Source organism: Populus trichocarpa, chromosome 11 (assembly GCF_000002775.5).
Source record: "Populus trichocarpa isolate Nisqually-1 chromosome 11, P.trichocarpa_v4.1, whole genome shotgun sequence".
Lineage (NCBI taxonomy): Eukaryota > Viridiplantae > Streptophyta > Magnoliopsida > Malpighiales > Salicaceae > Populus > Populus trichocarpa.
In genome coordinates, this window is record NC_037295.2 from 15826913 (window position 1) to 16115270 (window position 288358).

Genomic DNA, 288358 nt, shown 5'->3' on the forward strand with positions numbered 1-288358 from the left:
ACAACCTTCCACCATCAATTTGTTGGGTTTTTTTTTGTGACCGTTGGGAAATTGAGAACGAGGGACAGAGGACAGTTGGGAAAGTAAGGGGTTGTTCTTGAAAGTAATTTTAAAATTATCGGTGATGAGAGAGAGGAGAAACGCATGAAAAGAAATGTGTAATTGCTTTTCACTTTTTACAATTGAACCGTAGTTTTTACTGGGACCCACATACAAATAACCTGTGGTTCGTGGTTAACCAAACATATATGATACTGCTTTTTTTTCAACCGCAGCCGCACCAGCATATCCAAACACCATCTCAGTGCTGTGCAGGACGCAAAAGCCTAACTATTATAGGAGCACTGTTCTATTTATTCAGGTATTTGAGATTGTGGTTGCGGTTACTTTTTAAAGTATTTTTTGTTCGAAAATATATTAAAATAATATTTTTTATATTTTAAAAATTATTTTTAACATCAGTTTATTAAAATAATCTAAAAAAATTAAAAAATATTATTTTAAAATACAAAGATAAACAATCTTATTTCTTTCTCGCGCGCACACATACATATACATATACATATACATACATATACATATACATATATATATATATATATACACACACTTGGATTCTTCACGAAAATGAGTTAGGGTTTGATGTTTTACAGAAACACAAGGTTTCGATGTGTTGTGGAGTGAGATTCAAATATTTTAATAAATACCTGATCAAATTAAGACGTCTTTGACTTGTCTTCAAGGTTTGTGTGTGTGTGTGTATATATATATTAATACTTGGATTCTTCACGAACACGAGTTAGGGTTTGATGCTTTACAGAAACACAAGGTTTCGATGTGTTGTGGAGTGAGATTCAAATATTTTAATAAATACCTGATCAAATTAAGGCGTCTTTGACTTGTCTTCAAGGTTTGTTTATGAAATTCTAAGCTTGATCCCGTGCGTGCATAGTTTTGTTTTTTAAAGAATTCAAACGTAGATGATGATGAAGGCTTGAAAGTGTTTTAATAGCTTTTTTGCTTAAAAAAACCCATTTTTACGAGAGCGAAAGACTTTTATAGAAGTTTCTTGATCTGTTAATTAACGAATAACGGAGACACAAATTAATTTTTAACAGATTAAGTGTTTATTTAAGATTACATGCTTTTTAAAATGGCTTTTCATTTGATAATATAGTAAATTAATTTATTTTTGAATTTATTTATTATTTTTAACTTTAATATATTAAAATCATAAAAAAATACTTTTTTTTTAAATAAAAACTACTTTTAAAAAAACACCCAAAAATATCCTACGAATTGAATACCCATTTAGTTGGAAAAGGCGGACACTGTATTAAGAATTGAAGGCATAAATAAAATTATCAGAGGGATAAAAACCTGGACAAAAAGCCTATTTTTTAAAATTAAAAAACAATTCATAGTATTAAAAATAATAATTAAAGTTTATGGATTAAGTTCAATTCAACTCAAAATTCATGATAATTATGGATAATTTAGTCTAGATTTTCTCAATAGGTACTTCTTTACATTTCAGTAAGGAAACTGCTTAAAAATTCAATGTTTGTGTGATGCAGCTGAACTTAAGAAAATAATGAATCAAAGATCAAGGAAGATAGAATTTAAAAAAAAAGAAAAAGAAAAAAAAGATGAAGAAGTGGAAAAAAAAAAATAGAATCAATTAAATAGGAGAAATGAAAAACAAATCCAAAATTAAGATAGAAAACCTAAAATTAAATAGAAAAATAACAAAACTGATAAAAACAATGATTTATGGGTCTAACTTGATGGCCTTTTGAATATCAATTATTTATTTATTTGTAGAATATTTTAAAAAATCTAAGCTCGATCTAATTATTAAATAAAAAATTATATCAAGACCTGTACATCATTTCTTCCAGAAGGTCAAAACAATATTTTACAAACACCTCCCCCGAAGCACTAAGCTAATTTCGGCTGCAGCCGTCTCTGACTTTGTTAATATCGTCCTAACAAGCAAAAGAATAATAGTAAAGACGACTTTACTTAAGGTAACTTCATCGTGTCAGGGGCTTAGAAAATTGGGTAGTTCTTGTTGTTATTTTTATTTCTTAAAGTGTTTTTTTTTTAATTATTTTTTTATTTAAAAAATATTAAATTAATATATTAATAATTTCGATATATTAATATTAAAAATAAAAAATTTTAAAAATATATATTTTTAATAAAAAAAATACTTCTTACTACATTACTAAACAAATGGATCATCATGTTAAATTCATGTGAACATGTGATATGTACTTGAAAGCGATAATTAGTTCACCTTTTAAGCTTAATATTCTCGGAATTGTAAAATATATAGGTTATGAGTTATTACTATTAATAAAAACTAAAACTAGTTGGGAAATTATATTCTCTAAAAAACTATAATGATTTTTTTTTCCATTCTCACAAAAAAATACCTATAACTAGTTATTGAAGATATTAAAATCTTTTTACGAGGCACATTAATTATTTTCAAATTTATCACGGGTAATTATATTTTTTCTCATCGTGAAAAGACCTTTTAAAAGCAAAAAATTTCAATACTAGCATTAAGGGCCAATTTGATACTTTTAAAATAGTTTTTTTTATTATTATTATTATCATGTAAGATGAGAGGTAATTTTGTATTTAGATAAATATAAAAAAAATATATTCAAAAGCACAATAAAACGACCAAAATTAAAACTAGTCTCAAAGGGCTTTTTCATCTTTTCCCAAAGGTTTTTTGTTTTTTATTATTTGAATTTCTATTTTTTTTTCCTTAGCCCTTATATAAAAGTTTCATTAGTTTTCAATTTCATCATTCAATCCAAATTGATGGTATTATGTTTTCCAATTTGGTCCTCATTGTTCTCATTTTTATTTTTTTTCTTGGTCTTTTTATAAAAATTATTATTCTTTTCAATTTCACCTTTCAATCAAAATATTATTTTTTATTTTTATGTCAATTTTGATCCTCATTCTTTTGAATATTTTTTGATCCTTTTACTAAATTGATTTTTGTTTTTAATTTCATCCTTCAATCAAATATAAGATTAATTTTGTTTTTCAATTTTTATCCTCATTATTTTAATTGGTATTATTTAAAATTCTTTTGTATAAATGAATTTTTTTCAATCTTATTGTTTAATATTTGATTGATTTATAATTAAATTTCATAGTTTTTATAGATTGAGTGCTTCAGATCTAATGATCCAGTTCATAAATGGTCATAATTAAATTTCAATCGCATAAAGTTGGTGAGCTTGAAATATTAATTAAGCCATAAATGGTAGGCATGATCCGGTTCTTACTGCCATTACATAATGAGAAATAATAATAAACATCGGGTCCATTCCTGATAGCAACAGCTAAACTAATCCACTTACATTAAACAAGAAAATTGTCTCATAGGTTAAAGAGGACGACTTGTTTTTTTTATATGAATTAAAAATTTCTTGTCGGCTTCTATGTTTCCGCTAGGAAGTCTAGAATCTCAGCCTAAGGTATCGGGTCAAAAAGGAAACCTGATAATATGATCTTTGATTTTCAACATGGTATTATATCATATTGTCAATGGAAGATTCTATGATTCATTGACATTACAAAGGAAGAGTAATACAATTCTAACATGTGATATTTCAATTTATGAGGGCAGAAACAGTGCATCTGTCATTTGATCACAGCATTGTTCAACACCACGATTTTAGTTCCCATAATTAGGACAAATTTAGCTGTTCCTGGAAGGGAACGAGTATTATGTTGCAAGTTTGTGTAAAATACACAAGGATTTTGCAAAGTTAGAGTATTATTGGTCTAGACTAGTGGTTATCATGTGCAATATAGAAAGCGAAAGCACAGAATGAAACCTACTGGGAAAATCAATGGAAAGATTTAGAGTTATCGTTTTGTGCACCTTCCTCTTGATTTCCGATGTAAAAATCTCTGCCATATCGGACACTCTTGCTCCTGGCCAGTCCATAAAAGATGGAGAATCTGTAGTTTCAGCCGATGGAAGTTTTGGGCTGGGATTTTTTAGCCCAGGAAGTTCAAGCAATAGATACTTGGGGATATGGTACAATAAAATAACCCCTGGAACTGTTGTTTGGGTGGCCAACAGAGAACAACCACTCTTGAATCGGCTAGGAGTACTAAATGTAACTGGTCAAGGAGTTCTCGTTCTGTTCAATGGCACTAATTATGCTGTTTGGTCATCTAATGTCTCAAGAACTGCCCAGAACCCTGTTGTACAGCTCTTGGATTCGGGAAATCTTGCCGTGAAAGATGGAAATGACAACAACCCGGATAACTTTTTGTGGCAAAGCTTTGATTATCCGAGTGAAACCTTACTTCCAGGCATGAAGTGGGGAAAAAATTTGGTGACTGGTCTTGATAGGTATATATCATCTTGGAAGAGTGCAGATGATCCTGCTCGAGGTGATTTTACATTTCGGTTGGATCCTCGCGGATATAACCAGATGCTGCTTATGAGGGGTCTTGAAATTTTATATCGAACTGGCATATGGAACGGTTTCCGTTGGGGAGGAGTCCCCGAAACGATATCGAATACTGTTTACGGAGAACAATTTGTTTCAACTGCCACCGAGTCCTATTACACGTTTGATCTTCTAAACAGTTCAGTTCCATCAAGGTTGGTGATAAATCCTTCGGGCACACCACAGCGTCTCACATGGATAACTCAAACTAATCTTTGGGGATCTTACTCTGTAGTGCAGATTGATCAGTGTGACACTTATACCTTGTGTCGTGCCAACGGTATTTGCAGCAACAGTAATGGAGCCGTCTGTTCCTGCTTGGAAAGTTTCATACCAAGAACTCCTGAGAGCTGGAATAAACAAGATTGGTCTGGTGGTTGTGTTAGACGAACTCAGCTTGGTTGTAAAAATGGAGATGGATTTCTGCAGCTCACTGGTGTCAAATTGCCAGACATGTCTGATTCCTGGGTGAATACTAGCATGAGCCTAGTTGAATGTAGGAATATGTGCCTTTCAAACTGCTCGTGTGTGGCCTACGGAAATTCAGATATTAGAAGAGGAGCAAGTGGCTGCTACCTTTGGTTTGATGACCTCAGGGACACTAAACATCTTCCGCTTGGTGGGCAGGATCTCTACATACGAATGGCTGCTTCAGAACTAAGTATGTTTCCTTACTTCATCATATTTTTAGTCTTTCTTCTGCTTTACTTTCTTTTAAGGAACTACTTATGATGCGAACATCTAAAACTAATTTTGAATGATGTAAGAACAGGATAAATCTTGCAAGTTTGGAGTCATCCAATGACAGCTTATATTCGAACTTGTCAGGCTGTCTACTGAATAGTCTTCTACTCTTCCAATGTTTCAGGTAGTTATGAAAAGAAAAGTTCGAGTAAGAGGAAGCGACGGAGGATCATTATTGGCACACTGATTTCTGCTGTGGTGTTGCTTGTATTAGGATTCATGTTGTACATGAGGAGAAGAAGGAAGACTAGACAAGGTAAAAAAAGGTTGTTGATTTTGTATCACAAATTAAACAGGATTAGCATGCAAATAAAGGATTAAATGAGATCAATTGCCAATTTCGTAACAAAGCCAGTTGTTGCTTGACTGTGGATACCGATTTAACTCATTTTGTTTCTAATAAATAATTGTTAACGGCTAATTAATCTTGAACTATTTAGCCTACACGTCAAGCATCCGCATTGATAATTTGAAGGATGAGAGCGGCAGGAAGGATGATATGGAGTTACCGGCATTCGATTTTATTACTATAAAGAATGCCACAGATTACTTTTCATACAATAACAAACTGGGAGAAGGTGGTTTTGGATCTGTATACAAGGTAAAATTGCATCATACTGCCAATATAAGTTAATTCAAGAGTGGGTTTGTTGACTTTTGTTGAACATTCAGGGAACATTGACCGATGGACAAGAAATAGCAGTGAAAAGGCTTTCAAAGAATTCTGGACAGGGACTGAAAGAGTTCAAAAATGAAGTTATATTGATTGCCAAACTTCAGCACCGCAATCTTGTAAAGCTTCTTGGTTGTTGCATTGAAGGAGATGAAAGAATGTTAATCTACGAGTACATGCCAAATAAAAGCTTGGACAACTTTATATTCGGTTCGTTCTGCTGTAAACATGGATATATCGTCTGTTCTCCTTGCATTATAGTTTCAATAAGTCATGATTGGACTAATTTTGTCGAGGAATTTTTCAGATAAAAAAAGCAGAAACCTACTTGATTGGCAAACACACATGAACATAATTGGCGGCATTGCAAGGGGGCTTCTTTATCTTCACCAAGACTCCAGATTGAGGATTATCCATAGGGATCTCAAAGCCAGCAATGTGCTTCTAGACAATTCTATGAACCCAAAAATATCAGATTTTGGCATGGCTAGAATATTTGGGGGAGATCAAATAGAGGCCAATACTAATAGGATCGTGGGAACCTAGTATGTATACCAGCACTTTGTTACACCATTCATTCTGTTTTCCCTCTTCTTTTCTTTCAGCGGCCAAGAAAGAAAATGAAATGAAGTTTAATTTAACTTTTCAATGTTGTTTCCAGTGGCTATATCTCTCCCGAGTATGCAGTCGATGGGCTCTTCTCAATCAAATCTGACGTCTTTAGCTTTGGTGTTTTAGTACTCGAGATAGTGAGTGGGAAGAAAAACAGAGGATTTTACCACCCTGATCACAACCACAACCTTCTTGGGCATGTAAGTATAAATAGTGATATGAAAGATGTCAAGTTGCATTTTCAATTCTGCTAAGACCTCTCCAAATGATATGACGTGTTTTTGGCAATGTTTCTTTACTCTATTTTTTTTTTTTTGGGAATTAGCTCAATTCCAGTAGTAGGAGAACGAATTTGAAGAACTTATTCTTCTAATATGTTGCAGGCATGGAAACTGTGGAATGAAGGGAGGCCATTGGAGCTGATGAATATAACGATTGATGACTCTTCTTCTTTATCTGAAATCCTAAGACACATTCAGGTTGGTCTTTTATGCGTGCAACAACGACCCGATGATAGGCCAAGCATGTCAACTGTGGTAGTAATGTTGAGCAGTGAGATTTCACTGCCTCAGCCAAAACAGCCTGGTTTTTACACAGAAAGAAATTTTCCTGAACCGGAGACTTCATCAAGCAGTATTCGATCAGCTTCTAGGAATGACATCAGCTTCACAGTGTTTGAACCGCGGTAGACATTACTTGACAAAAAAAGGTTCTCCTCTAGAACACATCCTTCCCTGTTGTAATCTTCAACAAAACACTAAATGTATACAACTTCTCTTTTGCAGCAGCAAAAACAAAGGATCGTTATATCGTCTTCCTGAAAGAAATTCTCATTTTAATTGCTATGATCGAAGAACTAGTTCTATTTGATGCTATGTACCTGGGGTTGGGGCATAGCAACTGTATCTTAGGCTTTGTTTCTTCTCCAGAGATGGAACTGCAGATTCTTTTCTGTGTTTTACTTCTTTTTTTATTGAGCTTTTCATTTGTATACAGTATATTTTTTTTTCAGCATATGTAAATAATATATTCTTGGCTTAAGTTTGAGTTTTGGAAATAATTTGAGTATAAATCCCCATTTTAAGCATATAATGTCAAAAGAAATCAGATATTTCTTGACTTAACTAGAAGATTTCTTGCTTTCTGTCCAAGCACCCCTGCTAAGCTACTACCTAACCCAAATCCTCATTGTCTTGTTATTTCAAATTCAGTAATTTTAGTTTTAATTTTTGTATTTTTGTTATTTTTTATTTTGTTAAAGTTTTATTTATTTTTAATTTAACCCTTAATTTTTAATTTATATATATAATATGTTTCGATTCGGTTTCTCTGCCTTTAATTCTAATTTTTTTTCTTTGTTTTTTTGTAAAAGTTTTTATTGCTTTCAATTTTATTCTTCAAAACAAGTTTATGATTTTTTTTTAATGAGAATAATAATGATTTCAATTTGGTCCCTTTTCTTTTGATTTTTTATTGTTTTCCTTGATCCTTTTGTCAAAGTTCTTATAATTTTCAATTCTATCCTTCAAATCAAGTCCAAGGTTTTTATTTTTTTAATGATGATGATGATGATGATGATGATATTAATAATAATAATAATAATAATGATATTATTAATGATAGGAATGATAAGGATGATGATAATAATAATTAAGTTAATAATAATAATAATAGTTGTGATGATAATATTTATAATAACAGTAATAATAATAAAAAAACAAAATTTAATATCGGATCCAACATATTTTTTTTCTAATGATTAAGGTAGTTTTTGGCATTGCAGTTGCAGTTGCTTTTTTTAAAATGTTTTTCGTTTGAAAATGCATCAAAATAATGTTAATTTATTTTTTAAAATTTATTTTTAATATTAGCATACAAAATGATTAAAAAGCATAAAAAAATTAATATGAAGCAAAAAAAAATTATTTTAAAAAAAAAACACAGCCACACCATGTAAACAAACACATCCTAAAAGGCTATTTGGAATTGTGCTCCAAATCGCATTATCTAAATTTCAAAAATTTTTATTTGCTTAAAATTAAATTTTTAATATTTTTGAATCGTTTTAATGTATTAATATTATAAAAAAATATTTTAATATATTTTTAAATAAAAAAAATTTAAAAACAACGTTACCCCAATCTTAAATTCTACCTAGGATATGTTTGTTTCCCGAAATTCACTTTCCGGGAAATCACTTTCCAAACTTTCATGTGTTTGTTTGCAATTAGAAAAGTTGGTTAACGAAAAACACTTTCCAGTCAAAGGAAAATTTGACTTGGTTTCCAGGAAAGTGTTTTCCTGGAAAATTTGGGCGGAAAACACTTTTCGGAAGTTGTGAAAAATTTAAAAATATCATATTATTTGTTGATTATATCAAATTTGGTCCTCAAACTTTTGATTGCTATATATATTTTGTTTTGAATATTTATTTTTCAATTTCATCTTTTAAAATTTAATTTTTATATTAACTTTGGTCCTCATTTTTATAATTGTTATTTGTTTTTCCCTTATATTTTTTTATTGAAATGTTTTATGTATCAAGTTTGGTACTCATTCTTTTAATTGTTACTTATTTTATTTGAAATAATTTATGAAATGTTAATTATTATTATTTTAATTTCTTCATCTTTCATTTTTTTTTTATTTTTTAGATTTGATCTCTATTATTTTGATTATTTTTTATTTTATTTGAGATAACTTATGAAATTATATTTTTTTTAATTTCATTCTCATTCAACTTTTTAATTTGTAAGATTTGTTTCTTATTATTTTAATAAACTTGAGAAAAACAAAACATTAATAAATTATTTTCCAGCTCATTTTCCATAACATAACCAAACACTGGAAAGTGTTTTCCAACTTATTTTTCATTACACTATCAAACATCAGAAAATAATTTATTTTTTTATAATTTACTTTAAAAAAAAATACTTTCCAACAAACAAACGGGTTCTAATGAATTTATCTGCTGCTTTGATTTGACAGTAGACCCGATAATGGAGCTGGGCTTAATGGGTGATGAATGCTCTACTGTTGTTGGAATTGTTTTTCTAATTTTGATTTGATGTTTTGTTTTACGAATTTGGATGTCGGTAAGGTTTGACTTCTAGTTAAAATTATCAATATCTACCTTCAATTATAAGCCTAAGCTTTCTTTAAGTATTAATTTTGAATTCGCCAAAATTAATTTTTCACTTGTTTAAAAAATTGCTGTATCTTTTTAAACAAGTGGGATTAGGTGAACTCGTGTTAGCTATTCATTAGTTACCATACAGGAACTTTCTTATCTTACATTTTAATAATAACTTGATTATTTCTTGTGCTACTCAGACTCTACAGATCAATTATTTTTAACATAAAACAATATCAAGGTTTTACTAATGAGTTTTCTAGTAAAAAAAATTAAATCATATAAAAATTAATTTGATATGATCTGGTTATCTTGACGAGTTCAAAAACAACCTAAACTATCATTAACACATAGTTTGACTAAAAAGATATTTAAGACAACATTTTTTTTAAAAAAATATTGAGACAAAAACATATTAATTCGACTCAATCAACCCGGATTACCGTACCAAATCAGCAACCCAGATCATGGGATCAAGATGACCTAATAGAAAGAAAATCAAAACAAATTATGAAACTCAATTCTCCATCAATCCAATGTTGAAAGATGAAATTGAAAAAAAAAAGATTCAATTAAAAAAAGACCAATAAACAAACAACTTGAGTCAACCTAGGTTAACCCGCCAAACCCATAACTTGGTTCATGTAACTGGGATAACTTCATAGAAAGTAAATCAAAACAAATTATAAAGCTCAATTCCCAATAAATCTAATGTTGAAGGATGAAATTGAAAAAAAATTAAATAAATAAAAGACACAAAAGAATACACGAGTCAACCCGGATTAACTCGCCAAACTCGTGACCCAAGTAATAATACAAAATAACCTCATAGAAAACAAATAAAAAGAAATGATAAAGTATAGTTCCAAATAAACCAAATATGAAAGGATCGGATTTGGGAAGAAAATCAACTAAAAAAGACAAAAAAACCAAACTTAACCTGCCAAACTCGCAACCCGGGTACCTGAGTTAACTCGGGTTAACACGCAAACCTAGGATACAGGTAATGAGACTATGATAACCTCATAGAAAACAAATAAAAAAAATTATAAAGTCTAATCCCAAATCAACCAAATGTAGAATGATGAGATTTGGAAAGAAAATCAACTAAAAAGAAGGATAAAAAAACCTGAATTAACCCACCAAACCTACAGCCCGAATCATGAGACTAGGATAAGTAAATTTATTGAAGAATAAATTGAAAAATAAATTTTTAAACCTTAAAATAACAAAAAAAATTAAAAAAAATAAATAGAAATACGAATGCTACGTGAGGAGGGAACAATGAATTCTTCTCCTCAATTAGTATATATGTTGTTAATATTTTGAAAACTTATTTAATTAATTATAAATTAATTTATAGAAATACACAAAATGTACAGCAAAAATTATGTATATTAATTTACCTCTGTGTTTTTTCTGTAATATTTTATTTTCAAGTTTGCTTCCTTCTTTTTCATACTGGACCCCTCACAATCATCCTCTCTTTTCATCCAACAAATAAATGAAGTGGGAAGAAATATTTAAATTCCGAACTGACAATACGGGGCTTGATCAGATTTGAAAAGTCTCTCATGCAACCTGAATCCATGGTTATCAACTTGTACAACACAACAGATGGAAAAGAAAGAAATTTATCTGAGCTACCTGGTGGGATTAAAAAATTGATCACTCGACAGGCTGTTCAATTGACAAGGAGCAGTTGACTGTCTTCTTCAATTGTCCGAAGGTCTACCACGTGAATCTGCAAAGACTTTCTTCAGGTGTCTGCCTCCTGTACAAGTTCTTGTTATACCAGGTAGGTGATATCAGTTTCTGATATACCCATGCCCACAAGGTTTCAACAAAGCAAGAAGTTTGCGGTCAGTTTGATTCAAGAATTCAAAAGAAAAGACAGAGTTCAAGGATTTCAAAAACCATATCATACATATTTTCGAATAACAAGTAACAAAATATATATGTATGTATTTATAATCCTAAGTAAGCTCTAAATCCCTGTACAGATAACCAGAAAATCATAACAGTGTTGACACAGAGAGATTATCACTGCATGGATGACTTTCTTTTGTAAAAAGTAATAGATATTTTAACCCCATTTCTACCGTGGCTCTAATAATGAAATGGTGATTTCGTTTTTTGTTGATGAATCATTCTTGCTTGCGGAAGATTCTGCTTCAACCACGTTCCTTTCTGTAAAAAAACCAGGTTGCTTTGGTTGTGGCAACATCGTGTCACTACCAAACATGAGAACCACTGTTGACATGGATGGCCTGTCGTCAGGTCGTTGCTGCACACACAAAAGAGCCACATGAATGCATCGCAGCACTTCAGAAAGAGCACAGGATTCACCTAGAATATCATCAATTAGTTCCAGTGGCCTCTCTTCCATCCACAATCTCCAAGCCTGAAACACATGAACAACATATATACGTCAGTTTGTTCGATCCCATTCACATATTTCCAGGCCATGAATATTATTAGTAGACTTTGGAGAGCTCATCTACAGCTCCCTGTGCGTACATGTCCAAGAAGATTGTGTTGATGATCTGGATGGTTAAATCCTCTGTTTTTCCTTCCACTCACTATCTCTAGTACTAAAACACCGAAGCTAAAGACATCTGATTTCACTGAGAAGAGCCCATCAATTGCATATTCAGGGGACATGTAACCACTGCAAAAAAGAGGAAGATTTTAGTGATAAAAAAATAAAATATTAGACACAAGCCATGGAGAGGTTATGGTACCCTAGGCATACTTAACTATGTTCCTACAACTTTTTTTGTGTTTGCCTCGGTTTCATCTCCGCCAAACATTCTAGCCAAGCCAAAATCTGAAATCTTCGGGTCCATCTTACTATCTAGCAAAACGTTGCTGGCTTTAAGATCTCTATGGATAATCCTCAGTCTAGAGTCTTGATGAAGATAAAGAAGTCCTCTAGCAATTCCATTGATAATGTTGATGCGGTTATGCCAATCCAGTTCTTTCCTTCTTGATTCATCTGGAGAATTTCTGATGGAAGTTATATTTTATACCTAAATTCTCATGCCAAAAAAACATAAAAATATGAATAACAAAGATTATGATAGAACTGCTGTCACGCTGAGGAGATTCTAACCAAAAATGAAGTAGTCCAAGCTTTTATTGGGCATGTATTCGTAGATTAACATTCTTTCATCTCTTTCGACGCAACAGCCGAGAAGCTTTACAAGATTGCGGTGCTGAAGTTTAGCAATTAAGATTACTTCATTTTTGAACTCTTTCAGTCCTTGTCCAGAATCCTGTGAAAGTCTCTTCACAGCAATTTCCTGCCCCTCGTTCAAATTTCCCTGAAAGAATCACAAAAACACAAATTCGCTTCGTAAAATTTAATCTTAGAGAACATAAACTTAGCATGATATTACCTTATAAACAGTTCCGAAACCACCCTCTCCAAGCTTCTTGTCAATCGAAAAGTTCTCTGTGGCTTTAATAATAGTTTTCATATCAAATATTGGCAGCTCCATGACTTCGTTTTCATCTTCATCATCGCAATCCTTTTCCAGGCTATTTTTCGTCTTCGCTGTAAGAGAAGCAGATTTGATTGCACCAATATTTCAAACATAATGACTTAACCATTTGACCTGATTTATCCTTCACATATTGCAATGTAGATAACACGCACCCACAACTAAGACTTACCTTTCTTTTTCCTGATGTACAAGATTAATCCAATTGCAAGCATTGCTATGAAAATAACGGAGCCAAATATGATTCCCAGTAGCTTCTTGTCATTGGAGCTTCTTTTTGCCCCAATATTCCCTGCAGCAAAGAAAGAACAAACAGAATTAGTTAGCCAATTTTCTCCCTGTTTCTGCAAGTTTGACCCTTGGCACTGCTTCTGCAAGGGTTTCTCAGCTAATCATTATCTCAATAGAATGTATAAAATATGGTCAATTGGAATGCTATAATCAAATCTAGAAAGTAGGAAGAACATCAAGGTAGGATGGATACCTAGTTCTGAGGCAGCCACTCGGATATAGAGGTCCTGCCCACCATCAGAGAATTCTCTTATGTCAATCAAGTCTCTAAACCAAAGGATGCAACCACTTCCTCCTCCTCTGACATCTGAGTTCGCATATGCCGTGCAAGAGCATTTGTTAGAACACAATTCGCCACATTTCTCAAGTCCAATGCTCTTATTAACCGACGCATAAGTCGTATCTGGCAATTTCACTCCTGCGTGCTTCAAAAACCCATCTCCTTTATCACAATCCAACAGAGTCCTTCGAGCACATCCATCAGACCAATCTAGGAAACTCCAATCTCGAGGAGACTTGGGTTCAAATCCTTGCAAGCATGAACATACAGGAGATTTGTTAATGTTACAACTAGCATACGCACCGCAAAAGGCATAATTGTCACATTGATCAACTATCACTACATAATAAAGCACCCAACTATGCGACCTATCAATCCAGGTGAAGCGCTGTGAAACACCAGACGCATTCAGTACCATCCTTGAAAAAACGGAACTGTTCAGTAGCTCATATTTGTAATAAACGTATGTCTCATTTGATACGAATTCGTATGTGTATACTGGATTTCTCACCATTGCTTGAGCCCCAGACCAACGAATGCCATTCCATGACCCTGCTCTAAACTGTATTACAGACCCTTTCTTAAGGACTAACTGTGGAACCCCATGAAGATCTATCTGAAATGTAAAGTCACCATGAGCAGGATCATCCGTGCTCTTCCAAGATGATAAAAACCAGTCAAAACCAGAAGCCAAGTTTCTTCCAAGCTTCATGCCTGGCAGCAAGGTATCACATGGATAATCAAAGCTCTGCCATAAATACTTATCTGGGCCATCATCATTTCCATCTTCCACCACAAGGTTACCAGACTCCAAAAGCCTTGCATCTGGAATATTCTCTGCTGCTCTTGATGTATTTGATGACCAAACAATTCCTTTTGTGCTATTGAGAAGAACAAGATTTCCTTGTGGAGTAACTTTTAGCACCCCCAAATGATCAAAAAGCGGTGCTTCTCTATTAGCTACCCACACAACAGTCCCCATGGATATCTTCTTGTACCAAATTCCTAAATATCGATTTCTTGAACTACCTGGGCTGAAAAATCCAAGTTCAAAGCTTTCACCTGGTGAAACTATCGTCTGGCCATCACTGATGGGTTGACTAGGAGTTACAGTGTCCAGAGTAGTAGAGGTTCTTATGCTGGAGAGAACAAAAGAGCACAAGAAAAGCAGTCTTTCCAAAGTTTTTTTTGTGGTTCCTTTCATGGTAGATTGCTTCTGTTGCGAGACAGAATCACGTGTATTCAATCTGAACTTGGGAAAATGATCAACTGAATTGTAACCTGGGCATTAATGGCGTGAAGGTGTTAGGTCCAATTTTGAAAGACATTCGAAAATATAATGAAGTTAGCTATGATTTATGTGTTGGAAAGTCTTAGATGTCTTTTTCTTGTATTTTCACATTTTCACTCGACACATTTCAGCATGGACGACAACAATGAATTTATCTTCTTGTCCTTTAAAAAAAAAAACAAAAAACTGTAGGCTAAAGGTTGCGGATAGATTGTCTTTATAATGTAGCATTTTGATATATTTAAATTAATCAGGAAAAGTATTTGCCTTTTAAAATGTATAGTAAATTATCCTAAATATTATTAAGATTAATACATTATTAGGTGTCATTGAAGAGTAGATTATATTTTTACTAATAAAGTATACAATAAAATAACTAATTTAACCTTGTATAGGTAAATGCCTAGGGATTTATTTTTTTATGTCTTGTATCTGAGGGCATTTTTGTTATTGTATTGTTGGTTATTTATTTATTTATTAATGTGGGTGTTCAGGCTAGCTTGCGCGCACCTTAACTAATTTTCTGGCTCTGAAGTTAACGACCATATAAGCCTCCAGTGGCCCTAAGGTTTGTGGGACTCGAACTGGTGATTTCTAGAGAGCAAACCTAGGGCCTGATCAGTTGAGTTACACCACTCAGGGTTTGTATTATTGGTTTTTTTTTTGTATTGGATAAAGTGAGGGTTAGTTTTGTCTTTTAATAAATTAAAGGGACTTTAAAAAATTCGTTGATGCATGCTAAGCACACGTCAGTCGCTTCACTGTCTTTGGACGACATATGCAGCTGATTTTGGCAACCAAAAATGTCATTTTATAGTAGAACGTCTTTAGATTCGTCTTGGTGTGTTCCCCATGTAACGATGGTGTGTGTAGAAAACGAAGCTCCAGTTTGGTTCCGACAGTCTTTTTTTTCCTCTCTCTCTCTCTCAATTCTTGCGCCCCGCCTTTTAAAGTTTCAAATCACCCCCTTAGCTTCTCTTTGTTCTTGATTTTGTCCCTAATCTTTTGGTTGATATTTTTTTTAATTTCAAATAATTTATGAAAATCAAAATTTGTTTTAATTTCATCCTCATTTGATTTTTTTTACTTCTCTTTGTTTTTTATTTAGTCTCTGATCTTTTGGTTAATATTTGTTTTATATGAAATAACTTATGAAACTCAAAATTTGTTTCTATTTCATCCTCATTTGATTTTTAAATTTTTTTCTTATTTTGTCCTCATTCTTTTAATTGTTATTTATGTCATCTGAGATCATTTTTATAATGTAATTTTTTTGACAATTTCACCCTCAATCATTTTTTTCCTATCAAATTTATCCTCATTCTTTTAATTTTTTTTTTGCTTTCCTAAATTTTTTAGTTTGGTATTTTTTACACTTAATTTCATCCTTCAACATTGAATTGATTTGAATTTGAGCTTCTTGGTTAAGCCTATTTTGGAATTTCATGAGTTGTAATTTGAAAAATTAACTCAGCTTAAGGATGTTCGCTAAGAGTTGCTTTGTTTTTTTTTTTTTATCATTCTTTTAAGCTAATATTTTTTCAATTTTAACCTTTAATATTATTTTATTTGAGATTGGACTCTGTTTTTTTTATATGCTTTCTACATCCTTTGTTAAATACTTAATTCATTGTGTTTTGTTTAGTTTGCTTTTTCTAGGGCATTGCTTTAGTGAACCATGCAATTTCTTTTGATATCATCTTGCATCCTTTTGTAGTGGAATTTGAATCATCTCAACAAACTCTTTTCGTTTTAGGTGATGTCTATGGTGGAGTGGTAGTGGGTCTCCAACGATCTTTTATTTCTTCTCCTTACAAGTACGATATCAATGACTCATTTTTTAGTTAATTATTGCCAAATATTTTTTTATATATGGTTCATTTTCTATTATTGCCTCCGATTTAAATTATATTATTAAATTAACTGATTTTATTAGATATAGTAAAGTTAATGATCTAATTGTCAGGTTATTTTTGTTTATTTAGAAACACTATCATAACCTGAAAATCTCCTTTTCATGTTAAAAAAATTTAAATCGGTTCCAATAACACGAGTTGGCAGTCTAGTTTTCAACGAGGGATAATGAGTCAAATAGTCAATTCCTACTACCTCAGCTATTCTCTTTGTTTACGTGAAGGATTCAAAGTCCGGGCTCTTGCCTCCCAGTGGAAGATAGTCAGAGGCAGTAGACCATATCATTGAATGGTTCTACGGCAGCTCTCTGACTGCCCAGAACTTAATAACCTACGGAGTAATTCATTAAATGCATCGCCACCGTAAGCTAAACAATAAGATTTGAATGCGATGGGCTAAATGAAAAGTTCAGGCAGAATTTAAATGATACAGATCGACATGGATCCTGTCTAGCTAGCTTTTTAGTTGTTATGTTAAACATATAGGAATTTACGTAGCCTGAAGTAATTCAGATTAGGAATAAAAAATAAAACATAAGTCATGAAAAGGGTCCAAGGAATCCTAATCATACTGTTTATTCTTAATAAAAATAGTCTGCCATCATTTGTTTTGAAACAAAAAGGCTTATAATGGTTTAAATAGGTCCCTCACTAACCTAAACTAAAAAGAGGAAAAAAAAAAAAAAAAAACCCTGAGCAGATAAAAAAAAATAAAGGCAAAATCCATATTTAACTAGTAAAATTAATAAAATTGAAAAAACAATATCTTCTAAGTTTAATTGAAAACATTGTAGAACAGAGTGATAAAACAGTAAAATCTCCTTATAAAATTTAAACACGATCCAAAACTTAAATAAAATGTTATACCTATTTTCATTAAATTGATTATTTGGTGCTTAAAAACCTATGTCTTTTACTCGAACTTGTTTATATGGTTCGTAAAAAGGTGTATTGGGTATTTCACGTTATCAAGTTACAATAAATATATATTTGTTTGCTGGAAAATAGTTTTTTTTTGAAAAGTAGTTTTTATAGAAAAATAATTTCTGAAAATTAGATTATTTTTTGATAATTGACAATGTCATGAAAAATAAATTAAAAAATATTTTTTAGTGTTTGACTATGCCATAAAAAATGAACTGAAAAATAATTTATTAATTTTTTTTTTCAAGTTTATTAAAAGAATGGAGATCGAAACTAACAGATAAAAAGTTGGAGGAGGTTGAAAATGAAAAAAAAAGAGAGCTAATTTTATAAATTATTTCAAATAAAACAAATAGAAATCAAAATAAAAAGGATCAAAGTTAATATAAAAATTAAATTAAATTAAATTCTAAGAGATAAAACTGAAAAACAAATTTAGAAATGAAAAGATTAAAGAACAAATTTTATATAATCAATAAATAACATGATATTTTTTAATATTTACAACTTCTGGAACTTATATTTCATCCAAAATAAAAGGAAAATATTTTTCTAGAAATCAAATCAAATTTAATTTTTTTAATTGAAAAATATTTTTTATTAATCAACTTCTTTAATAATAAATAAACATGAGAAATTTAAAAAATAATTTTAAAAAACTACTTTTCATACAATAATATTCAGCTAGCAAGTAAACTATTGACTCTCCAAAATATGCTTCCAATAAATTTTACATAAACTAGCTGGTTTTTCCTCGCTACGCCGCGGGTAATTGTGAAAGTGAGCAAAACATGGATCTTAATAAACTGCTATTAAAATTCAGTAACATCTAATGAACCAGCTGGCTTATTTGTAAGAACCGGTCGAAGCCTATTACTCCAATTGCCCAAAACAATAATCGATGAAGAACAAACATGCAATCAAGAACCTCAACAATGCACAGCGTCTTGCGATTTGATGGAAGAAGACAAATCTTGTATTTGAAACCACAAAATTGAAGAAAAAGAAAGCAAGATGAGGCAGCAAAGAACCTAAATTAATTTGTATGTGGTAAGAGAATGGCAAAAATAAACCTTCTAACTCACTCGATGTGAAAGAATTATCTCAACCCAATAACTTAAGTTGTTAGGTGAGGTTCCAGGATATGATTTATATTATTTTCTAACACATCCCTTCAAGTGAAAGCCATTTGGGCTTGAACAGATCCACTTTATCTTGTGCTTAATTTTTATCAAATAAATAGAGATGATAAGATGCGAACTCGTGACCGTTTGGTCATCAAGGCTTTGATATCATGTTAAAGAACTAATTCAACCCAATAGCTTAAACTGTTAGGTGAGATTTCAAGATATTATTTATATTATTTTCTAACATTTGAAATAGCAGGTGCATAGGAGTTAATTCACAGGTGAGGCTACTAGAAAATTAAAAAAAAAAAAAAGTGCTGACGGAAAGAATTCCTTCGTTGTTTAATTACCTATGAAATTAAATTGCCACAAAATTTTTTTGTCTGTAATTTGTAACAACGGAAACGGCGATGCAATAGAAAAAATAAAATAAAAAAATATCATCAGCAATTATTTGAACATTTCCAAAATGTTAAATAATTTCCAACAGAATTTTTCATGAAAATTTCACTGTTGATTTTAAAAGGAATTAAAATCTGAAAGTCGTCGTCCCCTCTTTCTTCTTCTTCTTTTATTTTAATTCAAACCCTGACCCCATTTCTTTAAATGTTTGACAGCCCTTCTTTAATATCCAGCCACCCAACTCTTTAGCGCTATTAATTGCAACTTTCCTCTCTTGGTTTCATTTCTTCTCTTTTGTTCATTAAATATCCTTTGAATCTGTAATTTTTGTTTAGCTATTGTTTAATTATATTATTTATTTGAAGAAAGCAATGTTTGCTTTTGCCACTGACTCGGAGACTAATAAAAACCCTAATAAATCCATTGAGGTAATTTCTTTTGACTAATAATTTATCTGTAATTGTTTTTAGTGATTAATTCACTTTCTAATATGCTTTTTCCGACTAATTATCTTGATTGTTTAGGATGATAAATGAATATTTTAAATGTGTTTCTTTGATATTTTTTAATTTGATTGTGAATTTAGTTATTTTTCATGATTTTTGTTTTTGCAATTATTAGCTCGAGAGAATCATAAAAACCAAAAAAGAAAAGAAAAGTAAAGAAAACACAGATGAAAATGATAATGGAATATTCTTTGCAATGCTAAAATGGAAGGCTCATTTTATTAGCATTGAAAAATATCGACGAACCCTTACTATATGCTAACGAAATACTTCATCAGAATTTTTTAATTTTCTGGCAGTGTGGTTGTTACTTACTCTGAGATCCTGTTTGTTTTTGCCTTTAAATTTTTTTTTCTTTGTTTTAAATTAATATTTTTTTGATTTGCTGATGTCAAAAATAATTTTTAAAAAATAAAAAATATTATTTTGATACATTTCTGAATAAAAAACACTTTAAAAAACAACCACAATAACATTTCTAAACACGCTCTAATAACATGTGTTTGTAAAACTACATGGATCCTAACACTACGCCAAAAGAAAAAAAAAAAAGCAGGAACACAATCGTTGAATCAGTTCAATAAAAAAAAAAAACCAACGAATGCCCTAGTAACAATGAGACGAATTTGGTTTGTAGGGAAAGGAATTCCTTACCTGAAACCCTAAAAGTGGTACAATTCTTGGAAGTTGGAGCAATGGCCATCCAGAATCCCAATTGCTGGGATGAAACAAACAACATTAATAATAATTGAGAAGAGGCGGCAGAATCTGTAGGAGACAAAGCTAGCTTGCCTCCATTTTTTTACAACAGTCCCCACAAAAATAGACGAAAGTGGACACAAAGCCATTGAATCTTCTCTGAAAGGCATTAGTGGTGAAGAAATTCCAAGGCTCACCTTTTCATGATAGTGAAACATCTGTGTGTTGAGGGGAAAAAAATGACAAATAGTGCAGCTTGTGCAAAAATGTCAAAATCTTCTAACAAATCATTTCTGTAAAAATCTTCTAACTTTTTTTTTTGTTCTTTTCCAGATCGCACTACAACCATGTATATAGCTGCCAGACTGGAAATTGGGTCACGTTCACGTCTTGTCCCTTGTTTCTTGATAAGATGAGAATATTTGTATGGGTGGAGATAATAAATGAGGAAATTAGATTCCCTAATTCTAAGTTAATTAGAAAATTTGATATAGGTTTTTTTACATTAAATCAAAACCTTAATGATTTTATTATTAAACTAAAAAAATTAAATACAAAATAGTCACGAGTTTGTGCAAATCTTAATACAAAAAGCTTTATTTTTTAAAAAACAAAATCACTATGTGTTAGAGCAATATAAAACCATTTGTTAAACTTCAACTCATAATTTAAATTTTTTAGTTGATATTTTTTTTAATATGTTAATAATCATAACTCATATTAAATAAGTACAAAAATATATAATAGTATAAAAGATGTTGAGTAGAACCGTCATCATAACATTTAAGTTTTATTTTTTTTAATGAAATTCAATTTCAATTATCTAAATGCAAATTAAGATGTAAAATATTTATCGGTAGTTATCATATAATAACTATTTATGGAGAATGACTTATTAATTGCTAAGATTTTCTTCTTCTTCTTCTTTTATTGTGGAAAGCTTTATGGGTTAGTTGTCAACTTTTCTAGGAGCTTTTTGTGCTCACTATGGTTACTTGAAAATGCATTCAAGTTTACAAAGTAATAAGGTATAATTTATAATGCATTAACTACAAAACAGTTTTTAGTTCATAATCTCTTAAAAATGAATTTTTATGACTTAAATAATACTTTTTATCTTCTTTATGATAATAATAAGAGAGCGTTTGGAAACGCGGGCCAACCCGCGTTTCCAAAAAATTCAAAAATATTTATTTTACTAAAAATTAATTTTTTTTATATTTTGAATCATTTTGATGCGCTGATCTCAAAAATAATTTTTAAAAAATAAAAAAAATATCATTTTGATGCATTTCGCCATGAAAAACACTTTAAAGAACAATTACAACTACACTTTCAAATAGTCCTAAATCCTTCTTTTCAAATTATAGTTTACTATTCATAGTTATCACAATTGGAAACAATTAACTAATTATAAAGAAGATAATTAATTTCATACAGTGTAACTAATAAATCTATCTAACAGCTTATAATTATTTAATCTTTGCAAAGTGAATAGTACTGAAATGTATTAAAAATGTTTTTTTTTGCTAAAAATTAATTTTTTTTATATTTTGGATCATTTTGATATGTTGATCTCAAAAATAATTTTTAAAAAATAAAAAAACATCATTTTGATACATTTCAGTATGAAAAGCACTTTGAAAAGTAACCGCAACCACACTCCCAAATAGACTTTAAATCCTTCTTTTCAAATTATAGTTTACTATTCATAGTTATCACAATTGGGAACAATTAACTAATTATAAAGAAGATAATTAATTTCTTACAGTGTAACTAATAAATCTATCTAACAACTTATAATTATTTAATCTTTGCAAAGTGAATAGTAATTTTTTTAATTAAAAATATGTATTTAATTAAATCATAATTGTATTGCAATATTAATAACTAGCACAACCACATAATAATTAATTAAGTTAATGAGATATAAAATAAATTATAATGATATAATAAAAAAGTATTTAATGATTCATAACTTAAGAATATAATAAATATAATGATTTCAAGTAACTATAAAAATTTTGTTTTTTTTGTTTTTATTTTATTTTGCTATTGGTTGAATTACTATCTATAGATTTTAAAAAAACTTACCGGTGATTTAAGAATTTACTTTCTTGCCCCTAGATTAATTGTTTCAGTATTATTCGATTACTAGAATTAAAGAGATATTTCACAGTACGAATATCTTTATAATTTTTATTATTTAATTTAAAAATTAAAATAAGATAAGAGAAAAAAAGATCGATTATCTTTCAAAAATAAAAAATTTCAAAGTAATTATTCTTTTTAATAAATCCTCTACATATAGAGACCAAATCTACCTGTACACACTCTCGTGGAACGAGCAAACCTAACTCAATAACAACGCTATCGAACTGGGTTCCGGCGGAAATATGCTTAGACACTCTCTCTCTGTAACAAAACTGATGACAAGTGCAAGCGACAACGGCTTTGACGCCTCCTGTTGACCCTCTGCTTCATTAACATTTGAAGCTTACTTGTGGGCAAAAATTAGTTGACATGTCAGTGAACAAATTTGGCAGCATGACGTGGGAGGTTGATAAATCGAGTGCATTGTTCTCGTCTACTGGAGAATAAATGTGTCATTAAACCCATTGATGGACAATTTATCGTCAATTAATTATTATTAATTGGACTAAATTGCAATATTTTCCATGACTTAGAGTAAATTCAATGCTTTAAGCAACATCGGTCACTAAGGAATGCGATCATGCTACATACTTGAAAATGACAGATGCTAATGGCAAGTTTGTAACGACGACAACTCATCACAAGTCCGGCAATTATTTTCCTAAATAGGATTTAATTGGAATAATAATTGTCTAGAAAATATAATTAGTTTAGTTTAGTTTTAAGGTTTGGTTCATTAAGTTTAATATTTTTTTATTAATGCCAAAGCATTTTCATTATAATTTCTTAACCGATTCCAAAAAATAAATTTCAATACAAGTTTTTCTCTCTCAAACTTTATACTATGCAAATTATCTTTGTCTATATATCTATGTTTTATGTTTCATACAATTTACTTTTATAAGTTTATTATTTTAATTACAATTTTATTTACAGTTTATCTCTATATTTTAATTTGTTTAGCGCTTTACTTAGCATAGTTCTTAGTTTTCTTAAATTTTTTTCTTACCAAAAAACTTTTATAGTTTATTATGTTTTTATATCTTACAACCTTAACTATTTCACCTGCTTTAAATCTCCGTGTTTACTTGGTTTTCTTAAGACTTAATCTCTTATTTGATCTATTTTGATATTCCACTTTATTATATATTCTTTAACTTGACAATATTTTTATAAAAGCTTCGTCCATTTTATCGTGAGCTAGTTGGCATCGCCTCACAAGTTAAGTCCTAGCTATTACTTCTAGATGTTCTTAAAAAGAAAATCTTGAAAGGTAACATATAAATTGAAATGTTTGGTGGGACATAGTCATGTCAAGGTAAGAAACTACTCATGTTTGTGGATTTATCTATGAATTTCTGCACATCTAGACCATTTTGGTGGCATCTGCATACTCTTCAAACCCTAGGGGCATATATGTTGACAATTCTACCCAAGATTATTATTGGCCAACTAGAGGGATAAATAATCAGTTTTATGACCAATTGTATGGTCAAATAATTAGCTTTTAGGACCAAAATAATATTTGTCAGTACAAGATTTCAACCTACTTATCAATCAACAATTGCTTTTAGGACTAAATATTACAAGTTATGTTTGCCTAAGGTATGCTCGACCATCAATCTTTTCAATAAATATATTATTTTGTCAATACAGATTGGGAGATATTCAGGTTGGTAAGGCCTTACAAACATAACTTGTAATATTTAGTTACTGATAAGAAAAAAATAGAGATAATTGAAACAAGAGTGTCAAAGAATCATCTCAACCTAAAAAGCTTAAGCTTTTAGGTGAGGTCTGAAGATATGATTTATATTATTCTCTAACACACCCCCTCAAGTGAAAGCCCTTTGGGCTTGAAACTTGCACAGACTCACATTACCTTGTGCTTAATTTTTATCAAATAAATGGGGATGATGAGATTCGAACTCGTGATCGCTTGGTCATTAAGGCTCTGATACCATATCAAAGAACCATCTCAACTTAAAAGCTTAAGCTTTTAGGTGAGATCTCAAGATATAATTTATATTATTTTCTAACAAAGAGCTAGTATAAGTAGATATATATATCCTTAGCTTTAGTCTCCTATGTAGATATGTCATCCTTTATAGCTTTACCATCTCTATTCATTCCTTGTATAAATAATTTGTCTAACTCCAAGACAAGCATAATTGGACATGGCAATCGATGCCTAATGACCAAACATCCAGCGGATAATTCCCATTGTTCCAAATTTTCATACACATCTTATAGAAAATAATCGAGGCCTATCAGAACAAATGGATCGAACCTGAAGACTTTTAAATCACACTAGGTGTGGATCCATGCAAAAAAAAAATTTCATCTCATATAAAAAATTTAAATTCATGACATAGATCACTAGATCTAAAATATTCTATCCGAAAAAACCATGAAATCTAATTTTCAATCAATTAAATATTAAAAGATAAAATTGAAGAAACATTTTTAATTTTATAAAAGGATTAAAAACAAATAATAAGAATTAAAAGAATGGGGATTAAAATTAAAATTCAAAATAAATTTTATATTTGATTGAAGGATGAAATTGAAAATAAAATAAATTTAACAAAAGAATAAAAAATAATAAAAAGAATGATGAATAAAATTATTATGAAATAAAACCAAATTGTGGACATGGATATTGTGTGTGTATTACAATTCTAAAAGGACACGTTAAAATGTTTCCAAATAGAAATATATTGTTACAATTAAAAAAACAAAACACTATCCACGACGAAATCAACAACTTTATTTCGTACCATAAGCATCTTTGTTGTATTATGGATCGATATTGTATTATTTACCTTTATAGGATACTCATTAGTCAAACTGTTGTGCTGGCCACTCTTGCTTGCAATGGATCAGACATGATGACTTCCTGGTTTGTGTAAGCTTCATTTTCATGGTAGACTTTTCTCATTTTGTTCCTCTTTTCCCTTCGTTGTGACTTGTGCTACATGAATTTTTGATAATAATTAGCCTCTTGGTATTAATTGTTTATTTATTATTATCTTCATCCATTCTCAACATTGAGCACCTTCCTCTATATTTTGTCCGACGACACATACCGTTGTGTTTTGAAATTTATTGAAACGGTCTAGTCAATCGTTATTAAGTTATCATATACTACAATGAAATTATGATTATTGTTCATCTTTTTCTTGCCTGCCTGTTTATTTTAACCTTCCGTTTTGTCTTTGCTCTGCATTCCACCTCTGCTCTGAACAATACATGAAAATGGTGTTTCAGTGCATCAGCGCATCAGCTATTAACAAGAACAGCAAGCAGCATCACTTCCAATACGCAAAGATAGCTTTGATTCATGATAAGTTCACAGGTCATTTGAAAAAAGCCTAACAATCTCTAATGTCATAGATAGATAGTTTTGGATGATGCCTCCATTTCAACCTCAACAATCAAGTGCATCTACTGGTCTAATTGTGTATATATACTAAGCTGAAGCTTTGATATGCTCATTGTGGATGTCTTTGATGCGAAACTATTGAAACTTCTTGAAATTGGACTTTTCTGTCTTCAATAGATGGATCTTATGGTTACTGAAAAAAAGGTGGCCAATTTTTACCCAAGCTACTTGGAGTAAAATATTTTGAGTCTGTAAGGAAGAAAAACATTTCTCTTGTGTCATTTCCTGGAAAAAACTCTTCCCATTTGACCACTAACTTGTTCTAATAACAAAACATCTTTCTGTGTGATCAAACGTGAACATATATGAAAACTCTCTTGAATGGGAACTTTTTCAGTGCTGTTTGCATGATCTTTCTTGTTCTTTATCTTAAAGCATAATCTACCCAAGCCAATCCATAAGAGATGGTGCAGCACTACTTTCAACCGGAGGAAGCTTTGAACTAGGATTTTTCAGCCGTGGAAGTTCAAAAAACCGTCACATGGGATTATGGTATAAAGAGTGTCCTCGTACAGTTATATGGGTAGCAAACAGAGAAGTTCCTCTATCCATTACTTTGGGGGCTCTGAATATTAGCAGCGAAGGGATACTTGTCCTATACTGTAGCACATACGATATTGTTTACGGTGGAAATTTGTTTAATTAATGTGATTTAAATAAATTATGGATGGATAATAAATTAATTTTAAAAAACTCTTGGTTTTACTACTTAAATAACCCTTGTGTTTCTAGATTTAATTTTTTATTTATGATGGCTAATCAAATATTAATAATTGTGAGAATTAATTTTTATTATTTCTTTAACTTTTTAGCTTTCAAGATTCATTATAAAAAAAGATGAAAGAAAAGTTTTCAACTTGAATTTTTAAATTTTTTACATACTCTTCTTCACCTCACATTTTAATGTTTTCTTCTCACTTTAAGCCTTAGTTTTCCTCTTAAATCTAGACCTTAGGTTTATTTGATTGAGAGATATTTGAGTTTTATATTATTTGGTTTACATACCTTGTTGAGAAGTGCATCTAAACTAAGATGATAGTATTGGAGTCTTGGAAGATATGTTGTAAACATTCTAATTGTATAAGTGAGGTGTAATAAAACTTTAAGAACAAATGATTAATCCTTGAGAACAACAAAAGTTTTATTACTTTAAAGTGTTTTAACAAGTAACTATCCTCTTTTGTATTAATTTAAATATATATATTTCTTTCAGGATATTCTCATTGAATCTGCCTCAAGTTGGTATATGAGACTGCATAGTACCAAGATTAATAAATGGAAGGATTTGGCAGATGCCTTCTTAAAGCAATATAAATTCAATTTGAAAACTGCTCTTAACAAAACCAGTCTAATGGCTATGAAGAAGGGAAACCAAGAGTTCGTGAAAGCATATGCACAAAGATAGTGAGATAAGGCAACACATTTCCATCCTCCGCTAACAGAAACTAAAATGATGATTTTGTTCACCAACACCTTTAAATCCTTATATTATAAGCAGATAATAAGAAGTTCAGCGTAACAATTATATGATATTGTGAGAATTGCTAAAAGAATTGAACAAACTATCAAAATGAGAAAAATTAGAGGTCCTATCATGGGTTGCAAAACAATGACGAAAGATGAATCAGAAGATGACTCTTAAGTGGGAAATCTTAGTTATGTGGTCCAACTAGATCTCATTGTAGCATTAAGTGCTCAAGTGCCTTTGTCAAAGATTGATATACCTTTGTCACTCGAGTTTGTCTACCAACATCTATTAGACTTTGAACTTGTTGCCCCAACTCCATCAAATCCCATACAACCATTGTTTCTTAGGTGGTATAATCCAGATGCGTGATATGAATATCATGATGGACTCATGGGCCATTCGATTGAAAATTGCAGAATTTCAAGTACTATATCTAGAAGTTGGTGAGCAAGGGACATATTGAGTTTGTGAAGAATGGCGGTACTTCCCATATAATCACCCCCATCCCCATCTTTAGCAATGACCAGTAGCTTGTAAAATATTGTCAATGCATAGGAAATATGCAATTACCCAGAGAATCAACATTGTATTTTGCTTTAATATGTTTTTCATGTATCATGACTCCATCATATATTTTCAATCAATTGTGCTTTTTTATTTTTCTTATGATTGTCTTGAAATAAAGATATGCTTCTTTAAAAGGGTATTTTGACAAAATATTTTGATCAAACTCCAATATGTGAAGTTAAGGCTAACCAATCTTGAAAAAATAAAAGAGTTTTGATTGCAAAAATGATTTGATGTTTGTTAAAATTGTATAAGATGGCCACACAAATTTTGAACTCGCATACAAAATTGAACCATGCATCATGAAGCTAAGTTTTAATGGTATGCATATTGACATGTAGTGGATTCATTAGTTATAGACTCGCGAATCATGGTTCTTTGCAAGTTCAAATCATTATACTGGACAATGTCAAAATTTATCGGTTCTAGCTAGCCTTGCATGAATGAAAAAAAGGTCATCTTTGTTTATTCCTTTCATAATTCATAAACTATATATCCTTGCAGTCCCAATGACACTCTATGATGATGGAGCATTGAAGAGGGGGGTATATTTCAAACTAAGTAAGGATACATGTATGTCATTTAACCCCAAAGCATTGCATAAATATTTTTAGATTTTTCATGAAAAATCCTCAATGACATCCAGTAAGATTTTGATGAATCTGAGTTGATAAAGAAATAATCTTTCAGCTATGATAGCAAGGAATCTTAGTTAAATTCTGCAATTAGAAAGCACCAAGAAATTTAACCCTATCATCAGGAAAATACAGTTAACCCTATCATTAGGAAAGATTGATGTCAACACTACAATTAGAAAACACTAGGAAAGTTCAGGAAGAGCTTAATCAACCCTTATCATCATAAAAGGAGATAAGGAGGAACCCTACCATCAGGAATCCTAGTTGTTAAACCCTGAGATCAGGAAGAAAAGTGAGAAAAACTCTACTATTAGAAAATTCAAAAAAAAAAAAAGATCAAACCTTGTCATCAGGAAGAGTCTTCATATTATAAAATATTAGGTTTACATATAAATTAATTTAAATACATATTATAAGATAATAAAATAAAAAATTCTACCTAATACAAAAAACTATAGAGTCTCATCAACGAGATCATTACTATAATGATAGATATTATGGACTTGCAATACATAGTAGTGTAGATAATGAATTTTAGCATGTAATTATACCTTACATATAGTTCACTTCATACGAATTACTTCATGTTGTTTTGTTTTTCTTTACTATAAACTTCATCATTTTGACCAACTCCACCTTACATAGTTAGTTCTTTTCAGCGCGACGAACTTTCTTTTATTATAACCTTTCCATTTTTATTTTTTTTGTAATCCTTTCCAAACACATTTCAAAAGTATATAAAAATACTAACAAAAATATATTTTTAAATAAAATGATGAGGTGACGAGCACTTACATGACACTCTAATAATATGTATTCAATCTAATGTTGGTCCAACCTCATATGTCCCTATCAATTTTCTAGGAAAACATCCCAATTAGCACATCTAATTATTCTAAGCCATTTTTATTGTATGTCAAGCACAGTATCACCTTTTCCCATTATTCTAATTTGCATTTAAGATACAATTTGACATTCCTACTATCATTATGCATCCAACCTAAATTTTTTTTCTTTTTACCACTTATCAACTAAAGCACTACATATGTAACCCTTTTAATTTTCACACACCCAGTTAATTTCCTAACATCACAACATTATTAATAACCCTAAACATTTACACAATCTACCAATTCTTACACTTTCACATTTTCAAAATAACCCAAGATTCTAAATATTTGTCTTCACATGAATCATATCCATGGTAAACACCATTCATTTACCTTACCAATAACATTTAAGCATAATAATCACTACCAGAAATTCGCCTAAAACCAATGGAATTACCGACAAAATAATTCTGTTAGTACATTGCGGTGATAAATACCGACGGATACTATTCCGTCTGTACTTTGGTCGGTATGTACCGATGAAATAATACGGTCGGTATATATTGACAAAATTACAGACAAAATATATAGAATTAAAAAAAAGGTGGTTCACTGATGTGGAAGTTTTTGCGAGCAATTTTACCAATGGAATCACCGAGGGATTCAAACCGAGATCTCTGTACAGTGACGTAACCAATTCACCATCAGAATTGCCAACGGAACCACCGATAGCATGAGTCTGTCGATGATTCATTCGGCAAAAGTTAATATATCACAACTCTGCCGATTATCTCATCCCCTATTTCTCCTTCTTCTTCCCCATCCCAATTCTCCCCTCCTAAACTGCAAACAACCACCCCCCCAAAACAAATCCCCCTCTTCTCAACACAAGTCATATTTCTTTAAGTCTTGTGGTCACAACATCCGTGTTCTGATTTATTATGGATTTTATTATTTTTTATAAGTAAACCTATCTTTTTTTTTAATTTTAACATTTAAATGTAAATTTTATTGTTTTTTTAGTATATGTATTTTGTTAGTGTATGTACATGTTTTATTGTTATTTATCAAACAAACTTGTAGTATGAATGTATAATTTTGTACTTGTTATGGTTTGTTTTATATTTTGTAAAATTATATTTGTTTGTAAATTATTGAAACTTTGTTGAATTACCGAATTACATGTGTTGTAATGAAATAATTAATAGCTTGTTTAACGGGTCTATTTTAATTTTTATCAATATTATTGCGGAGTTGTAATTTCTGTAAATTTATATGTATAAATTTGTATGGACGTTGATAATTGATAATGAATATTTATGAGAAGTTTTAATTAGTTTGTTAGATAATCTCGAGGTAAACCAATATTTTTGCAAATTTATTTACCTTACATAGTTAATTAATACATGTTGTCATCACAATTTTATAGCGGTTCGATAGAAGTCATAGATGATCGTTCATGGATGTATCGAGATTCACCCCAAGGATTGCGGAATATGTATTATTGTAACGGGGTTCAGGGTCTTATTAATTTCGCAACATCTATTCCTAGAAATTTTACTGGAGGCGGTATTAGGTGTCTATGCAGGAAGTGTCAAAATAAAAAATATCTATATCTAGATGTTGTAATGATGCATCTTCTACACAAAGAGTTCATGGAGGATTACCAGTGTTGGTATGCACACGGAGAACTATTTGTTTGTAATAAGAGCATGGGAGAAAGGGTGGTTGGGTCAACTTTTAGTGCTAACAACATGCTTGGAGTTGCAAATGACAACAATAATCCTTACAGGAATATGGTTATGGATGCAATGAGAAAGAATCAAGGTAATGTCAGTCAATGTCCAATCGTAGAAAAAGAACCTAATGCAGATACAACTAGGTTTTTTTATCTGTTAAAAGATTCTGATGAACCATTATGGGATGATTGCACGAACCATAGTAAATTATCAGTCGTAGCATAGGTGTCCACCATCACGTCAGATGAGTGAGGCCGGGTATGACAAAATTATCGAATGGGCTAGAAGCATTTTACCTGAAGGGAACAAGATGAAAAAGAACTTCTATGTTGTAAAGTCCATGATGAAACCCCTCGGTTTAGGATACCAGAAAATTGACATGTGCCCTAACGTTTGCATGTTATACTACCTTGAAAATGCTGAGTTGACTGAGTGCATGACATGTGGGCATTCTTGTTACAAACCCATAACTAGCAGGGGAAAGACTTTCGTGGCATATAAAAAACTTAATCACACCTAGACTACAGAGGTTATTTTTGTCACCAAGGACTGCTAAGCACATGACATGGCACCAATCAGATGATGTGGTTGATGGAGTGATGGTGCATCCTTCTGATAGCGAAGCATGGAAACACTTTAACAGTGTGCATCCTCACTTTTCAGCTGAATTAAGAAATGTTCATCTTGGGTTGTGTACTGACGGATCCAACCTATTCGGGTCATTTGTTGCTCCTTATTCTTGTTGGCCGATCATACTCACGGTTTATAACTTGCCACCAGGGATGTGTATGCGACCAGATTTCATGTTTTTATCCACTATCATACCCGGTCCGAGCAACCCGGGTAAGAATATAGATGTTTATCTTCGACTGTTGATTGATGAGTTGACGCAGTTGTGGTCCTCTAGAGCTTTGACTTATGATATATCGAGGAAATAAAATTTTGTTATGAGGGCGGCTTTGATGTGGACTATCAATGATTTTCCAGCTTATGGAATGGTTTCTGGTTGGAGCACACATGGAAAACTAGCATGTCCATACTGCATGGAAAACAACAAGACATTCACGCTAACAAATAAAGGTAAAACTTCTTTTTTTTACTGTAATCGTCGTTTCTTGCCACCAAATCACAAGTATAGAAAGAACAGAAAGAATTTCTTTGTTGGCAGAGTTGAAAAGGATGTTAGTGAGTTGGTTGGACCATATCGAGTTGCTCCTTCGATTTACTTGGAAGAAAATTCAAATTTTCATGTTTTCGATTATAGTCTTGTTGATGTTTGATGCAAATGAGTTGAATGTAATTTTGAGCTCTAGCGGACAAGCAAATGTCGATGAAGATGATGATGATGATGATGATGATGATGATGATATCCATATTGAAGATTGTGATGGAGCTGATGACTATTCAATTGACGATAAAGAAGAAGAAAATTCTGACTAACTATTAGAATCATGGAAAGTGTAAAGCATTTTTTTATATAATATAATATATATTATGGATGATATTTTGTAACATGAAATATGTATTTTATAAGTGTTAATTAATGTTATTATTTTGTGCAATGGACAGTTAGTAATATAAGTGTTTGCAGGAAGGTAAATAGGCAATACAAACATAATCTTTCATGCACAGTGCACGATCACCGATATCTATACCAATGGATTACACATCTGTCTGCTTTTCACAGAGAGTTGCATAAATATTTACTGGAAATGACACTATCACCGACGTCGTCTATACCGACGGATACAGTCCGTCGGCATTTCACAGAGAGTTGCAAAAATATTTGCTGGAAATGCCCACTATCACCAACGTCTCTACCAACGGATACAGTTCGTCGACATTTCACAGAGAGTTGCATAAATATTTACTGGAAATGCCACTATCACCGACGTCCATATCAACGGAAACAATCCGTTGGCATTTCACAGAGAGTTGCAAAAATATTTGTTGGAAATGCCACTATCACCAACATCTCTACCGACGGATACAATCCGTCAGCATTTCACAGAGAGTTGCAAACATATTTACTGGAAATGCTGGTATCACTGACGTCAATACCAACGGATAAAGGCGCAGTTCACTGACAAAATCACCGACAGATTGTGCGAATTCCAAAGGGCGGGTAATTAATGCTTCTCTGACCACGTGCACTTGTCGACCGACTGCGAAAATTATGGAGGGTAATTAAAAAAAATTAGTGCGAAATTCAAAATTTGCCTACGGATTTTTAAAAATTCATCGATGGAATAATTAAAAATAATATTATTTAAATTGACCGTCAGGAATTCTGTCGGTAAAATTGTGCTATAAATCCCAGCGACCACTCTTTCAGTTTATTTTTTCATCTGCTTCGTTTCAAAGCTTTCATTTTCATTTTTTTTTCTCTCATTTGCTTCAAAACTGTTGTTTGTTGCTTGTAATATCTAGTTCTATCTTCAGCATATTAAAATGTATGTATTTCCATTTAATATGCTTAATGATTTTATTTTTTATATATTTTATTTGTTTTAGTTATTGTTATTTTTGTTGTGCTTTTTGTTTTGGTGTGTTTTTATAATGTAGATAAAGTCTTGAAATAAACACATTATTAAGGTAAGCATTTTTCATTCCTAAAGTCTATAGTTTTTTTTTAATTTGTTGAATATATTTTATTGTTTGTATTGCCATAATAATTGAATACTTTGTAGAATTTTAATTGTTATTGTTGAATTTAACTTGTAATTAGTAATTGAATATATAGGAATAAATTTAATTATTTTATCTCAATTTTACTCTATTATTGCATGATATGTGTTTAATTATTTCCATTAATTTTAATTGTTATTTGTATAGATGTTAGGTTATATAAAAGATTTTTGAATGGGATCAATTGGTTGAGGCTATTGTCAATATTTACAGGTTTGAAAACTTTAGGTAGTCTCCAGTATAGGGGAGGTGCTATCAAATTGTTTTTTAATAATCAAATTTAATTATGTAATTATTCATATAAAATTATGTATATGCGTAGAACAAAATCAACAGCTCGTCACTCACATATGGTCGCAGCTAGTTCTTCTAGTAGTGAGGATGACATATCCTTAGGTGCCGATCAAGAAGAGGCACCTGTGCCGACTCGCGATGCTACCTCCTCTAGTGCGATTTCACAGCATAGAGGCAGTGTGCCTTCACAACGGGATCAATTCACCCGCATGTACAAGGCAAATTGGAAAGACGACCTTTCAATGTAAGTTTATTTTGGTTTTAGTTTTTTTTAATTATAACATAATTTATGAACAACTAATCAATATTTCATTAATTTAATTTATTTTCAGGTTCACAAACATTGAGGCCACCCGAGTAATATCATCGGCGTTTAAATTGTCGATGGAGATTCCATTAATTCAATGGAGTCAGGTTTCTAGACATCCTGAATGGACACCTTATATCGATGCATGGTTTGACAAATTTGAGGTTGGTGTTAATTTCTAATTTCCAGCTTATTTTTAATAGATTATTATTATAATTGTAAATAAATTTTTATTTTTATTTTAAATAAATTATTTATACACAACACAAATTCGATTGGGACAGTGCGCTTGATAATGTTGTGAGGAGGGTGTGGAAAAATCACGTGACAACTAAGTAACATCGAAAACAATACAATATGTTTTTTAAATAATTTTTTAAAAAAATCTAATTTTTCACTATGGAAGTAGGTTGCGTGATTTTTGGTATGAAGCACAAAAAGAGACAAAAAAAAACACGAGAAATAACGGTCTTCAAGGCTGGAACAACATGGCGGTTTGGAGGGATTTCAAATAGCTATACATCCTGGGAGATATATGGCCGCAATAAATTGAGCACATGATGTCTGAGCGGTTTACACGACGCTCACAGTCTGGTGCTGACAATCGAAATTGGAAAATTCATCGTTCGGTGACAATGCACAGCGGCGGCTCCGTTCTATTTGTTGTTCATGCGAAACGGATGGTAAGATTAATTTAAATGAAATATATCATTAATTAATTTGTTGTTACTTAATTAATTTTTTTTTTCTTACAGGCTACATCTCTTGGACGTGAGCTGAGCCCAATGGAGTTGTTTGTAGAGACGCACGTGTAGAGTGAAGACCGCCAAAAAGGGGTGCAACAGTTCGTTGACAATCGTGCTCAACACTTTATGGTATGTTCGTTCAACCATTTTATTTCATACTTTATTATTTTTATTGAATTGAATATGATGATTTCTTTTTTCATTTTCAGGAGACCTATAATAGCCAGTTGAGGGAGAGATATGGGACGATCCTTCGACCCATCCGGATTTTGATCCGGATTTGTGGATGGAGGTAGGATCGTCCGGAGGACTCGATAAAAATAAGGTGTACGAGCTCTCCAACACTACGACCGATAACTTGCAGGCGGCCTGTAATGTCTCAACCGTTGGGAGCTCCAAATCAGTATCGAGCACCCAATCTGAGGAGATTATGGCCTTAAAACAACACACGACTCCTCTCACCGAAAAATACAAGCAATTATCAGAATTATGAACACACGACTCATCTCACCAAAAAATATGAGCAACTCTTGGCGAATTATGAACAACTCCGTCAAATGGTCATGAATATTATATCACAGAAGGATGATACATGTGTGCCCCCTTTTTTGCCGTTTGATCCTGGGAACAGCCAGCCTCCTCCTCCTCCTCCTCCTCCGTCATTGTTTTAGTTTAATATTTTTTTTGGAAACACATTCAATTTGTAATGAATATTATTTAACTTTTTTATTATTTTTGATGTTTAATAAATTTTTATTTGCATAATTGGTTTTTTTACTATTAATTTATATTATTTTATATTATTTATTCTAAATAATTTTAAAAAAAATCTAAAAAACACCACCGATGGATTTACCAACGGAATGTCTCCATCGGTATTTTACCGAGAGTTGAGAAATATTTACTAAAAATACCACAATCACGAACGCCTTCACAAATGGATAAAGTCCGTTGGCATTTTATCGAGAGTTGAGAAATATTTACTAAAAATACCACAATCACCGGCGCCTTCACAGACGGATAAAGTCCATTGGCATTTTACCGAGAATTTTAAAATATTTACTGGATATGCCACTATCACTGATGAAATATATCTGTCGGTATATTTCCAGCGGGAATTTTTTTTGCGTGCATTTTTCGTCTGTAAAACCATCAGTGATATTTTTTTCCAACAAACTTAGCGACAGAATGTGGGATGACCGATGAAAGACATGCCTACAGACACTTGTCGTCAGTGATTTAGTCAATAAAAAATTTACCGACGAAATCTGAATCTCACACCGATGGATTCGGTCCGTTCGAAAAACTGTGAATTCTCGTAGTGAATATTATTTAAAATACAACACATTATGATTTTACATTCATAATAGTATGACTTGTAGAGGATAGAACCATGAACCTACATTCATCTACAAATACATTATGATTTTACACTAATTTTATTATTATTATTATTATTGCTACGTACTACTACTATTTATGATGTGGAGCCATTCCAATTAAATGAAAAGGGAAAGCAAGAATCCTACCTTTAGTGAAAATCAGACTGTAAGGTACAGAGATATACATATTTACAATGCATTATGCCCCACCACGCTTTTAGATGGGATTCATGTAGTTTTACGTCCAGAGGAGATACCGAGCACAAACCAGTAAGAAGGCATCATATAACACTTTTTTTTGTTTTACTACTTTCTATATTTTCATTTTCTCCATTTAAATTACATAACCAAAAATCAACCAAATCATTTCACATAGTAATATTTCAACAAATCTCAAACATTTACAACATCACCAAAACATCAAAAATCAATGCAATTCAATCCAATTTGTACTTTTTACAATTTGAGGATTTTCCTAAGTTCCCGACTAATGGTTGGCTTTAAAGTCTTAATCAATGTTATCAAAAACACATTTTGACTTGTAAACTCGTACGATTTTACGTGTCAAAATATATAAAACATATAAAATCAGATTAAAAATTAGTAAAATCGGTCAAACGTTTAAAATCAGTCCAATTCATTAAAATCATTAAAACTGGACCGATGTCACGATTTCAACTTAAAAATTACAAAAACTGCTGATTGCTAAATGTTGAGTCAGCACTTCTCTTTCCCCATGAGTCCCTACTCCCCCGCCTGACATTCCACCCGCCCTCTTTCCCCTTTCCCAAGGGGTTTTATTTTGTTTTAATTTTGGAAACAAAGTCTCCTGTATTTGTTTTTATGCTTGTCGTTTTTATGCATGACAAATTTTCATTAAACAAAGAGATTAGAATTACCTTTTTTTTTGCTTTACGTGATTTTCTTAGCACAGAAAGTATTTTAGGCTGAAAGGAAAAAAAGAATTCACCAGCAATAAATTATTTTCATGTACATCTTGTCGTTGTGAGAGAGGCACTTGAATTAAAAAATAGCTCTTATATTTGCATTGATATGTACTTTTAATGGAATATTGAAGGAAAAACATGATCTAAAAGGAAAAAAGAAAAAAAAACACATTTGAGATCGGAGCCACATGCTTCACAAAGTCACTTGCATCCTGAGCCACATGCTTCACTTGCTATCTGGCTCTCCAGATAATTTTTCATTATGAAGCTCCTATCTGATCGATGCCTAAATGGCATGACATGGTTTGACAAGGGAACTAAATGTGGGGATTTTTTTAAAATAAAAAAATAAATTAGCACCTTAATTAAAAGATTTTTGCATAATAATATTATTTAAAAATATTTTGATAAAATATTATATTTTCATCTTATTATGCTTAGTAAATACAACATATAAATATCATTTTTAAAGCTAACTATAAAAATTTAATTGATATCGCCACAGACTTTGAATCGACATCAATAAAATTAAATGTCTGGTGACGACGCAATTATTTGAGCTTGTTAATGAGTTTTTTTTATTTTATTCTTTTTAATTTTTATTTAGGTGAAACATAAATTTATTTTAAAAAAAATTATAAGATCCAATTAAACTATTGACATGAATCACTGATTTAATAATCCGAGACATAACATGCAATTTAGTTAAAATATTTTACTTTTAATTTTACAATTTTATGATTCGAGTTTATATTGTATGTTCCGTGTCGTGTCAAAAAAATATTTTTGACAACCTTGGTCTTAATTTCCTATAATATGGTTTTTAATTTCTTCAATTAGTTTCTTAATCATGTAATTCAACCCACAATTAACTAATAATTAACATCACTTCATAATTTCATTTACAAAATACATAAACCCTAAATTTTACAATTTGAGGATTTTCAATCTCCCATCAATAATCAAGAGTAAAAATGGATTTAAATGAAAGAGAACCTCTTCCCACAACTAGTTCGTCCAATCAAGGAAGCCTTTAAATTCAATTCTAAAGATTTTCCCTTTTCTTCTAATTTGATCAACTTCTCTGTATATCCCCCAACTCCCAAATCTCTCTCTCTCTCTCTCTCTCTCTCTCTCTCTCTCTCTCTCTCTCTCTCTCTCTCACTCACACACACACACACACACAATTCTCTGCTTGTTTTTAGTTTATTTCTAGGATTTCATGTAACTTACACTCTTCCCATAATTAAATTAAGAGAAAATAGAGGAATTTTAGGACAAGAAGAACAAAATTTTCCCATTTCTTTCTCTTGATTCGCGAAAACACAATATCTTGAAAAGCCAAACTTGTGGTTTGGGTTTTTCTTCATATAGCTTTCATGTGACCTGGCTTTATAGCTACGTAAAACAAAACAATAAAAGCTGGACGATTTTAGACGAAGCAATTGCTTTCAAGTGCGCAGCGGTTACAGGAGGACTAAGGGCGCGCAGCAGCAATTTTATCATGCTTAGAAGTAACTAGATTTTTAACCCGCGGGTGGGGTTAAAACATTTTTAATAAAATAAAATATTTAAATATTGCTATTTTTTTTTTTTAGTGAAAAAGAATTTAAATCGTGGGGGGTTAACTCTACGTGATCCAGTTAACTTCGCGGGTTCAAAAACAATCCAGACGACTTGTAAAAACATAGTTTGATTCAAAAAAAATTAAAATGACCTTTTTTTTAATATTAAAATAACAATATATTAGAATGACTTGGGTCAACTCGGATTAACATGTCAAATATGTGATCCGGATTATAAGACCATAATAACCCCATAGAAAACAAATAAAAAAAATTATAAAGTCTAATTTTCAATCAACAATGTTGAATATTGAAATTAAAAAAAAAATTAATTTAAAAAAAAATTAAGTCAACTGGATTAATCTGCCATGCCTGTAATTATTGCATGCTTTCTCCTTGAATCTATGAATTTTATTGTTTAGTTTATTATTTGGTTATTATAATTTTAACGCAACTTTCATTAAATTACCTAAGATATTAAATTTCATTAAAATTTTATATTTATGATAAATCATATCTAGTTAAATTAACGCTAGAACTTTCAACCATCATTTATGACAAAAATATGTGATGGACTTTGAGTCTTTGGAATCACAACGGGAGAAAAGTGTTGTGTCATTTCCGTTTCAGAAACTCTGGTGAGAAACTCCGCAGTATCTAAGCTTGTCTCTTACCAATCAACCTGTAAATTAATACCAAAACGTTAGTTATGCTGTAATCAGAAGTGATTAATGTGAAAAGCTCTCTTCAATGGGAAGATTTTTAGAGATCTTTGTATGCTGTTTCTTATTCTTCATCTTAACCAACTCCACCACACCAGCTACTATCAATCCAAGCCACTCCATAAGAGATGGTGAGACTCTACTTTCAGATGGCGGAAGCTTCGAATTAGGATTTTTCAGTCCTGCAAATTCGACAAACCGATACTTGGGTTTATGGTTTAAGAAGTCTCCTCAGGCGGTTTTTTGGGTAGCAAATAGAGAAATTCCACTTTCCAATATGTTGGGAGTCCTGAATATCACCAGCGAAGGGATACTTATCATATACAGTAGCACCAAAGATATTGTCTGGTCGTCGAATTCGTCAAGAACTGCAGAGAATCCAGTCGCAGAGCTCTTGGAGACAGGAAATCTTGTTGTAAGAGAAGAAAATGATAACAGCACTGCCAACTTTCTGTGGCAGAGTTTTGACTATCCTTGTGACACCTTGCTGCCAGGAATGAAACTGGGAATCAACTTTGTAACTCGGCTTGAAAGCTCTCTGTCATCCTGGAAGAGCTCAGAAGATCCTGCTCGAGGTGAATTTTCTTTCCTTCTAGATCCTAACGGGTATCCGCAGCTACTTTTGACGAAGGGGAATAAAACACAGGTTAGAATTGGGTCATGGAATGGCTTACGTTTTGCTGCAGAAATAATTTCGAAACCTGATTCAATTTCAACGGATGAATTTGTGCTCAACGAGAAGGAGGGATATTTCGTTTTTGGGATCACAAGCTTAGGTTTTCCGAGGCTTACACTAGCTACATCGGGCATTCCACAACGCTCAATATGGAATGATCGAACACATCAATGGCAGTATGTTGAAATTGCCCAGCATGATATATGTGAAAACTATTCTATTTGCGGTCCAAATGCTTACTGCCAGTTCAATAATTCTCCTATATGCGCATGCCTGGATGGATTCATGCCCAAGTCTCCACGAGATTGGAAGTTGTCAAATTGGTCGGGTGGGTGTGTTCGAAGGACTGCTTGCAGTGACAAAGATCGCTTTCAAAATTATTCACGGATGAAATTGCCTGACACATCTTCTTCCTGGTATAATAAAAGCACTGGTCTCGAGGAATGTAAGGGAATATGTTTGAAGAACTGCTCCTGCACTGCATATGCAAATTTAGATATCAGAGGAGGTGGAAGTGGCTGCCTGGTTTGGTTTGGTAGCCTCGTTGATACAAGAAGGTCAAATGGGGATGGACAAGACCTTTATGTCAGGATTGCGGTTTCAGAATTAGGTATGCCTCGTATTAACGCGAATGAATACTGATTTTTTAATAGTCTCCATTGTTTGTTCTTAAGCCAAGAAAACACTTCACTTTATAGGAAGCATTTAAAAAGGTATAGAATTGGTTTCCCTACAGTATTTTGAGCACCTTTAAGTTGATTTTATTTTGACATATGAATTTTTTTATGCAAGTAGAAGTTAAAGACAATAAATAAACATAGAACACAAAAATTTTGATGGGCGAAAGGGCTGTAGATGTGAACCTCAAATTCCCAGCTTTATTCTCTCTAAAAGTAATACTAATAAAGTATGTGTCCTTATAAAGTTTACAAAACCTTAAATAAGCCAGAAACCCTACCTCAACTACGAAACAAAATAAAGATTTGAAAATACAAAGGAAATAACCATAAAATGTGAAACAATACATGAAATCCGAATAAAACAAGGAAAATAACATAATTGACCCAAATCGGAGCCTCAAGGCAAGGTTTTGGATATCTGAAGATGCATTGGTTTGCGTAGCATCGCAGGGGCTATTATAGGGAAAACGATCTTTGAAAACTCTTGTAAAAATTTGAGACCGATCCAATTGTTGAATTAAAAGTTATAGCTTTTTAAGCCATTATTCTAGTCTGGAGTGACCAAAACTTCTATTGGGCCTAGACCTGTCCCTCTGGTCTGTAAATACATCTTCTAAGCCATCCATATAATTTGTCTAGGGTAAATCCTTATCTACTTGTGGCATATCTATACCTGACTATTCATAATCATTTATTATCTCAAGCATGACTACATCATTCATCCCATGTTAGAGAGAACTCGTCCTCAAGTTTTACTCCTCTTCTAAATAAGATGTCAAGTATTGGACATTGAAGACATCAAAAGTTTTTAGATGATTAGGAAGACAAATCCTCTAAGTATTATTATTTATCTTCTGCAACACCTCACATAGGCTTATCTTTCTTTCCTTCAACTTGTTATACTCACCCACTAGAAACCTGTCACGTGTAAGGGCTTCCCATACCAAATCAACAACCTCAAACACCACTCTTCTTCGATGAGTATCAGCCAAGGCATTATACTTGGCATTGTTGTCATTGATTGTCTACTTGACCTCCTCATGTATGACATGCAAGTAATCTACCATATTTGCAGCTTATACACTTAGTTGTCCGATGCAAGGAATACAAATTAGCTCCAATACTCCAAAAGGATCCTATCCATAGACTATCTCAAAATAAATCAGTTGGGTGATCCAATTCTGAGACCTATTATAAGTGAACCCCGCCTGTCGCAATTTCATATCCTACTGTTTCAACTTATCTCCGACCAAGCTTCGTAGTAAGTTGTTGAGATTATGATTAACCACCTTTGTTTAACCATCTGTTTGAGGATGATAAACACTATTAAAGTTCAACTGACTACCCATCCTTCCCCACAAGCTCTTTTAGAAATTACTCGTGAATTTTACATCTCTATTCAAAGTGATGGACCCACGAATAACATGCAAATGAACCACCTCATTGAAGCAAAGTTAGGCTACCCGAGATAGATCTATGGTCTTTGATGGGTCATCTTCGAGAACTTGTCAACGACAATAAAAATAGAGTTCATGGCTCATTGAGTACGGGGTAAGCCTAATACAAAATTCATGCTCATGTCTAGCCATGGAGCATTAGGAATTGGAAATATGTTGTACAATCTACCATTTGATAAAATCCTCTTAGATCTCTCACAAACAACACATTTCTTAATAAAATTGAAAACCTGACTCGATAATTTAGGCTAATAATAATTTGTTGACACTAGAGCCAGTGTCTTATCCCATCCAAAATGCTCATCACAATATGATTCATGAATGATATGCTCATGTAAAGAAAAAAAATGGAATACATAGATGTAAACCATGAAAAAGATAATCATTCATAAGTATGAAGCTTTCTCGTTTACCTCCTTCTGATAACTCAACATAAATCTGCCTAAATGAAGAATCACTTGAATAGAACTCACAGAAAGTATTAAATCCTGGCACATTTATAGATATCATTCGTGAACTCTTGCCGAAATGACACCCAATTTGCATGCCAATTGTTGAGCATGGTAACCCTTATACCGAGAGCATCAACCACCTTATTTAAGTTGCTCGATTGGTGTTTTAATGAAAAGGTGAACTTTTGCCGAAATGACACCCAATTTGCATGCCGACGACTTAGCTTTTGTTGCCCATTTATGTACTTTAGAGCTTCATGATCTATAATTAAAATAAACTCCTTTTGTATGAGGTAGTGCCTTTAATGCTTTAGAGTCTAAACAATAACATAAAGCTCCAGATCATACGTGGAGTAGTTTCTCTTCGAGCTGGATAGTTTCTCACTGAAGAAGGCGATTAGGTGTCCATCCTAGCTAAGAACTCCCCCAATACCCACCTCAGAAGCATCACAATTTACTTCAAATAGTTTCTCAAAGTTTGGTAATGCTGACACTGGAGCTTCAATCATTTTCTGTTTTACCACCTAAAAACTGGTTTTAGCTTCATCTGTCCACTAAAAGATATGTCCCTTTACACACTTTGTAATATATGCAATAAAGGAATTGAAGTTCTTGATGAACCTTATATAAAAATATACAAGGTCGTGAAAACTCCAAACATCATGAATGCTTCTTGGTGTTGGCCACTCCATAATTGTAAAAATGTTACTTTGGTCAGCCTAAACACCGTAAACAGACACAATAAAACCAAAAACAAAAGCAACAATATTAGTAAGGAATTTACACTTTTTATTATTGACATATAATTGTTCCCTCCATCAAGTATTAAAAATAGCTCATAGGTCTTCCAAATAAGACTTCAGAGTGGGACTATAAATTAGAATATCATCCAAATAAACCATAACAAATATGCCCATGAGTGACCTCAATATCTGATACATGAACCTTATGAAGGTGCCAGGAGCATTTGACAAAAAAAATGGCATAATCATCCACTCATATAACCCATAACCCATAGTAAGTTTTGAAGGTTGTTTTCCATTCATCTTCTAGTCTGATTTTGATATGATAATACAACTCTTGAGGTCAATCTTGGAGAATACTTTAGAACTTGTCAACTAGTCTAACATGTCATTTAGATGCATTATGGGTTATATGTATTTTACTATGACCCAGATGATGGTGTGGTTGTTTACACACAAATGTTATGATTTATCCTTTATGAGGACTAAAAGGGCTGGCACAACACAATAACTCATACTTTCCCAGATATGCCCTTTCTCCACCACCTATTTCTGCAACTCTTCAGCTTCTTTAGGGCAAAGTCTATAAGCTAGTTTGTTTGGCAGGCTAGAACTCGACATCAAGTCAATATGGTGTTATATCTATCTTATATGAGGTACGCCTTGGGGAAACTCATTCAGCATCAAATCTTAAAATTCTACTAACACACCTCGTACCTCATCAGGATTATCATCTACTTCTTCCTCTTCCCTGACTGTACTCCTAGGCATTAACACATAGTAGTTAGAGTTTAGGGTGACTTTTAATTGCTAGCTGGAATTTCTTTATTGCCTCTATAAATACCATATTCTTGCAACTCCCGCTATCTACGATCAAACTATAGACTTTGTCTTTGATGGTGTATATAGATTGAAAAATATTGTTGTGACTCAAATTCTCATCTGAATCACTCTTGAGTGTCAACAAACTCTTCCTGATCACAAGGGTTGTACTACCATCTCTAAACAGGACATCCCTATCGCTATCTGAATCATCTTCGTTGTTAGCAAAATTCATAGGCTTCTCCTTTATTAGTAGATTCTTTCTTAGACAACTCTTTGGTTTGTTATACTTGCTAATCTGGTGTCTCAACTCACCACATCTGAAATAAAAAAGTTTAAAGACACCTTTACTTATTACTTGTTGATTTTATTGGTTTAACCTAATTTGGTTGGTGGTCTGTCTTGGGTCACTATTGCATCCTCTATTATTTTGTTATACCCAGAAGTTTTTGTTATCATCCCTAGCAGCTTGTTGCTTCTCCACCATTAAATCCCTCTGATACTCCTTTGAAATCATCCATAAGGTCTGAAGACATAATACATTTTTGATAGATTGACGTACTCCATTAAAGTATCTTGCCACCAGCTGCTCTTTTGTTTCTGTCAGATCATTCCTGGAAACTAGCTAGTAAAACTCATTAGTGTACTCATTGACATATTTCCCTCTTTGTTTCAGTGTGTGGAGCCTCAAGTATAAAGTTTGAGAGTAGTTAAAAGGAAAAAAGTGCTCTCTTGATTCTAGCTTTCCCTTGTCTCTATAATTGATTCTAGCTTTCCCCTGTCTCTTTCTTGTCTTCTTTAATTGCTCCCACCAAGCAGATGCCCTGCCCTTTAATCTGATCGCAATCGACTTCACTCGCGTCTATTTAAATATGTTTTTTTTTGTATTAAAAAATCATGTCAACCTCATTCAACTAAACTATGAACTCCTTTTCCTATAAAGTTCCTGAAAACTTAGGGATTTCGATATGAAAGTTGAAATCCCAAAATTTATTCTTTTTTCGCTCAAAAGGTTGTCTCTTTTGAATTCACCTCTGATTGTCAGTACTGGCCAAGGACCCAGGATCACTCTCCTAGTCCTGGTCGCACTACCTCTAATCCTATAGGTCCCTTTCCTCTAGCCTATGGGTCAATTATGTGATCTGCCTTTGCTTGTCTTCGATGACAAGCTATTGAATGTTCCTCAATCAAGGGAGGGCTCCTCATCCATTTCTTGGCCACACCCTGCTCCACGACCTCTTTCCACCATGTTTTGTTAGCGGTACACAGCAAGCAAACAAATTCTTTTCCATGAGATTGTAACACACAACATGCAATAAACCTGGGATTGTTAGGCTTTGATACCAATTCAAGCAAGAGGAAGCTAAAGATAGCAAACAAACACATAACACAGAAATTTGATTAGCAAAAGGGGTTGTAGATGTGTACCCTAAACTCCTAGCTTTATTCTCTCTAAAAATAATACTCATAAAGTTTATCTCCTGAGAAGGTTTACAAAACCTTAAATAGGTCATAAACCCTTTCTCAACTAGAAATCAAAATAAAAATACAATGAAAATAACCATAAAATCCGAAACAATGCATGAAATCCGAATAAAACAAGAAAAATAACAAAATAGGCCCAAATCAGGGCCTCAAGGTGAGATTTTTTATATTTGAAGATTTGACAGTCCGCATAGTGCATTAAAGGCTACTCCTATAAAACTTTGAGCCCGATCCAATAGTCAAATAAAAAATTATGACCTTTTTAAGTTATCATTCTAGTCTAGAGCTTTCATAATTCCCTTTGGGCCTAGAAATAATTTGTTAGGTCATCTACATAATCTATTTGGAGTAGATCATCATCTAGTTATTGCATATACACACCAAACTAATTAGAATCACTTATTATCTCGAGTTCTGACTACATCACTTTTCATTCATCAAAACTAGAAACTAGAAAGCGTCGTCTCTTCTGCTCCATCTTCCCATCTGAACATGCTCTAAAATTTCACTTCTAATTTCCATTTCGAGAATAGCCCTCAGCACTGGAAAAAAAAATTACAAGATTTTAAGATTTTATTCAACTTCTATTTAAGAAGTGATGTTGAACTAAAAGAATGCGTCACTAACAATTCCTATTTGCTTGCAGAAAATGTTGAGAAAAAAAGACCCGTTGATAAGAAGAAGCAAGCAGTAATAATTGCTAGCTCTGTCATATCGGTTCTAGGTTTGCTGATACTAGGAGTTGTCTGCTACACGAGGAAAACATATCTCAGAACGAATGACAACAGCGAAGAGAGGAAAGAAGACATGGAGATACCTATGTATGATTTGAACACGATAGCACATGCCACTAATAATTTCTCTAGCATGAACAAGCTGGGAGAAGGCGGTTTTGGACCAGTATTCAAGGTGAATAGAACTCTGCTACTTGTGCAAACAATATGGTAATATTAAACTAAGTTCTGTTGATTATTTGTGATTTAGGGTACATTGGTAGATGGACAAGAAATAGCAGTGAAAAGGCTCTCCAAAAGTTCTGGGCAAGGAATGGACGAGTTCAAGAATGAAGTTGTGTTAATTGCTAAACTTCAGCACCGCAACCTTGTGAAGCTTCTTGGTTTTTGCATCCATAAAGATGAAAAAATGTTAATCTATGAATACATGCCAAACAAGAGCTTGGACTCCATTATTTTTGGTTTGAGCCTACACTGATCAATAGATAGCATGTTTTTTTTTATCATTTATCATTCATCGATTAATGCTTCTATAACAAGTGCTGGTGCTGGACTAACATGGTAGAGAAATTGAGCAGATTTAACCAGAAGGAAATTACTGAATTGGAGAAGGCGTATCCACATCATTGGAGGAATAGCTCGAGGGCTTGTTTATCTTCACCAAGACTCTAGACTGAGGATCATTCATAGAGACATTAAAGCCAGCAACATTTTACTGGATAATGAGCTAAACCCAAAAATTTCAGATTTTGGCCTTGCTCGAATGTTTGGTGGAGATCAAGTGGAGGCCAATACTAATAGGGTAGTTGGGACATAGTAAGTATTCTTAAACTGGCCACGTTGTATTGCATTTATATGCTTTCAGAACTTATCTAGCCGATATTATTTTGCAGTGGATATATGTCTCCTGAGTACGCATTAGATGGACACTTCTCTGTGAAATCGGATGTCTTCAGTTTCGGTGTCCTAGTTCTGGAGATTGCGAGTGGAAAGAAAAACAGGGGATTTTGTCACCCGGACCAGAACCTTAACCTTCTTGGACATGTAAGCTTTTGTATAAACATGTTAATATATAATCGTGATGAAGAGTGCTGGTATCAAACTATCCAAAGAGGCACATCCAACAACATGCCATAGCATTTTCCTTCAGGATACTTCTATAGTTAACTGAATAAAGATAGATTCATTGCTGTTATGCAAATCAGAATGATCCATCCACTGATACACTGTGTTGTTTTGGAAGGCATGGATTCTTTGGACCGAAGGAACACCATTGGACCTGATTGATGAAGGTTTGAGTGACTCGCGCAATCTAGCTGAACTTTTAAGATGCATTCATGTGGCTTTATTATGTGTGCAACAGCGACCAGAAGACAGACCAACCATGTCGACTGTGGTTGTAATGTTAGGCAGTGAGAATCCATTGCCTCAGCCTAAGCAGCCTGGTTTTTTTATGGGAAAGAATCCATCTGAAAAGGACAGTTCATCATCAAACAAGCATGAAGCTCATTCAGCAAATGAGGTTAGTCTGACATTATTAGAGGCACGGTAGCCTATCGTCGATTGACAACGGAGTTGAAGCTAGAAAATTTCATGCTTTCAGATATGCAGTGACATCTGTTCCTGCTTTCTACCAGTCACACCATTCCACGACAGAGTGATTGGAGCTAAATGATTTCAATATTCGTCCTTCATTTCTATAGTTGTTTCGTTTGACAAGTCTTCCTGTGTAGCAAAGAGGATTGCACAATTGTTTTTTCGTCTATTTTTTTCAGTTCTTGCTTTGTCTAGTTAACTGCAATATCAAGTCATTATCATATAGGATAACAGAAATCTTATTATTATTATTATTATTGTTGTTGTTATTATTGTTATTATTATTCAACATTTTGGCCTGCCTGTTTATTTTAAGCTTTCCTGTTGACTTGAGTCTTTGCTTTCCTACTCTAAAATTGCACCTCAAAGAAGCCTAGTCAAATAAGAAATTAGGGCATGGAATACTAGCTCAAAAGATTTCGCCGTTGCTTTTGTTTCATTTCGTAAAGAAATTATTAAAATAAAGTAAAGAAAAGAAAAAAAAATATTAATTTTTTTAAAATATTTTAAAAATGCAAAAACAAATTATAACCAAGACAAAATTAAGTAGCCGCCCCATCCCTCTATTCTTTATGTCTCTTGTCCCTCTCAGATTTGCCGGCTCCTCATCAATGCTCCACAACTGTTAAGCTTTATGCTTGACAGTCCTCCCAATCAATGGCATGCCCCTCTTTACTTTTTCTATTAATTTTTTTATTCTCTTTCTTTCTATTTCTCACAGGACCTCAAGATGTATGGATACGGGGGGACTCTTTCTAAAGTAAAAAGATTCACTGGAATGAAGGATAACTACTCCTCTATGCTTACTCCGAGCTATACCAAGAGTCAAGCTACCTGCAATAATGAAAATTACAGTGGATAAGAGAAGACCGGAGCTTGCCATTCGTGCACTATTTAGCTTAGTTAGCTTAGATCCTTTTTTAGATGAAATGCGGAAAAGTCCAGTGTTAGCAAAATAATTTTGGTTTGAACTGGTTTGAAAATAAAAAAATACCTAATCAAACCAAATCAAAACTAATCTTTAATCCTGAAGGATGTAACTCAACTAGTCAGATTTTGAATTTTGCTATTCAGATGCCATCAGTTTGAGTCTCACAAATCTTAGAGTCACTGGAGATTTATATGGTCATTAATTTCAGGACCCGTGAAACTAGTCGAGAGGGAGAGAGTCGATCATGTCCCACTTGAATAAGCGTTGCAGGTAAGCTGGAGCTGGGACAGGACATAAAGGCTTTCATATTTCAAACTCCAAGTCGTTGGCTTTGGATTGCGGTGTGCGGCCAATCAAAGGTCCTAATCCTCCAGCTAAAATAACAAATCACAATAAATACAAACTCCATCGACATTGAAGCGAAGATATCTTCCACTATCAAAATATCTTCCAAAAACACTGTTTGGTTTCTTTACACTCTTTTTTTTTTGGACTTTGTCTGATGTTTTCATCTCTACTGGGCTTTAAACCTAACATGAGTACTTAGCCACCGTTTGGTTTTGAGGCCACAGACTTCTTCTTTTTTTGTCATCCATCTGTTATAAAATCGTTAGCTTGTATGTCTACGTGACATGTTACTATCAAAACCTCATCTTGAATGCGTGAAATATATCTGTTACCAAATTTAACCGTGTGTTTAAAAATATAATTGTGGTTGTATTTTTAAAGTATTTTTTATTTATAAATATATTAAAATAATATTTTTTTATTTTTTAAAAATTATTTTTGACATCAGCGCATCAAAATAATCTAAAAATATTAAAAAAATATTAATTTGAAATAAAAAAAAATAAAAAATAATTAAAATTTTTAAAAATTATTTTTAAAATAAATATTTTTAAAACACAAAAACAAATTTTATATTAAATCTATTTAGGATTGAAATTTCGACAAGACAAGAACTAGGACTCTATATTATTACAATAAAATGATGTAATACCTAATCTATTTCATGACTTTCTAGCTATTTGGGTGGTGTCTCGGCTATTAAACACTGCTTTTCAAGGCTATATTTCAAAGCTCTTGGCGGCCCAATACAATAGAGCGGTGTGTGGCGTGTGTTCTTAACACGCATCGAGTTTGGTGTTTTTTTTTTTTTTTTTTTTTTAAATTTTATGTCAGTCCATTTAAAAAAATCAAATCATCTCCTATAATTTAAATTTTATTTTAATTCTTATTTATATTTGATTTTTATTCTTGTAATTTTTTTAATAAATCATGAAATGACAAATACTTTTTAATTTCACTATCATTTAATTTTTAATTTTTTAAATTTAATATCTATTATTTTGATTATTAATTTTTTAATAAGCTATAAACTTACAATTATTCTTCAATTTCACCTCCTTTTATTTTTTTATCATTTAAATTTGAATTTTATTCTTTTGATTGCTATTTATTTTGTTTTGGATCATTTTTTAAGTTGTATTTTTTTACAATTTCATCCTCCATGGTTTTTTTCTTTCAGATTTGATATCTATTCTTTTTATTGCTATTTTTTATTCTTCTTCAAGTTTTTAAATTAATTATTTTTCATAATTTCATCCTTTAGAATTAAATTAGTTAGGAATTAAACTTCTTGATTGAACTCAGTTCAAGGATTTCACGGGTTGTGAGTTTCAGGTATTAGATCAGGTGTAAGAGGTTTACTCGGGTTAGCTTAGTTTTTTTTTCTTCTCCTTTTTAAAAGCTAATGTTTTTTCTTATTTTATTTTTTACCCAATTTTTTTAGATTTGCTTTATTATTTTTTATTATTTGTCTTCTATGGGATTATTTTCAGGTTCATGACTAGAGTCACCGGTTTCAAAGGTTAATGTGAGTTAACTTTTTTTTTGTTCTTTTTTAAAATTGATTTATTTTAATTTTATCCTTCAACGTTTAATTTATTTAAAATTGATTTTTTATGGGATTTTTTAAAATACAACATGATTCATAGATCAAAAACTTCCTCTCAGATTCCTTGTGGTCTCAGGTTTGAACTCTGTGGTTGCTAATATGATGGCTACTGAAGACTTACATTGTCGTTAACTTCGGGCCCATGAGATTAATCGAGGTACGTGCAATCTAGATCGGACACCCAAATTAATCCAAAAATAAAAAACTAATCGATTTGAATTGGTTTTTAGTTCCGTTAAAAAACTTTAAAATATTTTGATCCAAACGGACCGAATAAAAAATGTTTAACCCTACCGTTTTTGGATCACTATCAAATGAAAAGTATGATCATCAAGAGTTTGTTGATATCAAATTTGGAAAGAAAAATCGTAGATTTTGTACCCAAAAACTAAAAATTTACTTTTTCATAAATTATATAAAGTTAGATGGGAATTTTTATTATTTTTTTAATTGCTAATTTAACCGGTATATATTGGGGAGAGAGGGAGAGAGTCGATCATGTCCCACTTGAATAAGCGTTGCAGGTAAGCTGGAGCTGGGACAGGACATAAAGGCTTTCATATTTCAAACTCCAAGTCGTTGGCTTTGGATTGTGGTGTGCGGCCAATCAAAGGTCCTAATCCTACTGCTAAAATAACAAATCACAATAAATACAAACTCCATCGACAATGAAGCGAAGATACAGTAGTTTATTTAGGTTCACTCACACTATCGAAATATCTTTCAAAAAAACTGTTTGGTTTCTTTACTTTGTTTTTATTATTATTTTTGGACTTTGTCTGATGTTTTGGCTTTAAACCTACCCTTACCAAGCTAACTACCTAGGCTTAACATGAGAACTTACCTAGTTGTTGTCTTGTCGAAATTTCAATCCTAAATAGATTTAATTGGTAACAGATATATGCCACGTCTTCAAGATGAGGTTTTGATAGTAACATGTCACGTAGACATACAAGCTAACGATTTTATAACAGATGGATGACAAAAAAAAAAAAAAAAAGAAGAAGTCTGTGGGCTCAATCCACGAAGCTTCGATCAAAATAATTCAAAGAGTACAAAGACCAAATACGGGCAAAACCCGTTTCATATACTCTTAAATCGTTTCATCCCTTAACACTTCCAATTTTTAACTTGGAATCAAACACAATCTAATTGTAATAAATTGCATGGGTTTATTATCATTGTTGTTTGAACTAAAATCAAGGTCATAGGATAAGGGTATATTTAAAAATATAATAACGGTTGTTTTTTAAATTATTTTTTATTCAGAAATATATTTAAAATAATTTTTTTTTATTTTTAAAAATTATTTTTTATATCAGCATATTAAAACGATTCAAAAATTAAAAAAAAATAATTTTAAACAATTTTTTTTTCAAATTTTAACCGATCCATGTAGAACACAAAACCAAACGGTGGCTAGGGACTCCGCCGCGTTCCTCAAAAATTCAAATTTGTTTTTTTTTGTTAAAAATTAATTTTTTATGTGTTTTGGATCGTTTTGATACGCTGATCTCAAAAATAATTTTTTAAAAATAAAAAAACATTATTTAAATACATTTCAGCACGAAAAACACTTTAAAAATCAACCGCAACCATGACTTTCTAGCTATTTGGGTGGTGTACAAGAGGTTGTCGGCTATTTAACACTGCTTTTCAAGGCTATATTTCAAAGCTCTTGGTGGTCCCAATACAATGCAGCGGCGTGTTGCGTGTGTTCTTAACACGCATCGAATTTGGTGTTTTTTCTTTTTTTCTCTCTTTTTTATTTTTGAATTTTGTGTCAGTCCATTTAAGAAATCAAATCCGCTCCTATAATTTAATTCTTATTTATATTAGATTTTTATTCTTGTAATTTTTTTTAATAAATCATGAAATGACAAATACTTTTTAATTTCACTATCATTTAATTTTTAATTTTTTAAATTTAATACCTATTATTTTGACTATTAATTTTTTAATAAGCTATAAACTTACAATTATTCTTCAAAATCACCTCCTTTTATTTTTTTATCATTCAAATTTGAATCTTATTCTTTTGATTGCTATTTATTTTGTTTTGGATCATTTTTTAAATTGTATTTTTTTACAATTTCATCCTCCATGGTTTTTTTTTCTTTCAGATTTGATATCTATTCTTTTTATTACTATTTTTTATTCTTCGTCAAGTATTTAAATTGATTATTTTTCACAATTTCATGTTTTAGAATTAAATTAGTTAGGAATTAAACTTTTTGATAGAACTCGGTTCAAGGATTTCACGGGTTGTGAGTTTCAGAGATTAGACCAGGTGTAAGAGGTTTCCTCGGGTTGGCTTAGTTTTTTTTTCTCCTTTGTAAAAGCTAATGTTTTTTCTTATTTTATTTTTGACCCAATGTTTTTAGATTTGCTTTATTATTTTTTATGGTTTGCCTTATGTGGGATTATTTTCAGGTTCATGACTAGAATCACCGGTTTTAAAGGTTAACGTGAGTTGACTTTTATTTTTTAGTCCTTTTTTAAAATTGATTTATTTTAATTTTATCCTTCAACGTTTAATTTATTTGGAATTGATCTTCCTGTTTTTTTTCTTTTCTTTTTATTAGGTTATCCTAATTTTTATGCCCATCATCATAGAGTTTGTGGATTAACTCAGGTTAACTAAGTTTTTTTTGTTGCTATGAGGTTAATCCCGGGTTCAAGACCAAAGTTATCGGTTTCAAATGTTAACTCGGATTGATTTTTTTTGGACTTTTTTTAAAATTAAATTATTTTAATTTCATAATTTAACATTTAATTTATTGGAAATTGTTCTTCTTACTTTTTTTTTCATTTACTTTCTATTGGGTTATCTCAATCATTTATTTTACAATTTTATCCTCTATAGGTTTTTATCCTATTAAATTTGTTCCCCATTCTTTTTATTTTTATATTTTTTTCATTTGACAAGTTTTTTAAATTGATATTTTTTATTTCACGATTTCATTATTCAAAATTAAATTGATTGAGAATTAAATTTCTTAATTGAACTCGATTCAATGATTTCATGATTTCCATGATCATAAAGTTTGCGGGTTAACCCGAGTTGACACATATTTTTTTCCATTGCTTTTTAAATTAAATTTTTTTTTCAGTTTTATCCTTTAATATTAAGTTCTTCGATAATTGAATTTCATGATATTATTCAATTTTTTTTCGAATATGTTTACCCTGTTATCATGATTAGGTTAGAGGATTATGTTTTTTGACCCAAGTGAGCTTGGATCTAGTTTTTTACCTTTTTACAGTATATTTTTTTCTTAATTTTCATCCTTCCATATTTTATTTGCTAGAGATTGAGTTTCACATTTTTCTTTTTAATTTATTTTTGAGTTATCATGTTCTCATTTGATTTATTAAAAATTGGTATTCATATTTTTTTCTTGGTTTTTTTTTTCTATAAGATTATCCCAATTTTTTTTGTTTATTTATTGTTATTGTTGTTATTTAAAATTATATTATTTAAATTGTCAATTAAAGTTAATGAGTTTTAAATATTTTTTCTCTAACATTTTCTTTTTATATTGAATTTTTTTTTTTTTTTTTGTCTGACTCGCGCGGAGGGCGTCTTCCAAGTCCAGGTCAGATGCTAATATTTTACAAGCCTTTTTGTACTTCCATGGAGGTCAAATTCAAGTCACTGGAATTTGCAAATTTAGAGAGGTGGGTGTGCAAGAGAAATTTCTTTCTCTGAGATGTAAAAATGAGACGTTAATTTTATACGATATATATATATAAAAAAACAATCTCAATTAATAAATAAAGTAATCTAAAAAAAATACTTTAATAGTCAAATCAAATTAAAGGCCAAGGTCAGTTTGGATGACTCGTGTCACATTGGACTAGTGTTTCCTTATTTCTTAAAGAGATAAAAATAAAACTATAGACAACTAATCAAAATTTGAAATAAAATAAAACGTTTAAAATATAAAAACAAAACGAAAGATCCGAGGGTCCATCAAATGTAGTTTCTCCAAAACACAGTGTAATTACTTGAGTAATTATGTTAATGAAAAAATTATTTAAAATAGTTTAATTTATCCTTATAATTTAGTACTATGTATCTATACATTAAATTATTTTTATTATATTCTTAGATTTAAATTAGATCTTCAATCAGTTCATTTCTTATAACGTGGTGTATAAATTAATTGAAATTATGCTCGTAAATGCAACATGACTCATAGATCAAAAACTTCCCCTCAGATCATCTATGGTCTCAGGTTCGAATCCTGTAGTTGCTAATATGATAGCTACTGGAGATTTATATGGTCGTTAACTTCAGGGTCCGTGAAATTAGTCGAGGTGCGAGCAAGCTGACCCAAACACCCATGTTAATAATAATAATAATAAAATTCCCCTCAGACACCTCTAAAGCACATAATTAGATTAGGATTAAGGAGTAGTTTGTGTTAAACTCATTTGATTCTCATGTGCTATAAATGCACAAATGAAAAAGACAAATATACTCGTCTTACAATTTTAAGGTACTAGGAGGTATTTTTGTGCACAAAACTATATATTTATTTATTTTGTTATATATATATATATATTTATTTATTTATAAAGAGAGAGAATGCACTAGTATCACTTGAACTATAACTCATTAGCCAACTATATTCAGGCTGAGATATAACTATACAACAATTGTACTAATTTTCAACAATAAAGATGACTGATTATTATGTAACTCTCTTTCGGGTAAAAAATATAATCATCGAGAGTCGAGACAACGTGGGTCTTGCCTAGAAACGTGGGCCAAAGTGGTCCAGTGGGCTCTAAGTCTAGGCCTGCATACACAGCCATAGCAGCCGAGAAGACAAGTCATAGAAGTCAAAGCACTGAAATGCAGTTAATTAAGGTAGGGATAAATAAATAAATAGAAGAAAGGAAGGAAGATAAAGAGCTGCCGTGGACCCAAAATAGGTGGTGTGCCATTTAGGAGTGGGAATTCATGGCGTCCAAGGGCATCGAAGGGTTGAAAATAATAGTTGTGATATAATTTTTATTTGGGTCAATGATCACTTATTTTTCACAGCACAATATTTTATATATTTAGCCTTTGTTAATTCTTTGGGAAGGAAAGAATTTGGATCCGTAATCTCTTTACTTTTATAAAGTCAGCGACTAGCGACTAGCGACTTTTGTTTATTGAAAGTGGTTAGATTGTTGATTTAAATTGCAGGTTTGATAAGTTAATTTAAATTAATTTAAATATTTTGAAACGTTGCGTCTTAATATATAGTTTCTAATATTGGCAGAAGGACAAGAAATAGCAGTGAAAAGACTTTCGAAGAGTTCTGGTCAAGGATTGAACGAGTTCAAAAATGAAGTTATATTAATAGCTAAACTTCAACACCGCAATCTCGTCAAGCTTCTTGGGTGCTGCATCCATGAAGATGAAAAAATGTTAATATATGAATACATGCCTAACAAAAGTTTGGACTTCTTTATTTTTGGTGAGCACATGGCTGAATCAACAGCACTTTGTTTTTGATCTGTTATCATCTATATTTTTATTTCTGTAAGAATTGAAGAAGTTATTTGACTAACATGGATAGAAATTGATTAGACCAGACAAGAAGAAAATTACTGGATTGGAGCAAGTGCATGAACATTATTGTTGGAATTGCTCGAGGGCTTCTTTATCTCCACCAAGACTCCAGGCTGAGAATAATCCATAGAGATATCAAAGCCAGCAACATTTTACTAGATAATGAGCTAAACCCAAAAATTTCAGACTTTGGCCTTGCTAGAATGTTTCGTGGAGATCAAACGGAGGCCAATACTCATAGGGTGGTTGGAACATAGTAAGTGTCCATAATCTAGCCTTGAAGATTTTCATTTGTGTTCTAAGATTTTTTTTTTATTATTATTATTAATGTTCTTCAGTGGCTACATGTCTCCTGAGTATGCATCAAATGGACACTTATCTGTGAAAACCGATGTCTTTAGCTTTGGTGTCCTAGTCCTGGAGATAGTGAGTGGAAACAAAAACAGGGGATTTCGTCACCCGGACCAGACCCTCAACCTTCTTGGGCATGTAAGCTTCCATTTATACATGTAAATATATATTCTTTATTAACCGAGAGGTGATATTATACAGCGCAGTTTCTTTCAGACTCGTCAAAAGGAATGCCATGGTACCTTAGTTACATCAAGGATGCTTCTGCAGTTAATAAAAGATATTGCTTTTTTTTTTTTCTCAGGCATGGATACTTTGGATTAAAGGGACACCCTTGGAATTGATCGATGAATGCTTGGCCAACTCTAGCAATGTGTCTGAAGTGCTAAGATGCATTCATGTGGCTTTATTATGTGTGCAACAACGACCCGAAGATAGGCCAAACATGCCGACTATTGTTCAAATATTAGGCAATGAGAATCCATTGCCTCAGCCTAAACAGCCTGGATTTTTCATCGGAAGAAACCCACTTGAGCAGGATACTTCATCTAACCGGAACAATGTTTACTCAGCAAATGAAGCTAGTTTGACATCATTAGAGGCACGGTAACTCATCCCTTGAAAATTAAAGTAAAAGAGAGAGATCAGACTAAGTCAATCAATAAGATTTCATGGTTTCAGCAATTCTATTTGCTGATATCCAATCTTGTTTTCTACCGGTTCAACCGTTCCAAAATGGCATGATAGAGCTTGTCACACCTGGACATCACGGCGACCGATTAAAAATTAATCACTATATGGAAAAAGAACAGATATCTGACATCTTGTTTTTTTAAAGGGAAAATGTCTTGTTCAAGGAGTCGCCACCTAGTATTATGGTCACTAGGAACCCTAACTGGTCAACAGAGATTCTATGATACAAGACTGGTTACGCGAAAGAGAAGATACTATCACCCCTTAAATGTCCTACCTAAGGCAAGCTGCATTGCTGGTTTTGTCTTAAATTGCTAAAGGTTTGTTTGTGTTCCGTTCTTATGGTCATCCTATAATATTCCTAACTCTAGCATCATAAAATATTCACCTATGAATATTTCTAACTCTGACGTTGATAAATATTACGCAACCCACAAACGGTATTCCTGACTCTGGTGCCAGTGAATAAATCTGCAAAATTTTATATTTACAAGAAAAAAAATATTTTTATTTTTATATATTTTTGTTTTCTTTTTTGGGGGCCGGATCTAGGCCTATCGCATACGGGCTGGGCTTGAACCAACCAGCCCAAACCCGGTTACTAGCATAAGCTGGTAACCCGTTTTCCTTTTTGCTTTCATTTTTTTTTTTACCTGCAGGCGTGCATGAACTGCTCACGCACGCCTGCTACAGAAACATGGTAATTAAAATGCAAACCGAAGCTTACCTGTTGCTGCACTTGAAGATGAAGATGATGGTGATGGAGGGCTGGCCAACTGAAACGTTTTCTTCTCCTCTGTTTTCTTTTCATTCTTCCCCTGGTCTTCTTCCCGTGCTCTCCTTGTCTCTACTGTGCTCATCCGTTTTCCTTCTCACTCTTCTGGTTTTCTTTTCATGCTAATGCTGAGGGGGGAGGTCTGCAACCGTGGCTGAGGAGAAACAGCTGCTGTTGCTCACGGTGGCTGCTGCTTAAATCACTGAAATTCGTGCTGCCACTACTGAAAAGAGAAGGCTGTTGCTGGAAGTGCAGGGGTGTAGCTGACGCCGGTGATTGTTGCTTTAGGCGAGGAGGAAAGAAAAGATGGGTTCCCTCTGCTGCTGTTGCTGTTACTAATCTTGACTGCAAACAATGTTGAGGATGGAATTCTCAGTTGGAGGCAACACTGTTTAATGGCTGAGGCTGGAGTCCTGCTGTTGTCAACGTGAAGCAACTTTGCTGCTGTATTTCCCATGAATAGGAAGCCAGCCGTGAGGGGCAGGGACGGTGCTATGCAGAGAGGATGGTTTGCTAGAGATACGGCTGGTGCAGGATGGACAACTGATGCAAGGGAGGAGACGCACGGTTGCCGCTGCGTTGCTGCTGGAGTTGTAGGAAACACACAGTGCTGCGGCAACGGGTTGCTTTTTGGCAGTTTTGTCATTTTAGTTTCTTGTTTCCTCTCTTGACCTTGGGGAAGAAGATGACAGGAAAGGGTTCCCGGCTGTGAGGAAAGAGCTTTTTGCTCTCGGAGGGGGCGGCCTCAGGCTGAGGAAGATGGCTTTTTTTTTTGTGTTCTGCTCAGTGTAGGTTATGGGGATGAGCTGAGGGGGCCGGGCTAGAAAAAAAAGGGAAAGGGGCTGAGGGAGGCGGCGGCTAGTATAGGGTTCGCCGCCCCTTTTTTATTTATTTATTTTTTTTTTTTTTTAGAGTTTTTGATAATGGCCCTCCCCTGGAGTTTCTGCCGTTTAGGGTTTTTTTTTAATCGTCCTCCTCTTTTTTTTTCTGCATACATTGAAATCTGTATTTATAGTGCAAGAGTCCCTTCGCGTGTGAGAAACCAAGTTTCAATCAAACTCATTTTCTTCTTTGAAGTTTGAATTTGATTAAGAATCAAATTTGAAAGCGGATAACTATCATCATCTTGAAGACATGGATTATCTTGAAGATAGGGATTATCTTGAAGATAAAGATAGAATGACAAAAGCACATTGTAGTCCCTAGTTTTCATGCAAGTTGACAAATCACACTTTCATCGAAATAAATCTCTAATCTTTTAATTTTATATTTTAAACCTCGTAAAAATAAATTTAAAACCAATGAACCAAAATTAGATTACAACATAGCTATATATATCTTAATAGAATAATCAGTTTATCAATGCCAGCCAAGCTGGCCACTCTTGCTTGCAATGGATCAGACATGATAACTTCCTGGTTTGTGTAAACTTTATTTTCATGGTAGACTTTTCTCATTTTATTCCTCTTTTCCCTTTGTTGTGACTTGTGCTCCATGAATTTTGATAATAATTAGCCTAAGGGTGCTACTTTATTTTTATGGTTGTGCTGATCCGGCTAAAAAAAAAAGAGTGGACCGGGTCTGGGCTTCCAACCCGGCCCAATTGTTGTTCCTAAGGGTGTGTTTGGCAAAACACACCCTTATGCCATGACCATAATTTTTATGCCCATTCTAGTTTGATATTTGGTCAAACGAGCTCTTTTTTTATATAAGAAAATTTTAAAAATATTTGGGGATCTTCGTTAATTTATTTGTGGGCCCCTCACACTTTGTTTTATTTTTTTTCTTTGTGTTTTGTATTTTTTTTAGCTATGTGCTCAATTAATGGATTATTATTGCTAAATGCAAATATGTTGTGCAACGCTTCCTTTTTTTTTTTTAATTTTCAATCTAAAAAGAGAAAATAATAACAAAGGATAAACAAGAAAAATTGGCATAGAAGATTTCTTCTTCAAATTAATTTTTTTTTGCGAAATTATTCACTGACGCTACAGTCAGGAGTATCATATTTTTGGATTTGAGCGATATTTACCAACGTCAGAGTTGAAAATATTCGTAGGAATTGTTCACTGACGCTAGAGTCAGGAACATGAAAGGAAGAATAAAAAAATAGAAAAAAAAAAGAAACAAATTCTTAGCAATTTTAGACAAAACCAGCAATGCAGTCTGCCTCAAGCGGAACGCTTAAAGGGTGATAACATCTTCCCTTTTGCGTAACCAGTCCCGTATCATAGAATCTCTGTTGACCAATTGGGGTTCCTAATGACCATAATACTAGGTGGTGACTCCTTAAACTAGACATTTTTCCCTCAAAAGAACAAGATGCTAGAACTCTGTTCTTTTCATTTAATTTTTAAGGTCGTCGTGATGTCGGGTGCGACAGTATGATGACTCCACTGGGGACCTTTAGGACTAAACTTTGCCTTTTATTTCTCAATTGTTATGATGTTTGTTATGTTGTGTTCATATAGTTATCGTTTTTTACTGTTTTAGCATGCATCCTTATTTATAATGCCATGCATCACTTCAAGATCACACACTTTACAATCTAGGATAAGTGGGGAAGTAGCGGTACCCCAACGGTTTTAGCCTGGGTAAGACTCGTGAAACCATCCAACTCTCGTTTGATTGCTTACTTGATAATGGTTGATATGTCAATATGATATTACTCAAGGCCTCTATTTTTACACTACTTGTAAGCCTCAAATCGTTCTTTCAAGGACGATCACTGAGCATGCGAGAGACCCTTTGAAGCTAGATAATGACCAACCCCTTGATGCACTCAACAATTAAGATCTTCCTATTAGGTTGTCACCCCGTGAAGGGTTGAGTCTGCATTTCATATGCATTTTTTTAATTGAATCAATATTTTTGCATAATTGCATGATTTACATTTACAGGTTGAAATAGGTTCCCCATTGAAACCCACCTATATCACTCGATTGCGGAAAAGACAAATGGAAAATGAAGAAAAATCCCAATTGGAAGCCCAACACCAAAAAGAGTTGGAAAGTCTAAAAGAAGAAGTTGCAAGGCTTACTAGTCTACTTGAACAGGCTTTGAGATCTAAATCTGGAAAAGCAACACTTATAGCTCAGCCTGAAGTTATGCATGTAACTCATTTCGATCCACAAAATCTGGAGGCAAATGGGGTGTCAACTGAATTTCAACAAGCCATACATTTCCAGCCAACATACCCCACGAGAATATCATCTACTATTGATTATATAGAGAAGGAATCTCAAAAGGGAAAGATGGTAAAAGAAGAGGGTCTGGAAAAATGGACTGCCCTAGAAGATAGGGTAAAGGCAGTTGAGGGAAACCATTTGTGTGACCTAGTGAAAGCTGTCAAGATGTGTTTGGTACCTAACGTAGTCATTCCTAAGAAGTTTAGGGTGCCAGAATTCATTAAATATACAAGAACTCAATGCCTTGTAACTCATCTTAAGGCATACTGCAACAAAATGGTTGAGGTGGTCTATAACGAGAAACTGTTGATTCACTTCTTTCAAGACAGTTTGAGTGATGTTGTCTTTACTTGGTATATACGGTTGGACAATACCAAGATAAAAAAAAATAGAAGGACTTAATTGATGTCTTCATTAGGCAATATAAGTTCAATATGGATGTGGGCCTTGATAGATCAAGCTTGCAAGCTATGGAAAAGGACAACAAGAAGTCCATAAGAGAATACACTCAAAGATGGCATGAGGCTGCCGCACAAGTTAATCCTCATTTGTTGGAAAAAGAGATGATCAACTTGTTTGTCAACACTTTCAAGGCCCCATACTTTGAATACCTGGTTGGAAGCTCTGCACAACATTTCACTAACCTGGTTGTTATAGCTGAGAGGATTGAACAAGCCATAGGGATAGGTAAGATTTCTGACCCGATTGAGAAGAACAGTTTTGACTGGAAAAGGGAAAAACACTGAAGTTGGTTGTCAAGGCACCTACCCTTCCTATAACTAATTTCTTCACACCGACTCCCAGAAATCAACTATCTTGAAGATAAAGCTATGGTGATATTAGGCCGAGAATGGTCTACATATGACTTCAACTAACTGTTGAAAAAATGCCCTTGTCGAGGAGAATGAATGATTGAAAGATTCTGGAAATTCCAATCAATGATCGCTAAATGTTTAGCCCCTTTATGTGTTACCATGCCAGTATTCATAACCCAAGATGTTGGCATAAGTTCTTTGTTGTTAAGTTTCATTTCCAAAGTTTCAATGAAATAATGAGTTTGTCATTCAATCGTGTTTACGACCAAGCATTATTCATTTTCCTGAGAGAGTTTTCTTTTAGGAACTCACAAATACACCTTCGCGTGACCTCATAGACGCAATTCATCTTTTTTTACCAAAATCAGTTTCCCTATTGGAGTTTTGAAAAATTGAACTTGCATTTTGATTTCAAAAATAATTTGATGTTTATTCAAAACATTATTTTTGACATTCTACTTGTAGAATGACACATGAATCTAGCAACTCCTTTATTGAGGTGACTAAGCTCTAAACCAAAATGCACAAATAGAAAATGAAATATCACCTTTACCCCGTGACTCTTGAACCATGTGTTTTAAATGTATGAATAATGGTATGTAGTAAACTCGATGCTCATGACTCATGAAATGCATCTCTTTGCAAAGACCAAACCATCACACTAGACGAGGTCAAAGTTTATTGATCTTAACTGCTTGTGCTTGAAATGAGGAAATGTCATCTTTGTTATTCCTTTCACGTTCTGAAATAAGTACATCCCTTGCGATCCCTTTTTGAGCCTAAATTACTTTTTTTTCATAAAAATATCTCGACTAGGATCACACCCCATACTGGGGGCAAGAGAAAATTTCAATGAAAAAGGCCGTGAGAAAGACAAAAAGGCATAATAGCTCAAGAAACTCAAATGTTAGAGGGCATGCCCAAATCATAAGAAAAAGTGACAACCAAGATAAAGTGAGTATGCCTTAGCAAAAAAAAAGGGGGGAGAGTAGCAAATCAAAGAAGAGCGGCAAAAGAAAAGATGAACGACATAAAGAGTCGAACTGCTGATAGTGATCCTCAGTCTTTGAAACCCTGAAACACTCTTTGAGCCTTATTCATTTTCTTTCGTAGCAAAAAGCCACAACCTACATTATGTGCTTGTAGAAATCCTTTTTAATCAAGCAAGCAAGCAACCTGGAACAATAAACACTGTTATCAAAATGCAAAGAATACTTTTTCATAAGATTCATGACTACTCATTATTATTCATGCTGATAAAAATGAGTGTTCAAAAAGAGACAATTTTTCCCAAACAAAACCTCGAGCTTCTTCTTGAGCCCTTCACTTTGAAAACCTATAAAAACAGAAGGTCACTTCATCGCCAAACACAAGAGTAAATAATCTCTTTTCCAAGAAAGAAAATAACCAAGGAGTTGTAAGATTTCAAAAGCAAATTGTTTTAAACTCACATCGAAACAATCTTTGTTTTCAAAATGCAAGATCAAGATTTCAAGATTCATTCTCGACCCATATTCCTTCACCAAAATAAAAAGAAGAGAAATGAGAGAATGGTCTCTTAAAACCATTATTTGTCTAAGTCGCTGACAAAGCACACTTAGGGGCAATGACCAGTACAAGGGGGCAACATTGTGTTTAGAAGGAGAATCAATCCCTTGTAGAAAAAAGAGAAGAACATTTCCTACAACAAGATAAGAGGGCATTTTGGTTTACAAAAGACAACTTGATCTTTTCTGCAAGTGACATCGAATATTTTTAGCAGTGAGACTGGGTAATGAATGATCCTTTCAAATTATATAAAGAGACAGAAAATCTCTAGCAAGACAGTGGGTCATGATGGGCACCATGAAAGCTGAGCTGTGTAAACAAATCTGGAAAAAGACTTACATGAAGGCTGAGCTAGAAGCCAAACAATGAAGATAACCCAAATCAGAGATAGCAAGTCCTCATCAATCAAGCAACAAGAAGATCAAGAAGAAATGGGGACTTATATTTCAAATCAGGTAAAGATGCATGCATATCATCTCAACTTTGAGATATTGGACAATGAGTTTTGCAAATTTCACAAGAGAAATTTCTGATGGGATCCATCAAATGGAAGGCCACCTTGAAATGGCCAAGATTGAAATTGCTTTTGAAATTTTTCACTTTTGAGAAATTTTCAACCTAGGCAGGCCACCCATAAGAATTAAGCCACCTGAAAAATCTTTGTATTTTTCCACCACCTTTCATTTTCCATCCCTAAGGTAGTGCGTTTCCTAACCATACCTCTTTTTTGAGTGAGCCTTTAAGCTCTTGAGCATTCAAGGTAGTGTGTTTCTTAACCCTACCTCCTTTTAAATGCTCATTTAAGCCCTTGACCATCCAAGATAGTGCGTTTCCTAACCCTACTTCCTTTTTTGAGAGCGCATTCAAGCCCTCATCTCCTTTTAAGTGCGCCTTCGAGCCCTCACCTCATTTTTAAATGCTCCTTTGAGCCCTCATCTCGCTTTTGAGTGCTCTTTTGAGGTCCCATCTCGAGGATAATGCACTGATGAGACCTTTTTTTTGTATTTTCCCACATGGGTAGGTCACTCATTGCAATAAGACCACTTCTTAAAAAAAAAAACAAAATGTTGAAATTTCTCTCTGTATTTTTCACCACGGGCAGGTCGCCTGGAATAATTTGACCACCTGCGAGTTTCCTCGCATTTTATCAACGGGCAGGTCACTTGGAACAATTAGACCACTCGCGAAACCCTTTTCGCATTTTATCTTTATCGGGTAGGTCGCCTGGAACAATTAGACCACTCGCGAAACCCTTTTCGCATTTTATCTTCATCGGGAAGGTTGGTTGGAACAATTAGACCACTCGCGAAACCCTTTTCGCGTTTTATTTTCTTCATCAGACAGGTCGCCTGGAACAATTAGACCACTCGCGAAACCCTTTTCGCATTTTATCTTCATTGGGCAGGTCGCCTGAAACAATTAGACCACTCGCGAAAATCCTTCGTGTTTCTTCTTCCTATCGGGCAGGTTGCATGGAACAATTAGACCACTCGCAAAACCCTTTTCGCGTTTTATTCTTCATCGGGCAGGTCGCCTGAAACAATTAAACCACTCGCGAAATCCTTCGCGTACCATTTCAAAAAAAAAACAAAAAAAGTGGGTGGCCTTTCAAATGACTTATTTCTTGATTTCAACATCTTTTTGTAAAGGTCGTATGTCAATTTACTATTTTCAAAGTTTTCAAGACTCTAAAAAAAAAAAAGCAAAAGTTCTTTTTGTATCTACTTTTCTTTATAAATTTATTATGCAAAGCCAAGAGAAAATAAAATTTTTCAATATCTTTGTATCGTAAATATTATAAAAAAGAAGCAACTGTCATAACCTAATTTTTTATCCTTTTATTCTTTTTATTTTCCTTTTCTTTTTCTTACTGTATTTCCTGAAAAGTGATAATAACAAAATGATGACAAAAGATGAAAAAATAATAAAAATAAATAATGATAAATTATTTAAAATAAATAAATAAATAATGAAATAAATGAAGAATAAATTGAAATTTGGGTCAAGACAATATAAATTGGAAGATTGTGAACTTAATTAAACTTTGGATTAGTTTAATTAATTAAATCAAGGGCTTAATTAAAGAGTTGATAAGTTTTGAGACTTAATTGAACTTGGAATTAGTTTAATTAATGAAATCAGGGGCTTAATTGAAAAATTATCAAAGTTTAGGGCTGAGTCTGGTTAAAATTGCAAGAAATTAAAATCCAAGGACCAATGTGTAAATGGCGGTGAGATGCAGGGGTCCAATTACAATTTACCCAAAGACTTGACTTCAAACATTCAAAACATCAAGGACCGAAACGAAAATGGCCATTAACATCAACGCTGTTCATCTTCTTCACCCGACCCAAAAAAAACGGATGCCCTTACTCCTGCATTAAAATCCATGCATGGTCGCCTCATTATCTGGAGGCGACCGCATGGCATTCTCTGGTTATAATAACCAGAGAAGGGACCGAACAGAAAAGGGGGGGGGGGGGGAGCTAGAACACGAAGAGGGGAAAGAAAAACATAAACACCAAGAACGAGAGACAAGAACGAACAGAAAAACCCAGGAAAAACAGAGACGAGCAAACAGAGAAAAAAAAACAGGGAGGAACGAACTGGGAAAAGCACAGGGAGACAGAAGAAGAAAATAAAGAAGAGAGGGAAAGACAGACATTACAGAGAGGGAGAGACAGACACATATACGAAAAAAAGACAGAAATAAAGACGAGAGGACGAAGAAGAAAAACAAGACGAAGCAGAGGAGAGCGTCCGATTCGCCCAGCAACCTCACGTCTTCGTCTCAGAACCAGAGCTTGTCAGGAAGACGCCACAGAAGAAGAGACGAAGAAGGAATCCAGAAAGCAAGAAAAAAAGAAACCAAACAGAGAAAAGACAAAAAACAGAGGAGAGGAAGCAGTGTTGGTAGAACAGCCCTTCCACACTGCCATCTTCGTCTGCAACTGCAAGCAGCAGGTTCCAGGAGCCAGGGTGATTCTCTTTTCTTTAAGAACAGAGGCAAAGAGAAGACGAGGAAAAAAAAAACAATATACAGAGAAGAAGAGAAAAACAGAGGGAAAGAACGGACGTCAATGAAAAAACAAAAGGGGCGCCCTTGACTTCCTCTTCGTTGGAAGCTCAAACAAACGATTGGAAACAGGAGGGGAGAAGAACAGAGCAAAAGAATTGAGGGCAGAAAATACAGAAAGCTAAACCCAGCTTTGTCTTTGTCCCCGGATTCAAGCAGAATAGGCAAACACCAAAAAAAAAAAAAAAAACAAGAAAACAGAGGGGAGTGGGACTGAAAGTAGAGCAGGACGTTCTTCGGCCAGAGTTAGAATCGTCACCCCGTCTGCTTCTCCATCGCTGTCTTCACCCAGGTAGGCTTTCTTCCTCGTGCTCTGCAAAGTCTAATTCTTAAAATGTGTTCAAAACAGTGCGAAGGTAAATTAATTACCTTCGCTCTGTGCAGGGCATGCGTTAACGAGTTTACGCGTGCCTGCTGCTTGGCTCAGTTATTGGCCTGAGCCAGTAACTGAGCCGGGTTGGCTGGATCCAGCCCAGCTTGTATGGTTGGACTCGATCCGGCCCAAAAAAAGTATGGGTCGTGTCTAGGCTTCTGACCCAGCCCAACACACCCTTCTGACCCGGTTTCTGACCGGGTCTGTGCTCAATTTGTGGATTATTACTGCTAAATATAAATATATTGTGCAACGTTTTATTTTTTTTCCATTTAAAAAGAGCAAATAATAACAAAGGATAAACAAGAAAAAATAGCATATAAAATATCTTCTTCAAATTCATTTTTTTTTGTGAAATTATTCACTGACGCCAGAGTCAGGAGTATTGTATTTTTGGATTTATGCGATATTTACCTACGCTAAAGTTGAAAATATTCGTAGGAATTGTTCATTGACGCCAGAGTTAGGAACATGAAAGGAATAATAAAAAAAATAAAAAAAAGAAGAAATAAATTCTTAGCAATTTTTGACAAAACCAGCAATGCAGTTTGTCTCAGGTGGGACGTTTAAGGGGTGATAACATCTTTCCTTTTGCATAACCAATCTCGTATCATAGAATCTCTATTGACCAGTTAGGATTTCTAGTGACTATAATATTAGGTGATGACTCCTTAAACCAAACATTTTCTCTCAAAAGAACAAGATGTTAGAACTCTGTTCTTTTCATTTGATTTTTAAGGCCACCGTGATGTCGGGTGCAACAAGGATTAAAAACAAATAATATCAATTAAAAAAATGAAAATGAAAATCAAAATTAAAATATTAAATAAATTTTATATATTGATAAGAGGGTGAAATTGAAAAGAAAAATTAATTTAATAAAAAAAAAACACACAATAAAAAGAAAGAAGATGAAAATTAATACAAAAAATAAAACCAAATTATGGACATGGATATTTTGTGTGTGTGTAAAAAGTACAATTCTAAAATGACATGTTAAAATGTTTCCAAATAGAAATATATTGTTCCAATTAAAAAAACAAAACACTATCCACAACGAAATTAACAACTTTATTCTAAATGGATACTGTATTATTTACCTTCTTAGGATACTCATTAGTCAAACTGTTGTGCTTTGAAGATTTGTGGACAGAAATGATATGTATTTTTGTGTGTGTTTCTTTCTTTTCTTTTTATTTTGTTTCTACAGGAGAGATGAGAATAAAATAACATAAGAATTAGTTTATACACTAGTTTATTTACTGCTCTTTGGTTGCGGATTCGATTGATTTTTTTTTAATATAAAAAAATAATATTTAGATTATAAAAAAACTTTTCGGTATTGTTATAAAATTCATGTAATAATTCAAACTTTAAATATCATTATTTGATTATTTTCTTAATCCAAGTTTTAAATTAATTTATAAGGTGGTTGCTTCAACATAACCGTATTCACTTTATATAATGATTCAAACTTTAAATATCATAATTTTTTTTTTCTTTGTGTTGCGTTATGTAAGGTCATTCATCCCTTATTATTTATTTTTTTAAAAAATAACCACCATAGCATAGACAACATATCGTCTGTCATCTATGAAATGAAAACGATTTTTCTTCCGCTATGAATTAGACCCTCTATCTCAGCTACTCCGCACACTTTAGCCACTTGAAGTTTGTCGAAAGTGTAAAATAATATATTAAGCTGGTTATTGTTATATGAACAGCTAAATCCATCCCATATTTGTTTTTTAGTTATATTGATAATAACCTTTATAAATTTCTGAATTTTTTCCCAAAACAATAAGACACGAAAAAGATGGAAAGAATAAAGTAAGACCTGGGCCAGAGCACTTAAAGTCAGAGCAATGTGCCCCACAACCAAGCATTTGCGAGCCCACAGCTAGGGACAATTAAGAAATCCAAGCCCTTTTTCGAGCGACACGTTGACAGATGGATTATGGATATTTTAACCATCCATTCCTCGGTTTGCTCTTTCTCCCTCCTCTGGTTTCTCCCATCCCAGCCAAGATCAACAATTGTGTGCCTACTAATTTACTGTTCAAAATGAAGAAAAAGACCGATATCATTTCCTGGAAAGAGTCCTCCCATTTGACCAGTAAACTGTCTAGTAACAAAGTATTCGTCTGCGTGAACAAACGTGAAAACACTTCAATGGGAAGACTTTCAGAGTTTTTTGCGTGCTCTTTCTTATTCTTCATCTTAACCACCTGCACCACACCAGTTATTATTAACCCAAGCAACTCCATAACAGATGGTGAGACTCTAGTTTCAGCTGGCGGAAGCTTTGAACTGGGATTTTTCAACCCTGGAAGTTCAAACAACCAATATTTGGGAATATGGTATGTGAAGTCTCCGGAGCCGGTGGTTGTGTGGGTAGCAAACAGAGAAGTTCCTCTTTCAAATAAATTCGGGGCCCTGAATATCTCCAGTCAAGGGGTACTTGTCATATACAGTAGCACAAACGATATTGTTTGGTCGTCAAACCCATCAAGAACTGCAGAAGATCCAGTTGCAGAGCTCCTGGAGTCAGGTAATCTGGTTGTAAGAGAAGGAAATGATAATAACCCTGATAACTTCTTATGGCAGAGTTTTGATTATCCTTGTGACACATTACTTCCGGGAATGAAATTGGGATTCAACTTGGTAACTCGGCTGGACAGATTTCTGTCATCTTGGAAGAGTGACGAAGATCCTGCTCGAGGAGAATTTACTTTTCTTGTAGATCCTAATAATGGGTATCCGCAGCTACTTTTGAAGAGCGGGAATGCAATACAATTAAGAACCAAATTACCCTCCCCTACTCCAAATATTACGTTCGGTCAAAATTCCACTGATTTTGTGCTCAATAACAATGAGGTCTCTTTTGGCAACCAAAGTTCAGGTTTTTCAAGGTTTAAACTTAGTCCATCGGGCCTTGCAAGCACCTACAAATGGAATGATCGAACACATTCTTGGTTGGTTTATTCTTTGTTGGCGTCCGATTGGTGTGAAAATTATGCACTTTGTGGTTCATTTGCAAGCTGTGATATAAATGCATCTCCTGCGTGTGGATGCCTGGATGGATTCGTGCCCAAGTCTCCAGAAAGCTGGAATTTGGGTGATTGGTCAGGCGGGTGTATCCGGAAAACTCCATTGAATTGCAGCGATAAAGATGTCTTTACGAAATATACAGTTAGTAAACTTCCAGAAACATCTTTTTCCTGGTTTGACGAGCGCATCAATCTCAAGGAATGTGAGGTAATATGTTTGAAGAACTGCTTCTGCACAGCTTATGCAAATTCAGATATCAAGGGAGGTGGAAGTGGCTGCCTGATTTGGTCCCGTGACCTGATTGATATAAGAGGGTCAGATGCGGATGGACAAGTTCTCTATGTTAGGTTGGCTGTTTCAGAATCAGGCATGTCTCCAATTAAACAATTAATTATTCATTTAATTCTTTCTCATCTTTATTATGTAGGTAGAACATGTAAAATTGAAGAAGCATCTCTCTTAGGTTCAGACTTCAAAAGCCTGGAAAACATTAGCATAGTAATTAACTACCTGTGTATAAAGTCTTGAGTCTGCTTTCTTTATCCACCACTTCAACTTTATTTTCCCCAAGTTTCAATTTCCGGTTTCTTTTTCTTCTTTTGTTCCCCTTTAAATTAACCTTAATTCAACTTTTATTTAAGATGCAAGTCTTGAACTAGGGAATATGTTCGGGGTCTTCTAAATATACTTGTATGTATTCAGGAGTAGCCGTGGAAAAAGGGAACAACAATGGGAAGAAGAAAGCAGGGATAATTGCCAGCACCGTTGTATTTGGCATGGGCATGCTAATGTTAGGAATGATCTTCTGCATTCGGAGGAGGAAATTTAGAATGAATGATAACTTCAAGGATGTAAGGAAAGAAGACATGGAGTTTCCGATATTTTATTTGAGCACCGTTGCAAATGCCACTGGTAATTTTTCAAGCAGAAACAAGCTGGGTGAAGGTGGTTTTGGACCAGTATATAAGGTAAAAAAAAGTCACCTACCTGTTCAAACCATCATCTAACATGAAACTAACTGAAGAATGTTGATGATAACTTAGGGAATATTGGCAGAAGGACAAGAAATAGCAGTGAAAAGACTTTCGAAGAGTTCTGGTCAAGGATTGAACGAGTTCAAAAATGAAGTTATATTAATAGCTAAACTTCAACACCGCAATCTCGTCAAGCTTCTTGGGTACTGCATCCATGAAGATGAAAAAATGTTAATATATGAATACATGCCTAACAAAAGTTTGGACTTCTTTATTTTTGGTGAGCACATGGCTGAATCAACAGCACTTTGTTTTTGATCTGTTATCATCTATATTTTTATTTCTGTAAGAATTGAAGAAGTTATTTGACTAACATGGATAGAAATTGATTAGACCAGACAAGAAGAAAATTACTGGATTGGAGCAAGTGCATGAACATTATTGTTGGAATTGCTCGAGGGCTTCTTTATCTCCACCAAGACTCCAGGCTGAGAATAATCCATAGAGATATCAAAGCCAGCAACATTTTACTAGATAATGAGCTAAACCCAAAAATTTCAGACTTTGGCCTTGCTAGAATGTTTCGTGGAGATCAAACGGAGGCCAATACTCATAGGGTGGTTGGAACATAGTAAGTGTCCATAATCTAGCCTTGAAGATTTTCGTTTGTGTTCTAAGATTTTTTTTTTATTATTATTATTAATGTTCTTCAGTGGCTACATGTCTCCTGAGTATGCATCAAATGGACACTTCTCTGTGAAAACCGATGTCTTTAGCTTTGGTGTCCTAGTCCTGGAGATAGTGAGTGGAAACAAAAACAGGGGATTTCGTCACCCGGACCAGACCCTCAACCTTCTTGGGCATGTAAGCTTCCATTTATACATGTAAATATATATTCTTTATTAACCGAGAGGTGATATTATACTGCGCAGTTTCTTTCAGACTCGTCAAAAGGCATGCCATGGTACCTTAGTTACATCAAGGATGCTTCTGCAGTTAATAAAAGATATTGCTTTTTCTTTTCTCAGGCATGGATACTTTGGATTAAAGGGACACCCTTGGAATTGATCGATGAATGCTTGGCCAACTCTAGCAATGTGTCTGAAGTGCTAAGATGCATTCATGTGGCTTTATTATGTGTGCAACAACGACCCGAAGATAGGCCAAACATGCCGACTATTGTTCAAATATTAGGCAATGAGAATCCATTGCCTCAGCCTAAACAGCCTGGATTTTTCATCGGAAGAAACCCACTTGAGCAGGATACTTCATCTAACCGGAACAATGTTTACTCAGCAAATGAAGCTAGTTTGACATCATTAGAGGCACGGTAACTCATCACTTGAAAATTCGAGTAAAAGAGAGAGATCAGACTAAGCCAATCAATAAGATTTCATGGTTTCAGCAATTCTATTTGCTGATATCCAATCTTGTTCCGGTTCTACCGTTCCAAAATGGCATGATAGAGCTATAAATATCTTAAGAGAACAATCAGTTTATCAATGCCAGCCAAGCTGGCCACTCTTGCTTGCAATGGATCAGACATTGTAACTTCCTGGTTTGTGTAAACTTTATTTTCATGGTATACTTTTCTCATTTTATTCGTCTTTTTCCTTCGTTGTGACTTGTGCTACATGAATTTTGATAATAATTAGCCTCTTGGTATTAATTGTTTATTTATTATTTTATCTTCGTCCATTCTCAACATTGAGCACCTTCCTCTATATTTTGTCCGACGACACATACCGTTGTGTTTTGCAATTTTATTGAAACAGTCTAGTCAATCGTTATTAAGTTATCATATACTACAATGAAATTATGATTATTGTTCATCTTTTTCTTGCCTGCCTGTTTATTTTAACCTTCCGTTTTGTCTTTGCTCTGCTTTCCACCTCTGCTCTGAACAATACATGAAAATGGTGTTTCAGTGCATCAGCTATTAACAAGAACAGCAAGCAGCATCACTTCCAATACGCAAAGATAGCTTTGATTTATGATAAGTTCACAGGTCATTTGAAAAAAGCCTAACAATCTCTAATGTCATAGATAAATAGTTTTGGATGATGCCTCCATTTCAACCTCAACAATCAAGTGCATCTACTGGTCTAATTGTGTATATATACTAAGCTGAAGCTTTGTTATGCTCATTGTGGATGTCTTTGATGCGAAACTATTGAAACTTCTTGAAATTGGACTTTTCTGTCTTCAATAGATGGATCTTTCTTGTTCTTTATCTTAAAGCATAATCTACCCAAGCCAATCCATAAGAGATGGTGCAGCACTACTTTCAACCGGAGGAAGCTTTGAACTAGGATTTTTCAGCCGTGGAAGTTCAAAAAACCGTCACATGGGATTATGGTATAAAGAGTGTCCTCGTACAGTTATATGGGTAGCAAACAGAGAAGTTCCTCTATCCATTACTTTGGGGGCTCTGAATATTAGCAGCGAAGGGATACTTGTCCTATACTATAGCACATACGATATTGTTTACGGTGGAAATTTGTTTAATTAACGTGATTTAAATAAATTATGGGTGGATAATAAATTAATCTTAAAAAACTCTTGGTTTTACTACTTAAATAACCCTTGTGTTTCTAGATTTAATTTTTTATTTATGATGGCTAATCAAATATTAATAATGGTGAGAATTAATTTTTATTATTTCTTTAACTTTTTAGCTTTCAAAATTCATTATAAAAAAGGGATAAAAGAAAAGTTTTCAACTTGAATTTTTAAATTTTTTACATACTCTTCTTCACCTCACATTTTAATGTTTTCTTCTCACTTTAAGCCTTAGTTTTCCTCTTAAATCTAGACCTTAGGTTTATTTGATTGAGAGATATTTGAGTTTTATATTCTTTGGTTTACATATCTTGTTGAGAAATGCATCTAAACTAAGATGGTGGTGTTGGAGTCTTGGAAGATATGTTGTAAACATTCTAGTTGTATAAGTGGAATGTAATAAAACTTTAAGAACAAATGATTAATCCTTGAGAACAACAAAAGTTTTATTACTTTAAAGTGTTTTAACAAGTAACTATCCTCTTTTGTATTAATTTAAATATAGATATTTCTTTTTGAATCTGCCTCAAGTTGGTATATGAGACTGCATAGTACCAAGATTAATAAATGGAAGGATTTGGCAGATGCCTTCTTGAAGCAATATAAATTCAATTTGAAAATTGCTCCTAACAGAACCAGTCTAATGGCTATGAAGAAGGGAAACCAAGAGTTCGTGAAAGCATATGCACAAAGATAGTGAGATAAGGCAACACATTTCCATCCTCCGCTAATAGAAACTAAAATAATGATTTTGTTCACCAACACCTTCAAATCCTTATGTTATAAGCAGATAATAGGAAGTTCAGCTTAACAATTATATGATATTGTGAGGATTGCTGAAAGAATTGAACAAACTATCAAAATGAGAAAAATTAGAGGTCCTATCATGGGTTCCAAAACAATGATGAAAGATGAATCAGAAGATGACTCTTAAGTGGGAAATCTTAGTTATGTGGTCCAACTAGATCTCATTGTAGCATTAAGTGCTCAAGTGCCTTTGTCAAAGATTGATATACCTTTGTCACTCGAGTTTGTCTACCAACATTTATTAGACTTCAAACTTGTTACCCCAACTCCATCAAATCCCATACAACCATTGTTTCTTAGGTGGTATAATCCAGATGCGTGATATGAATATCATGATGGACTCATGGGCCATTTGATTGAAAATTGCAGAATTTTCAAGTACTATATCTGGAAGTTGGTGAGCAAGGGACATATTGAGTTTGTGAAGAATAGCGGTACCTCCCATATAATCACCCCCATCTCCATCTTTAGCAATGACTAGTAGCTTGTAAAATATTGTCAATGCATAGGAAATATGCAATTACCTAGAGAATCAGCATTGTATTTTGCTTCAATATGTTTTCCATGTATCATGACTCCATCATATATTTTCAATCAATTGTGCTTTTTTATTTTTCTTATGATTATCTTGAAATAAAGATATGCTTCTTTAAAAGGGTATTTTGACAAAATATTTTGATCAAACTCCAATATGTGAAGTTAAGGCTAACCAATCTTGAAAAAATAAAAGAGTTTTGATTGCAAAAATGATTTGATGTTTGTTAAAATTGCATAAGATGGCCACACAAATTTTGAACTCACATACAAAATTGAACCATGTATCATGAAGCTAAGTTTTAATGGTATGCATATTGACATGTAGTGGATTCAGTAGTTATAGACTCGTGAATCATGGTTCTTTGCAAGTTCAAATCATTATACTGGACAAGGTCAAAATTTATCGGTTCTAGCTGGCATTGCATGAATGAAAAAAGGTCATCTTTGTTTATTCCTTTCATAATTCTTAAACTATATATCCTTGCAGTCCCAATGACACTCTATGATGATGGAGCATTGAAGAGGGGGGGTTTAATTCAAACTAAGTAAGAATACATGTATGTCATCTAATCCCAAAGCATTGCATAAATATTTTTAGATTTTTCATGAAAAATCCTCAATGACATCCAGTAAGATTTTGATAAATCTTAGTTGACAAAGAAATAATCTTTGAGCTATGATAGCAAGGAATCTCAGTTAAATTCTGCAATTAGAAAGCACCAAGAAATTTAACCCTATCATCAAGAAAATACAGTTAACCCTATCATTAGGAAAGATTGATGTCAACACTACAATTAGGAAACACTAGGAAATTTCAGGAAGAGCTTAATCAACCCTTATCATCATAAAAGGAGATAAGGAGGAACCCTACCATTAGGAATCCTCGTTGTTAAACCCTGAGATCAGGAAGAAAAGAGAGAAAAACTTTACTATTAGAAAATTCTTAAAAAAATAAGAAAGATCAAACCTTGTCATAAGGAAGAGTCTTCATATTATAAAATATTAGGTTTACATATAAATTAATTTAAATACATATTATAAGATAATAAAATAAAAAATTCTACCTAATATAAAAACTATAGAGTCTCATCAACGAGATCATTACTGTAATGGTAGATATTATGGACCTGCAATACATAGTAGTGTAGATAATGAATTTTAGCATGTAATTATAGCTTACATATAGTTCACTTCATACGAATTACTTCATGTTGTTTTGTTTTTCTTTACTATAAACTTCATCATTTTGACCAACTCCACCTTACATAATTAGTTCTTTCCAGCACGACGAACTTTCTTTTATTATAACCTTTCCACTTTTTTTTGTAATCCTTTCCAAACACATTTCAAAAGTATATAAAAATACTAACAAAAATATATTTTTAAATAAAATGATGAGGTGACGAGCACTTACATGACACTCTAATAGTATGTATTCAATCTAATGTTGGTCCAACCTCATATGTCCCTATTAATTTTCTAGGAAAACATCCCAATTAGCACCTCAAATTATTCTAAGCCATTTTTATTGTATGTCAAGCACAGTATTACCTTTTCCCATTATTCTAATTTGCATTTAAGATAGAATTTGACGTTCCTACTATCATTATGCATCCAACCAATTTTTTTTTTCCTTTTTACCACTAATCAACTAAAGCACTACATATGTGACCCTTTTAATTTTCACACTCCCAGTTAATTTCCTAACATCACAACATTATTAATAACCCTAAACATTTACACAATCTACCAATTCTTATACTTTCACATTTTCAAAATTACCCAAGATTCTAAATATTTCTCTTCACATGAATCATATTCATGGTAAACACCATTCATTTATCTTACCAATAACATTTAAGCATAATAATCACTACCAGAAATTCGCCTAAAACCAATGGAATTACCGACAGAAAAATTCTGTCAGTACATTGCGGTGATAAATACCGACGGATACTATTCCGTCTATACTTTGGTCGGTATGTACCGACGGAATAATATGGTCGGTATATATTGACAGAATTACAGACGGAATATATAGAATTTAAAAAAAAGACGGTTCGCTGACGTGGAAGTTTTTGCGAGCGATTTTACCAATGGAATCACCGAGGGATTCAAACCGAGATCTCTGTACAGTGACGTAACCAATTCACCATCAGAATTGCCAACGGAACCATCGATAGCATGAGTCTGTCGATGATTCCTTCGGCAAAAGTTAATATATCACAACTCTGTCGATTATCTCCTCCCCTATTTCTCCTTCTTCTTCCCCATCCCAACTCTCCCCTCCTAAACTGCGAACAACCATCCCCAAAAAAACAAATCCTCCTCTTCTCAACACAAGTCATATTTCTTTAAGTTTTGTGGTCACAACATCCCTGTTCTGATTTATTGTGGATTTTATTATTTTTTGTAAGTAAATCTATCTTTTTTTTTAATTTTAACATTTAAATGTCAATTTTATTGTTTTTTTAGTATATGTATTTTGTTAGTGTATGTACATGTTTTATTGTTATTTCTCAAACAAACTTGTAGTATGAATGTATAATTTTGTACTTGTTATGGTTTGTTTTAGATTTTGTAAAATTATATTTGTTTGTAAATTATTGAAACTTTGTTGAATTACCGAATTACATGTGTTGTGATGAAATAATTAATAGCTTGTTTAACGGGTCTGTTTTAATTTTTATCAATATTATTGCGGAGTTGTAATTTCTGTAAATTTATATGTATAAATTTGTATGGACGTTGATAATTGATAATTGATAATGAATATTTATGAGAAGTTTTAATTAGTTTGTTGGATAATCTCGAGGTAAACCAATATTTTTGCAAATTTATTTACCTAACATAGTTAATTAATACATGTTGTCATCACAATTTTATAGAGGTTCGATAGAAGTCATGGATAATCGTTCATGGATGTATCGAGATTCACCCCAAGGATTGCGGAATATGTATTATTGTAACGGGGTTCAGAGTTTTATTAATTTCGCAACATCTATTCCCAGAAATTTTACTGGAGCCGGTATTAGGTGTCCATGCAGAAAGTGTCAAAATAAACAGTATTTGCATTTAGATGTTGTAATGATGCATCTTCTACACAAAGAGTTCATAGAGGATTATCAGTGTTGGTATGCACACGGAGAACTATTTGTTCATAATAAGAGCATGGGAGAAAGGGTGGTTGGGTCAACTTTTAGTGCTAGCAACGTGCAGGGAGTTGCAAATGACAACAGTAATCCTTACAGGAATATGGTTATGGATGCAATGAGAATGAATCAAGGTAATGTCAGTCAATGTCCAATTGTAGAAGAAGAACCTAATGCAGATGCAACTAGGTTTTTTTTATCTGTTAAAAGATTCCGATGAACCATTATGAGATGGTTGCACGAACCACAATAAATTATCAGTCGTAGCATAGGTGTTCACCATCACGTCAGATCACAGGTTGAGTGAGGCCGGGTATGAAAAAATTATCGAATGGGCTAGAAGCATTTTACCTGAAGGGAACAAGATGAAAGAGAACTTCTATGTTGTAAAGTCCATGATGAAACCCCTCAGTTTAGGATACCAGAAAATTGACATGTGCCCTAACTTTTGCATGTTATACTACCTTGAAAATGCTGAGCTGACCGAGTGCATGACATGTGGGTATTCTTGTTACAACCGAGAACTAGCAGGGGAAAGACTCTCGTGGCGTATAAAAAACTTAGATACTTCCCAATCACATCTAGACTACAGAGGTTATTTTTGTCACTAAGGACTGCTGAGCACATGACATGGCACCAATCAGATGATGTGGTTGATGGAGTGAAGGTGCATCCTTCTGATAGCGAAGCATGGAAACACTTTAACAGTGTGCATCCTCACTTTTCAGCTGAATTAAGAAACGTGCGTCTTGGGTTGTGTACAGACGGATCCAACCCATTCGGGTCATTTGCTGCTCCTTATTCTTGTTGGCCGATCATACTCACGGTTTATAACTTGCCACTAGGGATGTGTGTGCGGCCAGATTTCATGTTTTTATCTACTGTCATACCCGGTCCGAGCAACCCGGGCCAGAATATAGATGTTTGTCTTCGACCGTTGATTGATGAGTTGACGTAGTTGTGATCCTCTAGAGCTTTGACTTATGATATATCGAGGAAACAAAATTTTGTTATGAGGACGGCTTTGATGTGGACTATCAATGATTTTCCAGCTTATGAAATGGTTTCTAGTTGGAGCACGCATGGAAAACTAGCATGTTCATACTGCATGGAAAACAACAAGGCATTCACGCTAACAAACAAAGGTAAAACTTCTTTTTTTTACTGTCATCATCGTTTCTTGCCATCAAATCACAAGTACAGAAAGAACAGAAAGAATTTCTTTGTTGACAGAGTTGAAAAGGATGTTAGTGATTTGGTTGGACCATATCGAGTTGCTCCTTCGATTTACTTGTAAGAAAATTCAAATTTTCATGTTTTCGATTATAGTCTTGTTGATGTTGATGCAAAGGAGTTGAATGTTGTTTTGAGCTCTAGTGGACAAGCAAATGTAGATGAAGATGATGATGATGATGATATCCATATTGAAGATTGTGATGGAGCTGATGACTATTCAATTAACGATAAAGAAGAAGAAAATTCTGACTAACTATTAGAATCATGGAAAGTGTAAAGCATTTTTTTTATATAATATAATATATATATTATGGATGATATTTTGTAACACGAAATATGTATTTTATAAGTGTTATTTGTTGTTATTATTTTGTGCGATGGACAGTTAATAATATTAGTGTTTGCAGGAAGGTAAATAGGCAATACAAACATAATCTTTCATGCATAGTGCACGATCACCGACATCTATACCAACGGATTACACGTTCGTCGGCATTTCACAAACAGTTGCATAAATATTTACTGGAAATGACACTATCACCGACATCGTCTATACCGACGGATACAGTCCGTCGGCATTTTACAGAGAGTTGCAGAAATATTTGCTGGAAATGCCCACTATCACCGACATCTCTACCGACGGATACAGTTCGTCGGCATTTCACATAGAGTTGCATAAATATTTATTGGAAATGCCACTATCACCGACGTCCATATCAACGGAAACAGTCCGTTGGCATTTCACAAAGAGTTGCAAAAATATTTGTTGGAAATGCCACTATCACCAACATCTCTACCGGTGGATACAATCCGTCAGCATTTCACAGAGAGTTGCAAACATATTTACTGGAAATGCTGCTATCACTGACGTCAATACCAATGGATAGAGGCGCAGTTCATAATTACTGACAAAATCACCGACAGATTGTGCGAATTCCAAAGGGCGGGTAATTAATGCTTCTCTGACCACGTGCACTTGTCGACCGGCTGCGAAAATTATGGAGGGTAATTTAAAAAAATTAGTGCGATGTTCAAAATTTGCCGATGGATTTTTAAAAATTCACCGATGGAATAATTAAAAATAATATTATTTAAATTGACCGTCAGGAATTCCATCGATAAAATTGCGCTATAAATCCCAACGACCACCCCTTTAGTTTATTTTTTCATCTCCTTCGTTTCAAAGCTTTTGTTTTCATTTTTTTTCTCTCATTTGCTTCAAAACTGTTGTTTGTTGCTTGTAATCTCTAGTTCTATCTTCAACAAATTAAAAGGTATGTATTTCCAGTTAATATGCTTAATGATTTTATTTTTTTTTATATTTTATTTGTTTTAGTTATTGTTATTTTTGTTGTGTTTTTTGTTTTGGTGTGTTTTTATAATGTAGATAAAGTCTTGAAATAAACACGTTATTAAGGTAAGCATTTTTCATTCCTAAAGTCTATAGTTTTTTTAAAAAAAATTTGTTGAATATATTTTATTGTTTGTATTGCCATAATAATTGAATACTTTGTTGAATTTTAATTGTTATTGTTGAATTTAACTTGTAATTAGTAATTGAATATATAGGAATAAATTTAATTATTTTATCTCAATTTTACTCTATTATTGCATGATATGTGTTTAATTATTTCCATTAATTTTAATTGTTATTTGTATAGATGTTAGGTTATATATAAGATTTTTGAATGGGATCAATTAGTTGTGGCTATTGTCATTATTTTATCTCAATTTTACTCTATTATTGCATGATATGTGTTTAATTATTTCCATTAATTTTAATTGTTATTTGTATAGATGTTAGGTTATATATAAGATTTTTGAATGGGATCAATTGGTTGTGGCTATTGTCAATATTTGTAGGTTTGAAAACTTTGGGTAGTCTCCAGTATAGAGGATGTGCTGCCAAATTGTTTTTTTTAATAATTGAATTTAATTATGTAATTATTCATATAAAATTATGTATACGCGTAGAACAAAATCAACAGCTCGTTACTCACATTTGGTCGCAGCTAGTTCTTCTAGCAGTGAGGATGACATGTCCTTAGGTTCCGATCAAGAAGAGGCACCTGTGCCGACTCGCGATGCTACCTCTTCTAGTGCGATTTCACAGCGTAGAGGCAGTGTGCCTTCACAACGGAATCAATTCACCCGCAAGTACAAGGCAAATTGGAAGGACGACCTTTCAATGTAAGTTTGTTTTGGTTTTAGTTTTTTTTAATTATAACATAATTTATGAACAACTAATCAATATTTCATTAATTTAATTTATTTTCAGGTTCACAAACATTGAGGCCACCCAAGTAATATCATCAGTATTTAAATCGTCGATGGAGATTCCATTAATTCAATGGAGTCAGGTTTCCAGACATCCTGAATGGACACCTTATATCGATGCATGGTTTGACAAATTTGAGGTTGGTGTTAATTTCTAATTTCTAGCTTATTTTTAATAGATTATTATTATAATTGTAAATAAATTATTATTTTTATTTTAAATAAATTATTTAAACACAACACAAATTCGACTGGGACAGTGCGCTTGACAATGTTGTGAGGAGGGTGTGGAAAAATCACGTGGCAACTAAGTAACATCGAAAACAATACAATATTGTTTTTAAAAAAATTATTTTTTAAAATCTAATTTGTCACTATGGAAGTAGGTTGCGTGATTTTTGGTATGAAGCACAAAAAAGACAAAAAAAAACACGAGAAATAACGGTCTTCAAGGCTGGAACAACATGGCGGTTTGGAGGGATTTCAAACAGTTATACATCCTGGGAGATATGGCCGCAATATATTGAGCACATGATGTCTGAGCGGTTTACACGACGCTCACAGTCTGGTGCTGGCAATCGAAACCGGCAAATTCATCGTTCGGTGACAACGCACACCAACGGCTCCGTTCTGTTTGTTGTTCATGCGAAACAGATGGTAAGATTAATTTAAATGAAATATATCATTAATTAATTTGTTGTTACTTAATTAATTTTTTTTCTTACATGCTACATCTCTTGGACATGAGCCGAGCCCAATGGAGTTGTTTGTAGAGACGCACGTGCGGAGTGAAGACCGCCAAAAAGGGGTGCAACAGTTCGTTGACAATCATGCTCAACACTTTATGGTATGTTCGTTCAACCATTTTATTTCATAATTTATTATTTTTATTGAATTGAATATGATGATTTCTTTTTTCATTTTCATGAGACCTATAATAGTCGGTTGAGGGAGAGATATGGGACGATCCTTCGACCCATCCGGATTTTGATCTGGATTTATGGATGGAGGTAGGATCGTCCGGTGGACTCGATAAAAATCAGGTGTACAAGCTCTCCAACACTACGACCGATAACTTGCAGGTGGCCCGTAGTGTCTCAACCATTGGGAGCTCCAAATCAGTATCGAGCACCCAATCTGAGGAGATTGTGGCCTTGAAACAACACACGACTCATCTCACCAAAAAATACGAGCAATTATCAGAATTATGAACAACACACGACTCATCTCACCAAAAAATATGAGCAACTCTTGGCGAATTATGAACAACTCCGTCAAATGGTCATGAATATTACATCACAGAAGGATGATACATGTGCGCCCCCTTTCTGGCTGTATGATCCTGGGAACAGCCAGCCTCCTCCTCCTCCTCCATCATTGTTTAAGTTTAATATTTGTTTTGGAAACACATTAAATTTGTAATGAATATTATTTAACTTTTTTTATTTATTTTTTATGTTTAATAAAATTTTATTTGCATAATTGGTTTTTTTACTATTAAATTATATAATTTTATATTATTTATTCTAAATAATTTAAAAAAATTCTAAAAAACACCACCGATGGATTTACCGACGGAATGTCTCCATCGGTATTTTACCAAGAGTTGAGAAATATTTACTAAAAATACCACAATCACTGACGCCTTCACAAATGGATAAAGTCCGTTGGCATTTTACCGAGAGTTGAGAAATATTTACTAAAAATGCCACAATCACCGACACCTTCACAGACGGATAAAGTCCGTTGGCATTTTACCGAGAATTTTAAAATATTTACTGGATATGCCACTATCACCGATGGAATATATCCGTCGGTATATTTCCAGCGGGAATTTTTTTTTTGCGTGCATTTTTCGTCTGTAAAACCATCAGTAATTTTTTTTCCAACAAACTTAGCGACAGAATGTGGGATGACCGATGAAAGACATGCCTACAGACACTTGCCGTCAGTGATTTAGTTAGTAAAAAATTTACCGACGAAGTCTGAATCTAACACCGATGGATTTGGTCCGTCCGAAAAACTGTGAATTCTCGTAGTGAATATTATTTAAAATACAACACATTATGATTTTACATTCATAATAGTATGACTTGTAGAGGATAGAACCATGAACCTACATTCATCTACAAATACATTATGATTTTACACTAATTTTATTATTATTATTATTTTTATTATTATTGCTACGTACTACTACTATTTATGATGTGGAGCCATTCCAATTAAATGAAAAGGTACAGGGATGTTCATATTTACAATGCATTATGCCCCACCACGCTTTTAGATGGGATTCATGTAGTTTTACGTCAGTAGAGGAGATACCGAACACAAACCAGTAAGAAGGCATCATATAACACTTCTTTTTGTTTTACTACTTTCTATATTTTCATTTTCTCCATTTAAATTACATAACCAAAAATCAACCAAATCATTTCACATCGTAATATTTCAACAAATCTCAAACATTTACAACATCACCAAAACATCAAAAATCAATGCAATTCAATGCAATTTGTACTTTTTACAATTTGAGGATTTTCCTAAGTTCCCCAGTAATGGTTGGCTTTAAAGTCTTAATCAATGTTATCAAAAACACATTTTGACTCGTAAAATCGTACGATTTTACGTGTTAAAATATATAAAACGTGTAAAATCAGGTTAAAAATCAGTAAAATCGATCAAACTCGTTTAAAATCAGTCCAACTCATTAAAATCATTAAAACCGGACCAATTTCACGACTTCAAATTAAAAATTACAAAAACTGCTGAGTTCTAAATGCTGAGTCAGCACTTATTTTTCCCCATGAGTCCCTACTCCCCTGCCTGACATTCCACCCGCCCACTTTCCCCTTTCCCAAGGGGTTTTATTTTGTTTTAATTTTGGAAAAAAAGTCTCCTGTATTTGTTTTTATGCTTGTCATTTTTTATGCATTACAAATTTTCATTAAACAAAGAGATTAGAATTATTTTTATTTTTTGCTTTACGTGATATTCTTAGCACATAAAGTATTTTAGGCTTAAAGGAAAAAAAGAATTCACCAGCAATAAATTATTTTCATGTACGTCTTGTTGTTGTGAGAGAGGCGCTTGAATTAAAAAATAGCTCTTATATTTGCATTGATATGTACTTTTGATGGAATATTAAAGGAAAAACAAGATCTAAAAGGAAAAGAGAAAAAAAAATACATTTGAGATCTGAGCCAAAATGCTTCATAGAGTCACTTGCATCCTGAGCCACATGCTTCATTTGCTCTCCAGATAATTTTTCATTATGAAGCTCCTATCTGATCGATGCCTAAATGGCATGACATGGTTTGACAAGGGAACTAAATGTGGGGTTTTTTAAAAAATAAATAAATAAATTAGCACCTTAATTAAAAGATTTTTACATAATAATATTATTTAAAAATATTTTGATAAAATATTATATTTTCATCTTATTATGCTTAGTAAATACAACATATAAATATCATTTTTAAAGATAACTATAAAAATTTAATTGATATCGCCACAGACTTTGAATCGACATCAATAAAATTAAATGTTTGGTGATGACGCAATGTATTTGAGCTTGTTAATGAGTTTTTTTATTTTATTCTTTTTAATTTTTATTTAGGTGAAACATAAATTTATTTTTAAAAAAATATTATAAGATCCAATTAAGTTATTGACATGAATCACTGATTTAATAATCCGAGACATAACATGCAATTTAGTTAAAATATTTTACTTCTGATTTTACAATTTTACGATTCGAGTTTATTTTGTATGTTCTGTGTCGTGTCAAAAAAATATTTTTGACAACCTTGGTCTTAATTTCTTATAATATGGTTTTTAATTTCTTCAATTAGTTTCTTAATCATGTAATTCAACCCACAATTAACTAATAATTAATATCATTTCATAATTTCATTTACAAAATACATAAACCCTAAATTTTACAATTTGAGGATTTTCAATCTCCCATCAATAATCAAGAATAAAAATGGATTTAAATGAAAGAGAACCTCTTCCCATAACTAGTCGTCCAATCAACGAAGCCTTTAAATTCAATTCTAAAGATTTTCCCCTTTCTTCTAATTTGATCAACTTCTCTCTATATCCCCCAACTCCCAAATCTCTCTCTCTCTCTCTCTCTCTCTCTCTCTCTCTCTCTCTCTCTCTCTCACACACACACACACACACACACACACACACACAATTCTCTGCTCGTTTTTAGTTTACTTCTAGGATTTCATGTAACTTACACTCTTCCCATAATTAAATTAAGAGACAAGAAGAACAAAATTTTCCCAATTCTTTCTCTTGATTCGCGAAAACACAATATCTTGAAAAGCCAAACTTGTGGTTTGGGTTTTTCTTCATATAGCTTTCATGTGACCTGGCTTTATAGCTACGTAAAACAAAACAATAAAAGCTAGACGATTTTAGACGAAGCAATTGCTTTCAAGTGCGCAGCGGTTACAGGAGGACTAAGGGCGCGCAGCGGCAATTTTATCATGCTTAGAAGTAACTAGATTTTTAACCCGCGGGTGGGGTTTATTTAATAAAATAAAATATTTAAATATTGCTATTTTTTTTAGTGGAAAAAAATTTAAATCGTGTGGGGTTAACTCTATGTGATCCAGTTGACTTTGCGGGTCCAAAAACAATCCGAACAACTCGTAAAAATATAGTTTGATTAAAAAAAAAATTAAGATGATATTTTTTTTTAATATTAAAATAACAATATATTAGAATGACTTGGATCAACTCGGATTAACATGTCAAATCTGTGACCCGGATTATAAGACCATAATAACCCCATAGAAAACAAATAAAAAAAATTATAAAGCCTAATTTTCAATCAACAATGTTGAATGTTGAAATTAAAAAAAAATCAATTTAAAAAAAAACTAAGTCAATTGGATTAATCTGCCACGCCCGTAATTATCGCATGCTTTCTCCTTGAATATATGAATTTTATTGTTTAGTTTATTATTTGGTTATTATAATTTTAATGCAACTTTCATTAAATTACCTAAGATATTAAATTTAATTAAAATTTTATATTTATGATAAATCATATCTAGTTAAATTAACGCTAAAACTTTCAACCATCATTTATGACAAAAATATGTGGTGGACTTTGAGTCTTTGGAATCACAACGGGAGAAAAGTGAGACCCTTGTGTCATTTCTGTTTCAGAAAAGCTCCGGTGAGAAACTCCGCAGTACCTAATCTTGTCTCTTACCAATCAACCTGTAAATTAATACCAAAACGTTAGTTATACTGTAATCAGAAGTGATTAATGTGTAAAGCTCTCTTCAATGGGAAGATTTTTAGTGATTTTTGCATGCTGTTTCTTATTCTTCATCTTAACCAACTCCACCACACCAGCTATTATCAATCCAAGCCACTCCATAAGAGATGGTGAGATTCTACTTTCAGATGGCGGAAGCTTCGAATTAGGATTTTTCAGTCCTGCAAATTCGACAAACCGATACTTGGGTTTATGGTTTACGAAGTCTCCTCAGACGGTTTTTTGGGTAGCGAATAGAGAAAATCCACTTCCCAATAGTTTGGGAGTCCTGAATATCACCAGCGAAGGGATACTTATCATATACAGTAGCACCAAAGATATTGTTTGGTCGTCGAATTCGTCAAGAACTGCAGAGAATCCAGTCGCAGAGCTCTTGGAGTCAGGAAATCTTGTTGTAAGAGAAGAAAATGATAACAACACTGCCAACTTTCTGTGGCAGAGTTTTGACTATCCTTGTGACACCTTGCTGCCAGGAATGAAACTGGGAATCAACTTTGTAACTCGGCTTGAAAGCTCTCTGTCATCCTGGAAGAGCTCAGAAGATCCTGCTGGAGGTGAATTTTCTTTCCTTCTAGATCCTAACGGGTATCCGCAGCTAGTTTTGAAGAAGGGGAATAAAACACAAGTTAGAATTGGGTCATGGAATGGCATACGTTATGCTGCAGAAATAATTCCGAAACCTGATTCAATTTCAACAGATGATTTTGTGCTCAACGAAAAGGAGGGATATTTCGTTTTTGGGAGCAAAAGCTTAGGTTTTCCGAGGCTTAAACTAACTCCATGGGGTATTCCACAGCGCTCAATATGGAATGATCGAACACATAAATGGGATTTTGTTGAAATTGCCCAGCTTGATATATGTGCACAGTATTCTATTTGCGGTCCCAATTCTTACTGCCAGTTCAATAATTCTCCTATATGCGCATGCCTGGATGGATTCATGCCCAAGTCTCCACGCGATTGGAAGTTGTCAAATTGGTCAGGTGGGTGTGCTCGAAGTACTCCTTGCAGTGACAAAGATCGCTTTCAAAATTATTCACGGATGAAATTGCCTGACACATCTTCTTCCTGGTATAATAAAAGCACTGGTCTCGGGGAATGTAAGGGAATATGTTTGAAGAACTGCTCCTGCACTGCATATGCAAATTTAGATGTCAGAGGAGGTGGAAGTGGCTGCCTGATTTGGTTTGGTGGCCTCATTGATACAATTAGGTCAAAAGGGGATGGACAAGACCTTTATGTCAGGATTGCGGTTTCAGAATTAGGTATGCCTCTTATTAATCGAATGAATACTGCTTTTTTAATAGTCTCCATTGTTTGTTCTTAAGCCAGTGAAAACTCTTCATAGGAATCATTTAAAAAGGTATAGAATTGGTTTCCCTACAGTATTGTGAGCACCTTTAGGTTGATTTTTGGCATACGAATCTTTTCTATACTTGCGGAAGTTAAAAGACATAAACAAACATAGAACACAAAAATTTGATTGTCTGTTTGACCTCCTTATGAATGCCATGCAAGTAATCTACCATATTTGTAACTTATATACTTAGTTGTCTGATGCAAGGAACAAGAATTAACTCCAATACTTAAGAAGGATCCTATCCATAGATTTTATCTCAATGGAAATCAGTTGGTGGTCCAGTTATGAGACCTATTATAAGTGAACTCACCTGTCGCAATGCAATATCCCACTGTTTCATGTACTTATCTTCGACTAGGCTTCACAGTAAGTTGTCAAGATTATGATTAACCATCTTTGTTTAACCATGTGTTTGAGGATCATAAACCTACTAAAGTTCAACTGACTACCCATGTTTCCCCACAAGCTCTTTTAGAAATTACTCATTAACTTTACATTTCTATTCAAAGTGATGGAACTAGGAATGCCATGCAAACAAACCATCTCATTAAAGTTAAAGTTGGGCTCCCCAAGATGCATTCATGGTCTTTCCATGACCATTTTCGAGAACTTGTCAACGACAACAAAAATAAAGTATGTGACTCATTGAGTATGGGGTAAGCCTAATACAAAATTCATGCTCATGTCTAGCCATGGAGCATCAAGAATTGGTAATATGGTGTACAATCCATCATTCGATAAGGTCTCCTTGGATCTCTCACAAACAACACACTTCTTGACAAAATTGAAAATCTAACTTGGCAATTTAGGCCAATAATAATATGCTAGTGCCAATGTCTTAACCCATTTGAAATGCCCCTTACAAAGTCATTCACAAATGATATGCTTATGTAAAGAACAAATTGGAATATATAGATGTAAACCATGAAAAAGATAATCATTCACAAGTATAAAGTGTTTTCGTTTACCTCCCTCTGATAACTCAGCATAAATCTTCCTAAATGAGAAATCACTTAAATATAGCTCGCAGAAAATATTAAATCCTGACACATTTATGCGTATAGTGCTAAGCAAGGTAACCCACCTACCGAGAGCATCAACCACCTTATTTAGGTTGCTTAATTGATGTTTTAATGAAAAGGTAATCTCTTGCAGAAACAACACTCACTTTACATGTCGAGGGCTCAGCTTATGTTGCCCATTTATGTACTTTAGAGCTTCATGATTTGTAATTAAAATCCTTTTGTACAAGGTAGTGCCTCCAATGTTTTAGAATATGAACAATAGCATAAAACTCCAAATCATATCCGGAGTAGTTTTTCTCGAGCTGGATAGTTTCTCATTAAAGAAGGCGATTAGGTGTCCATCCTAGCTAATAACTCCCCCAATACCTACCCTAGAAGCATCATAGTTTATTTCAAATAGTTTCTCAAAGTCCAGTAATGCCAACATTGTAGCTTCAATCATTTTTTGCTTTACCATTTGAAAATTAGTTTTAGCTTCATATGTCCACTGAAAGGTATATCCCTTTAGGCACTCTGTAATGGGTGCAATAAGAGAATTGAAGTTTTTGATAAACCTTCTATAAAAATATGCAAGGTCGTGAAAACTCCTAACATCGTGAATGCTTCTCGATGTTGGCCAGTCCACAATTGTAAAAATCTTACATTGATCAACCTGAACACCATCAACAGACACAATAAAGCAAAAAAAAAAAAGCAACAATATCAGTAAAGAATTTACACTTCTATTGGTTGACACATAATTGTTCCTTGCATAAAGTATTAAAAATATATAGGTCATAGGTGCTCCAAATAAGACTTCAGAGTAGAACTATAAATTAGAATGTCATTGAAATAAACTATAACAAATCTACCCATAAGTGACCTCAGTATATGATGCATGAACCTTATAAAGGTGCTGAGAGCATTGTGCAAATCAAATGGCATAATCATCCACTCATATAACCCATTGTGAGTTTTGAAAGTTATCTTCCATTCATGTCCTAATTTGATTTTGATATTGATGATATCAACTCTTGAGGTCAATTTTGGAGCATACTTTAGACCTTGTTAATTAGTCTAACATGTCATTAAAAAGCGGTATGGGAACGTGTATTTTACTATGATCTGGATGATGGTGTGGTTGTCTACATACAAACATCATGACTCATCCTTCCAAAAGTATCTAATTCAATGGTTGAATCAAAGGTTATGGTCTTTTTAAACTATTATTCTGGTCTGGAGCTTTCATAATTCCTCTTAGGCCTAGAAATAATCTGTTAGGCTATCCACATAATCTATCTAGGACAAATCCTCATCTAGTATGGTAGATCCACACCTAACTAATTAGAATCACTTGTTATCTCAAGCCAAACTACATCACTTTTCATTCATCAAAACTAGAAACTAGAAAGCGTCGTTTCTTCAGCTCCATCTTCCTATCTGAACATGCTCTAAAATTTCACTTCTCCTAATTTCCATTTCGAGAATAGCCGTCAGCACTGAAAAAAAATTACAAGATTTTATTCAACTTCTATTTAACAAGTGATGTTGAACTAAAAGAATGCGTCCACTAACAATTCCTCTTTGCTTGCAGAAAATGTTGAGAAAAAAAGACCCCTCGATAAGAAGAAGCAAGCAGTAATAATTGCTAGCTCTGTCATATCGGTTCTAGGTTTGCTGATACTAGGAGTTGTCTCCTACACAAGGAAAACATATCTCAGAAATAATGACAACAGCGAAGAGAGGAAAGAAGACATGGAGTTACCTATATATGATTTGAACACGATAGCACGTGCCACTAATAATTTCTCTAGCATGAACAAGCTGGGAGAAGGCGGTTTTGGACCAGTATTCAAGGTGAATAGAACTCCGCTACTTGTGCAAACAATATGGTAATATTAAATTAAGTTCTGTTGATTATTTGTGATTTAGGGTACATTGGTAGATGGACAAGAAATAGCAGTGAAAAGGCTCTCCAAAAGTTCTGGGCAAGGAATGGACGAGTTCAAGAATGAAGTTGTGTTAATTGCTAAACTTCAGCACCGCAACCTTGTGAAGCTTCTCGGTTTTTGCATCCATAAAGATGAAAAAATGTTAATCTATGAATACATGCCAAACAAGAGCTTGGACTCCATTATTTTTGGTTTGAGCCTATACTGATCAATAGATAGCATGTTTTTTATATCATTTATCATTTATCAATTAATGCTTCTATAACAAGAGCTGGTGCTGGACTAACATGGTAGAGAAATTGAGCAGATTTAACCAGAAGGAAATTACTGAATTGGAGAAGGCGTATTCACATCATTGGAGGAATAGCTCGAGGGCTTGTTTATCTTCACCAAGACTCCAGACTGAGGATCATTCATAGAGACATTAAAGCCAGCAACATTTTACTGGATAATGAGCTAAACCCAAAAATTTCAGATTTTGGCCTTGCTCGATTGTTTGGTGGAGATCAAGTGGAGGCCAATACTAATAGGGTAGTTGGGACATAGTAAGTATTCTTAAACTGGCCACGTTATATTGCATTTATATGCTTTGAGAACTGATCTAGCCGATATTATTTTGCAGTGGATATATGTCTCCTGAGTACGCATTAGATGGACACTTCTCTGTGAAATCGGATGTCTTCAGTTTCGGCGTCCTAGTTCTGGAGATTGTGAGTGGAAAGAAAAACAGGGGATTTTGTCACCCAGACCAGAACCTTAACCTTCTTGGACATGTAAGCTTTTGTATAAACATGTTAATATATAATCGTGATGAAGAGTGCTGGTATCAAACTATCCAAAGAGGCACGTCCAACAACATGCCGTAGCATTTTCCTTCTGGATACTTCTATAGTTAACTGAATAAAGATAGATTCATTGCTGTTATGCAAATCAGAATGATTCATCCACTGATACACTGTTGTTTTGGAAGGCATGGATTCTTTGGACCGAAGGAACACCACTGGACCTGATTGATGAAGGTTTGAGTGACTCGCGCAATCTAGCTGAACTTTTAAGATGCATTCATGTGGCTTTATTATGTGTGCAACAGCGACCAGAAGACAGACCAACCATGTCGACTGTGGTTGTAATGTTAGGCAGTGAGAATCCATTGCCTCAGCCTAAGCAGCCTGGTTTTTTTATGGGAAAGAATCCATCTGAAAAGGACAGTTCATCAAACAACCATGAAGCACATTCAGTAAATGAGGTTAGTCTGACATTATTAGAGGCACGGTAGCCTATCGTCGATTGACAACGGAGTTGAAGCTAGAAAATTTCATGCTTTCAGATATGCAGTGACATCTGTTCCTGCTTTCTACCAGTCACACCATTCCACTACAGAGTGATTGGAGCTAAATGATTTCAATATTCGTCCTTCATTTCTATAGTTGTTTCGTTTGACAAGTCTTCCTGTGTAGCAAAGAGGATTGCACATTTGTTTTTTCGTCTATTTTTTTCAGTTCTTGCTTTGTCTAGTTAACTGCAATATCAAGTCATTATCATATAGGATAACAGAAACCTTATTATTATTGTTGTTACTGTTATTATCATATAAGATTAAATTTTTTTTAAAATATTTTTAAAATGCAAAAACAAATTTCAACTAGGAGAAAATTAAGTAGCCGCCCCATCCCTCTATTCTTTATTTCTCTCGTCCCTCTCAGATTTGCCGCCTCCTCATCGATGCTCCACAACCGTAAAGCTTTATGCCTGACAGTCCTCCCAATCAAAGGCATGCCCCTCTTTACTTTTTCTATTAATTTTTTTATTCTCTTTCTTTCTATTTCTCACATGACCTCAAGATGTATGGATACGGGGGGACTCTTTCTAAAGTAAAAAGATTCACTGGAATGAAGGATAACTACTCTATGCTTACTCCTAGCTATACCAAGAGTCAAGCTACCTGCAATAATGAAAGTTACAGTGGATAAGAGAAGACCGGAGCTTGCCATTGGTGCACTATTTAGCTTAGTTAGCTTAGATCCATTTTGAGATGAAATGCGGAAAAGTCCAGTGTTAGCAAAATAATTTTGGTTTGAACCGGTTTGAAAATAAAAAATACCTAATCAAATCAAATTAAGACTGATATTTAATCTTGAGGGGTGTAACTCAACTGATCAGGTCCTGAATTTGCTCCTCAAAGGTCATCAGTTATAGATTTTAAACTCTTTTAGGTGGTCGTGGTTTTATCTCTGTTAAGGTATGATTTAGGAGTGAATTTCAACTTGATTTTTGTTAATATTTGATTATTTTTTTGTTTTAAATTAATTGTTTTAGTGTTTTGTTTTGATATGCTGATATTTAAATAAATTTTTTAAAATAAAAAAATATTATTTTGATATTTTTTCAAGTAAAAATTACTAAACTTTCAAATACTCTATAAAGCAATCTGTTTGAACTATTAAACCTGGTGCTACAGAATCTTGTGATCCCCCTATTCTTTTCAATTCATAATTATCTCATATTGATATATAATGTCAATTGTGTATCTACTTTAGTTGATTTGACTGCTATTTTATCACTATAACAAACATCATTAGTTCCAACCTTATCCAATAATTTGGTGTTTTTTTTTTCTCTCTTTCTTTTTTATTTTTGCATTTTGTGTCAGTCCATTTAAGAAATCAAATCAGCTCCTATAATTTAATTCTTATTTATATTTGATTTTTATTCATGTAATTGTTTTTAATAAATCATGAAAGGACAAATACTTTTTAATTTCACTATCATTTAATTTTTAATTTTTTAAATTTAATATCTATTATTTTAATTATTAAATTTTTAATAAACTATAAACTTACAATTATTCTTTAATTTCACCTCTTTTTATTTTTTTATCATTCAAATTTGAATCTTATTCTTTTGATTGCTATTTATTTTGTTTTGGATCATTTTTTAAATTGAATTTTTTTACAATTTCATCCTCCATGGTTTTTTTTTTTATTTCAAATTTGATATCTATTCTTTTTATTGCTATTTTTTATTTTTCGTCAAGTATTTAAATTGATTATTTTTCACAATTTCATCTTTTAGAATTAAATTAGTTAGAAATTAAACTTCTTGATTGAACTTGGTTCAAGGATTTCACGGATTGTGAGTTTCAGAGATTAGACCAGGTGTAAGAGGTTTGCTCGGGTTGACTTAGTTTTTTTTTCTCCTTTTTAAAAGCTAATGTTTTTTCTTAATTTATTTTTGACCCAATTTTTTTAGATTTGCTTTATTATTTTTTATGGTTTGCCTTCTATGGGATTATTTTCAGGTTCATAACTAGAGTCACCGATTTCAAAGATTAACGTGAGTTGACTTTTATTTTTTTATCCTTTTTAAAATTGATTTATTTTAATTTTATCATTCAACGTTTAATTTATTTGAAATTGATCTTCCTGTTTTTTTTTCTTTTTTTTTATTAGGTTATCCTAATTCTATGCCCATCATCATGGAGTTTGTGGATTAACTCAGGTTAACTAAGATTTTTTTCGTTGCTATGAGGTTAATCCTGGGTTCAAGACCAAAGTCATCGGTTTCAAATGTTAACTCGGATTGATTTTTTTTTTGGACTTTTTTTAAAATTAAATTATTTTAATTTCATAATTTAACATTTAATTTATTGGAAATTGTTCTTCTTATTTTTTTTATTTCCTTTCTATTGGCTTATCTCAATCATTTGTTTTATAATTTTATCCTCTATAGGTTTTTTTCCTGTTAAATTTGTTCCCCATTCTTTTTATTTCTATATTTTTTCATTTGACAAGTTTTTTAAATTGAAATTTTTTATTTCACGATTTCATTATTCATAATTAAATTGGTGGAGAATTAAGTTTTTTGATTGAACTCAATTCAATGATTTCATGATTTCCATGATCATAAGGTTTGCAGGTTAACCCAAGTTGACACGTATTTTTTTCCATTGCTTTTTAAATTAATTTTTTTTTCAGTTTTTTCCTTTAACATTAAGTTGTTCGATAATTGAATTTCATGATATTATTCAATTTTCTTTCGAATACGTTTACCCTGTTATCATGACTAGGTCAGAGATTATGTTTTTTTGACCCAGGTGAGCTTGGATCTAGGTTTTTACCTTTTTAAAGTATATTTTTTCTTTAATTTTCATCATTCTATATTTTATTTGCTAGAGATTGAGTTTCACATTTTTCTTTTTAATTTATTTTTGAGTTATTATGTTCTCATTTGATTTATTAGAAATTGGTATTCAAATTTTTTTTTTGTGTTTTTTTTCTATGAGATTATCCTAATTTTTTTTGTTTTTTTTGTTATTGTTATTTTTTAAAATTATATTTTTAAAATTATCAATTAAAGTTAATGAGTTTTAAATATTTTTTCTCTAACATTTTCTTTTTATCTGACTCGCGCGGAGGGCGACTTCCAAGTCCTAGTCAGATGCTAATATTTTACAAGCCTTTTTGTACTTCCATGGAGGTCAAATTCAAGTCACTGGAATTTGCAAATTTAGAGTGGTGGGTGTGCAAGAGAAATTTCTTTCTCTGAGATGTAAAAATGAGACGTTAATTTTATACGATATAAAAAAAAACAAAAACAATCTCAATTAATAAATAAAGTAATCTAAAAAATACTTTAATAGTCAAATCAAATTAAAGACCAAGGTCGGTTTGGATGACTCGTGTCACATTGGACTCGTGTTTCCTTATTTCTTAAAGAGATAAAAATAAAACTATAGACAACGAATCAAAATTTGAAGTAAAATAAAACGTTTAAAATATAAAAACAAAACGAAAGATCCGAGGGTCAATCAAATGTAGTTTCTCCAAAACACAGTGTAATTACTTGAGTAATTATGTTAATGAAAAGATTATTTAAAATAGTTTAATTTATCCTTATAATTTAGTACTATGTATCTATATATTAAATTATTTTTATTATATCCTTAGATTTAAATTAGATCTTCAATCATTTCATTTCTTATAACGTGGTATATAAATTAATTGAAATTATGCAACATGACTCATAGATCAAAAACTTCCCTTCAAATTCCTTGTGGTCTCAGGTTCGAATCCTATAATTGTTAATATGATGGTTACTGGAGGTTTACATGGTCGTTAAATTTAGAGTCCGTAAAATTAGTCGAGTTACGAGCAAGCTGATTCAGACACCCATGTTAATAATATAAAAAAAACTTCCCCTCAGACACCTCTAAAGCACATCATTAGGATTAATGAGTAGTTTGTGTTAAATACATTTGATTCTCATGTACTATAAATGCACAAATGAAAAAGACAAATATACTTGTCTTACAATTTTAAGGTACTAGGAGGTATTTTTGTGCACAAAATTATATATTTATTTATTTTGTTATATATATATATAAAGAGAGAGAATACACTAGTATCACTTGAACTATAACTCATTAGCCAACTTTATTCAGGCTGAGATATAACTATACAACAATTGTATTATTTTTCAATAATAAAGATGACTGATTATTATGTAACTCTCTTTCGGTAAAAAATATAATCGGCGAGAGTCGAGACAGCATGTGCAAAAATGAAAATCAGCCCATTGAAAACATGGGTCTTGCCTTGAAACGTGGGCCAACATGGTCCAGTGGGCTCTAAGTCTAGGCCTGCATACACAGCCATAGGAGCCGAGAAGACAAGTCATAGAAGTCAAAGCACTGAAATGCAGTTAATTAAGGTAAGGATAAATAAATAAATAGAAGGAAGGAAGGAAGGAAGATAAAGAGATGCCGTGGACCCAAAATAATAGTTGGGTCATTTGTGCATTTATAGTACATATATAAATAAATATATAGTTGGTGTCAGTTGTGCCATTTAGGAGTGGGAATTCATGGCGTCCAAGGGCATCGAAGGGTTGAAAATAATAGTTGTGATATAATTTTTATTCGGGTCAATGATCACTTATTTTTCAAAGCACAATATTTTATATATTTAGCCTTTTTTAATTCTTTTGGGAAGGAAAGAATTTGGATCCGTAATCTCTTCACATTTATAAAGTCAGAAGTCTATTGATAAAATAGCCTATCATCATTCACTACTTGGTATTTTTTATAAAACATGGAGGGTAACGAAAGTCAATGGTCTTTTGGAATACTCTCTGTGTGAACTACAGACTTTTCCCTCCATCTTTTCACAACAAAGGACATGTCCACCTGCTGTGGACATTGAACTACGGACTTTTCCCTCCATCTTTTCACAACAAAGGAGGTTGATTTTTCTCGTGGCTAAGGTAGGCAGAACCTTTCGATTATTGTATATCAGGATCGAGTCTAATTTTCTCAATATGTTTATAACGGGACAGGATACACAAGCCCAACCAGCCCATGGAAAGAAGAGGAGAAGAAAAATGAAAGAGACAATGAGGAGTAGAAAACAAGGGAGAGAAGGGAAGAAAAATATGTCTTCGAAACGCCACTAGCGACTTTTGTTTATTGAAAGTGATTGGATTCTTGACCTAGATTGCAGATTTTGTAAATTAATTTGGGTTAATTTAAATTATTTTAAAATGTTGCGTCTTCATATATAATATCTTGAATTTTTTAATCAAACCGAGTTTTGATTATTCGTTTGATTAGTTTTGATTAGTGGTTTGACCTGCCTTTAAATAGAATATATTTAATTATGTTATTTTCTTGATTTCATGAGTGAGTAGTTTTTGTGTTAAAATTCTTTTTAGCATTTATTTATGTATATAATCCTCAAAATGTTTTATTCAATGTATACATTGGATTTTGAGCTTATAGTTAATTTTTTTTTTTATCATTTTTATGTTTTAAAAAATTTTAATCCAACAACTCGTAGCGTCACAGAAGCTACTAATATAGTATATACAAAGCTGACGCGTTGTTATTCTCATTGCGGATGTCTTTGGGGCAAAATTATTGAAACTTCTTGAAATAGGACTTTTCCGGCCGTGATAGATGGATCTTATGGTTGTTGAAAAACGGTAGCCAATTTTTACCGAAGCTATATGGAGTCAATATCTTTGGAAAATGGAAACCGTCTTCACATTAGACCAGCAGCTTGTACTAATAACAATACATTTTTCTGCGTGATCAAACCAGAACATCTATGAAAACTCTCTTGAATGGGAGCTTTTACAGTGCTGTTTGCATGCTCCTTATTCTCTATGTTAATCAACTCCGCCACATCAAACATAATCTACCCAAGCCAATCCATAAGAGATGGTGCAACTCTCCTTTCAACCGGGGGAAAATTTGAACTAGGATTTTTCAGCCCTGGAAATTCAACAAAACGTTTCTTGGGAATATGGTATAAGAAGTCTCCTCGTACAGTTATATGGGTAGCAAACAGAGAAGTTCCACTTTCCAATACTTTGGGGGCTCTGAATATAAGCAGCAAAGGGATACTTGTCCTGTACAGTAGCACAAATGATATTGTTTGGTCATCGAATTCATCAAGAACTGCAGAGGATTCAGTTGCAGAGCTCTTGGAGACAGGTAATCTTGTTGTGAGAGAAGGGAATGATAGTAATCCCGACAACTTTCTGTGGCAGAGTTTTGACCATCCAGGTGACACCATGATATTAGGAATGAAATTGGGGAGCAACTTCGTAACAAAGATTGACAAGTTTTTATCATCTTGGAAGAGTGCTGAAGATCCTGCTCGAGGTGAATATTCTTTCGTTATAGATACTCATGGGTATCCCCAGCTACTTCTGAAGAGGGGAAACATTACTCTGTTTAGAGCGGGGCCATGGAATGGCATAAAATTCATAGCAAATCCTAGACCGATACCTATTTCCAATGAATTTGTTTTCAACAGCAAAGAGATTTATTTCCAGTTTGGAGCCCAAACATCAGTCCTTTCAAGGCTCACTCTCAGTCCATTGGGCCTTCCACAGAGCTTCACATGGAATGACCGGACAAATGATTGGGTGATTACTGACGTTGGCCAGTTTGATCAGTGTGAAAATTATGCCTTTTGTGGTCCAAATACTCGCTGTGAGATGAGTAGATCTCCTATATGTGCATGCTTGGATGGATTCATTCCCAAGTCTCTAGCAGATTGGAACTTTTCAGATTGGTCAGATGGGTGTATCCGGAGAACTCCGCTAGAATGCAGCGACAAGGTTGGCTTTCTGAAATATACAGGGATGAAATTGCCGGACACATCGTCTTCCTGGTACGACAAGAGCATCAGTCTCAAGGAATGTCAGGGATTATGTTTGAAGAACTGTTCCTGCACTGCTTATGCAAATTTAGATATCAGGCAAGGTGGAAGTGGATGCCTGATCTGGTTTGGTGACCTGATTGATACAAGAAGGTCAACTGGGGATGGACAAGACCTTTTTGTTAGGATGAATGCTTCAGAATTGGGTAAGTATTCCAAATATGCAACTATTTATTCATACAGTCTCATTTTACATTTGTACTGAGGAAAAAATATTTCTGTTTCTCTTGAATTCATATAGAATGGAAAGTAGAAGGTCTTTGCTCTGCTGCTTTGTCCATATTTAACAATGAACTCTTGAACTGGGTTATACATCAGGTTCTTCTAACTATTCTTCTGTGCACTCAGGTGTACCTACGAAAAAGAGGACATTTAGTAAGAAGCTAGCAGGAATAGTCTCCAGCGCAATAGTAGCAGGCATTGGCATGCTAATGTTAGGATTCATCATTTCCATGCGGAAGTGGAATCTTAGAAAGAAAAACCACTGTGAAGAAAGGGAGGAAGATATGCAATTGCCAATATTTGACATGAGTACTATAGCACATGCCACCGATGCTTTTTCAAACAGCAACAAACTTGGAGAAGGTGGTTTTGGACCCGTATACAAGGTATGAAAAAAAATCTGATACCTGACTATCCATTTTCTAACAAAAAAACTTGCTGAACTGTGTGAATCACTCAGGGAATACTCATAGGAGGGCAACAAATAGCAGTGAAAAGGCTTTCAAAGAGTTCAGGTCAAGGATTGGATGAGTTCAAAAATGAAGTTATGTTAATTGCTAAACTTCAGCACCGCAGTCTTGTAAAGCTTCTGGGTTGTTGCATTCATGAAGATGAAAGAATGTTAATTTACGAATACATGCCCAACAAGAGCTTGGACTCCTTTATTTTTGGTGCTAACCCATCTGAATTAATAAGATTGAAGTTCTATAAGTTCTATTAACTGTTATAAATCAATTAGTTAATTGGACTAATTGAGAAATTCATCAGACCAAACAGGAAGAAAACTACTTGATTGGAGTCAGCGTATCAACATTATAGGTGGAATTGCTCGAGGGCTTCTTTATCTGCATCAAGACTCTAGACTTAGAATCATCCACAGAGATATCAAAGCCAGCAACATTTTACTGGATGATGCGGTAAACCCAAAAATTTCTGACTTTGGCCTTGCTAGAATGTTCGGTGGAGATCAAACAGAGGCCAAAACTAGTAGGATAGTTGGAACATAGTAAGTACATAAACCCAATACTGTCTTGCTGATTTTCATTACTATTTTGTGAACTTAACCTGTTAGTATCATTTTCAGTGGCTACATGTCTCCCGAGTATGCATCGAATGGATACTTTTCAGTGAAATCTGACGCTTTTAGCTTCGGTGTTCTAGTCCTCGAGATCGTGAGCGGAAAGAAAAATAGGGGATTTCGTCACCTGGACCCCAACCTTAACCTTCTTGGACATGTAAGCTTTTAAATAATACTTTAATACATACAACCTTGAAGAAGACGGTGGTGAATATTAAATCTTGATGTCCCATTTCAAATGAGATTAAACAAACAAATTTGCCTAGTTATTGAGACTTTCAGAAATATCATAGGAGTATTGATGTTATGGCAAAACTAGGATAGTAACAGAGAAATTAGAATGGCCAGTCTGCTGATATATGTTCTTGGTTTTTTTTCTTAAGGCGTGGATGCTTTGGATTAAAGGGACACCATTTGAGCTGATTGATGAATTTTTGATTGAGTCGTGCAATTTATCTGAAGTGCTAAGATGCATTCATGTGGCTTTATTATGTGTGCAACAACGCCCGGAAGATAGGCCAAACATGTCAGCTGTGGTTCTAATATTAGGAAGTGAGATTCCATTGCCGCAGCCTAAACAACCTGGTTTTTTTATGGGGGAGAATCCACATGAACACAGCACTTCCTCAAACAGCCATGTAACTTATTCAGGTGACGAGGTTAGTTTGATCTCATTAGATCCCCGGTAGCCTATCATTACATAACTGCAGAAGGAATAAGATTTCTGATCAAACAGTTGGTTTCTCGAAAATTTCACCATTCCGGCACAGAGTGCTAAAGCCAATATATAGAAGCAGAATCAGGGCTACCAATGCCAGCCAAGTAGCCAGCCAGCCACAGCTGATCATTTGCACGATCTCACGCTGTGGATCGTAAATGGAAAGACATGTTGCAAATCGTTGCTTTTAGTTTCTGTTTCTTTTCCATTCTCATCCACTTCTCTAACTGACCTCTGAAATTCAATCTTGAATCAAATTTGTCTCTCTGCTTTGGATATGATGCTACTTATTGCCCACACCTTGTGAGGATCATGGTGCTATGTATATGTTTTATTAATAATTAAAGTATTAATTTATTATGCATTCTAGTTCTATTATACATAAAAGTAATGAAAAAAAAACTTCCAAAATGAATTTCTTATAATTTAAATATTATTTTTTTTATTATATCAAAAACTAAAAATTTGTCTCAGCCCTGCTCAGCTGACATGAAACATAAATTTATAAACCGGATGGACAAAGTGAAGCCAAGATAAGTTTGAACGTGTCAAATGAGCATTATGTTGAAAGTGGTAATAACTTTTAATTCAATTATTTGACAACAATGCTCAAGTTGTAGTAGAATGTTCTACAAGGCTTTGAAGTCAGAAATATATTGTTTTTTTTCCATTATTTTCCTAATTATTTTAGGATTTTTTTTTTCAATTAGACTTTAAAATCTCGTTGGGTTTAAGTATATTTAACTCTATCGGTTCTAGCCACTATTTTGTATATAATTTTTAGAGCATAATATTATTATTGAACTCTGAACTTATCAAAATAGAGTTCTCTTTCTAGATTGGGTTTATAACTTAGGGTTTGGTATACCCTGATGTACAATCTTTTGCTTCACACAGTGTCGTTGCAAATGAGGTTAGTTTGACATGGTTTGAGGTTGCTATAGGCTAAATTATAAAATATAAAATTTATTGAAACGACCAAGTAACCCAGTACTGTAGCAATTTGACACAAAGTTTTTTTTTTCTTTCAATTTCTTATAGAACTAAATTAATGATCGATTTCTAAAAAATTATTAAGGAAAGAAAAATTCTAACAAAAAAATCAAAGTATAAAATTAAAAAAAATCTCATGATATCTCAAATTCATAAGAAAAAAAACTTTTAAGCTCATCTATTTATCTTTTTCTTATTTTTCAATCCATATAGTTTTTTTAATCTTATTTTTAGTTCAACAATTTATTTATTTATTTTTCAGTTCTTAAATATTAGAGAATAAAGAGAAAGTAGTTAAATTATTGCGGAAAAAAAAGAAAGTTATTGGTTAACCACGTTTTAAAAATAAAAAACTCTGATCTTGTTAGCTTGCACACATGACCTTTTCTGTTAATGGGCTAAGCGTGATAGGCCACCTAGACCTAGGTGCCTAGCCCTTTTTTATCTTTAAAAAATTGATGTATAGCATGATTTATTGACCAAAGAATTATTATAATCTTAAAAGCAAGTTTCAATGAAAAAACAAAAAAATTATATATTTAAATAATTTATGCATAATGAAGTTCGATCAACTTCGATATATTTTATATAATCATATTTGACACGGTAATGGAAAATCAGAATTGTTATTTTGTTATCACAGAACAAATTCATTTCACAGTTAGAAGCAAAACCATCCTTGATTAACAACCTTCTAATCCAAAAAGAGTTCACAGATTTCTTTGGCCATCAATCCTCTGAACTCAACTTCAGCACTGGCTAACGCTACAACATTTTATTTTTACTCCTTCATGAGAATTGGATGGAACATATAATTAATAATGAGAATTTATGAGAGCTAGTAAATCTACACACCGAATATAATAAGGCTTATTAATTGCAAAGCTGCGAGCTGCAGAGAGAGGGTGGGATGGAAGACATAATTAATGATAAGGATTTATGAGGGCCAACAAAGCTACACACCGAATATAATGAGTCTTCATTATTACAAAGTTTCAAACTATAGAGAGAGGATAAGATGGATCAACAAGGCTGGTTAACTAAAGATCTCCAGGCTGCAGAGATAATGAGAATTTGTCAGGGTTAGCAAAGCTACATACCAAATATAATGAGGCTTATTAACTATAAAGTTGAAGAGAGAGGATGAGATGAAACGACGAGGTTGGTTAGCTGTAAAGCTGTAAGCTGCTTGAAGATGATGGGATGGAACATACTATTAATAATAAGGATTTATGAAGGCCAGAAAAGCTACACACCGAAAATAATGAGGCTTATTAATTGCAAAGCAACAAGCTGTAGAGAGAGCATGAGATGGAACAGCAAGGCTGGTTAACTGCAATGCTGCAAGCTAGAGAAAGAGGATGTGACAGAACATATAAGTAATAATGACGTTTTATGAAGGCCAACAAAGCTATACACCCGTGAGATTAGAAGTGTGGTTGTGGTTGTTTTTTAAAGTATTTTTCACTCAAAAAAATATGTCAATAATTTTTTTTTTTTTTTTAAAAAAATTATTTTTTAAATCAGCACATCAAAATAATTTGAAAACATCAAAAACATATTAATTTAAAACAAAAAAAATTTAATTTTTTTCAAAAACGCTTTTCAAATGCAGTTCCAAACGCCCTCTTAATTGCGAAGTTGTAAGCTATAGAGAGAGGATTGGATGAAAAAACGAGTTTAGGATGTTAGAAATATATTTTTGGATGGTTTATGGACGGTTTAGAATCGTTAAATACCATGTCGATGTTGTTGTGCATGTTGTTGAGTTTTGACAGAATTTGATTGAGATTACATGTAAGGAATTCTAGGTTTCCTCATCAAGCGGTTGACTAGTTAAAGTGAACACGTTGACTAGTTGTTGAACATGCATTGTGGTCGACTATTTGAGGTGTGGGCGGTCGACCAGTTAGAAAAATAGTAGCGGGGCAGGTCTATTCTATTCAGTCTGTCGACCTGTTAAGGAGGTGCAGTCGACTAGTTTGTGTTTGGTAGATCAATTGGTTTACTTGTTGCTACCGGTCGACCAATTAGTTGGAACTAGCTGATCAGTTGGTTGGTGTAGTGGTTGAGCGGTTGGTCAATTTGGTCGACTAGTTGACCCTGGAGTGATGATTAATCAAGTATGTTAGGTTCGATCAGTTTGGATGATGTTTGAAATTGATCGAGTGAATCAATTCGGATTATTATTATAATTTGATCTCTAAGTTTAGAGTTTTAATCTTTTATGTTATGTTGGTTTGAGTCGTTTTTTAGTGTTTTTCATATCCATTACAGGTTTTGCTAACGTTCCTTCTAGCGAGCCTCAATAATCTCGAATTTTGCATTCGGTTATCTTTTATATCCAATTTCAAGTAAGTGAAATAATAAATATATATATATATATATATATATATATATATATATATATATATATATATATGTTCCCTAGCTGACAAGTAGGATGTCAATAATATGATATGTAATTTTGACATGCATACTTCTTTTGTACACTATTTGATATAATATCTTTGATATACCTGTTTCGATCGGTACTTGATACAAGTAACTTTATTCACTTATCTTAAAATGCATATTAGCATATATTATAGCTATTACCTCTCATTGAGTGTTTGGACTCACCCCTCCATTTATATTTTTCAAGTCTTTAGTTTAGTTTCGGTTGTAGGATCTTTGGACTATATTCTTCCTGCTTCTTGAGTTAGTATGCCTCGTTTGATTCTCGATGCCATTAGTTTATTCTTTATTTGTTGTTTTTAGATACTTCATATAATAATTTTAATTATGTTTTGAATTCGTTTTGAAAGAGTCGGATTTTAATTTATTTATTAAATTTCTTATAATTAAATATTTTGTTTTATAGTAAGTTATTATATGATTTTTATGATATTAAATATATATTTTCTGAGACTTAGCACAAGTGGAGCATCTTGAGACGCTACGTTTGTGTTGCTGGTCATGAATTTCGGATCAGAGTCATGACAAATATAATGTGACTTATTAATTGTAAAGATACGAGTGAACCTAGGAAAAACCTTTTTTTTTTTTTTTTTTTTTCGTTTATAGGTGGGTAACAATCAAACAGGCCCGTGCCTAGTTTCTACTCATTTAACAAAGGCTCATATAAAAATTTCAATAAAATACAAATGGTTATATATATATATATATATTCAGTTTCTAGAAGAAAAAAAGGAAACGGGTAGATTTAATAACACATGAAAAAAACGAATTGGACACCAAAAAAAAACTCCCGAATTTGGATTTAATTATAGCACTCTCTATATCTAATTGGGACATTTTTTTTATTCACAAAGTCGTTAAATCTAACATCACTTTGAAAACATATGCAATTGATACTCTAATCATATGCTACAATTCTTTTTTTTATCATTCTTGAAATAATAATCTTTCTTGACTAATTTGATTATAATAACATCATATAATGTGTCATCAATAAGGATATTAAATACTATCTCCTACAGTAATCAGTAATAATAATATTGTAGCCCTGCATATGCACATCACGTGCTCTTCTCAAGATCATGTTGGTGGGTAATTAGCTTAAAAAATTTCATTTTTTTTATCATTCTTGAAATAATAATCTTTCTTGACTAATTTGATTATAATAACATCATATAATGTGTCATCAATAAGGATATTAAATACTATCTCCTACAGTAATCAGTAATATATAATAATATTGTAGCCCTGCATATGCACATCACGTGCTCTTCTCAAGATCATGTTGGTGGGTAATTAGCTTCAAAAATTTCATTTTCTTTTATGCTCGGGCTGCACACCATTGTCTAAGCTACCCCAAAGTACAGAGACTTGGAATTTGACTTGGACGTATATTTTCCTACCGAAGCAACTTTTTGTCGAGCAGCAGTACAGTACCGACTATTGACGTAGTTGCTCTTCCAATAATAAAAGAACTAAAGAAGTGAAGACCTCCATTCACTAATATACCGGTCCATGAAAAGTTGTGATGCAATAATGCATTACATGAAAAGAGAAAAATGAAAAATTCCGGCAGCATGCAACTTCCAGGAGGCCCGTGATTCTTTTTTCTATACTTGCTTAGTCAACAAGGAAATCAAATTACAGAGGAGCATGAAACCATGAATGATCCAAGAAGGTTGCCTGAACTTACTCCAATTTTATATTCGAGTGATGCAGACCTGCTTTTACTCCAGCTATAGTCCGTCAGACATCGATATCTTATCCCTCCTATTGTGTATTTTGGTTTAGGTTTATTTAAGATTTGAACAACCAATAATGGACTTGGCTTAGAATTGAATTCTTGACCAAATAAAAAAAATAAACTTCTTTCATGCCATCAAAGTACAATTTAAGTTGGTAAAGTCTACTGCCGGGTCTAGTCCTTTTCACCCTTGTAGGAGCATGGATTTCTTATCATTAATGTTCACACAACGTATAATTTGGATAGGATTACTTGATTCCTAAAATTTTACAATTCTAAACTGTAAAAAAAAAAAAAAACTTTTAAACCTAATATTATATCTCGTAACTATACAAAAAACTTGTTAGTTTCTAAAAGGTCCTTTTTTCATTAATTATCCTTGAAAAAAATAGCTTATAAGGCTATTTAAATACAAAAAAATAACATCCTAATTAGTAAAAATTTTAATTGAATTGAAGGTCCTAATCTAAATAGAAAAATAAAATAAAAAAACATTTGTCCATGAGTTAACTATTACAAATTGAACCCTTCCATCTCAAAAAATTATATGCTTCAAATATAATAATGTAGCTAGTCTATTCAAGAAATAGTATAACTTTGACATGTGGACTTTAAAATTTAATGTATAATGTGTGCAAGCTAAGAAAAAAAAAACCATATCTAATGTTACACGTTTGTTATTATAAAGTCTTCTTGATGTTCATTCATATATTCTTTTACTTCAAACTTGTTCTCATCATTTATGACTCTTAGTACTTTGACCTGTAAAGAAACTCATAGGAGCCGAGAAGACGAGTCATAGATGTCAAAGCACTGAAATGCAGTTAATTAAGGTAAGGATAAATAAATAAATAGAAGGAAGGAAGGAAGACAAAGAGATGCCGTGGACCCAAAATAGGTGTTGTCAGTTGTGCCATTTAGGAGTGGGAATTCATGGCGTCCAAGGGCATCGAAGGGTTGAAAATAATAGTTGTGATATAATTTTTATTCGGGTCAATGATCACTTATTTTTCAAAGCACGATATTTTATATATTTAGCCTTTTTTAATTCTTTGGGAAGGAAAGAATTTGGATCCGTAATCTCTTTACATTTATAAAGTCAGAAGTGTATTGATAAAATAGCCTATCATCATTCACTACTTGGGTGTTTTTTTCAAAAGATGGAGGGAGGGTAACGAAAGTCAATGTTCTTTTGGAATACGCTCTGTGTGAACTACAGACTTTTCCCTCCATCTTTTCACAACAAAGGACATGTCCACCTGCTGTGAACATTCAGAAAAAAAGATATCAGGAGGTTGATTTTTCTCGTGGCTAAGGCAGGCAGATCCTTTCGATTATTGTATATCAGGATCGAGGGTAATTTTCTCATTATATTTAGCGGGACAGGATACACAAGCCCAACCAGCCCAGGGAAAGACGAGGAGAAGAAAAATGAAAGAGACAATGAGGAGTAGAAAACAAGAGAGAGAAGGGAAGAAAAATATGTCGTCGAAACGCCACTAGCGACTTTTCATCGACACGCGTTGACAAAAAAAGATTCACCTTGGCGAGACAAAGCCAACACCATCAAAGAAGATGGAGTAAGGCTTGTATGTTGCCTAAATTGAATTTATGTCGTTGGACTATTTTTTAGTGGATGAGTTTGCTTTTTTAAGGCTTTTTAGAGTGTTTATTATATGAAAATAAATCTTTAGATAAAAAAACACTATTTAATACTATTGAAATTTAACTCTGTTTTTTTTTTTTATTAAGATCATATATATATTTTTTAAAAAAATAAAAAGCATTTTTTATACCATTTATCATAATCTTTTTCATGTGGTTTCATTATTGAGAGCTCTATTTTTGTTATCAAAATGCAAAAAAATCTTAATTTTTTTATTGAAAGTAGTTGGATTTATCCAGGTCATAGGTTTAGTAAATTAATTTGAATTGACTTGAATCACTTCAAGAAATTACCATCTCAATATATAACATTTTATTTTTTTTTAGTTAAATAGTGTTTTGATTGATTGTCTGATCTATTTTGAATTGGATAACTTTAATTATATTATTCTCTTGATTTCATCATAAAGTTTTTTTTGCGTTAAAATTCTTTTTAGCATTTATTTATGTATATAATCCTTAAAAGTATTTTATTAAACGTAAACATTAGATTTTGAGCTTATAGTAAAAAAAATTTAATCCAACAACTCGCAGCGTCACATAAGCTACTAAGCTGACTCTTTGTTATGCGGCATAACTTATGCCCATTGCAGATGTCTTTGGGGCGAAATTATTGAAACTTCTTGGAATATGACTTTTCCGGCTGTGATAGATGGATCTTATGGTTATTGAAAAACGGTAGCCAATTTTACCGAAGCTACATAGAGTCAATATCTTTGGAAACCGTCTTCACATTAGACCAGCAGCTTGTACTAATAACAATACATTTTTCTGCGTGATCAAACCAGAACATTTATGAAAACTCTCTTGAATGGGAGCTCTTTCAGTGCTGTTTGCATGCTCGTTCTTATTCTCTATTTTAATCAACTCCGCCACATCAAACATAATCTACCCAAGCCAATCCATAAGAGATGGTGCAACTCTCCTTTCAACCGGGGGAAAATTTGAACTAGGATTTTTCAGCCCTGGAAATTCAACAAAACGTTTCTTGGGAATATGGTATAAGAAGTCTCCTCGTACAGTTATATGGGTAGCAAACAGAGAAGTTCCACTTTCCAATACTTTGGGGGCTCTGAATATAAGCAGCAAAGGGATACTTGTCCTGTACAGTAGCACAAATGATATTGTTTGGTCATCGAATTCATCAAGAACTGCAGAGGATTCAGTTGCAGATCTCTTGGAGACAGGTAATCTTGTTGTGAGAGAAGGAAATGATAGTAATCCCGACAACATTTCTGTGGCAGAGTTTTGACCATCCAGGTGACACCATGATATTAGGAATTAAATTGGGGAGCAACTTCGTAACAAAGATTGACAAGTTTTTATCATCTTGGAAGAGTGCTGAAGATCCTGCTCGAGGTGAATATTCTTTCGTTATAGATACTCATGGGTATCCCCAGCTACTTCTGAAGAGGGGAAACATTACTCTGTTTAGAGCGGGGCCATGGAATGGCATAAAATTCATAGCAAATCCTAGCCCGATACCTATTTCCGATGAATTTGTTTTCAACAGCAAAGAGGTTTATTTCCAGTTTGGAAATCAAACATCAGTCCTTTCAAGGCTCACACTCAGTCCATTGGGCCTTCCACAGAGCTTCACATGGAATGACCGAACAAATGATTGGGTGATTACTGACGTTGGCCAGTTTGATCAGTGTGAAAATTATGCCTTTTGTGGTCCAAATACTCGCTGTGAGATGAGTAGATCTCCTATATGTGCATGCTTGGATGGATTCATTCCCAAGTCTCTAGCAGATTGGAACTTTTCAGATTGGTCAGATGGGTGTATCCGGAGAACTCCGCTAGAATGCAGCGACAAAGTTGGCTTTCTTAAATATACAGGGATGAAATTTCCCGACACATCGTCTTCCTGGTACGACAAGAGCATCAGTCTCAAGGAATGTCAGGGATTATGTTTGAAGAACTGCTCGTGCACTGCTTATGCAAATTTAGATATCAGGCAAGGTGGAAGTGGATGCCTGATCTGGTTTGGTGACCTGATTGATACAAGAAGGTCAACTGGGGATGGACAAGACCTTTTTGTTAGGATGAATGCTTCAGAATTGGGTACGTATTCCAAAATGCAACTATTTATTCATAAAGTCTCATTTTACCTTTGTACTGAGGAAAAAATATTTCTGTTTCTCTTGAATTCATATAGAATGGAAAGTAGAAGGTCTCTGGTCTGCTGCTTTGTCCATATTTAACAATGAACTCTTGAACTGGGTTATACATCAGGTTCTTCTAACTATTCTTCTGTGCACTCAGGTGTACCTACGAAAAAGAGGACATTTAGTAAGAAGCTAGCAGGAATAGTCTCCAGCGCAATAGTAGCAGGCATTGGCATGCTAATGTTAGGAATCATCATTTCCATGCGGAAGTGGAATCTTAGAAAGAAAAACCACTGTGAAGAAAGGGAGGAAGATATGGAATTGCCAATATTTGACATGAGTACTATAGCACATGCCACCGATGCTTTTTCAAACAGCAACAAACTTGGAGAAGGTGGTTTTGGACCCGTATACAAGGTATGAAAAAAATCTGATACCTGACAATCCATTTTCTAACAAAAAAACTTGCTGAACTGTGTGAATCACTCAGGGAATACTCATAGGAGGGCAACAAATAGCAGTGAAAAGGCTTTCAAAGAGTTCAGGTCAAGGATTGGATGAGTTCAAAAATGAAGTTATGTTAATTGCTAAACTTCAGCACCGCAGTCTTGTAAAGCTTCTGGGTTGTTGCATTCATGAAGATGAAAGAATGTTAATTTACGAATACATGCCCAACAAGAGCTTGGACTCCTTTATTTTTGGTGCTAACCCATCTGAATTAATAAGATTGAAGTTCTATAAGTTCTATTAACTGTTACAAATCAATTCGTTAACTGGACTAATTGAGAAATTCATCAGACCAAACAGGAAGAAAACTACTTGATTGGAGTCAGCGCATCAACATTATAGGTGGAATTGCTCGAGGGCTTCTTTATCTGCATCAAGACTCTAGACTTAGAATCATCCACAGAGATATCAAAGCCAGCAACATTTTACTGGATGATGAGCTAAACCCAAAAATTTCTGACTTTGGCCTTGCTAGAATGTTCGGTGGAGATCAAACAGAGGCCAAAACTAGTAGGATAGTTGGAACATAGTAAGTACATAAACCCAATCTTGTCTTGCTGATTTTCATTACTATTTTGTGAACTTAACCTGTTAGTATCATTTTCAGTGGCTACATGTCTCCCGAGTATGCATCGAATGGATACTTTTCAGTGAAATCTGACGCTTTTAGCTTCGGTGTTCTAGTCCTCGAGATTGTGAGCGGAAAGAAAAATAGGGGATTTCGTCACCTGGACCCCAACCTTAACCTTCTTGGACATGTAAGCTTTTAAATAGTACTTTAATACATACAACCTTGATGAAGACGATGGTGAATATTAAATCTTGATGTCCCTTTCAGGCATTTCAAATGAGATTAAACAAACAAATTTGCCTAGTTATTGAGACTTTCAGAAATATCATAGGAGTATTGATGTTATGGCAAAACTAGGATAGTAACAGAGAAATTAGAATGGCCAGGCTGCTGATGTATGTTCTTGGTTTTTTTTCTTAAGGCGTGGATGCTTTGGATTAAAGGGACACCATTTGAGCTGATTGATGAATTTTTGATTGAGTCGTGCAATTTATCTGAAGTGCTAAGATGCATTCATGTGGCTTTATTATGTGTGCAACAACGCCCGGAAGATAGGCCAAACATGTCAGCTGTGGTTCTAATATTAGGAAGTGAGATTCCATTGCCGCAGCCTAAACAACCTGGTTTTTTTATGGGGGAGAATCCACATGAACACAGCACTTCCTCAAACAGGCATGTAACTTATTCAGGTGAGGAGGTTAGTTTGATCTCATTAGATCCCCGGTAGCCTATCATTACATAACTGCAGAAGGAATAAGATTTCTGATCAAACAGTTGGTTTGTCGAAAATTTCACCATTCCGGCACAAAGTGCTAAAGCCAATATATAGAAGCAGAACCAGGGCTACCAATGCCAGCCAAGTAGCCAGCCAGCCACAGCTGATCATTTGCACGACCTCACGCTGTGGATCGTAAATGGAAAGACATGTTGCCAATCGTTGCTTTTAGTTTCTGTTTCTTTTCCATTCTCATCCACTTCTCTCTAACTGACCTCTGAAATTCAATCTTGAATCAAATTTGTCTCTCTGCTTTGGATATGATGCTACTTATTGCCCACACCTTGTGAGGATCATGGTGCTATGAATATGTTTTCTTAATAATTAAAGTATTAATTTATTATGCATTCTAGTTCTATTATACATAAAAGTAATGAAAAAAAAACTTCCAAAATGAATTTCTTATAATTTAAATAGTTTTTTTTATTGTATCAAAAACTAAAAATTTGTCTCAGCCTAACTCAGCTGACATGAAACATAAATTTATAAACCGGATGGACAAGGTGAAGCCAAGAAGAAGTTAAGTTTGAACGTGTCAAATGAGCATCATGTTGAAAGTGGTAATAACTTTTAATTCAATTATTTGACAATGCTCAAGTTGTAGTAGAATGTTCTACAAGGCTTTGAAGTCAGAAATATATTGTTTTTTTTTCATTATTTTCCTAATTATTTTAGGATTTTGTTTTTCAATTAGACTTTAAAATCTCGTTTGGTTTAAGTATATTTAACTCTATCGGTTCTGGCCACTATTTTGTATATAATTTTTTAGAGCATAATATTATTATTGAACTCTGAACTTATCAAATTATATGCTAATAATATTTTTTTATTTTTTAAAAATTATTTTTGAGATCAACACATCAAAATAATTTGAAAACATTAAAAACATATTAATTTAAAGAAAAAAAAATTTCAATTTTTTTCAAAAACTCTTTTCAAACACAGTGACAAACGCCCTCTTAACTGCAAAGTTGTAAGCTACAGAGAGAGGATTGGATGAAAAAACGAGTTTAGGATGTTAGAAATATATTTTTGGACGGTTTAGAATCGTTAAATACCATGTCGATGTTGCTGTGCATGTTGTTGAGTTTTGACAGAATTTGATTGAGATTGCATGTAAGGAATTCTAGTTTCCTCAACAAGCGGTTGACTAGTTAAAGTGAACAGGTTGATTAGTTGTTGAACATACATTGTGGTCGACTATTTGAGGTGTGGGCGGTCGACCAGTTAGAGAAATAGTAGCGGGGCAAGTCTATTCTATTCAGCTTGTCGACCTGTTAAGGAGGTGCAGTCGACTAGTTTGTGTTTGGTAGATCAATTGGTTTACTTGTTGCTACCGGTCGACCAATTAGTTGAAACTAGCTGATCAGTTGGTTGGTGTAGTGGTTGAGCGGTAGGTCAATCTGGTCGACTAGTTGACCCTGAAGTAATGGTTAATCAAGTTTGTTAGGTTCGATCAGTTTGAATTATGTTCGAAATTGATCGAGTGAATCAATTCGGGTTATTATTATAATTTGATCTCTAAGTTTAGAGTTTTAATCTTTTATGTTATGTTGGTTTGAGTCGTTTTTTAGTGTTTTTCATATCCATTACAGGTTTTGCTAACGTTCCTTCTAGCGAGCCTCAATAATCTCAAATTTTGCATTCGGTTATCTTTTATATCCAATTTCAGGTAAGTGAAATAATATATATATATGTTCCCTAGCTGACAAGTAGGATGTCAATAATATGATATGTAATTTTGACATGCATACTTCTTTTGTATACTATTTGATATAATATCTTTGATATACCTGTTTCGATCGGTACTTGATACAAGTAACTTTATTCACTTATCTTAAAATGTATATTAGCATATATTATAGCTATTACCTCTCATTGAGTGTTTGGACTCACCCCTCCATTTATATTTTTCAAGTTTTTAGTTCAGTTTCAATAGTAGAATCTTTGGACTATGTTCTTCCTGCTTCTTGAGTTAGTACGTATGCCTCGTTTGATTCTCGAGACCATTAGTTTATTCTTTATTTGTTGTTTTTAGATACTTCATATAATGATTTTAATTATGTTTTGAATTTGTTTTGGATTATTTATGAAAGAGTTGGATTTTAATTTATTTATTAAATTTCTTATAATTAAATATTTTATTTTATATTAAGTTATTATATGATTTTTATGATATTAAATATATATTTTCTGAGACTTAGCACAAGTGGAGCATCTTGAGACGAGTCGCTACGTTTGTGTTGCTGGTCATGAATTTCAGATCAGAGTCATGACAAATATAATATGACTTATTAATTGTAAAGATACGAGTGAACCTAGGAAAAACCTTTTTTTTTTTTTTTTCATTTATAGGTGGGTAACAATCAAACAGGCCCGTGCCTAGTTTCTACTCATTTAACAAAGGCTCATATAAAAATTTCAATAAAATACAAATGGTTTTATATATATATATATATATATATATATTCAGTTTCTAGAAGAAAAAAAGGAAACGGGTATATATATATATATATATATATTCAGTTTCTAGAAGAAAAAAAGGAAACGGGTAGATTTAATAACACATGAAAAAAACGAATTGGACACCAAAAAAAAAAAAACAAAAAAACTCCCGAATTTGGATTTAATTATAGCACTCTCTATATCTAATTGGGGCATTTTTTTTTATTCACAAAGTCGTTAAATCTAACATCACTTTGAAAACATATGCAATTGATACTCTAATCATATGCTACAATTCTTTTTTTATCATTCTTGAAATAATAATCTTTCTTGACTTATTTGATTATAATAACATCATATAACGTGTCATCAATAAGGATATTAAATACTATCTCCTACAGTAATCAGTAATAATATTGTAGCCCTGCATATGCACATCACGTGCTCTTCTCAAGATCATGTTGGTGGGTAATTAGCTTAAAAAATTTCATTTTCTTTTATGGTCGGGCTGCACACCATTGTCTAAGCTACCCCAAAGCACAGAGACTTGGAATTTGGCTTGGACGTATATTTTCCTACCCAAGCAACTTTTTGTCGAGCAGCAGTACAGTACCGACTATTGACGTAGTTGCTCTTCTAATAATAAAAGAACTAAAGAAGTGAAGACCTCCATTCACTAATATACCGGTCCATGAAAAGTTGTGATGCAATAATTGTTGGGGATTCCGTCTCCTCATGCGCGAACTGGTGATGTTCTGATAGTTGTCCGTTGGAGGCTAAACACATTGAGACACAATATTTAACGTGGTTCGGCAAATTGCCTACATCCACGGGAAATAGTTCATATTATTAGAGATAGAGAAAGAATACAATACAAATACATGGAGGAGGAAGATTACTTTACTCAAACTCAACTCCCAGCTCTCATTGCTGCATTTGCAGCTGCTGCAATGACAGCAAGGTAGCTGCCCTTGGCAGCCCCTCTTTCTCTTTTGTTCTCTACTGCTTTGCTCTCATTCTGCTCAATCTTTGCTGCTCTCTCTCGATGCCTATTTATAGACAAGAATGGTGCCACCAGCTCCAGCTTTTCTTCAACAATGGTGGCTGCCAACTCCAGCTCTTCTTCAACAATGGTGGCTGCCAAAGTCAATGGTTGGTGCCGTTGATTTACTGCATATTAATGGCAACCAACCCAACAATAATGCATTACATGAAAAGAGAAAAATGAAAAATTCCGGCAGCATGCAACTTTCAGGAGGTCCGTGATTCTTTTTTCTATACTTGCTTAATCAACAAGGAAATCGAATTACAGAGGAGCATGAAACCTTGAATGATCCAAGAAGGTTGCCTGAACTTACTCCAATTTTATATTCGAGTGATACAGACCTGCTTTTACTCCAGCTATAGTCCGTCAGACATCGATATCTTATCTCTCCTATTGTGTATTTTGGTTTAGGTTTATTTAAGATTTGAACAACCAATAATGGACTTGGCTTAGAATTGAATTCATGACCAAATAAAAAAAATAAACTTCTTTCATGCCATCAAAGTACAATTTAAGTTGGTAAAGTCTACTGCCGGGTGTTCACACAACGTATAATTTGGATAGGATTACTTGATTCCTAAAATTTTACAATTCTAAACAAAAAAAATAATAATAATAAATTTAAACCAAATATTATATCTCGTAACTATACAAAAAACTTTGTTAGTTTCTAAAAGGTCCTTTTTTCATTAATTATCCTTGAAAAAAAATAGTTTAAATACAAAAAATAACATCCTAATTAGTAAAATTTTAATTGAATTGAAGGTCCTAATCTAAATAGAAAAAAAAAATTGCCCTTGAGTTAACTATTACAAATTGAACCCTTCCATCTCAAAAAATTATATACTTCAAATATAATAATGTAGCTAGTCTATTCAAGAAATAGTATAACTTTGACATGTGAACTTTAAAATTTAATGTATGATGTGTGCAAGCTAAGAAAAAAAAAACCATATCTAATGTTACACGTTTGTTATTATAAAGTCTTGTTGATGTTCATTCATGCATTCTCTTACTTCAAACTTGTTCTCATCATTTATGACTCCTAGCACTTTGGCCTGTAAAGAAACTCCAAGATAATCTTTCACAATACCTCTAGATAACTTGTCAAAGATTACCGTGTCCTTCATGTCATTGTTTACTAGATTTTCATCCTTCCTTGATCATGTTATCATGTTATCCTTAGCATAATGACCTAACTTTGAAATTTCAAAACTAGACACTTTCTAGTCTAATTCTTCTCTTTGTACTCTCTCAAATCCATCACCTTGTAAATTAACTTTAATAGTAATCTTTGGCGAGGAAGAATTTTATGGATTCACCAATATTTCTAATTTTTACATGTATTTTTCAATGTTCTAGATCATGATTTTAGTCCCATCATCTTTTTTCATGTAGAGTAATGCAGCTAGTGGTTTCTGATTATACTCTAAATGTTTCTTTCAGGATTGTTTAACCTAAATGATCCTCATTTTTTTAGTTCTTCGAGACTCTGAGAATCAACATACGATACTAATTTAGGAGCATCATTTATTTCTCCTTCACTATTCATATATAGATGAAATATCAACAAGCAATGTAATGTTTATATAGCAGTAGTGTTGTTGTCATTGTCGTCACTATTGTGATGTTGAAACTTTCTACATCTAAGAGATGATATCTCCTATAGGTTTCTCCTCCTTGCTCTTAAAGAATGTTGAACACAAGTTAAATAATAATAACATGATTGTTTAAATTTTCAATATAAAATTTCCACATAATCATTTTGTACGAACTTCAAAATTAATAATTTTCTTAATGTTTGCCAATGATAAAATTAAACTATTATCAATATGAGCTTTATATTCTAGAACTTCAAACCATCATTCTTTAGTATCATAAGTAAGTTTGTGTATGAAAAATCCTACTTTCTGATAACAAACAACTTATTCAAATAAAATTAAGCTTCTAGCTTTAATAACTATCTAATAAATTCTTTCTTCAAAAAATTTCCATTTCCATTAAAGAAAGGAATCTCTTTAAATTTAGGAATGCGTTTATGAGAAAGTTGACTGCTAATTGAGTTTTCAATGCATTGTTTATTGTATATACCACCTTTCATAGATTTGATGCCTATATGGGTTAGTAGGAGTAAATCTAGAGTTTGGTTCATCCCAAGGTAAGTCTTTGAGCACATCCCATTTTCATCACGATTTGTGTTTATACCTTCCTCTCATAGTGTCAGATGGTTCAAGCGTTTTGTAATTTTTTCTAACGAATATTCAACTCGATCTAATATCTACAACTGAGTTCTTTATGTTGCCTTCTAGGCCTTCATAATGCCCTATACAGCCTCCACTCTTGTATTGTGGAATGGAAAGTTGTTGACAATATCTTTATTCATCAAACATGTCAAACTTGTTCTGTTACCAATTGACTCAACGTATAGAGTGGATAGTGTTCCTCAATCCTTAAAGTTTTATAGTCTCAAATTATAGAGAAAGAAACTAAGATTTTCAAGCCTAGAGTTACAATCCTTAACCGCAGAGAAAATTCTAAAAGCTTTGATAGTTTTTTAAAGTCTTTTGTCATTAATTCTCCTCTGAAAAAAATATCCTACAATGCTATTTAAAAATATAAAAAATCTTAATTAGTAGATTTCTAATAAAATCAAAAGTTTTAATCTAAATATAAAAAAAAATCTAAAAACAACAAGGAAAATAAAGAGAAATTCAAAACAGTAGTTTCTAATCTAATTTGGGCTTGAAAACAAAAGGAGCTAAGTCAACTCCTATGCAAATAGACTTTTAGGACAATCTGGTAAAATTTCAGTTTGATTTAATAGTCTAATAAAAATTATGCTAAATTTTATTAAACTACGCATTAGATTCATTTAGAATTACTCAAAACCTAGAAAAATTAATAATTTTAAAAGCTGTACAATATAAATAATTATGTCAAGAATAATAAAGAAAGTACCCCACGTCATTTTGCCCCAAACTTTTTCCTCGGTGAAGAAGAAACGACTGACAGAAAAATAAGAATACATACCTCTTATTGATACAATTTATAAAAACGTTTGGTAAAAAAATTCTGTCATCGAGCAGTTAACAATGTGATAGTAATTTCGTTCGCGGAACATGTATCGACCTTGCTAGATGAAGACTCATGATCGAATAGTTTCCTTTCTGTGAAAAATCCAGGCTCTTTAGGGTCAGGCAATGCAATGTTACTACTTAACATTAGCACCACAGTTGACATAGTAGGCCTATCCTCAGGAGCTTGTTGCACACACAGGAGACCCACATGGATCACCCGTAAAACTTCGGATAAGTTGCAGGTGTCTTTTAAAGAATCGTTGATTAGCTCGAATGACCTTTCTTCCTTGTAAAGTTTCCATGCCTGAATTCCAAGACCAAATTCATTTGAGGAACCAGAAGAGGTTTAATATGACAGAAGAAAAAAAAAAGGGTATTCACATTGATACTTACATGACCAAGAAGGTTGTGCTTATGGTCTTGATGAATGAATCCTCTATTTCTCTTCCCATTTACTATCTCTAGCACCAAAACACCGAAACTAAATACATCGGATTTTATAGAAAAGATCCCGTCAGTTGCATATTCTGGAGACATGTAACCACTGCAAGAAATTGTTTAACAAAGTTATTAATGTTGCAAGCAGAGAAAACTTGAAACTATGCAGCCTGTTTGAAATGCTTACTATGTTCCAACTACTCGTTTTGTGTTTCCCTGAATTTCATTTCCACCAAAACTCCTGGCCATGCCAAAATCTGAGATTTTTGGGTTCATATCATAGTCCACAAGTATATTGCTGGCTTTTAGATCTCTATGAATGATTCTTAGCCGGGAATCTTGATGGAGGTAAAGAAGTCCTCGAGCTACCCCATTGATAATGTTGTACCTCATAGACCAGTCCAATAACTTGCTCTGCTTTTGATCTGAAAGTATTTTGATGGATGTTAATAATATTAGAGAATAATATAAATTATATTTTGAAGTATTTTCTAAACGTTAAAGTTTTTGGATTGAGATGGTATTGGTAATCAAATGATCATGAGTCTTATCACAATAAAATTAGTTACAAGGTAAAGTGTAATAGAGTACAACAACAGAATATGTTTCAATAATATCAATATCTCACACTATGTATAACTTAATATTTGGTGGCACTGTTGGCAGTGACTAAGATCATTGCAGTTTTCAATATGCTATTAGTAACAAGTCAACTAATTAGATTGAAGTCTTGAGATGGCCATACCAAAGATGAAGGCATCCAAACTTTTGTTAGGCATATATTCATAGACCAACATTGTTTCTTCGGATTCAATGCAGCAACCAAGAAGCTTGACAAGATTTCGGTGTTGAAGTTTCGCAATGCATATAACTTCGTTCTTGAATTCATCAAGTCCTTGTGTCGAAGTCTTTGAAAGCCTTTTCACAGCTATCTCTTGTCCATCTTCTAGCTTGCCCTGAAAGATTATTTGAACTAGTCACTGTAACCCTGTATCAAAATTGACTAGCACCGTATACATTGGTGTAATGAACTATCAGCAAATCCTCTCATCCAAAGCTTTACCTTGTAGACAGGTCCGAATCCACCCTCTCCAAGCTTATTGGCCCCTGAGAAATTGCTCGTGGCAATAGCTATGGTTGCGAAGTCAAATACTGGAAGCTCTAAATCTTTACCGGTGCTATTAATTGAGTAGTCTCTTTCTTGCATCGAAACCATCCTTGCTGTAAAATGGGAAATGCATTGCATAAATCAAACAGGTTTACGTTTTTCTTTGAATTTCTTTTGCGTACTTCTTGCAGAAATAAACTAGCCATCATGTATGTCAGCAAGTTTATATATCTTAAAATTAAAATGCGAGTTCAGACTCTTCCCCAATCTTAATTAAACAATAGAAGCATAGAAATTCTTGCACCATGGTGATCATCAGGTTTTGTAAACAACCAGAACAGATATGGAAGTCATCAAGTATACCAAAGAGTAATCTGCTTTGCATTAATATCCAATGCAATAATTCCTATCCCTACTCATTGAATCAACAACCAGCAACGTCAATTAGAGGGTTTGATAGAAATTACCTGCTGTCTTCATCTTCCTCCTCCTCATCAGAAACAGCAGGCAAAAGCCTAGGATGGTAATTCCAGCAACCAACAAACAGATGGCTATAATCCACACTCGCGTCGTCCTCTTAGGACTTCTAGTTGGCTCTGCATAGCCAACATGACCGAGTTTTAAAATCAGTAAAGCTTAAATAATATAAATACAGGAAATGTGTTTTGTGCACTGGTATTGGTTTCAGTTTCCAGTACTCCTAAGTTTTCAACTAGAAATCATAAAACATTAAACAACCATAATGTTATTCAATTTCCCACTACCTTAATTAAAAATTGTGATAACCAATTGGAAGTTCACCTGAGACAAAAAAGTCTTTACAATTTTCTTCGTCAAAGCAAATTAAAATACAGCTAGAAATGGTAGCATTTTTCTATATTGATCCACGCCGAAATGGACTCGTTGATATACTATACAAATAAGTCTTGTTCAATATGCATAGGTTTGATCAGTTTGGATTCTTCCCTGTGAAACTTTCCATGTTTACTAAATCGTAGATAATTTTTAAGTAGTTGAGGTGTGAATTATTGAGTTCTTGCTAATAAAATTTGACATGGGTCCTTTCTGTTTTAGCTCAAGACGTTTGTATCTACTACCAAAATCCATGCTCAATAAAAAAAGAAAATGAAAGAAGAATTAGACTTCATGTGGGCTCTAACATTTAACAATCAACAACAAGAAAGAAGAAATAAAAAATAAATCCGGTGTGCATTCAATTATGTTCTTTGGCCTTCTCATATTGGAAATCAAAAGGTATCCATAGGTCTAAAGCATCTGCAGCACTAGTGGAATTTGTGTTAACATGTGACTGAAATGAAAGAAAATAATCTAACAGACCAAGAAAATAATATGAAAGAATTCATACCTAAATCAGAGGCAGATAATCTAATGTAAAAATCTTGTCCAGTTTCAGTGTACTCTCTGATATCAAGAAGATCCTCAAACCAAAGCAAGCATCCAGTTCCATCTGTTATATTCAAAGTCGAATAAGCTGTGCAAGAACAATTCATCAAGCAAACCCTTCGACATTCTTCAAGGTCCATTGTCATATTAAACGAGGATGTCCTTGTATCTGGCAATTTCACACTTGTTACCTTCTGAAAACCCTCTCCTGCCCTGCAAATTGATTCATTCTTCCTAACGCATCCTCCAGACCAATCCCCAGAATCCCAATCTTGACGAGACTTTGGCTGAAATCCGTCCAAGCATGCACAAGCAGGGGAATTGTCGATGTTACAAATTCCATATGCACCACATACTGCATACCTATCACAATTATCCATCTGGGCTGTCAAGTACAGATTCCATGTTCTTGTACTACTAGTCCAGGTGAAACGCTGCAAAATCCCATCATTGGTCAGCAACATACGCGTCACAACTGAACTGTCTGTCAGATCGTACCTGTAATAAATCTCCTTCTCATTGTAAACAAACTCGTATGTGTAAATTGGGTTCGGTTTCAAATTAGGCATCCCACTGAATTTAAGACCATTCCATGGTCCTGATCGGAAAATTATGTTCTCACCAACCCTGATAAATATCTGCGGATATCCACCAGGATCAAGCATAGTTGTAGAATCACCCAATGAAGGATCATTAGTGCTTTTCCATGACACCAAGTACCGATCAAGGCCAGTAATCAAATTTCTGCCAAACTTGAGGCCTGGCAAAAACGTGTTACCAGGATAGTCAAAACTATCCCACAAGTAATCATCCTCGTTTGTATCATTTGCTTCTCTTATAACAAGATTTCCTGAATCCAAAAGCTGAGCTACTGGATTCTGCGGTACTCTTGATGTATTAGTAGACCATAAAACAACATTTGTTGAATTATGAAGGACAAGGATTCCCTTGCTGGTCACTTGCAAAACACCTGATGTGTCATTGAGTGGTGCTTCTCTGTTGGCAACCCAAACCAGAGTCTCACTAGAGAACTTGTACCATATTCCTACATAACGCAAACTTGTACTTCGAGGGCTAAAAAATCCTAGCTCAAAGTTGCTCCCAGCTGAAACTATGGTCTCTCCATCTATGATTGACTGGTTTACAGCTATGGTATCTGCACCATCGGCGGTTGTGAAGATGAAGAAGATGGAACATAAAGAAACTAGTGTAAGACCTTTCATGGATGTTTAATTTGGTTGCCTAACTAATGAGCTGTTTTGTCTCTGGTTTAAAGATGGTCTCATTAGGTAAGAGTGACAAAATTAACTTCTCAAAACAAATTTATATTCTCTTTTATCTTTCTTGCCTATTATTTTGGTCACATTAGTCAGCTAGCTTAACATGTGAAATGAATTGATGAATTTTTAGTGTGAAAGGTGGGCCAGGGGTCTAGAACTCTTTGACTACATGTGATGGAGAACAAGAAATATTTATCTTGGGGCAATGGATAAACACCACTTCCGAGCTTGTTGTACCAATTTGAAGCCTTTCCAAGTAGTCACCTGATTTAAAACCCATGATTCAAATTATTGTCCTATTTGAAACTTAAGATAACGAGGTTAGAGCAACCTTATGAACTAGAGATGTCAGACCCATATATATATATATATCTAGGCTTAGCGTTTGGTTGAGCACAAGAGTGTTGGGTTATTACCTTGTCTTTGGTTATTCTTTTAAGAAAAAAAGTCTAGGTAAAAGCAAAAAAATATTAATTTATCAGTAGCTCCCAAGTCTTTGTGTATTATATGCAAAGATTTTAAAAGTCTTTGTCAGCAGTAGATGAAACCCTTTTTACCTTCCCCATAAGATTTTACGTGTCCCACATAGGACTGCTAGGATCTTCAAGTCCAGGTGGTTTGCCTTTACTGGGAGAAAGTGTCCCTTGGCAAATAAAATTGTGGCTAACTTTGAATGTGGTAATTGAATGGATTTTTTTAGATCTATGATGATATGAAAGGTATTTCATCTGGCGGTGGGAACTAGAAGATTTTTTCTTTATAACCATGCCATTCTTGCTTGTTACTTTTCTTTGACTTTTACTTTTACTTTCTATGATTTTTTAAAATCTACTCTCACAACAAGAACCTAAATCATCTTTACTCTAATCCAAGAAGAGAAAAACCTACTTCAAACATTGCTTTTATCATAACTTGTTTCTCTATCTTTCTTTTAAACAGAACAAATAGACTCTAGAAACATTAGGTTTGTTTCCAAAAAGAGAGGTGCTCTTGTCCCCGATGAGGAGTCCAAGTTTTAACTCGAGCCTGAAAGAAACAGAAAGGGACAAGGGTCCATTAGACTAGGTCCTAGGACAAGATGGGGTGCTACATTGGTATCCTCATCTGGTAAGGAGGTGTGAAAACCTTTTCGCGGGAGTCCTTATCTTGCCCATGCTAGATATACTTAGGAAAGAAGGTCTTACAGGAGTTCTTCTCCTACTCTTGTGAGAGATACTCAAGATAAAGGGAGGTTGCTCCAAACTCCTATAGACGACGTCCTTAGCAATGTAAGTGTTGGGGATGTAAAGTTTGTGGCTCGTCACTAACTTGAAGAGTATATGTCTTAGATGCCCGACCTTGCATTGCGTATCAACAAGCAGACCCTAGGCTCCACCCAGGGTTATTTTGAAATCACTGCCCCCATTTGTATATACACAATGTGGTATTCCTTCCCTCTTTAAGGGTTCGTGAGGGAGGTGTCCAGTTACTACCAATTAGGTCCAGGCCAACTATATCCCAATGGATGGATAATTTTTTCCTTCTTTGAAAATTTTTGTAGGATCATTGGGCTCGAACCTATGGTCAATGTTTTCATAAGCTGCTATCAATTGGTTACTAGCACCGATGGTAGCAATGACATGCAGTGGTTCTTCAACTTTGCCAACAAAAATAATGGCATCATGAAGAACATGTTGGCTAAAAAGATGATGCATGTTAAGAAGTTAAGAGGAATATGGTTGGTTATAAGATTCATTGGGATAGTTAATCTTAGAGAAGGATTGCAACTAATTTGGGGTTTTTCCTACGACTAGAGGATCCCCCATAAAGTAAACAGCAAGCCTCATTTGAGCTTGGATGATGAGAAGAATTGTTTTATGTTGGCCTTGACTTCAACTGAATATGAAGTCAATAGGATGGACAAACAATATTACCAGACCATTTTTCAAAGTATGTTGCTTCCCTACCTTGCTTCTGGCCTTTTTTCTATTGTCTTGATTCTAACCTTTTGTTTTGTTTTTGTCTTTATATGACTGATAGCTAAAAGAGAAGGAGAAGTTTTAATAAGGCTTATTGAAGAGATTTTACCATGGGTGTGTTTGTCTCCAGCAGTTAGCGAAGGCAGAAGTGAAAAGGTGATGGGGGAATCCCTCATTATTTTTAGTGAGCTCCCCGCTCCTAAGGGTTCCATCTTTAAGAGGACAATGGTGGGGGTTATAACCCTTGTAGAAGTCAGGGGTAGTGATCTTCCCCCAGCTAGGAAAAAAGTAAACTTGACTCCCTTTATAATGATTGTGAGTGTTGCCACCCGTTTTAAGAGGAGAAGAGTCTCAACCCTAGTGTAAACTTATGCTCTAGCCTCATCGATAAAGGCTCCTACAGTGGTATTTCCTTTACCTTGGCTTCCTGTTTTGTTAGGTGAGGAAACAATAACTAGGACTTCTATTGGGGCAGGCACTAAAGAGTTTAAGGATTTTTTTGTCGATTTGGCTTTTGGTCGTATGCCTTTCAATATTTCAATCATGACAGATGATAAGAGGCAGTTCATTAAATCTATTATTGTTGAGATATCAGGTCTTAGGAAGGTTGGCCTCGAGGTGGTAAGAGCACTAGAGAGGATCCTTATCATCTCGTCTCCACGATGTTTGATGAAAGCTTCCACCATTATTTGGCTTTAACTAGATAAATGGCTTTTAACGTAAGGAATTCTCCTATTTCTTTTTTTGGTTTGTTTTTATGATTACCATTTTTAACATTAACCATTGGCAAACCTTCATGATGTGAACCTACTCTTAGAGACACTAGATGGCCAAAAAGGGGCATGTGAGGGAGACTGTGGTTGTGAATAGGGCAAATCAAGTTGTATATGAATGGTTGCAAAAAAGAAAAACTATTATAGAGGCTGATATGTAGAGCTTTAAGGTGGCTTATTCCACACTGATGGACAAAACACAGGGCATTGCCTTTGAGCTGGACTACAATGAAAAATCACTTCAAGCCGTCTATAACCAAGCGGTCCCTATAAGACAAGAGCTTCTTGAAGCAAGGACCTCCCAAGATAGTCTACGGGCTGAGCTTGTTGCTGCCAAGAAAGAAGCCCAACGTTCCCATGCTAAGTTGAAAGCTTTAAGAGACTCACCTAGAGACCTCCAAGAGTGTTTTAGAAGGTCGGTAGCTTTGACTAAAACAGTGGGAGACAAGATATTTCTTGTCATATCTAACCTATATTTCTTCAATCTCTTGAGGAGAGTACAAGTGGATTTTAGTGCAACCTTCCATCATGTCACGGTTCTTGACTTTGCAGAGGCGTTCCCAGTCAGGGCCGTTGTTGCCCAGTGTGGCGAGTACCTAGCTGAGGAACCTGGGCTATATTATGAAGCCTTTTTTTTGTGTGTACATCTTTTTTTCCTCGGTTTTATGGGGATGAGTTCTTTTTTAATAGAAATTCTCTTTTATAGAGTTCAATTATCTTAATGTTAGTTTGCATGGATATAGAGCCCTTGTGTAAAGATTTTATATGGGTCTAATGTTCACACTTATTTGAATATTTCTGAGTCTAATACCTATATTTAATTAATTGTTTAGTCCAATGCCCATACTTAGTTGAATATTTCTCATTTTTAAGATTTGGATTGTCCAACCTTAACAGGGTTTAAAAGGGTTTTGCCTATTTCCTGAAACTTAGAAGAGGTCTCTCTCGTAGGTGTCCTTTTATCAGTCCGGATGTATCAGTAGTGGATTGTTAAGAAACCTTGTTTGTCTTGTCTTTAGAGAGAGTAAATGTACCAGGTGAACAAAGTTCATTCTTACTGTTATAGCAGCTTCCATCTCATTCTTTAAGAGATATGTGATTGCACTAGAGAGACCATGTCAATTGTCAATCCTTTCCAAAGTAAATTATGTTGTAGCACTAGGGAGACATCGATTCTTTCCAAAGTAATTCATGCAATCGCATTAGAAAGTGAATTCATCCCATCACTAGAAGGTTAAAGGACTTATATCATGGAGATACCATATCCATTCTCGTTGTTAAGGTAGTGTTCATCTCATCCTTTAAGAAATTTGTGATTACACTAGGAAGACCATGTTAATCCTTTCCAAGGTAAATTGTGTTATAACACTAGGAAGACATTAATTCCTTCCAAAGTAATTTGTGTGATTGCATTAAGAAGAGTGAATCCATTCCATCATTGAAAGGTTGAGGGGCTTATGCCATGGAAAGACCGTATCCATCCCTGTTATTAAGGCAGTGTTCATCCTATCCTTGGAGAGATGTGTGATTGCACTAGGGAGATCATGTTAATCCCTTCCAAAGTAAATCCTGATGCAGCACTAAGTAGATGTTGACTCCTTTCAAAGTAATTTGTGCAATCACACTAGGGAGAGTGAGTCCATCCCATCTTTGGAAGGTTGAGGGGCTTATGCCCCGGGGAACACTTGAAGAACAAAAAGCACTGTCACTTTGAACAATTTAATTCATATATAAGAAACTTATATTCTTAGTCAGTGACCATAATACATTTCTATCCCCTTATTGAGGTGTAATCAATTTTATGAAATTTCTACTAAGATCATAGTCTTAGTCCAAAAAGGGGAGATAATAAGGTTTCTCCAGTAAATGTCCTCTATACGGTGGTCAAATAGACCCTTCAAATTATATGGTTTGAACAAATAATTCACTTATATTATTGAAAGCTTTCCAAAATCTCGAGGCTCCAACTGTATTTGTGGATTTGACATATTCATGAACAACATCTTCTCGCCTTCCTAAGCCCATAAGCAAGTAGAAAGAAATCCTACTGTAACTTGGAGTGATCAAATTACTATAAACACTTTCCAATATAATGAAGAATTGTTGATCCATGGACGAAACATATGTGCTAACAATTATAGAAATGTCTATAAAACATCTTGTTGCGATAGTGCTTTGATAGTTTAACTTTAATGGTGATTAGGGATGTCCATAACTCGGCTCTTGATAGAACTCATAATGATTATTTTTTTTTATCAATTTTCCACAGATGATGCCATTGATATAGTCCTAAAAAATCCAAGAAGCTTGGGGGCAAAACTTTTGTCTTGGATAATCGGTTAACCTTTTAATTCTGACAATTTGATCCACTCTTTCTAGCCACTATGGTTGGTGTCTAATACTTGCAAAACATCCCCGTTGTTGAATTTGAGAACTCTCAGATGCTTCAATAAACACCTTTTTTAGAGAAAAATACAATGATATTTTAAGGAGAGATTGAAAATAAATGTGCAGTGGAAAATCCAAATTCAACACCTCACGTTTAAAGGATTCCTAATGTATTTATAGCCCATTAGACTCTTTATAAGGAGGGGCTAAAATATAAGCAACAAATCTCTAACTCGTCGGGATAAAATAACTCTGACTTATCAGAGTAAAATATCTTTGACTTGTCACAGTAATTATGGAGCCTAAGATATTTTAAAGTTAAAAAGAGCACGGGCTTAGTGCTTGGCTGAGCTTGGAGATGATATGTCTAGTAGCTCGCTAGAACCATAATGTAGAATTGTTGATGCATGGACGATGCAGGTGTGCCAACAATTATAGAAAAATCCATAAAACATCTCATTATGATAAAGCTTTGATAGTCTACCTTTGATGGTGATTAAAAGACATCCATAACCTGGCTCTTGATAGAACACACAATGGTTTTTTTTTTATCAATTTTTCACAGATGACGCCATTGATATAGTCCTAAAAAATCCAAGTAGCTTTGGGGCAAGTCATATATCTTGGATAATCAATTAACCTTTTAGTTCTGACAATCTGATCCATTCTTCGTAGCTAAAGTGGATGGTTTCTGATACATGTAAAAAGTCCCCATTGGTGAATTTAAGGACTTTCTGATGCTTCAGTAAGCAGTTTTTTGATAGAAAAATGCAATGATATTTTAGGGAGAGACTAAAAATAAATATGCAGTGGAAAATCCAAATTCAACACCTTATCTTTGAAGGATTCATAATATATTTATAACCCATCAAACTCTTTATAGGGAGGAGGGGTTAAAGTGTAAGCAAAAAAACTTTGACTCATCGAGATAAAATAACTCTAACTTAGCAAAGTAAAATATCTTTGACTTATCATAGTAATTATATAGCCTAATATTCTTTGGAGATAAAAAGAGCATAGGTTTAGTATTTGGATGAGCTCAAAGTTGGTAGGTCTAATAGCTTACTAGACCCATAATATCTGGGCTCAATGCTTTAAGGAGACCATGGGACCTCTAAAGGTTTAAAATCTTTTAATTTTTTCTTCTAAGTTTTCAAATTTTTCATAATAGTCATGCATTTGCCTCTCTAAGAAAACATATTTACACCAATTTGTTTTTTAATTTGTTTAATGTTCATGGTTGTCTTTAAAGCTTGCATGACAACGACTCCATTTAAGATTTTAATTGTCACCTAACATTTTTCTTTTCCACCTTTTCTATAGTAATAAATAGTATGCTCTACTAACAAATGATGCAGCCATAATTAATAAAAAAAAGATAACAAACACAAGGAACACTTAATTCTGTTGAATATGATCATCATCATAAAACCGTAATTCAAGATTTTATTACTGAATAATTTCTTTTCAAGTATTCTCTTGAAATATAAGTTAAACAACTTTATTTATATTAGTTCTAGGTTTATCCTGAATAAAAAAAAGTTCTTAGTAAATAATATAGAGTTATTCTAAGAATTCCTAAACAAACTAGAAAAAATAAAATTATCAAGCATAATGTTTGATTTTCTAAACTAAATAAGAAAACAAAAAAAATCATCATAAAGGAAAATATTTTCCTAAACAAAATAGAAATAAAAATAACTAGGAAATAAATAATTTTCCCTCATGAGTTGGAGAGAACTAGTACTCGAATTCAAATTGTTCTTGTCTTGATCTAAAAAATATTCATTCAAGACTCTCTAACCCCTTTTGTTTCTTTACTTGAAGTGTTTAACAATTTTAAATATCAACTTGAGTCCTTTCATTTTAAAATTTGTATAAGAAACAATAATTAGAAATTTATATCTCTTTTATTTACTTCTAAAGTAATGAAACGCAAACCTCAAACTTGCTTCTTTAACATGTGTTAAATCAATATAACCTTTGAATTTTCATGATGATAGTAAGCTTGTAATCAAAATGATCAAAATATCCCAAATCAACAAAAAAACAATGTCGAGTGCCTTTAATGTCATCTTTGCAATCAATTCTACCTTATCAATTACGATATTATTGATGACATCATAATAACCATTACTATCATTGTTTATTGTATTATTATCAGCATAATCATCATCAAAATAAACTTTATAAATTTTGATAAATATCAATCCATATCTATCATATCATAAATGGATCATCAAAATCTTCATGATACTCATCCTAATCCAGAGGGTGCCTCATCTACTCTTGCATTTCAAATGGTTTTTCAAAGCTAGCAATGAATTCATGATCACTTTCCACATGATCTTTTAGGGTTTTCACATTTATCAACTTACAAGTTAATTCTACAATCTATCTTTACATGTATTCTATCATCAATTCTTGAACGTCTATTTTCCTAGGAGGAACCTCATCACCCCCTCCTACATGAGCATGTTTTGTTTTGTCATCTCTTCTAACCATGGTTATTTAATAGCACACAACAACTAACCACCAAGAATTGTTGGGCACTAATACCAACTAATGCAAATGAAAACAACATAAGAAAGATAACAAGCATAAGCAACACAAAATTTTACTAAATAGGGTCATCGTGTAATAATCCTATTTTAAAATTTTAGTAGTGATTATTTTATCTTCAATTGGTTATATATGTATTAATAAAAAAAATCAAAAACTAGGTTGAGTACAAGTTGAGTGAACTCTTCACCTACTGACAAGGAAACAAATTGAATAAAATTTTGGGTAATCTTTCATATAGGGGAAGTGCTGCTAATTTGTTTTTAAAAAATAGGAATAATATATGATATCTTGATCCTTTAATTTGTGTAGATGCCCAGGGGAAAGTAAATAGTGCATCGTACAAACATAATCGCTACTAGTTCTTCTAGCAGTGCTTCTCACAACCATGAGTCATTAGATGTCGACCAAGAGCAAACACCTAAGACACAGGCAGCCACACTCTACGCAGGCTCGATGAGTAAGATGCATCCACATCGAGGGGGTCCCTTGACAATAAGACCCATTTACCCGGAAGTACCAGGCTCAGTGGAAGAACAACCTTTCAATGCAAGTTTGTTTTCCCTTCGCAACGACATGTTAATAATTTTTTAAAATTAATTTCATTTAACAAATGTAATTTTAGGTTCACAAACATTGAGGTTGCCAAAACCATAACATCAGCGATGAAAATTCCATTGTTTTAATTGAGTCATGTTTCCAAATATCTTGAATAGAAACCTATGATTGATACATGATTCGAAAGGTTTAAGGTTAGTAATAACTTAAATATTTTTTTATGTTAATTTAGTTAGTTTATTAATATTAATGAAATTTATCTTTACAAATTTTAATTGTAAGGAAAATTTTGAATGGGTGAGCTGACAACGCTATTGGAATACGGGTTTGAGAGAATCACGCTGCAACTAGGTAAGATTGGAATCAAGATAAAAACTTTTAATCCTTTTATTCAATTTTACTTTTCATTTACTAATAGATAACTCATTTGTACCATATAGGTTGCGTGATTTTTGGTACCAGATGCAAAAGAAAGCTAAAACATATATGAAAGAAAGAGAGCTTCCAAACTGGAAAGAGGTGGTAGCTTAGAAGGATTTCAGATCGTCGTATGTCTTAAAGGTTGTATAGGTGGAATTTATTAAGCACGTGACTTCTGAACATTTTTTATGACGATCACACTCCAGTGCGGAGAACCGGAACCAGCATGTTCACCGTTTCGTTACCACACACCGGCAGGTCCGTTCCGTCTGTATCGCATGCTAAGCGGATGGTACGATTCTTTTTCAATTACATCTATTTTTTTATTTGTTGTTTTTTTATAAATATATTTAACTAACAATAATTTTCTCTTGAAGGCTACGGTTCTTGGACGCAAGCCAAGCCCGATGAAGCTTTTTATGGAAATGCACGTGCGGATTTATGACAATAAAAAAAGGTGCAATAACTCGTGGATAGCTGAGCTCAGCACTTTATGGTATGTTGGTTTTCGATCATTTTTTTCTTAGGTAATTATTTTTTTGAATTTGCTGACTTTTGTTTCCAGGATACATATAACACCCAGTTGAAGGAGAGATACGGTGACGATTCTTCGACCCATCCAGATCTCGATCCAGATTTGTGGTTGGAGGCATGAATATCTGGTGGACCTTATAGAAATTGGGTGTGCAGTCTCTCTAACACTACGGTTGAGGACTTACGGACGACCTGCAGTGTTTCAACCATTGGATGCTTACATTGGTTTTAAGCACTCAAACTCTGGAGTTCGAGGTAATTTTAAACCAATGAGTTCAAGCTCGGACAACCCATCTTGCTACTGATTAAGAACGACTCAATGCTGAAACGGTCGAAATCTGTTGATTGATAATGGAGATGAGATCTCAGATGAGTGGTACATGTGCTCCCTCTTATTCGCCCCATAGTCTCGGCAAAGACCTGCCTCCTCCTCCTCAGCGCCTCTATTCTAGATTAATTGTATTTGAACTTATAAATGTTTAAATTTGTAATAAATATTTTATTTTATATTAATTTATTTTATTTTAATTATTTTATATTTTTTAATATATATAAATTATTACTGATGGGGTTACCGACGGACTAAGTCCGTCGGTATATTCCAGAGAGTTAAAAAAGAATTACTACAAATGCCATTGATTTTCTATTTTTGTTTAATAGATTTTTTTTAAAAAAATTATATATTATTATTGACGGGGTTACCAACGACATAAGTCCATCGATATATTTCAGAGAGTTGGAAAAGAATTACTGCAAATATCATCGCCACTTTTTACTCACCGATGGAATAATAGCCGGTCTTTTGATGGTTATATGTCAAATTCACCGAAGGAAATACCACTGGACAAAAACAATCATCGATAGAATGACATATGATTTTTATGTTGGTGATATATTATATTCATCGATGGAAATACCGACGTAATGAAGCAGGTACAATTTGTTTTGGCGTGCGTTTTCCGTTGGTTAATCCATCGGTAAAATTATTATCAACGGACTCATCGACAGACAACAAATCACTGACGAGAGTCTTTCTGACGAATTATTTTTGTCCGTGAGTCTGTTGGGAAAATCCGTGCCGACAAACTATGAGTATAAATATCGATAAAAAATTTCGTCAGTAAATCTAAAAATTCTAGTAGTGAAAATCCATGTATAATTTTTAGTTAGGCTATGCCTTTTATGCTTTCTAACTTGATGCAATGATAGTTGAGGTAAAACACAGACATGGTTTTGCGTTTTGCTTCAATACCTGAGCATGTATAGGATTGGTATTGCTTATGTAATTACCACTTCAACTAGTTAAGATAGGCGTTTTTTTCATCCCTTGTATTGGAGATTGTTTTGGATTAATGCAACATTAAGTCTTAATATTCTTATGTCGTATTTTATCTAGTGCTTTTCCTGTCTTTTCTTGCTTGTGGATTGCTAGTTCATTTCATGTTTTTGATGAGGATACTTGACGAAGGCAAAATTTTTATTAATTAGCTAGGATCGATAGAAAAATTAGGAAGGATTGAAAGAAAGCGCTTAAGAAAAATCTGAGAAAGAGAACAATTTCTCTATTTTGTTCATCGAAATAACAAAATCCGATGAAAAATAAATTAATTAGACAATTCAATCTCTACTAGTTTTAGGTCCAAATCATTTTTTTAAAATAATATTGATTTGATTTGATTCGATACGTATAATAAAAAAGCTCAAACCCCTAATTTAAAAAAAATCTATGCATCATAAATTTCTATATAGAGAGAGTATACCTAATAAAGATGTGACCAAAAAAAAAAAAAAACGTCCTAGTCATTCAGCGACCAGTAAGAAAATCCTTATGAACCTACCAAATTCTTTTCTTTCATATTTAAAGTGACAGGCGTTGACAACAGGATTATCCTGATTAATGTAGATTGATGTAACAATATGAAAGGTAGAACGTCAACCTTAGAAAGATTTCAATCCTACCCTCCATTATTATCTATAATCTAAATGCTGTGGGATTTTCAATGTGTATCCTACATATTTTACTGTAAATGGATTATGCAAAAAAAAATTTAAATTTTAAATTTTTGATCCTCAAACCTTTTAGGCAATTTAGTCTTAATTAAAAAGTAATTAATTTTGAATTCTTATGAAAGGATGAGATTGGAAAAGGAGAAACCGAAATGTAAAATGCGTCAAACATGGATGACGTGTCATAAGTTTCGAAAAAGATATACTTTGGTCCTCCAACATAAAAAATAATGCAAATTATGCAATTTTGACCCCTCAAATTTTTTTTCAATTCCATTTTGGTACAAATTTTTTTTTTGTTATTTTTGGTCCCTGGTTGAGGGAGGAGAGAGAGAGATCGCTAGATTTCGGCAGTAGAGAGAGAAACACGTCGTTGACACTGATTTAGACTGCCAAAATAGACTATATTTATGTCAAATTGTTCCATTTAATGAGAGGAGTTCATATTAGGTATTTTGTACCTTAAAAGTTCATGAAAAAGTAGATTTGAGCTCGAGTTAATTTTGGTTTCGGGTTGAGTTCGGTTTTTTGGGTTGTTTTTTAGGTTCTTTAGGTCATGGATAGGTTTATCATGATTTTTAAGGTGTTTTAGGTCAAAAGAACATAAACCTCGATTTTCCAGTCACCACAATGATCGAAATTTGAAGAAAACAGACAACACGTTATCTGGTTTTTTTAAAAAAATTTGGGCGGATGACATGTCGTCCACCCTAGGTGCAGTTAAGAAAAAAGAGCCCGCGAGTGGGCCCTGGTGAAATGGGCCAGTAGGGCTGGCCTGACCCATTTTTTCCTATTTTTTCTATTTCAATTGATGCTTCTTTTTTATTTTTTAAAAAACTTAATTATATTCACATTTACCTCTTCTCTTTTTTATTTTGTTTAGAGAGCCTCTTTTAAATGATGGTGATTTTTTGGTTATGCGTTTAATTTTCGAAGAGGTTTTTCTGATTCATCTATGAATTTTATTTTTTTTTATCTTTTGTATAGATGAACTATATTTTTTAAAATAAAAATTATTATTTTCATATGATATTTCTAATATGTGTAGTCTTGCGTATTGTTCTTTTTTCTTTTTATTTTATTCAATCAATTTAATATGTTTGTATATTTCTATTGTTGTGTGATTAAATAAAAAAATGTTTTAATAAACAAAAATTAGCTAGCATGACAGGGTAAATGTTCTATCTTGCGAGATTAAATATCTTGATTTACATCTGTTTCTCGGTTTTTCAAGTTTTATTTTTAGGTGTCGTTAATGATTTTTTATTTATTTATTAGCGCACATAGTTCTCAAGTTATTTGATTACATATGTGCATAAACTTTTTGATTTGCACTTAAATTTTTTGAATTATAAAAATACGTTGAAAAAACCTGTTCAAAACCTACATGTATAATTTTTTAAGGAAAATAAAAATATTTGACATGTGGTAGAATGCGGGTCACATAACTATTTAAAATCAAATGGTGAAAATGAGAGGGATAAACAAGGCAATTAGCACCCAAAATATAATTAAATGCTGAAATAACACATAATAAAAAGGTTTTGGTAAAATAACACAGTTTAAAGATATCGCTATTCAAAAATGTGATATTTTAATAATGTCGCAGTTCACAATTGTAATATTAATAAAATTTCATGTTTTTAAACCATGATGTTATTAAAATGTTATGATAACGGATGAATATTTGATAAAATAATTTTACTATAACCAATATGGTCTGTCAAGTAATTTCACTAATGTGTTCTATCAATGAATTATATAACAAGGCAACGTACGGTGATATTTTTTTTTTCCCTTTTTGCAACATCAACAACAAAATGTCGTTAAATTCTCCAATCAACACTTAATAACTCCCCTCCTCCCAAATAAAAGAAAAATTCTTTGTTTTTGCAAAAACTTTTGTACATTCAATGTTTATTTTCAGTGGAAATTGTTGAAGAGTAATATAAAAATTGTTTTTTACGTCTCACTTAATAAATTAATTTTTTAAATTAAGATAATTTTTTATATATAATAATAAGGATATCTTCAAATATCCATTAAAAAAAAATTACAAAATTTCCTTAGAACCCAATCCTTACCGTTTAAAAAACATCTGAATGCATGATTATAGAAATTATAGACAATCTATCAGGACAACAATATCTATGCTGTCTTTGTCCTCATTTTTCATTTGGCATTAGTGATACTTCTAGATATTTATGATGTGATTTTATATTAAAAACAAATTATGATACATAAGAAATATAGTATAGTTTTATTAGTTATTTCTTTCTTGGATCCACTTTGAGAAAATGAGATAGACACATGGAAAAAAACATTAAACTCAAGATCTAGAAAATATAAGAATATCTTTATCTAATTTTTTTTTCTCTTTCTCGTTTTATTTTTTAATAATTATAAATGAGGAGAATAACCAAGGTTAATTATTATTTCAGCACCATAGAATTACTGTGGTTTCGACCATTGTTTGCTTTGCCTTCTTCTCGGGCAATAAACTCTCAAAACTGCCTTCCAAGCCAAACTCTGTGTAGCTAAAATACGGGTCTTCGTAGTAAAAGCTCGCCTGGTGTGCTCATTTGAGGAAGACAGGGCCCAAATTCTGTGGGACACTGGAACTTGACTTGAAAGCTTGAAAGATTATTTGATTGGGACTAAGTTTCAATCAAGATTTTCGTTTTTTTCTTTCAATTTGGCAAATATTTCGTCTCTTTTGTCCATGATCACCAGGTCTTCCACTTCCACTTCTGAGGCAATATCTTGTACCTACCCCAACTAAAATTTTCGTTTTATCTGCTAGAAAAATTAAATATTTCTATTATTATATAGCACAGGAAGCACCAACTATATCTCATAAATTTTAAGTTAATGAACAGGGAGCCGTTTGAAGATTTGGATCGAAAACGTTTCGACTGCATCCCTAAGATTAAAATATGTACCGTCAAGATATACATAAACTGATCCGAACACCCACACTAATACACCCACCATGTTCTTTATGACATCCTGCTCTAGGTCAGCAAGTGTCATAAATCTACTGAGTTAGCATACCATGAATGGTTCTTATTGTGAAAATCAAATGATTTCAAAACTTGGAATAATGACAATAAATTTATTAAATAAATCCCATCAATATTAATTATATGCCATTAAGATTATTTAAGGAGGAGACCTATTTTTTTTATTAACATCAAAGTAATACCAAGATATCCTATCTTATTACAAATTAATTAAAAACATGGATTCTTTCTTTTTCTTGATATTAAAGATAAAATAAGAACAAGGTTTAGTCCGAGCCAGCTAAATGCTTGTAGGAATTACATAAATGGTTTGTTATTAATTGCTTTTAAAAATGAGCAATGGCAGTATGATGGTTCTTAATACAAACAATGGCAAGATATGTTTGAAAGTTATCTAATTAACTACTAAACTAAATAAATTCGGTTCCCTCGCCTACTTCGCTGTTCATAAGAACAGTGAAAGAGGTGATTTTTAAAAAAATAAAATTATCTTCAATTTTTTTAAAATCATCTTGAAATTAGTTTTTAAAAACTCAAATCACTTTTGTTATTGGTTGTCCAGTTTAGCTATAGACCCACCAGGTCAAGTGGGTTACATATAAACAATTTTTATGGTGGTTAATTTTAAAATCAAGCTAGACAAAAAATCAAGTCGGGAGGTTTCTAAATTGACTCGTTAGATCGGGTTTAATAACAATGCAAAATAATTTTTTTTTAATTCCATCTTCCATTTTTTTTTTTTGCTTATATTTTTTGATTTCATCTTTTAATATTTTATTGATTTTAAATTGATTTTTATAATTTTTTTCAATTTGCTTTCTAAAAGGTTATCACAGTTTCAAACAAACATCTCAACTTTTAGTTGATGCTTAATTTTACGAGCATCTATTTTTATTATCATGTCATTAAGTAAAAAATAATTTTTATAAAAAGAATAAACAAAGTTGTTAAATCTAGTGGAGTTTATGATCCGATTTGCGGATTTGGCAGGTTAAGCTATGAAACTTTAATTAATCTAACATGTCACTATCTCAATATTTTTAAAAATATCATCTTGAATTTTTTTAAATCAAACCATAGTTTTTAACAGTGTTTTGGTTGTTTTTAGACTCATCAAGTCAACTGAATTATATCAGAACAACTCTCACACAACTTAATTAAAATTTAGGCTATGTAAGGAATTGGTTCAAGGCAATTTAAGATTAACCTACAAATAAAATTTAATAATAATATCAAATAATTTTTGTTGCCTAAACTTTTTTTTTTACTTTTAATTTTTTTTATCCAACCGGTAAACAAGATAAGCACTGTAACACCTGGATTTCAAAAACAAGAATAAAATAAAAGGCCTAGGCTCATTTTACATGTATTTTAATTTTATAAACCATGAATACATGCAAATGGGGCATGAAGCCCATGATTCAGGGAGACGTAAACAAGAACTTGTTTTCTAGTTGAAAAGGGCCTTCAGGGGGTTCCAAATCCAAAGAACCTATAGCTGATTCTGCCCATTTCTGGTCAATTTATTTTTTGTCTTAGTTTCAGCCCATTTCGACTCCATCTGAATTTACCCTTCATTAATTGCACATCCCGCTGGAAAAAAAAAAAAAAACAAAAAACATTTCACTACATTACTTTGAAAGGTTTTTAGTTTCAATAGAAAAGGCAATAAGATTGATAAATGTTAAGACGGATTTCAAATTCTTTTTGTTATTTATTAAACATATTCTATGCTTGACATATATATATATATATATACATATATATATATATATATATATATAATTGATGCAAATTCTCCAACATTATTAAGAGCGAAAGATACTAGCATGCTTGAGATTCCATGCTTGCATTGTTATGGTGAATAGTAAAGATGGATGTTTTCTTGGTTTTTATAGTGAATAATTTATATTACTTCGCAGCCATCGTGCAGGCAGCCATCGTCAATAAACTTTCAAAGTCAAATGTAGAAGGCCATGCCGTGTCGAATTTTGTGTCCTATACACTTACCGCTACCCCCCACACGGCAATCTCACCTTTTCTGTCAAGAAAATTACTCAAAATTAAAAAATTCCAGGATAGTGGCGATGGCAATGGGGCCATTCAACGTGGCCACTAATAAAGACGCATTCAATTTCAATTGGTTTGGTCCACCACGTGGATTTCTATTAGTCCAATCACAAGAACTGAAAACGAGTTTAGATGACTCAGGAATGTTGGGTTTATCCAAGTCTCCCTCGCAATTGCACTTTCATTCCATTTACGAGGATATTTGTACTTAATTGAATTCATGGAGAATGACAGTATGACTTCTGTCAGCTGCAGCCCTTAAACTCCTACTATTTTTATACCATTTCCAATGGTTAGGACCAGTCTTTCAGCTAAAGCACGAATTACCAAAAAAAACATCAATGAATAACATTACCATACTTTGCTTTTGTTTTACTTCTTTCTTCGTTACATCCCTAGCAGTAGACACCATCTCTGCAAATCACACTATCGGCGATGGAGAGACCATAGTTTCAAGTGGTGAGAGATTTGAACTGGGGTTTTTCAGCCCTGGTAATTCCACGCGGCGGTATTTGGGAATATGGTACAACAAGATATCTAAAGGGAAAGTGGTGTGGGTTGCCAATAGAGAAATCCCAATAACTGATAAGTCAGGAGTCTTAAAGTTTGATGAGAGGGGAGCTCTCATCCTTGCCATTCAGAATGGTAGTGTCATTTGGTCTTCCAATACATCAAGGCACGCGCAGAACCCGGTTGCTCAGCTTTTGGATTCAGGAAATCTTGTGGTCAGAAATGAAAATGATCGTCGCACAGAAAATTTCGTTTGGCAAAGTTTTGAACATCCTGGAAATACATTTCTACCTGGAATGAAGGTTGGAAGACTAGCTTCTGGATTGGATGTGATTATATCATCATGGAAGAGCAATGATGATCCTTCTCAAGGCCCTTATACCTTTGAGATTGATGGGAAGGGTTTAGAGCTGGTTGTCAGACAGAATTCAGTTCTGAAGTCTCGATCAGGGCCGTGGAATGGTGTTGGCTTTAGTGGTTTGCCTCTTTTGAAACCAGACCCCTTTTTAAGCTATGCTTTTGTTTTTAATGACAAAGAGGCATACTTAACTTATGATATTAACAGCTCTATTGCTTTGACCTTGGTTTTTGATCAAGACGGTGTCCTGGAGCGGCTCGCCTGGATTGACCGACTTAATAATTGGATAGTGTACTCAAGTGCACCAGGAGATAACTGCGATAACTATGCACTATGTGGTGCTTATGGCAGGTGCACCATCGGAAACTCCCCAGCATGTGGATGTTTGAACAGATTCGTGCCAAAAAACCAAAGTGAATGGGTAAGGGCAGACTGGTCTAGCGGGTGCGTTCGGAGGACACCGCTGAACTGCCAGAATGGAGTTGGATTTATAAAGTATTATAACATTAAATTGCCAGACTCAAAGATTCGGGCAATGAATAAAAGCATGACAACGGAGGAATGCAGGGTGAAATGCTTGAATAATTGTTCTTGCATGGCTTATACAAATTCAGATATAAGGGGAAATGGAAGCGGATGCATTCTCTGGTTTGGTGACCTGGTGGACATCAGACAATACACAGAAGATGGCCAAGATCTTTATATTAGAATGGCTTCTTCTGAAATAGGTAAATATAAGCACATTCTTACATGCTGAATATAATATAATATATTATATTTATTGCATTGCATAATACCAAAAATCCATGGCTAATGCTTTGAAACGTTAACAGATTGGAAATATTCTCTCACTGATACATTGCTATCTCCCTGCTTGTAGTAGCTCACACTCTAGAGGGCTCTCCCAAGAAGAAAAAAGTGGGCATCATTGTAAGCGTTGTGTTATCAGCATTGCTTCTCCTAGGCCTTGGTCTGTGCTTGTTCCTCCAGAAGAAGAAGAAGCATAATAGACATAATACTCTTGGTAGGACAAGTAAGTTACCTTGCAATAAAAACATTCTGTAGAGCAAAGTCATGGATGTTCATTAACTTTTTTCGATCCCTATAAGAAATTTTTGTTGTCATTCCTTCTTTACTTGCTGTGTCACAGAGAAAGAGGAAAACAATACAGAAGAACAATGGTCTATGAAGATCCAGGATGAAAGTCTAGATTTACCACATTTTGACCTTACTGCAATAGCTAATGCTACCAGCAATTTCTCATTCAACAATTTGCTAGGACAAGGTGGCTTTGGACCTGTCTACAAGGTAAAACACAATGCGATGATACTATGCTCAGCTTTTTTGACAGTAGGTGATGATACCTAACCACATGCCTTTTATTGTGTTAAGATAGAAAAACTACATTCTAAAATTCAGTGGCACAGGAAGAATGTGAACAAGAAAATAAAAACAAAGGGGTAGACAATTAATAAAAAAAAAAAGGAAAAAGGAAAAACCAACGTAAAGGAAGACACCATGCTTCTATGATTATGATTGTTGGATATCCCCCTCAAGACTTGCCTGCTGACAAAAATCTGGCACTTGTCTTGTTTTTTCAGGGTGCTTTTAAAGGTGGACAAGACATAGCTGTGAAGAGGCTTTCGAAGGAATCCAGACAAGGGCTTGATGAATTCATGAATGAAGTAAAATGCATTGCAAAACTTCAACATCGAAACCTTGTAAAGCTTCTGGGATATTGCATAGAACATGAAGAGAAGATTTTGATCTATGAATACATGCCCAACAAAAGTCTAGACATCTACATATTTGGTTAGGATCTCTGAATCTTGATATTCATCAAATGTTTTTTCAAGATAATTTCATTTGAGTTGCTTCTTACATATGTGAGAGAAAGAAGGTATTACAACTTCTGTTTCATCTCTAATCCTACTGATCAAAGACTAGCTGCAAAACATTTATCAGTTCACACAGGTTCAAGGATTTACTACCTCTAACATATTTGAGTACTCCCATGAGAACTTGGTTTACAAGGATTTTCTTTTTTACTATCCTGTTACTAAATAATATTCACTGTTAGTTAAAATCGCACTTAAAAGTAAAATCAGCAGCCATATGAATTAACCTGCAGATTTTTTATATAATGGGCAGATCAAATTCGAAGCAAGTTGCTGGATTGGCCTAAAAGGTTCCACATCATCAATGGGGTATCAAGGGGACTGCTTTATCTCCATCAAGACTCTAGACTACGAATTATTCATAGAGATCTTAAGCTGAGCAACATTTTACTAGATAATGATATGAATCCAAAAATCTCAGACTTTGGTATGGCTAGAAGTTTCGGAGAGAATGAAACAGAAGCGAATACAAGAAGAGTAGTTGGGACATAGTAAGAGTACTTCTTTATTCCCCTTCTCTGAGTTAGCAAAGAAAAATGTATTAGAAATGCCTAACATCTTAGTAGAAGAATCTCACTAACTTGTTTAATTATATCATGAAGTGGTTATATGTCGCCAGAGTATGCCATTGATGGTCTCTTCTCGATAAAATCCGATGTGTTTAGCTTTGGAGTTTTGGTGTTAGAGATTGTCAGTGGAAAAAGAAACTGGGGATTTACACATCCAGAACACGAACTCAACCTTCTTGGGCATGTAAGGAATATTTTTTTTTTCTTCTTGTTTTTTCAAAATAGCATTGGCACAATGGTTTAAGAATAATTTTCATAAAAAACAATGATTTCAAATTTCAGGTATGGAAGCTATACAAGGAAGGCAGATCTTTGGAGTTGATTGATGAATTAAAAGTAGAATCCTGCTATGTGCCTGAAGTGTTAAGGTCAATCCATGTGGGGCTATTATGTGTGCAACACTCTCCAGAACACAGGCCAAGCATGTCTACAGTGGTTCTTATGTTGGAGGGAAATGGGTTATTGCCTCAACCTAACGAGCCAGGTTTTTTCACAGAAAGAAGATTGATCGAAGAAAACAAGAAAGACCTGAGTTCCACCAATGAAGTAACAATCACAGTACTTGACGGCAGATAGAAGCGAGCCAGGCCATCTTTAATTTTTATTTTTATTTTTAATTCAGAGAGTCGATCATCCATTCGGCTTTTTAGTTTTATTTGGTAAAGGAAGCCCAAAATGGCCGAATAGATTTACGTTCTTTTCTTCTCATTAACGGAAAAAGGTTGGCATTTTGCTAGCATTGCCCGATTAATCAAGTTTTGCAGATGAATACAACAACGATTGAGCTTTATTACATCCGCAACGTCAATGAAATTAACAGTAAACTAGATGAATGAAGTAAGGTAACGCTGTTTCAGACAAAAGACAAGAAGCTAACTATAATAGAGGGCACGACAAGAACCGGAACGAAGAGACGAACACTGACCTTGATGCTACACCACCAGCAGCAAAGCACAAACAAAAGAAAAATTCCAAATTCGTTGGCATTACATTATTAATTTGTATGGAACATCAATCCATCCAAGAACAACGTAAGATCTCAAAGCCTAAAAGACAACATCAATCAAACTCTGGATGAGGACACAACATAATCAAGAACCATAACACTTTCCAGATAATCTCTAACCTTAGCTTTCTCCAAATTCGCCAACTCTTTGTCCGAATCCACCGCCTCCAATTCACTCAATCCACGAAAAACAGCTAGTGACGCAATCGAATAACCCTTGGCTCTAGCAGGGGAGAAGTTCTCTCCGCAACTGATGTGATCAATTCCTCCAAATGTATCTTTAATCCCCTGAATTACTCCCAGTATCTCATCTTTCACTTCATCCCCTAATCCCTCTTTTAACTTCAAGAATGTTAATCTAATCGCGGACCCAGAAGGTGGGACCAATGAATCACCGCCGTTGAGATCACCGGTGACCCAATCGACAGCCATGATGTCATCGCAGATTGGTAGAACCGATTCTTTAACGACTTGAACGTGGGTCGGGTGAAGGGCATAAGCGGAGAGGTTTTCTTTAGAGGAGTAACGGCTGTGGAGCATGTGAGTGAAGGGAATAGGTGAGGACTTGGTGCGGTAGAGAGCACCGGCAGTTAAGTGGAGTACGGAGTCGAGTGATATCAGACGGTTGAGGGAATGAATCATGGTGTTGATTTGAGTGGGGTCGATGTTTTCTTTGACTTTGAAGAGGACTATGTGTTCAATTGTTTGGGGCGGAGTGGATGACGACGACATTCTGATTTGGGATCGGGATGCTGAAGCAGAGTAAGGCTTCTCCGGCTTGAAGGACGAGAAGAAGGGGTTGAGCTGGTGTTTAGGGACGGGAAAGTGGAGGTAAAATGGTTTGGTAGAGAGTAGGCTTGCGGCTTTCAGACACAACATCGTCATGATTTGTGGGGACGTTTAATGTGGTTTGTTTGACTATTAATTTAAGGTAGTTCCTGGGCCGTTTATCATCCGCTGATTGAACATTGTATATTATAATATTTTTTTTATTTTTAAAATTTTATTTTATTATTAACAAGTAATAAAAAATTTAATTATTTTTAAAATATAAAAATAAACGGTTTATATGTTATCAAAAAGAAAAAAAATGAATTTTAATTTATAGTTAAGGTTGGAAGATTTTTTATTTTTTTGTTAGAAGTCTCATGGACTTATTGAAATTCCAATATCAAATCTGATATAAATTGATTTTAAAAAAATAATTGGATATAAATTCTACTTTCAATTTTAAGTGATGTCACTTACATTACTTATATTTAAAAGTATAAATATATTAATCATAAAAATAGTAGATTATCGTATCAAATTAAATATTATAAGTAAAGAGAGAGTATAAATTACGGAGCTCATTATAAAATAAATAAATAAACAATTTTATGTTTTTTTTTATGAGTCAAGTGTATATCATGTTTGAATTTTATAGATTAATTGGTTTATCAAATATATTTTTAGTTTCTTAGATAATATGACAATACAAAAGTTTAAAACTTGTTTTACTTTGGGCTAAAGCTTCTTAAAATTTCCAGGTTTTAATTTTTTTGTGGTCTTTCTAATTCAATTTTTTTAATATTATTTTTTTGTTTTCAATATAAACTATATTTAAATAAAATAATCTTTTGTATTTTATACTTTTATAAACGAATTATGTGGTATCATTTGAATCTTATAATTTGAGTAAAATATTTGATCTCATTAAATCATTTTAAGAGAGTTTAAAATTTCAAGCGTGACATTGAAACAATTAAAATATCAGAAAGAGAAATTAAAAGAATAGATTGAAATTAACTCAAAAGAAAAGTGATGAGCTATACAAGGTAGGTTAATGTTTTTACCATATGACCTGCATGGCATTGAGTCTTAGGATAAAGAGAAGAATTTTCAATTCTAAGATCTTTGATAAGGAGAAGAATGTTAAATCTATGTCTTATTATTTGTATCATCCACGAAACTATCTCAAGTTTTAGAACGTAGTGGCATAAATGTAGAAATATGCAACATAATCATGTTAATGCTTTAGAATACGGTTGAAATCGTGTTTCTTAAAGAATTGAATTTTTTTAATGTTTTTAGATTATTTTAATATGTTGATGTCAAAAATAATATTTTAAAAATAAAATAAAAATATTATTTTAATACATTTCTAAAAAAAATACTATAAAAAACAACTGTCAACATACTCTTAAATACCATCTAAATATTAGTCTAACTCACGATGAAAATAGGCATAATTATTTTTAAGTAGAAAGACAAAAAAAAATAAAATCTCTACCATCTGTTCTTTAACTTCTATTGGAGAGGTTGTTGAGAGAAAAATGTTTTGTTCAATGCTTTCTTGCAGGGGTAATGTCGTTGGCTTAAAACAATGTGCAATATTCTACAGAGGTTAATTTATTAAAACTTTATTTAATTAACATGGTTTAAATAAATTATAAATAAATAAAAAATTAATTTTAAATAACTCTTGGTTTTTCTCCTTAAAAAATCCTTGATTTTTATAAATTTAATTCTTAATTTATAGAAGTTAATCAAATGTTGATAATGGTAAAAATTAATTCTTATTAACTCTTTAACTTTTTAACTTCTAAAATTCAATATAAAATGGGGGTAAAGCAAGAGATTCTATCTTGATTTTTTTAGATTTTTACATTCTCTTCTGTTAGAGAATAATATAAATTATATCTTGGACTTCACCTACCAGCTTAAGCTTGGGTTGAGATGATTATTTGACATGGTATCAGAGCCTTGATGACCAAGCGGTCACGAGTTCGAATCTCATCATCCCCATTTATGTGATAAAAATTAAGCACAAGGTAATATGAGTCTATGCAAGTTTTAAGTCCAAAGGGCTTTCACTTCCGGAGTGTGTTAAAGAATAATATAAATCATATCTTGGACCTCACCTACCAGCTTAAACTTGGGTTGAGATGGTTCTTTGACATCTTCCTCATCTCATATTTTAGGATTTTCTTCTCATTTTAACCTATGATTTTCCACCCAAATCTAGAAGTTAGATTCATCTTTTTAAGAGACATTTGAGTTCATATTCTTTGTTTCAATTACATTTTTTGGAAGTTTATCTAAAAAAAAAATGATATTGTTGAAATCTCGGGAAACATATTGCAAGCATCCTACCTGCATAAGTAAGGAACAATAAAGCCTTAAGAAAATATGATTTATCATTGAAAACAACAAAAAAATCTATTACTTTAAAGTGCCTTAATAAATAAATATCATCTTTTATTTTAATTTAAGCATAATTTTTTTTCTACTAGTATGCATTCTAGAACTTTGAATTAATTTCAATTGCAAGTTTGATTCATGCTTAATATGCATGCTGTAATTCTTTTTATTATATTTATATTGAAAGCATGTTTGTCATGGGTTATGCTTTCGCATACTTATGGGCCATGTTTGTTTCATGGAAAGTGGTTTTCTAGAAATCATTTTTCAAACTTTTCTGTGTTTGTTTGTCATTAGAAAAGTTGATCAACAGGAAACACTTTCCAGTTAAAAGAAAATCTGACTTGGTTTTTAGGAAAGTGTTTTCCTTTTATTTTGGACGGAAAACACTTTCCAGAAGTTGTGAAAAATTTAAAAATATCATGTTATTTGTTGATTATATCAAATTTGATCCTCAAACTTTTGATTGCTATCTATTTTGTTTTGAATCTTTTTTTCAATTTCTTCCCTTAGAATTTGATTTAATTTGATTTTTATATCAACTTTGATCCTTATTTTTATGATTGTTATTTGCTTTTCTTTTATTATTTTCTTAATTGAAATTTTTTAAACATGTATAAACTCTAAGTTTTTATTGAACATTTTTCACAGCCTAAGTCCCATGCTTGGCAAAACTTGATGTAGACTAATTTAGTATATTATTATTATTATTAACATGAGTGTCGGGATCAGTTTGCACGCACCTTAACTAATCTAATGGATCCTGAAGCTAATGGTCATGTAAGCCTCCAGTGACCATGAAGGGACTCTAACTTGTGACCATTGAAAAATAAACTTAAGACCTGATTAGTTGATGTACCTTTCAGGATTGGTGTATTATTGCTTTTACAAGTCATGACACTGACTCTCGGCATCTCGAATGATTAGCCTACCAGTCGTTTATTCTGTGCTCAAGAACCCTCACACTCAAAATAAATTCAATAACCCTTTTTACTTTATCTTAAAGCAATTGATTTTGGATGTAGGTGTCACGACCCGATTCACAGATTCATGACCAGAATACAGACAAGGTCTTTCTACCCAAAATTTCATATCTAAACAAACCCAAACTTACATATGAAATTATTTTTTAAATAACTCAATTTAAGCCGCCAAGAGCATTATTGCCTTTACCTATTTATTCTTTCTCTTTATTTTTCAAAACATCACAGTACGTTTCAATAAACCTGTAGCTTAAAGAGTATATGAAGGTGAAGGACTTAGAACCTCCATTTTCCTTTCTATTCTTCATGATGGTTCTCCTTTTCTTCTTTAAATTTCTAAGATATACGAACTTGAACCTGAATTTTTTGCATATCTGTCCACTTGGTAATCTTGATGTCTCTAGAAGAACTTGATTAACATCTAGTCTGGTCTTTTTTGGCCTGGGATTCTTTTTTCTACTTTGGCTTTCTGTGAACAGAACTTTAAGGACTGATTTGATGAATTTAAAGATTTACACGTCACAATTCCACAGAGTCATCTATAAATCTGCACATAGGAAACTTGTAATGAGTTCTGTTACTAAAAACACATTGTATAGTCTGAATGAGACTCCAATATTGCAATCTTCTTTCTTTGTTCCTGAGAGAAATTCTGATGAAACATTGTGACGTCAGAAGATGCTTTGCCTCAGCCTAAACTCTTTACTACATACTTCTTACAACATTTTATTTCAGGAAACATGAGTTCTAAGATAATAATTATATATTCATAACTATATATAAAAATACAAAATATGTATCAAAACATTTGATTTGACTAATATACTCTTATTTTATTGACTTAATCCCTCAATATTCAAAGACCGAATCGTGATAAAAAGACTGAAATATAAAACCTCAAACAATAAGGATCTAATGTGCATGACTTGAAATTATAAGGCTAAATTGAAGTTTTCGTGCATGTGAATAGTTAAATTGAAAAATAGCTCTATTTTTTTTATTGATATTAATTTTGAACTTTATTTTTTCAAATTGTTCCAATAATAAACTAAAATTATATTTTGTAAAATAAAATTCTAGTTTAACTTTGAAATATTTTATGACATACTGAATGAATGAGTAAAAAAAAAATTGAAATAAAACTCAACACATAAAATCATGTCAACATAACTTCAAATGATGAAATTAAAAAAACAATTTTAATAACCATAGTGCAAATATCGATGACTATAAAAAAAATAACCATAGTGCAAAATAATAAAAATTTATAGGATCTAAAAGGAAAATGTTACCTAAAAGGGGTAGAACATTTACTGTAGTTTTGTTTTTATCGTTACTCTATACCGATAGTCATTGTGAATTGGAACAATAAAATTATGATTTTGCCCTTAATAACAAAACATAAATAGCCTTGGAAGCGGGAGGGTAAAGTTAGTAATATACCCTCAAAAACCAAAAATCATGAGCTGGCGGGCAGGGGTGTTTTCTATTTTTTTTTCATTTCAAATGCACAATAAAATTACCAAAATACCCTTGAATTAAAGTTATATTTGCCTAGGTCAAGGGGTTTTACGTCTTTTCCATTTGGTTTTGTTATTATTATTGTCAAGTCTGATCAGGGGCAACTTAGTATTTAGACATGTATAAAATATAAATTAATTTTTAAAAGTCAATTGTTTATGACATTCACAAGGACACATGTTAATTCTCTCATGATCTTTGTTCGGCGTGTACAATATCATTCGGCGACCAAAACTAGACTTCCACGACGACGTTTTATTTCTTATGGCGTAGCCTGCATTAATGGGCAGGATATTTAACAAAAAAATGTTGTTTTTTCACTTCGATGGCCATTTCTTTTTTTCTTCCTTCTTTCCTCCCTCCTCCTTGATTTAAAAGCCTTCCCCTACACATTTTCAAAATAGCCCTTCATTTTTTTCTTTCAGATTTGGACCCTATTTTTTATTTCTATTTTTCTTATTTTAAATAATCTATAGAATTGGGATTCTCTTTCAATTTAACCCTCCTAGGATTTTTTTACCTTTAAGATTTAGTCCTTATTTTTTTACTCTTAAGCTTTTTTTAAGCATTCTTTTAATTCAACCCCCTTTTGAACCCGTTTGGCATTGTGGTTTTGGGTGGGGTTGATAGTTAGCCACAAATATTAATGTTTGGTTAAGTTAAAAATGGAGTTTTGTTTGGTGGGACCCACTATAAATTACGGCCGTGCCTCAGGTTTAACAAAAGCATAATTTCTGTGCTTTACAAACAGCAGTTGAGCCTCCATTGTTCATGTGAACAATGGAGAGGTGGAGAGTTAATTCACTCTCCACTGTTATGGGTCGGACGAGTTCCGGCCCAAACCTAAATGCATTGGATTGGATCCGACCCAGTAAAATAAAAAAAATCCAACAAAATTTCTCAAGTATTGTGTTTTATTCGAAAAACTAGTGTTTAACATTATTCAATGACACTACATAATTACATTAGAAGAAGATCCATTGATGATGTAACATTTGCAGAATTTGATCGCAATCCCAATTTTATTCCTAATGATATTTTACCTGATATTGTTGCACGCTCAGGAAGCCAGGGAAATTATAGTCCTTGTCAGATGGATTTCATACGTGATGGAATTGCAAATAGTTTTATGAAACAATAAAAAATACTTTATATAAAGTATTGTTTATTTCATAATGTAATAACAGCAGTTAAATCAACAATATTTCAATTAAAAACCATCAATATTAATGTCTTTTTTAGTTATTTTATAACCTTAATTTGAAAAGCATTTTTAATCAAACACATTAAACTACTTTTTGTTCAACCTCAATTTCAACCACAGTTTTAACTAAACATATATTTTTCCAAACCAACCTCAACTAAAAATACATTTTATAAAATAATTTTTTTCAAACCACAACCATAAAAGCTACCATAATACCAAACACACTAGTAAAGTTATCCGATGGAATTGCCATGTAAACTAACTATTATATCAATACCAATTCAAAAATAATTATATTTTTTATTAAAACTTTTCTTTTCTTTTAATCTAAATTTTGCGGATTTATTCACTAACACCAGAGTCAGGAATACCGTATTTTTTTTGCTACGTAATATTTACCAACGTCAGAGTTGGAAGTATCCGTAGTTGAATATTCACTGACACCAGAGTCAGGAATATTACAAGCATACCATCGGTAGCATGGTATAACAAACCTTTAGCAATTTAAGACAAAATCAACAATGTAGTCTACCTCAAGTAGGATGCTTAAGAGATGATAATATCTTCCCTTTTGCATAACCAGTCCCGTGCCATATAATCTTTGTTGACCAATAAGGGTTCCTAGTGACCATAATATTAGGTGGCGACTCCTTAAACTAGACCTTTCTCATCAAAGAACAAGATGTCAGAAACCTGTTCTTTTAGTGAAGATTAATTTTTAAAAGATCGTGGCGATGTCGGGTACGACAACGGCCAAGAGCCAAATTAGAGAAAACATCCTTAAACTCCTCGGTGCCCGCCCTAATAGAAGTCCCAGCTGCCGCTTCATCAGTTGATAAGGTAGGAAGTTGAGGGAAAAAACCTATGACTTCATTTAACACAAGGTTGAAACAAATAATAGTAGTGCAAAAATAAATTCCCGTTCAGGGAAAAAAAGATTCTGGTTGCATTGGCTGAGCAATGTGCCTTCACCACACAACATTGGAACTACAGCTTCTAAGATCCAAAATCAAACCCATCAAGACGAAACAAAAGATATGAACACAAAATGGGATCTACCTTGCCTGTAATAATGTAATCGAGCATTTGTTAGCTGAATAATTTGCTGTGCCCTCGCTTGTTGAACTTGCTTCAGCTGGATCCCTTTCAATAAAAAAACCTGGATGTTTAGGCTGAGGTAATGTATTGTCATTACTCAACATCAAAACCACATATGACATGTCTGGCCTATCTTCTCGATTATCTTGAACACAGAGTAGAGCCACGTGAATTGAACGTAGCACTTGAGATAGATTGCATGCTTCAATTATTGATTGCCTAACCAGTTCCATAGGCCTCCCTTCTCGGAATAGTCTCCAAGCCTAATAACAAAAACATGTTACCAATAGCAGATTTGGTATCTAGAAGTAAGAAATGTTTCCATTGACACAATGTTCTCTAGACTCTGAGATCCAAATCCAAAAGAGATGTGTGTCCGACATGCTTAACCTTCTCAGAATCGTTTTCTTTTCAATACTTCTTCATTTCTTTTATCAATTTAAGGCGTACTATCAGTAGATATGACCAAGCCTATGGAAACCTGACACAGGTTTTAGAGTAAAGAGAAATGATGAGTCGAAGTAATATAGTTTTGACACTTACATGCCCTAGAAGGTTGAGATTGTGTTCTGGATGACTGAACCCCCTGTTCTTATATCCACTCACTATCTCTAGCACCAATACACCAAAGCTGAAGACATCCGATTTTAAGGAGTAGAGCCCTTCAGTTGCATACTCTGGGGAAATGTAGCCACTGCATGTATTCAACGAATGTTAAGGTTGCATTTGCAGAAAATGAAGGTAAAATCATATCACTTACTATGTTCCAACCACTTTATTGGTATTGGCTTCAATTTCATTTCCTCTAAAACTTCTAGCCATGCCAAAGTCTGAAATCTTTGGGTTCAATTCATAATCCAGTAGAATATTGCTGGCTTTCAGGTCCCTATGAATTACTCTTAGTCGTGAATCTTGATGAAGATAAAGAAGTCCACGAGCTATTCCATTGATGATGTTGTACCGCGTTGGCCAATCTAGTAGCGTGTCCTCGGTTTCATCTGCACAATTTTTTTCTCAGGTCAGTACATTATGGTCCATAAATGTGTATGAAAGAAAACAAAACAGCTTGTGATGATTAACACTTGAAAAATTTGAAGTTATAATCTCAAATAAATAAGGTGGCAGGTGTGATAAAGAAAGTGGAGGAGATACTTCCCACCAATCCTTTGTCATAAAGGCTACAAAGGAAGCTCAAGAAATGGTTGTTTTTGGTGCTGATGGCGGCCTCCTTTTCCTCGGAACTACCAAACTTAATTTTAGGTCTTTTCTCAAAGCAGTACTCACAGAGACTTGTTTTCTGTATTAGTGCAAAGTCGGTGATAAAGAAGTATGATTATTAGCATGGATTTGTACAGGTTTTGAGAGATTCTTACTGAAAATGTAGAAGTCCAAACTTTTGTTTGGCAGGAACTCATAGATTAACATCTTTTCATCTCCCTCAAAGCAGCATCCTAGAAGCTGCACTAGATTCCGGTGCTGAAATTTCACAATATACTCAACCTCAGTCTTGTACTCGCCAATTCCTTGTCTCGAATTCTTAGAAAGCCTCTTCACAGCAATTTCTCGCCCATCTGTTAATGTTCCCTGCGAAAAATCACTCGCTATCATAAGTAAATCATACTTTGTCTAGTGAAAGTTGGTAATCATGATGGGATGTTGCATATTACTAGCAAACCTCATCTGTTGGAACTCTTTCCAAACGGAATGCCTTTTTCAGTCATGTGGTGATAGGAGTTTATATCATGAATTTGGAAACCATCAAGATATTGTTTACAGATTAGTACCTTGTAAACAGACCCGAAACCCCCTTCTCCAAGTTTATTGTCAACAGAAAAATTATCTGTTGCACAGGCTAAGGTATCCAAATCAAACACTGGTAGTTTTAGATCTTCCTTTTTGTGCTTGTTGTTTGACCTTCTTTCCAAAGCACCAGTACTTTTTCCTGCAAGCAGAACTGGTGTGTAAATAAAAAAGAAGCAGGAGATCTCTATTTTTTGTTATAATCAAATTTCTTGAAGACAAAGCATAAGAATTTGCGAGCACCTTGGAATACTCGAAATCAAATTCTCAATAAGGTAAAGCTCCTTTATGTAAATCGAGGGATGGGGCGATAGAAGTGGTTAGATGTTCATGCTGTGCAGATATATACCTTTTTTCTGATGCTTCCTTCTCCAAACATACAAGACCAAAACCAGTCCAAGCAGAAAAATTCCTGTAGACAAAGTGCTTATTATGATTATTTTCTTCACATTGGAGTTAGCATTGATCTCTGCACCGTCACCATTATCTGCACCATAATAGAGAGAAACTGAAGTTAAAAAACTGTAACAGGAAATGCAAAATGGCCATTGTATGTTTTTGGTTAGTAATTACTAATTAGAATGGGTGGGAAATTTTCTTCAGCTGATGGAATCCTTCCACTTCAGTTATCAAATCAGTCTATGATGTTAGAAAGTGATAACAGATTCGTAAATTTTCATGTTTCATGTCATGTGATGTTCTGTAAAACCACAATAGGATGGCCTGAAAGAAGTGGAGGAGGCAGAAATTTTGCTTTTAATGCTATTTGATTTCTATGCTACCTATTGCTTGAGCAAATTTAGTATTAGAACCAATCATTTAGGCAGTTAGGCAAGTCAATAACTGACTCACTACAATTAAGAAATTTTGAATTTTCTAGTCTGAGGATAAATTCATACCTAGTTCTGATGCAGCCATCCTGATATAAATATTTTGCTCGTTTTCAGAAAACCTTCTATTATCAATGAGGTCACCAAACCAGAGCAAGCATCCACTTCCTCCAGCCCTGATGTCCATATTTGAATATGCTGTACAGCTGCAGTTCTTCAAGCACGTGTTCTTGCATTCCTCAAGATCCAAACTCTTGTCAAACCATGACGCTTTTGTCTCCGGCATCTTCACTCCAGAGAGCTTTCGAAACCCATCTCCAGAACAATTAAGTGGAGTCCTTCTAACACAGCCACTTGACCATACTGTCACGGCCCAGTCTGTTGGAACTTTTGGTACGAACCCATCCAAGCATTCACACACTGGAGAGCTATGAATATTGCATAAACCGTTTGCACCACATAGTGCATAGCGATCACAATTATCTGTGTTTGCTGTATCATAAAGCAACCAACTTTGCGTTCGCTCAATCCAAGCGAGGCTCGGGATATCGCCATTCTGATCTGTCATGAACCTCCAAAGCATTGACTTATCAACAAGACTTTCTCTGTAGAATATCTCCTCCTCACTAATAACAAATTCAAATTTGAATACGGGATTTGGTTTCAAGTTAGGTATCCCACTGAACCGCAGGCCATCCCATGGCCCTGATCTGTACTTCATTTTTGAACCTTGCTTCAGAACCAACTCAGGATATCCGTAAGGAATAAGTATACTAGTAAAGTTACCTCTGGAAGGATCATCTGGTGACTTCCACGATGTCATGTACCACTCCATGCCTGTTATTCTATTCCTTCCAAGCTTCATGCCTGGCAATATTGTATCAGTTGGATGTTCAAAACTCTGCCACAAGGAATTTTCCAGGCTATCACCCTCCTCTTTCACAACAAGGTTTCCTGAATCCAGAAGTTGAGCAGCTGGATTAGAAGCAGATCTCGATGAGTTGGAAGACCAAATTATGGTCCCATTCTGATTGAGAATGGCAAGAATTCCCAAGTCAGTTAGCCTTAAAACACCTGATGAATCATTAAGGGGGGTCTCTCTATTGGCAACCCAAACTATAGTCACGACAGGTATCTTGCCATACCATATCCCCACGTATCGGTTCTTGGATTTTCCAGGGCTGAAAAATCCCAACACATAGGTTCCTTCAGCTGAAACTATGGTATCACCATCTCTAATAGAGTGAGTTGTGTTTATGGTGTCAATAGCAGTTCCTGTTTCTACAATAAGCAATAAAGAGGAGCAAAAAAGAAGTACAAGAATGCAATGTTCCGTTGGTACTCCCATAGTTTCTTTTTCTCTCCCTGTAACTCACTTTTTGATATTGATGGCTGCCATAGACGGTGAAAATGTTCTTGCTAAAAACGGCAGGCGCGGTCAGGTGGGACGTCCCTTTTCGTAAACCGCTGACTATGCAACTGTGATCTAAATTAAAATCAATATGGCAATTTACTCAACGAACCGAAATATTTCGATGAAAGTGTTTTGTCCAATCATTTCGTCCCTATACTCTTCGAACTTTTTTATTTAATTCCGTCAATGGCTTTTGATTTGATTGAATCCTTGTACATTATGCAATATCTATGATGTGCCCCTTCTTTAAAGTTGACTATTAGGGAGCAAGATTGCACCAATAGATTATTGACTTGTGTCCATTTCTAATAAAAAAAAAAACATGTATATATATATATATATAAAGGTAAAAAAAACAAATGTGAAAGAGATGGGGCCGAAAGTTAATTATAAGTAATCATTCTATAGAGGTCTAAATGAACAAACCCTTAATATAGGGATACTTTCAATTTATAAAAAACAATATGGAGTGATTCGAAGCAGAGAAAATGCAAGTGAAGGTTCGCAATGGATTGGAACTACTTATTTTAATATATATATATATATATATATATATATATATATATATAGAGAGAGAGAGAGAGAGAGAGAGAGAGAGAGAGAGAGAGAGAGAGAGAGAGACCAGGGGGGGGTGGATATTTATATATATCCCTTTACCTCGTCTCCCCTCCCCCACCTCTCAAAAAAAAAAAAAAAGTGCTCTGGCTCAGTCTACATGTCAAAAAATCCATACTAGATTGGAAATTCACGCTATACTGTCTGCCGATTTAAATTTTTTTTTGATATAAAAAAAAATTAGGTGATTACAGTATTTTTTAAAAAATAAGGTTATTAACTTAATTATATCCAATAAAATTGTTTAATTTTATAATATGATTTAAATCGAAGACAACGATAACTAATGAGCATAAAAAACACCTGGTAATAATTAACTAAAAAATAAGTCATTAATATCATACATATAAGGAGAAGAAAAAATAGATTTTTAGAGATCCACTGCCACTCCACTATAGACATCTCACATGACCGAAAGAGTTTGTTGAGATGGTTCAAACTCCATGGCAAAAGGATGCAAGATAACATCAAAAGAAGTTGCATATATGGTTCACTAGAGCAATGCCCGTAGAAAAGCAAATTGAACAAAACACAATGAAGTGAGTATTCGACTATATTCAATTAATTAATTCTATTTAATTCAAGAATAAAAATTATTTTGAGAAAACATATTTAATAAAAAATAAAAAATAAAAGGAACCTAGATGACCCAACCAAATAAAAAAAAAACAAGGGATAAAACAAAAGATGTAGAAAGCATATAAAAAAAACATAGAGTCTGATCTCCAATAAAATAAATATCAAATGATAAAATTAAAAAAATATTAGCTTAAAATAATGATAAAAAAAAAACCAAAGCAACCCCTAGTGAGCGCCCTTAAACTAGCTTAGTTTCCCAAATTGCAACCCATGAAATTTCAAAATGGACTTAACCAAGAAGCTCAAATCCAAATTAACTTAATGTTGAAAGATGAAATTGAGTATAAAAAAATATCAAACTAAAAGATTTGGCAAAGCAAAGAAAAAAAACAACAATAAAAAAACGAGGACAAAATCTTATAGGAAAAAATGATCGAGGGTGAAATCGCTAAAAAAATAAAATTATAAAAATATCTCAAATGATATTAATAGCAATTAAAAGAATAGAGACTAAATCCGACAAATAAAAAAAATCAAATGAGGATGAAAGTAGAACTAATTTTTATTTTCATAAGTTATTTTAAATAAAACAAATAATTGAAGGTAAAGATGATGAAGGTTTTGCGAGTTATTCGGTTTTTTAATGGTGTAATTTAAAAAAATTATTGTTTGGGTTCAATTGTGTTATATTGAGTTAAGGTTTCTATGATGGAAGATAAGGTGCATTGATGGAGATTTTGGTAATTAATAAGCGTTTCTACAATGGTGAGTTGCTGATGATGGTCTAAGGATTAGTTTGTTTGGTTAAGATTGTTATGCTAATTGTAGCTTGTAATGTTTCAAGTGAAGAAGTTTTGATTAAAAGAAAAGCTTTGGAATGGTTGATTGGTGATATAGGTTGTTATCGTTGTGGTAGGGAAGTTGTTGAGGTTTTCTATAATGGTTAGGCATAACTTAGGTGTATAGGTGGGGGTATGACATAGATGGAATTTGGACATATTGGTGAATGCTTTTAAAATGGCTTGTTTATGGGATGTTTTGGCATAGTGGTGAGCATGTAGTTCATATTGGTGAAATAGGATTTCAATTTCATATAAGTTATGGTGTTGTTATTGACAAATTTAATTAAGGTTATGTTTCTCATTTTCTCAACACAATAAACGCAAGTGGTTTTGGCTAAATGTGTTTTTTTTTTTTAGTTTAACGTGGGTGTTCGGGCCAGCTTGCGCGCACCTCGACTAAATGTGTTTTGGCTAAATGTGTTTTTCATTCCACTTCTTGTTGTTGTTCATTTGTGAAGGACCAACATTTATTGTTTATGTTTGGAATTGTCCTTCAAAAGGATGACCAGAGAGGGGGTTGTAACCCATCATCTCTAAGAGCAGCTAAGCGTTGAGCTCAAACTCATATTGTTTGGCGAGCTACCAAACTCATCATCTTTAGGTTCAGCCAAACACTAAGCCCAGACGTATCTGAGTATGGCAAGCTATCAGACCCATCATCTTTGAGTTTAACTAAGTGTTAAGCCCAGACATCTTTAAACCCTCTCGTGAACCCTTGAAGAAGGAAGGAGTATCCAATTGAATACATATGTATAGGGGTGGTGATTTTAAAATAACCCTGGGTGGAGCCTAAGGTATACTTGCTAATACACTCAACATTGAGGGCATTTAAGCCATGTACTCGCTAGGTTGATGATGAGCCATGAATTTCACGTCCATAACACATACACTCCTGGGGACATCATCCCTAAGATTCTAGGGCAACCTCTTTCTCTCTCATAAACATCTTTGTCGGGCACATGAGAAGGACTCCTACGAGACCTTCTCTCTTGAGCCTTTCTGGTAGGGGCAGAAGATGGATTTCTACGAGAAGATCTTTTATACTCCCTATCAAAGGAGAGCGCCAATATGACATCCCCTCTCGTCTGAGGGCCTAGTCTGGGGAACTCTGTCCCCTGCCATTTCTTTTGGGTTTTGTTTGAAACCTGAACTCCTCATTAGGGACTAGAGTGCTTTTCTTTTTAAAGAAAAATTTTATGTTTCTATGATCCATTCGTTCTGATTCATATATATATATATATGGAAAAAAGTCTTGTGAATGTATTTGTAGGACTTTTCTTGGATTAATTAAAGGAAAGGTGATAGGGGATTTTCTCTGCAAGAGCAGTTTTTCTATCAAAAATCACTAAGTAAAAATGAAAGAAAGGTAAAAGCAAGAACGACTAGGGTTATAAAGAAAATAAATCTCTTCATCCCCACTGTTTGATGAAAAACTTTTCATGTCATCATATATCTCAAGAAGACCACTCAAATACTGCATTGAAAGCTAGTCGTCGTTTCATTCTCCGACATAAATCCTGTCCCTGTAAAAACAAAAGCTACCTAGACTTGAGGATCCTAATAATAACATGAGAGATGCATAAAATCTTATGGAGAAGATAAAAAAGGTCTCATCTAATGCTGACAAAGGCTTTTCAAAATCTTTGCGTATAATACCCTAATATGTGGGGGGCTGTTGATGGAATAATAATTTTTTTTTTGGAATTATCCTTTAAAAGGATGACCAGAGAGGGGGTTGTCTCAGCCAAGCACTGAACCCAGTCGTTTATGGGTTTAGTGAACTGTTAGACTTATTATCTCTAAGCTCAGCCAAACACTAAGCCGAGTTGTTTATCGGTCTAGCAAATTTCCAGACTCGTCATCTTTAAACTCAGTCAAGTGCTGAGCCTAAAAATATATAGGTCCAACAATCTACCTAACCTATCTGCGTTAAGCTTGTGCTCTTTTCTTAACAATAGTATGGTGTAACTTTGGTTAGTTGCGTCATTCACTTAATAGCCTTATTCAGTAAAGAATCTTGATATATATATATATATATATATATATATATATATATATATATATATATACACACACACACACCGACAGAAAAACTATGACTTCTATTAACACAAGGTTGAAACAAATAATAGTAGTACAAAAATAAATTCCCGTTCAGGGAAAAAAAATTCTGGTAGCTTTGGCTGAGCAATGTGCCTTCACCACACAACATTGGAACTACAGCTTGTAAGATCCAAAATCAAACCCATCAAGACAAAACAAAAGATATGAACACAAAATGGGATCTACCTTGCCTGTAATAATGTAATCGAGCATTTGTTAGCTAAATATGTTGTGCTCTCGCTTGTTGAACTTGCTTCAGCTGGATCCCTTTCAATAAAAAATCCTGGATGTTTAGGCTGAGGTGATGTATTGTCATTACTCAACATCAAAACCACATATGATGTCATAACCCAATTTTTGACCATTTTATTTTAATTATTATTATTATTTTATTTATTGAAAAGAATAAAAAAAAATGATGATGGAAAAATAATAATAATAATGATGGAAAAACAAGTAAAATGAAATAAAGAATGAATTAAAATTTGGGTTAAGGGCAAAATGATTGGAAGTTTTGGGGTTTAATTAAACTTTGAAATTAACTTAATTAAGCTTGGAATTAATTTAATTAATCCAATTAAGGGTTTAATTGGAGAATTGATAAATTTTTAGACTTAATTAAGCTTGAAATTAACTTAATTCATCCAATCAAGGGTTTAGTTGGAGAATTAATAAGTTTTGAGACTTAATTAAGCTTGGAATTAATTTAATTAATCCAATCAGGGGCTTAATTGGAGAATTGATAAGTTTTAGACTTAATTGGACTTTGGATTTAATTAAATTAATGAAATCAGGGACTTAATTGAAGAAATAACAAAGTTTGGGGTTAATTGGGGGCATGATTGCATCAGATTAAAGTCAAAGGATTAACTTGTAAAAGGCGCCGAAATACAGGGGTCAATTACAGTTTAAACCAGGGGCTTAATTACAAGACTTTTGAAGCTACAGGGGTCAAAATGTAAAATGACCATCTCATATCCCAAACAGCGTCGTTTTGAAGGGACGCTGTTCATCTTCTTCTTTAAACCAGTGGCCGTTTTCCACAGTAAAGACCAAGAGACGTTGCAGCAGTAAATCGTCCGTTGGTTCCAGTAATGGGCGCCTTAATGGTGGTCGACCCTCAGCCTACCGCCCGTTACCACCCTCTGAACTCTATATAAACAGAGGAACACCGAAAAAACAGGGGTTGGTTAGAGAGAGAGAGGGAAGAAGAGAAGAAAGAAACCTGAAACACAAAGACACCAGCTGAATTTTTGAGTGTTTTTTTAGAACCCCATACGGAAAACGAGCTTCCCTTCACCAGCACCGGCCTAAAACTACGAAAACGGAAACAAACCGAGAGAGAATTGGGAGAATTTGAAAAAAACAGAGCACGGGGATAGTTTTTCAGACGAGGGCAGAGGAAACAGAGGGCAGGAAGGCAGAGGTCGAAGGAGGAATTCTAGCTTATTATTGACGGACGCCACAACTGATCATCGCCCGACACGCTAACACTCCGGCGAAGCAACCTGCAACAAGGTAGGCTTCCTCTGCTTTCATTGTTTTTTTTTCTTTTGAAAGTTCAGTGCATTAGGCACTGTGCCAAGGTAATTAATTACCTTGGCATAGCGCCATGCACGCATGAAGCTAGTTCATGCGTGCTGTGGCCTAGCCGGGTCACTGGCTTGGGCCAGTGACCGGGCTGGGCTTAGTCCAGCCCATATGGGCTGAGCTAGGCCCAGCCCCAAAAATAATAAAAAAATAAAAAAATAAAAAAAGAGAAATAGAAGAAATAGAAAAAATATGTGTATGCATGAATAAAAATAATATAAATTTACCGGTTTATTCATCAACGCCAGAGTCGGGAGTAAAATACTGGTTTAAGTTTATATCATTTTTATTCGTTATATTTTATTTTATTTAGCAAGAAAAAAATATATGTGCATGTATGAAAAATAAATTTATTTATTTATTCACTGACGCCAGAGTCAGGAATAAAAAAAACACTGATTTAATTGTTTTTATTGACATAAGAAATAGAAAAATATATGAATGCGTAATAAAATGAATTTAGTTTATTTGTTTATTCACTAGCGTTAGAGTCAAGAATAAAAAATATTAATCTAAATTTATTTTATGGCTACGTAATAGTTACCAATGCCAGAGTTGGAATTATCCGTAGTCAAATATTCACTGACGCCAGAGTCAGGAATATTGTGAATAATTCATCAGAACGTACACCAATAAAATTTTTTAGCAATTTAAGACAAAAAAAAGCAATGCAGTTTGCTTTAGGCAGAACGTTTAAGGGGTGATAATATCTTCCCTTTTACGTAACCAGTCCCGAACCATAGAATCTCTGTTGACCAGTTAGGGTTCCTAGTGACCATAATACTAGGTGGCGACTCCCCAAACAAGATATGTTTCCTAAAAGAACCAGATGCCAGAAATCTGTTCTTTTTCCACAATCGAGATTATTTTTAGGGCCGCCGCGATGTCGGGTGCGACAGGATGACGACTCCACTGGGGACTTAGGACTAAGCTTTGTTTTTTTTTTTTGTTTTCTTTTATTGCTAAATATTTTTTTTGTGTTACTAGTGTTTATCAAGTTTTTTTTATTATTATTTATTATGTATTTTTGTGTATTTTATTTTATTTTATAGTTTTTTTTTTATTATTAGTTTTGCTCTTTTCAATGTTTTAGCACGCATAGTTACTCATATTTATCATGCGTATACATTGATATGATATAAGGCCTTCATACATCATTCAAGCTCATTTTGTATATATATACGTGTGGTACCAACTTTAAGATAAGTGGAGGAGTAACGGCACCCCAATGGCTTTAGCCTGGGTAAGGCTCGCGAAACTATCCAACTCTCGCATGATTTGTTTGCTCGACAGTGGTTGATATGCCAAACTAATTTTATTCAGGGCCTTTATCTTCACACTGCTTGTAAACCTCATATCAACCTTTCGAGGACGATCACTAAGCATGCGAAAGACCTTTGAGACTAGATAGCAAAACTACCCAGATGCATTTAATGACTAGAACATATTCTTTAGGTTGATCCCTATATAATTTCACATGAGATAAGCATAACATGTAAGCATTTTCATTACAGGACTGTCGGGTGACATAATGACCGTTATTCGTGAGGTAACCACCGTTGAGTATGAACTCGAATCTGAATCCTTGCAAATGACCGAGGGAGACTGCCCTAGACCAAATGCCAGTGAGACACCGCTACTCAAAGATGTCAGGTGCATAATAAATGACACTAGCAGATTGTTTTCATTCACTATGCATCAGATAGATGAAGCAGAATTTGCTATGCAGTATGGGAGGATTTTGCACCATTTGAAAGTGCCAGTTTTGCCATCAGCTATAAAAGCCATGATACATTTTTGGGATCCCGATTACCGGCGTTTCACTTTTCGAAATGTCGACATGACACCTACCATTGAAGAGTATAGTGTGTTGACTGAATTCCCCGAAGATGCCTACAAAGTGTACTTTCGCCAAAGAATTGACGATACCATGGATGAGCTTGCCAAACTGTTAGGGATCCCTCAGCTAATACCGTATAGAGAGAAAGATAACTCTGGGGGTCTTAGATGGAAACGACTAGAGGAGTTGCTGATTGCTAAAAAAGCTAACCCAGGTGCTAAATTAGAGAAACATAGAATATTGGCTTTGGGAATATTTGGTTTAGTTCTATGTCCCTCTACTACGGGAATTATCAGTTTGGAAGCAGCTAATTTGTTTGTGGAATATGAAAAGACAAAGATCAACCCGTGTGCCATGATTTTGGCTGAAACCTTCCTATCTCTTAGTCATTGCAAGAAAATGGGTAAAGGTTCCATGAGGTGTTGTGTCTCTTTACTATTCATCTGGTTGTTAAGCCATATAGAAATGGAGACGCCAATATTCAATAATTTCTGGTGGTTTGACCAAAAGCCACTCGAGTTGTTCATATCAAAAGAGTGGGAGAGCTTTTCTGAAGATGATTGGAGGGTAAAATTGCAAAGGCTTCCATTGAGCATTTTTAACTGGAAAGCTCCTTGGATGAGGAATATGACAAGCTTGATGAGTTGTGGAGAAAAGCCTTGGGTACCATTAATTGGAGTAACGGGATACATCAGTTACGCTCCTGCTTTAGTCGCAAGGCAGCTTGGGGGCATACAAAGTGTTCCTAGGAAAATTGACATAGCTCAATTTACTAGGGTCTATAAAGGGGCTGCCATGGAAACGTTAGAAAGCATTAAGCAGGATTGGAACTCTTTGTTGCTGATAAAGAAGGAGAATGGATCAAGGAATCCCATAGTTAGTGAAAAATATCCCGAATGGCGTGACAGAAGAGTTTCTGAAATGGTAAAAATTTCAGAATCCGTGGGCACCCGAAGAAAGAGGGTGAGTTGTGAAGAAGAACTGAGAGAGCAAGTAAAACGATTGCAAGCCGAGCTTAAAACAAAGGAGGATTTGAGACTAACATTAGAGCATCAATTAGCCGAAGAAAAAGCTATGAGGAAATTGGCTGAGGAAGAAAGAGACTCAGTGGGCCGAGATCGGATGAAAGCAATGAACGACTTAGAATCCCTAAAAGTCATCAATAAGGAGAAGACGCTTCAGGTGGAGAAGGCCCAATATTGGGAGGAATTGGCTGTCAAAACTCAAGCTGTGTCAAGCAAGCGTTTAACAGATATAAAAGAACTCAAGAGCCAGTTAAAAGATGTGGAATTGGAGTTGGTTAAAACCAAGAAGATAGTCAAAGCCACCCAGAATTTGAGAACTGAACTCAATAGTGTTAAAATTGAAGCAAAAGCATTGGGGACTAAGTTGGTAAAAGGAGAAGCAAAGACCGAACAATTTCTAGAAAGTCAGAAAATGATGGAGAATCACATTCAAATATTAGATACTGCTAATAATTCTCTATCCAGGAACAACTTGATCCATATTGAAAGAATAGGGGAATTTCAAGAGCAAATTGACCGAGCTGCGACCGAGGCTCATTGGCTAAGAGTGGAGGCTCGTCAAGTTGGAGGGGACATCGCGAAGTATCGAAGGAGTATGAATAATACCGATATGTTTCTAAAAGCTATAGCTAATAGAGGCAGTGCCTTTCCCCCTGTAATAGATTAAGATGAATCATTTGTTGTAATGAAAGTTTTTTTGGGTTAAATAAAAAGGCGGAGACCTTTATTTATTATTCAAAATGTGTATACAAGGCTGAAAGCTCAGATGGTAAAAGGTTAAACAGATCTCCTCTTGGCATTGCAATAAGTATCAGATGTAGATTTGACCACACATCCGAAGAATAATGGTTTATTATGTCACCCTCCCATGAAATAATCCATGCCCAATATGTTTCATTCACATTCATGCATTTTTAAACATACACTTATGAACTGTCATAATGCTGCACATCAAGTGAAATATAGGCCCCCCATTAAAACACACTCATAACACACAGTTGCGAAAAAAAATGGAAAATGAAGAAAGAACTCAATTGGATGCCCAATATCAGAAAGAGTTGAACGGTCTAAAGGAAGATGTCGCCAGGCTTACTAGCTTACTCGAACAAACCTTGAGATCTAAGTCAGGAGAAGGGACATCCTCCCAACCAGCATTTACCGCTCAGATACCACCGACGCCTCCGACGTTCTTCAACCTACCAAACATGGGGGTAAGTGGATCTTCGCATGAGCCCCAATATGCTACGCATTTCCCAGCTCAGCCTATATACCCAATGGGGATTCCTCCTGCTGATGAGCTAACCTTGGAGGGGTCTCACAAGGACAAAATGATAGGAGCTGAAGGTTTGGAGAAGTGGGCTGCCCTAGAGGAGAGGATGAGGATAGTTGAGGGAAATCATTTGTATGACCCGGTGAAAGCTGCCGAGATGTGTTTGGTACCTAACGTAGTCATTCCTAAGAAGTTTAGGGTGCCAGAATTCATCAAATACACTGGAACTCAATGTCCAATAACCCACCTTAAGTCATACTGCAATAAGATGGCTGAAGTAGTACAAGATGAGAAGTTGTTGATCCACTTCTTCCAGGATAGTTTGAGCGATGTCGCTCTCACTTGGTACATGCGTTTGGACAACACCAAGGTAAAGGGATGGAAATACCTAGTTGATGCCTTTATTAGGCAATATAAATTCAATATGGATATAGCCCCTGATAGATCAAGCTTGCATTCGTTGGAGAAAGGTCATAAGGAATCTGTAAGGGAGTATGCACAAAGGTGGCGTGAAATGGCGGCACAAGTTAATCCGCCCTTATTGGAGAAGGAAATGATAAGCTTGTTCTCCAATACTTTTAAAGCACCATACTTTGAGTATTTGGTTGGAAGTGCTGCACAAAGCTTCTCTGATTTGGTTGTTATAGCCGAACGAATTGAACAAGCCATTCGAATGGGTAGGATCACAGATCCAAGTGAAAAAAAGGGGTTTTGTTGGACGCAAAAAGGAGGCTGACATCCACAACGTCGAAGGTGAAGGTAAGGGAAGAAAGCATAATTTCAGGCCACTCATGACCATTCCTCCCACCTCCAATATAAGTTTCACTTCGCCTTATCAAAAAAACCAAACAAATACCCAAAATATCCCGTACCACCAAAGTAACACATTTCACCCACGCAGAAATTTCCCTGCAAACCAAAAAGAACTGCCCCCACTTCCCATACCTCTTAATGAGATGTATCAAAGATTGCTCAGCATTGGCCAAGTAACACCTGTTCCTTTAACACCCTTGCAACCACCTTTTCCTCAATGGTACCGACCAGACCAGAAATGTGAGTACCATGCTGGTGTCATCGGCCATAACATTGATGGTTGTTTGGCTTTCAAAAGGAGAATCCTCCAACTCATCAAGGCGGGTTGGATTCCCTTTGATGATTTTCCAAACGTAAAATCCAACCCGCTACCACACCATGCTTCTGAAAGTGGAGGGGTGAATGCTTTGGAAGAAGAAAAGAGGGGTACTAATGTCTTAAAGTTGTCAATGGAGAGATTGTACAAAATGTTGGAGCAAACTAGGTACCTCCAAACACCCATCAAAAAGCAAGCCGCAGAGCACAAGGGTGAATATTGTGAGTATCACCAGCATATGGGACACCATATAAACTCTTGTAAAGAGTTTCGGGTGAAAGTAGAAGACATGATGACATTGGGAGTGTTGCGGATAGGGGTGCCTGAAGAAAACCTAGTAGGAACCATGACTGGTTTCGACAAGAAAATTGAAGTCTGTAGATACCAACCAACGGAGGGAGGACCCCCAAGAATGATTTTGGCTAGACCTACAAGCACGGTTAGTGGAAATTATAATGCCATACCTTATAATTATGGTTATTCTTTCTATACCACGAGACCGGCTCCTACTCTTCATGCTGAAGTTGGGGGGTTAACCCGAGGTGGAAGATGTTATACTCCTGAAGAGCTAGAAGACCAAAGGAGGGCAGAAGGAAAGAATGTGGTGGAGTTGGCCAAGTTGGATGAGGTCAACAAACCAGTGAGCGATGAGGAGGCTAACGAGTTCTTGAAGCTAATGAAGCATAGTGAATACAGTGTGGTGGACCAGTTGAAAAAGACCCCCGCCAGAATCTCTCTATTATCATTAGTTTTGAGTTCAGAGTTGCATAGAAACACTCTCTAGAAGGTCCTTAACGAAGCATATGTTCCTCAAGATATCACACAGGATTCTATAGAACATTTGGTGGGAAGAATTCAAGCCACTAACTATCTCTATTTCACAGATGATGAATTAGATTATGAAGGAACTGGTCACAATAAGCCATTATATATCACTGTGAAATGTAAGGATTGTGTGATCGCCAAGGTTCTGATAGATAATGGTTCCGCTTTGAATGTGTTGCTAAGGCATGTGCTTGATAAAATGCCAGTTGACGTCTCTCATATGAAGCCAAGTACCATGACAGCTAGAGCATATGATGGTTCGCCAAGGCCGATTATGGGAAATATTGATGTTGAGCTTGTAATTGGCCCCCAACCATTTCAAGTAACTTTACAAGTGATGGATATCCATCCCACATACAACATGTTGTTAGGAAGACCTTGGATCCACGCAACACGAGCCGTTGCATCCTCATTACACCAACGGGTTAAGTTTATCATCAATGGGAACTTGGTGACAGTAAGGGCTGAAGAAGCTTTAGCTATGGTGAGAAACGTGTCGATTCCTTATATAGAGGCTGAAGAGAGTAAGGACGGAAACCTACATGCATTTGAGGTAGTAAATGCTGAATGGGTACCTGAGAATACAGTGCGGAGAAAACCAGAGGTTTCTGAGGCTGCAAGGATGGCTGCTAAATATTTTCTGAAGCACGGACTGCCATTCCGGTATGACCCTATCACAGGAATGCCTGAGAGGATCAACGTAATAAAGATGAAATGCGACGATCAGAGGTTTGGTTTAGGTTTTAAACCTAGAAAGGAAGATTTCAAGAGAGCGGCTAAGTTTAAAAGAGAAAGGAGGATGGCTCGAATCGAAGGAAGGGAGCCTAATGAGAGTCGAATCCAGATCCCTCCAATCCACATAACATTCCCACGACCTGCATAAGTGATCAATATTGGGGGTGAAATTGAGAGGATGAGCAAAGAATTTAGCGGTGCTACCATCCACTATCTGGAAGAGATCAACAAACAAGAACCCTAAAGAGGTTTGGAAGAGGAAGAGAGCCCCTATGAAGAACTACCCCAACTGACTGTGAGTGCTCTAGAGGATGGTCTACCTGATTTTGTGAGAAGATTAGCTGAAGGGGAAGAGTTGAACAATTGGGAAATTCAAGAAGTCCCGATTATCTTTAAAAAGTAAACATTTGTTGTTTGTCTACCTTTTATGTTTGCTGCATTTTGTTTGAATAAATTTGCATTGCCAGTAATCATGGCTCAAGATATTGGCAACAAGATTTTGTTTTGAGCCCTTCTATCATGTCAAGTTTTAATGAGATCATGCTTTGTTTTTCCCTTCATCACGCCTTCTAGTTTCACCTTTTCCATTATGCACTCATAACAAAGGCACTTTCCGCTTTCAGGGAATCTAAAAGCGGGACAACGATAAACTTACAAACCCATTGCATTGAGAATAATTGGCCTAATTTTGATAAAACTATAACTTCAATGGATGAGGAAGAAGATGGTGAAGATGACATTGAGGAGTCCCAGAAGCTTGTAAAACAATCCGAACATGCATGAGAGCCTGCAAGAGAGGAATTAGAATTAATAAATGTAAATACCGAGCATGACAAAAAGGAGTTGAAAATAGGGATGTTGATCACTACAGATATGAGGAGTGAATTGGTCGCCCTTTTGCGGGAGTATGTGGATATTTTTGCCTGGTCATACGCTGACATGCCTGGTTTGGATACTGAAATAGTAGTGCATAGGTTACCATTGATTGATGGTTGCCGATCAGTCAAACAGAAGCTAAGAAGGACAAGACCTGATGTATTGCTCAAAGTAAAAGAAGAGATAACAAGACAGTGGGATGCAGGTTTCTTGGTGGTAGTAGAATATTCTGAATAGGTGTCTAACATTGTGGCGGTTCCCAAGAAAGACAACAAAATCAGGGTGTGCGTGGATTTTCAGGATTTGAATAGAGCAAGCCCAAAGGATGACTTCCCGTTACCTCATATAGACGTGTTGGTAGACAATGCTGCTAAGAGTTCCACTTACTCTTTCATGGATGGTTTCTCCGGTTATAATTAGATTAAAATGGCTGAAGCAGATAAGAGAAAAACGACATTTATCACCCCATGGGGAACTTACTGTTATAAAGTAATGCCATTTGGATTGAAAAATGCTGGGGCAACATACCAAAGGGCAATGGTAGCACTTTTTCGTGATATGATGCACAAGGAAATTGAGGTTTACGTGGATGACATGATCGCAAAGTCCAAAGATGAAGAAAGCCATATCCCAGCTCTGAGGAAATTGTTCGAGAGGTTAAGAAAATATCAGTTGAAATTGAATCCTGCAAAGTGTACATTTGGGGTAAAATCAGGCAAATTATTAGGATTTGTGGTGAGCAATAAAGGCATAGAAGTGGACCCCGACAAAGTAAAAGCCATACAAGACATGCCCGCTCCAAAGACCGAAAGAGAAGTTTGAGGCTTTTTGGGGCGTTTGAACTATATTGCCTGGTTTATCTCACAATTTACAGTCACATGTGAACCGATTTTTTGATTACTCCGAAAGAAGAATCCTGGAACATGGGATGAAAATTGCCAAAAAGCTTTCGATAAGATCAAGCAGTACTTGCAAAAACCACCATTGTTGGTACCGCCCGTGCACGGAAGGCCACTCATCCTGTATTTAACAGTGACCGAATCAGCTATGGGTTGTGTGTTGGGGCAACAGGATGAGTCAGGAAGAAAGGAGCAAGCCATCTACTATTTGAGTAAGAAGTTCACCGAGTGTGAATCCCGTTACAGTATGGTAGAGAAGTTATGTTGTAGTCTGGTGTGGAGTGCGAAGAGGTTGCGGCAATATATGTTATACTACACCACCTGGTTGATCTCAAGAATGGACCCACTAAAGTATATCTTTGAAAAGCCATACATGTCGAGCAGAATAGCCAGATGGCAAGTACTGCTGGCTGAGTATGACATCATCTACATGACAAGAAAATCAGTAAAAGGAAGCGCAATTGCTGATCATTTAGCCGATAATGCTATTGAGGATTATGAGCCTTTGAACTTTGACTTTCCTGATGAAGATGTGCTAGTAACGGAAAAGGAAGAGAAGAGTGGTTGGTGGGCCATGTATTTTGACGGCGCAGTAAATGTATCTGGCAACGGGGCAGGTGCTGTGATAATTTCCCCAGAAGGAAAGCAATATCCTATTTTAGTAAAGCTGCACTTTAGTTGTACGAACAACACAGCTGAGTATGAAGCTTGCATCCATGGATTGGAAGCTGCATTAGAGATGAAGGTAGGGAAATTAGAAGTATATGGAGACTCAATGCTAATAATCTGTCAGGTAAAAGGTGAATGGCAGACAAGGGATGAAAAGTTGAGACCATACCAGGAATACCTCTCCAAATTGGCTGAAAGCTTTGATGACATAGAATTTACTCATTTGGGGAGAGACAAAAATCAGTTTGCCGATGCGTTAGCTACCTTAGCTTCTATGGCTATAATTGATTATGGTGCTAAAATTCAACCTATAAGCATCGAGATCAGAAATTCTCCCTCTCATTGTTGTTTAATAGAAGAAGAAACGGACAACGACCCATGGTACACAGATATAAAAAGATTTATCCAGCATCAAGAGTACCCGTCGGGAGCCTCGAAGATAGATAAAAGGACCTTGAGAAGGATGGCTATGGAATACTACATAGATGGAGAGATTTTGTATAAAAGGTCATTTGATGGGACTTTGCTGAGATGTCTGAGTGATCTGGAAGCCAACAAGGCCCTACAAGAAGTGCATGGTGGAATTTGTGCTACCCACACAAACGGACACATGATGGCTAGGCAATTGCAAAGAACAGGTTACTTTTGGCTGACCATGGAGAAAGATTGCATAAATTTTATCCGAAGGTGCCACAAATGTCAAGTGTATAGCGACAAAATCAATGCGCCTCCTGCACCCTTATTTAACATGGTGTCTCCTTGGCCCTTTGCAATGTGGGGAATAGATGTGATTGGGCCTATTAATCCAAAAGCCAGTAACGGACATCGTTTTATCCTTGTAGCGATTGATTACTTTACCAAATGGGTAGAGGCCTGCTCGTATGCCCATGTGACTCAGAAAGTGGTCATACGGTTCATCGAGAAAGATCTAATCTGTAGATACGGTGTACCCGAGAGAGTGGTGACTGATAATGCTCAAAACTTCAATGGAAAGATGATAACGGAGCTATGCACAAAGTGGAAGATCAAGCATTCCAACTCGTCCCCTTACAGACCTAAGATGAACGGCGCCGTAGAAGCTGCTAATAAAAATATAAAGAAGATTGTTCAGAAAATGGTGATCACTTACAAAGATTGGCATGACTGGCTTCCTTATGCTCTCCATGCATATCGAATAGCAGTGAGGACATCGACCGGGGCTACACCATACTCTTTAGTATATGGAATGGAGGCAGTGGTACCATTGGAAGTAGAAATTCCATCTTTAAGAGTCCTCATGGAATCTGGACTCGAGGAGACTGAGTGGGTCAAGATACGATATGAGCAGCTAAATATGATCAGCGAGAGAAGGTTAGCAGCAATTTGTCACCACCAGTTGTATCAAAGAAGGATGGCCAAGGCATATGACCGAAAAGTTCGGCCAAGAGAGATCAAAGAAGGAGATTTAGTATTGAGGAAAATTCTGTCACTACCAGGAGAAGATCGCAGTAAATGGGCACCCAATTATGAAGGACCATATATAGTGAAGAAGGCATTTTCAGGAGGGGCGTTGATGCTAACAAGAATGGATGGGGAAGACGTAGTTAGGCCTGTGAACTCCGATTCTGTAAAGAAATATTATCCATGATGTATAAGTCTTTATCAAATCAATAAATAAGATTGGGCCAATGATTTCTCTTTGCATATTTTTCATAAAAGGTGCCTGCAAAAAACCAAAAAAAAAAAAAAACCCAAAAATATACCCTTACAATTTCGCATGATCTCATAGACCTAATTGATCTCTTTTACCAAAATCCATTTCCCTATTGGAGTTTTGAAAAATTGGTCTTGCATTTTGATTCCGAAAATAATTTGATGTTTATCCAAAAACCATATATTTTTAACATTCTACTTGTAGAATGGCAAGTGAATCAAGCAACTCTATCATTGAGGTGACTAAATTATAAACAAAAAAAGAAGAGAAAAAAGAAATGAATAAACACCCTTACCCCATGACTCTTGAATCATGTGTTTTTAAATGTATGAATAATGGTATGTAGTGAACTCGTTACTCATGACTCATGAAATGCATCTTTGCAATGACCAAACCATCATACTGGATGAGGTCAAAGTTTATTGATCATAGCTGCTTGCGCTTGAAATGAGGAAAGGCCATCTTTGTTATTCCTTTCACGTTCTGAAATAAGTACATCCCTTGCTACCCCTTTTTGAGCCTGAATAGTTTTTCTTTCATGAAAAAAATCCCGACTAGGATCACACCCCACACTAGGGGGCAAGAGAAAATTTTAAATGAGAAAAGAGAAAAAGTCGTGAGAAAGCCAAAAAGGCATAAGAGCTCAAGAAACTCAAATGCTAGGGGGCATGCCCAAATCACTAGAAAAAGTGACATCCAAGATAAAGTGAGCATGTCCTAGTGACACGACCAAAAGATTGATGTCTTCTCCCAAGTGCAGGAGTGTCGAAGTAATAAATAACCCGGTAAGACCGGGGTCGAACCACATGGAGGTTAATTGTATAAATTATAGATAACAATAATACAACAACAACAATAACAACAATAATAATAACAGTGAAGAAGAAGAGGAAGAAGTTGATGAGAACTTTGAGATGGAAGATTAACGTAAGGATTAAACAATGATAACAACAAATGTCAAGGTTAGAGGATCCACTAATGGTATTTCAAACAAGTATAGTATAAACTTTTTTTATTCAATTGGAAACCACACACAAAGGAGGTTCCAATCAGATTATAAATTGTTAACATGATTACATTAGTTATCTTATTCGAATAATGCTAATACTTGTAAATGTTGTCAGGCATTCATGATTATAACTTATGTTAACAACAAATCAAGTTCCTTTCATAGCTCAGGTGTCGGTTATACCATACAATATGGGCTATGAAAGTGCCAAGTATTTGTTGTACCAAGTGTTATACAACATAAATCTAGATTAACCATTTAACAAGCAAAGTATTAAAAGTGAACAAGATAACAAATATAAAGCATGTTAGTATCCAACGTTAAGGTCCATGTTAAGTTTATATTATACTTATTCTTACACCATTAGTGTACCCTTTTTACCTTGACATAATTAACTTAGTTAAACATAATGAAAGAAAGAAACATAAATAAACAAGGAAAGGAAATGAAAAACATAAGCAAAAGATTAATATAAGCAAAACTTAAGCATTACAAAATATAAAGAGAGAGCAAAAGCATGATCTTGATCTGAACACCAAGATGCCTAAATACATGGCAAATGCCTCCTTTTATAGGCCAAAATTCAGAACTATTGATTTGTTGACTAATTGATGAATGGGTGGCCACATCTTGACTTGATGACAATTCTTATCTTCTTGTCTGCCAAAAACGTCATTGATAACGTCATAATTTGAACAGACTTCAATCATGAAAGTTCTAGGTAATTGTCTCATCTTTCCAGGGTAAAACTTTGAGATCATTTGGACTTCTAGAACTCGAGATATGGGATGAACACTAAACAGTGTCTGGGCTGCAGGACAGATTCGGACTTCTTCGTTGTTGCTACAATTTGGACTTGAAAACGGCCTTATTAAATCTTGGACTCCTCATGAAAGTTGTAGGCCTATGTATTAGTTTTCCATCCATATAAAGTACACCTAAATCTGAGATCTACAGCTCCAGATATGACTCGATTACCAAACAGTGTTCCAGTTTGGACTGCACCAACATCTCTTTTCTAAGTTTGGCCATCTCTTTGTCCTTTCAATTTCAGTACTTCAACTCATCAATCAATTCTTTCATTTATGTGATAGGCCTGCATTTAAGATGAACATTTACCATAAATTAAAGGTATCTTATATTATTAGATATGTTAGTATAAAACATGCTTTAGTTAAGGAGTTATTGATACTTCAAGTGCAAAATGATAATATAGAACCTTGATAAAAATGCACTTTTAAGTACTAATCACACCCCCCAACCAGCTTATTACTAGTCCCTAGTAATCAAAGCGTTAAAATAGAAAAACAATTTGCAACTTTCACAAAGCAAGGCATTCATCATTCAACTTCCATTAATCTATCCAGATAAACAAACTCTCATTAAGTTTATATATCTGCTCAATACCTCTTAAACAAAATATTAATAAACCTTTCTTTTTATGTGCTCAATGTATGAAAACATAGATGATGGGGCTTTTATTGGAAGAAAACAATATTCTGTTCTAATGTTTAAGGTTAACTTCCTTGGGTTGGGATTATTATCTTTTTTTTTTCTTTTTTTCTTTTTTTTTGTCTTTCATATACTTAAAACACAATGCATCTTTAACCCATGTAACGAGCTTTCGGCTAATGACTCCCAGACCAGTTGGTCTTAGGGCATTAGGTGTTGAGACACCCCTACGAGCTTAGTAACTCGGGTTGCAGATACTGATACGTAGATAGTGCAATGTTTGATTCCCTTAAGCTTTTCTCCTTAACCCATGTAACAAGCTTTGGGCCAATAGCTCCCAAGTCAGTTGACTTTAGGGTATTAGGTGTTAAAACACCCCTTCGAGCTTAATTGCTTAAGTTAGGGAGGCTACGAAACCAAACTTATCTACGTTTTTATTATCATCATTTTTTCTTTTTCTTTTTTCTTTTTTTTTCTTTTTTCTTTTTAGGAAATTATATACTATCCCTATCCCTTAGTTGTTACCTTTAACAAAAGAACATAAATAATGTAATAATCCAATATGCAACCCACAATCATATGTTACAGTGTGTGTGTGAAAATGAAGGTTTAAGAATACTTGTTAAATGAGTATATGAGCAGAATCAAGTGATAATAATGCGAGAGTTTGTAAACCTGAATATTTCAAGAAGTATTCTAATAGGCCTTGTTATGAATATTGCAAATAACCATTAGAAAATGTTTACTAAGATGCGTCTCAAGAGTCACTAAAATTCCTCCTTACTCTGCCATCCTAGTAATAACAGTTTTGTCAAATGGCTTTAATAATAGCAAAAACAGTTAGTAAGTTAGTTTTTTTTTTTTTTTTTTTTTTTTTGCAAAATATCTTTTTTTTTGCAAAATATCAACTACTACTACCCTCTCCCCCCAACCAAAACGAGACATTGTCCTCAATGTCATAAGGTAGAAAGATAGAGTATAGAAGACATCACCTGAAACAACGAACACTGACAAACCTGAAACACACTTAAACAAATATAAGAAATAACAACACAAAATAATATGCTATTAATAAAACCAAAAGACACAAGGATTCACAAACGAAGGCTCAAATCCAATCTAAGCTTTTTACGACTTTCCTTAGTTGACCAATTTATGCGACTCATGGAAGGATCAATTACAGGGGTGAAAGATTGTAGTTGGTCGATCAATTGTTCAGCAGTAGCAGCAGAGATTATGATTTGTCGTGCCGAAGATGTTAGAAATTCCTGTTCCACAGCTTGATCAAGAAAAGACAACAAATTATCATAAAAACCATTAACATTGAGCAAACCTATAGGTTTATGGTGAATGTGCAGTTGAGCCCAAGAGGAAATATGAAAGATCTCTTCCAATGTGCCCAGACCACCTGGTAAGGCAATGAAGGCATCAGCATGGTTAAACATTGTATTCATTCGATCAAACATTGTGGAGACCTGTAATTCCTCTCCAATTGTTTTCCCAATGAAGTTCCCTTTTGCTAAAGCTTTGGGGACGACCCCCAAAACTTGACTACCTCCTAAAAATGCAGCTATTGACACCCCCCCCATTAACCCAAGGCTGCCTCCCCCATACACTAAATGAATCTTTCTCTCAGCTAGGACCTGACCAAGATGATTTGCTGCTTCTAAAAATGCTATTTCCTTCCCAGGGCTGAATCCACCGAAAACACAAATATTTTTTATGTGATAACTTGAGGGACCTGCCATTTCTACACACTTCTATATCTGTCTAATGTAAGGGTTGAGTAGAAATGAGGGGAAGGAAGAGAAGATTTTATAGATGAGGATTTGAAAATGCAATCATATCACCTAGATATAGACCAGCTGGAGTCTCACACACTCTCTCTCTCTTTATGTATTTATTTATTTATTTATTTTGAAAAGCATGTGTATGTACAGGTAGTTGTGATTGTGGCTCACATCTTCCCTTGGTTTTACGTCCAAGTACGGCTTAAACGCCCTCTATGGGTCGGGGATAGGCTTCCCATCCAGTTTTCTTAAAAACTGGCAAACAGGGTCTTTTTTAGTCAGATTCCCAAGACTAAGTCGATCATGTTCTTTATGGAATTGTGGCCATAAATCATGAATAGCACGATGCACATCTCCACTAGGATGCGTCTCAAGGGTTAATAGAAGATTATCTAAAGACCCCTTACTCAAGCCATCCTTAATGAATTGTATTTTATCTTCACGGTTTATAGATACCATTCCTAAAGAACGACATGTTGCATTACAAGTCCATCTGGCACATCTGTGACAGACTTTCAGTCGTTTTGCACGACGTTTCTTTGCAAAAGTGCTTTTACCTGTTCCAGGCATGTATGAGATGAAAGAATTGGAGGACTCACCTGATAATCGGACCTTTGCTTCAATCAGCCAACGAATATCTTCAGGAATTCCATGATTCATTAACAACCTCAATCTTGCACACCTAGCACGATAAATTTTTGTAATCGCATTCTAAGGTAGAGCGGGAAAGTACTTTTTCAATTTTTCAAGAGTGGTGTCCATTTTCAAATGAGAATTGGAGAAGAGATTCAAAGAAGGGAGAAAGAGCAAAGAATTGCACAAATATACAGATATCAGTTATTATGGGAAACTGAAAGAACCGACTGAAGTCACGGAGTACCGTTATCCGCCATTTGACCGGGGTGAAAGAGACTAGCAAAACGAAACACAAAACAATGTGAGAAAATGAATCAATCTTTATATACAGGATCACTCAAATCAATAGAGTCATTTTCAACTGAAAAATTATCAAAGTAAACTTTCAAATGATGTCCATTTACCTTGAAAACATTGCCATTCTTTGGATTCTCGATATCACAGGCCCCATATAGATACACATGTTTCACAATAAAAGGACCGCTCCATCTTGATCTTAGCTTTCCAGGAAATAAATGGAGTCGAGAATTATAAAGCAAAACTTTTTGACCAACATCAAATGTTTTTCTCAAGATTCTCCTGTCATGAAATTCTTTGATTCTTGCTTTATGAATTTTTGAATTCTCATAAGCATCATTTCTTATTTCCTCAAGCTCATTTATTTGTAACTTACGCAGCTGACTAGCATCATCAAGGTTTGAATTGAAAGCTTTGATAGCCCAATAAGCTTTATGTTCCAGTTCCACAGGCAAGTGACAAGGTTTTCCATAGACTAGTCTATAAGGTGACATACCTAATGATGTTTTATAAGCAGTTCGATAAGCCCAAAGTGCATCATTAAGTCTTAAAGACCAGTCTTTCCTATTAGGGTTCACTGTTTTCTCTAAGATCTGTTTGATCTCCCTATTAGCAAGCTATACTTGTCCACTTGTCTGAGGATGATAAGGGGTGGCAACTTTGTGTGTGATTCCATATTTCTTCATTAAAGACTCAAATGGCTTGTTGCAGAAATGTGTTCCACCATCACTTATCATGGCTCGAGGGATTCCAAATCGACTCAAAATATTTTCTTTCAAGAACTTTATCACTGTTTTATGGTCATTGTTTCGACATGGAATTGCCTCTATCCATTTTGAAACATAATCTACTGCGACTAATATGTACAAGAAACCAAATGATGGAGGAAATGGACCCATGAAATCTATACCCCAACAATCAAAGATCTCAATGACAAGAATAGGATTTAAAGGCATCATGTGACGTTTTGAAATAGATCCCAACTTTTGACAGTTTTCACAAGTCTTGCAGAATGCATATGAATCCTTGAACATGGTGGGCCAGTAAAATCCACTTTGTAAGATTTTTGCAGTGGTCTTTCTTGATGAGAAATGACCCCCACATGCTTCAGAATGACAAAATTTAATGACACTACTTACCTCATTGTCAGGAATGCATCTTCGAAATATTTGATCAGGACAATATTTGAATAAATAAGGGTCATCCCAATAAAAGGTCTTTACTTCGTTCAAGAACTTTCTTTTGTCTTGGGTACTCCAATGAGCCGGCAATTGTCCTGAAACAAGAAAATTAACAATATTAGCATACCAAGGCATTGTAGAGACAAAAAATAAAGATTCGTCAGGAAAGTAGTCATCGATTGGTGTGATGTCAGATCTCGATTCTGTTGTCAATCTTGACAAGTGATCTGCAACAACATTTTCGGTGCCTTTCTTGTCTTTGATTGTGATATCAAATTCTTGAAGTAACAAAATTCACCGAACCAATCTAGCCTTAGAATCTTTCTTAGAAAGAAGATATTTCAATGCTGCATGATCACTAAAAACAACAACAGGTGAGACAACAAGATAAGACCTGAATTTTTCACATGCAAATACTACTGCAAGTAATTCTTTTTCAGTGGTGGTGTAATTCATTTGAGCACTATTCAAAGTTTTACTTGCATAGTAAATCACATAGGGTTTCTTATCTTTTCTTTGTCCCAAGATAGCACCTACGGCATAATCACTAGCATCACACATTATTTCAAAAGGTAATGACCAATCAGGAGGTTGAATGACAGGAGCAGAAGTAAGCAGGTTTTTAAGTTTAACAAAGGCTTCTTCACAATGTTCAGTCCATTCAAAAATATTATCCTTTGTTAGAAGGTTACTCAAGGGCTTAGATATTACACTAAAATCTTTGATGAACCTTCTATAAAAACCAGCATGTCCTAAGAATGATCTAACATCTTTAATAGATTTTGGTGTTGGCAAGTTAGCAATTAACTCGATTTTAGATTTGTCAACCTCAATTCCTTTTGATGAAACAATGTGACCAAGTACAATGCCGTTTGTTACCATAAAGTGACATTTTTCCCAATTCAGTACAAGATTCTTCTCTTCACACCTGCTCAAAACCTTTTCTAAGTTAGTCAAACAATCATAAAATGAATCGCCAAAAACAGAAAAATCATCCATAAAAATTTCAAGAAAACGTTCAACCATATCACTAAATATACTGAGCATGCATCTTTGAAACGTGGCTGGTGCATTACATAATCCAAAAGGCATCCTTCGATATGCAAAAGTACCAAATGGACATGTGAAAGTAGTCTTCTCTTGATCTTCCAATGCAATTTCAATTTGGTTATAACCTGAATAGCCATCTAGGAAACAATAAAATTCATGACCTGCAACTCTTTCTAGGATTTGATCCATGAAAGGTAAAGGAGAATGATCTTTTCTAGTCATTGAATTAAGTTTCCTATAGTCAATGCACATGCGCCAACCAGTAATAGTCCTAGTTGGAATTAACTCATTTTTCTCATTTGTTATCACAGTGACTCCAGACTTCTTGGGTACAACTTGGGTAGGACTTACCCATTTGCTGTCAGAAATAGGATAAATGATTCCATTATCTAGAAGCTTAATGACTTCATTTTTCACTACTTCTTTCATATTAGGATTAAGCCTTCGTTGCATTTCTCTAGAGGGTTTAGCATTTTCCTCCAAATAAATCTTGTGTGTGCAAATCAAAGGACTAATTCCTTTTATGTCAGCTATGGTCCATCCTAATGCATTTTTGTGCATTTTCAGAGTTTGTAATAACTTACCTTCTTGATGTGCATTAAGTTTGGAAGAGATTATTACCGGAAAAGTTTCATTTTCTCCCAAAAACGAGTATTTAAGATTGAATGGTAACGGTTTCAAATCCGGTTTTGGTGGTTGAACACTTGAAGGTATGGACTCAATTGATCGTGGTGGCAATTCCTTAATTTTCGGTCTCCAACTATTTGCCTTTGATTCTTCCTGAAAATAAACCATTTGCAAATCATCAGATTCATCAATCTCAATTTCACTAGAAGTGGTTTGAAATTGATCATGAACTAATTTTTCAGTAAAGTCCACTTCCTGTAAATCATTATCATCTCCAGGTTGCTTGCAAATGTTGAAAATATTCATCTCCAATGTCATGTTTCCAAAAGATAGCTTCATCAGTCCATTCCTACAATTAATCAATGCATTAGAAGTTGCAAGAAACGGACGTCCTAAAATAACAGGAAATGAATTACATGCTTCAACAGGTTGTGTGTCCAAGACAATAAAATCCACAGGGTAAATGAATTTATCGACTTGTACTAACACATCTTCAATTATTCCTCTAGGCACTTTTACAGATCTATCGGCAAGTAAAAGAGTTACAGAAGTTGGTTTTAACTCACCTAGATTGAGACTTTGAAAAACTGAATATGGAAGTAAATTCACACTAGCTCCAAGATCAAGTAAAGCTCTTTCAATTTTATGTTCTCCAATAAAGCATGAAATTGTAGGACAACCAGGGTCTTTATATTTCAAAGCATTATTGTTTTGAAGAATAACACTTACTTGTTCGGCTAAGAAGGCTTTCTTTTTCACATTCAGTTTTCTCTTAACAGTGCACAGATCTTTCAAAAATTTAGCATAAGAAGGAACCTGTTTAATAGCATCCAACAAAGGTATATTGATCCTTACCTGTTTGAAAGTTTCAAAGATTTCAGAGTTGTGATTAACTTTCCTTTGTTTGGTCATGGCATGAGGAAATGGAAGTGCTGGCGGAGAATCAGTCTTTTCTTTGCAATGATCAGATTCAACCCCTTCCTTACCTTCAGAGATTGACTCATCATCATTCTCACAAGGTTCAAGAATGGTTTTTTCAATAACCTTACCACTGCGAAGAGTGATGACTGATTTGGCTTGATCCATGTGTTGGCTTCCAGAACTACTTGCATTCGCATTGTATTGCCCCTTTGGATTTTGTTGTGGTTGAGATGGAAACTTACCTTTCTCTTGGAAACTGAGAGCAGATGTCAATTTTGCAAGATTATCTTTGAAATCTGTCATGCTTTGAGCAAGTTGAGTGTTAATTGCCTCTTGCTTTTCCATGAATGCATGCAATGTTTCCTCAAGATTTCTTCTAGGAGGTGGAGCATAAGGAGGTGCATATCCATGAGAATTTTGGAAATTATGGTGTGCTTGAAACGGTGGTTGTGAAGTTTGTGCATTATTGTTATCACTCTTCCAATTAAAATTTGGGTGATTTCTCCAACCAGGGTTGTATGTTTGCGAGTATGGGTTATGATTGGGCCTTTGGAAACTGTTTAATGCATGAGCTTGTTCATGGAGACATTCCTTAAAAGAGGGCAAAGTTGGACAGTCATTGGTTGAATGTTCATTGGTTTCACAGATTTGACACACAATGTCTTGAACAGATTTTAGTTGACCACTCTTTTTTAATTCTAGTGCCTCAACTTTTCTAGCTAAAGATGCAAACTTGGCTTGGAGGTCATGATCTTCCCTAAGGTTGTACATACCTCCACTAGATGTATGAGGTTGGGTTTTACTTGGTGCCTCATAAGTTCCTGTAGTGTCCTAATTTTGCGCATTTTCAGCTAGCAAGTCTAGGTATTCCATGGCTTCATTAGGATCTTTATCTTCAAAAGTTCCATTGCACATCAATTCAACCATTTGCCTATCTCTAGGAGTTAACCCTTCATAAAAATGTGACACCAATCTCCATGTTTCAAAACCATGATGGGGGCAAGTATTAAGCAAGTCTCGATACCTATCCCAACATTGATAAAATGTTTCTCCTGGTTTTTGAGAGAAAGTAATGATTTGTCTTTTGAAAGAGTTCGTTCTATGAGATGGAAAAAACTTCTTTAAAAATTGTTGTTGCATTTCATCCCAAACACGAATGGATCCAAGTCTCAAATTTTGTAGCCATGTTTTAACTTTATCTTTTAATGAAAAAGGAAAAAGCTTTAACCTAATGGTGTTCATGCTACAATTTGAGTCATTATAGGTGTTACAGATCTCCTCAAATTCCCTTAAATGCAAGTATGGATTTTCTAAATCTAAGCCATGAAAAGAAGGTAAAAGTTGAATAATGCATGGCTTAAAATTAAAATGAGATGCATCAGGTGGAAAAACTATACATGAGGGTGCACTTGTTCTTGTGGGATTCATGTGGTCTCTAAGTGTTCTCACTCGGTTATTCTCATTATTCTCATTATGAAGCGATTGATTATCTTCTTCAGCCATATTTTTTGAAAATGATGAGGATACCCTACAAAGTCTACCACTTAATGTACGTGACCAAATTCTCATGCACGTGTAAGAAGAGAATAAAAAGAAGAAGAAAACAAAACAAAAAGAAACAAAATAAAATAAACAAAGTTAGATACAAGAAAAGTGAAAAGAAAAAATAAAATAAATACTATAATTTGTACAAGAATTTACCTCCCCGGCAACGGCGCCAAAAACTTGACACGACCAAAAGATTGATGTCTTCTCCCAAGTGCAGGAGTGTCGAAGTAATAAATAACCCGGTAAGACCGGGGTCGAACCACAGGGAGGTTAATTGTATAAATTATAGATAACAATAATACAACAACAACAATAACAACAATAATAATAACAGTGAAGAAGAAGAGGAAGAAGTTGATGAGAACTTTGAGATGGAAGATTAACGTAAGGATTAAACAATGATAACAACAAATGTCAAGGTTAGAGGATCCACTAATAGTATTTCAAACAAGTATAGTATAAACTTTTTTTATTCAATTGGAAACCACACACAAAGGAGGTTCCAATCAGATTATAAATTGTTAACATGATTACATTAGTTATCTTATTCGAATAATGCTAATACTTGTAAATGTTGTCAGGCATTCATGATTATAACTTATGTTAACAACAAATCAAGTTCCTTTCATAGCTCAGGTGTCGGTTATACCATACAGTATGGGCTATGAAAGTGCCAAGTATTTGTTGTACCAAGTGTTATACAACATAAATCTAGATTAACCATTTAACAAGCAAAGTATTAAAAGTGAACAAGATAACAAATATAAAGCATGTTAGTATCCAACGTTAAGGTCCATGTTAAGTTTATATTATACTTATTCTTACACCATTAGTGTACCCTTTTCACCTTGACATAATTAACTTAGTTAAACATAATGAAAGAAAGAAACATAAATAAACAAGGAAAGGAAATGAAAAACATAAGCAAAAGATTAATATAAGCAAAACTTAAGCATTACAAAATATAAAGAGAGAGCAAAAGCATGATCTTGATCTGAACACCAAGATGCCTAAATACATGGCAAATGCCTCCTTTTATAGGCCAAAATTCAGAACTATTGATTTGTTGACTAATTGATGAATGGGTGGCCACATCTTGACTTGATGACAATTCTTATCTTCTTGTCTGCCAAAAACGTCATTGATAACGTCATAATTTGAACAGACTTCAATCATGAAAGTTCTAGGCAATTGTCTCATCTTTCCAGGGTAAAACTTTGAGATCATTTGGACTTCTAGAACTCGAGATATGGGATGAACACTAAACAGTGTCTGGGCTGCAGGACAGATTCGGACTTCTTCGTTGTTGCTACAATTTGGACTTGAAAACGGCCTTATTAAATCTTGGACTCCTCATGAAAGTTGTAGGCCTATGTATTAGTTTTCCATCCATATAAAGTACACCTAAATCTGAGATCTACAGCTCCAGATATGACTCGATTACCAAACAGTGTTCCAGTTTGGACTGCACCAACATCTCTTTTCTAAGTTTGGCCATCTCTTTGTCCTTTCAATTTCAGTACTTCAACTCATCAATCAATTCTTTCATTTATGTGATAGGCCTGCATTTAAGATGAACATTTACCATAAATTAAAGGTATCTTATATTATTAGATATGTTAGTATAAAACATGCTTTAGTTAAGGAGTTATTGATACTTCAAGTGCAAAATGATGATATAAAACCTTGATAAAAATGCACTTTTAAGTACTAATCACCTAGAAAAGCAATAAAAAAGAAGAAGCAGCAAATCAAAGAAGAGCAGCAAGAGAAAATGTGAGTGACGTCAAGAGTCAAAATGTTGATAGTGATCCTCGGTCTTTGAAACCTTGAAACACTCTTTGAGCCTTATGAATTCTTTTCTTTCATAACCAAGAACCACATCCTACATTACATCCCTATAAAAGTCCTTTCTAATCAAGCAAGCAAGCAACCTAGAACAATAAACAATGCTCTCAAAATGCAAAGAATACTTTTTTCATAAGATTCATGACCTCAAGAATAAACTACTCATTATTATTCATGCTGATAAAGATGAAGGTTCAAAAAGAGACAAATTTTTTTTCATACAAAACCTCGAGCCTTTTCTCGAGCCCTTCACTTTGAAAACCCATAAAAACAAAAGGTCATCTCATGACATATTTTCACCGAAGACCCAAAGAGTTGCAAGATTTCAAAAGCAAATTGTTTTAGATTCACATTGAAATAATTTTTGTTTTCAAAATGCAAGATCAAGATTTCAAGATTCATTCTAGACCCATATTCCTTCACCAAACTAAAAGAGAGAGAAATGGGATAAGAGCCTCTTAAAACCATTATTTGTCTAAGTAGCTGACAGAGCATACTTGGGGGCAATGATCAATACAAGGGGGCAACATTGTGTTTAGAAGAAAAATTCTAGAAAAAAAGATGGTAATTTCCTCCAACCAGACAAGGGGGCATTTTGTTTTATGAAAGACAGTTTGATCCTTTCAGCAAGTGGCACCGAATGTTTTTAGTAGTGAGATGAGGAGTAATGAATAATCCTCTCAAATTATCTGACGAGACAGAAAATCTCTAGCAAGCAAGTGGGTCACGATGGGCACCACAAAGGCTGAGTTGTGCAAACAAATCTGGAAATAGACTTACATGGGCCAACTCGAGTGGGCTAGAAGCCAAGCAACAAAGAGGACCCAAATCAGAGGTAGCAAGTCCTCATCAGTTAAGCGGCAAGAAGACTAAGAAGAAATGGGGGCCTATATTTCAAAATAGGTAAAGATGCATGCATATCATCTAAACTTTGAGACATTGGACTATGAGTTTTGTAAATTTCAGATGAGAAAATTCCAACGGAATCCATCAAGTAGAAGGCCAAACTTGAAATGGCCAAAGATCAAAATTGCTGTTGAAAATTTTTTATTTTTGAGAATTTTTTAATCTGGGCAGGCCGCCCATGAGAAATAGGCCATCTGAAAAATCTCTATGTTTTTCCACCTCCTTTGAATGCGCCTTTGAGCCTTTGATCATAATTTTTAGAGCGCTTTCAAGCCCTTATCTCCTTTCAAGTGTGTCTTCGAGCCCTTGACCATCCAAGGTATTGCGTTTCCTAACCATACCTCCCTTTTCGAGAACACCTTCGAGCCTTACCTCCCTTCAAATGCACCCTCGAGCTTTTGATCATCATTTTTAGGGCGCTTTCAAGCCCTTATTTCTCTTCGAGTGCCTTTGAGCACTTGCTTTTCTCTTCGAGCGCCTTTGTGCCCTCGCTTCTCTTCGAGCGCGCCTTTGAGCCCTTATTTCTCTTCGAGTGCCTTTGAGCACTTGCTTTTCTCTTCGAGCGCCTTTGTGCCCTCGCTTCTCTTCGAGCGCGCCTTTGAGCCCTTGATTTCCTCTTCGAGTGCCTTTGAGCACTCGTTTTTCTCTTTGAGTGCCTTTGAGCACTTGCTTTTCTCTTCGAGCGCGTCTTTGAGCACTCGCTTTCCTCTTCGAGTGCCTTTGAGCACTTGCTTTTCTCTTCGAGCGCGCCTTTGAGCCCTCGCTTTCCTCTTTGAGTACTTGCTTTCCTCTTCGAGTGCCTTTGAGCACTCGCTTTCTTCTTGCATTCTTTTGAGTGCGCCTTCGAGCCTCTCATTTTTCTTTTTTTTATACTTGGGTAGGTCACCCATCACAATGAGACCACTGTAAAAAAAAAAACAACAACAAAAAAAAACACAAAAAAAACAAAAAATATATACAAAAACAAATGGGTCGTCTTCCAAATGATTTGTTTCTTGATTTCTACATCTCTCTGTAAAGGTTGTGTGTCAATCTATTGCTTTCAAAGTTTTCAAGACTTGAAAAAAAAACAAAAAAAAGAGTTCTTTCTGTATCTACTTTTCTTTATAAATTTACTACACAAAGCTAAAAGAAAATGAAATTTTCCAATATCTTTGCATAATAAATATTATAAAGAGGGGGCAACTGTCATAACCCAATTTTTGACCATTTTATTTTAATTATTATTATTATTTTATTTACTGAAAAGAATAAAAAAAAATGATGATGGAAAAATAATAATAATAATGATGGAAAAACAAGTAAAATGAAATAAAGAATGAATTAAAATTTGGGTTAAGGGCAAAATGATTGGAAGTTTTGGGGTTTAATTAAACTTTGAAATTAACTTAATTAAGCTTGGAATTAATTTAATTAATCCAATTAAGGGTTTAATTGGAGAATTGATAAATTTTTAGACTTAATTAAGCTTGAAATTAACTTAATTCATCCAATCAAGGGTTTAGTTGGAGAATTAAAAAGTTTTGAGACTTAATTAAGCTTGGAATTAATTTAATTAATCCAATCAGGGGCTTAATTGAAGAATTGATAAGTTTTAGACTTAATTGGACTTTGGATTTAATTAAATTAATGAAATCAGGGACTTAATTGAAGAAATAGCAAAGTTTGGGGTTAATTGGAGGCATGATTGCATCAGATTAAAGTCAAAGGATTAACTTGTAAAAGGCGCCGAAATACAGGGGTCAATTACAGTTTAAACCAGGGGCTTAATTACAAGACTTTTGAAGCTACAGGGGTCAAAATGTAAAATGACCATCTCATATCCCAAACAGCGTCGTTTTGAAGGGACGCTGTTCATCTTCTTTAAACCAGTGGTCGTTTTCCACAGTAAAGACCAAGAGACGTTGCAGCAGTAAATCGTCTGTTGGTTCCAGTAATGGGCGCCTTAATGGTGGTCGACCCTCAGCCTACCGCCCGTTACCACCCGCTGAACTCTATATAAACAGAGGAACACCGAAAAAACAGGGGTTGGTTAGAGAGAGAGAGGGAAAAAGAGAAGAAAGAAACTTGAAACACAAAGACACCAGCTGAATTTTTTAGTGTTTTTTTAGAACCCCATACCGAAAACGAGCTTCCCTTCACCAGCACCGGCCTAAAACTACGAAAACAGAAACAAACCGAGAGAGAATTGGGAGAATTTGAAAAAAACAGAGCACGGGGATAGTTTTTCAGACGAGGGCAGAGGAAACAGAGGGCAGGAAGGCAGGAAGGCAGAGGTCGAAGGAGGAATTCTAGCTTTATTATTGACGAATGCCACCGCCCGACACGCTAACACTCCGGTGAAGCAACCTGCAACAAGGTAGGCTTCCTCTGCTTTCATTGTTTTTTTTTTCTTTTGAAAGTTCAGTGCATTAGGCACTGTGCCAAAGTAATTAATTACCTTGGCATAGCGCCATGCACGCATGAAGCTAGTTCATGCGTGCTGTGGCCTAGCTGGGTCACTGGCTTGGGCCAGTGACCGGGCTGGGCTGGCTGGGCTTAGTCCAGCCCATGTGGGCTGAGCTAGGCCCAGCCCCAAAAATAATAAAAAAATAAAAAAAGAGAAATAGAAGAAATAGAAAAAATATGTGTATGCATGAATAAAAATAATATAAATTTACCGGTTTATTCACCAACGCCAGAGTCGGGAGTAAAATACTGGTTTAAGTTTATATTATTTTTATTCGTTATATTTTATTTTATTTAGCAAGAAAAAAATATATGTGCATGTATGAAAAATAAATTTATTTATTTATTCACTGACGCCAGAGTCAGGAATAAAAAAAACACTGATTTAATTATTTTTTATTTACATAAGAAATAGAAAAATATGTGAATGCGTAATAAAATGAATTTAGTTTATTTGTTTATTCACAAGCGTTAGAGTCAAGAATAAAAAATATTAATCTAAATTTATTTTATGGCTACGTAATAGTTACCAATGCCAGAGTTGGAATTATCCGTAGTCAAATATTCACTGACGCCAGAGTCAGGAATATTGTGAATAAATCATCAGAACGTACACCAATAAAAAAAATGTAGCAATTTAAGACAAAAAAAAAAAGCAATGCAGTTTGCTTTAGGCAGAACGTTTAAGGGGTGATAATATCTTCCTTTTTATGTAACCAGTCCCGAACCATAGAATCTCTGTTGACCAGTTAGGGTTTCTAGTGACCATAATACTAGGTGGCGACTCTCCAAACAAGATATTTTTCCTAAAAGAACCAGATGCCAGAAATCTGTTCTTTTTCCACAATCGAGATTATTTTTAGGACCGCCGCGATGTCGAGTGCGACATATGACATGTCTGGCCTATCTTCTCGATTATCTTGAACACAGAGTAGAGCCACGTGAATTGAACGTAGCACTTGAGATAGATTGCATGATTCAATCATTGACTGCCTAACCAGTTCCATAGGCCTCCAATCTCGGAATAGTCTCCAAGCCTAATAAACAAAACCATGTTACCAATACCAGATTTGGTATCTAGATATAAGAAATGTTTCCATTGACACTATGTTCCCTAGACTCTGAGATCCAAATCCAAGCAGAGATGTGTGTTCGACATGCCTAACCTTCTCAGAAACGTTTTCTTTTCAGTACATTTCTTTTATCAATTTAAGGTGTACTATCAGTAGACATGACCAAGCCTATGGAAACCTGACACAGGTTTGAGAGTAAAGAGAAATGATGAGTCGAAGTAATATGGTTTTGACACTTACATGCCCTAGAAGGTTGAGATTGTGTTCTGGATGACTGAACCCCCTATTCTTATATCCACTCACTATCTCTATCACCAATACACCAAAGCTGAAGACATCCGATTTTACCGAGTAGAGCCCTTCAATTGCATACTCTGGGGAAATGTACCCACTGCATGTATTCAACGAATGTTAAGGTTGCATTTGCAGAAAATGAACGTAACATCATATCACTTACTATGTTCCAGCCACTTTAATGGTATTGCCTTCAATTTCATTTCCTCCAAAACTTCTAGCCAGGTCAAAGTCTGAAATCTTTGGGTTCAATTCATAATCCAGTAGAATATTGCTGGCTTTCAGGTCCCTATGAATTACTCTTAGTTGTGAATCTTGATGAAGATAAAGAAGTCCACGAGCTATTCCATTGATGATGTTGTAGCGTGTAGGCCATTCTAGTAGCGTGTCCTCTGTTTCATCTGCACAATTTTTTCTGAGGTCAGTACATTATGGTCCATAAATGTGTATGAAAGAAAACAAAACAGCTTGTGATGATTAACACTTGAAAAATTTGTAGTTATAATCTCAAATAAATAAGGTGGCAGGTGTGACAAAGAAAGTGGAGGAGATACTTCCCACCAATCTTTTGTCATAAAGGCTACAAAGGAAGCTCAATAAATGGTTGTTTTTGGTGCTGATGGCGGCTTCCTTTTCCTCAGAACTACCAAACTTAATTTTAGGTCTTTTCTCAAAGCAGTACACAGAAACTTGTTTTTGGTATTAGTGCAAAGTCGGTAATAAAGAAGTATGATTATTAGCATGGATTTGTACAGGTTTTGAGAGATTCTTATTGAAAATGTAGAAGTCCAAACTTTTGTTTGGCAGTAACTCATAGATTAACATCTTTTCATCTCCCTCAAAGCAGCATCCTAGAAGCTGCACTAGATTCTGGTGCTGAAATTTCACAATATACTCAACCTCAGTCATGTACTCGCCAATTCCTTGTCTCGAATTCTTAGAGAGCCTCTTCACAACAATTTCTCGCCCATCTGGTAATGTTCCCTGCGAAAAATCACTCGCTATTATAAGTAAATCATACTGTCTAGTGAAAGTTGGGAATCATGATGGGATGTTTCATATTACTAGCAAACCGCATTTGTTGGAACTCTTTCCAAACGGAATGCTTTTTTCAGTCATGTGGTGATAGGAGTTTATATCATGAATTTGGAAACCATCAAGATATTGTTTACAGATTAGTACCTTGTAAACAGACCCGAAACCCCCTTCTCTGAGTTTATTGTCAACAGAAAAATTATCTGTTGCACAGGCTAAGGTATCCAAATCAAACACTGGTAGTTTTAGATCTTCCTTTTTGTGCTTGTTGTTTGACCTTCTTTCCAAAGCACCAGTACTTTTTCCTACAAGCAGAACTGGTGTGTAAATAAAAAAGAAGCAGGAGATCTCTATTTTTTGTTATAATCAAATTTCTTGAAGAAAAAGCATAAGAATTTGGGAGCACCTTGGAATACTTGAAATCAAATTCTCAATAAGGTAAAGCTCCTTTATGTAAATCGATGGATGGGGCGATAGAAGTGATTAGATGTTCATGCTATGCAGATATATACCTTTTTTCTGATGCTTCTTTCTCCAAACATACAAGACCAAAACCAGTCCAAGGAGAAAAATTCCTGTAGACAAAGTGCTTATTATGATTATTTTCTTCACATTGGAGTTAGCATTGATCTCTGCACCGTCACCATTATCTGCACCATAACAGAGAGAAACTGAAGTTATAAAACTACAACAGGAAATGCAAAATGGCCATTGTATGTTTTTGGTTAGTAATTACTAATTAGAATGGGTGGGAAATTTTCTTCAGCTGATGGAATCCTTCCACTTCAGTTATCAAATCAGTCTATGATGTTAGAAAGTGATAACAGATTCGTAAATTTTCATGTTTCATGTCATGTGATGTTCTGTAAAACCACGATAGGATGACCTGAAAGAAGAGGAGGAGGCATAAAACTTGCTTTTAATGCCATTTGATTTCTATGCTACCTTTTGCTTGAGCAAATTTAGTATGAGAACCAATCATTTAGGCAGTTAGCCTAGTCAATAATGACTCACTACAATTAAGAAATTTTGAATTTTCTAGTCTGAGGATAAATTCATACCTAGTTCTGATGCAGCCATCCTTATATAAATATTTTGCTCGTTTTCAGAAAACCTTCTATTATCAATGAGGTCACCAAACCAGAGCAAGCATCCACTTCCTCCACCCCTGATGTCCATATTTGAATATGCTGTACAGCTGCAGTTCTTCAAGCACGTGTTCTTGCATTCCTCAAGATCCAAACTCTTGTCAAACCATGACGCTTTTGTCTCAGGCATCTTCACTCCAGAGAGCTTTCGAAACCCATCTCCAGAACAATTAAATGGAGACCTTCTAACACAGCCACTTGACCATACTGTTACCATATATGTATACAATTAGGACTCTTAATATTAATTATCAAAGATTATCTTATCATAGACTCCTTGTATAGCAAAATAACCTTCTATGTAGACCCCTTGTATGGCAAAATAACCTGCAATGTATAAGAGGCTTCTTTCTGCCGAGTGCAGGGGAGGACATTCTGCCTAGTTAATAAATTGATTAACTTTCTTGGTACTCTAGTTTTGGCTTGAATATATTAACATGGTATCAGAGCTTCTTCCAAATCCTTGCTTGCCTTTGTCTTGAATTTTCCTTTGGCTTTTGCTGTTGTTGCCTTACTCATCTTGGACCCATCTTTTTCATATTACTCCCGGTGGAAATTGTGCAGGTGAGAGAGAAGGAGTGGTTGTTGGATCCTTATTTCCAACTTTGTGTTATTCTTGTTTTCTCTGCTGCTATTCTTGACAGTTCTTGGTTTCAAACTCTGCAAATCTGTCGTGCTTCTCTGGTGTTATTCTTGGCAACTTCAGATCTTCCTTCTTTGGTGGTGTTCTCGGTAATTTCAGAATCATTCTTCTTCGTTTCAGATATTGGGTTTCTAGTGCAACTCTTGGCTGTTTCAGATCTTGGTTTTCTGCTGCTATTTTCAGTAGTTTCATATCAGTCTTTTTGCTGCTATTCTTGGCAACTCTTGGCTTCAGAATCTGGTGTGTATCCCTCTTCCATTGCACTAATTCCCTGTCAGTTTCAGTTTCAAAATCTATTTCTTTTCAGCTTTATCATGTCTTCCGATAAGCTAGACTTGTTCCATATCCGTCTTAATGGGAAAAATTACTCTGCTTGGGAGTTTCAATTTCAATTATTCGTCAAAGGGAAAGAACTGTGGGGGCATATTAATGGGAGTAATCCTGCACTTACAGATGCTGATGCTTTTTCTAGATGGGAAATCATGGATGCTCGGGTTATGACCTGGATTCTGAGCTCAATAGAACCTCATCTTGTTCTTAATTTAAGGCCTTATAAAACTGTTGCTGCTATATGGAATTATCTAAATAAGGTTTATAATCAGGATAACACAGCTCGGCGTTTTCAATTAGAGTATGAGATGGCTAACTTCACACAAGAAAGTCTCTCTATTGAGGAATACTTTTCCGGTTTTCAAAATATTTGGGCTAATTATTCAGATATTGTTTATGCTAATGTTCCTACTGCAGCTCTCTCTGCTGTTCAAGCAATGCACGACACAAGGCAAGAGAGATCAATTCTTGATGAAGCTCCATTCTGATTTTGAAACTGCACGCTCTAATTTGATGAATCGGCATCCTATACCATCTTTAGATGCATGTTTGAGTGAACTTCTTCGTGAGGAGCAGCGTATCATAACTCAGGCGGCTATGGAACATAGGGCAAATGTTAGTGCACCTGTTTATGTGGCTTATGCAGCACAGGGGGGAAATAAAGGTAGAAATATGCATGTTGTCCAATGTTTTAGTTGTAAAGGTTTTGGTCATATTGCTCGGAATTGCCCCAAGAAATTCTGCAACTATTGTAAGAAACATGGTCATATTATCTCTGCTTGTCCCATTCGACCTGAAAGGAAACAAGGAACTACTTATCATGCCTCCATTGGTGCCTCTGGTTCTGCTGCATTGCCTATTGCCTCACCAGTTGTTCCTATTCCTACTCCTACAGGCTTAGCAAACCCGAATACACTCACTCCTGAAATGGTACAACAAATGATTATTTCTGCTTTTTCTGCTCTTGGGTTCTCAGGTAATCATAAACTTCTTTTTAAGCCATGGTATTTAGACTCTGGTGCCTCTAACCACATGACCAATACTACCGTTCCTCTTTCCAATGTCAGAAATTATGATGGAAATCTGAAAATTAGTACCGCTGATGGAAGTTCTCTACCTATCAGTGTTGTTGGTGATCTTTCTCCTTCCTTAACTGATGTTTTTGTGTCTCCTGACCTCTCCACAAATCTTATTTCTGTTGGTCAATTGGTTGATAATAATTGTGATGTTCATTTCTCTCATTCTGGTTGTGTTGTACAGGATCAAGCATCAGGGAAGATGATCGCGAATGGGCCTAAAGTGGGACGACTCTTTCCTCTTCATATTTCTCATTCCACTAGTATTTCTAGTTTTCCTTTACTTTCCTTTGCATGTAATTTTATTGGTTCTGAAAATAAGAAATGGCATAAACGTCTAGGCCATCCAAACTCTGATGTACTTCGCACTTTGATTAATTCTGGATTATTGGGACATAAAACATGTTCTTCTCTTGATCTTTCTTTTGATTGCACATCATGCACACTTGGCAAAAGTAAAGTTTTACCTTTTCCTCATCATGCATCTTGTGCCTCCAAATGTTTTGATATTATTCATAGTGATGTTTGGGGGATTGCACCTGTTGTTTCTCATGCTCATTACAAATACTTTGTTACTTTCATTGATGACTTTAGTCGTTTTACATGGGTTTACTTCCTCCGAGCTAAAGCTGAAGTTTTTTCAGTTTTTAAGCGATTTCTTGCACTTCTTGAAACTCAATTTTCTGCCAGCATCAAAGTCTTGCGCTCTGATTCTGGCGGTGAATACATGTCTAATGAGTTTCAAGGCTTTCTTCAAAGCAAAGGAATCATTTCTCAACGTTCTTGTCCTTCGACACCACAGCAAAACGGTGTAGCTGAGAGAAACAAATCGTCACCTTCTTGATGTAGTAAGAACTCTTTTACTTGAATCATCTGTTCCTCCTCGTTTTTGGTGTGAAGCTCTTTCTACTTCAGTTCATTTGATTAATCGTCTACCTTCTCCTACATTAAATAATGTTTCCCCTTTCTTTAAGTTATTTGGTCATTCTCTTTTATATTCTGATCTTCGTACATTTGGTTATGTTTGTTTTGTGCATCTCCTTGCTCATGAACGACATAAACTTATTGCTCAATCTGTTAAGTGTGTTTTTCTTGGTTATGATATCCCTCAAAAGGGTTATGTTTGTTATGATCCTCATGCTTGTCGTATACGGGTTTCTAGGAATGTGATTTTCTTTGAAAATCAATATTTCTTTCCATCTCATATTGAATTGCCATCTGCATCTTTACCTCTTTTGCCTAGTTTTTCTGATTCCACAACAATGGTGGAAAGGTTTAGACTTGGTTTTGTTTATGAAAGACGTCGTCGACATGAGTCTGATTCCACTTCCCTTATGCCCCTTTCTGATCTTAACCCGGTGCCTGATCCTGCTCCTATTTCTACCACTCTTCGTCGGTCTACTTGTCTTTCTCGACCTCTTGATTGGTATGGATTTTTCACTCCTGTCTCTCTTGTCACTACTTTATCCACTATTTCCATTCCCTCTTGTTAGAAACAGGCCATGGAACATACATGTTGGCAAAATGCAATGCAAGCAGAACTTCAAGCACTTGAGGAGAATCATACTTGGGATATTGTTCCTAGTCCTTCTACAGTCAAACCTATTGGGAGTAAATGGGTCTTCTCTATAAAACTACGTTCTGATGGGTCTTTAAAATGTTACAAAGCTCACCTTGTAGCTCTGGGTAACAAGCAGGAATATGGGGTTGACTATGAGGAGACATTTTCTCCTGTTGCCAAAATGACCATGGTTCGAACCATCTTAGCTATTGCCGCTTCACAGTCATGGCAACTGCATTAAATGGATGTGAAGAATGCCTTTCTTCATGACGATCTCCATGAAGAGATTTACATGAAGCTCCCCTCTGGTATGATTACTTCTTCTCCTCACAATGTCTGTAAACTAAGACGTTCTTTGTATGGGCTCAAACAGGCTCCCCGAGCTTGGTTTGAGAAGTTTCGCAATACAATTCTTTCATTCAGTTTTACATAAAGTCAGTATGATCCTTCTCTCTTCTTCCACACATCTGTGTCAGGTATATTCCTTCTCTTGGTTTATGTGGATGATATTATCATTACTGGCACTGACTGTGGCTTGATTACTAAGCTTGTAACAATCCCGATTTTTCTACATTCTTTTTCGCGATATATTGAAAATTTCAGGTAAATTTTTTTTTGTGATATACGGGTTCCACCAAAATTTCTACCAAAATTTCGGCAGAGTCTCCCCTATACTGGTAGGTCCCAAGTTATCGACATATACCCTATTTACACTTCTAATATCTCACATCTCATAATTAAAAATCACAACCCAATCATCCTGGGTCTCCACCCAACTCATTATCATCAACACAACACATCTTATTCAATAACATCATATAATATAGTTCAAATGAAAGATTCAATTTCAACTATAAATGTGCATGGTCAAATAGGTACTAAGAGTTTAAACCATTAGAGTAAAAACATACATTCAAATTTACGGATTAATATTACATCTCAAGTTTTATAATTTACATAGTCAAAAGCAAAAGATATCTAAACTAGCATTACCCTTGACGCGACCCTGATGGACCTGAAAATAGAAATTAACATGTACACATAAATATAAAAGATAGTAACAAGCAATAACAATGGCAGACAATAATCTCTACGGAATTTCTTTTGATATATAAAATTAGGCATAAAACTCTTTTACAACATATATTTTCCATCTATTACCAATATCCATCTAATATCTTATCTCATTTTCCAAGAATAATTTCATCTTGGAAATCTCAACACAACTCAATGGTTTGCGAACACCATCTCTTTATAAATCAATTCTCACTTGATACCAAGATATTCCTCTCTTGGTATTAGTAGCTTATCTCATTCTTTTGGAATAACTAATCAATATTTTTCCTTTTCTGAATCTGTTGCTAGAAGGTAATCGCTGAAACTAATAAATCTCATTAGTATTATTAGTCTTCTAATATTGGGCTAGACTAATCAATTTAAGAAATACCGGCACCGATGAAACTTCATCGATACCATTAGCAATCCAAACCTGGATGGCTAATCAATGCCATTTGATTCTTCCATTTGTACCGAACCCCTTTTATTTTTCTTATTAACATCATATGCATTGTAACCACGGTTGCCAAGTATCATTTGCACACAATCTTAGTTATCGACACTACGGTCACTAAGCATCCTTCCCATAACCTTGGTCACCCTCATCACAGTGCCAAGTATCAATTTATGCCTTTAGCCACGATCATTATGGTGTTAAGTATCATCGTAATGTATCCTTAGCCACCAACACTATGGTAACCAATTATCAATCAATTCCCCTCCAATCTCCAAGTCATTATGTCTACCCAATAACCACATTAATTAATTTACTCAATATGTTAATCATATATTAATTATTTTACTCATAACATTTAGAATTTACTATTTCTAACTTCAATCAATTAATTCACATAATCTTTTCAAAACTTAACTATCCAGCTAACTCATCTCGATTGCCAATAATTATGGTAATTTCATATAATTACCCACACTTTTGGTTAACCTTCTACGGTTACCAATACATCTGGTAATTCCATACGAATTACTCAGCCTCCAGCTAACTTCTTTTGTTAGTCAATCAATCATGTAATTCCATACGAATTACCCATATCCAGTTAACTTTCTTGTTAACCAATAAACCCGGTAATTCTCTTAATTGTCCAAGAAATCTGGCTAACCCATCTTGGTTGCCAAAGTCAATCCGGTAATTCCATACGAATTACCCATCATCCGGCTAACCTCTCTTGTTAGCCAATGAATCCGGTAATTCCATACGAATTATCCAACATCCAGCTAACCTCTCTTGTTAGCCAATCAATCCGGTAATTCCATACGAATTACCCATCATCCACCTAACCTCTCTTGTTAGCCAATCAATCTGGTAATTCGTAATATCCAGCTAACTTCCTTGTTAGCCAATATACCCGGTAATTCTCTTAATTACCCAAGAAATCTGGCTAACCCATCTTGGTTGCCACAATCAATCCGGTAATTCCATACGAATTACCCAGCACCCGGCTAACCTCTTTTGTTAGCCAAATGATTTCGGTAATTTCTCTTAAATTACCAATAATTCTCATTTGTAATAATCACTCAACTCATTCATTTGTTTCATTCTTTTAACATCAATTAAACACACAACACAAATATTTAAGAAAAACTAATAATTACAAAATAAGATGATGAATCACCTACCTAGAATAGGTGTACGTGCTGCCACTCCATGCAATTGTCCAGTCCCCACAGCTTTCCCTGTACCACCAGGGATTCAATTTTTATCAATAATACAACCAACATCACATCTTCATTTAATTCTCATTCAACTAGTATTCTCAAACTAATCACAAGGAATTTTCTTTAAGATCTCATACTCTTACTCATTTTAATGTTTATATTCATTCTTATAATTTTGTTATCAAAACCATCACTCAACAGCAATTCCAAGCAACGATTAAAAATTGTCTAATTCCGATCAATTAAGCTTAACCAACCCAGAACACTATCTAGTGTCTTAATCATAACTAAAGTTGTAAAACTCAGTTTTGGGCGTGATTTATCTCTATGAAAGGCTAAACATAGAGATACAAGTTTTATGAAGAAACCAACTCCAAATTATTTTGTTTTAAGGCTCAAAATCAACAATCACAATAGCCCTATTTTTATAGCTAAAATTTTGGACAACGAGGATTTTCATTCCTTGGAAATCCTTTTCAACTTCCAACTTATTTTCATGCAAAATCAACATCATCCAAGGTCATTTGGCATCATTAAATCACAAATTCAAACCAATTCTAAAGCAAAACATTCAAACAATTTCCCTACCTCTACAATATAGCAAGATTAGACCAAAATAAGGAAACGCATTCCTTTTGAGATTTCTCCTATTATTATTATTATTATTATTAATACAACAACATGATGAACTATTCATTTTCTTTCACTTTCTCCTCGTGCGATTAAACATAACGGCAAACCTTAACAATTAATATTCTCAGATCATTATCACAACAATAATTTCACCCTACTAATTGGGATCCATGACAACCTTTATTATCTAACCATTTGCTAAAAACATTTATGGCTAGCTTTAAATATGTTTTATTTTCCAAATTTCTTTCATTTCAATTTCTTCATGGTTCCACCCCATTTATATCCACACAACCAACAAGTTAGCTTTCTATTCAATCAACATGTTCTATTCAATCAACATGTTCATATAGCAATGTTCCTTACTATTCTTACACAATAATCATTCTTCCTCTCATATAAAGAATACACAATTAATCTATAATAATACTAATAACAAGAACATATTTTACCATTACATCTTCCATAAAACCTACACCCACACAATTCTAATCTCATCAAAACATGTATTTAATCAAGCTTACTACATTTTACCAAAACTAGCAATAGATTCAAAAGGCAATAAGTCATCAACCTCTGATTATTATTTCAAAACCAACGGTCAGACTACATATCATAGAGTTGTGCATAATATATCTCAAAATCATAATGATCCAATGGTTAAATCTCCCTAGATCTGAAGAAAACCGAGCTTACCTGAAAATTGACGAGCTACTGTTCAACATTCACGAAACCTTGCCGGAGAAATATTTTCCGATCGCCACCGTCCATAATGAAGGTAACATCTAGGTGCACCACATATACAAGAATGAGCATGATCCAACGGTGGTCGAGAGAGAAATCGGTCGGCGACCAAACTGCCCTGCAGGTGCATTTCCTTTTTGTTTTCCATGAAATTCCAGATGATGATTTTTGTCATTTTGTTCCTTTCAATCTCTCTGGTCAGTTATTAGAGGAGTGTAATGAGAACAACATATCCAAAAATCAGCATGATCCAACGGTGGATTCCAGAGATATAGCCACCGGAGCATTATTGGTTTTCTCCAAAATCTGCAGCTCTCTCCCCTTATCCGCTTTTCTCTATTTTTTTTCTTTTCTTTTCTTTTCTTTTTTTTTAACTGGTGGCCTCTTCGCAGTTTTATAGGCACCTTTTTTTTCATAATTACAATTTTGTTCCTCTTTCATGCTTTTATGTATTTTATTTTATTTTTCATGTAAACTATCTCGTTTATTTCTGTTTAAATCGCTAGTCTTTACCAAACTCCGATTGGGATGAGATATTTAACCAAGGTAGGAAAACATATTAATAGACTTCATACAAAATTTCATCTCGATCCGACGATTGGATTGAGAGCTCTGCTTCCTAATGTAAAATTGGTCAGTTCATAACTTTTCATAAACAATCTAGATTTTTCTTGTTCAATCTTCACAAAAAAAATCATGTCAATTATCATTCTAAACCTTTAAGGTCGTTTAATTATTTTGGAATGTATTCATTTTAGGATTTCCACCTTTATTTATTTATCGGGCTTATTATCGTTTCAAAATAACATCACTGATTTTTAAGCGGTGCTTGCACCTTCAGTCCTACCCTTTTCATTGTACTATCATTTATTATAATGTATTCTTTATTACCTCACTTATTTTCTAAAAAAATATTTTGTCATTTTTCTCATTATCTCATCCATCAAAACACGTTATCAGTTTCTCTGTCCTTATGAATTCTAAACCAAAATTCATTTTATGAAGGTCATCTCTTCCATTATATATCATTATTTATCTATTATTTCTAATCTTGGTTTCCATCACTCATTGAAATATTACCACTTTCAGTCTTACGTTTACACATCTACATATTTAAATTATAAATTTCCAGGGGTTTCACAAAGCTTTAGCAGCAATTACATGCAACTTTCCATATGAAAGATCTTGGCGAGCTCACATACTTCTTAGGATTAAAAGTTCATCACCGACCCAATGGTATTTTCGTGAATCAGCATAAATATATTCAAGATCTTATCACCTTGGCTGGTTTAGAGGACACTTCTTCTGTTGATACTCCTATGGAAGTAAATGTCAAATACAGAAAAGATGAAGGGGACTTGCTAGATGATCCTACTCTCTATATGAGCCTGGTTGGAAGTCTTATATACTTGACCACTACTCGACCTGATATATCCTATGATGTCCATCAGGTTAGTCAGTTTATGTCTTCTCCTCGGCATCTCCATCTTGCTGCAGTTTGACGCATCATCCGCTATCTTCGAGGCTCACCTAATCGTGGGTTGTTCTTCCCTACTGGCTCCTCTCTTCAACTTGTTGCCTATAGTGATACTGATTGGGCTGGGTGTCCGGATACACGTCAATCTACTACGAGTTGGTATATGTTTTTAGGTAATGCCTTAATTTCTTGGAAATGTAAGAAACAAGATCGTGTTTCTAAATCCTCCACTGAGGCTGAGTATCGTGCCATGTCTACTGCTTGTTCTGAAATTGTATGGCTGTGCGGTCTTCTCGAAGAGCTTGGGTTTCCTCAGGTCACCTCTACCCCACTTCATGCTGATAATACTAGTGCTATTCAGATTGCCACCAATCCTGTTTTCCATGAACGCACCAAACATATTGAGGTTGATTGTCATTCTATTCGCAACACCTTGGAAAATCAGGTGATACCTCTTCCTCACATATCTTCTTATCTTCAAATAGCTGATGTCTTCACCAAAGTTATGACTCAACAGCGACATCAATTTCTTGTTGGCAAATTGTTGCTGGTTGACTTACCAGCATCAATTTGAGAGGGGATGTTACCATATAGGTATACAATTAGGACTCTTAATATTAAGTATCAAAGATTATCTTATCATAGACTCCTTTATAGCAAAATAACCTTCTATGTAGACTCCTTGTATGGCAAAATAACCTGCAATGTATAAGAGGCTTCTTTATGCTGAGTGCAGGGGAGGACATTCTGCCTAGTTAATAAATTGATTAACTTTCTTGGTACTCTTGGCTTGAATATATTAACACATACTGTCACGGCCCAGTCTGTTGGCACTTTTGGTACGAACCCATCCAAGCATTCACACACTGGAGAGCTTTGAATATTGCATAAACCGTTTGCACCACAGAGTGCATAGCGATCACAATTATCTGTGTTTGCTGTTTCATAAAGCAACCAACTTTGCGTTCGCTCAATCCAAGCGAGGCTCGGGATATCGTCATTCTGATCTGTCATGAACCTCCAAAGCATTGACTTATCAACAAGACTTTCTCTGTAGACTATCTCCTCCTCACTAATAACAAATTCAAATTTGTATATGGGATTTGGTTTCAAGTTAGGTATCCCACTGAACCGCAGCCCATCCCATGGCCCTGATCTGTTCTTCATTTTTGAACCTTGCTTCAGTACTAACTCAGGATATCCGTAAGGAATAAGCATACAAGTAAAGTTACCTCTGGAAGGATCATCTGGTGACTTCCACGATGTCATGTACCACTCCATGCCTGTTATTCTATGCCTTCCTAGCTTCATGCCTGGCAATATTGTATCAGTTGGATGTTCAAAACTCTGCCACAAGGAATTTTCCAGGCTATCACCCTCCTCTTTCACAACAAGGTTTCCTGAATCCAGAAGTTGAGCAGCTGGATTAGAAGCAGATCTCGATGAGTTCGAATTGAAGACCAAATTATGGTCCCATTCTGATTGAGAATGACAAGAATTCCCATGTCAGTTAGCCTTAAAACACCTGATGAATCATTAAGGGGGGTCTCTCTATTGGCTACCCAAACTATAGTCATGACAGGTATCTTGCCATACCATATCCCTACGTATCGGTTCTTGGATTCTCCAGGGCTGAAAAATCCCAACACATAGGTTCCTTCAGCTGAAACTATGGTATCACCATCTCTAATGGAGTGAGTTGTGTTTATGGTGTCAATAGCAGTTGCTGTTTCTACAATAAGCAATAAAGAGGAGCAAAAAAGAAGTACAAGAATGCAATGTTCCGTTGGTACTCCCATTGTTTCCTTTTCCCTGTACCTCACTTTTTGATATTGATGACTGCCATAGATGGTGAAAATGTTCATGCTAAAAACGGCATATTTGAGGGCACAAGTGGAATGCTTTGAACTGAGGCGCGGTTAGGTGGGACGTCCCTAGCTATACTCTTCGAACGTTTTTTACTGGATCCCGTCAATGGCTTTTGATTTGATTGAATCCCTGTATAATATGCAGTATCTATCATGTACCCCCTTCTTTAAAGTTGACTGTTAGACAGCAAGTGCAAGATTGCACCAAATAAGTAAAAAAAAAAGAAACATGTGAAAAAGAATTAAAATAAGTAGTTCCAATCCATTGCGAACCTTCACATGCTTTTTTCTCTGCTTCGAATCACCCCATATTTTTTTTATAAATTGAAAGTATCCCTATATTAAGGGTTTGTTCATTTAGACCCCTATAAAATGATTACTTATAATTACCTTTTGGCCCCATCTCTCTCACAATTTTTTTTCCCTTATATATAAACCCCCCCCCCCCAAAAAAAAAAAAATAAATAAATAAATAAAATCAATACGCTCTAACTCTTTCATGCTTCAATGCCTATCCATCTAGCAAAATAGTAGATACCATATTGAAACATACCCTACATCCTAGGCCAATTCAAATTTTTTTAACATAAAAAAAATAATTAGGTGATGATAGTGTTTAAAAAAAAAAACAAGAAAAACCTAACACTCAAGTTACTAATTAACTTGACTATATCTAGTAAGATCAGTTAATTTTATAATATGATTTAAATCGAAGACAATGATAACAAATATGCATAAAAAAAAAACCTGGTAATAATTAACTAAAAAAATAAATCATTGATATCATATATGTAAGGAGAAAAAGAAAAGATTGATGGAGACCCATCGCCACTCTACTATGGACATCGCCTATAAACATAAGAGTTTGATGAGATGATTCAAACTCCATGACAAAAGGATACAAGATGACATCGAAAGAAGATGCATGGTTCAATAGAGTAATGCCCTAGAAAAGCAAATTGAACAAAACACAATGAAGTGAGTATCTAACTATATTCAATTAATCAATTTTATTTAATTCAAGAATAAAATTTATTTTGAAAAAATATATTTAATAAAGAAAAAAAAACATAAGGACCCCAATAACCCAACCAAATAAAAAAGAACAAGGGATAAAACAAAGGATGTAAAAAGCATATAAAAACACAGAGCCCAATTTCCAATAAAATAAATATTGAATGATAAAATTAAAAAAAACTTAAAATAATGATTAAAAAAACAAAGCAAACCCTAGCGAACATTCTTAACCTAACTTAGTTTTCAAACTACAACCCGTGAAATTCCAAAATTGGCTTAACCTAAAAGCTCAAATCCAAAGTAATTCAATATTGAAAGATGAAATTGGGTATAAAAAAATATCAAACTAAAAAATTTAGTAAAGCAAAGAAAAAAATAAGGATAAAATCTTATAGAAAAAAACGATCGAGGGTGAATCGCCAAAAAATTAAATTATAAAAATTATTTTAGATGACATAAATAGCGATTGAAAGATGAAGACCAAATCTGACAAATAAAAAAAATAAAAAAAGAATGAAATTGAAATAAATTTTGATTTTCATAAGTTATTCCAAATAAAACAAATATTAACCAAAAGATTAGGGACTAAATTGAAAACAAAAAAAAAAAAGCTAGGTGCATGATTTGAAATATTGCATGGCAGGGCATAAAAATCAAGGGAGATGGAGGAAAGAAAGAAGAAAAAGAAAAAAGAAATGGCTGCTGGAGCAAAACTGAAGTTCTATTTTCTATACTCGTCACCATTATATAGAGTAGACATCGAGAAGAATCTAAAGATGCCCAGAAAAGACCTTTTTAGTTTCTAGAATTAACCAAACGCGTCGCATAAAGAAGAGCTGTGATGATTTTTAGATGTAGTTAGATTATATGATATAATATTAAAAGAATTATGAATAGATAATTGCATGTATTTAGTTTAATTTTAATAAAATATTATATTAGATGAATCATTATGTTTAATTATGAAATTGGATTGTGAATTGTGATCAAAGATGGGTTGGACATTGATAGAATTAGAAAACTAATTTGGTTTTTTCTATGGGCGAGCTAAAAAACTGAAAAACTAATTAAACCGAGAAAACCGGAAAAAAAAATTAACAAAAAAAACCGAACCATGAAAAAAAACCGATTAAACCGATTAGAATTTTGAAAAAACTGACCGGTTCGATTTTGGTTTTAAAAATCTAAAACTGAAAAAACAGAACCGAACCCAAATCGAAAAAAAACCAAGTCAAACCGGGAAACACCGAGCCAAACCTGTTTGAACTGGTTTTTTCCCCAAAATAACCGAACAAAAAATGATCAGTTTAAACCAGTTTTATTTCAGTTTCTATTTTTTTCAAAAAAAACTAGTTTTAATTTTTTTTTATAAAAATCAAACTAAATAAAAAAATAATCACCCTTAATTTTTTGTATGCAGGGAGGGAGTTAAAAGGCTAAAAAAAATTTCATCATTGCACCTCGTGAAATTATGTTACATCCTTGAATATTCTACCGAACGTGCTATATTACTAAAAGGAATCAACTGTGCTAAGGTAAAAAAAACTCTCCTCTCCCTTAGTTTTTAGCAATTGTTTTGGTTGTGTTTATAACCATGAAATCAACTAAATTATATTAAAATAACTCCCACGTAACTTAATTAAAATCTAGGTTATGTAAGGAATTCAGTCAAGAAAATTCAAGATTAATCTAGATGAAATTTAATAATAATATATCAAATAATTTTTGTAGCCTAAACCTTTTCTTTTACATTTAATTTTTTTTATCCAACCCTTAGCGGTAAACAAGATAAGCACTCTAACACCAGGATTTCAAAAACAAGAATAATATAAAAGGCCTAAAGGCTCATTTTACATGTATTTTAATTTTATAAACCATGAACACATGCAAATGGGCATGAAGCCAAATCCAAATCCAAAGAACTTGTTTCTAGTTGAAAGGGCCTTCAGGGGGTTCCAAATCCAAAGAACCTAAAGCTGATAAGACTGTTTTCAAATTCTTTTTGTTATTTATTAAACATATTCTATGCTTGACAAATATATATATATATATATATATATATATATATATGTTAAATTGATGCAAATTATCCAACATTATACTGAGCGAAAGATACTAGCATACTTGACATTCCATGCTTGCATTGTTATGCTGAATAGTAAACATGGATGCCTTATGTTTTCTTGGTTTTGATAGTGAGTAATTTATATTACTTGGCAGCCATCGAGCAGGCCGCCATCGTCAATATACTTCCAAAGTCCAATATAGAAGAAGGTCACGCCGTCTCGAATTTTTGGTCCTATACACTTACCGCTACCCCCCACACGGCACTCTCACCTTTTCTGTCAAGAAAATTACTCAAAATTCAAAAATTCCAAATAAATACGCATTCAATTTCAAGTGTTGAATTTCTGTTAGTCCAATCACAAGAACTGAAAACGAGTTTTGACTCAGGAACGTTGGGTTTAACCATTGCCCCGTTTGAAATTTTTTTTTTTTAAAGTAGTTTTTTCTAGCAATTTAATTTTTAAAAAGTGATTTTTTTAAAAAAAAAATTGATAGTATCATGAAAAATAAATTAAAAAATATTTATCAGTGTTTGATTATGTCATGGAAAATGAATTGAGAAATAATATATTAATATTTTTAAAAATATTTATTAAAATAATATGAAAAAATCTTACAAATTAAAAAGTTGAAAAAAAATGAAATTGAAAAAAAAACTAATTTCATAAATTATCTTAAATAAAATAAATAATAATTAAAATAATAAAAATTAAATCTAACAGATAAAAAAATTAAAATATAATAAAATTAAAAAATAATATCAGAGTTCTGAAGTCTGATTTGAAACCAGACCCCTTTTTAAGCTATGCTTTTGTTTTTAATGACAGATAGGCATACTTAACTTATGATGTTATTAACAGCTCTATTGCTTTGACCTTCGTTTTTTATCAAGACGGTGTCCTGGAGCGGCTCGCCTGGATTGACCGATTTAATAATTGGATAGTGTACTCAAGTGCACTAGGAGATAACTGCGATAACTATGCACTATGCGGTGCTTATGGCAGGTGCACCATCGGAAACTCCCCAGTATGTGGGTGTTTGAACAGATTCGTGCCAAAAAACCAAAGGGAATGGGTAAGGGCAGACTGGTCTAACGGGTGCGTTCGGAGGACACCGCTGAACTGCCAGAATGAAGATGGATTTATAAAGCATTATAACATTAATTTGCCAGACTCAAAGATTTGGGCAATGAATAAAAGCATGACAACGGAAGAATGCAGGGTGAAATGCTTGAATAATTGTTCTTGCATGGCTTATACAAATTCAGTTATAAGTGGAAATGGAAGCGGATGCATTCTCTGGTTTGGTGACCTGGTGGACATCAGACAATACACGGAGGATGGACAGGATCTTTTTATTAGAATGGCTTCTTCTGAAGTAGGTAAATATAAGCACATTCTTACATGCTGAATATAATATATTATATTTATTGCATAGCACTGCATAATACCAAAAATCCATGGCTAATGCTTTGAAACGTAACAGATTGGAAATTTATGGAAACATATCAGACTGGAGGTATTCTAGATCAATATTTTATAGAGAGATTAATTTATTAAAAATTTATTTAATTAACATGATTTAAATAAATTATAGATAAATAAAAAATTAATTTTAAATAACTCTTGGTTTTTCTCCTTAAAAAATCCTTGGTTTTTCTAAATTTAATTTTTAATTTATAGAGGTTAATCAAAGGTTGATAATGGTGAAAATTAATTCTTATTAACTCTTTAACCTTTTAACTTCTAAAATTCATTATAAAAATGGGGTAAAACAAGAGATTCTATCTTGATTTTTGTAGATTTTTACATACTCTTTTGTTAGAGAATAATATAAATCATATATTGGACCTCACCTACAAACTTAAACTTGGGTTGAGATGGTTCTTTGATATAGTATAAGAGTCTTAATGACTAAGCGGTCACGAGTTCGAATCTCACCATCCTCATTTATGTGATAAAAATTAAGCACAAGGTAATGTGGGCCTGTGCATATTTTAAGCCCAAAGGGCTTTCACTTGAGGGGATGTGTTAGAGAATAATATAAATCAGAAACATTTGAGTTTCATATTCTTTGGTTCAAATACATTTTTTAGAAGTTCATCTAAAAAAAGTTATATTGTTAAAATCCCGGGAGACATATTGCAAACATCCTAACTGCATAAGTAAAGAGCAATAAAACCTTAAGAAAATATGATTTATCATTAAAAACAACAAAAAAATTATTACTTATTTATTACTTTAAAGTGCTTTAATAAATAAGTACCCTCTTTTATTTTAATTTAAGCATACTAGTATGCATTCTAGAATTTTGAATTAATATCAATTGCAAGTTTGATTAAATGCTTAATATGCATGCTATAATTCTTTTTATTATATTTATGTTGAAAGCATGTTTGCCATGAGTTATGTTTTTGCATGTTTATGGGCCACGTTTGTTTCATAGAAAGTGGTTTTCTAGAAATCATTTTCCAAACTTTTCTATGTTTGTTTGTCATTAAAAAAATTGATCAACAAGAAACACTTTCCAGTCAAAAACAAATTTGGCTTGGTTTTCAGAAAAGTATTTTTCTTAGAATTTGATTTTTATATCAACTTCAGTCTTTATTTTTATGATTGTTATTTATTTTATTTTTATTATTTTTTTAATTGAAATTTTTTAAACATGTATAAATCTAAGTTTTTATTGGACATTTTTCCCAGCCTAAGTCCCATGCTTGACAAAACTTGATGTAGACTAATTTAGTATATAGATTGGATCAATTCCAAATCAAGGAAAATAACTTTGGTTAGTATATAATTAATTAAAATACTTGATTAATTTTCAAGGACAGATCAAGAATATACAAACAATCTCCAATCCTGATAAGAAAACCCATGCATTACTTACAATTTCCAAAACCAACCAAGCATACCAAACTAATCCTGAATGGTTTTTTACGTTCAAAATGTTTCAGAAGATCTATCCATGAGAATGTTGACACAAACACCTGCCTTACATAACGTCGATACATGGTGACTGTCGACCAAGTAATCAAAACACATTTTTTCTTTGTGAGATGACTAATCCATATGTCCCTAGTACAGTAAGCATAAAATACTTAGAAACAATATATCAGAACGACAAGCAATCTATCTTTGTTCTAACTCTGAAATCGAGCATTCATTAGCTGAACATGGTTTGCTCGGGCTGGAAGAATAAGCTGCTTCAATCAGATCCCTTTCAAAGAAAAAACCTGGTTGTCTAGGATGGGGCAATTCATCTTCATTACCCAACATCAAAACTACATTCGACATGTTTGGCCTGTCTTCTGGATCTTCTTGCACACATAATAAACCCACGTGAATTGAACGTAACACTTCCGATAAATTGCATGTTATAACAAAGGATTCTGCAGCCAGTTCCACAGACCTGTTTTCTTTGAAAAGTTTCCAAGCCTGATAAGCAGAAAACCATGTTATTAGAATGAATTTGATGTCTTGAAATAAGAAAATATTATTAACAACTCTATGTTCTCTGGACTCAAACATCTAAATCCATCATGCACACCGTTGTCGGGTTGGATTAGTTTCGATGTTCTTACAAATATTTCATGCCTTTGAAGCGGAACCTAACATAGGTGCTTGAGAGCAAAGTGAGACAACATAGTTTTGAAACTTACATGCCCAAGAAGGTTGAGGTGGTGGTCTGGATGACAGAATCCTCTGTTTCTTTTCCCACTTACTATCTCTAGCACCAATACACCAAAACTGAAGACGTCCGAATTTAGTGAGTAGAGTCCATAATTTGCGTACTCAGGAGATATGTAGCCGCTGCATTTATTCATGGAATGTTAAGTTGCATTTGTCAAAAAATGAAAGATAAAACCATATGTTGGTGGAGACACTTACAATGTACCAGCCACTTTATTAGTATTGGCTTCGGTTTCATTCCCTCCAAAACTTCTAGCCAGGCCAAAGTCTGAAATTTTTGGGCTCAGTTCATAGTCCAACAAAATATTGCTGGCTTTCAGATCTCTGTGAATTACTCTTAGTCTTGAGTCCTGGTGAAGATAAAGGATTCCACGAGCAATCCCATTGATAATTTTGTAGCGCTTGGGCCAGTCTAGTTGCAAGCTGTGTGTTTTTTCTGCCATATTTTTTGCCAAGTCAATTCATTCCAGCTCTTATCAGATTCCTAAATGCATACGAAAAACTAGGAAAAAAAGTAATCCATACTTAAAATACTTAATGAATGTTGTCATGTTGAATTAAAATTACAATTGGTATGGCAGCATGTGTGACCATTAAAGTGGAGAAGTCTTCCCTCCAATCCATTTTCCCAAAGGTTTTGAAGGAAGCACAACAGCTTCTTGTTTTGGTGTATATGGTTTCCACTTTCTCCTAGTAACTTGTATCCCCGACTGATCTACTGAACTTTTTATCTTAAGCCACAGCTCATGGCATTGTTCACTCAGAGTTGGTTTGGTGCTTGAACACTGACAACCCAAGTGTGCAATAAGTTTAATTAATTTGTAGGCGTTTTGAGAGATCCCATACCGAAAATTAAAACGTCCAAGCTTTTGTTGGGCAAGAACTCATAGATCAACATCTTTTCATCTCCTTCAATGCAGCATCCTAGAAGCTTCACTAGATTCCGGTGCTGAAGTTTCACAATGTAATTTGCCTCATTTTTGAGCTCATCAAGTCCTTGTCTCGAATTCCTAGAAAGCCTCTTGACAGCTATTTCTCGTCCATCTGCTAATGTTCCCTGCAAATAATAACTCAGTATCCTAAACAAATCAATACTGTCCAAGCATGTTTCGGAACTCTGAAGTTTGAATACTGTCCAAGCAGTCATTATTTTATGCTTAAAAGGCTCAATCCCATGGTTGATGTTTCAAAGAAACTAATACCACAAATATCATTGTTGCCATGGGTTTCCACCGTGAAATTTAAAAGCCATCAAGATGCTTGATTGATTATAGATTAGTACCTTGTAAACTGGTCCGAAACCGCCTTCTCCAAGTTTGTTGTCAGTGGAAAAATTATTTGTTGCACATGCCAAGGTACCAAAATCAAAAAATGGTAGTTCCAGGTCTTCCTTCTTGCGCATGTTATTTGATTGTCCTGCACGCAGAACTGGGAAGAATAAGAAAGTAGGAGAACAATATCTTCTGTTACACTAAAATTTCTTCAAGCCGTCAATACATTTATGTATCTAATTATTCTAAAAATAAAATTTTAAAAGAAACAAATCTTCTTATCTGAAAATCGAAAGATGGAGTATAGGAGTAGTTAAATTTTCATGGCGTGAATAACGTACTATTTTTCTGTTGCTGCTTCCAAATATACAAGACCAGGGCTAGGCCAAGGAACAGAATTCCAGTAAACAATGCAGTGCTTATTATGATCCTTTTCTTCGCATTGGATTTTGTATTTATCTTTGCGCCATCTCCATTATCTACAACATGGCAGAGAAAATGTGGATTTAAAAGACAACAATAGGAAAGACCATAGAATATACATTAGTGAAACAGATAACTGCGCAAGTGTGCAGGCAAAAGGAATGGAAGAAAATTTTCTTCTATATATATCTCAAGCATGTGATTTCCCATTTTTTCTCTTTCTGAAGTAAACTTAATATTAGAATAAATCATTTAGGCAGCAATTTCATAGATCTGAATATTGTTATTTTTCTGATGAATAGGCAGTTACAATTTAAAGGATGATTTAACAAGAAGTTGCTAGAATATAATTTATAGATACTTACTTTTCTAGTCTGAAGATAGATTCATCATACCTAGTTCTGACTCAGCCATCCGTATATAAACATCTTGCTCATTTACAGCAATAACTCTTATGTCAATCAGGTCGCCAAACCAGAGCAAGCACCCACTTCCTCCATTCCTGATGTCCAAATTTGAATATGCTGTACAGCTACAGTTCTTTATACACTTTTTTTTGCACTCCTCAAGATTCATACTCGTGTTAAACCATGACGTTTTTGTCTCTGGCAACTTCAGTCCAGAGAGCTTCTGAAAGCCATCTCCAGAACAATTTAGTGGAGTCCTTCTAACACAACCGTTTGACCAATCGGCCACGTTCCAATCTCTTGGAGTTTTAGGTACAAATCCATCCAAGCAATCACACAGTACTGGAGAACTGTCAATACTACATATTCCATTTGTACCACATAGTGCATAACGATCACAATTATCTGTAGTTCCAGTATCGTACAGGAACCAACTTTGTGTTTTCTCATTCAACACGAATTCCTGGAAATCTCCATTTGGACTGACCACGGCCCTTGAAAGAATTGAGCTACTATGAAAATGATATGTCAAAAACATCTCTTTTTCATTAAAAAGAAATTCAATTGTGAACTTGGAAGTTGATTTTAATTGAGTTAAACCACTTAACAGTATACCGTTCCATGCTCCAGACCTGCACTTCACTTTCGAGCCTTCCGTTAGTACTATCTCAGGATATCCATAAGGAACCATCATGCATGTAAAATTACCTCTGGAAGGATCATCAGCTGACTTCCATGATGTCAGGTACAAGTTCATGCCTGCTATTCTATTCCATCCTATCTTCATGTCAGCCAATATTGTATCAGTTGGATGTTCGAAACTCTGCCACAAGGAATTTTCCAGGTTGCTATCTCCCTCCTCTTTCACAACCAGGTTTCCTGAATCCAAAAGTTGAGCAGTTGGATTCCTTGCAGGTCTTGTTGTGATGGAAGACCAAATCACACTCTTATGGCGATCGAGAATGATAAGAATTCCTTTGTTGGTGAGCCTTAAAACGCCCGACGAATCATTGAGGGGAGTTTCTCTGTTGGCAACCCAAACTACAGTTTGAACTCGTATTTTTCCATACCATATGCCCAAGTATCTGTCTTTGGATTTTGCAGGACTGAAAAATCCTAATTCATAGGTTCCATCTGCTGAAACCATAGTATCACCATCTATGATAGGCTGAGTTGTGTTTATGATGTCAATGGCTGTGGCAACTTCTCTATCCAGCAATAAAAAGAAGCAAAAAAGAAGTATGGAAATGAAATGCATTGCTACTTTGATGATGTTTTCTTCTTCTATAGCTTAGTTTGTAAATAACTTATTGTTTAGATCTGAAAATATTTATTGTCGCGAACTGCATATTTATTGTCGCGAACTTGTCTACAGGGGAACAATGTTCCAATATTTTTTAGATAAAAGCCAACGTTGAATAATATTTTTAAGATAAAAGCCAACGTGCAATTTATAATCTAATGACATGGGTTTTTGAGGTCATATTCCAAAAAATCTATAATACGCTTTTAACACGAGACATTTATTTTTTAATTATAGACAAGACAAAACAAAGCTTAAAAACAGTTTGATCAGTTCAACATGGTTTTTTTAAGATCATATTTGACAATAATTAGCCATGATCCCATAATGATCAATTGGCCATAATTCTATTGTAAATTGTATTTATTTTTCTAGTTGTTTTAGAATTTATTTTCTCGTTATTTTGTAGAGTTTTTAATTTGATTTTCCTAATTAGGAGTAAGGGATTTGTTTGATCTAGATTTCTTATATATGTTGGTTTTGAATTCTTATATAAAGAGCTTCATGTATTATTTTGAAGGCAGACATTAAGAACAAAATTTATGAAATAAAAACCTTGTAGGACTTGAAAAACCTTAACAATATGTGCTGTGTCATTTGGTATTAGAGCAAGTTGGTATATTCGATGAATATAGGTAGTGGCCATAACTTCCCACCTAGCAATACAAGAGTGAAGGCTATCTAGAATATTGTGAGGGCTCAAAAGGCAACATAGAGAACCCTATTACAAAAATTTGATCAATAAAAGCATTCCATAATAGACTTCAATGAGTTAATGGAACAACTACGAGGGGGGGAGGGGGAGGGGTCGTATATAAGAATCGTGAAGAAGAGAGGAACATGTTTAGAGACTTACGTCGAGGGCAAACCAAATCCTATATCTATTCATTCAAATCCATATTCGCATCATGTCTATTTGGAGAATGGTGTATATGACAAGAGATGCATTGAAAATTCAAATTGCAATCAATCTTTTCATAGACACATTCCTTATTATGGTGAAATTCCTTTCTTGGATGAAAATCTCTTTAAAAAATATTTTATTAGATGATTATTAGAAGATTAATTTTATTTGAATAAGATTCCTTATTATTAAAAAGTAGGATTTTCCAAACACGATGTTACTTATGGTGTTAAAGATTAGTGGTTTAAAGTTCTAAGTGATAGAGCGCATACTAATAAGTCTATAATTCCATCATAGCAAATTTTAAGAAAATTATTATCTTTAGAGTTTATACAAGATGATTATAAAGAGATTTGTATTGAGCATTTAAGCATTCAGGTTATAATTACTCGCCTTAAGTTGACATGCAGCTAGGCGAGTCGAGTGGACGCGTTAACACTTTTTTTTACATTTATTAGCACAAATAGTTCTTGATTAATTTAATTAAATTCATGCATAGGCATTTAGATTTATAATTAGGATTTGTTTTGTAAAAAAATGCATTTGAAAAGGTTGCATATTTATTGTTTTTATTTGCCAAAAAAAATATCTGACCGGGGGAGAAGAGCTAATCAAATAACTAGCTTTATACTAAAAGAGCTCTTTCTTGTACTGGAGCACAAATATTGTTTACCATCTTGCAGATCACTATAGATCGGAGCGTTGATTTAAAAAAAAAAAATGGATTTGTTCCTTGAAGTTTTATTATGCATGATTTAGCTATTTTGAGCTCAAATTAGCACTCAATTACATATTTTTTGAGAGGGAGGGTTTAATTGAAAGATAAAGGACTGAAGTTAAAAGAAAGGGTAAAATAGGTGGTGGCTTTGAAATTTGTCTTAAAAGTTCATTTACATCCCCCATCTTATTTGGCTTTTAGGTAACTGGTCCCTTTAATTTTTAAAAATTGAATTTTGGTATCAAACTTTATTTTCCTAATTTTCAATCATTTTTTGGTAGGAGGAGAGAGAGGATCTTCGACTTCCAGCATAAAGTGAGAAAGTTGTAATTGGCGACGATTCTGACTATTAAAACAATCGATTTTTGTATCAAATGGTTCCATATGATAAGAAGAGTTCGAACTAGGTGTTTCTGCCATGAAAGTTCCTAAAAAACAAATCTAAGCTTAGGAAGAGTTTTGGTTTCAGGTTGATTTCAGGGTTTGACGTGTTTTCTTTCTTTTTTGCATTTTTTGAGGCCATAGATTGGTTTGACAAGGTTTCTAGGGTGTTTTCTATGTGTTTTGGGTCAAAAATAGGTTTTGGATGAAAAAATACATAAACCTCATTTTTCCGACACCACAGTGGTCGAAATCTGGGAATTCAGACAATGCATCATCTATTTTTGTCAAAATAAAATGGGGCGAATGATCCATTAACTTAAAAAAAGACCTCGCATGTGCCACTTCTTGATGGGTCAAGCGTTTGGCATCGCTTATTTGGCCCAATAACGCGTGACCTCATTCTTTTTTTTAATTTTTTTTGTTTTGAATTTTTTTAGTTAATACATTTTTTATATAATTTTTAAGTTTATGTTTTAGTTGATACCCCTTTTCTATGAATTTTTTATTTTGCTTATTTAGCATATTTTAAATGGCGATGCTATTTTAATTATATTGGATGTATTTAACTTTTGAAGATGTTAGTATGATTTAATTTTTTTTTATTTTATATAAATTAAATTTATTTCTTAAAAATAATTTTTTTATAATATTTTTAAAATGTGTAGCCCTGCATAGTATTGTTTTTGTCTTTTATTTTATTCAATAAATTTTATGTGTGTTGCTTTTTGTTACAAATTGATTTTAATAAACTCAATTGGGTAAATGATCGATGTTGTGATATTAAATATTTTGATTTATATTTGTCTTTATTTTTCAATTTTATTTTTATTTATCATCAATTTCTTTTTTTTATTAAATTATCTTGATCTCATGACTTAAGATGCACGATAGACATATAATCTGGACATATCTCATGTCCAAGTCACGAGTTTCATGTGTTAGCCCAGCTTTGCCCGGGGAAATATTTTTTTTTTTTAATTGGTTGTTATTACTTTATTTTTTATTGTATTATTAAATCAATCAAGATTTAATATGGTTATTGAATTCCTCTTATTTTTTAAAAAAACATAATCATCTTCTAATTTAACTGGTAAATAGCATTGTAAGGGCCACCAATCTAATTATATGCTCTGTTTGTTCGTTAAGTTCACTTGCTTTACTTATAAACTAATAATTAGTTTTTGTCCATATTTAAGTTTGTTTGAAATATAAGAAAAGAAGTACAATGATATTGATGCTAGTTGGAACAAAACACGTGACCTCGTGTTTCACATTTCATAACATGTTTTTCTCTTTTAGTTTCTTTTGTTTGAAGGTGTGTATCCCACTTTAGTTTCATAGTTTTTTTTTTTAAAAAAAAAAAAAAGCTACCACCTTTTAATTTTATTTTTTAAAAAAATAATAATACATGTTTTTGTTATTTATTATCTTTTAACTTGTGGATTTTATATTTGAAGACAATTATTTTTCTAATAATACAAAGATATTCAACAACTTATTTTTTAGAGTTTTTTAGTTTTACAAGAATTTTTAATAAACAATAATATAGTTTTCAAATGTGATGATGATTCCTTAATATTTCAAAATCATTTATTATAAGAATTTCGTATTTATTCAGCTACACAAGGAAATAAGTGTTGAAATATTTAATGACAAATTATTTTTGGAATAAATTATTTTTTTGTATTAATCTAAATTATTTTAAATTTTATTTGTTGTTTTATTTTATTATTTAGATATTTACATTTAACTGATGGCTTGTATTTTAGTTTGAGTTTGTTTTGGCTCAAAATCAATGTTTTAGAATTGTTTTAGGTATTAAGCTTGTGTTAGCTGATTATTAGCTTGGGCCCACTAGTTTGCAACCCAATAAGAGTCTATTACGATTATTTAGAAGGACTATATATTATTTTTTGTACTGTAAAATTCAACAACCATGATGTTTTGAATAAATTTTTATTTTGCGTGATGCAACACTTTTCTCTTTACTAATTTATAAAAACATCTATTAGATCATTCACATAATTTATGTGGGTCAGATCTCCATTTAGTATTATTAAATCCTTATCTGAATACTTAGAATTTTTTGTTTTTACAAGGTAGGCTATATCATTGAATACATAAAAAATACAAACCTTTCAAAATACATTAAAGTTTTCTCAATATTTTAGAGTTGAAATTTCGGTGCTTGAGTGTGTGTGTGTATTTAGATTGTAATTTTTAAAACTCGAGAAATCCTTGAACTATATGCTGCATCATTTTGTAAGTGGGTTAGACCAGAATCACGGAGTGACAAATTGATAGATGGTGAAACGTGGCTTGACCAAGGCTAGAGGATGATGATTGGAGAAAAATTAAGGATGATTCTTAATTGAAAGAATGGCGGAGGAAATCTCATCGTGATAAACATCGGAGGAAAATAACGGAAGAATGATTACCGTGTCCCACGGCCGAAAGAAGACTAGACAAGGCTGCGCCATCCGCGTAAATAATTTTTCTTCTCGTGTTCTGGTTTCAAATTGCCTACATATCAAGGAAAAGAATAGTTACGGATTATTGAATTTCTTCAAGTCACTATACTAGTGCAACTTTTGTTAGAGTACATTTTTTCTTTAATAGCCTTTCTCCCACATTTGTTATATTCAAGGACCAAATTAACTATTTTTAAAAATATTATGCATATATATATATACACACTAAAAAAAAAAAATTGAGCTTACCCAACCAAGCTATATATAACTCGATTGGACTGAATCTATCAACCAGACCGAGCTACCTTGAACTTTTATTTTTATCCCAACAAAGTTACCATGTAACTTTTTTGGGCTGATTTTCAAAGCTAAAGGGTTTACCTTCTTCTCTCTTATCTTCCTACACTTTTTTTTTTCATCTCAATAACACAAGGAAAACACACATAGCTTGTCTACACTTCATATTTTCTCTATTCTCTATAGTATCTCAGATTTTCATGACTCTTGTATTATGAGATATAGGTTGAAATATCCTTAATTATCATTGAGGTTTTTTTCAGAATAAACTTTAAATTTTTTAGTATTGTGCCATTCCAAATAATACTTCAGATAAAATTGCTTGTAATTTTTTATCTTTATATTAGAAGTGAATGAGTAATATTATTCCTAATAATATTTTAAATATTGACACCCATAAAGGTTTTCTTATCTTTATATTAAAATTGAATAATATATTTCCTTTCCAGAAATAAGTTTTTAATATTTTTGAAATGTAGGCCAAAATCCATTGGAATTTTACAAACTTGTAAAATCCATTCAATACTTTTTCTTAAAACATGCCAAAGTATTTTAGATTTTAAAAAAAAAAAAATGCTTAAATAAGTTTTAGGATTCTTGGCCTTATGCAAAAAAAAAAAATTTAATTTTTTTGAAAATATGTTTTATTATTTTTAATGCTTTGTTTGACAAAAATTCATTTTCTTTTGGATAAAATTGTCAAAATAGGCTTAAGGGCATGTTTTCCAAACACACCCTTGAGCCAAAAATTTCTTTATAAAAAAGACTGAGAACCAAACTAGGCCTTACCTATCTAATCTAAATTTGATCAAATCAAGTTTACCCGAAATCTTTGGTTTGATGATAAAACAAATAAAAAAACCACTAGTTTGACCCCAAAAACCAAAACATATCAAACTTGCAACAAAAAAAAAAACATGAAAGTTTTTTTGTCCAAATAGATCAAAATCCAGAAAACTCAAGAACACGAAGAACATGCCCAGTAAATATGAATCAAAATCCTGACCAAATAAGAACAAAACAAAGACATAGGCATGCTAGAAATCAATTATTAAACAATAATCAAGCATCAAACATCAACGATTATCAACCAATAATCATGATTTGATCAAAATAGTTTTCGATGCGAAGACGAAACCCTAGGATTAAAACTCAGAAAAAATAGTTATTGATGTAAATTAACCCTTGATTAAACAAATCTCACAAAGTTGTTGGTGTAAAGAATTGGACCAAAATTGATCCAGATCATGAAGCCACCACAATGTTCTTTTTAACAACATAAAGAACTCAAACCCAAAAAACTTAGTTACTACCTATCCCTGGAAAATGCATTCCAAGCCCTAAAACCAAGCTTTTTTGGTTCACTCAAACCATATTATCATTGTTATATGTGATTGAACTAACATGAACAACAAACAACACTGAATCAAAAAAATCATGCTTAATATCCCAATTCCTAAAACTACCAAATTAAAACACCAAACATATTCAACAATCTAATGTTCAAAATTGGCATTTTAACATTCAATAAGACTCATACAAACCCAGAAACCAAAAACATACATCAAATCAAACATCAAAAGCCTGTTGTCACTTTTGGCAAGTTCCAAAACCAGTTCATTCCCAAAAAAAAAAAAACAATCACAAACATATCTTTTTGGCATCAAATAACATTAACAACAAACTCAAATCAGGTTTGAGCAAAGAAAAATAATATTTTTTTGCATTAATTAAAATCCAAGCTCAATAGAATATAACACCAAAACAAGTTCAAAACATTATTAAAACATATAAGGAAGAGCTAGAGGCATACCTCTTTGACATCACCATCTAGTTTAGAAAAGGCTTATAGCTTCAAAGCTTCAATCAATGGTTATTGTCCTTTTTTTTATCTTTTGCAAAACTTTTCCTCCACAAATCTCTACCTTTTCAAAGCTAAAAAAACCCCTTGTACTAGGCTCATGAACCTTCATAACTAGATCTTTTTATCAATATGTTTCTCTCCTCCTTCTCCCTTTTTTTCTCTGAATTTTTAGTGGGTATTTATATGCTTTTACTAAGGTTTTTTTTAATGGATTCAATCAAGGATTGATCATGATTGATCAATGTTTAACCCATTGATCCAAATAGAAGGGTTTTAGACAGGTTTTAATAGCTGAAAGCCTTGTACTTTATTGGTTTTTGCAACAAACTTGGTTTTAGAGATTTTGGTGGTTTTACCAGACATGAAGGGTAAAGAGTTGTTTTTAGCCTTTTGATCTTGAGAGAAACTTGATCAACCTTTGATAAGAACTCACCGAAAAGGTTTGAAGTGTGAACACATGAAAAAAAAAAGTAGTTTCACACAATTGGTATCATAGTCATGGCTGGTTGAGTTAACCACATTCAAAGCCTTGTTGCAGCAATTGTGACGTCATCGTCGTCAAAGACTGCCTGAAGATGGTAAAGCAGGTGCACATATTTTTTTTTATCCAACCTTGCTCAATTTGAAAGTCTATAGCTTCACATTCATTCGTTTGAAGATACCAACTTGATTGGCCCAGAATTACCCAAAGAAAAAGATGAATAGTGGGCAAACAACATTTCATCTACCCTCTATTCCAAATGATGTGTTTTGAGCATGAACCAAACAATATGTTGTCTAGGTTACCGAGAAATTAGGGATTTGGCAAAAAATCAATTTAGTCCTTGATCTTTTTATTTTCTTTAATTGCACCCGTAATTGTCTTATAACTTTTAAACTCATGCAATTTTACCCTTGTCAAACTCAATTATCAACCTAAAGTTCAAAGTCCTTTTCAATTAAGTTCTTGGTTATCAATTTATGTATTTTGACCTCTAATTGATTAATAAACTTTCAATGTTTTTCAATTTGACCCCTAATAAAACCAATGTCAATCCCTGAAGTCTCACGCCTTTTACAGTTTGGGTCCTTGATTTTGAACTTCTTCAGTCAAGCCTCAAATTGACCATCAAACTTTAATATTTATACAATTAAGCCCTTGTTTTGACAACATTAGCTTTTTAAAATTACAATTTGACCCTCAAACTCTAATTTTCTTGCTATTAAGCCCTTAATAAATTCAATTAAATCTTGAAAATTCCAATTAAGTCATTAAACATTCAATTTTGAATTTTTCTTCTCAAATTCATTTTAGACTACTAAGTGTCCAACCTTGTATATTTTGATCCTCCCCTACTGATCTTTGATAATTTTCTAGGCATTCTTCATGTTTTATCCACTTATATATTTTCTACTTTTTATAATTGTTTTTATATTTCCTTTTTCTGATTTTTTTTGTTTTTTTGTTCTCTTTTATGATTTTCTATGTATTTATGTAGGGTTCCAAAATAGGTAACAACACTCGATATGAAAATTGAATAGGTTAAATTGTAAAATGACCAAGCTCATCATGAAATTAAAAAAAAAAATCCATATCATTAGGTGACCAACCTCAATATAAAATGAAAATGGTCCATGTTATCAAGTGACCAACTTCTATATAAAATAAAAGGGCTTTATATTATCAAGTGACCAACAATATAAAATAAAAAGGTACATATCATGAGGTGACACACCTCAACATAAAATAAAAACAGGAGTTCATTATCAGGTGACCAACTTCAATATGAAAGAAAAATGGGTCCATATTATTAGGTGACTAGCCTTAACATGAAATAAAAATGGGTCAATATTATCAGTGACCAACCTTAATATAAAATTTAAACAAGGTATAATTATTAGGTTACTAACCTCAACAGAAGATTTAAATGGGGTCCAATTATCAGGTGACTAGCCTTGAAGAAATTTAAATGGGTCAACTCAAAAGGAAACCATCCTCGAAGAATGATATTTTTACAGAAACTCACTCGAAGTGATTTTTAACTTGTCTTTTTTTGTTTGTCATTTCATAGAAAAATCATCTTGAAGTGATTTCAAAATTTTACTTATATTAAAAAGAGACCAGCTTGAAGTGATTCTAAAAACTTGTCATTTTATAAAGCAATCCTCTTGAAGTAATGTTTGAAAATATATTTATTTCTTAATGAGAGATAAGTTTGAAGGAACTTTCAATTATATAAGGGAATTTGTTTTATAATAGCAAATGATTATGATATTATTTCTAAATGATAGCTCTTGAAGACGAGGGAAATCACAAATTTTATATTTTGGAAGCTCGATATCTCTTTTTGATATCATCTATTTCTATGAAGATTTTTGGTTATGGAAGTGTCGATAACTGATCTCTGGCTTGCCTGAATTGTTTAGGTGACATAAGTGCCTTCTAGGCTCACTATGGGTTTGTCTTCTCATGTTCTCCACTTTAGGTATGGTTTGTTCATTGTTTTATTTATCGTTACCTTTAAGTGTAGTATGATAATATATGTTCATTGTTGCTCACTTTTCATCATCACTATGAAGAAGTTTTTTCCTTTACCACTCATGACTTATGATAGGGTTTTTCATGTCATAATTTGGATATTTATTTGCAAAGGGTTTTTTCAAACTAAATTGCTCCTAGTTGATCTAGTTATATTCATCTTTTTGATAGCCATTAAAAGGCATGCATCATCATCATCATCAATATCATCATTATTTTTTCTAAGAACTTTGCAAATTTAGCCATGAAAAGTTTTGTTATAAAATATTTTTTTCAAGGAATCATCTTTTTATGTTTCAAGACAAGGCCATATATTTTAATGATTATGCTAATGTAATTCCAATGGTTATAATGCAATCATTAAAAGATGTAAATATGAAAGTATTTTCCTCATAAGGACATTTAGATTTTTTTGATTAGAAAGTCCAAAATAGATCATTCAAGTGTTGTGAAATAATTTTAGATTTTATGTTAGGCACACGTTTAAATGGGTGTTGGTTGAAAAGGAATGGTTATCCCAAGAATTTAGCGCTATTTTGAAAAATGAATTACGTAGATGAAATATTTGGCAAATGAAGGGCTATTTTAGAAAGAAGAAATTGGATTTCAAAATGAGAGTTTTGGCCTTTAAAAAGCATCTGCTTTATATTGTATTAATTTATTTCTCATTTATTGATGGAAATCCATGATTCAGTGAATGATATGCAACACATGATTAAGTTATGATTTTGATTGAAAAACATCTTTCTTCATTTTTTAGAGGCTAAAATTTACCGACACAAACAAATTATTTTTATCAGAAAGAGATTTTAAAAGCATGTAATATAGGGTAAGGTTTGTGATTAGGTTTGTGTTTTTGAAAGAATAGGATATCCATAAGGTTTAAAAAATGTTTAAGGGTTAAAGATTTATACAATCACTTATTTGTGTAAAGATGTTTTTAGACTTGTCACCTTTAACTTTGTCAAACTAAATTCCTTTATCATTGATATTTTGTATTTAAGTTGGGACTTTACACTATCATTAAGGACACTTTAGAAAGCTTTTCTTCTTCTTTTATTTTCTTTTTTTGTTTTGTTTATCATTTTATTTATCATTCGAGCATTTGCTAGATCTTTTTTAGCAAATTTGTAAATACAAAAACGATAACGATAAGTAAAGTAGTCTAAAATTACAAAACGGCCAATAAGGGGCTGAGCTACGTTAAAAATATATTTTTTGAAAATCTTTGCATTTTTTTTTAAATGCAATCAAAATAAGGGATTAAAATCAAGCTTTAAATAGCCTGCTTTTTAGGGCAGTACTAGAAAGTAGAGATTCTACTTGAAGGAGTTTTCTTTTTTTCAAATTAGCACACTTAACAAATTTATTTCAAAAAATAATATAACATGAGAAAAAATTGTATAAATAGTACGTTTGTTTTGGTTGCGAAAATCTTTCTTGCGCATAATATAAATTATCTGATTGCATCAGTTCCACTACCAGAACATGATTGCGTTCATGAGACCGGCACAACATATTTTTTCTTCTATTTGTTGTTGCCGTGGAACTGTCGAAACAAAATGTTCCTACTTGTCGCCGCAGTTTTACTACCGCAATCTTTGAATTTCATCCGCTGAACAACTTGAATTATTTGCTTTCTTTTGTCCCCGACTCAACCATTCCTTCCTTGTATGTTTCCGGCATAGTTTTCAAACTTGCCCAAATTCTCTCTTCATACACTCGAGTGCCACCAATTTCTTTCAATAAATCAAGACGTTAAGAGTCTTTTATCAATGTCAATAATGTAATCTGTTAAGTATCAGAAGAAGCAAAAAGGAAATTTAAAATTGAGTAGATAACGAATATACTTAAATTATAGGAAAATTAAGCCATAGCAAAAGGTTCGAAGAATCAAGCCTTTCCTTGCGGCACTACACAGTATGGATTGGAGCGACTGAACCCAGCACTTCCCGGTAAATTCGTCACCTCAGTTTTCGTAAAAAATTTTAGAACTCTCTATCATTGAGCTCCCAGAAACAAAGCAAAACATGCATAACATTGAGAAGACAAGAAGAAAACGACAAAGGAACGCACACCATATGTAACAATATCTCTTATGAGAAAAAAGTAAAATGGTTCCAGGGAACATTGTAAGAAGCACCAATCAATTTTTTATTTGTTCAATTTTGTTTTTTACTATGCTATTTCTTTAAATAAATTTATTGACAGCTCCATTTTGAAAAAAAAAAAAAAACCTCTTACTTAAAGCCCTCGTCTCCAATCCCTATAAAGTACATGGGCTATGCCTAGTTGTTCACTACACGTTGTCTTGGTCTTCCAGTTCAAATACCAGACATGGAACCTTCTAAAAACAAAAGAACATGCCCTAAAGAATTCTCACCTTTTCCTTTCTTTTGCTGTTTATGCTCTCTCAAAGTCGTTGATTTTTTAAGAGATCGTCACTTAAAAGTCCGCTAGTGTTCGACAAATGTCCTCAACGAGGAAAATGCCAGGAGATCCTTCTCTCAACGCGGGCACAACACAATTCTGAAAGCACTGGCAACAGCACTGCATGCCAGCTGTTTAGTCCTACAGGCAAGTGTACCATCATGGAAGGTGAGAAACAGCCTATGCTTCATCTTTTTCATCTCAATGTGTTCTATTAATAAATGGAAGTGACATGCAAACAAATTTATGAAGCGTTTTGCTAACTTACTTTTATTGGAACTTGTCCTTCGACTGTTCGACAATTAGAAAAGTCCAGGTATACACAATATGACATATTAGGAATCACATTAGAAAGTTATTAAGTGTAATTTATATAATTTTTTAATATATTTTTAAGTAAAAGTCTTGTATAAGTTATTGTATATTTAATTTTTATTGAATAAAATATAAATAATAAAATTTAAACTCGTGATAGATTGATCAACAAAACTCTGATATAAAATAAAAAAATTATCTAAACCTAATAAATTAAATTTTTAAATAAAATGATTCTTTGAAAATAAAAAGGACCTAGAAGTAACTATAGCTAAAAAAAAATGATCACCCAATAATCAACATCACAGAGAAGGTAATTTATCTTGCTTTTAACAATGAAATCGAGCATTCGTTAATTAGTTGAATATATATGGATTGTTCAGGATAGATGAACAACTTGCTTCAATCAGTTCACTTCCCGTGAAAAAACATGGTTGTTTAAGCAGAAGATGGAAGTGCATCATTACTACCTAACATCAGAACTGCATATGACATGTTTGGCCTATTTTATGGATTTGTGAATGAAAAGTTGTTTCTATTAAAACTTTACTTAAAATAAAGTTGTGTATTTTTAATTTAGAAAGTTGTAATTTTTTTATTTTAAAAGTTACGTTAAAATTAGTTGTTAGAATTGCCATTTACATAGAAGTTAAGTTTATATGTCAATTATATGTATTTATCTGTGTAAATATATACTCTTCTTGAAAAATAAATAGTTTATCTATTGTTATCAAATTGAATATCTTATTGTGTTGGAAAAAAGGAGATAAGAAAGGCAGTGCATATAAATTACTTACAAGTCAAGTCAAGTTTATCTGTCAATTATATGTATTTATCTGTGTGGATATACACTCTACTTGAAAAACAAATAGTTCATCTCATTTAGGTATTGGTTCGGGTGTTGCCTCTTTTATTATACCTTATGCATTTCCTTTGAGACCCAGCAAATTGTATTGTTACTTGGAGCTTGCTTGGTGAGTAAATTTTGACTTTTAAACTGTTCTCAAGTAATTTCATTATGGAAGTCCGAAACATATATATATGATGAAAAACAAATTTGGAACTTTAAATTGTGTCTTAGTTCTCCCCTTTTTGACAAGGTTTTTATGATGACGTTTCAGGGAGGACAATCTAATCACGAGGAGGCATGTCCCTGTTAAGAAAAATTACATGAGTAAATTGGTGAATAGCTAGGCTATTAAGAATCTTGAAATTCATATGGGTGTTAGTCTTGATTGTAGACGCTTCTTGATGAATGAATTATGAATCAAGGATACAAAATATAGGAGCCAATCCCTACTAAAGGTTCATCAATATTGAAAATAACTAAGGAAGCTGGCAAACATGATTTTGGTTCTATGCACCGATGGTACTGGTAACTTGATGCAGACCGGGTAGCAAGACTCATATTTAAGACACCCAAAAACAATAAAAAAGGCTTGACATTGCTGAGTCATAAATTTCACAACTGGGCACTTTAAGTTTCTTATGTAACGATTGGAGTTTCATTCCCGTTTCCTCATGTAGCTTTTATTTCCCTAATTAATTTGGGGTTGTTTGCTTTAGAAGTCTAAGAGTTTAATTTTCTTTCCGTTTCTCCATTCAGCTTTTATTTCCTAGTTAATGCAGGATTGTTTCCTGATCTAAGGGAGTTGTTTTTAGGAGTCTAAGAGGTCAGTTCCTCTATTTATTTGATGGTAATCGCTTTGCGACAGGTATGATGGAATAAAAATAAAAAAAACTTCTTTGAGTAGTTAACTCAAAAATCTCTCTTTATCTGTTTTTCTGCGGAATTACAGATCGAATAAACCCTTGTGTGTTGGAACGCGTGTGAGTTCCGTTCTAGCCTGCATCATAACTGATTTGTTCTTAAGGTGATAAGAAATATAGGATGATGCTACCTTATTGCCAAACCGATGAACTTTGCCAACAGAAAGTGATTGTGTTTTTCATTATTTCTCGCTGTTCTTAAATCCCTTTTTCGGACTAGGAAGACGCCAATATTTCGACAACAATGCAGGCTCCCAAATGATGGATAAAATTTCTTCACAATGTATGAAGAGGTTTTTGAGACATTTGATTCGATGGGATTGCAAGAGAACCTTCTGATGGCCATCTTTGTCTGTGGTAGGTATTGACTAGCTTAATATCTTCACATGTTCTTTCATTTGGCTTCTTAATCAGTCGATGTTAAGATATGACAGTCTTAGTTGCAGTAGCAAACCTGTTCTTTAGTTTCCTTTGTTTTGCATTCTGATTTTAACTGATTCTTTACGTGCCCATTCTCAATGGATTTAAAAATCCATGTCTGCTGGAGCCATGATATTTGACCTATGAATACTGTTTGCTTATTGGAGAACTTATATTTTGACAGCATTTATAACATTGTTATGGAGATCAAATGATAGAAAAAGATTTTCTGAATTGCCTATAATTTGTGGTCTCAGCTAAAATAGAGGAAATTTTCTGATGGCCAAGAATATATTGACTCTAATACAGCTTGTAGAGAGCACAAGTAGCTCTCTCTCTCTTTTTCCTTTGAACTCTCTTTTGCTTGGCTTGATGGTTTAAAGAGACTTGTCCTCATTACAAAATGAAGTTTTCCCTTTAAGCTCGATGGTCTTTGATTTGGTTCTGAGTATATTTTATACCTTTTATGATGATTTAACTTTGCTTATTTGTTTCAGCAGCCAAATATCCCGAACCTTTTGATGAGCAATAATGTAGTGTGCGGGAACATGTACAGAATATGTTACAACAATATGCCAAAACAAAGAATATGGGTGCAATGGAACAGTGTCTTTTCACCCTGTGCATGCCCTCTTCCAGGCTGGAACTATGCTGGCTCATCTAAACAATTGTTATTATCACTTCAGCAGCTAACATTAGGACTGTGGAAGGCATTTTAGGTACAACATTCCTTTGCCTGTCTCATTAAGGGTGAATGAATAATTCCTTGTTCTTCAAGAAGAGGAAGATGGTGTTCTTTTTCTCCTCAACAAGGGCATTGAGAGCATTGGCAATGTAGCAATCGTAAAAAATCGTAACCTGTATTGGATGCAACTTTGGCTACAAAATTGGTGGCCATGCTTTCTTGGGTTCTTACATGTATGAAAAACTGAAAACTAGTTTGGAAGATTTTGGTTTTTAGTTAATTCAAAAAAAATTAATGACTCTTTATTTTAGAGAGTATGAATGTGATAATATTTTTTAGATAGCTAGTTTAAATGGTTTTTAGCTATTTTAGCTAGGCAATAAAGAGCATAGATGCTTGTTAACAAACATAAAAAGGACTGAGAAGTATATATAGCTTTCTAAAACACGATCACCCAGCGCCAGCAGCATGTCAGGACCTCACAAAGGGTAATCTATCTTGCCTCTAAGACTGAAATTGAACATTCGTTAGCTGAAGACGGTTTGCTCATGCTGGAAGAATAACTTGCTTCAAAAAGATCCCTTTCCGTGAAAAAACCTGGATGTTTAGGCTGAGGCAGTGCATCATTATTACCTAACATCAAAACTGCACATGACATGTTTGGCCTATCTTCTGGTCTGTCTTGCACGCAAAGTAGAGCCACGTGAATCGAACGCAGCACTTCAGATGAATAGCATGTTATAGCTATTGATTCTGCTGCCAGTTCCAAAGGCCTGCCTTCCATAAACAGTCTCCAAGCCTGGTAAACAAACCGAGGTATAAATACAATTTCATTAAAAAATATTTACAAATTTGGTCTCTAGAAACTAGAGGATCCAAATGATATTGCGTACCGTTGTCAGACTGGATGAATTTTCAAACTTTCTACAATTTTTTAATGTATTGCAAGTGTCTAAGTGAACCTAACGTTGGCACACAAAAGTTAAATGAAATGAAGAGTCTAAGTAACATGATTTTAACACTTACATGCCCAAGAAGGTTCATGTGGTGGTCTGGATGACTGAATCCTCTGTTCCTGCTCCCACACACTATCTCAAGCACCAATACACCAAAGCTAAAGACATCTGATTTTAGTGAGTAGAGCCCAAATTTTGCATACTCAGGGGAAATGTAGCCACTGCACATATTCGTTTGTAGAATGTTAAGTTGTGTTTGTGAGAACGGAAGATAAAATTGTATGATGGATGACAAACTTACTAAGTTCCGACCACTTTATTTGTATTGGCTTCAATTTCATTTCCTCCCAAACTTCTAGCCAGGCCAAAGTCTGAAATTTTTGGGTTCAGTTCATAATCCAATAAAATATTGTCGGCTTTAAGATCTCTATGAATTACTCTTAGTCTTGAATCTTGGTGAAGATAAAGGAGTCCTCGAGCAATCCCGTTGATAATGTTGTAGCGCATGGGCCAATCTAGAAGCAATCTGTGTCTTTCATCTGCCAAATTTTCGCCCAAATCTATTTATTCTAGCTCTTATCAGATTCCTAAATGCATATGAAAAACTTGGAGAAATGGTAATGCAAACTTAATACTTGATGAAGTTTCAATTAAAATTACTGATAGATAAGCCAGCATGCGTGACTATGGAAGTGGAGGAACACTTCCCTCCAGGCTGGTTTCCCAACGGTTGTGAAGGAAGCACAGCAAATGGTTGTTTTATTCGGTGCGCCTATGGTTTCCTGTTACTTCGGGTTACTTGTGATTGATCTACAAAACTTATTTTTTAGCCATAGGCCTATAGCTCATAGCATCATTTACTAGGAGTTGGTTTCAGTGCTTGTACAATGACGGCACGAAAGTGCAACAATTGGAAAGAATTTCTAGGGTGTTCCATAATCTGTAGTGTATGACTAGTTATATCTAATAACTATAGAAGTCTACTGATTTTCGGCAGAATTATTGCAGAAGCAAATCTGCAGAGGTCATATCTGTTGAAGTTTGGTACCTAAGCTAGAACATTATTATCTAGTTGTTAGCTGAGATTACTATCTAGATTAGGATATGGTTTTAATTCTTTTGTTAAGTTTATCTAGGATTAAACTAACTTGTAAACATCTCCTTAAAATAAAGGAGAAGTTGGCTGGTACGTTTCTAGAGTTTGTTTCTCTTTGTAATTCTGTTTTTCTTTTCCTATAAATAAAAGGGCATGGGATGGCAGTAACCAACTACTCAATTCTGCTCTTTGTTCTTTATACTTAAATACTAAGTTCTGTGTTCTTTCTTTTGTTCTTTTCCATCGTGGACTTAGTTCTTTGTTCTTTTCTCTTTTATCAGCAAACATAAGGCAGTTCTTTATATTTCTACAATTGGTATTAGAGCATCCTTAGGATCTTTGAAGGGCTTTCTTGTGAGTGAGAAACACGAGAGTACAGAGTGGATAAATCAAAGTTTTTACTTTGAGGGTTGGTGAGTGAAAAACACGAGAGAATAAAGTGAGTTTTTTTTTTAATGGATTCTGCAAGTTTTTCACCAAAAACACCATTGTTTACAGGACAGAATTTTGGTGTGTGGGCTGTAAAAATAGAAACCTATCTCAAAGCTCTTGATTTATGGGAGATAGTGGAAAGTGATAGGCAACCTACTCCTTTAGGTAACAATCCCACAATTGCACAGATGAAGTTCTTTAATGAAGAAAAGGCAAAGAGATTCAAAGCTCTTTCTTGTCTTCATAGTGCTGTAAGTGAAGACATCTTCACAAGGATCATGGCATGCAAATCTGCCAAGGAAACATGGGATAAATTAAAAGCAGAGTTCCATGGTGATGAGAAGTCAAGAAGGATGCAGATTCTGAATCTGAGAAGACAATTCGAAGGTCTGAAGATGAAAGAAAATGAGAGCATCAAAGATTTCTCTTCTCAAATTTCAAAACTTGTGAATCAAGTAAGACTTTTGGGAGAAGATTTTCCAGACTCTAGAATTGTAGAGAAAGTCCTGGTGAGTTTGCCAGAAAATTTTGAACATAAAATCTGTTCTTTAGAAGATTCTAAAGATTTTTCTGAAATGAGCTTGCAAGAACTGGTAAATGCATTGCAAGCTGTGGAGCAAAGGCAAGCATATAGACAAGAAGGATCAAGTGAAGGAGCTCTAGTAGCAGTTTACAAGGATAAGAGTCGGGCTAAGAACATTTTCAGAAATAATCAAGAAGGAAAAAGAGAAAAAGGGAGAAGCTGGAAATCTGCTAACTGGCAACAGAACATCAATAACAGCTTCATGAGGGGGAAAGAGAAGAAAGAGCATTTTCCTGCTTGCAAATACTGTCAGAAAACTAATCATCTTGAAGCATGGTGTTGGCTCAAGAATGCTCAATGCCGAAACTGCAAGCAATTTGGGCACATCCAAAGATTTTGCAAAAATAAAACAGAAGCTGAACAACAAGCTCAAGTAGCCGATTGTTCAGAAGTCAAAGAAGATCTTTTATTCATGGTCACAATTGAGGACATGTGTAATTCAGTAGAGCCAAAGGACTCATCATGGCTCATTGATAGCGGCTGCACTAACCATATGACAGCAGACTTAAGCTTATTCAAAGACTTGGATAAAAGCTACCTATCTAAAGTCAGAATTGGCAATGGAGACTTTGTGAAGGTTGAAGGAAAAGGAGCAATTGCAGTAGAAACACTGTCAGGTACAAAAATTCTTAAAAATGTTCTTTATGTGCCTAAGATCAACCAAAATCTAGTTAGTGTGGGTCAATTGATTGAATCTGGCTATTCAATAGTCTTTAATGATGGAGTGTGTGACATTAAAGATAAAAATGGAGTACTTTTACTTTCTGCAAAAATGATGAACCGAAGCTTTAATGTTAACTGGAAGGAAGTATGTTTGAGTGCCAATACCTATGAGAACAATGAATCTGTTCTTTGGCACAAAAGGTTGGGACACTTCAACTATACAACTCTAAAAAGAATGGCTGACCAGCAGATGACTCACGGGTTACCAGATATTCAAGAACAGCAAATTATTTGTGAAGCTTGTCAGCTGGGAAAACAAACCAGAACTGTGTTTCCTGACAATGCATATAGGGCAGTGTCAAAACTCCAGCTTGTACACACAGATGTGTGTGGACCTATGCACAATGAATCATTAAATGGTTCAAAGTATTTTCTTCTATTTATTGATGATTTTAGTAGGTACTGCTGGGTTTACTTTCTAAAATCCAAAGCTGATGTGTTTGCTGAGTTTGTTAAGTTCAAGGCAGCAGTTGAACTAGAAATAGGAAACAAATTGAAGATATTGAGATCTGACAATGGAGGAGAGTATACCTCTCGACAATTTGAAGCATACCTTGCTAAAGAAGGGATTAAACACCAGCTGACTATTCCCTACACACCACAGCAGAATGGTGTAAGTGAAAGAAGAAACCGAACATTGATGGAGATGGCAAGATGTTTGCTATATGAGAAGAAGCTGCCATTGAATTTCTGGGCAGAAGCAGTAAACACAGCATCATATCTTATAAACCGAATGGCTTCAAGAGTTTTAACAGATAAAACTCCTTATGAACTCTGGTATGGTTTTAAACCTAGTATTGATCATTTAAAGGTGTTTGGTAGTATTTGTTATGTTATGAAACCTGAAGTTGGAAGAAGAAAACTTGATCAAAAGGCTGATATAGGGATCTTTATAGGCTATAGTACAACATCTAAGGCTTATAAAATTTATGATCTGAATTTTAACAAAGTTGTGGTTGCTAGAAATGTCAAAGTTGTAGAAAATGTTACTTGGGATTGGAAAAATTCATCAGGTGAAGGATCAAAACAGATACAACAAACTGAGTGGGATGCTGCAGAGAATATTGATGATCAACCAGTAAAGGGAACAAGATCTCTATCAGATATCTATAGCAGGTGCAATGTAGCTGAGGCAGAACCTGTAGATGTTGAAGAAGCTATGAATTCTCAAGTTTGGATAGCAGCAATGAAGGAGGAGCTTGCAATGATAGACAAAAATCAAACATGGATGCTAGTTGACAGACCAACTCATAAGAAGGTAATTGGAGTGAAATGGATTTTCAAAACGAAATTAAATGCAGATGGTAAGATCAACAAGCATAAAGCCAGACTTGTAGTGAAAGGATATTCACAAGAGGCAGGGATCGACTTCACAGAAACTTTTGCTCCAGTTTCCAGACATGAAACAATGAAGCTCCTGCTTGCTCTAGCAGCACAAAACGGTTGGTATATATTTCAATTGGATGTTAAATCTGCATTTTTGAATGGTGTGCTAAATGAAGAGATTTATGTTGAGCAACCTGCTGGTTTTGAAAAATCAAATTCAACAAACAAAGTTTATTTACTGAAGAAGGCATTGTATGGATTGAAACAAGCTCCTAGAGCTTGGTATAGCAGGTTAGATAATAATCTTTTAAGCCTGGGATTTAACAGGAGCATGAATGAGGTAACTTTATATGTGAAGCATGCTGATGGACATAAACTCATTGTATCAGTTTATGTTGATGATTTGCTAATCACAGGGGACAAGGAGCAGCTTGTAGAGGAATTCAAAACCAATATGAAAGACATGTTTGAGATGAATGAACTTGGTTTGTTGACATATTTTTTAGGAATGGAAGTAACTAAGTCTGATCAAGGTTACTTTCTTTGTCAAAAACGTTTTTCCTTGAAAATACTGGACAATTTTGCAATGAGCAAATGCAAGCCAGTAAGCACACCTATGATACAGGGGCAGAAGCTAATGAAAGAAGATGGATCTCCAAAAGCTGATGGGAAAGTTTATAGGAGTCTAATTGGGAGTTTGCTATATTTAACAGCCACACGTCCTGACATTCAATTTGCTGTAAATTATCTTTCCAGGTTCATGCAAGAGCCAAGTCAAAACCACTTTGTGGCAGCTAAGAGAGTATTAAGATATTTGAGAGGGACTGCAGGTTTTGGCATACATTTTGTGAAGTCCAGCTCAATCAATCTTGTTGGATTTTCAGACAGTGACTGGGGAGGAAGTGATGAAGGAATGATGAGTACTTCAGGCTACTGTTTTGCTGTGGGAAAGAGTGTGTTTTGCTGGAATTCAAAGAAACAATCGGTGGTGGCTCATTCTACAGCAGAGGCTGAATATATAGCTGCTTATGTAGCAGCAAAACAACTTATATGGCTGAGGAAGATGCTAAGTGACTTAGATTGCAATCAACAAAATCCCACAACATTGTTTTGTGACAACACATCAGCTATAGCCATTTCTAAAAATTCTGTTTTTCATGATAGAACCAAGCACATGAAAATCAAATATCATGCAATCAGGCAGTTTCAGCAAGAAGGAGAACTGGAACTATGCTACTGCACTTCTGAAGATCAACTAGCAGATTTTTTCACCAAACCGTTGGCTAAAACCAGGTTTGAAGATCTGAGGGCAAGAATTGGAATGACTAGCTTTGGAACCAAGGAGGAGTGTTGAAGTTTGGTACCTAAGCTAGAACAGGATTACTTAGCAGTAATCTACTGCATGATTATCTAGTTGTTAGCTGAGATTACTATCTAGATTAGGATATGGTTTTAATTCTTTTGTTAAGTTTATCTAGGATTAAACTAACTTGTAAACATCTCCTTAAAATAAAGGAGAAGTTGGCTGGTACGTTTCTAGAGTTTGTTTCTCTTTGTAATTCTGTTTTTCTTTTCCTATAAATAAAAGGGCATGGGATGGCAGTAACCAACTACTCAATTCTGCTCTTTGTTCTTTATACTTAAATACTAAGTTCTGTGTTCTTTCTTTTGTTCTTTTCCATCGTGGACTTAGTTCTTTGTTTTTTTCTCTTTTATCAGCAAACATAAGGCAGTTCTTTATATTTCTACAATATCAGCAGAAATGTCAGTGACGTCCCTAAAGTTAAGGGATGTATTACAAGCTTTAAGCGTTTTAGGTGAAAGCTTTCTAGATAGAATGATCTACAAATAATGTCTTTTCTGCCTATAAATATCTTGCAAAATGAGTTCTGCGACGTTGAAGGAAAAATGCATATCAAATAAGCCTTTTTACTTCCCTTCTCTGCTGAAAATTTCATGTTATTTACAGAACTAGCATAGGGTTTTGAGATATTCATACCAAAAATGAAGAAGTCCAAGCTTTTGTTAGGACAAAACTCGTAGATCAAAATCATCTCATCTTCTTCAATGCTGCATCCTAGAAGCTTCACTAGATTCCGATGCTGAAGTTTCACGATATGCTTGACTTCATTTTTGAACTCATCAAGTCCTTGTCTTGAATTCTTGGAGAGTCTCTTCACAGCTATTTCTCGTCCATCTTTCAATGCTCCCTGCAAATATTCTCTCATAATCATAAGCAACAGTTTGTCTTGAGAAACCTGTAATATATGGTGCGTACAATGCCGCATAATACTTGCATCTGTTGGAAAATCTAATGTCGGAACACTTTCCTAACAGTCATTATGTATGCTTAGAAAGTCTCTGTCCATTGGAAGCCAACAAATTGCTTATTGTTTATAGGTCAGCTATTACCTTGTAAACAGGTCCGAAACCCCCTTCTCCAAGTTTATTGTCAGCAGAAAAGTTATTTGTTGCACAAGCCACTATACCCAAATCAAACAACGGTAAGTCCAGATCCTCTTTCATGTGCTTCTTACGTGAACTTCTTCCCAAAGCACCTGCCATTTGTCATGCAAGTAGAAATCTTGTGAATAACAAGAAGCAGGGGATCTGATCTATTGTCAGTTATACTAAATTTTCTTTTAGACATCTATAAAAGGAGGTCCTAAAATCGCAAAAAAACTAAACTTCCCATCCTAAAATCAGCAGATCGAGCCATGAGTAATTAGAAGCTCATGGTGAATAACGTACTGTTTTTTTTCTTCCAAACATACAAGACCAAGGCTAGGCCGAGGAACAGAATTGTTGCAGACAACACTGTGCTTACTATGATCCTTCTCTTCACTTTGGATTTAGTATTCATCTTCGCACCATCACCATAATCTACACCATGGAAGAGAAAAAAAAAAGGAGTTAGAGGACAATGCCCATCGCATTTACTTATTATTTTAGTATGACTGGAAACGTTTCATTACATACCAGGATAATTCTACTCTAGGCAGAGCAAATCAGTCTATGATGTTAGAAAGTGATGTATCATCTCAATGATTTTATATGCTGAAAGCTCTTATAAGCCAAATGATATTTTGAGCTGTGCTTGCCAAGTTATCATGCTATATACATAGATTAGCACATGCTTAAATTCATACAAAGGAAGTTTCATAGCATCATCTGACAAGATGTTCTGTAAAACTATGATGTATATGATGAAGATTTGCTTTTAATTCATTTGATTTCCATCTTAGATCTTGCTAGAGTGCAATTGCTATCAACTTTTCTAGACTGAGGATAAATTCATACCTAGTTCTGATACAGCCATCCGTATATAAACATCTATATCGTTTTCATGAAGTATTCTGATATCAATCAGGTCACCGAACCAAAGCAAGCACCCACTTCCTCCATCCCTGATGTCCAAATTTGAATATGCTGAACAGCTGCAGTTCGTTAAGCAAGTGTTTTTGCAGTCCTCCAGGTTCATACTCGTGTTAAACCATGATGTTTTTGTCTCGGGCAACCTCACTGCGGAGAGCTTTCTAAACCCATCACCTGAACAATTTAGTGGAGTCTTTCTAACACAACCTTTTGACCAATCCATCATGTTCCAGTCTCTTGAAACATTAGGTATAAATCCATTCAAGCAATCACAGATTGGAGAGTTGTTAATATTACAGATACTATTTAAACCACACAGTGCATAACGGTCACAATGATCTGTATTTGGTGCCCCGTATAATAACCAACTTTGTTTCTGCTCAATCCACTTGAGGTTGTGGATATCACCATTTTGACTTTGCACGACCCTCCAATGTGTTGAATTATTGGTTAGATGCTCTGTATAATATACCTCCTTCTCATTGGAAACAAATTCAAATTTGTATATGGGATTCGGTTTTAAAGAGGGCATGCCACTGAACCGCAGACCATTCCACGGTCCAGACCGGTACAGGACTTTTGACTTTTCCATCACTAGTATCTCTGTGTATCCATAAGGAACAAGTTTACATGTAACATTACCTTTAGAAGGATCATCAGGTGACTTCCATGCTGTCAGGTACCAGTCCATGCCTGTTACTTTATTCCGTCCTAGCTTCATTTCTGGCAGTAGTGTATTACCTGGATGTTGAAAACTTTGCCACAAGGTGTTCTCCAGGTTGTTATCGCCCTTCTCTTTGACGACAAGGTTTCCTGAGTCCAAAAGCCGTGCAACAGGATTCCTTACAGGTGTTGAGGTACTGGAAGACCAGACTACACTCCCGCTCCGATTGAGAAGGACAAGAATTCCTTCGTCTGTAAGCCGTAGAACTCCTGATAAATCGTTGAGTGGAATCTCTGTGTTGGCAACCCAAACTATTGTCTGCACAGATATTTTTCCGTACCATATCCCCAAGTATCGGTTTTTTGATTTTCCTGGGCTGAAAAATCCTAATACATAGGTTCTTTCAGCAGAAGTTATGGTATCTCCATCTCTAATGTACTGAGTGGTGTTTATGGTGTCAATACCTGTGGCTGTTTCTAGAACAAGCAACATAGAGGAGCAAAAAAGAAGTATAGGTATGTAAGCCATAGGTAAACTCGTGATTTTTCTGTAGCTCACTTAGCGTACTTTAGAACGGCTTGCTTAGATGTGAAAGTATTCGGTTTTGAAGAGGAGCACAACACAATCAGTCTGCAAGAGGAGCAGTGATAAATTTTAGAGGTAAGCGCCAGTAAACTTTATTTGCAGATAAGGACATGTGAGATTGATAGTCAAGACTAGAGAAAGTTGATGGATTAGCCGGTGGTAACGTGTAAAAATAAAATAAAAATAGATTTTTCAAAAATAAAAAACTCTTGCCACGTGGAAGTATCACACGCAGCCACCCTCTCTGGCCGTGTGGGCCTAGCACCCGTGGCCAGGCCAACCCTCTCTCTCCTTGTTTTTTCTTGTTTTCTCTCTCTCTTATTCTTCTCCCATCTCTCTCCTTTTTTGAAATAAAATTGATTTACAGAGGAAACTCTTGAGAGGCATGCAATAACCTTTTGGAGACTCGGTGTTTTACAATCCCATGGATTAATCTATGGCGTTAATCCATGTGTCGTGGATTAGAGACCCAGCAATTCCACAATTACTAGGACTTTTCATCACTTTTCTCTCGCCGTCTTCAAAACTGCCCTCCATCCCATTGAATGATGAATAACAGAGTTGAAATATTTACATTCTCAAATTTTTTGAACACAACTGGTTTTGTGGTTGAATGCTACAGTCCAGTATTGGACTCGAATCCTGACCACAGCTTCATTGTTGTCAAGAAGTCACGAAACTCTTCTTTAAAGAGTAAAAAAAGTAGCAGCAATAGCCTTTTTCAACTATGCCTTTCGTCTTTCGCCCGCTACTTCATCGCCTGGTCTCGATGGGAGCCTAAACTAAATCAGTTGAGCGGCTTCCTTTGAGGAAAGTCGGTCTTTTTGGTTAAAAAATTCTATGGTGCACATTGCCGTGCACCATTGAATAGTCTAACCGTCTTCACAATTCCACACTGCCTAAAAATTGAACTTGCTTCGTCCCTCTGTTCACTTTTCGTAGTTTCTTCTCTACATCTATTGGTAAAGAACGAAGGAAGTCAAATTAAATTATATTTCAAAACTATTGTAATGATAATTTAGTAAGATTTTATTATATTAATTATATAACACACAATCTTTTAAAAATTTAAATATATATATAAAACGAGATATGTGACCTGTGATCTGCTGCGTGACATATATTTTTATTTTTTATAAAAAAGTTATATATACAAGGTTTTTCAACATATTTTTATAATTTAAAAAATCTAAATTTAAATAAATAAATTTATACATATATGTAATCAAATAAATTAAAAACTATGTGTGCGAATAAATAAATAAATAAAAAGTTATTAACGATACTTAAAAATAAAACTTGAAAAATCAAGAGATAATTTGTCAGGGCCTATACACAAGTCTTACCCACTTTGTCATGGCCTATGCATTCAAATTGGGCCTTTGATTTTATTTTATTTTTTTGCAACTAAGACGGATGATATTATCCTCCACCCCATATATTTTTTTGAAAAAAAAATAGATTTGCCTAGATTTTGGCAAAAGATGAAAGTGAAAAAAAAATTAATTTAAATATAAATTAAAAAAATTAGAAAAGAAACCATAAAATAATAATTAATTAAAAAAAAGTAAAGATCAAGCGCTATTGGGCCTGACAAGTTAGACCAACTTGCCTTGCCTATTTTTTCATGGCTCATGCACGGGCATGTCCTTGCAGGCACGCCTAATTAGGCTCTTATTTTTTTTTGTTTAAGAAAATCATATTTGCCCATATTCCGGTCATTATAGTGACCGGAAAATTAAAGCTTATGTTTTTTAACCAAAAACTTGTTTTTCAATCTATTTTGATCCAAAACACTTATAAAACACAGTAAAAATTATGATAAACCTATATATAGTCTTAAAAAATCTAAAAACTCGTCCCAAAAACTAAAATCAACTCAAGCTCAGTGTTAATGTTTTTTAATGAAATTTAAAAATAAAAAAAAACATTTAATATAAACTCCCATCATCAATAAAATCATTTAAAATAAATATTATTTATTTTAATAATATAAATTAATATCAACAATATTTTTTTCTAATCCACCAGAATCTAACAACCTCTCTTTCCAATCTCAACCAGGAAAATTCTACAACTTGCATGACCCGTAGCAAGTAAACTGTTAAATAATTGTTTTAAAAAATCTTTGACTTCAAGTATGTTATATCAACTTTTAACTTTTAATTGTAACAAAAAAAACTTTTAACTTTTAATAATAACTAGTCAATATCAGCTGTTATGTGAGTGGTTCGTGTATTTTTTTTCCTTCATTGCAGAAAATTATACATCTTTTTTAAATATAAAAAACTATATTTTTTTTAATTGACATTTCAAAACTATGTAATGATAATTTAGTAAGATTTTATTATATTAATTATATAACACACAATCTTCTAAAATTTAATATATATTTACTTTTTATATATATATATATATATATGTGTGTGTGTGTGTGTGTGTGTTCATTTCAATACAACTTTTAATTATAATTAGTTATGTGATTTGCGTTCTAGCGGGACATATATTTCTATTTCTTATAAAAAAAATTATATATATAGGATTTTTTAATGTATTTTTATAATTAAAAAAATTTAAGTTTAAATAAAAAAATTTATGCATATTATAATTAAATAAATTAAAAACTATGTGTGTGAATAAAGAAATAAATAAAAAATCGTTAACAATACTTAAAAATAAAACTTGAAAAATCGATAAATATTTTATCATGACCTATGCGCGGGCCTGATCTATTTTGTCAGGGCCTATGTGTGGGCCTACTCAATTAGACTTCTAATTTTTTTTGTTTACAATTATATCATTCGCCCCAAATTGTTTTAAGAAAAAAACAGATTTGCCTAGCAAAAAATAAAAAAGAAAAGGGATTCTAATTTAAATATAAATTAAAAAATTTTAGAGAAAATATTATAAAAAATCATTAATTTAAAAAAAAATAATTAAAAAAAAACCAAGTGCTACTGGTCTTTAACCTGTTTTGTCCGGGTACATGCACGGCCTACCTTAGCAAGCACGCCCGATTGAACCCTTAGTTTTTTTTTCAAAAAAAAAAAAAAAAGTTAGATTTGCCTAGATTCCGGGCAAGAAGTCTAATCATCTTCAGAATTCCACACTGCCTAAAAACTAAGAACTTGTTACGTCCCTCTGTTTACTTTTTGTAGTTTCTTCTCTACATCCATTGGCACAGAACGAAGAAAGTCAAATTAAATTATATTTTATCATTTTCATTTTAATTAACTCTATTAGACAGGGAGTTAATTACTATTAGAGTCTTCTTCTTTGTTACTGGCCAGCCATGCAATGCGATCGTCATTCAAACTTTGATAGCCTTGCCGATGAATGCTAGGATTTGACAACTTTAACTTTAACTAAATCTAAAATATATATATATATATATATAACTAGTTATATGACCTGCATTGCACTCTATTATGGGTCAGATATTTTTACTTTATGTAAAAATATTACATATGCAAATTTTTTCAATGTATTTCTATAGTTTAAGAAATCTAGGTTCAAATAAAAACTTTTATGCATACATATAATCAAATAAATAAAAAACTATGTGTGCGAATAAATTAATAAAAAAAATCATCAATGATACTTAAAATAAAATTTGAAAAATCGACTGACAGAACTAAATCAAGAAATAATCTTGAAATATAAGACATTTACCCGGTTGTGTTTGCTAAATTTTTTTATTTAAGAAAAAAATATTAGAAATACAAATACAAATTAAATTAATTGAATAAAAGAAAAAGAAAAAAAATCATGCTAGGCTACACATATTAGAAGTATTATCTCAAAATAATTTTTCTTATTATAAAAAATAAACTTCATCCATATAAAAGATAAAAACAAATTATAGATGAATCATAAAAACTCTTCAAATTTAAATGCATAACTTTAAAAATCATCATCATTTAAAAGAGACTCTCCAAGCAAAATGAAAAATAGAAGGGGTACTAATTTAAATATAAATTAAAAAAATAGAAAAAAAAATTAGAAAAAAAAGAGAACAAAGGTTAGGCGTTGATGGGCCTGGCAATCCAAGCCAGCCTGTTTGCCTGCCCTGTTTTGTGAAGGCCTGTGCACGGGCAGACAACCGTGAGTGGTGTCTTTTTTCTTTTTTTTTCAATTGAGGCTAACGAGTCGTCCACCCAACTTGTTTTGAAGAAAACAATTCAGACGACGCGTCATTTGATTTGCCCTGATTTTGGCCACTGTGGTGCCCGGAAAATCAAGGCTTGTGTTTTTGTTACCCAAAAATCTATTTTTCAACCTATTGTTTACCCAAAACACCTATCAAACATCATAAGAACATTGATAAATCTATCCATGGCCTCAAAAAACCGCCCTAAAAACCGAAATCAATCAGAATCCAAAGATCAACCCAAGTTCAGATCTGTTTTTTTCATTAACTTTAAAGGTAAAAAAACCACCTAATATGAACTCCCTTCATCAAATGAAATAATATGACATAAATATCATCCTTTTTGGTGTCCTAAATTGATGTCAATGATACTTTTTTTTTCTACCACAGGAATCTGACGACCTCTCTATCTCCTCTCTCAACTAGGGACTAAAAATAACAAAAATAAACTTTTATACTAAAATTGAACTGGAAGAACATTAAGGTACTAAAATTATATACTTTTTGTGATTTTTAAAGTTCAATGACCAAAGGGCGTCTTTTGAGAAATTTATGGAAGGCCATCCATGTTTGGCGCCTTTTTCATTTTGATCCCTCTTCTTTCAATCTTATCTTTTCATAAAAAATCTAAATCAATTGGTCTTCAATTAGGACTAAATCACCAAAAAAAGTTTAAGGACCAAATTGAAAAAATATAAAATTTTACATAGCCCATATGTATAAGAGGAATATGAATTGTGAAGCCTTGCATAATAAAAAACCCACACCTTTAGAATAATACTTAATAAGTGACATAGAATGACATCATCCATTTTACTATATTGTAAATATGGTTCAACATTTTAGCCTCTAGTTTTTATATTATAATACAATGAAAAGAAAAATCGAGGTAATATAATATGAACACATGTCTGATTCAATGAGTTGTTTTCTATTTTCATATATTACTTTAATTTACAAATACAAATTTAAAAAATTAATTTCACTGTTCACATTATATATATATATATATATATATATATATATAAAGTATTATATTTCTATGATAATTCGATTAGACATTGTATAATGCTTGCCAATTTTACAAAAAAGATACCTTCTAAATATTCTTAAAAGGTATCAATGATCTTATTTGATAACAAAGTAAATATTTAATGAGAACGAGATAACCACATAAAAAGAAGAAAAAAAATTGAAGCTCAATTACAAGTTAGTAAATCAAATGTTAAAGGATGAATTGAAAAAAAATTAAAAACGAACAAAAAAACCTAACTCTAATCAGCATGCAAATTCATGGCTCACTTGTGAGGGCATGATAACCTAATACAAAATAATCTCAATAAAAAAAAAATAGAGGTCAACTCTCAATCAAACAAAATAATAAAAGGCAAAGTTGGAAAAAATCAATAAAAAAAAGTTAAAAAAACAAGTCAACTCGACTAACCCATGACTCGAGATATAAGATTAGGATAACCACATAGAAAGGAGAATGACAAAACTCACTGAGTTGAAGACCTAATAACCTCATGTCAAATGATGAATTTGACAAAAAAAATTCAATTTAAAAAAGAACAAAAGAAAAGGACAAAAGTAAAACTAGGCTAATCTTCAGAATTTATTATCTAGGTTATGAGACCGAGTAATCCCATAAAAGACAAATCTAAAAAAAAACAACAAAAAAAATTCTCAATCATCTAAAATTTTAAAACAAAACAAATAACAATCAAAAGAATGAGAACCAAATTTGGTATAAAAATTAAACGATATAAAACAGTAATTGATGAAATTGAAAAACAAAATAAATCAAGAAAAGGATTAAAAAAATAGCAATCAATAGAATACATACCAAATCTGTTATAAAAATTCAATGAAATAAAATAAAAGATATGAAATTAAAAAATAAAATAAATCAAGAAAATAATATAAGAAATAGCGATCAAAAGAATAAAGACCAGATATGATAAATGAAAAAATTAAAGGATGAGATTGAAAAACAATTTTAATTTTATAAATCTTTTCAAATAAAATAAATAGTAATTAAAAGAATATGAACTAAATCTGAAGAAAAATAATTTGAGAGGCTACTTTGAAAAATTGAAGGGTTTGATATGAAAATCAAAAAAGAGAAAGAAAAGAAAAGAAAAGGTTACCGATGCAAAATTAGTGGTCCATTGATTACATGAACCACCTAGTCACGTAGGGGATGTTGAAGAGATTCCAACATCACCCTGAAAGCTAGTGTTTAGCTACCTGGTGATGTCGTACGTGTTATCTGAAAGGATAATAACCACTCATACGCTAACGCGAACAATGCACGTGTCAATCATTTTTTTTAATAATATTTATAACAAAAAAAAAATCATAGTGAAAAGACAAAAAGACACTTGATAGTAAGTTTAGTAATTTTTGTTTTTAAGAGTAATTTAGTTATTTAATTATTTTGAAAAATATAAAGAGACCAAGAAGCTAGGGCTAATTATATTATATATATATATAAAACACCCCCCATAAATTTGAAGTTTCTTGGTTTTTACATGGAGGGAAAAAAAAATGTAATTACATTATATATAGAAATCCAGAGTCTTGGCTTAGTGTAAAGCACTGAGCCTTAGTTTTTTTTTTTTTTAATTTTAATTATGAGATCAAGTTTACTGAAATAGAAAGATTTGGAAGGGAGAAAATACATAAACCTTATTAATGCAAATTGAGACTTCCCCAAAGATTTATTCAGTGCAAATAGCTAGTCGGTTTGTATTCGTTGAACAAGGAACCTGTGCACGGGACGATCACCATGCTTAAGTAGGCTTTTTCTCCATTTTTGAGTCTATACACGACGATTAGAACTATGTTTATGTTGTTGGGAGCCATTTAGCATTGTCCCAATTGCAGTGGCCTCAAGTAGACTCGGTTCAATTGGGAATCTTTCGGAGAAAATTACGAGATCCAGTTCACCAAACACTCGGGCTAGGCCCAGTTGTTAAATGGTTGTTTCACTTGGGCCATTTTCTTCGCCATATATATATATATATATATATATATATATATATATTCCTATTCTGTCTGCAACTGTGCGACAAAGGTCCTCAACAAGTGAATACCAGGAGATCATTATGCTTCTCTCCTCATGGGAATAATGCAGGCAAAAAAAGGAATGGCTACTATATATGCCCAACATGGTGCCTTCGCTTCTTCACATACCATGCGTTCCTTTTATTATTGGGGAAGACATACTACAATACAGAAGCCTTTTGTCAACTTACTTCTACTATCATGCCTATACCTAGTAGTAGTATTTCTTACTTCGTCTCCTTAAACTACACAAAGTTTAGTGTAGTGGAAGACATTCCTGAAAATGCGCAACTGAGTGCGCTTACCATAACAAGATTATCAAACTCTCATTCCCTGGAATAGATTTATAACGGTATCATGACAAACATAAGGAGGACTTGGAAGTCGCTATAGCTTCTAGAAATAACCGATCAAGAACTTCATGACCACACAAAACATCAGCACCAAAAGCAATTTATCTTGCCTCTATCATCGAAATCGAGCATTCATTAGCCGAATATGGTTTGCTCTGGCTTGAATTTGATGTATAAGCTGCTTCAATCAAATCCCTTTCAGTGTAAAAACCAGGTTGTTTAGGCCGAGGCAAGGCATCTTCATTACCCAACATCAAAACCACATATGACATGGTTGGCCTGTCTTCTGGATTTTCTTGCACGCATAATAAACCCACGTGAATCAAACGGAGCGCTTCAGATAAATTGCAAGTTTCAACTATTGATTCCGAAACCAGTTCCAAAGGCCTGCCTTCAGTAAACAGCTTCCAAGCCTGATATAATGAAACCATGTTGTTAGAATGAGATCGGTATTTAAGATTATGAAATGATACAGTTTTTTCACTTACGTGCCCCAGAAGGTTGAGGTTGTGGTCAGGATGACAGAATCCTCGATTCCTATTCCCACTCAATATCTCTAGCACCAGCACTCCAAAGCTGAAGACGTCGGATTTTGGCGAGTAGAGTCCATCAATGGCATATTCAGGGGATATATAGCCACTGGAAGTATCCATAAAATGTTAGGTCGATGTTGATATCAATTGTAGTGAACAAAATAAGCATCTGGAAACACTTACTATGTTCCAACCACTTTATTTGTATTGGCTTCGGTTTCATTTCCTCCAAGACTTCTAGCCAGGCCAAAGTCTGAGATTTTTGGGTTCATTTCGTAATCCAATAAAACATTGCTTGCTTTTAGATCTCTATGAATTACTCTTAGTCTTGAATCTTGGTGAAGATAAAGGAGTCCACGAGCAATCCCATTGATGATGTTGTAGCGCTTAGGCCAATCTAGTTTCAAGCTGTGTGTTTCATCTGCCCAATTTTTTGCCCAAGTCAGCCCTTTCTGGTTCTCATCAGATACATGAAGTAAATAAAAGAACAAGAATAAAGGTAATGATAATTAGCGTTTTGTAAATTTCTGCGTTTTGTTAGAGAGATCCTAACCGAAAATAAAGAAGTTCAAGCTTTTGTTAGGCAGGAACTCGTAGATCAACATATACTCATCGCCTTCAATGCAGCAACCTAGAAGCTTCACCAGATTCCGGTGCTGAAGTTTCACCATGTATTTGACTTCATTTTTGAACTCATCAAGTCCTTGTCTTGAATTCTTAGAGAGCCTCTTCACAGCTATTTCTTGTCCATCTTTCAAAGTCCCCTGTAAATAACCACTCAATACCAAAAGCAAATAGATCATTGCCCAGTGAAATAACACTTTGTAATGGTCATTGTTTCGGTTACATGGTTCCAGGAGTTTGTATCATGAAATTGCTTGAATGTTTAATGATTAGTACCTTATAAACTGCTCCGAAACCCCCTTCTCCAAGCTTGTTGTCAACTGAAAAGTTATTGGTAGCAAGAGTCAAGGTATCCAAATAGAACAACGGTAAATCAAGATCTTCTCCTGGATTGTTAATTGAACTTCTAACAATACCTGTGACTTTTCCTGCAAGCAGAACTGCTATGATTAAATAGGAAACAGTGAATCTTTATTTTCTTGTAACACAAATTTCTGAGACATCAAATTAAATGAGATCTTTAACAATTCGTGGCTGTACCTTACATTACTAAAGTCAAATTGGAATACACTAAACTGCCTATCCGACGTGCTGAAAATTTCATGATCTTAAGGACTTACCCTTTTTCTGCTGCTTTTTTTTCCAAATATACCAGAACAAGGCTAGGAAAAGGAATAGAATCCCTGTAGACAACGCAGTGCTTACTATGATCCTCTTCTTCATATTGGATTTAGCATTAATCTTCACAGCGCCACCATTATCTATACCAAGGCAGAGTGAAACTAAGTTAAAAGACAAAATAGGAAATGCCATTATTACGGGCAGCAAACTTTCACCAGCTTATGGTGACGATGAAAATGAAGTCTAAATTCTCATTCTCTCGCATTTTATCTCCTATCTTTGTTAGATTTACATACCTAGTTCAGAAGCTGCCATCCTTACATAAATGTCTGGCTTATTGTCAACGAAAATTCTGATATCAATCAGGTCACCAAACCAGAGCAAACACCCACTTCCTCCATTCCTGATGTCCAAATTTGAAAATGCTGTACAACTGCAGTTCTTCAAGCATGTGTTCCTGCATTCCTCGAGGTTCATACTCTTGTTAAACCATGATGTTTTAGTCTCAGGCAACTTCACACCTGAGAGCTGTCGAAACCCATCTCCAGAACAATTTAGTGGAGTCCTTCTAAGGCAACCGCTTGACCAGTCCATCATCTCCCATTCGCTTTGAACATTCGGTACAAATCCATTCAAACAATTGCACACTGGTGAATTGTCAATACTACAGATACCATTTGCACCACATAGGGCATAACGTTCACAATTATCAGTATTTACTGTAAGATAAATTATCCAGCTTTGTGTCCGAGAAATCCAGGCAAAGCGCTGGATATCGCCATTTTGAGTTACCACGAGCCTTGTAAGCATTGAGCTATTAAGAACATGATATCGGTAGAATATCTCCTTCTCATTATAAACAAATTCAAATGTATACATGGGATTTGGTTTCAACTGAGGCGTACCACTGAATCGCAGGCCGTTCCACGGTCCTGACCGATGCCTCACAATTGAATTCTCCATCACAAGTATCTCCGGATATCCATAAGGAACAAGGATTTCTGAGACGTTACCTCTCGAAGGATCATCCGTTGACTTCCATGATGTAATGTACCAGTCCATGCCCGTTATTCTATTCCGTCCTAGCTTCATTTCTGGCAACAATGTATCACTGAGATGTTCAAAACTCTGCCATAAGAGATTTTCTAGGTTATGATCACCCTTCTCTTTCACAACAAGGTTTCCTGAATCCAAAAGCTGTGCAACTGCATTCCTTGCTGGTGTTGACGTGTTTGAAGACCAAATTACACTCCCGGTACGATTGAGAAGGACAAGAATTCCTTCGTCTGTAAGCCGTAAAACACCCGATGAATCGTTAAGTGGAGCCTCTCTGTTGGCAACCCAAACAGCAGTCAGGACAGATATTTTGCCATACCATATCCCCAAGAACCGGTGTTTGGAATTTCCTGGGCTGAAAAACCCTAACACATAGTTTCCACCAGATGAAGTTATGTTATCGCCATCTCTAATGGACTGAGTTGTGTTTATGGTGTCAATAGCTGTGGCTGTTTGTATAATCAGCAATAAAGAGGAGCAAAAGAGAAGTATGGCAATGTAATACACTGGTACTCTCATGATTTTTCTGCAGCTCACTTTCTAATCTAATGTCCTATTGTTGAGGTAAACGCTAGTTGGATTTATTTGTTGACTACAATGACATGGAAATTTGATAGTGAAGAGAGAATTGTTCGAATTAGTATCGTGACTTGCTGTTGTGCCGAGGACTTTTGGACTTTAAGAATTGCTTCAATGCTCGACTTCCTGTTTTCAGCACTGATAATATGTCATTCTCTATGACTAAAAACAGGACCAAAACAATCTTACTAAACAACTCCTAAGATAGAATTTTTACAATGGTTGTTCAAGCTTGTTGTTTGAAATGACAGTTCCCTCAAGGATAACACATTTACGTTGTCCATTCCCATGACATTGCGGACTACTACAACCAATCGCATTCTACACATATTTCTGAACTTCTTTCTCGGGCCTGTTTTCTTCTAAATTTTGAGAGTAAGAAATTTCGGCTGGAGTATTTGTCAGCTAGGGAAGGTGTCCTTTCTCGTTGGACTTAAATTCTTTTAGACTTTTAGCAGTCTATACCAGAAGAAAAAAAAGGAAACCATGGTATTCTCATATTTTTTTTCTTTAACCATGCATGGTTCATTCTATCATATGCAATAAAAGTCATCGATTCTGCAGGGAGGCAATGTTCAACATAATTGAGTCCACTATATCTAGAAGAAACTGACAGAAAGCTGAAGGAAACAGCGTTAATATTCTTCCGTTTACTCTGTCTGAGACTTTATACTGAGTTTAAAAAGACAGCCCCCCACCTTTGAAATCGACATCAAAACTTGCTAGTCTGGTTCTTGATATATATATAATCTGTATATGCTCGATGTCCCTAAGAAATTAATTTATTATGTATTAATCGAAGTCATTTTCTTAGCTTAGCATTGATTCAAGTTGCATATCAAATGGATCCACGATCGATGGGCTTTATTCAACTGCGTATGCGTATGGATAGATACGAGTATTGTGACACTGACAGGACTAATGTCCACGCCTTCTCCTTGAGATGATTAAAGAGATCGACTTCGAAGCAGGGTTTGCGAAAGGAAGGTCTAATTGTAATTACTTCTTTTAGCCTTTCATAACAAGTGTAAGCAATTTAGCTTAAAAGAGAAATAAGTCTTAATTCCTTTTATTTAAATAGCCCGTTTGTTTTTTGTATTTCAAAAATAATTTAAAATAATTAAAAACTTTTTATTTTATTTTAAAAAAAATATTATTTCAATATTTTTTTTAAAAAAAAACACTTTAAAAAATAACCCAACATATTATCTAACCATCTAACAAAGTATAAAGGCATGATCCTATGAATTAATGAGATCCTCCTACCATATAATTAAATATCAACCTCACTGTATTTATAGAAGCTTAGTGACAAACCTCTCTCAAAACTCTCCTTCTCTCACATCATTCAACCACTAAAACTACACATCTTTCAACTACCTGCCACTCAACTTGCGCCTGCTAGTATTGACTACTCTTCCTCTCATGCCTCTCTTTGCTTGCGTCCTTTTTTTTTTTTAATGATGTTTTATTATTATTATTATTAACGTGAGTGTTTGGATTAGTTTGTACATACCTTAACTAATCTAATCTTGAAGTTAATAATTATGTAAATCTCCAATAACCTTAAAGGAATTTAAACTTGTAACCATTGAAAAACAAACCTAAAACCTGATTAGTTAATATACCTTTCAGGATTGGTTTATTATTGCTTTTACAAGTCATAACACCGGCTCTCGGCATCTCGAATGATTACCTACCAGTCGTTTATTCTATGCTCAAGAACCCTCACACTCAAAATAAATTCAATAACCCTTTTTATTTTATCTCAAAGCAATTAATTTTAGATGTTGGTGTCATGACCCGATTCATGGATCCATGACTAGAATACAGACAAGATTTTTTTACCCAAAATTTCATATTTAAACAAACCCAAACTTACATATGAAATTATTTTTTAAATAACTCAATTTAAGCTTCTAAGAGCATTATTGCCTTTACCTATTTATTCTTTCTCTTTATTTTATAAAACATCACAGTAAGTTTCAATAAACCTGTAGCTTAAAGATCGTATATGAAGGTGAAGGATTTAGAACCTCCAATTTCCTTTCTATTCTTCGTGATGTTTCTCCTTTTCTTCTTTAAATTTCTAAGATATACGAACCTGAACCTGAATTTTTTGTATATCTGTCCACTTGGTAATCTTGATGTTTCTAGAAGAACTTGATTAACATCTAGTCTAAGTCTTTTTTGGCCTGGGATTCTTTTTTCTACTTTGGCTTTCTGTGAACAGAACTTTAAGGATTGATTTGATGAATTTAAAGATTTACACGTCACAATTCCACAGAGTCATCTATAAATCTGCACACAGGAAACTTGTAATGAGTTCTGTTACTGAGAACACATTGTAGAGTCAGAATGAGACTCCAATATTGCAATCTTCTCTCTTTGTTCCTGAGAGAAATTTCTGATGAAACATTGTGACGTCGGAAGATGCTTTGCCTCAGCCTAAACTCTTTATTACAAACTTCTTACAACATTTTATTTCAGGAAATAGGAGTTCTAAGATAATAATTATATATTCATAACTATTTATAAAAATACAAAATATGTATCAAAACATTTGATTTGACTAATATACTCTTATTTTATTGACTTAATCCCTCAATATTCAAAGATGATAAAAAGACTGAAATATAAAACCTCAAACAATAAGGACTTAATGTGCATGACTCGAAAGTATAGGGCTAATTTGAAGTTTCCGTGCATGTTAATAATTAAATTGAAAAATAGCTCTTTTGGTCCTTATATTTTCAAATTGTTCCAATAATAAACTAAAATTATATTTTGTAAAATAAAATTCTAATTTAACTTTGAAAATAAATAAAAATCCAATTCTATAAACCATTTCTATATAAAAAAGAAAAGAATATGGAACAAATACAAAGGAAAAACAAACTAAATGGTTGGTTTGAAATTCTGAAATGCCATGCGCAAAAACTGAGGTTTACAGAGAAAGAAGAAAAAAGAGCTTACCAGCGCCAATCTAGATGTTAGAACGCCACATATACTGTATTGGAAGAGAGGGGTCACCAAGACGAATCCAACCACATCAAGAAAGCTCGTTGTTAATCGCTTTAATTCTTCGCACACACTACCTAAAGGCAACAGAGCACCTAACACGTGTTTTGCACATGTTGGTCACTTTTTTTAAATATTTTATATTTATTAAAAGACTAAATTGCCTCTAAATTAACATAAATATAATAATAAAACCATTGTGAAAAGACAAAATAATCCTCAAGTAACAATTTATTAATTTTTTATTTTTAAGGATATTAACGTTATTTTATTGTGCTAACTAGATTAAAAATGTGAAAATGACCTTGGACGACGGTTAATGATTTTTTTTTTGTTTTTAAGGGTAATTTAGTAAATTAACCATGCAAAATATATATATAAAATAGTTGTTCTCAAATAATTTGCTAATGACCAATAGAATTTATAAAAAGATAGAATTACCCTCATTGACAAGTTAGCTATTCTTTTTTATAAAGAACAAAATAATAATTACAAAATAATAAATTTTTTTTAAAAAAAAAGCTATATAGTAATTTATAATGCACTATGAGTATGTGTACAATGTTTTTCAGCATTTCACCCTTTCATTTTATTTTATTTTATTAATAATTTATAAGATAATATATCAACCATTTGCATCATAGCAACCATAAACCACAAGGTCTCTCTATGTTTGTTATGCCTTTCATTTTCTTCTTGCATTTTGATCTCTCCCCTTAAAAGAAGTTGATCATCAAAACAAAGTGGGTCCTTCCTGCTTGCTTTGCCTAGACCAAAAAAATACTTGAAGGACCAAGACCAAATCAGCAATGGCATTTTGTTGACACTTGTCTTTAAGCCCAATTTCAACTCAAATCACAAGCAATGTAAGGTGACTTCAATTACTGTTTCATAGATTGAACCCATGATACAAGTTGAAAGGGCATATATGCAGGCCTCCAATATTGACGCACCTTACTAGTTGAAAGGAGACTTGGAGCTCAATTATATTTTTGTCAAGATAATTTGTTTAATTCTAAAAAGAATTTTCATGTATTTCTTGTAGAATAAGTTGATGAATAATTTGTCAAGATGGGTTTGGAGGTCCATTGACTCTGTGAAGCTGGTTAGTTTAAGCTCTAGCCATTTCGGCCTATGATTATGGAGATAATGAATCTAAGATTATCATCGTTGATGATAAAAAATTGTGTAGTGCTATTACTGTTTTTCATTTTTTTTAATAACATTACTAACAGTGAATGTGATAATTATTATTTTGGTTTCTATACTTTTAAAAAAATTTAGTTTTTTATATTTCAGCTTTTATTAAAGTACAAGTCGAGTATGAGAGTTATGGCGTAAAAAAAAAACTAGAAGGAATGTTAATTTTACTAAAAATTATTTCCAAATTTTAGATTTACGGGCTCCAACAAGTTTTGTAACCAGGCTAGGCCTTGGCTCAGGACAACATCAAATGGGCCTTGAACAAGGGTTTAAGGATTAAAATCGAAAAAGAAAAAGATCATCCTACTTTCTCTAGGGCTTATATCAAGTACTGTCCCTCTCTGTCAGCACCGAAACAGTCACAGAGCCTACAGAGAGACAGAGAGAGAGAGAAATTATGGATTCGTTTTCTTCACATTCAAGTGTGGGATCTGGGTCACCCCAAATTTCAGATGAAGACTTGAAGGACCAGTTAAAGAATCAACTTGCACAAGCTTATGCCCAGGAGTTCCTTGAGGTTTACTTTTTCTTTATGAATCTTTCTCTTTCTCTCTTTTTATGTGCTTCTACTATTGAACCGAGTTGCAAATTACGTAGTCTTTTTCTTGCTTTGCAATATTTGATGGTTTAGTAGGGAAATTTGTTTGCCTCTGGGTGGTTTTGGTATAAAAGATGGCTAAAGATAGATTTTTTTTGGTTGTGAAAGATGAATTTTAGTTGATTTTTAGCTGAAAGGATGTATTTTTTTTAACTGGGTTTCTTTTAATTTTGGTTCTTACGTGAGTGTAAAGGTAAAGTTGTCAATTTGAGGGAATGCATTTTAGGGGAGGAGGTTTTATCCCGTACTTGTGATAATAGTGAACTTTCCGATTAATGTGAATTGGTACCTGTCTCCTCTGTTTAAGGGTTATTAGAGAAGGACTTGGGTGGAATGTTAATTCTGCTGTCATTGGGCAGTAAACTTTTGTGCTTTTGGGAACAGTATTGGATTTTCCGTGACTTGCTGTGAGAGTTTGACACTTCTAATCTTTATGGTTTGCAATAAGTAATTACTTAAGATGGCTTGTTATTGTTTGAAGAGTTTGAGATAATGCGTGTATATAAGTATACCCGTTTTGTGTTTATATGTGGGAGCTTTTGTGAATGTTAACCTGTTTTGCAAAAAGGATCAAGACGCAATTTTGATATGTTAACAATATTTCATGCACGGCTTAGGTTGGCTATTGTCATTAGAGTGAAGTCTAGTTGCCTGCCCTGAGTTGCTTGCTCAATTTTGTGCGAAGAAATGTGGAATTAGAAAATATATTTTTGATTGTTAAAATATAATTTTAGGTGGCAGCTTTGTTGTGGATGTTTAGATTATTGCACATATATATACTAATGTGCTCTCAAATGAAATGATGAAAGTGAACTTACAGGTAGATGGGTTTCAGCCTAACAGTAGAGTTTGTGTAGCTTCAATTTTCCAGCGGCTGCATACAATCATTCATTTAGTACATTTAAGTTTCTATTAGTTTCTTTGAGATGGAAGCAAAATGGGTCATGTGTTAGTGATTGCAGTCCAATTTTCAGATGTAAATCATGTGTTAGCTTAAGCGTGTCCAGAATTTTAGTTTTGACTGTAAAACATTATGCATGTTTCTTTGAATTTTAGTACATTTAAGTTTCTATTAGTTTCTTTGAATTTTAATAAATGTAAGTCTATTATAAATTATGGTTGTTAACATGTTTTCATTTTGTAATAACAGATGGAAAATCCTCAAATTCAAAATGCTTTATCCACAGGCACTACACCAACATCAACAAATTCTCCAACTTCAAAAACTAACGCAGAATCAACCACTGCAGGATCCACCACAGATACAAAAGGTAAACAACCTCAAGTCCTTACATCAAGGAAAAGAAATGCTGATGATAAAAAAAAATCACAAATTTGGGATCACTTTACAAAACTTGATGTTGATCCTAAAGCCCCTAAAGGTGAATGTAATTATTGTGGGAAACATGTTGCATGTCATACTATTGTTAATGGCACAAGTAATATGTGGAGTCATTTAAAAGTGTGCAAAAAGTTTCCTTTTGTGGTTGATAAGAAACAAAAGGTTTTGGTATTAGAACCTAAGATAGAGAAGGGTGAATTGGGAGAACAAAATGTGGGAACTCTTAAGGCAATATGTTATAATTATGATGAATGTAGACAAGCACTAGCAAAGATGGTTATAATTGATGAGTTGCCTTTTAATTTTGTGGAGGGTTGGGGATTTAAATTGTTTGCTAGGACTATGCAACCTAGATTTGTCATTCCTTCTCGTTTCACTATTATGAGAGATTGTTTGAAGCTTTATGTTGAAGAGAAGGATAGATTGAGGACAGCTCTTAGGGGTCAACGATTGTGCTTAACAACAGATACATGGACATCAATCCAAAATATTAACTATATGTGTTTAACAGCTCATTGGATTGATAATGAGTGGAATTTGCATAAAAGAATTCTCAATTTTTGTCAAGTTTCCAATCATATGGGTGAGACAATTGGTCAAGTTATTGAGAATTGTATGTTAGAGTGGGGGATTGATAAAGTTTTGACTGTTACAGTAGATAATGCAAGCTCTAATAATGTGACTATTTCATTTTTGAAAAATGTGATGAAAGATTGGCCAACTAATATATTGTCAAATGAGCATTTGCATGTTAGATGTTGTGCACACATTGTAAACCTCATTGTGTGTGATGTCTTGAAAGAGATTAATGTTTCAGTTGTTAAGATTCGAAATGCAATTAGGTTTGTGAGATCTTCACCGTCGAGGCAACTTGCATTTAAGAAGTGTGCAGAAAAGTTGCATATAGAGTGTAAGAAATCATTGTGTTTAGATGTTGCAACTCGATGGAATTCAACTTATCTTATGCTAGAAGCTGCTGAAAAGTTTGAAAAGGTGTTTGTAAGGTTAGCTGAAAAAGAACCTAGGTATATGAGTTACTTTTTGGAGGTTGATTCAAAGGGGAATAAAAAAAACATAGGGCCACCTAGTTTGGAGGATTGGAAAAATGCTAGAACTTTGGTGAAGTTCTTAAAGATCTTTTATATGGTTACATTGAGATTTTCTGGCTCATTGCATGTCACATCAAATTCTTTCTTCAATGAATTAATTTACATGCATACAAACTTGTTGCAATTGTGTAAAAACAAAGACAATATTTTAAGTGGAATGGCGATGAATATGATGTTAAAGTTTGAGAAGTATTGGGGTTTTGAAGGAAATCAGAATTTTTTGTTATACGTGGCTAATGTCTTAGATCCACGTTTCAAGTTGAAATATGTGAAATTTTGTTTTGGTGATTTGTATGATTATGACAAAGCACAATTGCTAACAAATAAGGTGAAAGATGTTTTGGTGAGCTTGTATGAGTTTTATTTGAAAATTGATGAAGTGGTGGATAATAATAGGCATAAACAAGATGTTAATGTTATTGATGATGTGGAGGTAGATGTTGACATTTTGGCTCAGTTCAAAAGATATTTACAGGAGATGGATAGAGTGGAAAATAAAAATGAGGTTGAGAGGTATTTGATTGATAGTTGTGAGGATCCTAATAATGATAAGTTAGATATTTTGGGTTGGTGGAAGAGTAATTCTTTGAGATATAAGACACTTTCAAAGGTTGCACAACATGTTCTGGCTATTCCTATATCCACAGTGGCTTCTGAATCAGCATTTAGCACAGGTGGTCGTGTACTCGATCAGTTTCGAAGTTCTCTACCTTCAGCAACTGTTCAAGCACTCATTTGTTGTCAAAATTGGTTGCATCATGGATCAATTCCAACTGATATTAGAAGCTTGATAAATGATCTTGAAACCTACAAAAACCTTGAGTCAGGTGATTTTTTTTTATAAACTTGCACCTTTTATTTTTTGATTTATTAATTAAATCGTTTGCAATCATTTAACATGTCTAATTTTTTATTTTGTAGAATTTGGTGGAAAGTTACATCTAGCAACGGATGATAATTAGTTCAAAAGTTACTTTGATGGTAAAATACTACCTTTTTTTTACATATTTTAATTTATTTTATCATGTTATAATTTTAGATCTTGATTTTCAGGTTTTGATGTCAATAGTATTAAGGAATCAAAGTGTAATGTTCTTGCCATCTTGATGTGCTTTTCGATTAGGATGATGTGCACAATGAAGATTTATATTTTTTGCATAAAGTGTTTTATTTTTTATGGCAAGGTTATTTGTTGTTTCTTTTTAAGACCTTTTGAAGGTGATGCTTTGTAATTTAAATTTTAACTTGGTGTGTGTGTTATTTAAACTTTGATGCAGGAGGAGTCCAAAACATAAATATTAGAAAGACTTGCAACATATTGAACACAATATTAGCATTAATAATTTAATATAAATGAATATTTAGTGATAAAAAATATTAAATATATTATAGAATCTTATAACAAAATTAGATAATATTAACATTAATTACAAGCCTATCAGAAAGGCCATAAAAAAGCCCAAAAAATACAGGTTTTCTGGTTTTTATGTTAAAAAACCGAACTAAATCGAAAATGGTCAGTTTGATCTGGTTCTAGTTCGGTTCCGGTTTGAATATTTTAGTTTTTTAAAATTTTATTTTGGTTATTTTTTAAGATAAAAATCAAACCAAACTTAAAATAATTATCTTAAAAAGCAATGTCTAGGATGTTGGTTGAGGAACCTGCATATATCAGTTGCGCATCACTTAATCTCTCAATAACCTTTTTATCAATTTGGGGTCTTTTGCAGCACTTCAGTCGTCACTTTAGTAAACAACTCCTAAGATACAAGTTTTACAATGGTTGTTCAAGCTTGTTGTGTGAAATGACAGTTCCCTCAAGGACAGGTAACACATTTACGTTGTCCATTCCCATGACATTGCAGACAACTACAACCACTAGCATTCTACACATTTCTGAACTTCTTTTCGGGCCTGTTTTCTCCTTAATTTTGAAAGTAAGAAATTTTGGCTGGAATATTTGTCAGCTAGGGAAGGTGTCTTTTTCAGCAGGGCTTTGACAAATAACTATGGATATGATTTATATTATTTTACAAAATATTATTTTAAATAAAAGTTTTTTAAACTTGAAATTTACACAGATTTATATTATTTTGTGATTGATTTTTATCAGATAAATAGAAGTAATAAAATTCTAACTCGTAATTATTTAATTATAAAAACTCTAATATCATATTAAAATATCAATTCAATGCAGAAACTTAAAAACTGCAAATTTCAAGATATAACATGTTAAATATAGTTGTGTCCACTGTATCTAGAAGAAACTGACAGAAAGCTGAAGGAAACAGCGTTAATATTCTTCCGTTTACTCTGTCTGAGGATTTTTACTAGGTTTAAAAAGACAGCCCCACCTTTGAAATCGACATCAAAACTTGCTAGTTCTGGTTCTTGATATATATAATCTGTATATGCTCGATGTCCCTACGAAATTAATTTATTATGTATTAATCGATGTCATTTTCTTAGCTTAGCATAGATTCAAGTTGCATGTCAAATGGATCCACGATGGGCTTTATTCGACTGCGTATGCGTATGGATAGATACGAGTATTGTGACAGGACTAATGTCCATGCCTTTTCCTTGAGATGTGTTAGAGAGATCTGCTTCGAAGCAGGGTTTGCGAAAGGAAGAAGAATAGTTTTTAAACCTGGTCCGGTTTAAGGATCAAGTTTCGGGTTTTGACCGGGTTATCCGGGTCAATTTCTATTTTTTTATAAAAATTAAAACGACGTCGTTTTATTAAAAAAAAAACAAAAACAAAAGCCAACGGGTTGTAACCGGATTTTTCCGGGTCACCCGGGTTTAACCCGTCGGGTCAGCCGGGTCACACCAGGTTTTGACTTTTCCTATTTTTCCTAAACCCGGCCCGGTTCCAGGCCCAATTTGGTTGGGTCCCGGATCGACCCGTCAGGCCGGTCCGGGCCGAGTTTCAAAACTATGAAAGGAAGATCTAACTCTTACTTCTTTTAGCCTTTCATAACAAGTGTAAGCAATTTAGCTTAAAAGAGAAATAAGTCTTAATTTCTTTTATCTAAATAGCCCTTTAGTTTTTATGTTTCAAAAATAGTTTTGGAAAAAATTAAAAAAAAATTTATTTTGTTTTCTATTTCAAATTAATTATTTTTATGTTATCAGATCGTTTTAATATATCGATATCTAAAATAAATTTTAAAAAAAATAAAAATATATATTATTTTAATATATTTTTAAATAAAACAATCCTTTAAAATTATTAAAAAAGTATTACGGCATGATCCTATGAATTAATGAGATCCTCCTATCATATAATTAAATAACAACCTCACTGTATTTATAGAAGCTTAGTGACAAATCTCTCTCAAAACTCTCCTTCTCTCACATCATTCAACCACTAAAACTACACATCTTTCAACTACCTGCCACTCAACTTGCGCCTGCTGGTATTGACTCCTCTTCCTCCCATACCTCTCTCTACTTGCATCCATTCCTTTTGATTGGTGTATTTTTTTTTATTTTTAATGTGGACATTCATGCTAATTTAATTTGTATATATTTTGATTAATTTTACGGGTTCTAAAATTAATGACTATATAAGCCTTCAGTGACCCTAAGAGGACTCAAACTGGTAACTATTAAGAAGCAAATTCAAAACCTGACCAATTAACTTACTCCTTGGCTTGGTGTATTATTGCTTTTACAAGTCATAACATTGGCTCTTGGCATCTCAAATGATTAGCCTACCAGTCATTTATTTTGTGCTTAAGAACCCTCACCCGCACAATCAAGGCTATATAATCACTCAAACTAAATTCAATAACCCTTTTAATTTATCTCAAAGCAATTGATTTTGGATGTTGGTATCACGACCTGATTCATGAATCCATGATCAGAATACTAGATAAAGTTTTTCTATCTAAAATTTCATATCTAAACGAACCCAAACTTACATATAAAATTATTTTTTAAATAATTCAATTTAAGCCTTTAGGAGCATTATTGCCTTTACCTATTTATTCTTTCTCTTTATTTTTCCAAACATCACGGTAGGTTTCAATAAACCAGTAGCTTAAAGAGTATATGAAGGTAAAGGACTTGGAACCTTCATTTCCCTTTCTATTCTTCATGATGTTTCTCTCTTTCTTCTTTAAATCTTGATGTTTCTAGAAGAACTTGATTAACATCTAGTCTAAGTCTTTTTTGGCCTGGGATTTTTTTTTCTACTTTGGCTTTATGTGAACAGAACTTTAATGACTGATTTGATGAATTTAAAGATTTACACGTCACAATTCCACAGAGTCATCTATAAATCTGCACACAGGAAACTTGTAATGAGTTTTGTTACTGAAAACACAATGTAGAGTCAGAATGACACTCCAATATTGCAATCTTCTCTCTTTGTTCTAGAGAGAAATTTCCGATGAAACATTGTGACGTCAAAAGATGCTTTGCCTCAGCCTAAACTCTTTATTACAAACTTCTTACAACATTTTATTTCAGGAAACAGGAGTTCTAAGATAATAATTATATATTCATAACTATTTATAAAAATACGAAATATGTATCAAAACATTTGATTTGACAAATATACTCTTATTTTATTGACTTAACCCCTCAATATTCAAAGACCGAATCGTGATAAAAAGATTGAAATATAAAACCTCAAACAATAAGGACCTAATATCCATAACTTGAAATTATAGGGCTAATTTGAAGTTTCCGTGCATGTGAATAGTTAAATTGAAAAATAGCTCAGTTTTTTTATTTTTTTATTGATATTAATTTTGATCCTTATATTTTCAAATTGTTCCAATAATAAATGAAAATTCTAGTTTAAATTTGAAATATGTTGTGACATATTGAATAAGTGAGAAAAAAACAAATTGAAATAAAAACTCAATATATAAAATCATATCAATATAACTTCAAATGATGAAATTGAAAAACATATTTCAATAACCATAGTGCAAAATAATAAGAATTTATAGGATCTAAAAGGAAAATGTTACCTAAAAGGGGTAAAACATTTACTGTAGCTTTTTTTTTTATATCGTTACTCTATACCGATAGTCATTGTTAATTGGAACAATAAAATTATGATTTTGCCCTTCACAACAAAACATAAATAGCCTTGGAAATGGGAGGGTAAAGTGGTTTTTTTGTTGTTTTGTACACAATAAAATTAGTAATATACCCTTAAAAACCAAAAATCATGGGCTGGGGGGAAGGGGTGTTTTTTATTTTTTTTCATTTCAAATGCACAATAAAATTATCAAAATACCCTTGAATTAAAGTTATCTTTGCCTTAGGTCAAAGGGTTTTACGTCTTTCCCATTTGGTTTTTTTTATTATTATTGTCAAGTCTGATCCGGGGCAATTTAGTATTTAGACATGTATAAAATATAAATTAATTTTTAAAAGTCAATTGTTCATGACATTCACAAGGACACATGTGAATTCTCTCACGATCTTTGTTCGGCTTGTATAATCATTCAGCAGCCAAAACTAGACTTCCAAAAAAATGGGCGGTATATTTACCAAAAAAATGTTGCCTTTTGCTTCGATGGTCTTTTTTTTTTTCTTCTTTCTTTCCTCTCTCCTTCTCGATTTAAAAGCCTTCTCTTATACATTTTCAAAATAGCCTTTCATTTTTTTCTTTCAAATTTGGTCCCTATTTTTTATTGCTATTTTTTTAAAAATAATCCATAAAATTAGGATTGTCTTTTAATTTAACCCTCTTTTTATTTTTTTACTTAAGTTTTTTTAAAGCATTCTTTTAATTCAACCCCCTTTGAAATTCAAAGTTATCCGATGGAATTGCTATGTAAACAAAAATAATTATATTTTTTATTAAAACTTATTATATATATATATATATATTATTAAATAGTCTATATGTTAGTAGTTCAATTATCTAACCAGTTTAAGAATATGGTAGGACACATTATATCCCCACTATAAAATAATTGGCAAAAAACAAAGTTAATATTTTTTTATTAATAAAAATCACCTAAACCTATTACATAATACAACTAAAAAAACTTGAAAACATTATGAAAAGTGAAGCTACTCTTCTTTTTATTTTTATTTTTTTTCAATTCAAAGCCCCACTCTCTCTCTCTTTCATCTCTCTTCTTTTTTTCTTTCAATTTCATTCTTTATTTTTTCAATTTCATTCTCATACTTTTTTTAGCAATCACTCGGGTTGCTTTTAAATCTTCAAAGTCGACTAAATCACATCGAGACATCTCTCACATTGTTTAATTTTAAACTTGGCTAGGAAAAAAGTTAGGTTGTAAGGTTTTTATGTCAATTTCATCATTTTTCTTCTTCTCAATTTTGTCCTGAAACTTTTTTTATTGGTCGGCTAACTTATCTCTAGACTGACTAAGTCGACTGGGTCATCTCGGGGCAACTCCTATACAGTTTGATTTTAAATCCGAGCTAAATAAGGAGTTGAATAAGAAAGTTTTAAGGTTAATCTACTAGACCAAGTTTAATAACAATATCAAATAATTTTATACATAACACAAACTTGTAAACTAGTTTTTCTCTATAGTGCCTCTTGTATTTTTTTTACAGGGTTATTGTCGGCCAAATCTAGGTTTCGGTTTTCTTTATACTCCCTTATCTTCCCATTTCTTCTTTCCTCCATTTATTTCTTTTAGGTCTTCCTTTTGCTTTATCCTTTCCTTCTCTTTTCTAACCTTTCTTTTGGTAGGCCTTTTGGTCTTTCACTCCTTTTCATTGTGGTAGAGCTTCTTTTTTTTTTTGGGATGATTCTTCAATGTGCTTTCGAGCCCTATCATATTGTACTTTTAAGACTTTTCATCTTTGCCCTGGATAGGTTACCCATAATAATGAGATCACTTTTCAATTTTTTTTTCACCTATGTAGGTCACCAATTACAATGAGATTGCTTTTATATTTTTTCCATCTGGGTAGGTCACCTATAACAATGAGACTATTTCTAGAAAAACCTTTGTATGTTTCAAAAAAAAAATTGGATTTTTCATTTACAAGGAATGTTTTTCTTTCAAATGACTAATTTCTCGATTATAATGAGACTACTTTTCATATATTTTTCTACCTAAGTAGGTCACTCATTACAATGAAACCGCTTTTCATATTTTTTTTATTTAGATAGGTCACCTGTAACAATGAAACTATTTCTGAAAAACCTTTGTATTTTTCAAAAAAAAAAATGGATTTTTCATTGACAAGGTATGTTTTTCTTTCAAATGACTAATTTATCGATTTCAACATCTCTCAGTGAAGATCATATGTCAATCTAATGTTTTCAAAGTTTTCAAGACTCTCAAAGAAGCACAAATTCGTTTTTTTTGTCTACTTTTCTTTATAAATTTTCTACGCAAAGCCAAGAGAAAACGAAATTTTTCAATGTCTCTGCATCGTAAATATTATAAAAATGGGGCACCTGTCATAACTCAAACTTTGACTTATTTTATTTTTATCTTATTTTATTTTTTATAATAATAAAAAAATGATGAAAAAAATGAAAAAATGAATGAAATGAAAAAAAAAACATATGAAATGAATGAAGAATAAATTGAAATATGGGTCAAGCCAATATAAATAGAAAGTTTGGGGACTTAATTAAACTTTGGATTAGTCAAATCAAGAACTTAATTGTAGAATTGATAAGTTTGAGGACTTAATTGAACTTAGAAATAGTTTAATTAATGAAATCAGGGGCTTAATTCAAGAAATACCAAAGTTTGGGGCTGATTTGGGTCAACATTGCAAGAAATTAAAGTAAAAGTACCATTTGTAAATGGTGCTGAAATGCAGGGTCTAATTACAATTTACCAAGGGCTTGATTACAAAATCTCCAAGCTTCAGTGACCAAACTGCAAACCGTTATTCCCATCCCAAAAACGGCGTCGTTTCTTCTTCATGGCGCTGAAGATGCACTATTCTTCTTCCTCACCAGGAAGAAAAAAAATGGACGCCAGCTGCCCACGCCCCCACGATGCATGCCATTGCTGAGGCATGAACGCATGGTATTCTCTGGCTTTATAAAAGGCAGAGAAAGGCCATGACCAAAGAGGAGGAACTGAAAAGGAAGACGGGGAGGACAAAAAAAAACAGAGAATACAGACCGAGAGAGTATACAGAGGGAAACACACACAGAACACAACAAGGAAACAGAGACACGAAGGAGGAAAACCAGGACGACAGAGAGAACGAAAAGGAGGGAAAGGACGCAAGAACAGAGATAAAACAGAGAAACACAGAGAGAAAGACTCGAGGAGCTAAACATAAAAGAACAAAAATGAGAAGAAAGAACGGAAGGGAGTGGCATCCTAGGTTCTTCCCGGAATTCCAGCGACGAGCTCAGGAAAGCCTTCGCCCAGCAACGCTTGTGGATCAGGTAAGCTTTTTGTTCCCTCCCTTACCATTTATACATAGGCACTATGCAGCTTGAATTTTAATTAACCCTTCATTGTGCACGCACGCGAGACACGTGCTTGCTGGCCAGCCAGGTGGCTGATTTGGGCTAGTGACCAGGCTGAGCCGCTGGGTCTAGCTCAGCCCGTATGCACTGAGCTTGACCTGACCCCAAAAAATAAAAGGAAAACAAAAGAAAGTTGAGGCCGGGCTGGCCTGGGCCTCCAAGCCCAACCAGCCTAATTTGATTTGGGCCAAGTGTGTGTTTGGCAAAACACACCCTTATGCCGATCCTCTTTATTTTATTTCTTTTTGTTTTGATATTCGGCCAAATAAGTTATTTTTGGATATCAGAAAATTTCAAAAAAAATTAGGGATCTTCGTTGGTCTATTTATGGGTCCCTCGTATTTGTTTTGTGTTGTTTTGATAACTTTTGCAGTATATTTGATTTACAGACTTTAACCGTGGGATGTGAATCTGATATGCAACACATTTTTCTTCTCTAAAAGAAAGATAAAGATAATAAAAAAATATAGTTTTCTTTTTTTTAATCTAAATTTTATGGATTTATTCACTAACACTAGAGTCAAGAATATCATACTTTTTTTAGCTACGTAATATTTACCAACGTCAGAGTTGGAAGCATCCGTAATTGATTATTCACTAACACCAGGGTCAAGAATATTACAAGCATACCATCGGTAGCATAGTATAACAAACCTTTAGCAATTTAAGACAAAATCAGCAATGTAGTCTACCTCAAGTAGGACGTTTAAGGGGTGATAATATCTTTTCTTTTGCGTAACCAGTCCCGTATCATAGAATCCTTATTGATCAATAAGGGTTCTTAGTGACCATAATACTAGGTGACGACTCCTTAAACTAGACCTTTCTCATCAAATAACAAGATGTCAGAAACCTGTTCTTTTCGTGAAGATTAATTTTTAAAAGGTCGTCGCGATGTCGGGTGCGACAATGGCCAAGAGCCAAATCAGAGAAAACATCCTTAAACTCTTCGGTGCCCACCCTAGTAGAAGTCCCAGGTGCCGCTTCATCAGTTGATAAGGTAGGAAGTTGAGGCAGACGAAATATCATCATATAAGCCTCTATTGGTGAGACTAGAGCACGAGCAACCACTGGGGTAAAGACTCTTCTCCTCTTAAAATGGGTGGCAGCACTGTAATCATCATAGGGGGAGTCAAATTTACTACTTCCCTGAATAAGGGAAGATCATGACCCCCAACTTCTATAGAGGTTATGGCCCTCACCACTATCTCCATAGAGGTAGAGCCCTAAGGAGCAGAGAGATCCCCGGCAATGAAGGTCAAGTATCCCATCACCTCTTCACGCTTGCCTCTACTAGTTTCATGAGACAAAGACCCTCAGACAAACCTTTTGTCAGAAGGTTGTCCTAAAGCTTCTCCTTCTCCTTCAGCAATTAGTCATGCAGGGACAAACGAGGGTCAGATTTTTGTTTTTAATAAAGTGAAAAAAGAGAGAGGAAAAGCAGGGTGGCAACATACCTTGCAAAATAGCCTGATAATATCATTTGTCCATTCTATTGACTTCATAATCAGTTAAAATCGAATCTAATATGACACAGTTCTTCTCCTCATTCGAGCTTAGATGAGGCTTGTTGTTTACTTCGTGAGGGGGACCCTCCAATAGTGGAAGCAACCCCATATTTGTTGTAGTCCTTCTGTAGGATCAACTGTCCCAATGTATCTTATGTCCAACCACCTTCCCCTTCACTTCTTAATATGTGTTGGCTTTCTAGTCAACATGTTCTTCATAGTGTCATTGTTTCTATTGGTGAAGGTAAGGAACCATCACATGCCATTGCCACCATCGGTATCAGTGACTAATTGATAGCAACTCCTCAAAACATTGACCATGGAATCAAGCTCAATGATTATGCAGAATTTTTCAAAGAAAGACGATATTGTCCACATGTTGGGATGCAGCTAGTCCAAACCAACCTAATTATAGTTGAACACTTCCCCCGTGAACTATTGAAGAAGGAAGGAGTATCCCATTGAATACATATATATGAGGGTGGTGATTTCAAAATAACCTTAGGTGGAGCCCAGGGTTTGCACTAATACGCTCAGCAAGGAGGGCATTTGAGCCATGTACTCGCTAGGTTGATGACGAGCCACAATTTCCATGTCCATAGCACATACACTACTGGGGATGTCATCCCTAGGATTTTTAGGCAACCTCTCTCTCTCTCTCTCATGAACGTCTTTATCGGGCACATGAGAAGGACTCCTATGAGACCTTCTCTCCTGAGCCTGTTTGGTAGGGGTAGAAGATGGACTCCTACGAGAAGATCTTCTATCCTCTTTATCAAAGGAGGGCACCAATGTGGCACCCCTTTCGTCTTAGAGCCTAGTCTAGGGACCCCTGTCCCCTGCCTTTTCTTTTGGGTTTTGTTTGAAACCTGAACTCCCCATTGGAGACTATAATGCTTCTTTATTTAGAGATAAATTTTATGTTTTTATGATCCATTCGTTCTAATTCAATATATATATATATGGAAAAAGTCTTAGGAATGTATTTACAGGACTTTTCTTGGATTAAAGGAAAGCTGACAGGGAATCTTCTTTGCGAGAGTAGTTTTTCTTTCAAAAATCACTCAGTAAAAATGAAAGAAAGGTAAAAGCAAGAATGACTATGGTTATATATATAAAAAAATCTCTTCATCCCCACTATCAGATGAAAAACTTTTTATGTCATCACATATCTCAAGAAGACTACTCAAATACTGCATTGAAAGCTAGTCGTCGTTTCATTCTCCAACACAAATCTTCTCCCTGTAAAAAGAAGCCACCTAGACTTAAGGATCCTGATAATAGCATAAGGGATGCATAAAATCTTATCGAGAAGACAAAAAGGGTCTAATCTGATGTTGACAAAGGCTTTTCAAAATCTTTGCATATAATACCCAAATATGTTGGGGCTATTAATGGATTAGGATTATTATTTTTTGGATTGTCCTTCAAAAGGATAACCATAAAAGGGGTTGTCTTAGCTAAGCACTGAACCCAGACATTTATAAATTTAGTGAACTGTTAGACCCATCATCTCTAGGTTCAGCAAAGCACTGAGCTGAGTTATTGTGGGTCTAGCAAACTTTCAAGCTCATTATTTTTAGGCTCAACTAAGTGCTGAGCCTAAATATATATAGATCCAATAATCTACCCGACCCATCAATCGTTAAGCTTGTGCTCTTTTCTTCACAATAGTATGGTGTAACTTTGGTTAGTTGCGTCATTCACTTTATGGCCTTTTTCAATAAAGAATCTTGATATATATATATATATATATATATAAACACCGACAGAAAAACTATGACTTCTTTTAACACAAGATTGAAACAAATAATAGTAGTGCAAATATAAATTCCCGTCCGGGGAAAAAAAGATTCTGGTTGCATTGACTGAGCAATGTGCCTTCACCACACAACATTGGAATTACAGCTTCTAAGATACAAAATCAAACACATCAAGACGAAACAAAAGATATGAACACAAAATGGGATCTACCTTGCCTGTAATACTGTAATCGAGCATTTGTTAGCTGAATCTGCTGTGCCCTCGCTTGTTGAACTTGCTTCAGCTGGATCCCTTTCAATAAAAAATCCTGGATGTTTAGGCTGAGGTAATGTATTGTCATTACTCAACATCAAAACCACATATGACATGTCTGGCCTATCTTCTCGATTATCTTGAACACAGAGTAGAGCCACGTGAATTGAACGTAGCACTTGAGATAGATTGCATACTTCAATTATTGATTGCCTAACTAGTTCCATACTCCTCCCTTCTCGGAATAGTCTCCAAGCCTAATAAACAAAACCATGTTACCAATAGCAGATTTGGTATCTAGAACTAAGAAATGTTTCCATTGACACAATGTTCTCTAGACTCTGAGATCCAAATCCAAAAAGAGATTGTGTCCGACATGCTTAACCTTCTCAGAATTGTTTTCTTTTCAATATTTCTTCATTTCTTTTATCAATTTAAGGCGTACTATCAGTAGACATGACCATGCCTATGGAAACCTGACACAGGTTTGAGAGTAAAGAGACATGATGAGTCCAAGTAATATAGTTTTGACACTTACATGCCCTAGAAGGTTGAGATTGTGTTCTGGATGACTGAACCCCCTGTTCTTATATCCACTCACTATCTCTAGCACCAATACACCAAAGCTGAAGACATCCGATTTTACCGAGTAGAGCCCTTCAATTGCATACTCTGGGGAAATGTAGCCACTGCATGCATTCAACGAATGTTAAGGTTGCATTTGCAGAAAATGAAGGTAAAATCATATCACTTACTATGTTCCAGCCACTTTAATGGTATTGGCTTCAATTTCATTTCCTCCAAAACTTCTAGCCAGGCCAAAGTCTGAAATCTTTGGGTTCAATTCATAATCCAGTAGAATATTGCTGGCTTTCAGGTCCCTATGAATTACTCTTAGTCGTGAATCTTGATGAAGATAAAGAAGTCCACGAGCTATTCCATTGATGATGTTGTAGCGTGTTGGCCAATCTAGTAGCGTGTCCTCTGTTTCATCTGCACAATTTTTCTCAGGTCAGTACATTATGGTCCATAAATGTGTATGAAAGAAAACAAAACAGCTTGTGATAATTAATACTTGAAAAATTTGAAATTATAATCTCAAATAAATAAGGTGGCAGGTGTGACAAAGAAAGTGGAGGAGATACTTCCCACCAATCCTTTGTCATAAAGGCTATAAAGGAAGCTCAACAAATGGTTGTTTTTGGTGCTGATGGCGGCCTCCTTTTCATCAGAACTACCGAACTTAATTTTAGGTCTTTTCTCAAAGCAGTACTCACAGAGACTTGTTTTTGGTATTAGTGCAAAGTCGGTGTTAAAGAAGTCTGATTATTAGCATGGATTTGTACAGGTTTTGAGATATTCTTACTGAAAATGTAGAAGTCCAAACTTTTGTTTGGCAGGAACTCATAGATTAACATCTTTTCATCTCCCTCAAAGCAGCATCCTAGAAGCTGCACTAGATTCCGGTGCTGAAATTTCACAATATACTCAACCTCAGTCTTGAACTCGCCAATTCCTTGTCTCGAATTCTTAGAGAGCCTCTTCACAGCAATTTCTCGCCCATCTGTTAATGTTCCCTGCCAAAAATCAAAAGTAAATCATACTTTGTCTTGTGAAAGTTGGGAATCATGATGGGATGTTGCATATTACTAGCAAACCGCATCTGTTGGAACTCTTTCCAAACGGAAAGCTTTTTTCAGTCATGTGGTGATAGGAGTTTATATCATGAATTTGAAAACCATCAAGATATTGTTTACAGATTAGTACCTTGTAAACAGACCCAAAACCCCCTTCTCCGAGTTTATTGTCAACAGAAAAATTATCTGTTGCACAAGCTAAAGTATCCAAATCAAACAATGGTAGTTTTAGATCTTCCTTTTTGTGCTTGTTGTTTGACCTTCTTTCCAAAGCACCAGTACTTTTTCCTGCAAGCAGAACTGGTGTGTAAATAAAAAAGAAGCAGGAGATCTCTATTTTTTGTTATAATCAAATTTCTTGAAGACAAAGTATAACAATTTGCGAGCACCTTGGAATACTCAAAATCAAATTCTCAATAAGGTAAAGCTCCTTTATGTAAATCGAGGGATGGGGCGATAGAAGTGGTTTGATGTTCATGCTGTGCAGATATATACCTTTTTTCTGATGCTTCCTTCTCCAAACATACAAGACCAAAACCAGTCCAAGGAGAAAAATTCCTGTAGACAAAGTGCTTATTATGATTTTTTTCTTCACATTATCGTCACCATTGATCTCTGCACCGTCACCATTATCTGCACCGTATCAGAGAGAAACTGAAGTTAAAAAACTATAACAGGAAATGCAAAATGGCCATTGTATGTTTTTGGTTAGTAATTACTAATTAGAATGGGTGGGAAATTTTCTTCAGCTGATGGAATCCTTCCACTTCAGTTATCAAATCAGTCTATGATGTTAGAAAGTGATAACAGATTCGTAAATTTTAATGTTTCATGTCATGTGATGTTCTGTAAAACCACAATAGGATGCCCTGAAAGAAGAGGAGGAGGCAGAAAATTTGCTTTTAATGCCATTTGATTTCTATGTTACCTTTTGCTTGAGCAAATTTAGTATTAGAACCAATCATTTAGGCAGTTAGCCAAGTCAATAAATGATTCTCTACAATTAAGAAATTCTGAATTTTGTAGTCTGAGGATAAATCCATACCTAGTTCTGATGCAGCCATCCTGATATAAATATTTTGCTCGTTTTCAGAAAACCTTCTATTATCAATGAGGTCACCAAACCAGAGCAAGCATCCACTTCCTCCACCCCTGATGTCCATATTTGAATATGCTGTACAGCTGCAGTTCTTCAAGCACGTGTTCTTGCATTCCTCAAGATCCAAACTCTTGTCAAACCATGACGCTTTTGTCTCAGGCATCTTCACTCCAGAGAGCTTTCGAAACCCATCTCCAGAACAATTAAGTGGAGTCCTTCTAACACAGCCACTTGACCATACTGTCACGGCCCAGTCTGTTGGAACTTTTGGTACGAACCCATCGAAGCATTCACACACTGGAGAGCTTTGAATATTACATAAACCGTTTGCACCACATAGTGCATAGCGATCACAATTATCTGTGTTTGCTGTTTCATAAAGCAACCAACTTTGCGTTTGCTCAATCCAAGCGAGGCTCGGGATATCGCCATTCTGATCTGTCATGAACCTCCAAAGCATTGACTTGTCAACAAGACTTTCTCTGTAGAATATCTCCTCCTCACTAATAACAAATTCAAATTTGTATATGGGATTTGGTTTCAAGTTAGGTATCCCACTGAACCGCAGGCCATCCCATGGCCCTGATCGGTACTTCATTTTTGAACCTTGCTTCAGAACTAACTCAGGATATCCGTAAGGAATAAGTATACAAGTAAAGTTACCTCTGGAAGGATCATCTGGTGACTTCCACGATGTCATGTACCACTCCATGCCTGTTATTCTATTCCTTCCTAGCTTCATGCCTGGCAATATTGTATCAGTTGGATGTTCAAAACTCTGCCACAAGGAATTTTCCAGGCTATCACCCTCCTCTTTCACAACAAGGTTTCCTGAATCCAGAAGTTGAGCAGCTGGATTAGAAGCAGATCTTGATGAGTTGGAAGACCAAATTATGGTCCCATTCTGATTGAGAATGACAAGAATTCCCAAGTCAGTTAGCCTTAAAACACCTGATGAATCATTAAGGGGGGTCTCTCTATTGGCAACCCAAACTATAGTCTTGACAGCTATCTTGCCATACCATATCCCTATGTATCGGTTTTTGGATTTTCCAGGGCTGAAAAATCCCAACACATAGGTTCCTTCAGCTGAAACTATGGTATCACCATCTCTAATGGAGTGAGTTGTGTTTATGGTGTCAATAGCAGTTGCTGTGTCTACAATAAGCAATAAAGAGAAGCGAAAAAGAAGCACAAGAATGCAATGTTCCGCTGGTACTCTCATTGTTTTTTTTTCCCTGTAGCTCACGTTTTGATACTGATGGCTGCTATAGATGATGAAAATGTTAATGCGAAAAACGGCATATTTGAGGGCACAAGTGGTCTGCTTTGAGATGAGCGAAGTTAGGTGGGACGTCCCTTCGTAGAAAAACCACTGGCTATGCAACTGTGTTCTAAATTAAAATCAATTTGGCAATTTACTAAACGAAACAAGATATTTTAATGGAAGTTATTTGTCCAATCATTTCGTCTTTATACTCTTAGAACTTTTTTTATTGAATTCCGCCAATGGCTTTTGATTTGATTGAATACCTATGATGTGGCCTTTCTTTAAAGTTTACTAGTGAGTCCATTTTTAATTAAAAAAAAAACATGTAAAAATATATTTTTTAAAAAATTAAAATAAGTAGTTCCAAGCCATTGCGAACCTTCACATGCATTTTCTCGGCTTCGAATCACCCCATATTTTTTTTTATATAAATTGAAAGTATCCCTATATTAAGGGTTTGTTCATTTAGACCCCTATAGAATGATTACTTATAATTACCTTTCGGCCCCGTCTCTTTCACATTTGTTTTTTTGTTACCTTTATATATGGGGAGGAGGTAGATGGATATTATATATATCCCTGTACCTCCTCTCCCCTCCCTCACCTAAAATAAAATAAAATAAAATAAAATAAAAAACAATGTGCTCCGGCTCAGTCACTACTTCAATGCCTTCAATGCCATCTATATGTCAAAAAAATCCATACTAGATTTGAAATTCACGTTATACCGTGTGCCAATTTAAATTTTTTTAATATAAAAAAATAATTAAGTGACGATAGTATTTTAAAAAAAGTAAGAAAAACTTGGCACTCAGGTTATTAACTTGATTATATCTAATAAAATTGTTTAATTTTATAATATGATTTAAATTGAAGACAACAATAACTAATGAGCATAAAAAACACCTGACAATAATTAACTAAAAAATAAATCATTTATATTATAGAGAAGAAAGAAAAGATTTTTGAAGATCCACTTCCACTCCACTATAGACATCTCACATGACCGTAAAAATTTGTTGAGATGATTCAAACTTTATGGCAAAAGGATGCAAGATGACATCAAAAGAACTTACATGGTTCACTAGAGCAATGCCCTAGAAAAGCATATCGAATAAAACACAATGAAGTGAGTATTAGACTATATTCAATTAATTAATTCTATTTAATTCAAAAAATTATTTTGAGAAAATATATTTAATAAAGAACAAAAAATAAAAGGTCCCCAGATGACCCAATCAAATAAAAAAAACAAGGGATAAAACAAAAGATGTAGAAAGCATATAAAAAACACAGAACCTAATCTCCAATAAAATAAATATCAAATGATAAAATTAAAAAACTATTAGCTTAAAATAATGATAAAAAAAATCAAAGCAACCCCTAGCGAGCGTCCTTAAACTAGCTTAGTTTCTCAAATTGTAACTCGTGAAATTTCAAAATGGACTTAACCAAGAAGCTCAAATTCAAATTAACTCAATGTCGAAGGATGAAATTGAATATAAAAAAAATATCAAACTAAAAAATTTGGCAAAGCAAAGAAAAAAAACAATAATAAAAAACGAGGATAAAATCTTATAGGAAAAAATGATCGAGGGTGAAATCGCTAAAAAAATAAATTCATAAAAATTATCTCAAATGATATTAATAGCAATTAAAAGAATGAGGACTAAATCTGACAAATAAAAAAAATTAAATGAGGATGGAAGTAGAACTAATTTTGATTTTCATAAGTTATTTCAAATAAAACAAATAATTAAAGGTAAAGATGATGAAGGTTTTGCGAGTTATTCGGTTTTTTAATGGTGTAATTTTAAAAAATCATTGTATGGGTTCAATTGTGTTATATTGAGTTAAGGTTTTTATGATGGAAAATAAGGTGCATTGATGGAGATTTTGGTAATTAATAAGTGTTTCTACAATGGTGAGTTGTTGATGATGGTCTAAGAGATTAGTTTGTTTGGTTAAGATTGTTATGCTAATTATAGCTTGTAATGTTTCAAGGGAAGAAGTTTTGACCAAAAGAAAAGCTTTGTGATGGTTGATTGGTTATATAGGTTCTTGTCGTTGTGGCAGGGAAGTTGTTGAGGTTTTCTATAGTAGTTAGGTATAACTTGGGTGTATAGGTGGGGGTATGAAATAGATGGAATTTGGACATATTGGTGGATGCTTTTAAAATGGCTTGTTTATGGGATGTTTTGGCATAGTGGTGAGCATCTAGTTGATATTGGTGAAATAGGATTTCAATTTCGTATAAGTTATGGTGTTGTTATTGACAAATTTAGTTAAAGTTATGTTTCTCATTTTCTCAACACAAAAAATGCAAGTGGTTTCGGCTAAATATGTTTTCGTTCCACTTCTTGATGTTGTTCATATGTAAAGGACCAACATTTATTATTTATGTTTGGAATTGTCCTTAAAAAAGATGACCAGAAAAGGGGTTCTGACCTATCATCTCTAAGATCAGCTAAGCGTTTAGCTCAAACTCGTGGTTTGGCGAGCTACCAAACTCATCATCTTTAGGCTCATTTAAACGTTAAGCCCAAACGTATATGGGTATGGCAAGCTATCAGACCCATCACCTTCGGGCTTAACCAAGTGTTAAGCCTAGACATCTGTGGATCTGACGAGCTGCCAAACCTATCATCTTTGGGCTCAGTTAAGCGTGGAGCCCTGATATTAGTGGGTCTGGCAAGCTGTCAGACCTATCATCTTTGGGCTCAGCGTTTATCATCTTTGGGCTCAGCCTTTAACGTATATGGGTGCGGCAATCTTCCCAACTCAACAACGTTAAGCTTGTGCTCTTTTTAAACTCCAAAAGAATTTTAGGGGTATATTTTATCCTATAGATCAGAGATATTTTCATCCTAACAAGAAAAATATTTTGCTGATACTTGAGTCATTTCCCCTCAAAGAAAGAGAAAGACCTCAATGACTATAAATTGAACTGATGTAACTTCCACTGAACGGATTGAGATTTTCTCCATTACAAATGGCATATATATTCAAAGATATTTTCATCCTGACAACATAGATATTTTACTGATACTTGATTCCTTTCCCCTTAAAAAAAGAGAGGCATCTCAAAAGCTATAAAATGAACCGATGTAACTTTCATTGAAGGGGTTCAATTTTTCTCAATTACGAATGATATATATATATATATATATATATATATGGTTGTCTTCTAAACTATGACTGTTTTTTCTCTCAAACAGTGTAACTTAATTATCAAAAAGTCCCCAAACTCAAATAAGGGGGACCTTTTGCAGGTGTTGAGCATAATCCACCAGCCACCTTGTCAAAGAAGAACAGATTAAATTGCTAGAACTAGAAGATTAACCAAATATCCTAGATACCAATTTGGCCCACATATCCATGGGATAAAATCAGACCTCATCAATGACACTATTTATGGGGAAATGATTATAAAGCCTTCAATTACTCTTTTAAGGCCAGGCTATTATCATCCCCAGTTACCATAAGAGTCGGAGCCTCAAGATTTTGGAAAGCTTTCAATGGGTACTGGAGGAATGTTGGTTCAAACCATATAACTTCAAGAGTTATTGCCAATCAAGGACTCCATCCAAGTTTCCGAACCTAACAGGGTAGATGATCCCTAAGTATGAGGGCTGCCTTCTCGTTTTTCAGTCATATTTTCATAAAAACCTAATGAATTATATTGATCTAGTAGGAGTTCTTTAGGTGACCATCCAAAAAACATTTATTAAAGTAAAAGTCATCCCCTCCCTTCTTTAGCGTCTAAAATATAATCTTGATAAAAGTGTTATTCTAGTTGATTATACCTCGATGGGAGATAAAAATGTATTATGGTCAATGACTAAGAATGAAAGTTTCTAATATTAATTATATTGTTCAAAGTAACAATACTTCTCACTCTCCAGGTTCTCTCCCGGGATATAAGCCCCTCAACCTTCCAATGATGTGATTAATTCACTCTTCCTAGTGTGATAACATATTAACTTTGTAAGGAATGAGCATCTTTCTAGTGCTACAACTTAATGTACCTTAGAAGGGATTAACATGGTTTTTCTAGTGCGATCGCACCTCTCTTTAAGAATGAGATGAAAACTACATCTACAATAGGGACAAATATGTTCTCCTTGGAATACAAGCCCCTTAACCTTCTAATGATAAGATGGATTCACTCTATTTAGTGCAATAACATATTTACTTTAGAAGAAACAAATGTCTCTATAATGTTCTAGCATAATTTACCATGAAAGGGATTGACATGGTCTCCCTAGTATGATCGCACCTCTCTCTAAGAATGGGATGGACACTAGATTAGCATGGTCTCCCTAGTGCGATCACACCTCTCTTCAAGGATGAGATAGGCACTGCCTCAGCTAAATTGCTTTGTTCTTTTTGCAACAATAGTTGTAAGCCCCTCCATGGGTTAAATTTGAAGCTTCTTAATGAAAATTCATATCTGAAGGCTTCTTGACAACCTATAACGGATACATCTAAACTAATAAGAGGATGCCTGCAAATGACATTTCTTCTTGGTTCCATGAAACCAAAATCCTCCTAAACCTTGCTAAGGTTAGATAATTTACCACCCCTTGCCATAAATGTTTAACTAAGTATGGGTGTTGGACCCATAAATTTAAGACCCAAAGTTTTGGCCCAAACTCAAACCTAAGTCAGCCCAAACCCATCCTAAGTTAACCTAGGTATATAAGGAAAAGTTATAAGGGAATCATTTTTTTTCTTTTCTAATTCTTATGGCCGTCATAATCCTCTCCTCATCAAACCAAATATTTCAGTTTTTGATCTTGAGTTTTGGATTCAAGAATGGTGAAAATAGCAAGTAAGTCATTCTCTCTCATATTACTTTTGATTATGGTTTGTTTATGAAAGGATTAAATAAGAGATTAGGGTTTATAAGGATTTTAAGTTCATGTAGTTAAAATTCATTTATAATGATTAAGGGTTAAATGTTAAGTAATTGATTTTGAGTATGTTGTTAAAAATAAGGATTTGTGAGTTGATTTGTTTAAATTGATTTTTATGGGTTAAGAAATTCATTTCAACCTTGTTGAAAATCTATACAGAATGGTCTTGAGGATGAAGATGATAAAATTTTAATTTGGTCCTTGATTTATGAAAATTACAGTTTAGTCCCTAAACTTTGGAAAAATTATAATTTGAACCCTAAATGTATTTTGAGATTCTGGATAGTGTTATTATGAGGTTAAGTATGATGAATCTCAGTTTGATAATTGATTTGGAATATTTTCAGTTTGGTCCCTCAATTTTGGAAATTTACATTTTAGTCCCTGGACTTTGTGAAAATTACAGTTCAATCCCTGGTTTGTTCTAGATAAAATTGAGGATGGTTTATGGGTGAAATTTTAGTATGGTTATGTATTTACAGTTTGGTCTAGTTTTGATAAAATTACGTTTTGGTGCCTGTTTTGAAAAATTATTGTTTTAGTCCCTAAACCTAGGAGAGTAAACCTGGTTTTCTTTTATGCATTGGAATCTTTTTTTTTTTTTTGAGTTGCTTTTAAGTATATTTCGTATATTTATTGTAGGTTCTCCTAACGATCCTCAATAGAATTTTCGGGTCTTTTCATCTGATATTCCTTTTAATCTATATTTTTTCGGGTGAGTAGAATAATCTTTAATATGTATATAATATAAATAAATATGTATGTTGATTATATCATGAGTACGACTAGTTAATCTCTTGAATATTTATATATGTTACTTTATTTTCCAAGTACTCATTTATTCTTGAATTTGCACTCGCATTCTGTTGAACTAAATTCTATTTGATATGATATACATTTCTTTGATGATTATATGAGTATCTATTATGTCTTGATATAGAACTTGTCAATAACTACATGCTAACGGAGAGTAGTTAGCCTATGTGCACATAATATTCTGTATACCTAGCTGGTGAGAGAGGCATCAGCCTGTGGCGACTGATCATCTCACAGTGCTCATCTTCGGGTGTCATCTAGTCACCTTCAGGTGTCATGTGATCTCTGACATGTATTTCACTACTTTATGATAATATGTTTAGTACGTATATGTATATGTATATCATGATAAATCGACTTGCAAACTATTAATATAAAAAATATCTAAAATGTATATTAAATATTTTTTCCTCATTGAGTTAGTTGAACTCACCCCTCATTCTTAATACTATTTCAGGTTCTTAGTTTCTAATAGCAGGTGAACTTTGTTGAGTGTTCTTGTTTCTTCAGTTTTGGTTGGTATGCCTTATTTATTTTGCGAGGCTTTCCTTTTAGTTTTAATTTGATGTCTTAGACGCTCCATTGTTACCCTGTTTTAATTAAGTTTGGATTTTTGACAATGTAATGAGTATTTGGATTATTGTTTTTTTTTTTTAATTACTGATGAGAAGTTTTGAACTATCATTTGGTTTCATTAGTTTTAAATAATATAATATTTCTGAAGATTATGAAATACTGTGTATTTTTAAATAACTTGTTCTTTTGATATGTCCATTTTGAGGCTTAGCGTAGGTTGGGTGTCATTTTGACACTGCTCTTGCGTTGCTGGTCATAGACCCGAGATTCGGGTCGTAACAATAAATGTTTAACTAAATATAAACATTAGACCCCAAAATCTTCAAATAAGTATGCACGTTAGACCTAGAAATGTTCAACTAAGTATGGTCATTGGACCTAGAAATGTTTAGCTAAATATAGGCGTTGGACCCAAAAAAGTTTAACTAAGTATGACATTAGACTCGAAAATGTTTATCTGACTAGGAACAAGTCTGTGAAATGAGGGACTAACACTAAATGGTAAGCTGTACTAAAATTCACCTGTATTCCCCTTGAAAGATTAAAGAAGTACAATTTAGACATGACAAGGAATATATTATCTCCCACCATTTCAGTCGAAGCCGCCAACCCTCTAAAAAAATCTTGGAAATCCTTAAGAAAGTCCCTTAAAGCCTCCAACTTCACCCGGGAACGCTAGGCTTCAAAGAGCTTCCGTCTTAGGGGAACCACCTAGTCATAAAAGGCTTTAAGTGCTTTTCCCTAAATTCTAACTTGAGGGTAAGGCCTTGTGCTTGGTCTTTAAGCATGGAATGAGCCATCTTAATGTTATATAGTTTGGCCTTCACATTGGCTTTTTCCCCTTGCAACTGCTCAAAGGTAACTTGATTTGCCTTGTTCACATACGCGACCTCTCTCATATAACCTCTTTCAGTCACCCAACACTTTCGAGAGTGGGAGTACATCATGAAGGTCTACCAAGGATAAATGTTAAAAATAGTAATCATCAAACCAAATCAGAAATAAAAAGAAACAGGAGAATTCCTTAGATTAAAAATTATCTCGCCAGTTAAAGCCAAATAGTGGTGGAAGTTTTCATCAGACATCTCGAAGATGTCTGACGGGACGGTAAAGACTTTCTCCAACACTCTATCCACCTCAAGATCAGCCTCTATGAAGCCTATTTTTCCTCTCATCATATCCTTCATAAGTTGCCTCTCTTTATCTGTTAGGAGTGGAAAATCAAAAGGATTACGACTAAGAGCCAAATTAGAGAAAACATCTTTGAACTCCTTAGTGCTCGGCCCGGTAGAAGTCTTAGTTTCCACTTTATCAACTGATAAGGTAGGAAGTTGAGGCAGAGAAAATACCATCGTAAAAGCCTCTATTGGTGGGACTGGAGCACGAGCAACCACTGGGGTAGAGACTCTTCTCCACTTAAAATGGGTGGCAGAACCACAATCACCATGGGGGGTCGGATTTACTACTTTCCTGGATAAGGGAAGATCATGAACCCTACCTTCTATAAAGGTTATGGCCTTCACCACTATCTCTCTAGAGGCAGAGCCCTCAGGAGAACGGTGATCCTCAACAATGAAAGGGAAGTATCCATCACTCCTTCACCTCTGCCTCCACTAGCTTCATGAGACAAAGACCCTAAGACAAATTCTTTATCAGAAGTTTGTCCTAAAGCTTCTCTTTCTCCATCAGCTATTAGTCATGTAGGGACAAACGAGGGTTAGATTTTTGTTTATAATAAAGTGAAAAAAAAAGAAGAGGAAAAGCAGGGTAGCAACATACCTTGCAAAATAGCCTGATAATATCATTTGCCCATTCTATTGACTTCATAATCAGTTAAAGTCGAATCCAATATGACACAGTCTTTCTCCTCAATCGAGCTTAGATGAGGCTTGTTGTTTACTTCGTAAGGGGAACCTTCTAATAGTGGGAATAACCCCAGATTGATTGTAGTCCTCATGTGGGATCGAGTGTCCCAATGTATCTTATGACCAACCATCTCCCCCTTCACTTCTTGATATGTGTTGGCTTCCTAGTTAATATGTTTTTCATAGTGTCATTGTTTTTATTAGTGAAGGTAAGGAACCATTATATGTTATTGCCACCATCGGTATTGGTGAGTAATTGATAGCAACTCCTCAATGATTATGCATAGTTTTTCAAAGAAAGATGAGATTGTCCACCTGTTGGGATGCAGCTAGTCTAAACCAACCTAATTATAGCTAAACACTTCTCTCGTGAACCCTTGAAGAAGGAAAGAGTATCCCATTGAATACATGTGTATAGAGGTGGTGATTTCAAAATAACCCTGGGTAGAGCCTAAGGTCTGCCTGTTAATACACTCAACAAGAAGGGTATTTGAGCTATGTACTCGCTAGGTTGACGACGAGCCATGAATTTTTCATATTCTCGACTCTAGCACCAGTGAATAAATAAATAATAATAAATTTATTTTTACGCATGCACATATTTTTTATTTTTTAGCTAAATAAAATAAAATACAACGAATAAAATAATATAAATTTAAACCGGTATTTTTATTCCTGACTCTGGCGTCAGTGAATAAACCATAAATTTACATTATTTTTATTCATGCATACACATTTTTTTTATTTATTATTTCTTTCTACCTTTTTTATTTTTCTGTTTTTTATTTTTTTTTGGGCTGGGCTGGGCTTGACCACGTTGACTCAGTCGGGTCACAGGTCTAGACCAGTGACCCGGACGGATGGCAGGCGTGCGCAAGCACGCCTGCCCGTGAATTATAATTCACTGCTACTGTAGCAGTGAATTACAATGCAAAGAAACGGGGCTTACCTCCATGCAGGAACAGAGATGATAACTGAAGCGTGGTGGTCGTCTGTTCTCTTCTCCTCTGCTTTACTATGCCTTTGATTCTCGTTTCCTTTGCTTTCTCTCCTGGTTCTGGAAACGCTGAAGGCAGTAGCAGCGATCTCGTGACTTTCCTCTGCTCGTGTTCTTTCCTTCTGCTGTTTTTCTTTGTTTGCGTTTTGTCTCCTCTGTTTTAAGATGAAGGAAACTAGACAATGGTGATGCCGGTTGTCAATAGTCCTTGGTTCTTCGTTGTTCTTTTTCTGCAGGGAGGAAGACAAATAGCAGGGCTGATCTATGACCCTCCTGTGCCTTTCTCTCCTTCTCGGTGTAATCTCCGTTTATTCTACTGCCCCTGCTTTCCCCTGGTTTTTTTCGTCTCTGTTTTGGGTTGATGTTTTCGTTCTCTCTGTATTTTTTTTTTGGGTTGTGTTTTGTGTGCTCTGCTTTTCTGGGTTGATTGCTCTGTTTCTCCGGGTCTTTTTGGTTTTCTGGGTTTTATTTTTCTTCCCCCCGTCGCTGTGTTTTTTTTCTCTGTTTCTCCTCCGATTTTTTCCCTCCTTTGTTCTGGGTTTTCTTCTCCCTTTTATAGAGAAACTTGCCCCTCAACCAGTCCTGCCTTTGCAGGACTGTTATTCAAATTACGAACGGGATCATGGGCAAGAGACGTGGTCCACGATTTGCTGCAGATTTCCTGTTGAATCGGCTTCATCCGCGCAAACGTAGGAGACGATGAACAATGCTTCCAAAACGGTGCCGTTGTGTCCTCGGGCATGGCTGTTTTTCAATTTAGTCCCTAAACAGTTTAAACTTAACAATTGGGATCCTAATCAGAAACAATTGATTTCTAATTGTGCCCTTGGATTAAATTTAATTGAATCCTTGAATTATAACACTGTTTACAAAACAGTCCTTAATTTCCGGATTGTTCAATTTAGCCCTTAATTAAATCTTTAACTTTTAATTCTTTCAAAATTGATCAATTAACTCTCAAATTACATCCTCAAACTTCAAATTTTGTTGTCTTAACCCCATTGTCAACTATATTTAATTTTTTTTATTATTGTTCAAATGATTTCATGTCCATAGCACATACACTACTAGGGACTTCATCTTTAAGATTCTAGGGAAACCTCTTTCTCTCTCATCAACATCTTTGTCGGGCACATGAGAAGGACTCCTACGAGACCTTCTCTCTTGAGCCTTTCTGGTAGAGTTAGAAGATGGATTCCTACGAGAAGATCTTTTATACTCCCTATCAAAGGAGAGCGCCAATATGACATCCCCTCTCGTCTGAAGGCCCAGTCTTGGGACCTCTGTCCCCTACCATTTCTTTTAGGTTTTGTTTGAAACCTGAACTCCTCATTAGGGACTAGAGTGCTTTTCTTTTTAAAGATAAATTTTATGTTTATATGATCCATTCGTTTTGATTCATATATATATATATATATATATATATGGAAAAAAGTCTTGGGAATGTATTTGCAGGACTTTTCTTGGATTAAAGGAAAGGTGACAGGGGATCTTCTCTGCGAGAGCAATTTTTTTTATAAAAAATCACTAAGTAAAAATGAAAGAAAGGTAAAAGCAAGAACGACTAGGGTTATAAAGAAAATAAATCTCTTCATCCCCACTTTTTTGATGAAAAACTTTTCATGTCATCACATATCTCAAGAAGACTACTCGAATACTGCATTGAAAGCTAGTTGTCATTTCATTCTCCAACATAAATCCTATTCCTATAAAATAATAATAAAAAAAGCCACCTAGACTTGAGGATCCTAATAGTAACATGAGGGATGCATAAAATCTTATGGAGAAGATAAAAAAAAGGTCTCATCTGATGCTGACAAAGGCTTTTCAAAATCTTTGCGTATAGTACCCTAATATGTGGGGGGCTATTGATGGATTAGGAATTTTTTTTTTTTGGAATTGTCCTTCAAAAGGATGACCAGAGAGGGGGTTGACTTTGCCAAGCACTGAACACAGTCGTTTATGGGTTTAGTGAGCTGTTAGACTTATCATCTCTAAGCTCAGTTAAACACTGAGCCGAGTTGTTTATGGATCCAACAAATTTCTAGACTTATCATCTTTAAACTCGGTTAAGTGCTAAGTCCAACCATATGAGGTCCGACAAATGTCTGACCAATAAAAGTTAAGCTTGTGCTTTGTTCTTAACAATTAGTAATGGTTGTTAACTTTGGTTAGGGTGCGATTCACTTAATAGAAGTAGGCAGTTTAAGAATACTATCTCTCGCTAAGAGAGAGAGAGAGAGAGAGCGAGAGAGAGAGAGCGAGGCGAGTAGAGAGAGAGAGAGAGAAGAGATAGAGAAGATCTGAGAGATGGAGAATAGAGAGAGATAGCTATATCTACGAGAGTAGCGAGAGAATCGAGAAGCTCTCTCTCTCGCTCTCGCTCTCTCTCTATATCTCATCTATCTCTATCTATCTCTCTCTCTCTATCTCTTCTCTCTCTCTCTCTCTCTCTCTCTCTCTCTCTCTCTCTCTCTCTCTCTCTCTCTCTCTCCTCACACACACACACACACACACACACACACACACACACAACAGAGAGAGAGAGAGAGAGAGAGAGATGAGGGATGGAGGAGAGAGAGAGACGAGATGAGAGAGAGCGGGAGGAGCGAGAGAGGAGAGAGAGGAGAGAGAGAGAGAGACAGCGGTTGAAACAATAATAGTAGTACAAAATAAATTCCGTTCAGGGAAAAAAAATTCGGTTGCATTGGCTGAGCAATGTGCCTTCACCGCACAACATTGGAACTACAGCTTTAAGATTACAAATCAAACCCATCAAGAAGAAACAAAAGATATGAACACAAAATGGGATCTACCTTGGCTGTAATAATGTAATCGAGCATTTGTTAGCTGAATATGCTGTACTCTCGCCTGTTGAACTTGCTTCAGCTGGATCCCTTTCAATAAAAAATCCTGGATGTTTAGGCTGAGGTAATGTATTGTCATTACTCAACATCAAAACCACATATGACATGTCTGGCCTATCTTCTCGATTATCTTGAACACAGAGTAGAGCCACGTGAATTGAACGTAGCACTTGAGATAGATTGCATGCTTCAATTATTGATTGCCTAACCAGTTCCATAGGCCTCCCATCTCGGAATAGTCTCCAAGCCTAATAAACAAAACCATGTTACCAATAGCAGATTTGGTATCTACACTAAGAAATGTTTCCATTGACACTGTGTTCCCTAGACTCTGAGATCCAGATCCAGATCCAAGAACAGATGTGTGTCCGACATGCTTAACCTCCTCAGAATCGTTTTCTTTTCAATATTTCTTCATTTCTTTTATCAATTTAAGGGGTACTATCAGTAGACATGACCAAGCCTATGGAAACCTGACACAGGTTTGAGAGTAAAGAGAAATGATGAGTCGAAGTAATATAGTTTTGACACTTACATGCCCTAGAAGGTTGAGACTGTGTTCTGGATGACTGAACCCCCTGTTCTTATATCCACTCACTATCTCTAGCACCAATACACCAAAGCTGAAGACATCCGATTTTACCGAGTAGAGCCCTTCAATTGCATACTCTGGGGAAATGTAGCCACTGCATGTATTCAACGAATGTTAAGGTTGCATTTGCAGAAAATGAAGGTAAAATCATATCACTTACTATGTTCCAGCCACTTTAATGGTATTGGCTTCAATTTCATTTCCTCCAAAACTTCTAGCCAGGCCAAAGTCTGAAATCTTTGGGTTCAATTCATAATCCAGTAGAATATTGCTGGCTTTCAGGTCCCTATGAATTACTCTTAGACGTGAATCTTGATGAAGATAAAGAAGTCCACGAGCTATTCCAATGATGATGTTGTAGCGTGTTGGCCAATCTAGTAGCGTGTCCTCTGTTTCATCTGCACAATTTTTTTCTCAGGTCAGTACATTATGGTCCATAAATGTGTATGAAAGAAGAAAGGTCAGTACATTATGGTCCATAAAACAGCTTGTGATGATTAATGCTTGAAAAATTTGAAGTTATAATCTCAAATAAATAAAGTGGCAGGTGTGACAAAGGAAGTGGAGGACATACTTCCCACCAATCTTTTGTCATAAAGGCTATAAAGGAAGCTCAACAAATGGTTGTTTTTGGTGCTGATGGCGGCCTCCTTTTCCTCAGAACTACCAAACTTAATTTTAGGTCTTTTCTCAAAGCAGTACACAGAGACTTGTTTTTGGTATTAGTGCAAAGTCGGTAATAAAGAAGTATGATTATTAGCATGGATTTGTACAGGTTTTGAGAGATTCTTACTGAAAATGTAGAAGTCCAAACTTTTGTTTGGCAGTAACTCATAGATTAACATCTTTTCATCTCCCTCAAAGCAGCATCCTAGAAGCTGCACTAGATTCCGGTGCTGAAATTTCACAATATACTCAACCTCAGTTTTGAACTCGCCAATTCCTTGTCTCGAATTCTTAGAGAGCCTCTTCACAGCAATTTCTCGCCCATCTGTTAATGTTCCCTGCCAAAATCAAAAGTAAATCATACTTTGTCTTGTGAAAGTTGGGAATCATGATGGGATGTTGCATATTACTAGCAAACCGAATCTGTTGGAACTCTTTCCAAACGGAATGCTTTTTTCAGTCATGTGGTGATAGGAGTTTATATAATGAATTTGGAAACCATCAAGATATTGTTTACAGATTAGTACCTTGTAAACAGACCCAAAACCCCCTTCTCCGAGTTTATTGTCAACAGAAAAATTATCTGTTGCACAAGCTAAAGTATCCAAATCAAACAATGGTAGTTTTAGATCTTCCTTTTTGTGCTTGTTGTTTGACCTTCTTTTAAAAGCACCAGTACTTTTTCCTGCAAGCAGAACTGGTGTGTAAATAAAAAAGAAGCAGGAGATCTCTATTTTTTGTTATAGTCAAAATTCTTGAAGACAAAGTATAACAATTTGCGAGCACCTTGGAATACTCGAAATCAAATTCTCAATAAGTTAAAGCTCGTTTATGTAAATGGAGGGATGGGGCGATAAAAGTGGTTAGATATTCATGCTGTGCAGATATATACCTTTTTTCTGATGCTTCCTTCTCCAAACATACAAGACCAAAACCAGTCCAAGGAGAAATATTCCTGTAGACAAAGTGCTTATTATGATTATTTTCTTCACATTGGACTTAGCATTGATCTCTGCACCGTCACCATTATCTGCACCATAACAGAGAGAAACTGAAGCTATAAAACTATAACAGGAAATGCAAAATGGCCATTGTATGTTTTTGGTTAGTAATTACTAATTAGAATGGGTGGGAAATTTTCTTTAGCTGATGGAATCCGTACACTTCAGTTATCAACTCATACACTCAAAGATTAACACTGCTCTAGGCAGGACAAATCAGTCTATGATGTTAGAAAGTGATAACACATTCGTAAATTTTCATGTTTCATGTCATGTCATGTTCTGTAAAACCACAATAGGATGGCCTGAAAGAAGAGGAGGCAGAAAATTTGCTTTTAATGCCATTTGATTTCTATGTTACCTTTTGCTTGAGCAAATTTATTATTAGAACCAATCATTTAGGCAGTTAGACAAGTCAATAAATGACTGTCTAAAATTAAAGAATTTTGAATTTTGTAGTCTGAGGATAAATTCATACCTAGTTCTGATGCAGCCATCCTTATATAAATATTTTGCTCGTTTTCAGAAAACCTTCTATTATCAATGAGGTCACCAAACCAGAGCAAGCATCCACTTCCTCCACCCCTGATGTCCATATTTGAATATGCTGTACAGCTGCAGTTCTTCAAGCACGTGTTCTTGCATTCCTCAAGATCCAAACTCTTGTCAAACCATGACGCTTTTGTCTCAGGCATCTTCACTCCAGAGAGCTTTCGAAACCCATCTCCAGAACAATTAAGTGGAGTCCTTCTAACACAGCCACTTGACCATACTGTCACGGCCCAGTCTGTTGGAACTTTTGGTACGAACCCAACGAAGCATTCACACACTGGAGAGCTTTGAATATTGCATAAACCGTTTGCACCACAGAGTGCATAGCGATCACAATTATCTGAGTTTGCTGTTTCATAAAGCAACCAACTTTGCGTTTGCTCTATCCAAGCGAGGCTCGGGATATTGCCACTCTGATCTGTCATGAACCTCCAAAGCATTGACTTATCAACAAGACTTTCTCTGTAAAATATCTCCTCCTCACTAATAACAAATTCAAATTTGTATACGGGATTTGGTTGCAAATTAGGTATCCCACTGAACCGCAGGCCATCCCATGGCCCTGATCGGTACTTCATTTTTGAACCTTGCATCACAACTAACTCAGGATATCCGTAAGGAATAAGCATACAAGTAAAGTTACCTCTGGAAGGATCATCTGGTGACTTCCACGATGTCATGTACCACTCCATGCCTGTTATTCTATTCCTTCCTAGCTTCATGCCTGGCAATATTGTATCAGTTGGATGTTCAAAACTCTGCCACAAGGAATTTTCCAGGT

General features: G+C 34.0%; 16 protein-coding genes across 31 annotated transcripts in view; 7 read left to right on the forward strand and 9 right to left on the reverse strand.

The window, feature by feature from the left end:
- The first annotated feature begins 3640 nt into the window (after window positions 1-3640).
- On the forward strand, window positions 3641-7588 carry LOC18103404 (G-type lectin S-receptor-like serine/threonine-protein kinase At4g27290). 3 transcript variants are annotated; one of them, XM_052445225.1, is made up of 8 exons: window positions 3641-5160; window positions 5368-5499; window positions 5684-5844; window positions 5916-6126; window positions 6224-6461; window positions 6578-6728; window positions 6912-7237; window positions 7314-7588. In XM_052445225.1, exons 1-7 carry the CDS (start codon window positions 3888-3890, stop codon window positions 7215-7217), a joined length of 2472 nt encoding a protein of 823 aa, XP_052301185.1. In that variant the 5' UTR covers window positions 3641-3887; the 3' UTR covers window positions 7218-7237; window positions 7314-7588. The 3 variants fall into 3 exon arrangements, with proteins under 3 accessions (XP_052301185.1, XP_052301186.1, XP_024437375.2); XM_052445226.1 differs by having other exon boundaries at window positions 7317-7588; XM_024581607.2 differs by having other exon boundaries at window positions 6912-7588.
- A 3978-nt stretch (window positions 7589-11566) lies between these two features.
- LOC112325492 (G-type lectin S-receptor-like serine/threonine-protein kinase At4g27290) lies at window positions 11567-15120 on the reverse strand. The gene is made up of 7 exons (XM_024592106.2): window positions 13652-15120; window positions 13340-13459; window positions 13063-13220; window positions 12777-12987; window positions 12422-12659; window positions 12182-12332; window positions 11567-12065 (listed from the first exon to the last, which is right to left on the reverse strand). Exons 1-7 carry the CDS (start codon window positions 14940-14942, stop codon window positions 11760-11762), a joined length of 2475 nt encoding a protein of 824 aa, XP_024447874.2. The 5' UTR covers window positions 14943-15120; the 3' UTR covers window positions 11567-11759.
- Window positions 15121-39910: 24790 nt separating this feature from the next.
- On the forward strand, window positions 39911-93803 carry LOC18110380 (G-type lectin S-receptor-like serine/threonine-protein kinase At4g27290). 4 transcript variants are annotated; one of them, XM_052445228.1, is made up of 7 exons: window positions 39926-41378; window positions 47054-47131; window positions 91954-92138; window positions 92214-92424; window positions 92538-92778; window positions 92856-93006; window positions 93204-93803. In XM_052445228.1, the coding sequence occupies exons 1-7, from the start codon at window positions 40121-40123 to the stop codon at window positions 93507-93509; spliced, it is 2430 nt and encodes an 809-aa protein (XP_052301188.1). In that variant the 5' UTR covers window positions 39926-40120; the 3' UTR covers window positions 93510-93803. The 4 variants fall into 4 exon arrangements, with proteins under 4 accessions (XP_052301189.1, XP_052301188.1, XP_052301190.1 ...); XM_052445230.1 differs by lacking the exon at window positions 47054-47131 and adding an exon at window positions 88472-89182 and having other exon boundaries at window positions 39926-40667; window positions 91876-92138; window positions 92541-92778; XM_052445229.1 differs by lacking the exons at window positions 91954-92138; window positions 92214-92424; window positions 92538-92778; window positions 92856-93006; window positions 93204-93803 and adding exons at window positions 47392-47602; window positions 47720-47957; window positions 48035-48185; window positions 48385-49046 and having other exon boundaries at window positions 39911-41378; window positions 47054-47316.
- LOC18110379 (G-type lectin S-receptor-like serine/threonine-protein kinase SD1-1) lies at window positions 56900-58293 on the forward strand. Its single transcript, XM_024592128.2, has 4 exons — window positions 56900-57102; window positions 57216-57453; window positions 57536-57686; window positions 57853-58293. The coding sequence occupies exons 1-4, from the start codon at window positions 57051-57053 to the stop codon at window positions 58156-58158; spliced, it is 747 nt and encodes a 248-aa protein (XP_024447896.2). The 5' UTR covers window positions 56900-57050; the 3' UTR covers window positions 58159-58293.
- On the forward strand, window positions 69963-73727 carry LOC18110381 (G-type lectin S-receptor-like serine/threonine-protein kinase At4g27290). The gene is made up of 6 exons (XM_024592105.2): window positions 69963-71434; window positions 71770-72035; window positions 72111-72321; window positions 72435-72672; window positions 72755-72905; window positions 73070-73727. Exons 1-6 carry the CDS (start codon window positions 69967-69969, stop codon window positions 73373-73375), a joined length of 2640 nt encoding a protein of 879 aa, XP_024447873.2. The 5' UTR covers window positions 69963-69966; the 3' UTR covers window positions 73376-73727.
- Window positions 93804-99201: 5398 nt separating the features above from the next.
- LOC18103395 (G-type lectin S-receptor-like serine/threonine-protein kinase At4g27290) lies at window positions 99202-113649 on the forward strand. Of its 5 annotated transcripts, none has more exons than XM_052445233.1 (7): window positions 99202-99896; window positions 110698-111405; window positions 111607-111866; window positions 111940-112150; window positions 112248-112485; window positions 112564-112714; window positions 112949-113649. In XM_052445233.1, the coding sequence occupies exons 1-7, from the start codon at window positions 99353-99355 to the stop codon at window positions 113252-113254; spliced, it is 2418 nt and encodes an 805-aa protein (XP_052301193.1). In that variant the 5' UTR covers window positions 99202-99352; the 3' UTR covers window positions 113255-113649. The 5 variants fall into 5 exon arrangements, with proteins under 5 accessions (XP_052301193.1, XP_006377796.3, XP_052301192.1 ...); XM_006377734.3 differs by having other exon boundaries at window positions 99202-99797; window positions 110599-111405; XM_052445232.1 differs by lacking the exon at window positions 110698-111405 and having other exon boundaries at window positions 99204-100604.
- A 2393-nt stretch (window positions 113650-116042) lies between these two features.
- On the reverse strand, window positions 116043-124139 carry LOC18103397 (G-type lectin S-receptor-like serine/threonine-protein kinase At4g27290). 5 transcript variants are annotated; one of them, XR_008056781.1, is made up of 8 exons: window positions 122782-124137; window positions 121883-122011; window positions 121371-121528; window positions 121053-121263; window positions 120495-120732; window positions 120263-120413; window positions 116652-120173; window positions 116043-116568 (listed from the first exon to the last, which is right to left on the reverse strand). XR_008056781.1 is itself a non-coding variant. In XM_052445227.1 (8 exons), the coding sequence occupies exons 1-7, from the start codon at window positions 124040-124042 to the stop codon at window positions 119868-119870; spliced, it is 2454 nt and encodes an 817-aa protein (XP_052301187.1). In that variant the 5' UTR covers window positions 124043-124137; the 3' UTR covers window positions 116043-116917; window positions 119823-119867. The 5 variants fall into 5 exon arrangements, 3 of the variants coding, with proteins under 3 accessions (XP_052301187.1, XP_006377797.1, XP_024447887.1); XR_008056780.1 differs by having other exon boundaries at window positions 116647-120173; XM_052445227.1 differs by having other exon boundaries at window positions 116043-116917; window positions 119823-120173.
- A 16427-nt stretch (window positions 124140-140566) lies between these two features.
- LOC7461173 (G-type lectin S-receptor-like serine/threonine-protein kinase At4g27290) lies at window positions 140567-144522 on the forward strand. 3 transcript variants are annotated; one of them, XM_024592118.2, is made up of 7 exons: window positions 140567-141988; window positions 142141-142284; window positions 142411-142568; window positions 142862-143072; window positions 143412-143649; window positions 143761-143911; window positions 144010-144522. In XM_024592118.2, exons 1-7 carry the CDS (start codon window positions 140734-140736, stop codon window positions 144301-144303), a joined length of 2451 nt encoding a protein of 816 aa, XP_024447886.2. In that variant the 5' UTR covers window positions 140567-140733; the 3' UTR covers window positions 144304-144522. The 3 variants fall into 3 exon arrangements, with proteins under 3 accessions (XP_024447886.2, XP_024447885.2, XP_024447884.2); XM_024592117.2 differs by having other exon boundaries at window positions 140570-141988; window positions 142144-142293; XM_024592116.2 differs by having other exon boundaries at window positions 140572-141988; window positions 142141-142293.
- Window positions 144493-145645, reverse strand: LOC7470900 (stress-response A/B barrel domain-containing protein UP3). Its single transcript, XM_002317500.4, has one exon. The coding sequence runs from the start codon at window positions 145616-145618 to the stop codon at window positions 144791-144793; it is 828 nt and encodes a 275-aa protein (XP_002317536.3). The 5' UTR covers window positions 145619-145645; the 3' UTR covers window positions 144493-144790.
- A 6830-nt stretch (window positions 145646-152475) lies between these two features.
- On the reverse strand, window positions 152476-203817 carry LOC7462372 (G-type lectin S-receptor-like serine/threonine-protein kinase At4g27290). Its single transcript, XM_024592114.2, has 8 exons — window positions 203442-203817; window positions 155425-156429; window positions 154875-155012; window positions 154510-154667; window positions 154099-154309; window positions 153486-153723; window positions 153269-153419; window positions 152476-152988 (listed from the first exon to the last, which is right to left on the reverse strand). Exons 1-8 carry the CDS (start codon window positions 203779-203781, stop codon window positions 152683-152685), a joined length of 2547 nt encoding a protein of 848 aa, XP_024447882.2. The 5' UTR covers window positions 203782-203817; the 3' UTR covers window positions 152476-152682.
- Window positions 203818-209787: 5970 nt separating this feature from the next.
- LOC7462374 (G-type lectin S-receptor-like serine/threonine-protein kinase At4g27290) lies at window positions 209788-213919 on the reverse strand. Its single transcript, XM_024592124.2, has 7 exons — window positions 212650-213919; window positions 212173-212310; window positions 211843-211976; window positions 211407-211617; window positions 210759-210996; window positions 210530-210680; window positions 209788-210305 (listed from the first exon to the last, which is right to left on the reverse strand). The coding sequence occupies exons 1-7, from the start codon at window positions 213917-213919 to the stop codon at window positions 210000-210002; spliced, it is 2448 nt and encodes an 815-aa protein (XP_024447892.1). The 3' UTR covers window positions 209788-209999.
- A 14853-nt stretch (window positions 213920-228772) lies between these two features.
- Window positions 228773-238542, reverse strand: LOC18103410 (G-type lectin S-receptor-like serine/threonine-protein kinase At4g27290). The gene is made up of 7 exons (XM_024592102.2): window positions 237157-238542; window positions 236608-236739; window positions 236269-236414; window positions 235856-236066; window positions 229998-230235; window positions 229767-229917; window positions 228773-229539 (listed from the first exon to the last, which is right to left on the reverse strand). Exons 1-7 carry the CDS (start codon window positions 238421-238423, stop codon window positions 229234-229236), a joined length of 2451 nt encoding a protein of 816 aa, XP_024447870.2. The 5' UTR covers window positions 238424-238542; the 3' UTR covers window positions 228773-229233.
- A 7274-nt stretch (window positions 238543-245816) lies between these two features.
- Window positions 245817-249427, reverse strand: LOC7462377 (G-type lectin S-receptor-like serine/threonine-protein kinase At4g27290). The gene is made up of 7 exons (XM_052445224.1): window positions 248127-249427; window positions 247830-247970; window positions 247486-247637; window positions 247139-247349; window positions 246769-247006; window positions 246541-246691; window positions 245817-246465 (listed from the first exon to the last, which is right to left on the reverse strand). The coding sequence occupies exons 1-7, from the start codon at window positions 249403-249405 to the stop codon at window positions 246154-246156; spliced, it is 2484 nt and encodes an 827-aa protein (XP_052301184.1). The 5' UTR covers window positions 249406-249427; the 3' UTR covers window positions 245817-246153.
- A 4559-nt stretch (window positions 249428-253986) lies between these two features.
- LOC18103411 (zinc finger BED domain-containing protein RICESLEEPER 2-like) lies at window positions 253987-258004 on the forward strand. Its single transcript, XM_024592096.2, has 4 exons — window positions 253987-254206; window positions 255438-257565; window positions 257660-257719; window positions 257792-258004. The coding sequence occupies exons 1-3, from the start codon at window positions 254087-254089 to the stop codon at window positions 257698-257700; spliced, it is 2289 nt and encodes a 762-aa protein (XP_024447864.2). The 5' UTR covers window positions 253987-254086; the 3' UTR covers window positions 257701-257719; window positions 257792-258004.
- Window positions 258005-268504: 10500 nt separating this feature from the next.
- LOC18103412 (G-type lectin S-receptor-like serine/threonine-protein kinase At4g27290) lies at window positions 268505-272809 on the reverse strand. The gene is made up of 7 exons (XM_002317505.4): window positions 271403-272809; window positions 270853-270990; window positions 270488-270645; window positions 270087-270297; window positions 269476-269713; window positions 269259-269409; window positions 268505-268977 (listed from the first exon to the last, which is right to left on the reverse strand). Exons 1-7 carry the CDS (start codon window positions 272679-272681, stop codon window positions 268675-268677), a joined length of 2478 nt encoding a protein of 825 aa, XP_002317541.4. The 5' UTR covers window positions 272682-272809; the 3' UTR covers window positions 268505-268674.
- Window positions 272810-284654: 11845 nt separating this feature from the next.
- Window positions 284655-288358, reverse strand: part of LOC127903876 (G-type lectin S-receptor-like serine/threonine-protein kinase At4g27290) — a 4241-nt gene continuing 537 nt past the window's right edge. The window contains exons 1-7 of the mRNA XM_006377751.3: window positions 287504-288358; window positions 286917-287054; window positions 286552-286709; window positions 286152-286362; window positions 285519-285756; window positions 285302-285452; window positions 284655-285014 (exon numbers count right to left, since the gene is read on the reverse strand). The exon at window positions 287504-288358 is cut by the window's right edge and continues 537 nt beyond it. Coding sequence (XP_006377813.3) covers window positions 284712-285014; window positions 285302-285452; window positions 285519-285756; window positions 286152-286362; window positions 286552-286709; window positions 286917-287054; window positions 287504-288358 — 2054 coding nt within the window. The 3' untranslated portion in view covers window positions 284655-284711. The remainder of the gene's footprint in view (window positions 285015-285301; window positions 285453-285518; window positions 285757-286151; window positions 286363-286551; window positions 286710-286916; window positions 287055-287503) is intronic.

What these genes read in the sequence shown, in the direction of transcription:
- LOC18103404 (XM_024581607.2), top strand. Translation starts at nt 3,888, where the DNA reads ATGGAAAGATTTAGAGTTATCGTTTTGTGCACCTTCCTCTTGATTTCC. An exon ending in AATGGCTGCTTCAGAACTAA is followed by an intron (nt 5,161 to 5,367) that starts GTATGTTTCCTT and finishes CCAATGTTTCAG; the next exon opens with GTAGTTATGAAAAGAAAAGT. An exon ending in AATAGGATCGTGGGAACCTA is followed by an intron (nt 6,462 to 6,577) that starts GTATGTATACCA and finishes TGTTGTTTCCAG; the next exon opens with TGGCTATATCTCTCCCGAGT.
- LOC112325492 (XM_024592106.2), bottom strand. Translation starts at nt 14,942, where the DNA reads ATGAAAGGAACCACAAAAAAAACTTTGGAAAGACTGCTTTTCTTGTGC. An exon ending in GTACATCAGGAAAAAGAAAG is followed by an intron (nt 13,221 to 13,339) that starts GTAAGTCTTAGT and finishes CTTCTCTTACAG; the next exon opens with CGAAGACGAAAAATAGCCTG. An exon ending in AAAAAAGTTGTAGGAACATA is followed by an intron (nt 12,333 to 12,421) that starts GTTAAGTATGCC and finishes TCTTTTTTGCAG; the next exon opens with TGGTTACATGTCCCCTGAAT.
- LOC18110380 (XM_052445229.1), top strand. Translation starts at nt 40,121, where the DNA reads ATGGGAAGATTTTTAGAGATCTTTGTATGCTGTTTCTTATTCTTCATC. An exon ending in CTTGGACTCCATTATTTTTG is followed by an intron (nt 47,603 to 47,719) that starts GTTTGAGCCTAC and finishes GAAATTGAGCAG; the next exon opens with ATTTAACCAGAAGGAAATTA. An exon ending in ACCTTAACCTTCTTGGACAT is followed by an intron (nt 48,186 to 48,384) that starts GTAAGCTTTTGT and finishes TTGTTTTGGAAG; the next exon opens with GCATGGATTCTTTGGACCGA.
- LOC18110379 (XM_024592128.2), top strand. Translation starts at nt 57,051, where the DNA reads ATGTTAATATATGAATACATGCCTAACAAAAGTTTGGACTTCTTTATT. An exon ending in CATAGGGTGGTTGGAACATA is followed by an intron (nt 57,454 to 57,535) that starts GTAAGTGTCCAT and finishes AATGTTCTTCAG; the next exon opens with TGGCTACATGTCTCCTGAGT. An exon ending in CCCTCAACCTTCTTGGGCAT is followed by an intron (nt 57,687 to 57,852) that starts GTAAGCTTCCAT and finishes TTTTTTTCTCAG; the next exon opens with GCATGGATACTTTGGATTAA.
- LOC18110381 (XM_024592105.2), top strand. Translation starts at nt 69,967, where the DNA reads ATGGATTATGGATATTTTAACCATCCATTCCTCGGTTTGCTCTTTCTC. An exon ending in GTTGGCTGTTTCAGAATCAG is followed by an intron (nt 71,435 to 71,769) that starts GCATGTCTCCAA and finishes GTATGTATTCAG; the next exon opens with GAGTAGCCGTGGAAAAAGGG. An exon ending in CCCTCAACCTTCTTGGGCAT is followed by an intron (nt 72,906 to 73,069) that starts GTAAGCTTCCAT and finishes TTCTTTTCTCAG; the next exon opens with GCATGGATACTTTGGATTAA.
- LOC18103395 (XM_052445233.1), top strand. Translation starts at nt 99,353, where the DNA reads ATGGGAGCTTTTACAGTGCTGTTTGCATGCTCCTTATTCTCTATGTTA. An exon ending in CTTGGACTCCTTTATTTTTG is followed by an intron (nt 112,151 to 112,247) that starts GTGCTAACCCAT and finishes GAAATTCATCAG; the next exon opens with ACCAAACAGGAAGAAAACTA. An exon ending in ACCTTAACCTTCTTGGACAT is followed by an intron (nt 112,715 to 112,948) that starts GTAAGCTTTTAA and finishes TTTTTTCTTAAG; the next exon opens with GCGTGGATGCTTTGGATTAA.
- LOC18103397 (XM_052445227.1), bottom strand. Translation starts at nt 124,042, where the DNA reads ATGAAAGGTCTTACACTAGTTTCTTTATGTTCCATCTTCTTCATCTTC. An exon ending in ATTATCTGCCTCTGATTTAG is followed by an intron (nt 122,012 to 122,781) that starts GTATGAATTCTT and finishes TTGGCTATGCAG; the next exon opens with AGCCAACTAGAAGTCCTAAG. An exon ending in GATTCGGACCTGTCTACAAG is followed by an intron (nt 121,264 to 121,370) that starts GTAAAGCTTTGG and finishes ATAATCTTTCAG; the next exon opens with GGCAAGCTAGAAGATGGACA.
- LOC7461173 (XM_024592116.2), top strand. Translation starts at nt 140,734, where the DNA reads ATGAATAACATTACCATACTTTGCTTTTGTTTTACTTCTTTCTTCGTT. An exon ending in GCTTTGGACCTGTCTACAAG is followed by an intron (nt 142,569 to 142,861) that starts GTAAAACACAAT and finishes TTGTTTTTTCAG; the next exon opens with GGTGCTTTTAAAGGTGGACA. An exon ending in AACTCAACCTTCTTGGGCAT is followed by an intron (nt 143,912 to 144,009) that starts GTAAGGAATATT and finishes TTCAAATTTCAG; the next exon opens with GTATGGAAGCTATACAAGGA.
- LOC7470900 (XM_002317500.4), bottom strand. Translation starts at nt 145,618, where the DNA reads ATGACGATGTTGTGTCTGAAAGCCGCAAGCCTACTCTCTACCAAACCA.
- LOC7462372 (XM_024592114.2), bottom strand. Translation starts at nt 203,781, where the DNA reads ATGAACATTTTCACCATCTATGGCAGTCATCAATATCAAAAAGTGAGG. An exon ending in AAGGAAGCATCAGAAAAAAG is followed by an intron (nt 154,668 to 154,874) that starts GTATATATCTGC and finishes TTCTGCTTGCAG; the next exon opens with GAAAAAGTACTGGTGCTTTG. An exon ending in TTTGGACTTCTACATTTTCA is followed by an intron (nt 153,724 to 154,098) that starts GTAAGAATCTCT and finishes AAAATTGTGCAG; the next exon opens with ATGAAACCGAGGACACGCTA.
- LOC7462374 (XM_024592124.2), bottom strand. Translation starts at nt 213,919, where the DNA reads ATGCATTTCATTTCCATACTTCTTTTTTGCTTCTTTTTATTGCTGGAT. An exon ending in GAAGCAGCAACAGAAAAATA is followed by an intron (nt 211,977 to 212,172) that starts GTACGTTATTCA and finishes TTCTGCGTGCAG; the next exon opens with GACAATCAAATAACATGCGC. An exon ending in ACCTCAACCTTCTTGGGCAT is followed by an intron (nt 210,306 to 210,529) that starts GTAAGTTTCAAA and finishes TCTGCTTATCAG; the next exon opens with GCTTGGAAACTTTTCAAAGA.
- LOC18103410 (XM_024592102.2), bottom strand. Translation starts at nt 238,423, where the DNA reads ATGGCTTACATACCTATACTTCTTTTTTGCTCCTCTATGTTGCTTGTT. An exon ending in GATGGCTGTATCAGAACTAG is followed by an intron (nt 236,740 to 237,156) that starts GTATGAATTTAT and finishes TCCATGGTGTAG; the next exon opens with ATTATGGTGATGGTGCGAAG. An exon ending in CTTGGACTTCTTCATTTTTG is followed by an intron (nt 230,236 to 235,855) that starts GTATGAATATCT and finishes AAAATTTGGCAG; the next exon opens with ATGAAAGACACAGATTGCTT.
- LOC7462377 (XM_052445224.1), bottom strand. Translation starts at nt 249,405, where the DNA reads ATGAGAGTACCAGTGTATTACATTGCCATACTTCTCTTTTGCTCCTCT. An exon ending in GATGGCAGCTTCTGAACTAG is followed by an intron (nt 247,971 to 248,126) that starts GTATGTAAATCT and finishes GCCTTGGTATAG; the next exon opens with ATAATGGTGGCGCTGTGAAG. An exon ending in AAAAAAGCAGCAGAAAAAGG is followed by an intron (nt 247,638 to 247,829) that starts GTAAGTCCTTAA and finishes TTCTGCTTGCAG; the next exon opens with GAAAAGTCACAGGTATTGTT.
- LOC18103411 (XM_024592096.2), top strand. Translation starts at nt 254,087, where the DNA reads ATGGATTCGTTTTCTTCACATTCAAGTGTGGGATCTGGGTCACCCCAA. An exon ending in ATGCCCAGGAGTTCCTTGAG is followed by an intron (nt 254,207 to 255,437) that starts GTTTACTTTTTC and finishes TTGTAATAACAG; the next exon opens with ATGGAAAATCCTCAAATTCA. An exon ending in CTACAAAAACCTTGAGTCAG is followed by an intron (nt 257,566 to 257,659) that starts GTGATTTTTTTT and finishes TTTATTTTGTAG; the next exon opens with AATTTGGTGGAAAGTTACAT.
- LOC18103412 (XM_002317505.4), bottom strand. Translation starts at nt 272,681, where the DNA reads ATGAGAGTACCAGCGGAACATTGCATTCTTGTGCTTCTTTTTCGCTTC. An exon ending in AAGGAAGCATCAGAAAAAAG is followed by an intron (nt 270,646 to 270,852) that starts GTATATATCTGC and finishes TTCTGCTTGCAG; the next exon opens with GAAAAAGTACTGGTGCTTTG. An exon ending in GTTTTGGGTCTGTTTACAAG is followed by an intron (nt 270,298 to 270,487) that starts GTACTAATCTGT and finishes GATTTTTGGCAG; the next exon opens with GGAACATTAACAGATGGGCG.